The sequence below is a fragment of the Neofelis nebulosa genome, chromosome 3 (genome assembly GCF_028018385.1).
Source record: "Neofelis nebulosa isolate mNeoNeb1 chromosome 3, mNeoNeb1.pri, whole genome shotgun sequence".
Classification (NCBI taxonomy): domain Eukaryota; kingdom Metazoa; phylum Chordata; class Mammalia; order Carnivora; family Felidae; genus Neofelis; species Neofelis nebulosa.
Window position 1 is genome coordinate 15,937,731 of NC_080784.1, and position 288,358 is coordinate 16,226,088.

The window sequence follows — 288,358 nt, forward strand, 5'->3', positions numbered from 1 at the left end:
GGAAGTTTTATGAAAGATTAGACAAAGCTAAATAATGCACTAATGAGCTGGAAAAGAGAGCTGAAAAAAATATTCAGAACGCAGCACAGAAAGAAGAAAAGAAAGGAAATATGAAAGAATGGTTAGGAGACTTGGAGGAAACCAAACATTTAAGCAGAATTCCTAAGGTCAAGGAGGAAACGGGACAGGGTAATGTTTGAAGAGATAACTATGGCGACTTTCCCAGAAGTGACAACTGTCAACAGCCTTCTTTTTTTTTTAATTTTTCTTTTACATTTATTTACTTTTTTTAAATTTTTTTTAATGTTTATTTATTTTTGAGGGACAGAGAGAGAGTGTGTGAATGGGGGAGGGGCAGAGAGAGAGGAAGACACAGAATCCAAAGCAGGCTCCGGGCCCTGAGCTGTCAGCACAGAGCCCGACATAGGCTCGAACCCACAAACCATGAGATCATGACCTGAGCTGAAGTCGGACGCTGAACCGACTGAGCCACCCAGGTGCTCCAACATTTAGTTACTTTTGAGAGAGAGAGAGAGAGAGAGAGAGAGAGAGGGAGCGAGCATGAGCGGGGGAGGGGCAGAGAGAGAGGGAGACACAGAATCCAAAGCAGCTCCAGGCTCTGAGCTGTCAGCACAGAGCCCAACGTGGGGCTCAAACTCGTGAACCATGAGATCATGACCTGAGCCGAAGTCAGAGGCTTAACCGACCAGGCCACCCAGGTGCCCCCTGTCAACAGCCTTCTGATTGACGATGCCAAGTAAGTTCCAAACAGGTAAATAAAAAGTAATACTTATGGATAAACCCAGAGGGCATTATGCTAAATGAAATAAACCAGACATAGAAGGACAAATACTGCATGACCTCAGTTACATGTGGAATCTAAAAAAAAGTTGAATTCATAAAAGCAAAGAGTAGAACAGGGGTTGGTGGGGACTAAGGGGTGGGGAATATGGGGAGATGTTGGTCAAAGGCAAGAAACTTTTAGTTACACAGGATGAGTAAGTTTTGAAGATCTAATGTACCGCGTGGTGACTGTAGTTACTAGTACTGTATCGTATACCTGAAATTTGTTAAGAGAATAGATCTTAAGTGTTTTCACCACACACACACACAAACATGATTATTACGCGATGTGATGGATATGCTAACCAGCTTGATTGTGGTAATCAATTCACAATGTTCACCCATCTCAAAACATCACGTGGTACACTTTAAATGCATACAGTTTTTATTTGTCAATTACACCTCCATAAAGCCAAGGGCAGAAGAGAGTAATAGACATGTAGGCAGATCATAGTGAAGTCACAGAGCACCAAAGACATGTTACAAAGCAGACACGGTAAAAAGGAGAGATTACCCAATCAAACAGAAAGGAGAATAACAAAGTACTTCTTGACAGCAACAATAGAAGCCAGAAGACAATGGAGCAACGTCATCAAGGTACCAAATAAAAAATAACGATCAACCTAAAATCAGGGGAAATAACTTTCAATAACGAGAGCTTTTGCTCATAATGAGAGGCTGTTGACGGTTGTCACTTCTGGGAAAGTATTTGCAGGCAACTAAAGACTGAGAGTTTGCCTCACAGACTCTCATCAAAGGAAACTCTAAAGGATGTGCTTTAGACATGGGGCAAGTTTCCCAATCAGGTTTAAGATGTGAGAAGGAATGAAAAACAAAGAAATAATGAATATGTGCCTAAATCAAAAGAATTTGGTAGAGAAAACAGTATTGATAGCAAGATCTCATGGGGTCAAAATTAGAAATAAATTTAACAATTATATATCAATTGAAGAAGACCTAAGGTCATGTCTTTGATTCCCTTTTTAACAAAATATTTTTTAAGTTTATTTATTCATTTTGAGACAGACAGAGACAGCACAAACAGGGGAGGGGCAGAGAGAGAGAGAATCCTAAGCAGGCTCCATGCTGCCAGCACAGATTCTGATACGGGGCTCGAACTCACAAACCATGAGATCATGATCTGAGCCGAAGCCAAGAGTTGGACACTTAATTGACTGAGCCACCCAGACACCCTTGTTGGTTTTCTTTTCAACTGAGTGTGTCATATTAAATTTTGTAAGTATGGATTTAAAATATATAAGTGTAAGCTAGTAGGAGAGAGGGGAAAGTGAAGGAAAATAACCAATCCAAAACAAGAAAAGGGAAAGAAAACAACAGAAAAATGTTGAACAATAGGAACATCATGGGCAAGAAAACATGGTGACAGAAAAATCCAGGTGGACTATTACTTACGACCAATGCTAGGACTAAATTCTCCCTTTAAAAGCAAAGGTTATCAAATTGGATTTTAAAAATATAACTATATGTCATCTTGATGAGGTCCCAATAGTTCATTTTTGCTTTTGTTTCCCTCGCCTCCAGGGATATGTCTAGCAAGAAGTTGCTTTGGCCAAGATCAAAGAGGTTTCTGCCTGTGTTCTCTTCTAGGATTTTGATGGTTTCCTGTCTTACATTTAGGTTTTTCATCCATCTTGAATTTATTTTTGTGTATGGTGTAAGAAAGTGGGCCAGTTTCATTCTTCCACATGTCGTCATCCCAGTTTTCCCAACACCATTTGTTGAAGAAGCTGTCTTTTTTCCATTGGATATCCTTTCCTGCTCTGTCAAAGATTAGTTGGCCGTACATTTATGGGTCCATTTCTGAGTTCTCTCTTCTGCTCCATTGATCACTGGGTCTGTTTTTGTGCCAGTACCATACTGTCTTGATGACTACAGCTTTGTAATATAGCCTGAAATCCTTCTGCACAGCGAAGGAAATAATCAACAAAACTAAAAGGCAATCAACGCAATGGGAGAAGATGTATGCGAATGACATACCGGATAAGGGATTAGTATCCAAAATCTATAAAGAACTTATCAAATTCAACACCCAAAAAACAAATAATCCAGTGAAGAAATGGGCAGAAGACATGAATAGACACTTTTTCAAAGAAGACATCCAGGTTGCTAACAGACACATGAAAAAATGCTCAACATCACTCATCATCAGGGAAATACAAATCAAAACCACAGGGAGATACTGCCTCATGCCTGTAAGAATGGCTAAAATTAACAACTCAGGAAACAACAGATGTTGGTGAAGATGCGGAGAAAGGGCGATACTTTTGCACTGTTGGTAGGAATGCAAACTGGCACAGTCACTCTGGAAAACAGTTTGGAGGTTCCTCCAAAAGTTAAAAATAGAACTACCCTATGACCCAGCAATTGCACTACTAGGTATTTATCCAGAGGATATGAAAATGCTGATTCAAAGGGGCACATATACCCCAATGTTTATAGCAGCACTATCAACAATAGCCAAATTATTTTGGAAAGAACCCAAATGTCCATTGACTGATGAATGGATAAAGAAGATGTGGTATATACATACAATGGAATATTACTTGGTGATCAAAAAGAATGAAATCTTGCCATTTGCAACAACATGGATGGAACTAGAGTGTATTGTGCTAAGTGAAATAAGTTAGAGAAAGACATATATCGTATGATTTCACTCATGTGGAATTTAAGAAACAAAATAGATGAACATAGAGGAAGGGAAGGATAAGTAAAATAAAAAGAGAGTAAGGCAAATCATAAGAGACTTTTAAAAAAAAATTTAAGTTTATTTATTTATTTGGACAGAGAGAGCAAGCAGGGGAGGGGCAGAGAGAGAGGGAGAGAGAGTATCCCGAGCAGGCTCCACACTATCAGCATGGAACCCGATGTGGGGCTCAAACCCATGAACCGTGAGATCACGGCCTAAGCTGAAATCAAGAGTCAGACACTTAACCGACTGAGCCACGCAGGCACCCTGTAAGAGACTCTTAAATACAGAGAACAAATTGAGGGTTGCTGGAGGGGAGGGTGGGTGGGTAGATGAGCTAAATGGGTGACAGGCATTAAGGACAGGACGGTGCTTGTTGGGATGAGCACTGGGTGTTACATGTAAGTGATGAATCGGTGAATTCTCCTCCTGAAACCAATACTACACTACATGTTAACTAACTTGAATTTAAATAAATACATACATAAATGAATAAATAATTGTATGCCAATTATAAGAATATCAGTTAAAATATAAGGCTATAGTAATGTTGAAAATAAAAAGGTAGTACATAGATTCTAGACAAAAGTCAACAGATGTAGCTATATTAAAACCAGACAAAATAGAGTTTAAGGAAAAATCACTAGAGAAGAGAAGCTGCATAATAAAAAAATTTAGTTTGCCAGGAAAACAGATCAATGCCAAACTTCTAATAACTTATAATACAGTCTGCAAAAATACAAATAACTAACAGAATGATGAGAAAATATAAAAATCTACTCTACAATGGGAGATTCCAAAATACCTCTCCAAATAACTGACGGTTCAAAATCATTAAGGATGGATGTTTGAATAGCATAGTCAACAGGAATCACCTAATGGACACATACTTAACACTGCACCAAACAAGCAGAGAATTCATATTCTTTCCAAGCACACGTGGAACATCTGTGCAAAATGGGCCCAAAAAAACTTACTCAACAAATCTCACAATCTGATACCACACAGCCCATATTATCTGGCCACAACCTAATTACATTTTAAATCAACAGTAAAAAGATAACTTTCTAATTATTTTTCTAATGATAACACTCCGGATTACACATGTCTAGCCACAAAGAAAATGTTGAATAATTCATGAATAAAGAAGAAATCATTATGAGAATTATAAAATGTTCAGCTTGGAATGATAATATTGATATACTACATGATAAAATGTGCAGATGCAGCTAAAATAGTAGTTATAGGGAAATTTATAACTTTAAACATTTATATTATAAAATAAGAAGGTTTAAAAATGAATACTCTAAGTACCCAACCTGAGAAATTAGAACTAAAATAGAATAACCCCAGCAAAAGCAAGAACAGAGAAATAAAAAGAGCCAAAATTAAAGAAACAGAAATGAACACAAAACAGATCAACAAAACCAAAAGTTGGCAAGCTCAATAAAAAAGAGAGGGAAAGAGAGCATGTACACAATTAGGCAATAATAGAAATGGAAAGAGAGACAGAAGTACAGATCCTGTAGTGATCAAAACCTAAACAAGATGTCCTGAACAACTTAATGTCAATAAAGTTGAAAACAGAGAAAACTGCCACATTTTTAGAAACTTGTAACCTACCAAAATCGACTCAAGAATATTTGGTTCTTACCGGTGGTGAACAAAGTAAAACACAGTGAAACACAGTAAAAAAAAGTCTATACTAAACTTATAGACTTGTCGGATCACTATGCTAGACCCCTGAAACTAATGTAATATTATGTGCCACCTGAAAAAGGAAAAATTAGGTTATAATAATACCAGAAATTAAATAATAGAGGTCAGACAGAAAATAGACACTATAACAGAAGCAAAGATGCTAAAAATCCATGCTATATAAAATTTGAAAAGGACAATAAAAATCCTTATATATTATTATTTTTTAAACTGATAGTTCTGTTCACCAACAAGGCCTAGAAGCAATGTCATCTTAGTAGCAATGAGTTTGGGGGGTAGAGGCAATTAAGTGGGGGTGTCTCCCCACTCAAGCTCAGTTGTTTTGTTTTTGTTTTTTTTGTTTTGTTTTTTGTTTTTTTGTTTTTTTTGGATGGTCTCAAGGTAAGTGCTACTTGGTAGCAAGAGAAATAAATGAACTGAGCTCTGAGGACAATGATTTAAAGACCAGCATCTGCAGGTAAAATAATTACATGTCAGTCAAGATCCTTGACTGTGGTTACTTGTTCATGACATTGACAGACTAAAATAGATTGACATCTTTTTATATTTTTAAAAGAATTATACTGCCAAAGAAACCACAAACCTGGCAAAAGCCTGTGACAATTCAAACCCATAAATCATTCCACAGGCCCTTGAAAATGTACAGACAGGAATTGGGTGGTGAGCACCATACAGCCTAAAAAAGGGAAGACTTGTCACACCTGCTTCAAATGTGGCCAAAAAGGAAAGTAGACAAGAAGGAACCTTCCAGAGAAAGAACTGGAGCCAGAGAGGATGGTGGCCAAGGGAGTTTCTTCCAGAGGAGAGCTGGTGTTGCCAGGTAGGCTGATCACAGAACTCACTGCACATCACGACAGCGAGATTACTCTGTGCAAACCCTCCCTGCAGGACCTGAAGGCCGCATACAATGGCTGCTGTGTGTTTCCCTTCTGCCATATCCAATGGGAGTCTGTACTGTGGTGGTCTTGTTCCTACTCCACCACGGGGGAGGTAGGCAGGCAGACAACTTGTCTTTTGGTTGTTGGACCACAAGGAGGCCCAGTTGGACCTGTTCAAAGGACTCTCCATCACCCGGAATTCCTGGACCATGAATTGGATGGCACTCTGGTTTGTTTCCCTTTGGGGACAGGTGTATTTCTTCTCCGTGTGAAGAAGGGTGGGCATGAGGAAATCCGTAGCTAGAAACGTTGACTGGAGCTGGAGCTACTCAACTGTCCTCTGACGTCTGGTCTCCTCTTCTTCAAAGTTTCAGCAAGCATAGTGCCTCCCTAGCTAGAGACCCTCTTTCCCAGCCTCCATTGCAGGCAAGAGAGGCCAGGTGACTAGATTTGGGATATAAGTAGAAGTTACATCTCCTTGAAGGCAAAACTGTTCACTCTGCACTTCTTCTTTCCACCTTCCCATGGAAGGAGAAAGGAACAGCCACAGTGGATCCAGAGAGAAGAGCTCCATAGCTGAAAAGTCCCACCAGCCTGAATTCCTAAATGATCTTGTGAAGCAAGGCCAGTCGGCCATCCCCAACCCTTTGAAGGTTAACGAGAAAAAGAAGAATTATCTTCTATTTTGTTTAAACCATTCTATTTTGGCATCTCTTTGTTATGACAAAGAGATGGGCCTCACACTTAGATACTGTTTCCATATAGCCAATATTTTAAAAGAATATACATTTTGTTTGCAATGCCTTTGATCCTCATATATTTTTACATTTATCTACCCTGTTTTCTATTTCTAAGGCATGGCTAAAAATAACAGGACTGGCTTCTCAAAGATTTGTTATAAATTTACAATCACAATTGAGGCCCTTCTACCTCCTCAAACACATTAGCAACATGGCACATCCCTATCACTAAGAGTGGTCTTGCAACAATGCTTCCAGGAATGAATCAAAAATCTCTGTGTATACGTGTGAGAGAGAGGGGAGGAAAGCATGTATTATTATCTAATAAACCCTCAAGCGCCTGAAATCCATCACAGGGAGCTTTGGGCTAAAGTCATTCTGTTTCATTCCTACCGGGTCCTATCTGCAGTCACTATATTTCTGACATGACTCTCTGATCTCTGTGCCTGATATTTCTCCATAGTGCCTCAATTGGGCTCATGTGATGACCATAGTAGCCATTTAACCCACAGAAAGCAACCTCCTTATTACAGAAGTTGCGTTTTTTAAACTATGAGATGTCAGGAGCAAATCTCAAGTAAGGGAACTCAGAACTCTCTAACAGGGAAAATGTACTTGGTTCCCATTTCAGAACAACATCGTCAGATGACGCAATGTTGCAACAGGGCTTGTCTGGGTGAGCAGCGGCCACTATTTTAGACCCTACATGACAGCACTTGTAGACTTGAAATCTTTGAGATTCGATGCCTTTACATAGTGTAAGTTCTTTAAAAACAAAACAAAAACAAACAAAAAAACTTATTTTGAGAGACAGAGAGAGAGCTCATAAGCACAAGCTGGGAAGGGGAGGAGAGAGAGGAGAGAGAGAATCCCAAGCACTGTCAGGGAAGAGCCTGATGTGAGGCTTGATCCCATGACCCTGGGAACATGATCTGAGCTGAAACCAAGAGTCTGATGCTTAACCGACTGAGCCACCCAGGCGCCCCTATAAGTGTAAGTTCTGACAATTTATTGGACATCCTGTCCACAAAGTTTCCCTTCAGGGAGAAGAGACAGAAAATTTTTTTAAATTTTAAGGTGCCAGTGCGTAAGTAAAAAGGACCCTTGCCTTAGGAGAGTATGGGTGACTATGGAAGAGGGAGCCAAGGGGATGATGGCGAATGCTGATCACTGAGGCCTGTACTAGGGATGACTGTGGGAATTTCCCCTTCATTGTCCACCTGGTAGGTCAGCCCTGGATACCGTTTTTAAATATAAACAGTGTTTTCATCCATCTACACCCAGAGACATGAGAAATGGCTTCAGTTCTTCAAAGAGTTGTCTCCCTCTAGTGGCCAAAGATTTTTCTTAAAAAAGACTCGGGCCGTAACGCAGCCTGGGTCCACTAAGAACACAACACCTTTACATTCTTGTGGAGGATGTGTAAATAATCCTTGAATTTGGAAATATCGTTATCGCATTTCATTTTATAAGCATATTCACCATAAATCCCGGAATGATAATATCAATTTTCAAAGGGTTATTAGGGGAACTAACCTGAGCTCATTAAATAAAATCAACAGGGGAATGTTGTGATGTTGCAGCTGGGAGGCAGGTTAGGCTCACTCGCTGGTGAGACAGTGGCTTTGGCACAGTAGCATAGAAGTAAAATGGCAAATGATTATATGTCACAGACCCTCACTATCATTCGCAAATAGTTGAAACCAAGAACCTTCAAATCTTCAGAGGTCAAGACTGTGGCTGTAGGGACTGCTCCTGACAAAGTGGGGTTGCACTGGGGTAGACAGAATAATGGCTCTCCCAAAGATGTCCTTGTTCTAATTCCTGGAACCTATATGTAAGGTAGGTTCCGTGGCCAAGTGGAATTAATGTAGTGGATGGAATTAAAGTTGCTAGGGAGGGGCACCTGGGTGGCTCAGTCGGTAAAGCATCCGACTCTTGATTTCAGCTCAGGTCATGATCTCAGGATTCGTGAGATCAAGCACCGTGCAGGGCTCTGCACCGACAGCAGGAAACCTGCTTAAGATTCTCTCTCTTTCTCTCTCTCTCTCTCTCTCTCTCTCTCTCTAAGCCTCCCCTGCTCACACACACTCTCTTTCTCTCAAAATAAATAAATAAACGTTTTTAAAAAGCTGCTAGGGGGAATTTCCTGGACAATGAAATTATAAGGGTCCTTGAATGTGAGAGAGGGAATAGAAAAGAAGTTAGAGTGATGTGTTGTGAGAACTAGAAGAACCTGAACCAATGTCTCTGGCTTTGAAGAGGGAGGAAGAGGGCACGGGTCAAGGAACCAGAAGCTGGAAAGATCAAGGAAATGGATTCCCCCCGAGAGTCTCCAGAAATGAACACAGCCTTGCCGACACCTTGATTTCAGCCCTGTGAGATTTTAGATTTCTGACATCTAAAACTGTAAGATAATAAATGTGTATAAGTTTTAAACCCCTAAATTGGTAGTAACCTGTTACAGCAGCAAAGGGAAACTGATACATGCCCTAACTTCTTTCCTGGAGGAAATGCGAAATACCGTCAGACCTTGAATTTATCTATTCAGAAATGACCTGCTGCTAAGCCTTGTCCATGGGCTCCGAAGACTCAAATCTGACTGAGATTCAGGTATGAGAACATGGACCCCCCCAAAGAGGACACTTATTCAGTGCTCCTTCCCACATTGAGATGGGATGGTCCTGACATTCTCCCTAAGGCTGGCCAGGAGTGAGCACATTGGCAAGCTCCATAGGTGTCTTCTCTTACAGAATGAGAGGGTTGGACTAAAAAACCTCGTTGGTCCCGTTCAGCTCTACAAATTCTATGGAACTAGAGTTCTCAGATTTTCAAGCGGATGATAAAGTAACACCGATACTTTTGTTTCTGCAATTCCATCTGTTCCATGCGGACTTGCATCAGAGCAAGAGCTGGGGCTTCTGGTAGAAGTCTTTTCTAGCCATTTAGCTGGATGGGCACCCCTGCTCCCTGCTGTGAGCAGGAAAAGGGGAGAAACCAGTGGATGTTCTTCCACATTATCCCTAGTCACACCCCCCACAAAGGGCTTTCCTTCAGCTTCTCCTGAGCCCGCAGGAAGGTAGCCACCACAGGCTCACAAGTTCACACAAGCTGCCCGAGGGAAAGTGTGAGCACAAGTGCCCTGCATCCAGACAGGCTGCTGGGGACCGAAGGCTCTGAAGTAGGGGACGAAGTTTGTGGCCACTGTGCACGGCAACCTTCCGGCTGAACCTTCCCTCTGGAACAGCATTACACCTTGGGCTTCCTTAACTAAGTCCCCAATAAGTTGGAGGCTTTGGGCCTGCGAAGTGTGGTACTGTATTTCACTAAACTCCAAGATGCCAAATCACCACCGTTGTGCTGATTAAGGGTTTCTTAAGGGTGGGAGGTTCCCAGAATGAGTTACAGAAACTTTTATTTCCCAAGCTGGCCTATGCACCACGACAGCCGCACATGAGGTGGGGGCTGGGGCTCCAGCATGGTTTTTGTGAGGAGCCTCTGCCATTTGCTTTTAGCCGTCTTTTTTGAGGGCTTTGCGGTTGAGATCTCACTCTGCCTGCACGGTCGGTAAATATCCTTTGCCGGCTTCATTCCAGGCTTAAAATCAGTGGGGAAAAGTTTACTCGTGGGCTTGAGGCGACTGCATCTTGTTTCTATGGAAACCCAGGCTGCTCCATAAGCCCAGCTGTACATTCCTACTGCCCAGCCCCTTTCACGGGCAACTTTCAAGTAGACTGTCCCCTTCCCTGGGTAATAACTTTTGACTTTCAGAAGCCGAAGTGGCTCCGTGGGCGCACCCAAGCCTGACCGTAGAGTGCTATGATTGACTGGCAATGCCTGCCCCAGACGTGGGCCACATGTTCCCCCTGAATTAAACACTGTATGTCCACTCCAGAGCAAAGCAGTGCAATCAGTCTGTCATTCACATGGGCTTCTGGGAGCTCACATCCAGGGATCAAGCAAGAACGTCACAGGAGTTGCTTCTGATCCACCCAGGGCACAGCAGCCCTCTAGAGCCAGGTTCCCCTGGGGCATGGGACTAGTGTCCCATTCCTTCTGTCTGGGGTAAGCGCTGGGCTTGTCTTGAGCACTTGATATAAAACATTCAGAGGTGGCCCCATCCTTAAATGGGGACCCATTCTGCAGAGAGCAGGGGCAGAGAGTATCTGATTTCCCCTCCTTGGAGCTTGGGACTCCAGAAATAGTAATTACAAGTTTTGTTGTTGTGAGGCAGCTGGGTGGCTCAGTCGGTTAAGTGCCTGACTCTTGATTCCAGCTCAGATCACAATCTCAAAGTTCATTAGTTCGAGCTCCACATCAGTCTCTGCTCTGACAGCAAGGAGCCTGCTTGGGATTCTCTCCCCCTCCCTCCTTCTCTTTCTCTCTCTAAAAATAAATAAATAAACTTTAAAAAAAAAAAGGAAGTTTTGTTGCTGCTGCAAGCAAAGGAAAGCTGGCTTGAATGAGCTCAGGTGAAGTGGAGACCACCCTCGAGAGGCGTGGAGATAGCCGACTCCCTCCAGAGGGGAACAGGAAGCAGCTAGGCCTCAGAGACAACTGTCCCAGCAGGACCCTCCCACCATCTCTCAAGTCTACTTCACTCTGACATTGGCTTTAGACTCTCCCACTGGCTCTTCTAGGTAAGTAACCTGTCTTGGTCAGCTCCCGGGCCTCCTGTTCCCAATCAGTGCTGCAATCCTCCCTTCATTCCAAGTCACGAAGTCCAGGGAGGCATTCTTATTGGCTGGGCTTGCACAGGTAGGCCCTCAGGACCGACCACTTGGACCAGGGCTGAGACAGTCTGACTGGCTGAACTTGGGTACACCTGGATCACGTAGCTCAGGGAAGGCACAGGCTGGGGACCCACAGCTGTCTCCTGAGGCCCAGCACTAAGTATCAGAGCTCCTCATAGACAATGAGGAGAGTGACCACGGGTTACCCCTCTATGCAACCACCACCCCACGAGTCAGGGCTGGGCACGGGAAGGGGGATGCAGCCCTCAGCTTATAGGGTGGGTTAGAGGGGTCAGAATCACCAAATCCCAGAGGCTTTAGGGAAAGGAAGTATTTCCAAAACATGGAGTCTGAGGCAGGAGCATCAAACAAGAGTAGTAATAATCATAAAAGAAGAAGTAGGAGTGATAAGAAAAATAATACCATTCATCGAGCATCTATTTTGTGCCAAACATATGAAAGCACTTGACATGTACTATTTATACCTTTATAATCCTGTGAGGTGGTGCCATTAGGCCTATTTTGCAGTAAGAAAATTAAGGTTCACCAGATAGTAAGACACTCTCCTATAGCTTTTCTATAAGCACCAGAAGTGGTTTGAGAAAAAGCCTTTTTGGAGGGATCATGCAGAGCTTCTGGATGGGGAGGTCTGTTAAAAAAAATAAGCCAGCCTGGAGAGAGTCAGTGTAAAACCTAGGAAATTTTTGTTGGGGCCGGGGGGGGGGGGGGGGGGGGACAGTCCTGATTCACCTGTTGTTCCAACATCTGTATTACTAGCACTTCCTTTCATTCTCAAAAGCAGTGATGTGCTGATCAATGTTTAAAAGCAGGTCTTGGGGCGCCTGGGTGGCGCAGTCGGTTAAGCGTCCGACTTCAGCCAGGTCACGATCTCGCGGTCCGTGAGTTCGAGCCCCGCGTCAGGCTCTGGGCTGATGGCTCGGAGCCTGGAGCCTGTTTCCGATTCTGTGTCTCCCTCTCTCTCTGCCCCTCCCCCGTTCATGCTCTGTCTCTCTCTGTCCCAAAAATAAAAAAATAAAAAAATAAAAAAAGCAGGTCTCAATATAGATACGTGTGGATATGTATAGATAATATGTGTATGTCTGATATGTGTATATCTGATATAACACAACATATGTACGTCTGATACAAAGGATGTGTACTATGCAATCTACAAATAGTAATATACACTACACTTTGTTGAAAATTCCATCTGTCCAATTAATTCTCAAAGAATGCTTTTGTTGGTTTTTGCCAAAATCTTATATTCTTAGCCAACCTACAGGTTTGACCACGATTTGACCAATGGAGTTGCACTGTTTTCCCGCTCAATTGCTAACAAAAACTGCTCATTCTCTTCCCTATAAATTTATTGTAATTAAATCTAATAGGTGACCCACCATTGAACTATTTCTCTTTCTTGTACATATTACACTCAGAAATTCTAAACAGAAACTTCTCTCAGCTTCAGTGCTATGATTGCAATAGTGCCAGCCATATTCATATAGTTACAGGGATGACAACATTGTCCAAATCTGCATTATTTAATAGCAGCTGTATCTGACACCTGGCTCCAGAAACTACAGAAACGTTAAGCAGCAGACTCATTGCTTGCTGCCAGTACGAGCCAGCCTAGGCGTGCCACTGAGACAGTGCCCAAGTCCAGCAAGGTATCACAGCCCTGCCCTACCTTTAGGAGAATATTTCCAACCGTCCCTCCATAGCTGCAATGCTGGTGACTGTCACATTATGATATTAGGGACCAGCCAGGCAGAGGGAGAAAGGAAAGGTCCACGGGAGAGGCTCTGCCTCCCAATCCATGACCTGGGATCTGGGTTATGTGGACCCTGCAACTTTTAAACCGTTCCTCACTGATGAACAGATGCGGGGGTGGGGCTCAAGGACAACTTAGGAGACGCTGCCCCTGTGAGCTAAATGAACTCATGTAATTTTCTGGGTGTGCCGTTTCTCGACTTTTTACAACCAGGGAGTAAATGTTCTGACAACTTCCCTGCGCCTGGGAACAATCTGACGCTGTACTTACAAAACCAACTTTATTTCACATTTCTAGAGGCTTTGTAGTGCAGGAAAAAGTGACGCCCAACTTGGACACTTAGGTAAGTAAGGTCTTCAATCTCTCTCGATACCACTTCTTTAGCTAGAAATAGCAACAGCACTAATACTTAATGCACAATCTTGTGCTTTCATTAATTGGAGATGCTTTAATGAATTAATTAATTGAGAATTAAATGAGGTAACATACATGAGGGAATCCTTGGAAACTACAAACGTAAGACACTACCGCTGTTATGCTGTTTAAATGTTACTAACATTTAAAAGTAGTGGCATCAGTAACTACAGCCGACAGAGCTGCAGTTATAGGTCACACGGGAACATGGGAGAAGGAAGAACTGGGTCTTTGTTATGTTTTGAAATTTCCTGTTCATGATTAGGACAGAGCAGAGATATGAATACTTCAGGAGGCTCAAAATTAAAAAAAAAAAAATCCCCACTATTCTAGACTAAAAGCTTAATGTTCTCCAAGTTAGTTTTTCCAATTATTTGAGGTTTTTTTTTAATGTTTTTATTTATTTTTGAGACAGAGGCAGAGCATGAGCAGGGGAGGGGCAGAGAGAGAGGGAGACACAGAATCCGAAGCAGGCACCAGGCTCTGAGCTGTCAGCACAGAGCCCGACGTGGGGCTCGAACTCACGGACTGTGAGATCATGACCTGAGCTGAAGCCGGACGCTTAACCGACTGAGCCACCCAGGTACCCCTATTTTAGAATTATTCTAGGCAAATGAATAATGTTCCATATATAATACTCCCATACCATTACCCACCTTTACATTCCCAGTTCTCAGTTCAACAATTTTTCTACGGAGCCCGTCCTCCAGGTCAGACACTGTACTAGGTTTGGAGGATTCCTGTCCTTGAAAAGTTCCTACTAAGTCTCTTTCTAAAAACTAAGAATATGTAGGTTTTTATGTGAACCACGACTCACTCCCATCATGTGATGTCTGAGTGTTCAGGTGTAAGGACCTTGTCACGCCAGCCCTCAACCGAGAGGAAACGCTCCGTCAACAAGGAGACACTGGGGATACAAGAGAAGGACGCAGTCTCAGCTGAACGGGACCTCCGTGTGCCGGAGCCTGCACCCTCAGACGTGGAACAACGGGAGAGGCTAGCTTCTGAAAATGCCCCAGAAAACAGGGCGGCCAGCAAGGCGTTCCGTGAAGCAGAAGACTGCATTCGCTAAGTGTGGGGGGTTGTGGGCTTGCTCGCTTGTGCCTTCATTCTCAGTCCAAAACTGAATGCTGTCGGTCTTCGCTTTAGCTGAGGCTAGTAATGCAAAACATCAAACCAGTAATTTGCTTTAACTGTGTCACGTTAATGGACTGTAAACTGACAAAAGGACTCCTTAACATTCAACAGCTTCTAGCTCAATTTGAAACAAATAAAAAAACATTTAAATGTAAATCTAGTAGGTTTATAATTATTGCCTAAATAAATAGACTTATCCCCTAATGAACAGGCTACATAGCACATGTATTTCTAATCCTCAATCAATCACTACCGAAATAAAGGTCACTTGGTCACTTACTTTGGAGAAGACTTTTTTTAAGCATTGTGTCATAATCACTGATGGGAGGGAAATTGAGCCATATGCTTCTTCAGCCTGGGGAACGTTCATAATCTTTGGCCCAGTAATCTTCTCTCTAGGAATCCAATTTAAGGAAGAAATTAGATATATGGAAAAGATTTACATACAATATGTTCACATGAGTGCTATCATAATAAAAACATTGGTTATAAAATTATATTTTGTCAACAGACTTGAATATTGAGAAACCATTAAACGGCATGTTTTCAAAATGTTTTAGGAATATCTAATGTTTACAAAAATAAATAGGGTGTAAAACTTTATAATGAATAAAATGCCATATATAAGATAATACTATATTTATTATGTATTTAATAATACATATATAGGCACACACCTATCACATAGAAAAAAATCGGGAAGAAAATACACTAAAAATACTAATGGTAGTTTTCTCTACGTGGTGGGATTATGAGTGGCTTTTATTTTTTAACACTGCTTTTCTGTTTGTTCAGGTTTCCCTAATAAGCCCGAAGATTGGCTGAGAATAAAGAATATGTTGGCCAGGTTGACACATAGTTCCTATGACAATTATACATACAACTGTAAAATAATAAACTGACATCATTTTTAATATCTTAACATAAATATCTAGTGGCAAAAAAAAAAAAAAAAGACCATGATGAAAAATTTGCCTAGTAAAGAAAAGTAAAATGATAGGGGAAAGAATCATCCAGAATTCCACCCGTCGGAGGGAAATGCGATCAATATCCCGTGACTGACTGAGTGGGTGGGTGGCTTTGCGCTATGCCCTGGAGTCCTACATTGGCCATGGCTGTCACCCTGGAGAGTAGGGACTGACTGGGTCCTCCCCTCCAGGTGGGGGACTGAAACAGAACCCCCTTCCCCACTTGAATCAATCCTTGTGCATTTGAGACTTTCATGTAATACTCCACTTGAAGAAAGGCTCCATGGAAAAGCAAGTACTAAGAGAACTGGAGGCCTCACTATTCAACCTCCTCCCTAAAGCTAAACCCTTAGGTTGTTTCTAGTTTTTCTCTAACACAATGGCAGATTGAGGATAATGATCATTTTCTAAAGCTCTTGATGTGCCCAAACCACACAGACAAAGGTCAACCAGTTTATACTCCCATCAGCTTGGTCATCTTACAGTACCCTTACCTACACCAAGCAAAAAAATTTTTTAATTTGTTAATTTGATATATATATATATATATATATATATTTTTTTTTTTTTTTAAGGTTTATTCATTTTTCGGAGACAGAGAGAGCATGAGCCCGAAAGGGGCAGAGAGAGAGGGAGACATAGAATCCGAAACAGGCTCCAGGCTCCGAGCTGTCAGCACAGAGCCCAATGCGGGGCTCGAACTCACCGACCGTGAGACCATGACCTGAGCTAAAGTCAGATGCTCAACCGACTGAGCCACCCAGGCGCCCCTTGTTAATTTGATATATTTAAACTACAGTCTCTCGTTTGTTCTTACCCATCTTAAAAACCATTTCATCTTCTTTGACTACCTCTTCCAAGAACTCTTCCATCAGCAGAATCCCTCTGAGGAGGATGTGGACACCCCCTGACTGAAGTGCCTGGAGCTGTCCACGCAGCTTGTGCTTGGATTTTCTTCTCCCTAGGCCCCAGGTCAGCCACATGACGCTACTTCAGAAAGGGCCAAACTTGTGGAGGAAGTTTCCCTCTGAGAAATGCCAGGTGCCAGATCTAACATCCCCCTTCCTTCTGAAACACTCTCCAGGACCACAGAATCTTGGAAGTGGATGATGCCCTGAAGAGTAGTCTTCCTTCGGCCTCTGGTTACAGAGATAAAGGCTCCGAGCCCTGTAGTGGGAAACAAGTGTACCAGTGAATGATAGAGCCAGGACCAAGACCTGGGTGTCCTGGGGGTCTTAGCCCAGGGTTCTTCCCACCGCCAGCCTCCAGCTGCCTCTGTAACCATCAAACAGCAGCCAGAGTGAACCCTGATCCTTCATCCTATCTGATCACTTTCTAGGAAGGGTGTGTCATCATCATCCAGCTGGAAGAATAAATCACAAGGGATCCTGATCCAGGGGGTGAATAGAAGCTGAAATCTACCTCAAGCAGAGGGACAGAAATTCAAAGCAGAAAGAAGACAAATTGGTAGATGTTCCCCTGAAACTGGCAAGTTCCTAGAACTCAACTTTAAAGTCAGCCTACGAATGACCACTAGGCGGAGCTCTATTTTCAAAATAAAGTCTTAATCTTTGAGCTATGAACTGGCTTTCAGCTCAAATGGTTGAAAAGATCAGCTTAGTGCAAGGATTTGCTCACCAAATCCACTGGTTCCCGTCCAGATTTTATGCCAATCTAAAGTCTATAGTCTGTAGTGCCCCCATGAGCTAAACCTTTTGGTCCCTCGATTACTGTCTTAAAAGTAAATACAATGGATGTGTGTGTGTGTGTGTGTGTGTGTGTAAAATAAACCTGAACAGAGAAGTTACAAAACATGTATTTATCTCGGCAACAAAGAATTTTAAATATATATTTAAAATGTATTCTAACATATGAAATATATATTTTATATTATGTAAATACAATTTAAAATATACTTAATATATATTTATGTGTAATTATATTCAGATATATTTAAATGTGTTTTAATATACAAAATATATGTTTACTGCATTCTATATAATTGCATATGTTATATATTTAAAATTCTTTCTGCTGTTGAGTGATAAATACCTACTTTGTAACCCCAATTATACATAAGATATCTATATATTTATATGTATTGTGCTAAATATATTTTATATTATAAAATATTTTAAAATACATATTTGAAATTTTCTCTGTTGCTGAGTGCTAGATACATACTTTGTAATTTCTCTGGCTGTTTTCCCTGTAATAATCACCAAAAACCCTGAACACACAGAAAAGCCTTTTTATTGACCCATTCAAGGCATTTAATTCTATGTTTCCCTAGTGCGTATCTGTTCACATAGAGTTGAAAATAGAAAAGAAAGGGAGGGATTAAATTTAAAGAGAAATAGGCATTGGCTGATGTTCCTTGCTGAATTAGGGCAGAAAACAAACAAAAAAAAAAACAAGAGTCTATTGTACCTACGAGGAAGAGAGGCTTTAAATAGTCCCAAACAAATATGAAAATATAACAATCTTCTTGTAATTCCCTTTAGTGCTAGTTTTAACATACAGATTGAGGGGTGAAAAAGGCATATATTTAGTACTCCTTCCTTATTTATGCTGCTTTGAGGAAAATCATCTCAGCATGAAACATAAGAAAATAATAAATTGGGAGGTTTTCATGAGATCTGATCAGCAGCCCTAAAATGCAACTTTTCTCAGCCTCCCAGGAGAAAACAAAAAGCAAAATCACACACCCTCACCAAAACCAGGCTTGACAGACAACCTCATGGAAGATTCAGACAGACTCCATTAACTACAGGACAGAGGGAGCTGGGCGGGGAAAACGCCTACTGACATGCTCCTTGTCAAGGCATACTTATCCAGGGTTTCACTTCTGGAGACTGAGGCCACTGAAAAAGGTCAGAAGCTGTTCCCATATATCCCCGCAGGACTGCGGATCCGAACTCTGAAACAACCAGAGAGGCACACAGGTGCTACTCTTTGAGATAACGAGTTCTTGGTGATTCCACTGCCCATCCCATGCTTCTTTTAGTCTCGGTCCATTCAGACGTAGGAACTGAGAAAACACCAAACCGTGCAGAAAGGAGGAGGAACCGAGGGTAGCTCATCACACTGGAGGAAAAACAGTCCCCACAAGTAAAGTTCACTAAGTAATAGAAGAGTGGGAAAGAAACCTGTTTAGCAGGATAGAGGCACCTAAGTTTTCCAGGCACTTCTTGGATTCCAAATACAGTATCAGAGAACCAATCAGCTAGGAGGAGCTGGAGATGTGGTAAAACAGAACTTCTCGGGGTGAACATCGGCCGGGAACTGGGAACAGGAACTTGTGATGTCCCTCTGGCCAGCGCTCAGAGAATGAGACTGCACACAAGCAGATGTGACCACAATCAGCTTGCTCTCTCTTAACAGACACCAACTGTATACAGATGCCACCACGTTCAAGGATGAGTAAATACGGGGGGTAGGAACCCTACAACGGGGAGCTAATTGTAAAAAGCAACAGAAAATAGGAAAGGGAATTCATCTTGATGATCCAGTAGAATAATAGCTCTAAAAATAATAAGTAAGCTACAGCAGAATCCACAAGATTCAACGAACTGGCATCCTCTATAGGACATAAAAAGATATTACCTCTATTTAGCAAAAGCAAAAAAAAAAAAAAACCAAAAACCATAAAGAATAAGTGGAGATGAAAATGGAGTGATACAAGATAAACTAATACTTTCCACAGATAATTATGAACCCAACATAAGCCGAGCACTGTGTTAGGAGTGGAAAGCCCAGAGATAGGAGAAACAGACGTAACCTGCTTTTGCTGCAACTTATACTTTGATGAGATTCACAGACAATAAAATAATAAACAAATAATTTAACATGTGATAACTGCTATGCAGAAAACCAAAAGGGCGCTGATTTAGGGAATAATGGGGGGCACCTACTTAGATAAAGGCATCAGGGAAGGCTCCTGGAACGGGGTGGTATTTACTCTGAGCCAGCTTTGAGAAGAGCAAGTAAAGAACATTACTGGCAGAGAAAGCAGAAAGCAGCTTGCTGTAAGGTGAAAAAAGGATTCTGCCTGCTTGAGGAACCTAAAAAAGAGCAGTGTGCGTGGTGAACAGTACAAGATCAATTTGGAAACACAAGCACCGGTCAGTCACATAGGACATTTACTGCCAGGGAAACCATTTTGGATTTTAAATATGAAACAAAGTTACTGCGTGTCAATACATATGGATGTGTGTGTGTGTGTGTGTGTGTGTGTGTGTGTGTGTGTGTATTTATGTGTATTTATCTGCATACATACATACACATATACATATATATTTAAATACATATATTAATTACTACTGCATAGAGAATGGACTAGAGACCACAGAGGAAGCAAAAAGATAGAGGGTCTCAACTCAGGGAAGAGATAACAGTGCCTGGAACTGAAGTAACGATGGACAGTAGGAGGGAGACGAATGGGCAGTTTAAAGAGGCAGAGGGCAGGGGCGCCTGGGTAGCTCAGTCGGTTAAAAGTCTGATTTCGGCTCAGATCATGATCTCACAGTTAGTGAGTTCAAGCCCCATGTCGGGCTCTGTGCTGACAGCTCAGAGCCTGGAGCCTGCTTCCAATTCTGTGTCGCCCTCTCTCTCTGACCCTCTCTCCCACTTGCGCTCTCTCTCTCTCTCAAAAATAAACATTAAAAGAAAATTAAAAAAAAAAAAAGAGGCAGAGGGCAAACTCCCGGGATGCAGAGGAAAAGGGAGCAGCAGAGATCAAAAAGATAAGAAAGATGACTGAGAATACAAAACTCTTTTCTGGATGACTGGTATTTCTAAAGGAGAAACCACAGCAATTGAATGAAAATGATGAAGATAAAGGGATATTTTCCTGAAACAAACAATACCCAACTCTAAAAATGTAAAAGTTCGTCCTTTTCCAAGGAAAATTAAGAGTACAACTGCTGGACATTTCCTTGAGAAATGCCTGAATTTACAAAATAAATAATCAGATTTGTTCAAAGTTATCTGTAGAGAAAAATGTGAAATCAGTGTGGCTTTGGACTTTTGTTCCATAACAGGAATTCCCAGAAGGCCGTAGAACAACATCATAGCAAGTACAACTCAAGAATTCTACAACAAGCTAATATTGCTACTCATAAGAGAAAGGACAAAAAGGTATTGTCACATCTGCAAGGGCTAACAAAATGGTACCCACAGAAAAGTTACTCATCCCCCTGTCTAAAAAGGGATAACTCAAAAATGGAGAAGTTATGCTACGGAAGGAATAGGAACATTTTAAATTCAATCATAGAAATAAGTCTGAAAGGATGTATTAAATATATTTTCTTTTTTTAATTTTTTAATTTTATTTAAGAGAGAGAGAGAGAGAGAGAGAGAGAGAATTAATCTTAAGCAGGCTCCATGCTCAGCACAGACCCCAGGATCCTGAGATCATGACCTGAGCTGAAACCAAGAGTCAGACACTCAACTGAGCCACCCAGGCACCCCAAATATACTTTCAAAATTAAGAGCAAATGAGTATGTACGTTGTACATCAAAGAAAAGTTATACAATGAAAAAAAACATACTGCTAATAAAAATGTTATCTAAAATCCCACTTATTGACAAGAATCAGGAAACGTGAGTGAAATTTTTGACAGTAAGTGAAAATACTCTGACTTGTTTTGGTGCATAATTGCACAATTGTTTTGAAGAAAATGAATAGGGTGATGGTTTAGACATGGGGCAGGGAAGAGACCTACTTAGATGAAATAGCCAGGGAAGATCTCTCTAAAGAACTACAAGTTCCTTCTCTTCTGGAGCACAGGTGCTCTGAGAGGACAGAACATTTATATGTTGGCCTCACAGTATTTAATTAGGTACAGAATTGACCCGGTTGGAAAGACATCACACAACCAGAACTCACAGCCAATACAGAAATGAAAATTAAAAGCACTTTATTCCTTAATCAGCTAAACAGAGCAGACAACTTCTCCCTCATCTTTTTTTTTTTTAAATTTTTTTTTTCAACGTTTTTTATTTATTTTTGGGACAGAGAGAGACAAAGCATGAACGGGGGAGGGGCAGAGAGAGAGGGAGACACAGAATCGGAAACAGGCTCCAGGCTCCGAGCCATCAGCCCAGAGCCTGACGCGGGGCTCGAACTCACAGACCGCGAGATCGTGACCTGGCTGAAGTCGGACGCTTAACCGACTGCGCCACCCAGGCGCCCCAACTTCTCCCTCATCTTATAATTGAAATAGGGTGATACTTTAGTGAATATGGACAGAACTGTTAGCATATCATTCAAGTTAAATGGGTTTAACTTTATTCTGTATCTTGTCATTATAAAATTGAACTGAGTATCTTCTTATAAAGAAGGGCAAAGAGCTTTTCTGGAATACTGAAAAGTTCATGTTCATAGTTTCAAGGGCAATTGGCTTAGAACCATCACACCATGAGTATTTTTTATAGGAAACTACATTGGTTTAAATTTTGGTTGTAGAACTTTGCTTGTTCTCTTAAAATTGTAAACAGTGGGGAATTCAATATCGACTTAGATCAGAAGCGGGCAAACTTTCCCTGCAAAGGGCCAGATAGGAATTATTCTTGGCTAAGCAGCCATATAAAATACATAGATGAATGGGTGCATCTGGCCAATAAAACTTTGTTTTAAAACTGGGGAGCAGGCTGGATTTGGCCAGGGGCCATAGTTTGCCCACCAATGATTTAGATGATTCTACCAAACCAGTCTTCTCAGTTCGTGGAACTTATTTCTGTAATGATCATACTCCCTGACCTGCCTCAGCCACTTTCATGATCATACCCTGAGGCACAACCACACCATTTCTAATAACTGACACTCCTCCATAACCTCAATCCGTCTGGCCCACTCATGGACCACCACTCTGATCTTTCCTCCCTACCCCTCTAGAACCCAGACTCATAATCCCTTGACCCCATCAGGTCCTTCAACCCACTGGTCCTGCCCTCTCTATACTGTCCTTCATACCTGGCTGTCCTTCTGCCCTCCCCGCTACAGACTTCAATCCCATGGGAAACCATCACCGTCCCTCCTTTGCATAAACTTCCGGCTCCCTCCACCTTCTTTTGCTCTGTCACTCACTTGGCGAAACGACAACCCTATTTAAATCCAACTCTCCACATACTGTGGAGCTCAATGTGCCTGGAGGAAATCCCAAAGCCACACTGACTGGCCCTTTTAATTCATGACCATAAATCTCAAGTGAGTATTTTCTGTGCCATTTTCCTAATGCGGCCAGTCTCCCACTCTGACTTCACACCTCCTCCACCACCATCACGAGCCCATGACAAGGCTTATCATTTCACTGCATGACTAGAAGCTAGAAGAATAAAACCTCTACAAACACATGCCAGCCAGCCGGGCCTTCCCTCTTCACATTCCTGTCTTCTTCACTCGTGTGCTTCACTCGTGTGCATTCTAGACCCCATGACCTCTTACCTACTTAAGGACCCCAGTCCAGCAATGCCCCCTTCTCTCTCCAAGGTCTCTACTGAATCACTACTAGGAGTATTCAAACAGCTGCTATGTCTCCTATCATCTAGCTATCAGTCATTCTGGGTGGGGTTGGGGGTGAGAGTGGGTGGCAGGGCAGAAGTCCCTGCTCTGAATAGGAAGGGCAAATCGGGCAGAGCCAAGCTGTCCTCATCCAACAGACAGAACCAGGGCAAAGGAAGATGGAAACCACAGCGTAGCCCCAAGACTGCCCCATTCCCATCCCTCTAACTTTCCAGGCAGGTTCTGAAAGAAAAAGAAGTCCAGTTGGTGCCAGCTAAATTCACTTGAAAAGGCAAAGAGCTTAGTCTAGTTTCCAACGGCCTGGGGACTGTGACCTGAGCCCAACTCAGCCTGGGAAGAGAATTTAGATGCTTGTCAGAGAAGCATATGCTCACTCACTTCTAAGCTCCTGAATTTTATGGCTCTTTTTCTTCTCGTTCTATGGAACAATCTTTAGGAAAAAATTCCTAATGGTCTTGATCGAAATCAGAGAAAAAGGATGCTTTTCTTTTCCAACAGTTGCACCAGAACAGCTCAGGTACTGCAAATGCTGTGAGGTCAGGCGTGATGGCTGCTGGATCTGGGAGGACATGCGGCACACCCAGGGGGACAGGGGAGGCTGCAGGGAAGGGTAGCGGCTTGGGTTGAGCTCCTTCTCACTGGCTTGGCTCTCCCATGCTGGAAGGAGGGAGGGCCTTTCCAGTCCCAACAGAATTCCAGAAGTCAGTTTACACGCTGGGAGAGAGGAGATGGGAGCCCATCTGGTGGTCTGTGCATGGCATGGGGAATCCTGTGACGTCAGGTGGGTAGAGCTGACTCCTGGAAAAATGGCACAGTGGGTAAATCAACCATTGTCACGTGTAGCCATGCCCTGCTCAGGACCTTTGGGCATCTAATCCCCACTAATTCAAGGCTTCGGGCCAACTTGGGCATCTTATCGTGGTATCTCACCGATGCCTGTCCTAGCAATGCCCATGTTTCAGATTTTCCCAGACCTTCAGCCTCCTTCCACCTCTGGATTCCCTGCTTCCTAAGTACATAGAGCCTACTTGCCAGCTGTGCAGCAGTATTCTGATACAGTCACCACAGAGTCCAAAGAAGTCCTTACTGCTCTTTGTGTAGGATAGCTGGATTTTTGGTAGATATACCCAAGAGAAAACTGAGGAGCAAACTGAAGGCTGAGAATTTCTGGGTCATTTCCTCAGCACTGGATAGTCACTAGTGGGTTTTAGTCAACCCACGCAGAGGCTCTGCGACTGCCACATATAAATGTCACAAAAATAAGAGATGCACTTTCAACATCACCTACGGCCCTTCCAGACCGGTAACCATGGCAACACCAGCGGCACCCTGAAGAAGGGTGGCGGATTCCTCCAGGCCCTGACATGGGTTCCTTCATCTGTCTCCCCCTTCCGCTGTTCTACTCCTTTTTATTTTCCTCTTCGCCCCGTTGATTCTTTCCTGACCCTCATATTCTGGAATTATTTCTGCCAAACAGGTGCATGCCAGAATGTCAGCCCCCTGAAGGCAGGCAGGGTTTTTTTCTGCCTTGTTCCCTGCTGTGCCTGCTGTGTCTAGGACTGTGCCAGGCACACAGTGGGTGTCCTCTTTGGTGCACGAATGAACGAACGCACTAGGAAGCTAAGAGCGTTGTCGTCATCGCATTTTTATAACCCACCAGGGTTACAGGCCGAAGCCCCCTGCTTTCTGGATGCCTCACAGGGATATCAACAATAAGTAACGATTTTCTAGAATCTCACCCTTCCTCCAACAATAGGTCTCCACCGAGATGAAAACTTCCTTTGCGAATCTCTATTTTCGAGGACGACCCACTTCTGAGCACGGCCAGCTAAGCCCAGAGGCAAGCTCGGAGACCTGGGAGCCCACGCGGCCTTGGGCGTGGGTTTCCGGACAGAATCTGCACACGGGCCTGGGAACACTACTGGACTACACAGCTTCTTCCCCCTCGCTCCACGCTTATTCCACATGCTGAAACCGCTCAGCCGAGACCCACGTCCCGCCCTCTCTAGTGAAAGTCGTCAGGCGTGGCTGTCGTAAAATATGGCTACTGTAAAGGGTGGATGCTGTAAAGCGCGGCTGTCGTACTGGCCAGAGGAGTCCCCTTCCTCTCCATCGCAGGGTGGATTTGTTCTGCAAATGTGCCCGGAGCCGCTACCGTGTAGGCGCTTCTGCAGCCCCGAGATGCACACGCCGAAGGGGCGCAGGGTCCAGTGATGGTCCCCGAGCAGACACTCCACGAAGCACTTAACCGTGCGTTTGCTCATCGGATCCCCCGAAGAACCCTCGGGGTCACATGCTGTGGTTAGCCCCTTTCGCAGATCAGGGGACTGAGGTTTAGCTAAATCAAATGACTCGCCCACACCACACGTTATTGAATGGAGGACCCAGGACGTGAACCCGCAGTCTGCCTGGCAAGAAAATGTGTTCTTTTCTGCAGACAACTCCAGGTGAGGGTGACAAGAGTTAGGCACAGTGCTTCAGCTTTGCGCTCCGCGAAGTCTTCACCACAGGCTTACTTCGGGAAAGACCTGTCTCAGTTGTGCACACCTTGCACATCAAAACAGCTGGGTAAAAATGTGTTTTGCTCATGCACCCTTTGTTTTAAATATGTAGGGAACTATAGCACAAATGAGTGTTTGTGAGCGGTCTTGGAAATGTAAATATAATGTATTTTTGTTTCTGAGTTACAACCCACTTACAAGGGGCATTTTGGTCTTTAGCCTGTTTATTGAATCAGGCACTTTTCTGAACTTTTTTTCTAAAAGAGAAGGAAAGGAATGAGCATTATTGAATGTTCATTAGATGCTACCCACTTTACAGAATGGCTCCATCTAATCCAGCGGCCCAAAGGGAGAGAGGCCCTTCCCTCATTTTAGAAGTGAGGGAACGGAAGCTTGACCGCGGATGGCAGAATCGGGATTCCGACCCAGTTCCAGTGCCAAAGCTGCGCTGTTTCCGTGGCCCCTCTGAGTTGGCCGGTGTCCTCCGCATGTGGCGCCTCCAGGGATGGGCTGAAAGTGGGCGGTCACTCCCCCAAATGCTCCCGCGGGGAGGAGATATCATGTGGTCAGTGCCCAGCACAGCACAACCCTAAATATCAGCTGTATGTGTTGCGTGAGGCCACCCCCCCAGAATCAAAAGGAATGCTGCTTTAAAAACTACTGTTGAAGATATTCAACATGAAAGGGAACCACCACAAGCCAGTGACGGACAACTTGGCCAAACTAGCCAGGCTCCCCCGAGCCCACTTCTCAACTAGGCCTCAACCTTGGCCTATAAAGACCTGAACAAAACACCAAAATAGTGTCTAACGGCTCAAGGCCACATCCCTAGGATGAGCCTAAGCCCCCGCTTAAAGTGCTTGTCTGAGAAAGCTCAAGGCCACCAAAAGAATTTACTGTTTCCCCAGCCAACACTTGAAGGTGGGGCTCTCATTCCCCCTTCTCTGTGGAAGGGTAGGGGCCCAACTTTGATAAATTCCAGTTGACAAACCCAGATGGGCTTCACATGCACCAACCCCCACTTCTCACTTTTTGTTATTTTTCACTTCCCTGCCTCTGTTGAACCCCGCTCAGCCCCCTCCGTGTTGCCTCATTCCTTTAGAATGCTCGGCTATTTCTGTACCAAAGTTGAGTTCAGTCCACACTGGGCTTTTCCCTATGACGATGGTGTACTACCGATTAAAATCTGTCTTTACCACTTTAGTGTCCAGCTCTGTTCACCTTTGACACTAGTCAGTTGTGGCAAACAGAGCGGCACCCGCCCCCCCCCAGTGATTGTCACTGTTAATACTCCCCTGCCCCCCACCCTAGCTGCTGTCCCCGCTGTCCCAACCCCAACACTAGTCTCAGCAGTCACTCCCCCTTGCCCCCCACTTGCCGCCTTCCTCTGCCCTTCCTCCTGGGTTTATACTTCACATTTCCAGGACAAAAAATAACAGTTGTCTAGAGTTGGGCTGTGGCATGAAATAAAAAAGTGTTTGGGCCAGATGGGTGTTCAGGCTACTGAAATAGTGCACCCAAGCCCTACTCTTTCACATCTGACGTAGAAGTTTATTAAGGGGATTGGGAGAAAGCACACTTCTTAGAGCCCAAGAATTGGGTGCTGCCGGGAAAGGAGACATTGCTGGGAACCAGGGCCACCATGCTTTGGTGCTGTTGGAGCAGCTTCTGTGGGGGTCAGCACCCACCCCTGGGGAAGAAGCAGACTCTGGTGAGGAAGGAAGCCACGCTCCTGGGCGCTTGGCCACCTTGCAGGGGAGGAATTGTTCAGGGCTGGCTTCTTTGTTCAGTCTTAGCTGCCCCCTCTCCAAAACCACTTCATGTATCTACGAATGGGGTGTCAACTGGGAGTTTCCATGGGAGTTGGGTGATTTCCAGATGGCTCAGGGTTTCCTCCTGAGCTGTGCACAAGACCCAGTGTATCGAATGCTTTTAAGTTTTCAGAAGAAGAGTCAGGTGTCTCAGATTTTGTTGCCTTTAGTTTGTGACGAGTGTTGAGAACATATCCCAACATGTGAGCCAGTCTCTTCTTTATGAATTTGGGCCAGTACTTTGAGTCTCTAGACTAAAGAAGGATGTTCATCTGTAATGTGAGTTTTTTGGAGTTAGGACATCTAAAGTACCTTTAAACTTTAAAATAATATTTGAACAATTTACGTTATTTATGTTTTCCTGGCACGATGCTGGGCAAACAATGGTGGCATAAGAAGTTGAATTATGGAACGAGGATATGTGAGTCCTGGAGTATTCCAGAAGAAGTAGGGAGAATTTGACTCCAAAAGCAGTGAGGGAAAAGTCATCACCCATCTCAGCAAAACTTTATTAAATTACAGTAATCCCAGAAGCTGCTTTGTCAAATTTTTTCATCTTTTTCTCTCCCTTCCCACACTTGTGAGCTCTTCTTTCCCACCCAAGAGAACCTCTCTTTGCCTTAGCACTAAGCTTTTTCATTTCTGCAACCCTACACATTAGTACTAAAAGGGAGGAAGAAGAGGGGAAGGTCTTCCTGTACTTGTCTCTGTCATATATGAATCTCTCTTTTAATGTTTATTTTATTTTTGAGAGAGAGAGAGAGAGACCGAGAGAAAGAATGTGAGTGGGGGCAAGGTGAGGGGGGCAGAGAGAGAGGGATACAGAGGCTCTGAAGCAGGCTCGGTACTGACAGCAGAGAACCTGATGCAGCTGGACTTGAACTCATGAACTGTGAGATCATGACCTGAGCCGGAAGTTGGACACTTAACCAACTGAGCCACCAAGGCACCCCTGTCCTATATGAATCTAACTGCACCTGTAATGACATCTTCTCAAGAGATGCTATTTTACTTAAGGAGGAATATAAATCTGTGACCTTTCATCACAGAAATGCATTAATTTCTCAAGGGATTTTAGATCAGTGCATTGGATAGATGCACATTAGATAATGTGCATTGGAAATCCTCTGTAGATCCTGGTAAAATGCAGATTCTAATTCAGTAGTTCTGGGGTGGGGCCCAGGATTCTGCATTTGTAATTAGCTCCCAGATGATGGCCAAAGTTCCTGATCCTTAGACCTCACTTTGAGTGGCAGGGTTTAGATAACCTCATTTTTTTTTTCTATAATACCCCTGGAAATGCTGCAGTGAAATTATTAATATTATTTTTATTGTTGCATTGACTTTTGAACTCACACTTCTTGGCTTTTGAACTCATGGTCCTGAGCTCTTGGCAGCTGAACATGTTGCTTCTCACATCCATTAAATATTTTAAATATGTATATGAAATTACATATTAAAATTTTTCTCCCAGAAATTAATTTAAACTCTGTTTCTGAAACCCTACAGGCAGTGGCCAGGAAAAAGTCAGCAAAAAAAGGCCATCACTTGGGGCGCCTGGGTGGCTCAGTCGGTTAAGGGTCCGACTTCTGTTCAGGTCATGATCTCGTGGTTCGTGGGTTCGAGCCCCACGTCGGGCTCTGTGCTGACAGCTCAGAGCCTGGAGCCTGCTTCAGATTCTGTGTCTCCCTCTCTCTCTGCCCCTCCCCTGCTCATGCTCTGTCTCTCTAAAATAATAAACATTTAAAAAAAGAAAAAAGGCCGTCACTGTGTCCCCCAGAGCCCAGCTGTGGCTCCTGTGGACAGCTGCACAGTTTGAGGCATGCTTTGATTGTTCATACAATATGTCTCTCCAACAGAGAACTGATGGCATATCCATGAGAATATTTATTTCCCACAACAGCCCACTAAGTTGATAATAGCATTCCCATTTTACAGATGCAGAAACTGAGGCTCAGATTAAGTAAAGTGCAGCAAGTTACATGTCTGCTGAACTGCGATTCAGACCTGGACCAAATCCACCCTCTGGTGGAAGAAGAGGCTTCTTCCACCCTCTGCCTAGCCCCTTGCCTTGCCGTTCCCTCCTTGAGTGTTCCAGGAGCACCAGAAGCCCTGGGAACAGGACTTGGTTCTCTTAAACCCTGGGAGAAAGAGAAGAATCCAGGGGAAATGAGACCTAAAGCTTGGCTAGTGGAAGAAGCAAGGTACAGGGAGGACACAAACAGGACAATTGGTGGGAGAATGTTTGTTTGGTGCCCAGCATTTATTGTACAGACTTTCTTCTGCTCTTGTTTCTATGAGGGATCATTCAAGGTACTTTCCAGCAACTGTTTTAGACTCTTGTTTTGATGAGCAGGAATGATAGTGGTTATGTGGGTGGTGGGAGCCCCCTTTCTCACTTTTCTTGCCTTCTTTCTCTGCCCTGAGACCAGGGGCAATGAGTCACCCATAAAATAGTCAAAGAGTGTGGCAGGCCTGGACAATACCCAGGCTTGTGTTACCATTTCTGTATAATAACTACTCATGCCTCCTACCCTTTAGCAACATGGGTTGAGGGCTTTGGGGGGAAAAGCAGATATCTTCCATAACCATGACATCTTTGCTCAACATTGACCATTAAATGAGAGTTTTGCTTGTGTCTGCAGTAAGGTAGTCCATCTGAAAGCAGATTTCTATTGGGAGAGCTATTTTTCTCAAGTTTTTAACAGGTCAAAAACCCAATTAGATGACTCAGATCATTTTTCCACACAGGTAGAGAAAAATCCCCCTGTCCTTTGATGACAGATAAGCTGGTTAGGCTGTAATTCTTAGACAGAAGGATGCTGTGACATGAACGAACTGGAAAGCCCAGAGCCTATCCCTTCTGGAACCGAGGGGCTGCAGGAGGAAAGGAAGGAGATAGATTAAGGAAGACAGAGCAGGAAGAGAGGAGCATTAGAAACACCCAGATCACTGAAGGGAACCTGGAACCCCAAGATTGATAGTCCATTTCTCTGGAAGGGGAAGTTTCAGGTCCTCAGAGAACACCAGCCTTCAGCTCAACACCACATCCAAAATGGCACGGCAATGGCAAATGGGTGAAAGATAAACCCAAGGCAGGGCTTCTGGATGTCCTGGGCCTGCACGTGGCATACTGGAGTGCCAATAGTCCCAGGCGTTCCAAGAAGGGAACACAGCCATGCTGAGAAAGCCATCAGCTCTCCGGGATCTGGGATCACTCCAGCAAAGCCTTGGGGACTCTAGACCTCAAGATCACAAAAAATGGCCAGGTCCCCAGACTCCCACGGGGGCTGTAGCACCTCACCCCCAAAGGGCTGGATGAGAACAGCAGCCCCTCAGGGGGACCGAGGCAGAAAGCCGTCCAACCCAGTCACCTGTTGCTATAGTCTGGTGTGTAAATGGTGGACACAAAATGAACCCAGCGGGCTGCTCCGCCATGAGGTTGTACGAGCCGTAAGCCTCTTCCGTAACCAGGTGAACAACCTTGACAATTCACGCCTGTTGTCATGGCATAGTTATTAATAGTGCTCACCTTCTCTCAAGCTGTAAATTGATTGACATGAATCGTTGTAAAATAAACATTATAAAGTGCCTATAGTGATTCCATTTATTAGTGAGGAATATAAGTCACCTGTATGTCTAAGGCATCTTTGTGCCTATGCATCTGCAGACAGCATGTGTAGGACACTGTTTACAGTAGTTACCTGGGGACTGGGCGGAGACATGGAAAGCATTACACTGTTTTCATATGCATGGCTGCTTGTACCAGGCATGTTTTTTTAAATATTTATTTATTTTGAGAGAGAGAGAGAGAAAGCATGGGGTGGGGGGAGGGGCAGAGAGAGAGGAAGAGAGAGGATCCCAAACAGGCTCTGCATCGCCAACACAGAGCCCGGTGCAGGGCTCAAACTCCCGAATGGTGAGATCATGACCTGAGATGAAATCGATAGTCAGGTGCTTAACCAACTGAGCCACCCAGGCACGCCCGCCCCGCCCCCCCCCCCCCAGGCATGTGTCTGTAAAAATGAAAAAAAAAAAAAAGTGTCTCATTTGAAGGATGAATTCTAATGGTCACTCTGTTCAGAATATAGGTATCATCTTGGAGAGAAGCCAGGGAGGGCAGTGGAAACTGAAAGCCTGAGCATCTCTGCTAAAGGGACTGAGCATTTTTTAAAAAACGGGGACAGTTTATGTTATTGCAAACAGACTGAGTTCCCCAGATCATTCTAAACATAGTCTAGTTTGTTTTTCCATGGTGGGTATGGGCTCATGAGGAAAATCAGATCAGCCAGAGAGAAGTAGAAACATTTGCTATATCCGTCAGTAGTTTTGTGACCATGCTACTGTTGAATTCTGACTAGTAAACCTGAAAGATTGGTTACTCATTTTTTGCAGTAGACAGAAATTATACTATTCTTCTGTGAGAGCATAACCTGCTTTATTTCTCATTTTAAGGCTTTTGCTCCTGGTCCACACCCAGGCCCGTGACCAATGCCAGGTTCCAAGTTAGGAGAGAGCAGCAGGTCACAGAGTACAGTCACAGTACCCTCAGCCTTCAGGAGGTCAGGTAAGGCTGGGCAGCTGCCACCGCCCCCCAACCCAGTCAGTTCCAGTCTGGAGACGTGTCTCCATTGACCCCAATGACTGCATACATGTTAGCATTTGCTATGTGTGCCATGACATGAAGAAGATTGGGAGGCACCCATGAGCTCTATCGCACAGCAAATGAGATCTTGGCAAGTGTTGGGATGTCAATAGAAGTATTATTACCCCCAAAACTAAGAACACTGTGATACAAGTTGCCTTACCTTGTATAGACTCTCAAGGACACTTTCATGACCTCGCGACAGCAGTTAGACCTCAGAACCTTCCTCCTGCCCTATCACATGTGGCCCCAAAGCTAAACATAAAGGGAGACCCACGGTCTGTAGAAGTTGGCCATTGAGGAATCCCTCCAAGACCAAACTCTTCCCTGGTGCCCCGCATTCCTCCCTGTAGGAGGAAGATGTACCTGTGATATGTCACTTAAACTTTATACTGGGGAGAGGGAAAGGAAAACTGACATTTACAGAGTTATGAAAAACCAAAAATGTATTGTTCATACATATGTCTCCCATATATGCTACACAATAGGCTAGTCTTTCAGTCTAATCCTTCAGCTACTCTATGATACGCCATATTTCATCAACTCTAAGACACATGTTTCTTCCCCATCATTTGACATCTCTGAAACTGAGAACACCTTAAAATCAACAGCATCTCACGATCATCGTCCACCAAGTAGCAGTCATGATACAGTTACCATCGCCTAAAAATGATAGAACATGAGAGTCAACAGCAAAACTTGGAGTGACTTGGAGGAAAGTCCTAGAAATAATCTAATATACTTTCAACTGTAGGAATCTAATTACTGTGAAGAGGAGGCGGAGGAAGTGGTGAGTCAGACAGTTGTGTTCAGCAACATTTCTGAAGGAGGAAAGGAAAACTAGCCAAGGCTGCATAACTGTAAAGCCAGCTTAAGAGTCAGACCAATGGTTTTGGTTCTTCAGCGGATTATTTTAAGAAATCGCTGCATCGCTCATGTTTAATGTCATGTAGGTCACTTCGTTGTCTAATGCGAAGCACTTTTGTTTGACTTGCTGTCTACTACTGGGTAAAAGTTTGTGTTTTGTGGAGTTACATGTTAACTCATACGTTTTGTCTGGTAGAGATCCAAATGACCTTTGTCCGTTAGAAAAGATATCTCGAAAGTATATTTTATTACCCTGTAGGACATTAACCAGCTTTGTTTCTAACCTAGCCAGCTTATTCCAACATATTTTTTCTTTTTTTTTTCCAGTTTCATTATTTTTAAAAATTTGAGTATAGTTGAGACACTCCAACATATTTTTCCAATGCTCATAAAGCCTTTGTTCCTGTAATTCTCCAAACCAGGTGTTAAGCTTTGACAGTTGTTTATTCTGTAGTTGCATGAGAATCTTGTTTTTTTTAACTTTTTGAAATGTGCACACATCAACAGCTAAATGGAAAAGTGATTCAAAAGAGTTAGGCTCTGAGGGTGCCTGGGTGGCTCAGTCGGTTACGCATCCGACTTCGGCTTAGGTCATGATCTCGCGGTCCATGAGTTTGAGCCCCACGTCAGGCTCTATGCTGACAGTTCGGAGCCTGGAGCCGGCTTCACATTCTGTGTCTCCCACTTTCTCTCTGCCCTTCCCCCGCTCATGCTCTGTCTCTGCTCTGTCTCTCTCTCAAAAATGAGTAAACATTTTTAAAAAATTAAAAAAAAAAAAAGATTCTTGATGTTGGCTCAGGTCATGATCTCACAGTTGCATGAGTTCAAGTCCAGCATTGGGCTCTCCACTGACAGTGCGTGCGGAGCCTACTTGAGACTCTGTCTCTCCCTCTCACTCTGCCCCTACCCTGCTCACACACTGTCTCTGTCTCTCTCAAAAATAAACTTTCCAAAAAAAAAGAGGCTCTGAATATAAAGAAGTTTTTGGAATGCCTTCACCAACTTGTTCTACATTTACTTTCTTTTTTAGGCTATGTACAAGGTGATTAATATTCAAAATATAATTAAGGGACACCTGGATGGGTCAGTCGGTTAAGCATCCAACTTCGACTGAGGTCATGATCTCCCAGTCTATGAACTCGAGCCCCCATCAGGCTCTGTGTTGACAGCTCAGAGCCTGGCACCTGCTTCAGATTCTGTGTCTCCCTCTCCCTCTGCCCTCCCCCACTCGTACTCTGTCTCTCTTGCTCTCTCTCTCTCTCTCTCTCTCTCAAAAACAAGTCTAAGAGAGGACTTTCAGTAAGCTTAAAATAAAAATTCTAAGTGGTAAGTAATCATGGTGTCATAATTTAGTTGAGGGTGGTACACAAGGGAATGAAATAAATGTAAATCCAACTATAGCAGAAAAGGAAGTCATCTCCAATTTCATTGGGGGTTCAGAAGGAAAAATAACCAAATGTCTCAATCCCAGAGGTGTGGACTACTAGACCAGACCATTTGAAAGGCGTGGAATTAATGGAATGGTGCCTCTAAATCACTCTCCCGTGTGCCGTCAATGCCATAAGTTAGGATCAGGACTGTGGCCCCAATGGGCTGACAAGTAACCTTAGAGTATCAACATAGGAAGCAGAATGGACTTGGATTGGGTTGACACGATGGTTTCTTTACAGGGTAAGTGTTTTCTAACACAAAGAAAATTTGGATTAATATGTAAATCAAACTCATTATTCATACTATTGTATTGTGTTACAGGATAATCTGTTTGCTTGGAATTTAACGTACCGATCGCGTGAAAGATAATTTGCCCTATTGAAGGGTCTGACTATTGGGCCTTGTGATTCCAACGTAAAATGCGTTTTTGAAGAGGAATCAGACCTATAAACACAGAGAACAAAATGATGGTTGCCTGAGGGGTGGGCCGTTGAGCAAAATGGGTGGAGGGGAGAGGGAGACACTGGCTTCCAGCGTGGAATGAATAAGTCACAGAGATGAAAAGTATAGCACAGGGAATACAGTCAGGGGTATGTACTAATGTTGTATGTGACAGATGGTAACTACACTTGTGAGCACAGCGTAAGATCGAGAGTTGTAGAATCACTATGTTGTACCCCTGAAACTAATGAAACGGTGCGTGTCAACTATACTCACAAAGTTTTATTTAAATGAGTTTTGAGTTTTTTACACTTGATGATTTCTTTCAATGTTAATTTATTTTTGAGAGAGACAGAGCACGAGCCGGGGAGGGTAGAGAGAGGGGGAAACAGAATGCGAAGCAGGCTCCAGGCTCCGAGCTGTCAGCACAGAGCCCGACGTGGGGCTCGAACCCACAAGCCATGAAATCAGGACCTGAGCCGAAGTTGGACGCTTAACCGACTGAGCCACCCGGGTGCCCCTACACTTATGATTTAAAAAATAATGACATAATTTTTTTAAGTTGGGAAAACAATATTGGGTCATTTCAGCAACTTAAACTGCCTTATTTATAGGTTTGTTTTATCTGATTTTAAAAAGTTATCTAAAGTATTTGGGGAAACTTTTCATTCAGACATGGTCAAAAAGATACCCGACTATAATAAGTTTATAAAAGAAATTACAGTGTTTGAAGAGGTCCCATGACAATCTCAATTAGCCCCCTTAAACATTTTAAGTGGATTTTTCTCATTTTATTTTTTAATATTCAGGTTTGTTCTTAAGTTTTTCAGTTGCTGATTGACAGACATTCCCAAAGAGTATCTATGACTGAGAATGTATTTTAATTCTAAATAAAAGAGTAAGTTTTGGAAGTTGAACTTAAAACCTAAGAACTAGCATAGTCTTTAAAGTTTGTAACTTCTGTAGGTCGAATATTGATTTTTAAAACCAAATCGTCTTTGAATAATCTTTTCTACAAATTAAAGGATCCCCCCACACACACACCCCCGAATTCACAGCGGTGCCCACGCTCACTTTGGAGTGGAACAGGCCTGGTGTGGAGGCAGAGGCTGGGCCAGCCCGGCACGATGCACCTTTCTGAACCTCCGTTGCTTTACAAGAAGCCACTTTTCAACAGATGACAGCTGTTCTGTTTAGGATCTGTTCTTCCCCTCACGGCACGTTTTTATTTCCCTTTCAGTCCTGAAATTTCAAACACTGGGTGTCAGTATTGCTCAAAAGCACAGACCTATTCTCTGAGAAAGGGTGTAGTTTAAATCCACTGACATCTCACCCAGGAAAGCTTCTAAATAGGTTTGCCAGCTTGAGCGCAGAAGACAACTGGTGCTCAGATCTCTGAAGCTGGCCGGCGGGCCCCACCAGCTCTTCCCCCTGACCCTGACCGTCTGCGGTTCTGCTGGGCGCGTGGGGAAACAGCGACTCTCCCACCCCATCTGCCCCTTCCCGTGCCAGGGACCCCTTGTCATAAAACAAATGAGGGACTCTGGATTGTTCGTCCCCTTCCCTAAGAGCAACTACAATGTGCAGGTGTGAAAGCAGGGGGACCAAAGGGATTTGAACACAGAGTAGAGGAGAAATGAACAGTGAAACAAATGAGTTGACCTCGGGCTCACGGTTCCTGGAATCATTCCCAGGTGCCCGACTTTCCCCTCCAGGATCAGAAATGCTTTTTCCTTGTTTCTCCCCCTCTTATTCTTCTGCTTCTCTGCCCCCAAGCTCAGGTAGAGATTTCGATCTGTTTGGCTGATAACTTGTTTTGTTTTAACTACAACCACCTAGGACCTAGGACCCAGATTATTTTCTCTCTGGGTTTTCAAATTAGACTCTTTATCCCGTTGTCTTATCTTAGTTCGTATCTTATTTTACTGTTCTTCCCACCCTCCACCTGGAGAAAGGGCATGAATTCACTCAGGTTCTGGTGCTGCCGGGGACAGGAAGTTACTTAGAAATAACAACGTTGTCACTTGTGAATATGGAACCCTCTGGTCATTTTCTTCTCTCTCTTCCTCTTTCTTCCTTCCCTCTGTTCCTTGTCCATAATGTAAAATCGAGCTATTCCATTAAAGGGTTTTTAACTCTCACTTAATTTTCTAACATTCATCTTGACTTTCAAGGGAGACTCACTACTTTATGTGGCATGCCTTGTGCTTTCATGACTATGAGCCAGTTCCTGCATTAGCCAAAGAAAAAGGGACTTGCGGGTAGTAACTACCTAGTGTTGCCCCCAGAATGTGGCCTGGTGCTCTGTGCTCTTTACGGGAAATGAAATGAGCTAAGCCTGGAATACATGTTCACTCTCCAGCAAATCAGAGGTGCCCCGTGCAGTTGGGGATCACACTGTAGTCTGCAAAGACCTTCTGGCAGGAGGAGGCCATCGCCCTTGTTCTGACAGAGTCCCTGCTGAAGCAGCTACAGGGAAGAGACCAGACCGACCGTAGGCTGGACCGAACCAGCGAGGGCTCAGAATCTCCAGGTAGAGCTGAGCCAGCTCCAGTGTGAGGTGAGACAGATCCGACCCTCAGCCTCTCCATTAGCACCCTGCTCGCTTCTGCTTTCCGCTTAGCTGCCTTGCCAAGGCTTCTTCCTCAAGTTCTCTGGCCTCCATAGTTCTGCCATCTGAGCAGGACCATCGTTGCAATCACTGAGGTTGTTTGACTTTGGTATTAGCCTTTAAAAAGCTTTTTGGCTAGCCCACTCACATTTTGGAATCTGACATCTCCGCTCTGGGCCCATCAGTTGACAGGTATTTAATAATGTACACACTATTTGGTATCCTGCCTTTTCCCCTTGATGTTGTTGTGAACATCTCCTCTCCACTATTTAATAGACGTCCCAATATTGTTTTGATGCTTGTGTTATAACACGTCACGAGGCGTCTTATGATGTATTCCTTGCTGCTAGACATTTTGGCCAGTTCCACATTTTCACAACTAACACCTTGATAAGTATTAGTGTCACAAAATCTTTGCAATCGTTTTTTAAAACACTTTTTTAATGTTTATTCATTTTTGAAAGACAGAGAGCCAGAGTGCAAGCAGGGGAGGGGCAGAGAGAGAGGGAGACACAGAATCCGAAGCAGGCTCCAGGCTCTGAGCCATCCCCACAGTGCCCTATGCGGGGCTCAAACTCAAAAACCTCGAGATCATGACCTGTCGCTTAACCAGCTGAGTCACGCAGGCGCCCCATTTTTAAACAGTTTTAGAACACACACGTAATAAATGAATACACACTGTTGGCAACAACGTAAAACATTACAGATATGACTAAAGTCCCCATTAATGACCCGTCTAGTCACCACCACTCTTACAGAGATAACGACTGTTATTGGTTGGTGCCTACCCTTCACTTTTTCAATGTGCTTACGTATATTTCCATGTAAAGTATATGGTGATGCATGGTATTATTATTTGTGAGGCGGGGGGTGGTACACAGATGCTCTCATGCTGTCTCTGTTCACTGGACGGAGTATCTTGCAGATTCTTCCGCGATAGCACATGGCGATCAGCATCCCTCTCCGTAACTGCTGTGTAGGGTCCCATAAAAAAGACAAACCACTGTTTACTGAACTATTGCCGTGTTGTTGGGTATTTGGACTCTTTCTAGTTTTTTGCCAAGACCAGCAGCGCTACGTTAGATCTTTTCCTCAAACACACGTGCACATGTTTCTCTGAGGAGATTCAGAACAGTAGGACTGTTAGGTGGTCGAGGAGGCACATGCCTTGTTTGTGCAGATAGCGTCAAATTGCCCACTGGCGTGGCGGCACGGAAGCACTCCCTCCAGAGACCCAGTGAGGGCGTATGTGGTGCACAACCCGACCCACGCTTTATCTGAGCAAACTTTGGGTTGTTGCCGCTCTGATTAAACATGGTATCTTACTGTGTTTTATATGCATTTTCCCGATTTCTAGTGAGATTAAGGATCTTGTCAAGTGTATTGGCCATTTTTGCTCACATTCCTCAAAGTTTCATTGCCAGGTCAAAGCATATGCAGTGTGTGTGTGTGTGTGTGTGTGTGTGCATGTGTGTACGTGTCTATATTTCTGTAGCTATCTTCTGTACCTGTGTATTGATGTATGTGTGATGCTGTCCCTTTAAAGGTTGTTTTTATCCCCAAATGCCCTTCTGTGATAATTGAACCAAATGTATACTCTCATCACAGAGTCTATCAACTCTATTTTTTCATACGGTCTATAGCACAGAATTCTAAATCTGTTGTTTTTGTTCTCTTTGACAATTTGGTAGGGAAATATAGCATCTTATTTAGTTTAAGTTGCTTTCATTAAGAGCATGTCAGGGTGCCTGGGTGGCTCAGTTGGTTGAGCATCTGACTCTTGATTTTAGCTCAGGTCATGATCCCAGGGTCATAGGATCAAGCCCCACATCAGGCTCTGTGCTGAGTGTGGAGCCTGCTTAAGATTCCTTCTCTCGGGGCGCCTGGGTGGCTCAGTCGGTTAAGCATCCGACTTCAGCTCAGGTCACGATCTCACGATCCGGGAGTTCGAGCCCCGCCTCGGGCTCTGGGCTGATGGCTCAGAGCCTGGAGCCCGCTTTGGATTCTGTGACTCCCTCTCTCTCTGCCCCTCCCCTGTTCATGCTCTGTCTCTCTCTGTCTCAAAAATAAATAAACGTTAAAAAAAAATTAAAAAAAAAAAAAGATTCCTTCTCTCTCTCCCTCTGCCCCTCCCCCAGTCTCACTGTCAATCTCTCTCTCTCTCTTAAAATAAATAAACACTAAAAAAGAGAGAGAGAGAGAGAGAGAGTTAAGGTTGTCTACTTATAATTTGGGGCATTTTATATCTCTTTTTGCGTGAATGGCTTATTTATTTCTCCCATTTTTGTGTCGGGTCAATCCTCTTTATTTCTGCACGGATTTATAAGAACTCTTTATAGACCTTAAGAATATTAACCCATGTCTGAGGACTCAGTAACCTTAGGATAGTTCAATAAAAATAATATTCCTAATATATAATATGCATTAATATACCAATATAATAATATAAATTCCTAATAATGTAATAAAAACCATAAATAATAGTGTAAATTCCTTACAGTATAATAACATTCTGCCGTGGACGGGTGCCTCTGGGAAAGTCCACTTGGGAGATTAGAGCCCCTCAAACAAATAAATATAACTTTTTAGAAGACTGCCCTCCTTCATTCTCCATATTGTCTCCTTACATATAAAGGTGGCTGAGATCGTGTCATGATAAAGCAGCAGACTGTGTTTGAGTGTGATGAGACTCCAGATGCTCACTGTTGAAGGATCGATAGGTGACGTGTGCCAGGTGGTCCCAGGTCCCAAATGCCTGGCCACTCTTCAGAGGAGCCAGGACCACTTACGGCCCCAGGGCTGTCCTTGCTGTCACACGGGCTGGAACATGTGGCTGCCACATCCAGCTAGGGGGAGACCTGTAACCCTTTACTTTTCCCTCTTTTGGCAGTTAATCCTCCCTTTCTCCCCATTAGAGAAAGTTTGCCTTGATTTTACTTGTTTCTTGAAGGGCCGTATTTTCTAGGGAAAACCTCACTCAATGAGGAGTTGAAGAACCTATCCATGGTGTTCTCTCTAGAACTAGAAAGCTAGTTGGTAATGGAATGCACACAAATGGCAGACGGTCTGTAAACTAGACCTAAGGTGCACTAGCGAGCTCCTTTTACAGCCCTGACTCTAGCCTGGAATCATCTGCTGTGGGTTCAAACCCCAACCTCAGCTTGGCCGATACACAGCTTTGACGCGGGGCTCAAACTGCTAAACGTCAACTCTGTCCTCTGTAAAATGGCAGTCATGTTAGTACCCACTTTAAGGCAGGTGTGAGGATTAACTAGATCCTGGCCTAATAAGCATTTTACGTGTAATAGCTCCAATCATTATTTTTCCACTTATTCTCAGAATTGAGACCGATATCTGTGTGTGAATTACACTTTCCCACGTAGTACGAAGAGGCATATTAGAGCATATAAATTTCTTCTAAAACACCATAGCTATAAAGGAGACCAGTATGGTTAAAAGGACCTTTCTTGTTTGTCCTGCCTGGATATGACATTAGGTTTTAAAAAAAAATCTCCCTCCAGTTGAGGAGTCTAGCAACCCTGGATTACCCAACAACGGTTACTATGGCTGCAAAAAGGAAGCAGAAAGACCTCACAGCAGTGTTTACCAAAGAAAAGGGAGTCTGTGGCTCCGGTAGTTAACTAAATGACTGTGCTTATGTCCTTGAGACCGGAAGACAGGAATGACTGCAAAACACATGGAGACACGTAGCCACGCTCTTTCCACGGACATTACAGGACGGACTCAGTGCACCAAGAGAACCCCTCCGCAACTCCGTCAGTATCTCCCCAGATGGAAAAGTGGCAGAGAGCTCCTTCCTTCAACACTGTGGTGATTTTCTGTCCTGAGTTCCACTGTGTTCTATAGTCATGTCTATGCTCTCGGCCTTGGAGAGACGCTTCTTCTCATGAAGTGAAGACTGATGATTCATACTGGCCCGGATTTCTGGATTACTTGCAAGAATTGTGCAAATAGGGAGAAGATTTCATAAAGTCACTGATGCTTCCCTGACCTGTGTAGGGCTGTTCTCAATGATGGTTGGTTTTCATCTGTCAAATGGGGATATGGACAGCTATTAAGATATTGACAGCGCAGATTTGGCTTTGAATTCTGTCTCTACCCCTTAGAGAGTGTGTGACACCTGTTATTTAATATCTCTGAGTCTCAGTTTTCTCATCTGCAAACTGAATGTAACACTTATGTTGACTGTCACACTTACACTACAGGGTGTTGTGACATTATCTATATGTCAGTGAGCAATGAGCATCATGTATGGAATACAGTTGCATTTGGTGGTTGATTGGGATGTCTACATCCTAATCTCTGGAATCTGTGACTGTTACCCTGCATGGCTAAAGGGGTAATTACACCAAGACCCTTAAAATGGGGCAGTTATCTTGAATTCTCTAGGCTGGCCTGGTGCAATCCCAAGGACCCTTACCTGAGAGGTAGGAGATCAGAATGAGTAGTAGCAGAAAGTGATGTGACCATGGAGGCAGAGACTGAAGCCATGTGGCCACAAGCCAAGGAATGCCGACAGCTTCTAGAAGCTGGAAGAGGAAAGGGAGGGACTCACCCTGGAGTCTCCAGAGGGAACTAACCTGGCCAACACCGTGATTTTATTCCCACAACACACACCTGACCTCTGGGACCACTATAAGATAATAAAATTGTGTTGTTTTAAGCTACTAAGTTTGTGGCAATTTATCACAGCAGCAGGAGGGAACTAATACAATTTTCTATAAACAGTGGCTTTTATTATCGAGCATGGTAATGTTCATTCAAAATGTGGAGGGACCCCTGGGTGGCTCAGTCGCTTGAGGAAGAGATGAAAACTTAGAGAAAAAATGCAAAGACTGAGGAATACTGAGGAAAAAGCTAGCTTTGAGGGTAGATCCAGGATAGTAGACATATGATTACGGATTTACAGTCTCTTATCTGAAAACATCGAAGCCAGAAGAAGTTTGGGAATTTAGATTGTTTCAGCTTTTAGAAATAACACTGAATATTATATATATTTGTACGTATCTATGTATTTCTGTTTTTATGTTCATTACATATATTTCTTACATACATTTTACATTACATACATTTATATAGTTATAGTACATACTATATAATATCCCCAGAAGGATATGGAAAGTACTCAGAAATCAAACATTTTCAGCACCAAAATATATGGAATATTCACACACTAGTATTTTTTTTTTAATTTTTTTAAGTCTATGTATTTTTTTGAGAGAGAGACAGAGATAGCACAAGTTGGGGACAGGCAGAGAGAGAGGGAGAGAGAGAATCCCAGGCAGGCTCTGTGCTGACATCATGGAGCCCGACAGCTGGGCTGGCTGGCTGGCTTGAACCCACAAAACCATGAGATCATGACCTGAGCCACCCAGGCGCCCCTCACACTAGTATTTTTTAGTAACTAAAAGTAGTCTCACCTCATTTCAGGTTATGTTTTTCCAATAAATGTGTTGGCTGGAAATTTATTTATTTATTTAATGTTTATTTTGAGAGAGCGCGCGCGCAGGCATGGAAGGGGGAGGGGCAGAGGGAGAAGGAGAGAGCGAGAGTGAGAGTGAGAGCGAGAGAATCCCAAGCAGGCTCCATGCTGTCAGCACAGAACACAACTCGGGGCTCAATCCTATGAACTGTGAGATCATGACCTGAGCCAAAATCAAGAGTCAGACGCTTAACCAATGGAGCCACCCAGGTGCCCCTGGAAATTTATTTTTCAAAAGGCGCACACACACACACACACACACACACACACACAAAACAAAGCAAAAACACAAAGATACGTTAGATAAGGGATTGTGATCCTCTGTTAGAATTTCCAGTACAAGGAAAAGGTGTCCATGGAGAAGAAGTAACCATTAAAGTGGAGGGAAATTGTCCTTGGCTTGAAGAAAAGCTAAGTCTGTAGTCTGAAAGAGTTGGTTTAAAACAATCTATGCAATGTATTAAATACGAGGTGCATTCTGAGGCCAGCAGTGCCCCTGCCTGGAGCAGAGCAATGAGATTCTGAGCTCCAGGACAGAACAGCTGGTGCCTTCGGAGAGAGCTCTCCAGAGGCATGCAGACACTCCCCCTGGAGACCTTGTTGGAACACTAATGAGAGCATACCTGTGAGGACGTGAGAAAGTCCGCCCAGAAAGAATGCAGGCAGCATGACTATCCTGGCCACAGTCATGCCCATTCAGTTGCAGTACAAGAGCAGAGCTGAGTAGTCAACACAGACTTGTGACCCTAAGCCTAAAGTATTTACTATCTAGCTTTAAATAGAAAAAAAAAAAAAAAAAAAAAAAAAAAAGTCACTGCCTCCTGATGTAAGGGATAAAAATACTTTTGATTTTAAATTACCTGGGCTCAAATCCCTTTTTCATCACTGTGTGACCTTGAGTAAATTACTCAGTGTTGTCACCCTCAGTTTTCTGTCTGTAAAGATGGGCATAATCTAGTTACCTTCCTCATACATTCATACCTGACTGAAAATGCTCAGAACCCTAACTGGCATCACAGTGAAATAAATCAATGAATAGTTTTGTTTTGTTTTGTTTTTAAGGTTAACCTTTCATTTAGAGGCAGACAATTTTCAGTTGCTTTGGGGTTTCCATCGTAAAATCAGCAACGTGACTTATCTCATCCCAAGTATGAGTTCTCTCTCCCCGGCTTCTATATTGTAACTAAGGGAAGTGGACCAAAATGAGATTTTTTAGTACTATTTTTACAAGCTCTCTGTATAGGCACGTTTTAAAATCCAAATTCACATAGTCCCTGACATCTTATACTTAAACCGGATAAAACACTTCTCCAGGGAAGATCCGATTTCCTTACCTCTTTGTCCCTTCCAGGGCAAAGCAGAGGCTCTTCCATTTAGGAACACTCGATAAATGTTTGGGATGGGCGAATGGATGCAGGGAGGGGTGGATGGATGGATGTTATAAGTCATTTCATTGAGGAGACACCGGGAACAGTTCTGTGAAGTGAATGCACAGAAGGAAAGGCACTGGTTTGCCTGCCACCCCCTCCCGTCCCCCCCACCTCCTCCTTCACTCACTGCCAACAAAGCGTAAGGCTTTAGCAAAGCTGAAGTTCACAGTTCATACATCTTTGCGGTATTTTTGAGGGGTCTGTCTTGGCTTTGTTTATTTGTTGGCGGGTTTCGTATCTCTGGCTACAGAGGTTGAGGATATAGAATTCATGACACGTTGCCATTATCGGTCCAGACAAGGTCTTTCCTTTGGTTATTTATTAGCTTTTACTGCTTACTTCCCCATAGATAACCATTGAAATGCGTTTGATTATGAATTTTTGTTTGTGCCCATTTAAAGAAAGTTGTGGGTGTAGGCATGTATCTTTAATTGACCTAAAGCCAACTGCGTCCTGTACCTCCTGCCATTTCTTACCCTTTTCACTCAGCACTGCCTTCGTAAAATCCAACCGTGCTGTCGCGTGTATATCCATTCCACTGTTTTGTTTTTTTTTTAAGTTTATGTATTTATTTTGAGAGAGACAGAGACCGTGTGGATCGGGGAGGGGCAGAGAGCGAGGCAGAGAGACAGAGAAGCCCAAGCGGGCTTCAGGTCACCAGCGCGGAGCCTGACACGGGGTTTGAACTCATGAAACTGAGCTCATGACCTGATCGGAAACCAAGAGTCAGACACTTAACCCACTGAGCCACCCGGGGGCCTCCACTCCGCCGTTTCTAAGTATTCCATTGCGTACAACCGCACATTAGACTTGGTGCTCTCTGTATTTTGTTTTCCTAGGGTATAGTGGAAAGTTATTGCCAGTTTAATCAATCCTGTTTCCACGGTTTGCAAAAAGATTAGGCACTCCGTCTCCTTGACCGTGACTGGAATAGGAGTGAGCCCCTGGGGGGAAAGAGGTCAAGGAGAGGACAGCCTGGGTGTAGGAGCAGCTCCATCAGCCCTGGTTGTCCTTGGCCACTGGCCTAGCCTCTCTGTTTTCTCACCTGCAGCAGAGTCAATAATCCCGGCCACACCTATCTCACGGGGCTGATAAGAGGTTTAGGAAAACAACAGGTGAGAAAAAAAGACTCTGAATAGGGTTCCTAACCACATATAGGGAGTCAGCCCTCGTGGTCCCTTCTCTGGCTGGCACCCAAGCCCGACAGGTGACTGGAAAAGCAAATGCACCCACCCCCGTGCCACAAAGAAGCATCATTCCACTCTGAAGGTTGTGCAGTCCACTAAGTGTTCAGTCCTAGGCAGACTTCTTGTGTCCCCCCTGGTCACACCCCACCTCCTCATGGGGTGACCTTCCTGGGACTCCACAGGGAGGTATATGCTCCCTCAGGCAATCAGTCCCAACCCCTGTTTCCTCCTAATCTTCTCCAGTCACCTTCTCTCCTCCTCTCACACCCCCTGCCATTATTTCTATTCTATTCACTTGTTTACAACCTTGTGCCTGGGAACAGAGTCCCTCCAGGTTTCCATCCGTAGGGGTAGCCCACAGGAGAGAATCCTGGCTGGCTTTTGTGACTATTAGCTCACTCTTCTTCCACATCCCCTCACCAGGAACAACAACAAAAACATGAATTCTACGTTTCAACCAAAAAAAAAAAAAGCCAAAGAGTACACCCAGCGGGGTAGGTGCGGTCCCAGCCTCTTAACTCCTTTGTACAAAGATCTAGAGCCACTTCCCCTGGGGGCCCTGTCTGCTCAAGGCAGAAGGACTTCAGCCAAATCCACTCAGCAGCTTTTCTCCCAACCGGCCCCCTCTCTCACTCTTGCTCCCTTTTTGCTCAGCGCTTCCCAGAGGACTGGCTTCTGTGCTTCCCGAGCCCCCGCTCCGGTGTGTAGTGTGGCCATTGTCATTCAGTATTACTGATTGGCTCGCAGGTCTGGCTTTCCTCCCAGACTGTGAGCTTCCTGCAGGCTGATGCCAGTCACGTTACTCTCCGCGGACACCTGTGAGACAATACATTTCTGTTGCGTAAGCCACCCAGTCTGTGGGTTGAGCTTGAAGGGAAGTGGGTGAAGATTGAGCTAATAGTCACAAAAGCCAGCCACGATTCTCTCCTGTGGGCTACCCCTAGGGATGGAAACCCTAGGGCTGGCAGCCCTAGGAAACTAATACAGGGGGGCAATCATGTCTTTATTCCTGCATGTTTTTTGTATGTTTGTTGCCACCGCATCCGTAGAGCTTAGCATAGCAACTAAGGCATAAGGAGAGCTCCATACATTTTTACTGGTAGAAAAACCTGTACTCAGGAGAACAAAGAGGAGATGTGCTTCCCCGCACTTGAAGGTCGCATAATGCGATGGAAAACACAAGAGAATGAGAAAGACCGTTCAAAGTGCATGCTTAATGCCAGGTCAGACACATGGGCGGTTGGGCTATGCGAGTGCCAAGCCCTTAACTCAGATAGGGTGGGCAGTGCTGGGCAGTCATCCCAGAAATCTCCCATAACCTGAATCTTGAAGTAAGAGTTAGTCAAGCGGAGAAAGAGAATTGGAACAGAACGAAACCAAACGGCAAGAGAAAACATGGACTATATGTGGACCTCTGAGATAAGCGGGAGCCTGAACATCAGGGGTCTGGTACAACCTGCTGAGTCTGAGAACCAAAGAGTGCATTTAAACGGGGGAGTAACGTGCATGGTCAGGCTTAGTTCTAGAAACTTCTCTCTGGCAAAGTGAGGATACATTCCAGGGAGATATGGCTCACCACCAGGAGGTTCACTGTTCTCTGTGAACATTAGAAATCGGAGGAATTCTTTATCAGTCCTCAACGTCAAGGGAAGGCAGCACCCCCAGGGCTGGGCCTCACCGGGAAAGCTGGGAACATATATGCACTACCCCACAGACCAACTCCTATTTTGTCCTTTTAATGGGCAGTAATATCCCCTCACCAGATGTGTTGTGCTACTATTTTTAAGTTCAGGCAGTCCCCACCCTCCTAGAATCTGCCTCTAATTCTTGGAAGTTGGGGTAAAACCACATGTTTTTCATCATTCCTCAAAACCACTAGCTCAAAGCACATACGTAGTTCTGTGACACAGGGGAAGAGGCTGTGGACATCTGTGTTGTGTTTCTGTTCCCATTCATATTTCTCTGGTGTATTAAAGCCAAATTGCACCAGGCTATAAAGACCATCGGGGAGAATCGGCGGGCAGACAGGATCCTGAAAGAATAAGGTTCCCCAGAGAAACCATTCCCCAAAGGGGACAGGAGGCAGCGGAGAGGCTCCAGATCCCGGGCCATTCCCTTCACGGCACGACACACATATGGGGTCTGATCAAAGTAAAGTCTACTTTGGGCCTGTCTTCTTGTTCTCATTATTTCTATCACCTCTCAGAGGACACGTGGTTGCCCTGAACACCGTGCTCACGACAGGAGGGAAAGCTGGCTAACACCACTCATCCTGCAGGGTGGGGGAGGAGAGCCCACTGGCAGGGCCCGCAACCATCAGCAGAGGGCTTCTCCAACACTGTTCCAGCCCAGCCCGGGGCCCCACAGAAGCCACCTGGATGGGCACAGCCTCAGCACTGCAGGTGTTTCCAGTACTAGCGCCCCTGCAGGCCCCACATGCCAGAGGACACATCTGCTGACCTTTAGATTACGACAGGGGCCGGTATTGACATTCGCATCAGCACATTAAGGCAGCCCGTGCACAGAGGCCCTGCAAGATAGCTACAGAGCTGGGGCTCTCTGCGGAGCCCGGCTGCCACCAGTGGTGTGGGTAGACCCTGGCTACATGGAATTTCCCTGCTCTTCTGGATGGGTTTTGATGGGCTTTCCTTTCACTTCCTCTTGTAGACCTCCGGACAGTGTCATTACTGATGCAGTGGATTCCATGTGTCCTGTGTCACCCCAGCAGGGCTTGCCTTGCAGCAGTGGGAGGCTTTGTCCCATGCCCAGAGGGGCACCTCCTAGGAGTGAGGGCTAGGGGTGCCCTCATCGGGCCCTGGGGACCCGCTTTGCCGCAGAAAGCTGTTGAAGCCTCTCACCCCTGCCCACCTCACAGGATGCTCAGGGGAATTCAGCAAGCCATGTATTCTGAGCCCCGGGAGATGGAAAGGAAGGAAGAGGGAGAGTTGGAGCCCTACAGGTCAATGTTATTAGCGTTGTCAGGGACAAATATGTAGATGATGTATGGCAGCAGAGTGTTGAGACAACAGACCCTCAACTTCAATGTCATAAACTTACAAAGCGGTTTTTAAAAACCTGAACTGCTATCAGTATTCCAGTTGAGATATTTCACATGAAAAAACAATCAAGATTTCCATCTCATCTCAGATAAGAAGACATAGCAACACTCTCTGCCCCTCTAACTGCGGGTCAGCAACCAGCTCCAGCTCGGAAGCGGCTGTTCCCTCCCAAGGGACCCATGTTCTCCAATCTGCCAGAATCCCACCCGGTCTCTTGTTAACAATTTCTATTGTTGCCTGGTCCCTACAGGCATTAGAGTTGGTGGGATCATGCTTACTCAGTGGACCCCAGGAATCCGATCTGGGGAGTGCCGGGCCAAAGCCCATTCTGGTGACATCCAATCCTCCGGCATGGGGTGGTGATCCTGTCTGCTTGTCCTTCTCGCAGAGGGCCGCCATCGGCTTTCCAGCCCTTAGGAACAACTGCACAGAGAACACTACAACTGTGAGGGAGGAAGACCCAGCCACTTACAGTCCAGGCAAGAGTGCAGGTCTCGGTGCAACTTGCTCTAAGTCCTTACGGAGCCAAGAATCGTTGCTTCTCTCTTTGTACCGTCTTCCATCAGTGCCGCCAAAAGGGGGCAAAGCCAGAGCCCCCAGGACAGTGCACAGTTCCATCTGGTTAATGGTGAGGGCCCCGTTAAGTGGGAGCAGGCTGCCCCAAAGAACAATTTAAGCTTGATCTCTCAGGAAACGTCTGCTCGTGATTTTTAAGGGGTCAGTTCTCCAGAATTTTTCCTATGAAATTATTTCAAAACAACCAAAGACTGAAGATTTCGCACCTATTGACCTCATGTCGTGTATCCCGGTGTTTGAAGACACTGCAAAGTGCAGCCCACAGTAACAAAGGCTACAAATTCAGACTCTGATAATCAAAGATGGTGGGGGGGAGGGGAGGTGGTTCCCATAAGGCTAGAACATTCGGCCTGCTGTGGGCATGAAAGAGGCCATGAGAAAAAGAAGAACTCGTTACCTTCTGTTTACATGGGTGCACAGCGTGTCTGTCTTGCTTGGCCTCGAAAGAGTAACAGAACCACCAAAAGGTGCCGGCTTTGGGAAATCCCATGTCTTCTCCGATGCTGACTGAGAAGGGCAGCAGACCCTCTGCCACAGGTTTGCTCCCTGAGGTCTGCTGACCGCAAGCCCAGGCTTTAGGGACCATCGCCTCACCCTTATTTAACAGCCTGGCACGAGGATAGGCATATGGCACTTCTGCTAATACCCTCCCTCCCTGTTTCTTCACCCACCCAACCTCCCCACTTTACACAGCTAACACAACACGGAACCGTTGAACTGGAATGTCTTAATGGAACGGGATGGCAGCTCTCTGTGAATGCACGGAGAATTCCGAATATCCTGAAGTAGGAGAAACACCACCGTGATCTCCAGGGTACAAGTAGCAAGCTGCCCTCCAGACCCTGGGGTCTTACTGAACTCCTACCACCTAGAATCCTTTAAAGCATTTCTTGGTTCCTCCAATTTCAGACCCAAGAAGCCAGGCTCAGAAAAGCCTCAGGATTCTTTGTCTTACCTGCCAGAGGCCCACTTTCTGAATTCTGAAGACCCGTTTGAGGACCCACCCCTTCACAATAACTCACAACCGGCAAGCCCGTCCATGTGGAAGACCGGGTGTGCCCGGTTGGACCATGACATCATTTTTAATTTCTGGACTAAAACCGGATAATCACCTCCAGTGACAGAACCCAGCCATTTGTCCTAGAGACTCATGTGCGTGATGTGGGACCCTCGCTGTTCAATTAGAAACATAGTTCTGCCGTGGCTGAGGATATCCAAGCTTTCATGTGAACGGAGGGCTGAGTGTGCTATTGGCTTCTTCGCCCTGAAGAACTTTCGTCAGCTAATTCAGCGAAGTGTGGCAAAGCCCTGTGCCCTGCTCCTTCTTGAAGCCATACTCTCCAGTGCAGTAGAAACGGACTCCTCAGAATAGCAGGAAACATGTGGGATTTACGGGGTGAAGATTGGAGTTCAATCTCCTCTGCAATTTAAATTCTCTACAGCTCACTTTCCTCACCTGTCTGCTCTCCCTATCCCGTGTGAGGCTCAAATGACCTAACACCAGCAAAGAACTCCATTGTAAATTCTCATATAAAGTTAGTTATTAACTAGTACTGAGAATGCATGGAAATTTCTGTGAGATGATTTATAATGATTACATACGTGCCAAGCTGGCATGCACAGCCTCCTGAGACGTTCATTCTTTGGGTCTGCATTGTGTCTCTCAAGTCTGATAAATGTTTCCGGGGTTAAAAGTCTAGTTTCATGGGTTGCCAAGAAAATAAGGCCAACTGGCAAAGCAGTAATATCTATTGGGAGACCTTTTAGAGAATCCTGAATAAAGAAGGCAAAAATTAATTTTTTATTTCATTATTAAATACTAAGTGGTTGCTTATAATTATTACAGATAATTATTTTTCATTAACTTTAATCATATTATTAGTTACTTAATAATCACTTGCAATATGCTTATTAAAATAATTATAATTATTGATCAAATAATAATTAATTCTGCCATGTTTGTTAATGAATGAATGATGAAGAGGGTGTTGGAGGCTGTAATTAAAGATAAAACAAAATCAGAGGGAGAAGGCAGTTCATGTAATCAGACTTCCAGAGAACTGTAAGAATCCATATCTTGGAACTAGAATACACATTTTCTTCTAGAATGAATTCTCTGCATAGGTGTTTTAAAGCTTTAAATAGTTTTATCTTTTTTTATTTAAGTGTATTTATTTTGAGAGAGAGAGATGGGAGGGGCAGAGAGAGAGAGAGAGAGAGAGAGAGAGAGAGAGAGAATCCCAAGCAGACTCCTTGCTGTCAGCATAGAGCCCAAGTGGGGCTTGAACCTAAAATCATGACCTGAGCTGAAATCAAGAGTTGAAGCTTAACCAACTGAGCCACCCAGGTGCCCCATTACCTGATTTTTAAAGAACGAATAATCATTTGTGTAGAAATTTTATTTAAAAAAATTCATGTTCCCTGGGGCATCTGGGAGGCTTAGTCGGTTAAGCTTCCAACTCTCAATTTCAGCTCAGGTCATGATCTCATGGTTCTTGGGTTCAAGCCCCACTTAGGGCTCTGCATTGACAGCTAGGAGTCTGCTTGGGATTCTCTCCCCCTCCCTGTGCCCCTCCCCAGCTTGCTCACTTGCTCTCTCTCTCTCAATCTCTCTCTCTCTTTCTCTCAAAATAAATACATAAACATTTTTAAAAATTCATGGACCCCAAAAATAATCAGCTGCAAACATGTTATCAGGTGAGCATTTTCTCATGACACAAAATTTAGGACATAGAGAACATGATTTCTCCAGGATACGGGGAAAAGTTGAAGCCCTGGGCACTCAGGAAATTAATTCAATCTGGAAATAAGGAAATCATTCCCTATTGCCCTAGGTTACCTGTTTATTTAAAAAAAATTTTATTAAAATTTTTATATGTTTATTTATTTTTGAAAGAGAGAGAGAGAGATGGAGCTTAAGCAGGAGAGGAGCAAAGCGAGAGGGAGACAGAATCTGAAGCAGGCTCCAGGCTCTGAGGTGTCATCAAAGAGCCCGATGCAGGGCTCAAACCATGCAATCATGACCTGAGCCAAAGTCGGCCATTCAACCTACTGAGCCACCCAGGCGCCCCTTAAAAACTTCTTTTTAATGTTTACTTATTTATTCTGAGAGAGAGAGAGAACAAGGGAGGGGCGGAAACAGAGGGAGAGAGAGAATCCCAAGCACAGAGCCCAATGCTGGGCTTGAACTCACGAACCATGAGATCGTGACCTGAGCAGAAATCAAGACTCAGACACTTAACCTACTGAGCCACCCACTCACCCCCAAGGTTACCTGTTTAATATGAGGGCTAAGGCTTTCCACCAATATCTGTGGAGGAAACTTTTATTAAGATTTTCTTTTGCCCTGATATGTAGTTGCTTCTGGGAGTCCTTAAATTCCTTGAGAGCCCCTGCCTGGGGACAGGGGGCCTCAAGTTCAAGTGACTGTGGGAACTGAGGGGCTGGAACAGGAAAGGAAAAGTCTGTCAAGGTGGACAGAAGGATGAAGGAGGCAGGGGACTTAAAGGAGGATACATGAAAGGATTCAAGGGAGCTAAGGGAAGATCAAAAGTGGTACAAAGAGGAAGGAGGAATGGAAGTGATGTGAAGGGAGAGGTCTTAGATTAGTCAGTCCGGGGAAGCCACCAAAGTTCCAAATTATCCCGAGTAAAATCATGCCAGCGAGACATTAGCACAGTGGCGGTGAAACATACAGTCAGGAGGGATTTATGAAGGGGAGGTTCAGCTGACTGAGAAGTTCCTGTAGAAAAAGGATCAGGAGGCGCCTGGAGGGCTCAGTTGGTTGAGTGTCCAACTTCAGTTCAGGTAATGATCTCACAGTTTTTTGAGTTGGAATCCCACTTCGGGTGAGCCCAAACCTAGCTCTGGGTAAAACACAAGCCCCAGGTGAGCCTGCCTCCCTCTCTCTCTCTCTGTCCCTCATGGGATTCTCTCTCTCTGCCCCTCAATCGCTTGCACCCTCTCGCTCTCAAAAATAAATAGAAAGGAAGAAAAAGAAAGAAAGAAAGAAAGAAAGAAAGAAAGAAAGAAAGAAAGAAAGAAAGAAAGAAAGAAAGAGAAAGAGGAAGGAAGGAAGAAAAGGAAAGAGAAAAGAAAGAAAGAAGGAAGAAAAAGAAAAAAGGAAAGAGTCTGAAAGAGAAAGAAAGAAAAGAAAATTACTAAGAGGAGACATTACAGGTAGGGGATTCTTGCTAAATTGACTTAGGATTCTTGCTGACAGCAGACCAGGGTGGTCAGATATCAAGGGTGGGGGAAGTCACTAAAGTGACTTAGCAGGATTCTTGCTACAACTGGTCTAGGGAGGCCAAAGACAGGGCCCACTGGTGAGGCCCAGTGAGAAAGAGGGCTCAGAGGGGCCTGGCTAAAGTTTGGTCAAGAAGAGTGTCTTTGCCAAAGGCCGCTGAGTGTAGTATTTATGATGGGGTTTTGGCTGGTGTTAACAGAGCTGACACTGTGGCACTTTCCTAGCAAATCATAAAACATCAGGTCATGTAAGAGTTTCGGAAAGAAAATGTTGGAATTCAAATGAATTACTTGAGGCAAAAAATCACTTCCGTGGGCAGATTGCACTGATGAGCCGGTGAAGGAACCAAGCTCTAAGCTCTTAATGCATCACCTTTGAAATAGGGCTGATCCAAGGCATAGGTGTGAGGAGACAGGCCTGTTTGTCTACAGGCAGATTCTGTCCAAGACTCCAGACCACGGAGACAGGAGAGAGAGGGCTCTCTTAAGTCCAGAGCCCAGTTGTAGGTCTGGGTCCCCCATCCCCTGACTGGGCTCTGATTAGAAACAATAAAATGTCTTAACAGAAATGCTATAACGTCTGCAATGACCCTCAAAGGACTTCAGCATAGGCAGTGTGGGATCAGTCTCTGGTACAGGTGCAGGTAATGTTGAAAGACTCTATCAGAGGATGAATATACACACTCCGGGGAACGTTTGTTGGAATTTGAAGGAGTATCAGATGCTCTAGAGGCTGCTAGAAAGCACTTCCCCTGTCTCCACTCCCCATAAGAACCAACGGCTTTGTTGTTTAGCATAATGGATCTTAGAAGTAATGGTCATTGGTGGCATTAATGATGTTCAAGATACATGAGTTTGTTGAAAATACTGTATCAGACACTCCTGACCTTACTTAAAACAGGGTATTATCGGGGCGCCTGGGTGGCTCAGTCAGTTAAGAGTCTGAATCTTGATATCAGCTCAGGTCTTGATCTCAAGGTCATGAGTTCAAGCCCCGCGTTGAGCTCTGAGCTAGGCACGGAGCCTACTTAAAAACAAAACAAACAACAACAAACAACCCAAAAACAAAACAAACAAGTATCAACAGAACTGTTGATAATGCATGCCCTTCCCAATGCAATCTCTGTTTTAGGATTTGAAACCAATCTGTATCCACAGCTTTGTAGGAAGTTTCTCTCACCTGACTCTGACTGAACGTGGAGCTAAATCTTGCTGTTAGAATGTTGTCACATCTGCCTTAAGCGAGTCTGTTATGCAAGGAATTTGTCTGAGAGCCAGTAGGACAGAGAACTGTACTTCACTGAGTTTACAGAACTGGTTGTACAACTTTTTCATGCCTGCTGGCTTCCAAATGTTTATTTTATGGCCAAATTCAGTCTGAGACTTGCTTTCATTGTAACAAAGCACCTGGTAATGAAGTTCAGAGGCCCATAAGCCCACATACGAATGTCTGTGTCCCTTAGTTTAACGAGTTCCCCCCAAAGCTCCAGAAAGCAGGCACGTATTGTTAAGGACCTTTGTTGTAACAGGTGTTGTTATATTTCTAGGACCTTGCATATTGGTTCTTCACCATTAAACCCTTTTATAGCAAACCTCCCCAGCCCGTTTATTAGAAGGAGTAATAAAACTAACTAAATGGCATTGAGCTAGGGGTGAATTAAAAGAGGACACGCTGCCACTCCAGGAACCATTTTTTTTTAATGTGTGTGTTCCTGTTTGTATGTTGGTGTGTGTGGATGAATCAGTTCAGCTTTTGAATGATACTAGGATACCAGGCTGGTGTCCTGCAGCCAGCAAAAGCCCCTTGAGGCTACCGTTTCTCCCCTCTGGCCTGATTCCAGTGTTCTTTTTACATCATTTCAAAAGGCACAGAAAACCTCCCCGCTCAAACTTACTTTTGCACTATTTGCTGGTCCTTTTAATATCGGTACGTGCTGCCACCCATTGTGGTCTGCTTCTTTCTTTGTTCCCAATCTCACATCTTTGTACCACGGATACACCAGTGTGGGACTCTCCGTCTGTGTCCATCAACTTTTGTTTTGCTAAGTAAGAAGATGCTTACTTCTGGCTGTGGAGTGCGCCGTGAAATTCCTTTGGGGAACCCTGCAAATAAAATAAATAAGACCATCAGGAGTCTTTAGACTTATTAAAATTCCAGACTCTCTAAAAACAACATTTCCTGTCTAATCTTAACGTTAACAAAATGATCAATTGAGAGCCAACATGTGATTTGGGGATGAGCTCTTTTGGGCATTATCTGCGTGACATTTAGAATGGCCAAGTCATGGTCTACCTTAACTGGTCAACGTGAAACTTCCATTCTTCTCAGATGCACTTATAAATATCACATAAAGGTGTGTACGTATATGTGATGTGTGAGGGCTCACCCACCACAAAACAGCAGAGAAAGCTGATAGAAAGTCATACCATCAATTTAACTTCTTTTTCGCTCCTGGCCTTGCACTTAGCTTTGTGACCACTCCGAGAACAAAACCAACAGGAACATATGGTCACACAAAATTGTCATGTGTTGAATGATTCCACAGAGGTGTTACTGGACAGCAAAGTTTTCAGAAAGGGCCTTTGCTGTTTGTTAGTGGCAAAAAAAAAAAAAAAAAAAAAAATTCCTTGAAGGGCAACTACCTCTTTAAAAGCCAGAGGATGGGAAATAGGGAAGGGAAAAGGCTGTGTGATAGGAATTTATGCCAATGGAATGCAGACGAGTTGTACTTATAAGGCCTTGTACTTGTCCAGCTGGGAGTGGGGCTGTTCAGGGAAGCCAAGGAAATGGTGTGCTTTTGGACACAGCAAAATCCAGTGATCATTCTTGATAAAAGCTTGTGATATTTATCATCACGTTTGATGTAGTAGAACGATTCCTGGAATTTGAATCAAAACTCTGGGTGGGAGGACCTAGTTCCTTAACCATTCTGAGCCTAGAGCTTTCTTTGGTTAAATGCAGATAGTATCTCTCACTGAGGTGGGCAGCCTAATCAGAGGGGTAAATGAAAGTTTCTATGCCAGTACCGGGAACATAGGAGATCCTCCATGAAGGTTAGTGCTCCTTTATTAAAATCAATAATATAAGTGTACTTTGTGTATAGCCTTAGTTAATTTTATGTTTGATTCCCAGTTACAAAATCTTTGAGGGTTGGGACCTTTTTTTTCTCTGCAAAAATTAATAGCAATAAACATAAAGAATTGATGTGTATTAAATTTTTGTTAAATGAATTGCACTTCTTAAAAATACGTTAAAAATGCTAATATAAGGCAACTTCCTCTTACCTCTGGAGACAGCCTGGAGGTTATCTTTATGACTCAGTGAAGAAAACCCCTCTGTACTGATGGGATAGCTGAGCTGAAGTTAGGAATTTAGGGAGTAACAAGAAATCCCCTCTCCAAATATAAGTTTGTAGAATCCCTTTCTCTGTAGTCTAGGACAGGAATCAGAGTGCAAATATTGCTCGGCACCTAATCAAAACACAGGCTTCCCCTTTGCTCTCACTTTTAACGCATTGGCACCTGTGCAGGAAAAGAGCAGAAAAGGAACGCATACTCTGCAGGCTTCCATGGCCCCTTCTGTGTTCATCTGTAAACTGGAGGTTGGAGAATCCCTGCACGGAGGCATGCACACAGCTGACTCCTCCTTGGGTACTGGCCTGATCAACAAACAGTATGTTATATACTCCATGAGGGCCACATGGTTGAACTTGGGTCTGACAAAATATCTTGTCTTCTGGGCTCACCTAGAATCCTCTTAAGGTCAGGACGGCCAGTTGTAGTAGCCCTAGGTCACTGACATCAGGAGTCTCCACGTTCCTTTGCCTCGACCAACTGGTCACCCTGAGTGTTGTAGAAACTAGACTTATTCTGGTTCATAGAGGCACAAGTTCTCCATATTACTCTTTTTAATATAACTTCCTTCACTAAAAATGAGGTTGGGAAAGTATTTTGAAGATTAAATTCTTGAACAGGCCCTCAGAATCAGGAGGTTCCCAGTATTTCTGATGTTCTTTCCATTTTTCCAGAATCAATCTCCTTTCTCCACTTACCCTGTCATCTCTGTCATTAAAACGCAATTCTCGGGGCACCCGGCTGGCTCAGTTGGAAAAGCATGAGACTCTTGATCTCAGGGCCATGGGTATGACTGCAACCTTGGGTGTAGAGATTACTTAAATAAATCAACCTAAAAAATAAAAATAAAATATGATTCTCTGTTAATTCCACTTGTCTTTGCCTTGGGACCACCTAGCCTGGGGTTTGGTAAAGTTTTTGACTCCATGACTGTCAACCATTTGTCTTTCCATTATTCAAGGACTCGAGCTTTCGCTGCATTCCCCCTATACCACTAACCGAATTTTATAGATGAGCAAAACTGAAGCTCAGACAATATATAACTCAACAGATCTAATTTCAACATCTAACAAAAATAAACTGACTATAATCCACCTATGATTATGGATCCCTTTACTTTTTTTTTTTTTTTTGGACTATTTTGCTCTTAAATAGACTTTTCCAGCTATTCTACCTAATTAGCTGCCAGTGTTACTCGTCTAAATATCTTTGTTATTATTTTCTCTAAGTCGATATACCATCAGTTCAAGAGGAGAAGAATAGGTTTAAGACTGGAGATTGGTAATATCTGTTCAGGGGGTCAAGCCTTAATCACAAAATCTCCTATATTTTGAATGATACGATAGGGGAGATAAACCTTTCTTTTTCTCTACCTTCCCACATTCAATAGCTGGAGGACCTGCAAATAAAGTTGACAGAAGACAGATTAACAAGAAAAAAAAAAAAACAAGAACAGATTTCGTTATATCAGAATGCACTGGAGTTCACAAAGAGACATGATTCAAGGAGGGAATTAGTATTTGGGGCATATGCGCACACATGTATACGTATGTATGTATATATGTGTGTATATATGTATATATGTGTGTATATATGTATACATACACACATATCATTTTAGGCGAGACAAAGGAAAAGGAGTTGGGGGTTTCTGGCGGTAACTTATGGGAAGTTAAGGGAAGGAAAAGTAAATAGGGTTGTTCAGAAAGGTTTGTCTTGCAAATAAGAGTCACCTCTGGGGCTCAGAGTTCTCTGGAGTTCTTGTCTTGATAGGGCAAGAGACACGCCTTTATAAATGGAAATTTATGTTCTGCTTTTAGACTGGGAGAGGGGAGAGAGCTAATTTCCTTTAGCTCAAGACAATCCTTACACCAAGGTGGCACATTTGGGGGTGGCGTGCTTGGTTTTCTTCATACCCAAGAGCCTGAACAGGTAGCACTGATTTGGTATTGGCACACAGCACCCCCATTGTTATTTCTGTTTCCTGCAAAGGGGTATAAGCTCCTTAAGGGGAGGAGAAATGGTTTCTTTAGTTTCAAGTTCGTAGTGTTCCCACTTAAAAGCTACCCTTTGTTCAGTGCCCATGCTACGTCACGTGATGTGGATACGTTCTCTCCAGGACACTTCAAGGTAATATAAACATCTCACTTTATAGATGAAGAAATTCAGGCTCAGAGAGGTGAACTGACTTACTAAAATTATTCAGCAAATATATAGCAGAGGACTCAGGCCTAGATCTGTGTTTTAGTCAGGATTCTCCAGAGAAGCAGAACCAAAAGGATATGTGTATACAGAGAAAGAATTTTATCCAATGGAATTACCCCCACGGGACTATGGAGGCTGGCAAACCCAAATCTGCAGTTGAGCCAGTAGGCTGGATACTCGGGAAGGAGCCAATGCAGTTCAAGCCCCAAAGCAGTCGGCTGTAGAACTCCCTCTCGCCTGGGGGAGGTCAGCTTTTGTCCTGTTTGGGCCTTCAACTGTTTGGATGAGGCCCATCCACACCATGGAGGGCAATGTTAATCACATCCAAAAACACCCTCACAGAAACATCCAGAATAACGCTGGACACATAAAAGTAACTATCAGCATCTGTTAACAGCCAGTTCCACATTCATTTCTTCTTATTATACATAGGTTCTTCTCAAACATGGGTTAATTGAGGGGCACCTGGGTGGCTCAGTCGGTTAAGCATCCCACTTGGGTTCGGGTCATGATCTCACAGTTTGTGGGTTCGAGCCCCGCGTTGGGCTCTGTGCTGACAGCTCAGAGCCTGGGGCCTGCTTCAGATTCTGTGTCTCCCCCCTCTCTGCCCCTTCCCATGCGCACGCTCTGTCTCTCTCTGTCTCTCAGTAATAAATAAACGTTAAAAAAAAAATGGGTTAATTGGTGACCTTGAGTCAGGTTCAAGCCCTGCACACTGCTCTTGGGCAAAAGCTTCCCCATCTTAGGTGAAATATATAATCAGTTCTATGTAAAAGGTCTTATTTACAAAGAAAATCTTTAAGGGATTTTCTGCCTCCTGAAACGTAAAAAGCAAACCTTATATGAGTGGTTATAAAGAACACAACCATTCTCTAAGCATCTTAGCCACAGAGCCAGCTTGAGAGACCTCCAGGTAGATTTTAGAAACCCATCTAATACAAGGAAGTAACAAGAGGTTAGGTTGTTATATTTAAGCAAGGCCATTTTATTCTTACTTTCTGAGAGAAGAGCAAAGGAGAATAAAAACAGGCCGATCACATGCTGGGAATCGATACCATGTGTAATGAAGTTCCCCTAAAGTCGCAGTTATATTTTAGCTTACTTTATATAGCAATTTTGCTCTTAAAATATTTAAAAATTTTTGATTAAAACCAAAAAATGATGGCTTCAAATAAACCCATTCCCCAGTCTTTCTGTCATTCTGGAAAGTTTCACTGGTGGGTTTGAGACTAGAAGCTGAGTGGTACGGTCAGTAGAAATGGTTGGGGAGGGGATGTCCAGCTAAAAGAGGAAGTTTGCAAGTGATCTGGGATGGAAAAGCTTTGGAAACATAGTCTTGTCTGTTCTTTCAGCAAAAGGGCCCTGCATGGAACCCGATGGCCCAAGGCATCCAGTATTTTATTTTCATTTTGGTATGTTTATATCAAGGTAAAATACACACAACATAAAATTTACCATTTTAACCATTGTTAAGTTTACAATACCGTGGCATTAAGTGCATTCACAAGGTTGTACCACCAACACCACCATTGCCAAGACTTTTGTCATCATTTCAAACTCTGTACCCATTAAACAGTAAGGCCCCTAGTAATTTCTGATTTACTTTCTGTCTCTAAGAATGTGTCTATTCCAGGTACCCTACATATGCAGAATCATACGGTTTTTGTCCTTTTGTGACTGGCTTCTTTCACTTGGCGACATGTTTTCAAGGTCCCTCCATGTTGTAGCCTTTATTCCTTTTTATTTACAACTTTATTCCTTTTTATGGCTGGATAATATTCCATGGCATGTGTATACACCACATTTTGTTCATTTCTCAATCCGACTTATTATTTGAGAAGATGTTCACCGAGAACAAAAAGGATGTTTTCTCAAAGGATAAAAAGACATTCCTTTCTGTTGAACAGGATGTGGTAGGCAGGTATCAGTGTGAGGTACGTAGCTAAAAGCACATGGATAGCATTGCCTGGATTGGCACGAGAGCCCAATAAAAATCCTTCCCTATTGCCTTAAATAGGTAATCCTAGTTTGCTAAGAGTTTTGGGGTTTTTTGTTTGTTTTTTTGTTTTAACAAGAATGGATATTGTATTTCTACATACTAACAACAAACCATTGAAATTGAAATTATAAGAAAAAAACACCTTTGAAAATAAGATCAGAAATATTTAAGAATAAATCTCACACAACTAAAATATCTGTTCACTGAAAACTATAAAATACTGCAGAGAGAAACTAAAGAAGGTCTAAACAACTAAGGAGATGTATATCATGTTCTTAGAAAGAGGACTGATCCAACATTGTTAAGATGAGCATTCTCCCTGAAATTGGCCTCTAGATCCAGTGCAATTCCAATCAGAGTCTCAGCAGGTTTGTACGTGTGTGGAAAGTAATAAGCTGATTCTAAAATTTTTATTTTTTAAAATTTACATCTAAATTAGTTGCATATAGTGCAACAGTGATTTCAGGGTAGATTCCTTAGTGCCCCTTACCCATTTAGCCCATCCCCCCTCCCACAACCCCTCCAGAAACCCTCAGTTTGTTCTCCATATTTATGAGTCTCTTCTGTTTTGTCCCCCTCCCTGTTTTATTATTTTTGTTTCCCTTCCCTTATGTTCATCTGTTTTGTCTCCTAAAGTCCTCATATGAGTGAAGTCATATGATTTTTGTCTTTCTCTGACTGACTCATTTCACTTAGCATAATACCCTCCAGTTCCATCCACATAGTTGCAAATGGCAAGATTTCATTCTTTTTGATCGCTGAGTAATACTCCATTGTGTATATATGCCACATCTTCTTTATCCATTCATCCATCGATGGACATTTGGGCTCTTTCCATACTTTGGCTCTTGTCGATAGTGCTGCTATAAACATGGGCGTGCATGTGTCCCTTCGAAACATCACACCTGTATCCCTTGGATAAATGCCTAGTAGTGCAATTGCTGAGCCATAGACTACTTCTATTTTTAGTTTTTTTGAGAAACCTCCATACTATTTTCCAGAGTGGCTGCACCAGCTTGCATCCCCGTGATTCTAAAATTTTTATGGAAATGTAAAAGACCTAGAATAGCCAAAACAAGTTTTTTGTTTTTTTTTAAAGAGCTGAATTTAAAAAGAAGGGGATTAATATGACTAGATCACAAAGCTTACTATAAAGGTACAGTCATTGAGAAAGAATAATTTTGGCATGAAGATAGACAAATAAAGTGAGGGAGCATAAGAAAAAGTTGAGACAGGGGACAGGGGACCCACACATGAATGGAGAATCAATGTTTTACAAAGATGCAAAAGCAAGTAAATGGAGAATGAGTCTTTCCTATTTTTCTACTGTGTCATCTCAACAAATGATGCCAATGCAATTGGTAATCCATACAAAAAAGAAGCTCAATCCATACCTTGCACAATATACAAAAACTATGGATCATACAACTAAATGGAAAACCTAAAACTATAAAACTTCTAGAAGGAAATATTTTTGATCTTGGGTTAGATCTCTTACATATACCACCATAAACATGATGCATTCAAAACAAATTGATTAACTTTAACTTCATCAAAATGTAAAACACCTGCTCTTCAAAAGATGCTATTAAAACAGACAAGTCACAAGCTAGGAGAAAATATTTTCAAAGCACATATCTGAAAAAGGGCTTATATCCAGAACATATAAAGAATTCTCAAAATTCAATAATAAAAAAACAAATCCGATTTTTAAATGGTCAAAATATTTTAACAGACCCCTCACTGAAGAAGATAAAATAACTACATGAAAATATGATCGACAGAATTTGTCATTAGAGTAAATTAAAAGCATAATGAGACACCGTTATACCTTATTAAAATGGTCAGAATCTAAAAGACTGAACACAACAAGTTTTGCGAGAACGTGGAGGAATTGAGCCCTCACATACTGCTAGTAGGAGTGTAAAATAGTGTTAAGTATTTTGGAAAATAGAGTGGCAGTTTCTTAAAAATTTAGATATACACCTATTATATGATCCACTCATTCCACTCCTAGATTTTACCTAAGAGAAATGGAAGCATATGTCCCTACAAAGACTTCTACATGCATGTTCATAGAAGCTTGATTGGCAATAGCCCAAAACAAGAACCGACCCAAATGTCCTTCAACAAATGAATAGATAAACACGCTGTGGTGTTATCTGTGCAAATGAAATAGTACTCGGCAATGTAAAGGAATAAACTGTTGATGTATGACAGCACAGACGAATGTCCAGATTATGCTGAACAGAAGAAACTAGAGAAAAAGATGCAGGATGTGTGATTTCTATAGATAATTTTGGAGAGTACGAGCTAATCTATAGTGGCAGAAAGCAGATGGGCTTTACTTGATGGGGGCTAGAGATGGGGGAGGACTCACAGAGGGGCACAAGGAAATGAAACTTTTGGTGGTGATGGATGCTCATCATCGCAGCTGTGGTGATGGTTCTGTGGGTAGCTACATATGACAAAACTTCTCGAACTGTACACTTTAAATACGTGCACTCAAATACTGTACATTTTGCCATATGTCAATTACGCTTCAATAAATCTCGAAAAAATCCACCACTTTGTGCTCCACACACTATTTCCAGTTTAAAAAGCCCCTTCTGTGGTTACTACCACATTTATTGGGTGAGAGACCCTATATCGATGTCAAGTTACAGCTCACAGCGGGATCATCGGTCCTTATAAGTGCCTGTTGAGAAAGGCCAGGCATCTTCAAGATGCGAAAATGCGTGAGGAAACTAGATTGGAGGCAACTGGGGAGGCAACATGGATACGTGGAAGGTAAACAGGACAGATGTGGGTTCAAGTTGCAGTGCTGCTGCCCACAGCAGAATGACTTAGAGGTGGCTTCTTAATTTGTCACAGTATATCAGCTGGGGGTACTTGGTCATGAGCATCAGAAACTGATTCAGGTAAAGATTTGGAGCAGATAACCAACAGCTCCAAAGCATCTCAATGGCTGGCAGAAACCAGATCTTAATAGTTTTATCCAGAATTTTCCTCCCTCTGGTCATGAATCAAATTCCAGAGACAGAGCATCCAATGGGACCAGTCCAAGTCACATGCATGCCCCTTGACCAGGAGGGGGATGCGCATCTTCTTAGCAAGTACAACAGAAGGGATTTGGAATGCTATCAGCAAATGAAGGTAGGATAGAGGCTTGGTGCAAACAACAAATGGCACTTTATCAGTTATATATTGCTGACTATAGATTTAGTGGCTTAAGAAAATAACGATTAGGGGCACCTGGGTGGCTCATTAGGTTGAGCACCTAAGTTTTGATTTTGGCTCAGGTCATGATCTCATGGCTCATGAGACTGAGCCCCAAGTCGGGCTCCGTACTGACAGACAGAAGCCTGCTTGAGATTCTCTTTCTCCCTCTCTCTCTGCCCCTCCCCCATTCACACGCTCTCTAGCTAGCTCTCTCTCTCTCTCTCAAAATAAGAAAAAAGAAAACAGTGATGATTTCTTATTTCTCATAAATCTGTGGGTCACCCGGGTGGTTCGTCTTCTAGTTTTGTCTGGCTTGCTCACGTAGTTGCTTTCAGTGAAAGGCAACTTGTTGGAAGGTCCAAGATGGCCACACTCACACGCGAGAAGTGGGTACTTGGCTGTCAGCTGGTGCATTTTGTTTCTTCTCCACACAGCCTCACATCCTCTAATAGGGCTATACATGCTGCTGTTATAGGCATTATAGGACAGTGGTCCAAATGAATGAGGGCAGAACCTGCCACACCTCTTGAGCGGGGGCTCCGGAACTCACATGCATGTCTCTTCTGGCACGTTCTATAGGCCAGAGTAGGTCACAAGGTCCTCACAATTCTGGGAAGGGGGAGGCGGTGAAGAACTAAACTGCACTGCTGCATGGGAGGGACGGCTAGGTTACACTGCAAAGAGCGTGCATACTAGAGAGGGACGTTTAGCCACTAAACAAGCAACCAGTGCCATTAAAATATTTTCCTCATTATGAAATTAGACTAATAACTAAATTCTAGAGTTATTTTGATAATTAAATATAATAACATATTTGGGAGCCTTGACATATAAAAAACACTTGGTGAAAGCATACCTGTTATTAATGTCATTAAAGGTTAAGGTTATAGGGGCACCTGGGTGGCTCAGTCAGTTAAGCATCGACTTCAGCTCAGCTCATGATCTCACGGCTCATGAGTGTGAGCCCCACGTCAGGCTCTGTGCTGAAAGCTCAGAGCCTGGAGCCTGATTCAGATTTGGTATCTGCCTCTCTCTCTGTCCATCCCCAATTGCGTTCTCTCTCTCTCTCTCTCTCTCTCTCTCTCTCTCGCTCTCTCTCTCAAAAATAAATGAACACTAAAAAACATTCTTAAAAAAAAACTAAGGTCAGAGACAGGCCTCCCTCAAGGAAAATTTCTTCTTTTAAAATACTTGTGTTGTTGGGGTGCCTGGGTGGCTCAGTTGGCTGAGCGTCCGACTTCAGCTCAGGTCATGATCTCACAGTTCATGCGTTCGTGGGTTTGAGCCCTGTGTCGGGCTCTGTGCTGACAGCTCAGAGCCTGGAGCCTGTTTGTTTCGGATTCTGTGTCTCCCTCTCTCTCTGCCCTTCCCCTGCTCATGCTCTGTCTGTCTGTCTCTCTCTCTGTCTCTCTCAAAAATAAATAAAAATTAAAATAAAATACTTGTGTTGGGGCAAATGGGTGGCTCAGTTGGTTGAGCACCCGACTCTTGGTTTCAGCTCAGGTCACGATCTCACGGTACACGAGATCGAGCCCCGAATCCGGCTCTGTGCTCACAGCGCAGAGCCTGCTTGGGATTCTCCTTCTCTGTCTGCCCCTTCCCACACTCGTGCACACTCTCTCTCAAAATAAATAAACATTAAAATAAATACAAATGATAGAATACTTGTGTAACTTCTTTTCCGGCTTGGTGGAACCTGCAGGACATACGGCAGGAACTGAATTTTGCTAAATTTGGGGGGTAAAGTGCCGCCTATCCTTTCCTTTCTGTAAATTCCAAAATACAGGTGGAATAGGGGATTAAACACATTGAACCGGTACTGTGGTTTGCCTTCAATGTTTGTGTTTAGTTTATATGTGTCTACGTCGGTCAGTGTCCAGTCAGCAGGACAGAAACTACTATAGGAATTTCAAACAGAGTGGCGGCTCACAACATGTGAAGGGCTGGAGGAAAATGAAAAGGAAGCTGAGATCATTCAGAGATCAGTAACAGCAGGAAGCGACTACCATCCCAAGGCTGAATGAGCCCAAGAAAAAATGGTGTGATCCAGAATCCGCAGCCGCTCTGCTGCTGAGGCTGCTGATATACCCACTGCTCCACTGCTCTTGTCGGGCCACCTTTCAGGAAGCCAGGAGGCTGAACTCCCACCCAGGGTGGCCTGTCACTGCTGCTGCTGCCTGAGCCAGAGCCAGAGCTCGGGAACTCTGCCCTGCAGAGGCTGCTGAAGCCCCCCTGGCCCACTGCTGTTGAAACTCTACCACCTGAGCACAAACCCACATTCACCTGCTGTCGCCAAAGCCTTCAGCAGACATGGAAGAAAAATTGGCTTTTTCTCCCACCTCCCACTGCTGTCTGCCCCACGGGTAGAAGCTAAGTGGAAGCCAGCCCGCTGGGGAGTCTGGGAAGTGTAGTTCACAGGCTTCCGGTCCCTCTAGAGAAAGGCGGGTAGGGTGGGAATGGAGTCAAGAGCCGGCAAAGAGCAAGCAGCCCAGCGTATGAGTCACACACAGATGTTTCACGTAGCGCCGCTGTGTGTACCTCCAGATGTTTTCTGTCTGTGGGTCTGTGGGAAGCAAAGGGAACATATGTTGACTTGTTTCAAAACTTCTCGTAGAACGCTATCATGCCACGTTTAACCATCTGATAATCAAACCCCTCTCCCTCGCGGCCATTTACTCCGTTCCTCCTTGGGCTTTGGCAGGGGATGTGTAAACACTGGCAAAAACTTGCATTTCACACTCACTGTGCAAGATACCAGGGAAATCTTCCTAGTCTCCTGCCTCCTACCCGCTTGAGAGCGTTTCATTAAATACCCGATGCCTGTGTACATTGTATGGGACCGCTTATGCGAAGGGACAGCAGAGCCCTTATTTTGCCTTCAACGGGTCCCAAAGGTGCTCCTGGTTTTCTCTTCAAAACTGTCATCTTTTATCAGTGATCGCACATGAAGGGCAACAGAATGTGCCACCCCAAAATATGACATAGCACCCCCAAATATGCTGCTTCAGTGAGTTTTTCTTTACATTTTTTATTATTTTTTTAATGTTTATTTATATTTGACACAGAGAGAGACAGAGCGTGAGCAGAGGAAGGGCAGAGAGAGAGGGAGACACAGAATGTGAAGCAGGCTCCAGGCTCTGAGCTGTCAGCACAGAGCCTGATGCAGGGCTCGAACCCACAAACTGTGAGATCATGACCTGAGCTGAAGTCAGACACTTAGCCAGCTGAGCCACCCAGGCACCCCACTGCTTCTGTATATTGATTATTTTGAGCTGTAAGCAAATACGGGGAGAGGCTTTCTCTGAACTCCCCTCATCTGCCTAAAGGCAGATACTCCAAGAGGAACTCAGTTGTCATAAATCCCCTCCTGTGAGTCTCATCAACCTGGGAGAACTGACTCTTGTCACAGGAAAGGAGCCTAGAAGTCAACCCCGCACCCAAACTAACTTTGTCACAAACTGTCACACCACCCATCTATTCTTCCAAGGGCCCATTTGTCTTTCCTAAAAATCATTTCCTCTCTCCTGAAAGGCCTATATTCTCCTTCCCCTTTCTCTATTAAGATGGCTTTTAAACCCAAATCCTAACTCACTTGAGTTGTTCATTTGTCCCTGAGTATCTCCCACACACATAAGTATACATGTAAATGCATACACATATACATTATATTAGTATATACAGGTATATACAGGAGGTATACATGTTAATGAACATCTGTTTTTCTCTTGCTAATCTGTCTGCTATCACAGAGGTCTCGGCTAAGAACTCAGAAAGGTAGAGGGAAATTATTTCTCCTCTCCTGCACACATGCAGTCTGGATGCACAATAATGCTAATGAGCTAGCAATAACTGTCCCTTATGAAACAAGGTCATTTCCCCTGGACACCTGAGCACAGACTTCTTTAGACTATTGGATTTTCTCTTAGGTTTATTGAGCCCGGTTTTCCCTTCATGGGCACAAATCAAGCTGCTGCCTGCAAGACCAGCCCTGGAAAGGAGACGGGTAGGACAAGTGTGATAGGGCAGAAGACACTCTGACAAATGAGGCTTGGTCGGAGCTCAGGGGAACTCTATCCTGACGCTGGAATTGGCTTCTCAGGTAAAATCAGGTCACACTGAACAGTGAAGGCGGTTGTAAAAATGGAAAGTGAAGCAAGGCTTGTTTTGGAAGTGGCCATCCCTGGGACCTCGAGGTAGCTTAGATCCCTGGCTGGGGCTCCCGAAGGGGGTCCAGCTAAGGCAATGTCAGGGGTACAGCTGCACATGGGGCATTTCGGGGTGCACGGATGGCACATTACAAAGAAGTTTAAAGATGGAAATCAGCTCTACTGCTTTCTCTTTCCAATCCTGACAATGACCTTCTAATATCATGTCCTTTTTGGGAAGCGGGGAGCTTGGGGGACCTCAAAGCTGGGGATCAGCAGAGCCAGATTCAATGCCCTGTCTGTTCCACCCACACAGAAATGTGAACAAATCCCTGTGACTGGCTCCCCCTAAGGAGCCTGAGGAACAAGCCTCCACTGAGCGTTTGTCGTGTGCCAGGCACCATGCTGTGTGTTTGACACGCACATTATGTATTTTAGTCTTCCCAAGTACCCTGAATGGTAGGTATTGGTGCGCCCATTTTACAGGGAAGGATCATAAATAAAGTCTAACATTGTAACAATACACAGAAGACTCGAACCCAGGTCTGGCTTATTCCAAAGCCATACTGTTTCCATGACAAACAGCCTCTCTCTTTAGAGAGAGCACAGCATGGAAGAGGACTGGGGGTGGATGACTGGTGTGGACAGATGTGTGTGGAAACAGGAGAGGGGAGAGCCCAGGTCTGGAATGACCACGCACGCGTCACAGTTGCCTTACCCCTCATGTCCCCTCTTCCCTGCCAGCGTCTCTCAGTGGCGCACACTACCTGGGCCACTTCCTTTTATTTTTTGCCAGAACCCAGTATAATTTTGAATTTGGGATCCCAGACGAATGTTTCTGCTGATCTCCCCCACAGTGGGGCCCCTTCCCTGCCACTTTCGCTGCCTACATCCCAACCTACCAGCTCTAGGAGTAGGGCCTTTCATTCTACACAAGGCCTCCTCCTTCATAAGGCTGTAAATACAGCTGGGCAGAACCTAAGCCTGCTCTTTAATTGCTATCCCTGAAGACCCATGACATCACTGTGCACCCAGGGGATGGTCTCTAAATATCTTCTGACCAACTGAAAAAACACATTAACCTTTAAAAAAAAAAAAAAAGCCCCAGCATTTTAGGAAAAGCATAGCCACTCAAGTCAGTTTCATGGGGCTCACTTTGGGAGTTGCAAGCAACATTTTGAATAGCTACAAAGCATGAAGAAGTCAGTGGCATTGAGCAAAACGAAAAAGTAAACTAAAATATGTTGCCATTTTTCAAAAATCTCTTCCTTTTAAATTTGGTGTCACAGGACAGTATTTCCTGCCTAGGCAGCTTGGCATGTCCTCACCCCACATACCCTGCTCCCCTGTGAAGAAGAAAAAAAAGGAGGAAAAGGAAATCTTGTGCTATTGGGAAATTGCTGGCTAAAATTTCCTTCTATCTCAACACTTTGTCCTCCTAACCCAGTTCTGAGAATGATCTCAGTGGTCGAAAGGTTTACACATTTAAAGCCAGACAGAACTCAGAAATAGACGAGGGAAAGAACACGAGATGATCTGGTCAGAGAACAAGCTATTTTAGACAACATCGTCTATAGAAAAATGGTTTAAACACCATTTTATGAAAAAGCATTACGGGGAAGCAACTAACCAGGGATTTCCTCTTGGCAAGGAGTTTGGTACTGCTTTTGGTATGTCACATCCTCCACATGTCTTTCCAGCAGGTGACTGAAAAAGCAATAATGGTGCTGGGGAAATTCTTCCATTTCACAGCAGCCACAAGACAGACCATCCCAAGAGTCTGAAAAGATGTATCCCCAGCGACAATTTCTTAGGAGGTTTCAAAGACAGATTGCTTTGGGGAAAAAAATAAAATAAAGACAGATTGCTTTGTTAACTCTCAGTGAACTCCATAGTATTTTCAAAATGCTGCCTGCCTGCCTTCAATTTTACTTCCTCTTTCAGCTGTGGAACAGCAAACCCTGTTGCAGAAATTACCTCTCCTACTGTTCCTGAGTCTTCAGCTCCAAATAGGAATGGATGGATGGATCCATGTGCTCAATACTCTGTCTCTGGGACCAGGAGCTCATACTTGAAGGGGCTACCTTACTTCTCAGCACTGTCCGATTTCTGTTGACTCAAGAATCCACCCAGAAATCTGGAGAAACGTCTCCGGTAGAGTGACACCAACTGTCCCTCCTCCAGTTTATGCACCGGCCACAACATACAGGAAGGAAGTCACAACTTAAAAATATAATTCACACAGAAGCATTGGGCCAACATTTAAATCTTAATCTGAAGTCTCATGATTCCCACACTGACATTGGAGAAAGATCCAATGTCATTAATTGTCACACGGACACCTTAGACCATCTCCTCTGAGCTGGGATCATCCTGGGAGAGCTGCCTCAGCATAGCCGGTGGAGTGCCCTCTGATGAGAACTCTGCCCATGGCTGGATTGGAGTCCCACATCCATACTCCCCTATGTTGTGGCTATGTCCTTGTGCCTAGTGGTAAACTCCCCCCAGGCTTTATGACACGTCCAGATCCAAGGGGATCTCCTCAAGTTCCACTTGAGAAGGGTTTTGGAACTTGCCTCCTGACTCTAATGATAGGTGCAAAAAGCTTGTCATTGCCAAAGAAGCATTCATCAAAGTCTCTGTTCTTCCACAAAAGGATCCAAGTAAGGCTTCCTCCACTGGAGCCTGCCCACCAGACAGAGGTCCAAAGGCGTGGTCTGGTCACACTCAGAGCCCAGGAGGAAATTTCAGTGTCTCCACCCAGAGATCAACGGGATTTTAATCCCTTGAAGTCAATGGACTTCTCCAGATTGCCTTTCAGTAAAAGGTCTGTTCTGACTTCTGATATGCATATCTATTTTCATTTTTTAGATCACTTCCCGGTAATAGCCAGGACTCACAGATGACCGACTCCTTTTATAACACCCCAGTTGGCCTCAATTCCTCCCCAATGCCTGCTCCCTGATGGTAAGGTTCTGCTACCCAGAGGTCAGTGTGAGGCCAATAGGAGAGCCATCTGGCACCCAGGACATGGGAAGTCATCCTTTTAATCCACTGACCATCTGGGCCTGTTAAGAGGCCTGGGTCTGTGGCCTGGTGCTCCGTTAGAAAAATTGTTTTTCTGAATGTGGACTCCAAATCATCACTCCATACAAATGAAGTAAGATACCTCGCCCCAGATATGCCTTCAAGGTACTTCTCCTTGACTCTTGGTACACAAAGACCCTACTCAACCCTTCTCCCTGCCTGGCTGATGTGAATTGTGTATTTATCAGCCGACCGAAGTTCTTTCCATCCTGGTTTCGCAGTCCTCCCCTGATCAGTGTTAGGAGTTGCATAAACAACCTTATCTTTTGGCAGCAGTTTTGAAAAACATGTAAGTCCTTTTCTTTTTCCTCCAGTGCTCCCCCGCCCCGTGCCGGGTACTGTACTGAGCTAGTGCTGACTCTCTAGACTCTTCCCTGGAGCATTGTCCTGGAATATAGTAGGTGGAAAAAAACCACCTGATCATGTTGCTAATCCAGTGGGATGATGGGAGTTCATTTCTCTGTGATGTTAATTGAAGGCCAAGGTCCACACTACTTCACGTGCCTCTTTTAGAACACCAAGGCCAATATCATTGTCACTGCACCAGTTTATCATGGGCCCCCTTGGAAGCAGGTGGGTGTGGCCGGACAAGGATTTGCTGAACAAGGGGCAGGCAAATATTGACACCTGCAGTTGCTGCTCACGGGCGGGCGGGGCTGAGGGCGCTGCACCGAGAAAGCTCCCCCCATAACCCTTTCCTCCTCTTGCTTTCCACAGTCCCCATTTAAACCTAGTTTAATCGATCCTCTTTTTAAAGTCTTCCAAAGGAGGACTGATAATTGCCCTCGGAAGAGCTCCTTAATGCGTAATTTAAATCCAATTCACTTACATATTCCATCTGTGCCTTATCGGCACTTACTAATCCATTGCGCGGAACTCATTTTTCATTATTATTTCTTGAATACGTGACTGGAAAAAGTTGCACACACATCGCTCATCCTCCAGTCTCTTTCTGAATCTTGTGATCGTGACAGAGCACCCCCTCTAAGTCACATTTACAAGTCCCCCAGCGGCCTGCCTTCTTTTCCGGGTTGTGTGGCCTCAGTTTCCCCCGGTTGTCCTTGTGGCTCTCTTTTGAATGCCCTTAAGGACTTATTTCTTCTCTGACTGGGCATGCTGTGCGGCCCAGACATTAAGCCATCACTGAGTTACTTCTGAACGAACAGCAGGCAAACAGGCAGGAGAGACTCTAGAAAAGCTGTGATGAATGCACGCTCTTTTGGAACAAAGGATAAGGCCAGCCCCAAGTCCAGTAGCACAAACAGGACAGATCTGGCAACTGGCAAGGACAGAAGCACCACACAAAGATCTTCTAGGGTGCACAGTGAGGAGCCCGGGGCCCTTCCGAGCGCAACTGTCATCTTCCAATTTAGAGGATGCATTTGAAGGGCAAAGCGGGGAAAGAGGCACCGAGAGGAATGTGGGCAGGAGGAGGAGGTGGAGGAGTGGGGACCGACCCCACAGGTCAGGGAGGATGAAGGACAGACGTGGGGTAAGAGTGGCTCAGGCTGAGAAATGGGTACAAATTCATTGTACACATTAACATACAGGAGGTTCTAATATCTGTCTGTGGGGTGTGCATTTGAAGGCCACCTCCCCACCCTATGGTGACTTTGTTGGTGAGGCTTTTTCTCTCAATGATACCTGTGATAGGCAGAGGCACTGAAATTGTGGAAGGACCTTGTGCTGGAAAAGTTGGAAAAGCGTGCATGTCTAGAACCTGCTCTTGTACATTTTTATTTCCTCTAAGAGTTCCAGGGCCACAAAATCACAGGAGGCTGACGTGAAGGGGGAGTTACAGGGGCGAGACAGCTTGAAGGATGCGTGAGGAAGTCACAGTGTACGTATGCGGGAGCGTAGGGGTGGCACTGCCTCCTTGAGAGAAGCTTCTTGGTGCCTGCAGTCCAAGACCATGAGAAACAACCCCGAGGATAGGAGGTCTGCCACCTGCAGCCATCGTGACTGTGCCAGCCGCTGGTACTGGAGCCAAACACAGTTCACCAGGCACACCCCAGGTTGGATGGTGCCGCCATTGTTCTTCGCTCCGCCTGGAAGTTACTCCATACCCTCCACAGTCTTACCCATTCTCAAGGCTCTGCTCAAGGCCACCAGCAGGAGGCCTTTGCCACCACACTGCCACCTTCATTTAAATTCCTAGCGCTCACTGTTTCCACCAATTACAGTCTGCTTTTGCTCAATTATTCCAAGCAGATCACCATTTGGAAGCAATGATCAGCAAGGGTTTCAGAGTTAAATAGAAAGTTTTAGCACCAAATGAAAACTCGAAGAAAATCTGAGACTCCGAGCATCTTGCCAAAGCGTCTCCCATTAGTGCAAGTAGGAACTGGTTTCATAACTTCAAGAAATTGGACTTTCCAATATGTCTAGGGAAGTTGTAAGTGGAAATGAAGAATTTGCAGAGACATTTCCTCCAGTGCTTAAAAAGAAATGATTGACCAAGAAGGCTATCTCAGGATTGTACTTAAAAAAAAAAATGTTTATTTTATTTTTGAGGGAGAAACAGCATGAGCGGGGGAGGGGAAGAGAGGGGGACAGAAGATCTGGAGCTGGCCCTGCGCTTAATAGCAGTAAGCCAGATGCGGGGCTCGAGCTCACAAACCATGAGATCATGAGATCACGACCTAAGCTGAAGTTGGACACTCCACCAACTGAGCCCCCCAGGCGTCCCAAGATTGTACTTTTAATTTTCATGAAGCAGATCACTATCAGAAACAACTGCCCTATGAACGTTCCATTCTCAAGGAGAAAGCAAGAGGTAAATGCCATGCCAGCAGAGATTAACTGTACCAGTATTTTTATTGGTGTTGTTATTGTTTTAGTAGTGCTCTGATTCTAAACTCCATAAGCTTTGAGTGATTTGCCACAATCATACTTTCACTTAGAGCCCAGTTACTTTTCATGCTTGATTTTACAGACAGAAGCATTTGTTGTTGTTGTTGTTTTAGTAGGGGAGGATACATATATCGCATTATAGTAGAAAACCCAATATTTGACAATTTCTGGCTACTGACCCATCATAGCACCATTTTCTGGATTTGTGTCTCATTGAACTTTGCTGTTTGTATTAGTTTCCTATTGCTGCTGTAACAAATTACCACAAGATCAGTGGCTTAAAAAAAAAAACACAAATATCTTATCTCATGGTCTGAAGAGGAGAAGTCCAAAACAGGTCTTACTGAACTAAAATCAAGATGAGGCAGAGCTCTGTTCCCTTTTGCCTTTTTCAGCTTCTAGAACCTGTTTTCATTTCTTGGTTCATAGCCAACATTGGCCAGTCAATTCTCATATTGCATAACTGACTTCCTTGCCTCCCTCTTTCACATAAAGGCCCCATGTGATTACACTGGGCCAGGCTGGATAATCCGGGCTAACTTCCCATCTCAGAGCTTTGATTTTATCATATCTACACATTCTTTTGTTGTGTAAAGGAACACATGCACAGTTTCCAAGGATTAGGGTGTGGACCTTTTAGGGACGCCATGATTCTGCTACCACTCTGTTACCCTTCTGTGTGTTCGCGCTTCCTTGAATGCCTCTTTGTCTTTTTATTCCCCACAGCAATTGCCCAATTCAGATACACATAGGGTATTTTTAAATTAACTTTCCTTCCTCACTCTTGATTTGAATAACACCCAGGTGTACTCTCAGGCATGGGTTGAGTTGACCCAACTACGGCATCTTTCCTACCTTCCTGCTGGGATACAAAGGTGATTAACTATTGCCCCAATTTTCAATAACTTTGCCTTGCAAGATGTTCAAGATGACTGGTCAGCATCCAGGCTTTTAAAAACATGAATAACACATATATCTAAAGATAAGAATAAGTGCAAGACAGGATCAAGCACAGTTTTACGGAGCAAGGAGAGAGCTGGAATTAAAGGAGCAGACAACCAAGGAGAAAGAGAGTCCAAGTGGGTCCATTCTCTCCACATTTTGAATAAGGTCTTGGGGAAAACTGAAGTGAGTGGGGGCAAGATAAAGTGTGCAAAGATGTAGCATAGACATTAGAACCCAAGGGGCACCTGGGTGGCTTAGTCGGTTGAGCATCCAACTCTTGATTTCCACTCAAGTCCTGATCCCAGGATTGTGGGTGTGAGCACATTGGGCTCTGTGCTGAGCAAGGAGCCTGCTTAAGATATTCTCTCTCTCTCTCTCTCTCTCTCTCTCTCTCTCTCTCTCTCTCTCTCTCTCTCTCTCTCTTTCCCTCCCTCCCTTTGCCCCCCACCCCTACTTGGCACACTCTCATGCTCTCTCTCTCTCTCTCTCAAATTAAAAAAATGAGATCCTTAAAGATATCAAAGTATGTTTATGCTTAAATATATCCCAAGAGCAAGGAGTACACATTTTATTTAAAGCACTACAAATAAAATGTTAAAATGTAGAGACTCTTGGAGGGAAGGGGAAGGCAGGAGGGACTGATATAAGCAGTTCCTCCGGTCTTTCGCTTTGTCAGTCAGCTGCTGAGACAAATCACGGTTCCATGGACATGTCAAATTTCTCTCCATCTGCCCCAGAGCCCCTCTCCAATACTGTAGTCTTAGGATATAGTCACATTTCCCTGTACTTCCCATCTCCCTGTATCTAAAAGCACGATCTCCTCTGCCTAGTGTCCCCTCTGGTCTGCTTCATCTTTCCAGGTTTAGCTAAAACACAACCAGACTCTTCTCGATAAGTAAAGATTTTTCCCACTCCGGGACCCCTAGGGCACTTTGTTTGCAAAGTGCAGAGCACCGAACACGTGTGGCTTCAAATTCTGCAACACAAATCCACACAAACCGCTAAAAGCAGAATCCACGTGGCTGCCTGTATTTTCCCAAGATAAGAAGATCACAACATCTTCCATCCAGGCCCTTCCGGAACCTTGCCAATAACCTGTCAAGGCACAAAGTCTAACTCTGTTTCATTTGAGTCTGGGCAGGGTTGTGGCTTGACTGCCACTGATAGAAGGCAGTGGAAACGGTGCTGCATGACTTCCAGATCACAAAGGCATTCATCGAGCTTTCGTCTTGCCGCGGAAGCACTTAAGCTTTGAGCCCTGAACCTCCATGTTAGCAGTCCAGCCACCCTGAGGCTGCCGTGCTGTGTGGAAACCACACCACATGGAGAGGCCCTGGATGGGTGCTCAGTCCACAGTGCTCATCTTCAAATATCTCATCCCAAATCAGGGACCAGATATGTGAGTGGAAGGAGTCCTCAGATCACTTTGTCCCCCAATTTCATGTCACTCCAGACATTATGGAACAACCCTAAGTGCTATGGGGCTGGGAGATGGTCCCTCCCATGATGACGGCACAGACGGATGAGGTCATGCTGGCCTGGCTCTCACTCAGCCAAGACTGTCTAGGCCCCCAACATTATGGAACAGCCATTCCCACTATCTCGATTCCAAAACCACACAATCCATAAGCATAATAATAAAGTTGTTTTAAGCCACCAAACTTTGGGGGTGACTTCTTATGCAGCAACAGTGGCTGGGGTACCAGGTATGAACTATATAGGTATTTTCACTGAACTTACAACGGTAAGTAATCAGGGGTATCCTGATTCAGAGTTATGACCACAGCCATGAAGTCATCAGATAGATGAATGCCCAGGAAAACTAGGGCAGTGTCAGTGGATTCTCCAGTGCTGGATGAGAGAAAAACATTATGAGCATCACTTCTAAGACAGTTTTTTTGACTTGAAGCAAGAAAAGATATTTGGGGGGAGTCTATCACTTCTCTAGAAGAGAAAAGTGAGCAGAATTTGGGTGCCTACAGACTGCTGAAAATAGGCACAACTCCCTCCCCAGGACCCCTGGGTACACTGCCTTCCTGCTCTAGGGAAGACCACCACCCAACTTAGGCAGGAGGGGCCCCTGTGGGAGGAAAACAGCAAAGGACACATCTCAGACAGGTTAGGGATTTCCAGGCAGTCGCGGTAATAGTCCTTTCTGTTGTTTCTTATATATGTCTTTTTTATGCCACATTGTGGGTCACACACACACACACACACACACACACACACCACAGCTGACGGTGCACAGGACTTCCTGAAGCTTGGACAGAGTAATTGTTGCTGGGAAGAAAAGGGAAGTGAGTTTTGCCTTCTGTGGCTGACATGTGAGAGGCTGGGCAAACTTCCCAGTCCAAGGAATCTCTGTGACAGGCTCATAAAGGAAAGGAGAAAAATCCCCACAGAAGTTGCTGAAGTGAAAGTGAGTTGTCCAAACACGGGACCCATTCATTATACGGGGAACGGCTGAAATGAAAAATAAAACTTGGGAGACTTTGTAACGTCTTGACAGTTAAGTAGACGTCAATCGATATTGTTAAGACATTTAGGAATCCAAGAAATTACTATTAGGACTATTCTTTTTCTTTGCTTAAGACAACTGAATAATTTTGCATGGACCAGGATGGGAATATGAAGTTCTTGGATGTTTCAATCAATCAATCAATCGATGATTACTGAGCAGGAAATTCCAAAACTCTTTGTTTGGATAAAGAAATTCCAAGAAAGAACTTTTTAAAGTCTGTAGTAAATGGATGTTTCCTTCCGTATTAGCTGTGATTTATTATGCATTACAGGTCTACTTGAGGCTCCAGACGTATATTTTAAATATCAGGCTTTCTTCTTCTTGTCCTAAAAGGTGTAATTATGAACTGAGTATTGGCTTAAGGGACTTCAGTCTTTCTTAGTGTAATCACCTGCCCAACATCCTCAATTATCTGATCACTAACTAGTCCAATCTCCAGTTTACCTATGGTGACATTCTGGAAAAAGTCAATTACAGATCATCTTGTGTTAGTTACAATGGTGCTGACTGTTATTACACATAAACCCGCAAAATACTATTATTGATTTATATAAAATATACAATTTTACTTATGAAAGTTATGTCCCACTCATGTAGAGTCCAACTGACGCAAGGCTCCACTCTGCACAGCCCTCTAGGGACCCCAGCTGAGACAGCAAACGCATGAGTGTCCTCAACACATGGCTCACAGTGCTGTCCATGGCACAGACATCCAACCAACATACAGAACACAGGGAGCAAAGCGCCTTATTTTTATAGGCCAGGCTTAGATGTGTTTACATGACTTTTGCCCACATCCTGATGGCCAGAGCTCATCACATGGCTCAAATTAGATGCAAATGTTTCTGGGCGATGCTATCCCTGGCTGACCATCCGCTTCCCAGCAACACAGAAAGGGGCATAGTTCTTTGGTGAACAACCAACACTTCTCCACCCATCTCATTTACACCGTGGATGCTACCCATCCCCAAGCCTATGGGGTAGTGCCACACACTATTATTTGAAGTCCAGTCACAACAGACCCATGCTTTGCTGCCTTGGTCTGCATTATATTTAGTTTGGAGAAGTGCTATGGAGCTGGCAGACGGTCCCTCCCATGACGACATAGCACAGATGGATGAGGTTGTGCTGGCCTGACTTGCGCTCAGCACAGCGGTGCTATGACCTTTCATATTTTCCATGTTCCTTCACCCAAGGGGTTGGAGGAGGACCATATATGGGAGGCCTTGTGAAGGAGAGTGTTCCTTCCATCCTTAATGACAGATAGACACATTAGCATGGCGGGTGCCTGCAGGCCAACTTTAAGAAGCCAGCACTGGGCATCCAGAAGATTTGCTGTGGAGTGCCTGGGTGGCTCAGTCGGTTAAGCGTCCAACTTTGGCTCAGGTCATGATCTCACAGTTTGTGGGTTCGAGCCTTGGATCAGGGTCTGTGCTGACAGCTCAGAGCCTGGAGCCTGCTTCGGATTCTGTGTCTCCCTCTCTCTCTGCCCCTCCCCTGCTAATGCTCTGTCTCTCTCTGTCTCAAAAATAAATAAAACATTAAAAAAAGAAAAACATATTTGCTGTGAGATTAGGCCTTGGCCAGGATTTCACTTAGTAATAAATTCTCTTATTCTTTTGTAAGCAGCTACTAATAATGTAACGCCTGGGGCAAGCGAGCCTGTATAAAACCCTATTCATTTGCATAATAAACCGGCCTGCTGTGCGGGCCCATCACCCTCCTTCTATGTAGATCTAAATTATTTTTAAAGTAACGGCAATGTAAACTATCATGGACTGTGATCCCATTGTACTAGGCACTGTACAAAGTCCAGGACTTCTATAATAGTAACAATCATTCTGTAAAGTAGACATTGGTTTTGTTTTAAAAGGAGGTACCTGGGCAAGGTTAAGTAGGTTGTTCAAAGCAAATGATGAGTGGCTGAGCTGAAATTCAACTCCAGAACTATGTAACTCTAAAATGTGTTCAGGGGCGCCTGGGTGGCTCAGTCGGTTAAGCGTCTGAACTTTGGCTCAGGTTGTGATCTCGTGGTTCTTGAGTTCGAGCCCCGCATCGGGCTCTGTGCTGACAGCTCAGAGCCTGGAGCCTGCTTCAGATTCTGTGTCTCCTTCTCTCTCTCCCCCTCCCCACTTGCGTTCTGTCTCTCTCTCTCTCAAAATAATAAGTGAATATTAAAAAAAATTTAAATGCGTCCTCCCTCCACCATGCAGTGTGATGACGACGGCCAGCCCCCCACTATCACGCCATGAGGTGCTCACCACCAGCCAAGAGCAAATGCTCTGCACACACCAGGCAAACACCAGCCCACTCCCCGCTCCATGGCAAGACTCACCCACATAAGGCTTCTCAGACTGCTCGGGGGCCTGTCTGGGGCCTTCACCTTGACAGAGTAGCCCCCACGTACAGCAAGTTCGGTGACAATGTATTCATTGCCAAGTGAGCGTTCCTGGCCCATAACCGTGCACAACGAGAGCGTAGGACCTGTGGCCACACCCACTCCTTTCCAACCTTGCAAAGGGCGAGCTGCCGAGACACCACAGCTGTTCTGGATCATCGTGTTCAGGTGGACATCATTACAAGGCCCTTCACGTGTCTGCTTCCCAGTCAACAGTCAGGTGTCCCTCCTCTGTCTCCAGCGATGTTACAAAAGCAGCACTGATTTAAACAGTGACCAGCGGGTCACCAAGAGAGCCTTTTTGCCCAGCCACAGAATATTTTAAAAGATAGTGAAGCCAAGAATCTGCATCACTTAACACCTTCTCCAGTGGGACAGGTGTGTGTGTTCCTTTGGAGAAGTCAGGCAAAGGTAGAGCATTTTGATGCTGGGCACAAGAAAGAAATGAATGCTGCAAGGTCCCTTGGCACCAGAATTAAAATAATGACGTCACTTATCGCAGTACCTAAGATTGCCAGGTCCTGTGCTGGATGATTTACACACATCGTCTTATTCAATCTCCACAAGGATCCTACAAAGGCTAAAATGTTACTATCTCCATTTTACAGAAGGAAGGTTCAGTGAATATGTCACGAATGGCAGCAGCAGAACTGGAGGTTTGTCCGTCTGTCTCTAAAGCCCAAGTTCTCTTCTCTGAACCAGCCCACCTGGAGGTCCCAGAGCTGTCTGCAAAGAATGCCAGCCAGAAGGAAATCCTGACATGGAGCGGAAAGACATTCCAGGGCCCTGTGGCAGTGCTTTTGTTGTGCAATTACAAGAAAGGGAACACGATGTTCTGAAATCGCACAAGGAATGTAAACAAGACAGATGGAATCTCAGAACTGGTGCTAATCCCTTGCTGGAAGTTGATTCCAGAAAAAAGGTCTTTTGTATAGCATTTGACTAGGTAGATTGGCCCCTCAAATCCTGAAAAAAAAAAAAAAAAGTGCTGAGCTGAGCACAATGGCTGAGTTTTGCAAAGGTGTATGCACTTCAGATAGTTTATTTCTTCCTAAGCAAGTGGTTTCCTTGCTTCTACTGGATCTCAAAGGAGCTAGTTAAGAATTCCCAGGAAGACGAGAATGAGCTTTTAGAAGGAGAATCCCAAAGCTGACATTTGTTGACAAAAGTAACTTCACAAGGTTTGAAGGAATGATCTGGGTATTTCTCAGTGAACCCCAGTGCCACCCACTTAAGATCTGTAACCACTTATGGGGACAGCGGTGGGATGGAGTTATGTGAAGGACCCCTGCCACATGCCTCTTCATATACAATGAATAAAGAGATCGAGGTCATGAACTCCCTAGAATTGTTTCAGTTGCGTCAAGTGAAAACACTCACATGTGAAAATGCATGCATATTTTGTCACATTTTATTTGTAACTCAAGCTTTAGGAACTTACAGTAGAAATGAGTTCATACCATGTAACCATTTATTGAGTATTCACAATGCGTCAGGCCCTCCAGGTAGTGTCTCACTGAATGTTGACAATACCCTGAGAGTTTGTGGACGAAAGAATTCTCATGCCCATGCTATAGAGGATGAAATTGAAATTCAGAGAGGTTAAGTGATTTTCCCAATGTCAAATGACAAAAATAAAACCGTGCAATGACTTTGATGTCCTTTATTCACGGGGAAATGACCCATGCATTGGGGGAGGACAGCGCTTCTCAAGCAGTAAAAAAGCATTCTTCCTGAGGGAGTTGGGGCAACAGCAGATTTTTTAGAGCATAAGAAACGGCAACTCAGAGAATCAATGGCCAAGAGGGTGGGGACTTCCTTATAAAGCTCAAAGTTCCTATTTTCTAGGCTAAGGTAAGGCAGAGCTGAGTTGGGTGATTGTGACTGGCATAGGCTAGGTTTCTGTGACAGTGACACATTTCCCTTAAGTGCTACACACTTAGGTTTCGATTTGTGTGGTGGGCCATGCCACTGCGGAAGCCTCGATTTTGCAGGTCCCGATATAAGAATTACGTTTATCATTGAAAAGGAAGAAAAACGGGGCGCCTGGGTGGCTCAGTCAGTTAAGCGTCCAACTTCGGCTCAGGTCATGATCTCAGGGTTTGTGAGTTGGAGCCCCTCATCAGGCTCTGTGCTGACAGCTCAGAGCCTGGAGCCTGCTTTGGATTCTGTGTCTCCCTCTCTCTCTGCCCCTCCCCTGCTCACACTCTCTCTCAAAAATAAATAAACATTAAAAAAAAATTTTTTTTAAAGAAAAGGGGAAAAAAAAAAAGAATTACCTTTATCACCAAGAACACAGAGGTAGTAAGTGGCTGAGTCCAGATTCAGACCCAGGTCTTTGCTTCCAAAGACAGGCTCTCTATCAGTTCTCTGAATAAGACTTGAAGTTTTCTAGCACGGTTGTGCAACAGGTCACCCGAGAAACTATAGGACCTTGCTTGGCATCACTTTGAAGTTTCTATTCCACCAAAGCATCTCAGGAATCCTTGAGAGTAGCAAAAAAAAAAAAAAAAAAAAAAAAAAAGGGTTTGTGTATGTATTCAGAGGTTGCTTATTTTTTACACATAGCCCTGTCTTACCCGACATTGTTCACTTGCCAAAGTCCCCCCAAGTCTACCATCCGCCATATGAAGTAATACATAATTTCATCGAACCAAAAGTCACTTCTTTTGAGCTCTAAGAATTTGCCCATCATTTCCCATTTGGAACCTACAGGAGCTATATTAGCTCTGTCTGAAGATCTCCTATAGCTCAGTCCTCATGGGTTCTGTCGAGACTATAGTCATTAACAACTTACAGTCTCGTTTCACTGAGATCTCTGTTAAGTGTTTTGTCACAAAAAGCCCACAGATAAACCTGTATCCCTAGCCTTTGGAAACCAAACTTTAAAAAATATATTGACGTCACTTCTTTGTGTGGTTAACCTGTTAGCCAGACGAGTCCTCTTGTAGGTGGGGGTGTGGTTCTCCTAAAGGGTGTAACATTCCAACTGTTAATCATCCTGGCAAAAAATAAATTCTGGGACAGGAAATAAGGACCTGGGATTGAGATGAAGGGATACAACTTCCTCCTCTCTGAAGCCATGGCTCGGTTTGGGCTGAGTTTGAGGATGGAGGTGCCCCAGGGATTTCTGGCAGTAGGGATGAGCTGCCCCTGGCCACAAGCCATGAAGACAGCAGGACAGTGGTCTGGTAAGAAACCCCAGCGCAGATGTTAGTTATACAATATTTGTAAATTCATTCCAGGGAAATCTATATCAGTATGTATATCATTCTCTCTCTCTCTCTCTCTCTCTCTCACTCTTTCCAGCTCTGGGGCAGGGGATATATATATATATATATATATATATATATATATATCCCCTGGGATATATATACATATATGTGTGTGTGTGTGTGTGTGTGTATACATATATATTTCATCAACCACATATGTATGTTTCTTCCTTTATCTTTGAAACTTGAGTGAAAACTTGTTAAATGCTATAAGGTTGTCTCAGTGATGCCATGAGGAATTAATGAAAATCCAGGCACATGCAGTTGGTAGGCAGAGTACAGAACAGAGTGGCATCCCCTCCCTCAAGCTGGTAGCAGGAGCAGTCTCCAGAAAAGGCCAGGTGCACCCAGTAGATATGCCACTCTCGGAAGGGTCAATTGCCATGTGACCAGAAGGTCAAGATGGAAGACCCCGAGAGACCTACCCTTGAATTCAGGTCAGACTGAATTCAGGTCAGACTGAACCTCGGGAAACAGTCCCCGAGAGACCTACCCTTGAGTTCAAGTCAGACAAAACCTCGGGAAATGGCCATGAATGTCCAGCAAACAACTGTGAAGACAGCCAGTGTCTTGCAATAATAGAGCCAGGGGCCATGTCATCAGGATCGTCCCTTGGCTAAGTTGTGTCCTGCCAAGGACAACCAGCCAAGGGGGTGAGTTGGGGTTGAAACCCAAGCTGTCCTTCACTTACCAAGCCATGCACACTTGCATGGGGCTGCATCTACCTGGAGGAAGTCGATGCATGTTTCCAATGTTCAGGAGTGTTGCAGGCACTAGGGCAGCCCAAACACTACTGTAGTTTGACTTATACGTTAAGAAGTACAGCTCTGGAGTGTTGTTAACAGAATGGAGTTCAAGTTGGGGTGAAGAGGACTCAGGCCCACTTGAAGTTACTGTTGAAACAGGTTTCAGTAGAGAATCGTCATGGGGGCTTGGGCAGTTGGCCAGAGTGGTTGGCATGTCTCCTGTCACAGAAGTGGGAGGGAACATGTATATAGTGCCTTCAGCCAGTATCTGCAGTGCAGGGTGCCTTGGGCGGGCATTCATATCTACATGTCACCAGATCCAGGACAGCTGACCACAGTGAGCATGGGCAGACAGAGGAAGAAGACCTGTGTTGCACTGTGGCAGCCAAGAGGTCTTCATAACCTTATGGAAGACCCGAGAAACGCCTAGACTTCTGTGGGTGGGAGTCAGAGCAATGCAAATCTGTGACTTCTAGTAGGATCTCTATCCCAACTCCTACCACCGTCAGTAGCACAGGCTAGGAATTATGGCTTACATCTAGGGGTCTGTTGGAAGGTTTCATTTATATGCTTGTCTCCCATGAAAACTAGAAGTTCCTTGGGTCAAGGATCGTGTTACATTCATACCTGTATCCCCGAATCCCTAGTGCCCGATATATAATAGATACTCCATCTATGTTTATTGAAAGGACAAAGGACAGAAAGCTACAGGGTGTGGTCACCGCAGAACTGTGCAAGTCATGTTCCCACTGACTGATTCCTAGCTGCACGCCCATTTGTGCCACCCAGTCTGATGCTACCACAGGGCTAAGGTGCTCAGAAAAGGCTAAGATGTGGGAGATCGGCTGTACCACTCTCGACAACCACACTTGAGCACACTCTTGACTCACCAGCTGCCTGAGCTAGCCAGTTCTCTGGCTAGTGAGCTGGGTATGCACAGTCTGCTGAGCTGGGCAAGATGACCAACGAGAGGAGAGAGGGCACAGAAACCTGAATGTCACAGACTTCGCTGTTTCTTCTCTCTTTAAAGATAAGAACGGACTGGGTGCTCTCCTCTCCCAACTCCATGACCAACGTGCCAAAAGAGAAGAAATCGTTGGGGGATGTGGTTGGCAGGCTTGGCCACAAACTCCTAGGTTCAGCTACAAGTTCCAGGAGACCCAGGCATGAGGTTCATGTTTCCATTAAATGTCTTCTCCCCGTTCAGTCAGGAACTGTGAACAAACTTCTCTTTCCGACCTTTGTTCTTGGTGCCTGGATAAGTGGAGAGTTAACATTTAAGTGAGCTGATATAAATGGCTATTAATTTACTTTAGCTGAATTCAACAGGGGTTTATAAGCAGGAGCTATGCACACAACTCAACGCATCAGGGGACTTTTTAAAAAGTCTAGGATATCAGAGCCTTCCACTAACTATCCCATTACAAAAGCAGAGCAGAGCAACTTTGGGGAAAATATAGAAAAAAGCTAGGCAGGATGTGATCAAGAGTCCCCATGAGTGGCCCAGTCATCGGGAGGTCTGAGAAAGATCACTGTGGGCAGGAAAAGCTCCCTGTGGGCATGAGCCAGATGGGCAAAGCTGGGTGAGTTCAGGGAGAAGAAGGGAAGGGGGGAAGGCATTTCAAGCAGGTAGAATGACATGAGCAAAGGCTTGGAGGTGGAATAACTGATACCTCAAAAATGTTTCTCTTGGGAATAGGGACCAAAGGGAAGTAAGACTGAATGAGTTGGTTGCAAACAGATTAAATGCTCCACAAAAGAGTGTGTACTTGACCATATACTCAGGCCAGCATTTGCTAAAATATTCTCACTGGAATCCTAGCCTTGCAATCTTGACCATGAGATAAGAGTTCCAGTCAAGTCAAAATCATAGTCCCAGCAATCTTCCCATTAGGCAGTTCACACGGTGCATAAATATAGTAAGACTGAGTGCAGTCCTGCAGTAAAGAAAGAAAATCTGTTCCACTTGGTTGAAAACCCTGTTAAACATGAAAAGATGTTCAACATCATTAGTAAATAGGGAAGTGAAAATTTAAAACATACACCCTATTAGAATGACTTTTTAAAAAAACTGGCAATACTAAGTACTAGTGAGAACGCAGAGCAGATGAGACTTTTGTAATGCTGCTGGTCAAGGTGCAAAATGGTGCCACAGCTTTGGGAAATGGGCAATTTTGAAAAATAAAGTCAAATACATACTGTCTTAGCTTGGGCTACCATAAGAAGCTTCCATAGGCCGGGTGACTTAAACAACAGAAATGTATTTTCTCACAGTTCTGGGGGCACGGTCGGTTTGTGGTGAAAGCTTTCTTCCTGGCTTGTGGATGGCCACCCTCTCTTTGTCCTCACGTTCAGGCCGTATGTACGCTTACCATACAGCCAGAAATCTCGCTCCGAGGTATTGATCCAAGTGGGAAAAAAAAAAAAACTTACATTCACAGCAAACTAGGACACAAATGCTCAAAGCATTTCATTCATCATCACCCACAACAGGAATCAGGGCAAATGTCCTCGGAAGGGGACCAGAATATGCCACCCCAAAATATGCCACTTTGGGGTAAAGATGATTTGGAGCTACAGCCAATTGAGAATCAAAGGATGAAGAAACAGGCCTTCTCAGAGCCTCCCCTATCTGATTAAGAACGGAAACTTCTGAGAAATGAGGGCTGCCGTAAATGCCCTCTCCTGGGCGAGTTTTATGGCCACAAAGCAGATGGAAAGTCGGCACCAAGATGGACCTACACAAACAGCCTTTACTAAATAAACCTTATCTTCCATTAGTTTCCCCATATATTTACCTTCCCACAATTTACCACCCCTAGAAGCTCAAACCCTTTCCGTTTTTCTTATTATAGCTCTGCAAATTTATTGCCCTTTTGCTAAAATGGTGGATAAGCTTTAAGGTCTGCCTGCCTCTTTAGGGTTTTAATTTCATTTTTTTTCTAACGTTTATTTATTTTTGAGTGAGTGAGTGAGAGAGAGAGAGACAGACAGACAGACAGACTGCGAGTGGGGGAGGGGCAGAGAGAGAGAGACTAGAGAATCTGAAGAAGGCTCCAGACTCTGAGCTGTCAGCCTGATGCGGGGCTTGAACCCACGAACCGGGAGATCATGACCTGCGCAGAAGTAGACATTTGACCAACTGAGCCACCCAGGCTCCTGTGGGGTTTTGATTTCTGTGAAGCCCTTCTTATGCACATATGAAATAAACCTTTTTTTCTCCTGTTAATTTGTCTTTTGTCAGTTCAGTTTGCAGGGCTCCAGCCACTGAACCTCAGAGGGTAGAGGAAAAAGTGTGTTTCCTCCCCTCCACAGTTAATGAATGAATGGGTGAACAAACGGATACATTCATACAAGGGAATACTGCTCCACAGCAAAAAAGAATAAACTACTGACACATGCAGCCATATGGTTGAATGTCAAGTACATTGTATGAAGGGAAAGAAGCCAGACTCAAAGGCTACATATTGTATAATACCATTCATGTGACATCCTGGAATGGGCAAAACTTGTAAGAGTAGAAAGCTGCCAAATGGCCACCAAAGTCTGGGAGTAGGGGAAAGGTTTACTAGAAACCGACAAGAGGGAAGTTTTTGGAGTGAAGGAAATATTTTACATCACAGTAGGGGCAATGACTACACAACTGTGCGTTCGTCAAAACTCACAGAGTTGAATGCACCTAAAAGGTTAATTTTACTGCATATAAGTTATGTCACAATCATTTCTTTTAAATGAGGATAAAGCAAAAAAATGACACGGAACAAATGCCGAACAAGGGGGGAAATGCCTATTCACATCCCTTGGAACTATGTTTACATGGAACACAATTTGTAATTGGGGCTTGAACTCATAGATGAAGCATTCCGACAGTCACACCAGGATCCCTCATTCATCCCACAAATATTTAGTGAGTTTCTACCCTATGCATTATTCTAGATTCTGGCGCATTTAAGAGCACAAGCAAATTAAAAATAAGAGGCTTGGGGCGCCTGGGTGGCTCAGTCCGTTAAGCGTCCGACTTCAGCTCAGGTCACGATCTCGCGGTCCGTGAGTTCGAGCCCCGCATCGGGCTCTGGGTTGATGGCTCAGGGCCTGGAGCCTGCTTCCGATTCTGTGTCTCCCTCTCTCTCTGGCCCTCCCCCGTTCATGCTCTGTCTCTCTCTGTCTCAAAAATAAATAAACGTTAAAAAAAAAAATTAAAAAAAAAATAAGAGGCTTAATTCTCCCTGTTAAAAAATAAGGGGAGACGCACTTTCCCCTTCTCCCTGTCCTTTCAGTTTCTTTCTCTGTTCCTTGCACTGCTGTGGGAGAAAATGCAGAGAAGGACATTAGGGAATATAGGGAGTAGGACTTTGTCATTGTTAGTGTGGTGGTCAAAGAAAACCTCAGTGAGAAATTGAAGTATAAGCAAAAACTTATAGCAGATGAGGAAGAAAGCCATGAGGCTATCTAGGGGAAGAATGGCCTGGTCAAAGGGAACAAGTAGATGCAAAGGCCCTACGGAAGGTTGTGTACTTGATCTCTAAATGCTCAAATTTCACTGCCTCCCTTCTTTTGAGAGTTGCTTTCTGCCCATCTGACCCACTTGCCATGCTCACAAAACCAAGAGCCACCCTTTCTCCACCCGCTCCAAATAGGCGGAAGGAACCCAGCCCTTGCTTATGTTTATCTGCACTTGACTCTTTTATGGTGATTTGATCTCTTCAGTATCTTCTCTAAAGAGAGCCAATAATCCCACCTGTTTGAAGGCATCCCCATCCCTTCATCCCATATCAAGCAACACGAGATGCTATTTCCCCAATTCTGAGATGCTACTGATTGTAAGATGCTCTATCACTTGAATAGAAGCCTTTCAGTGGGAGAAAGAAAGGAAAGAAGGAAGTAAATAAAGAAGTTAGAAAGAAAGAGAGGAGGGAAAAAGACAGGGAGAGCTTGGGGAGCTAAATTAACTGTATATACTCTTAAATTACTTTAGCATTCACACATCTGTGCAATTATATGCTGCTATCGTTTTCCTATATACCAGCAATGAACAGGGGAATTTGAAAGTAAAAACATAACACTGGGGCTCCTGGGTGGCACAGTTGATTGAGCATCTGGCTCTTGATTTCGGCTCAGGTCATGATCTCAGGGTCATGGGGTCAAGTTCTGTACCAGGTTCCACACTGAGTGTGGAGCCTGCTGGAAATCCTCTCTCTCTCAAATAAAAAAACAAAACCAAAACATAACACTATTTATATTAGCACCCTCCAAAATGAAATAAAAATCTAACAAAATATGTATAAGATCTATATGAGGAAAACTATAAAACTCTGATAAGAGTATTAGAGAAGAATTCAATAAATAATAAATGGGGAGATGTCTTATGTTCACGGATGGAAAGACTCAGTATTTTCAAGATGTCAGTTCTTCCTAACTTGATCTATAAGTTCAATGCAATCCCACTAAAATCCCAGCATGTTATTTTGTGGATACCAATAACCTGATTCTAAAGTTTACGTGGAGAGGCGACACAGACTATCCAGAATAGTCAACACAGTATTGAAGGAGAAAAACAAAGCTGGAAGATTGACACTATCTAATTCAAGTCTTCCCACAAAGCTACGGTAATGAAGAGGGTGTGGTATTGGCAAAAGAACAAACAGACCAATGAAACAGAACAGAGAACCCAGAAACAGACTCCCATCAGTATTGTCAACTGATCTTTGACAAAGGAGCAAAGTGATACAATGGAGAAAAGACATGGTCTTCTCAACCAGTGGTGCTGGAACAATGGATGTCCATGCACAAAAAAACGATTCTAGACACAGACTCTACACCATTCACAATTACCAAAGCTTAACTCTGGCTTCTTTCATAATCAGAGATTAAATATTCTTCCAAATCATTTTGTACCCCCAGTTATTTCATAGCCTGGTGGGGACCGGCTGCTTTTCAGCCATGCTTAAGAGTTTGGCCTCATTAGCACACTTAAGATTGACAATATAATTTGAAGGCATCATGGAGAATCCTAGGGGTTTACTGGCATTTCCTCTTTGGTTAAACTTATAGTTTTGTTTTTCTTTTTTTTTAAGGATAAACATTAAACAGCTTCTAGTGAAAGTCACTAGAAATTTTCTACAGATTTTGAATTCTGAATAACAGGGGTTTTTTTTGTTTTTTTGTTTTTTTGTTTTTTTGTTTTTTTGTTTTTTTAATGATGCATGAAACGGTCACAACAATTCCCCCCAGCTTTGAAAACTTTTTAACTCGTTCTGCGTGATGGGGCAATTTCTTTTTTCTTTTTTTTTTTTTTAATTTATTTTGACATGTAAGAAAAATAGAGTGAGTCTTAAATTAGAGGAAATACGGCAGTTTTCAAAACTCACAAGGCCTTGAGAATTCTATTGAGCCCACAGAGCTGACACCGTATCCACCAGCTGAAAAGTTGTGCCTTCCTCCACACTTTCTGCAATCCCAACTCCCGCTCCAGCTCCAACCTTGGAGATAACAGAATTCAAAGCACAGTTTGGAGGGAAAACCAATCTGAAAAGGAAGAAGAAGACAATAGTGAACGTTTATTTTAAACTTCCTGCCTGAAATACCATGAGACTAATTTCTTTCAGATCGGACTTTGTTTCCTGAGGGCTCAAAGGCAAATGTGTATTTTCGCGGCTGTGCTAAAATACGAAGGCTCCCTTTTGTACGGCCTTGAACCTCCCTTGAATTAGCTGTTGTTGAAGCACCAACTCACATCTGATACAGGAATTAGGACTTAATCCTATAAAAAGTATTTTTTTGCAGTTTTGTGTGCAACATGTATGGTTGTGTTTGTTTGGGGTGTCTTTTGTTTCTTTTTGAGTAAAATTATAAAGCAAAAACCTTTTCCTCATGGTTACTAGCTCTCATACAGCAAAGCCCCTCCCTTCATGTTTTAGCAGGAAGAGCTTTGCCTTGCTGCCTCTGAAAAAAATCTGGAAATACGTGACATGAACGTACATGGGAGGGCAAAGCCAAACCAGGCCAAGATTCAGTGTCTGGAAGAAGGAGTCACATCGCAGGGGCTCAGTGCCTCTCTCACTGACAGCCAGCCCCAGGGTGAGAATACAGCCTCTCGCTGGTGCCCGCAGCCCCGCAGACCGACATAAGAAAAGCAAACAGGACCACACGCCTCTGCCATAGCGGCCCTTGGTTGCTGGACAGGAAAGAGTAACATCTCTACTGGAACAGCTAGAAACCCTTTCCTCTCATTTCTGGCCAGGAAATCTTCCACATTCACTGCAAGATATCCCTTACTTTTTCGGGTTGAATTATCTTCTGAGAAAGGGCCTCATTTTGCATCACCCACTGTCTCTGCATGCTGCATCTGGAGGTCCTGGACTTTCCTGGCCACTATCAAGGCACAGGCTGAGCAGTCCTGCTGGAACCGAATAATGGGGGCACCATTACTGAAAATACAAAAGTTCATGTAGAAAAACAGACATTTGGGGGCACCTGGGTGGTTCAGTCCCGGAAGCCTCCAACTTCAGCTCAGGTCATGATCTCGTGGCCCCGTCAGTGAGTTCAAGCCCCGCGTCGGGCTCTGTGCCGACAGCTCAGAGCCTGGAGCTGCTTCGGATTCTGTGCCTCCCTCTGTCTCTGCTCCTCCCCTGCTCGCACTCCGTCTCTCTCTGTCTCTCAAAAGTGAATAAACGTTAAAAATTTTTTAAAGAGAAAAAAGAAAAAAGACATTTGATCTAAATACAAAGTCAGCACTACTTCACGGTGATACATAAATACATTTTTGGTATCCACTTATGTTAAATAGCCAACTTCAAGTATGATCTTTTTAAAAAATCTTTTCTAATCTTTATTTACTTTTCAGAGAGGGAAAGAGAGAGTACAAGCAGAGAAGGGGCAGAGAGAGAGGGCGGGATACAGAATCTGAAGCAGGATCCAGGCTCCCAAGCTGTCAGCACAGAGCTTGACGCGGGGCTCAAACTCACAAACCGCGAGATCATCACCTGAGCTGATGATGTTGGACGCTTAAACGACTGAGCCACCCAGGCACCCCTACAATCTTCTTAAAATAACGACTAACTTCTGAAATAGATGCTGACAGTCCTTTAGTAGGTTTTGTCCACAGGTTTTCTTGTGGCCAGTCCCTGGCTGGATGGTGAATGTCACAAAAATTTAGTGTAAATTACATGTTCATTATAACTTCCCCAAGAATCAAAAAGATAGTAATAATTTTTTTCACTAAGCACGTACTTTTTAAAAAAGTATATTGTTCCCCACATTGTTTATTTATCAAACAAACAAACAAAAAGGAATTACTAAATATCAGAATGAATAGTTGTGGATTCAGACCATACAGCGAACGACAAAACCACTGCAGGAAGAGCATTCGGGGCATTTTGTATTTGTGCTACGGAAGCCACGCTCAGCTTTTGTTTTCTGCACGTATTTCACGTACGACCACCCTGTAGTTTCCCATGTTTGCCACTGACCTTGCTGAGTGGCAATGTGATGCTGCCATCCATCTCACAGGCCACAGCACAGACCGCAGGGCACAGCTGACGGGCACACCGAGTGATCCGCCTGAGCACGAGCAACAGACCCCCCTTCAGGAGATCTGGAGACTTAAAGGAGTCACCGATCCTGAGACACAGGTGTCTGAAAGCCTGGTGTATGTTAAGCTGCCCACGTGCTGACCTTCAAAAGGAGATATTAGTTATGCTGTGTCTGGAAAAGGTCAGGGATACGTGTTAAAGTGAGAAGGGTTTTCACTGCACATGCATCACATGCAATAAAAGCAGAGGTCTACCAAACTTAACCCGGGTTCATTTAGTGTGACCATAAAGATGAATATATGATCAAGTTTTCAAAATGATCCATGTTCATTACATTTGAAAAGAAGATATAATCTCTATTATTAGGGCATAGTATTAAACATATGTGCACAAGTTCTACCTTATTAAGTTGTTTAAAACATGTATATCTTTATTTCCTTTGTGTTAGACCTGTCATGCTGCGTTTGTGGTGCTGAAGTCTCTATTTTCTCTCTTCTTCTATTCTCGTCTCATGTAATTTCTGCTTTATGTTAGTGGTGGCTGTATTATTTGGTGCATAGATGTTCATCATTTCTCTTCATTGCAAATTGTGGTTTTCAGCCTTAAGTGTATTTTTTGTCTCATTTAAAGGTTTTTGGCCTGAATTTACTTTAACCGATATGAGTCACTACCCTTTCTACTGTTTTTATTTTTATGGTGTGTTTTTGGCCATTTCTTTATCTTGGGTCTTTTGAATCACTGTGTTTGAGGTGCGTCTATTAAATATAATACGGGATCTGCTTTTGCCTTGTGAGCTAATTTGAGAATTGGTTCATTTGTCCCTATAGCAAGAAAAGAGAAGACACCAGAAAAGTCCATTCCATTAACTGGTTTGTCTTACATGTTTAGTCTCAAGGTGATCACATTATGTTTTAATCATGCTTGTGTTATATTTACTGTCTTCCCTTCTTCATTGGGCATATTTTCTTTGCAATTTCTTTGTTCATTGCTTTTGACATTTCAGAATGTTTGTATGTCTGTTCCAGGGGTTGTCTTTGTATTTGTTCCACTGACAGTGCCCTTAATCTCCCTTTTTTTCTTACTAAGGCTTTGCCGTCTGGTATGTTCATTTGTATCCTTCTTCACTTATCTATACAACTGTCAATTTTACTGTCCTACCTTGCTGTTTCTTTCCCTCCCTCCCTCTCTCTCTTTCTCTCTCTCTCTCTCTCTCTTTTTTTTTTTTTTTGGTTGTATTAGTTTTACTTTTCCAGAGCATAAAATATAGAGATACTACTCTTCAATCCATATTCTCACCCTCGTTTTAGTCTTAGCTATGCAATTAAATATATTACAACATAAATAACATAATAATTAATTAATGCTAATAAAATAAAATAATATAATAAGATTACATCATAAAATACATTTTCACTACTAGTGCTTTTGCTAAAGTTTACCAATTATCTCTTGGTTAGATAAAATTCATCCTCGGGGCGCCTGGGTGGCTTGGTCAGTTAAGCGTCTGACTTCGGCTCAGGTCATGATCTCACGGTCCGTGAGTTCGAGCCCCGCGTCGGGCTCTGTGCTGACAGCTCAGAGCCTGGAGCCTGCTTCCGATTCTGTGTCTCCCTCTCTCTCTGACCCTCCCCCATTCATGCTCTGTCTCTCTCTGTCTCAAAAATAAATAAACGTTAAGAAAAAAAAATTTAAAAAAAAAATTCATCCTCTAAAAGAGTCCTCTCTGGCACACGTATACAGTATTCCCTGAGTTACTGCATATTGAAACCATTTCCTTTAACCTTAATATTTGAAGGTAAGCTTGGCTGGATAGAAAATCCTTGGCTCACAGTCTTTGTTCTTGAGCCTGTTAAAAGGCTGCCCTTTATTGACTGGCTTTATAAGTTGCTCATGAGAAGTCTGATGTCAGTTTAATATTCTTACCCTTATAAGTAATTTGACCTGTTAGCTGGGAGGCCCTGTAGTGGACTAAATAGTGACTCAAAACAGGTATGTCCTCAGCCAAATCCCTGGACCCTGTGAATGTTGCCTTATTTGAAAAAAGGGACTTTTCAAATGTAATCAAGAATTTTGACATTAGGTCATCTTGGATTACCCAGGTGGCCTCTAAATTTAATGAAAAGTGTCCTTTTTTTTTTTTTTAATGTTTATTTATTCTTGAGAGAGAGAGCACGAGCAGGGGAGGTGCAGAGGGAGGGGGACAGAGGATCAGAAGCGGGCTCCGTGCTGACAGCAGAGACTTTGATGCGGGGCTCAAACTCACAAACTGTGAGATCATGGACCTCAGCCGAAGTCGGGCACTTAACCGATTGAGCCACCCAGGTGCCCCAATGACAAGTGTTTTTTTTTTGTTTTGTTTTTTTTTTTTTTTTGACAAGTGTTCTTAAAAGAGAAAAGGATGGGATGTAAATTTGAGAGAGGAAGTGAAAGAAATGCACAGGGATAAAGAGGAGAAGGCCACATGAAGACAGACACTGAGATTGGAGTGATGTGGCCATAAGCCAAGAAACACTTGGAGTCACCAGAGGCTGAGAAAAGCCTAGAGGATTCTCTCATAGACCCTTCAAAGGGAACATACTGACACCTTGATTTTGGACTTCCAGACTCCAGAACTGTATAAAAATAAATTTATGTTGCTTTAAGCCACCAGTTTGATGTAAGATATCATCAATACAGGTGCTGAGGATTGTGGGTATGTGTGTGTGTCTATAAAATCTCATGGTTCAGGGGCAGCTGGGTGGCTAAGTTGGTTAAGCGTCTGACTTCAGCTCAGATCACGATCTCATAGTTCGTGACTTCGAGCCCCACATCGAGCCCCTGTCAGCTGTGCTGACAGCTCAAAGCCTGAAGCCTGCTTCAGATTCTGTGTCTCCCTCTCTCTCTGCCACTCCCCCACTCATGCTTTGTCTCTCTCTGCCTTTCAAAAATAAATAAAGGCAATAAAAAAAATTGTTTTTAAATCTCATGGTTTACCCAAAAATGCCTCAAGTTCTTTCTGGAAAATTTCCCTAGATATGTAGTGAGCCTTTTAAAATATTGATTTACAGTTTTTCTTATTTCTGCAGTTTTCTTGGATTATAGTTATGTTTCATTGCTTTGTTTTCCTTCTTCAGGAACTGCTATTCCATATGTTGCACTTTATTTGCCTATCTTCCATTTCGATCACATTGTCTTCCACCTCGGCTACACCTTTATTTTATTTTCATCTTCCTGATCATTTAACTGCCCTTGTTCAATGTTGAAATCATGCAACATCCAAATCTATTGTCTTTTTCTTTTTTTAATTTTTTTAATGTTTATTTCTTTTTGAGAGAGAGAGAGAAACAGAGTGCAACGGGGGAGGGGCAGAGAGACAGGGAGACACAGAGTCCCAAGCAGGCTCAGGGCTCTGAGCTGTCAGCATAGAGCCCGACACGGGGTTCAAACCCATGAACTATGAGATCATGACCCGAGCCAAAGTTGGATGCTTAACCGACTGAGCCACGCAGGCACCCCTCTGGGTTCTTCTAATAGCATCTCTTTATAGAGTTAGGTTGATTTTTTTTTTCTTTTGCTGAGCCATTTTTAACAGAGTTCCTAATTCAAGAACACTGTCAGCTGTCCGTGCCGCAGGGTAAAATGTCTCTGGGGGACAGTGATGGGGAGCAGAGCCCTCAGGTCTTATTTATGTGTCATTTCTGCAAGATCCTAAGTTTTCTTCTTAGTTCCTTCTTTTCCGTTCATTGCCAGGTCTCTAAGGTGCACCGCCCTTTTTTGGTTTACCTGATTCTCCCACAAAGTAAAGCTTTCCTGTAGCGGCTATTTCTGGTTCTGTTCACTTTCAAGCACCTTCTCCCTCACTGTGCGGTAGACATTTCACTTAGTTTTAAAACTTGCTCTTTCTGTGAGTGTTTTTGTCTACACTACAGCTAAGTGCTCCCTGTCTCTTTACTCTTTTTCCTGGAGATTTTAAGTCTCTCTCCCATGCTCTTACCCAGGTTATAGTGACAAGTGATAGGAGCTCTCTTGGGATACAGCCTTCATTTCTCTCCTTGTTGGTAATTTGAAGTTTGGGGTATTCTGTCTCTTCTCATGCTGACGTCATGGGCTACGGGTGGTACTCTTGTGCTCCTGTTGAATTTAAGTCTGTATGAAGAGACTCGATTTCAGGTGCTTGCACTTATCCTCCAAATATGGAAACTTGCTTAGATTACTGTTTCTTCACCCTTTTAAACCCATTTTCTCTTTTCATCATCCCAAAAATCTCATACATTATTGAAATGTTTATAAAATTCAAAACAGATGAAATCCCATAACTAGAAACAAGTCGAAGCAGTGAGACAAAGCACTGTTTTCTTTCTAGACACACACTTTCCCCTCCCCAGAGTCTGGTGTGTGAACATTTCCTTATCCTCTCCTTCAAATCACTGAACTGAGCAATTTCCAGAGCCATTGTTTTAGTCCATTCAGGCTGCTAAACCAAGAATACCATAGACTGGGTGGCTTATAAACAACAGAAATTTATTTCTCACAGTTCCGGAGGTGGGAAGTCTGAGATAAAGGCATGGAATGGCTGTTTTTTGCCGTGTCCTCACATAATGGAGGGGAGGAGGGAGATTTCCAGAGCCTCTCTTCTAAGGGCATGAATCTCATTCATGAGGGCTCTACCCCATGACCTAATCACTTCCCAAGGCCCCATTTCCCAGTACCGAGGAAAGAGTCTTCAACATACAAATTCTGGACAGACACAAACATTCCATCTGTAGCAGCCATATTACTGGATCAAGATATTTGGCCATGCTGTTTTCATGCAGGAACATTTGGATACTTCTAGACTTATGTCTTTTTTAATACCTTTGATTTCTCTTTTTCTTCACTTTTTATTGTTTTGTCCATTTTAAGTGGTGTGATACGACTCATACCCAGTATCTGTCAATATCATTGATATAATGAATAATACGAGAGAATGAACAATGAATGAGATGGTGGTCCCTTCTTCCTCCCTTCTTCCACCGTTTTTTAGTTACACTCTTCCTGCTTGGCCAGAACACATGTTTACATTCTATTATTTGATCACATTCCCAACTTTGCTTTGGTGTTAGTTATACAAGTATATACATTAAATTTTCATCATCAGTGCTTTTGTTGACATTTTCCCCACCTATCCCTTGCTGGAAGCAGCTCATCCTTCAAAAGAATTCTCTAGAAGGCACATGTATGTGGTATTGATTCCCTGTAGGGTCTTCAATGTGAGTGAAGGAACACTCATGAGAGAAGCCTTGTTTCTGGAGGAGAATCAGACACATGGAGAAGCAGCGGTGTTCCTTACAGATCTGATGGTGAGGAAAAAGGAGACAGGAGGGGAAATCTCGACAGTCTTGAAGAAATGAAGAAGAAATACACTTTTACATCATAATGGTCACACTACGATGAAGAAAACTTTTTTTAAAATGTTAATTCAGTTTTTGAAAGAGAGAGAGAGAGAGAGAGAGCAAGCAAGGGAGGGGCAGAGAGAGGGGGACGGAGGATCCGCAGCAGGTCCTGCGCTGACAGGAGACAGCCCAACGTGGGGCTCGAACTCACAAACCTGAGATCATGACCTGAGCCGGAGTTGGATGCTCAACCAACTGAGCCACCCAGGCGCCCCCCATCCCCAATTTTTTATTATTCATTTGTAATTTGAATGTCCCAATGTTTACCATCCTGCATCCATGTGACACCATAGGACACATAGACTGTGTCCCTAACTTGAAAGCTCAACCTATGCAACCTAAGGATTTCAGTAGCAGAACCCTTTTCCATTACTACCACCCAGTTTTGAGGTCCCCTCCAGCTCTCGTGTCTTGGGTTCTCTGCTTCATGCACCCACCCACCAAGTACACCTCGTCCATCCCTAGGCTTGGAGTGGTTGCTTCCCTGGGCACTACCTAGCCACTTGTAGCCAAGTTCTCATCCCTTGGCTAAGGCCACCCTATGTCCCAATGATGGGGCCCTACTCCAGAATGTCTGAGAGCTCCTCCTGGCCATCTGCTTCTGCCCTTTCCAGGGTCATTCTGGTCATTCTACTGGATCTGCCACTAGGGCTCAGGCCACTACTCATCAAACCACTAGCCAGGGAGATAAGGAGGGGGAGGGGCCCTCAGGTGGCAGTTCTCCACACCCTCCGCCATTCTTTCCTCGGGGTACACATGCTTCTCAAGGGTGGCCAAGTGTCCTTATGGGCTCAAGCAACAGTCTTGACTCTACGAGAACAGCTTATGTTCACCTACCACCTTCAGAGTCTTATGGACTCCAGCTGGTCACATCCCAGGATCTAGTCTCTATCTTCTAGCTCTTCTTCCAGAGCCTTCTCAGCCCCGATGTTAATCGATGTAGGCAAACAGAGGCCCCAGGAGGGAGTACTCCTGCCCTCACACCTGGCGCATGTTTGGGCTCTGACAAACCATCTGCCATATAAGTTCCCTCATCCCATCCATGAGCCCAAAAAGCACAAAAGCTTAATTGTTTGATAGCCTGTTTTATAAGTACATTGAAATACACCTAATTTTGAAATTGCTGAGCCAAATGTCATGCATCACATGAATCTTGTGGGAAATGTGGTACAAACTGGTCCATGATAGATGGGTATTACATTGCCGACCCAGAGAATCACCTCAATAATCAAAAGTTTATTTAATTCCCCTTGGAGGTTTTATAAGGCATTTAAAATTTTTGTTTGAGGGGCGCCTGGGTGGCTCAGTCGGTTGAGCATCCGACTTCAGCTCAGTTCATGATCTCATGGTTTGTGAGTTTGAGCCCCACGCTGGGCTCTGTACTGACAGCTACGAGCCTGAAGCCTGCTTCAGATTCTGTGTCTCCCTCTCTCTCTGCCCTCCCCTGTTTGCACTCTGTCTCTCTCTCTCTGAAAATATAAATAAACATTAAAAAAATTTTTTTTGATTCTGTGTTGCAAAAACTAAAAGTAACTACCAGTAAGTTCTGACCTTTTCAACTTCTACGAAAGGAATGTTTTCTTAGCTCCTTCTAAGCCACTCAATAATAGAATTAGCCTGTCCCGGTAAAGGATGGCTCAGGATCTTAAAAAAAAAAATCCGGCTCATTTTAGCTACATAGAAATTGGGATCTTCTGTGGTGAATCCTTGAATTAATCTAAGTCTGGGAGAAGATGGGTAATTTGGAATCAGCACTCCAAAATATGTTTGTTAACAATTTTACATACAAGCTGTATGGTTGATCAAATTGAATGCCTACAATATGCCCTATATTTCAATAGTATTATCTTATTTAATGCTTACAACATGCTTCCAAGTAAGGTGCTAATACTCCTTTTTATATATAAAGAGGCCATTTCTCATAGGTATTAAGAGACTGCTCAAAGTCATCAGCAAGTGAGAACTGAATCTAGGTTTATCTGATTTCAAAACCTAATTTCTTCCCACTACACAATGTTGCCTTCCCATACACGCTGGATGTACAGGATGAAGTTTGATTCTCTGGACAGTCTTACCTTGGATTTTCTACTTCCTTTGGTCTTCTTGGCAAAGAGTGGTTTCCTGGAGATGTATGGATGTCCTGAATAGGCTCATTCCCAATTCCTTCTCGTGTGTCTTTTTCTAACTCAGAGGTTGGAAATCTAGAACCATGTTTCCTAGTCTTTCTTGCAGCTGGATTTCTAATTGTGAATTAGGGTCGACTAATTATACGCATTTGCACGAGGCTGGAAGTCAGAATTGAAGCAAAATCCACCTTGCCGTTGATTTCGCTGGAACCATTGGCAAACACGATTGTGGAGACACTGGGGCTTTTGGTCACTAATTTAATGGGTGCTAAGAGATAGTCAGAAGGGGGGTGACAGGCACTTCTTACTTCTCACATTTCAGGGACAGCAGTGTGTTCTCAGTCATTCCTTACAGCGGCAGCCTCCTGATTTCCGAGCTTCATGGCAGTGGCAGCTATGGAACCAAGTCAGCTCCTCCAGCTTTCCAAACAATGCAGTAAACACCTGCTTCTCTCTGTTCATTGCCTTTCTGCCTAAAATAGCTAGAGTGGTTTCTGTTTCCTGCAACTGAACCCTGCTGATACACACTGTTTTCCTTATTTCCCACTAACTGCTGGTCTTTGCAACTGCCAACACTTCAACTGATCCTTTAAGCTCTAAAATGAAAGTCTGAATACCCCCGTTCACTCCCTATCTCTCTTACCCAGCTTTATTTTTCTCCATAGTATTTATTACTGTCACTCAAAGATGACTTATTGGTTGACTGTCCATCCCTGCTGGAACAAGGACTTAGTTTTGTTCGTATCTGTACAGTTTTCTAACACTTAGAACAGCCCTGGCAACTAGTGAGAACACAATAGAGAGTGTCCAATGAGTGAATCTTTTCTTAACAGAACACTACTACTAAATTAATGTATTAGTAATAGACTCATCAACAATATACCCTCAATAACACCTCCTCATGAAGCTTCCACTTAGGTTTAGAAAATCCTCAAAGAACACAAAATGGTATCTGTTCTCTGGATCTTGGCATTAAATTTAGGGTGACTAACTCCTCCCAGCTTGCCTGAGACTTTCTCAGTTTCACCACTAAAGCCGCCCCCCCCCCCCCCCCCGCTGGCCCAGCCCCCTGATCCCAGGACTCCTTCAGTCCTGGGCAAACCAAGATGATTGGTGACCCTAATTAAATTCATGAGATGCTACAGAAAGGCATTTGGAATCACATTACTTTAAATCAACTTTGCACATAAAAGTTTGCAAACATCAATCTATTCAAACAGCCTGTGTCTTCATTCCCAGATCACAGCCGTGTTGCTGTGACCCCTGAAGCCATGGGGTGAAATTTGAGCAAAGGCTTGGAGTTGTAATTTGCACTTTTACTAAGATTCCTGTTTGCCTCTACCCTGGATGTGTTGGAGCTCAGCCTATGAATATGAAATATCTCTTCTGTATTTCACAGTTACATTAAGACTACGATATGTGAACTTCCCAGAGAAAAAGGTACTGCAGGATTTATCGCATTAGATCCTCTGGGAAAGACAAGAGAAATCCGAGTTTATAACCTCTTTGGGAGTCAGAACAGTGAACTCCACAGAGAATATTTATCAATGTTATTTCTAGGAGTGAATAAAGGCTTAGCCATCCCTAATCCAAAGGAACTCACCTTCTTTAGCTGCTAACATTATCCTGAAACTTCAGACAGCGGGTTCAAGCATATAACTTGTTGATTCGAAATGTCAATACCTTTCAACTGGTGCCTTGGGGAGAATTTGGAGAACATGAGCATCCTCAGATCTAGGCCCCAAGCTTTTGGCAGATGGAACATTTTGGGTATTCTCCTTCCCTGAGGATTCATGTGGATGGGTGTTGGGGTGTTTCAATTTTGAAACGTTCTTCTCAACCAAAACTGAAACTGAGAGATGCAATCGCTCTGGAATTTTTTGCACCTGCAAAAACAGTTGTGTTATTAAAATCAACTGTTGGTGCTGCGCAGGCCATGGCATGTGATGGTGGTGTTTCTCCAGCCACGCGTGTAAGGGGTTCACCGAGCGGTGCTTGCACAATCCCGGCACAACACATTCCCCGGAGCCAGCATTCTCCATTCCCCTGTGTTTACAGAGCAGCTACAGAGCAAATGACCAAACTTCCAAAGAGCAGCTTGCTTAGAGGAACAGAAGTGCACATGCAGCTTTCCGTCTAATGAAATTGGTCAAAGGACTCCAGAAAATGTTTTTCGGACTGTGTGCACTCTGAAATGTCCTGCATCTTGCTCCTTCCACAGCATGACTCAAGTTCTTGGACAGACTTAACATTTCTGCTAAAACCAGCTATTAGGCCTGGCCACTTCCTTCCTTCCAGGCACTATTTTCAGTAGCAGAGACACGGAGCCCCTGCACCTGTTGTTAGCACAGCCACAGAAGGAAACGCAACAAACCCTCATTTGCCCCCACAGCACAGCCAGGGATGCCCAAGCTGCAGCGGGGGGACGGGGTCAGTGTCCAGAAGGGCGCGCTGGGGCCCAGAGGCCAGGCAGCCTCAGGGTGTTAACGTTTCACCCAGCACCTTCCTGGCACGCCGTGGGGCTCCTCTCGAGGTCTGGGGCTGGCCACGTTCCCGAGCCCCAGCCCTGTCCTTTTGACACAGGAATGGTCGATCTCTGAGGAGGAGGAGGAGGAGATTCTGGGGGTGACTGCCAACCTTGTTCCTCATGTTGGGATGCAGGCATGACTGAGACACAGCCCCGAGAAGCCTACAGTCCCGTGGGCTGTGACACTCTTGGGAAGGGGTCCACTGTGGCCCGGGAACAGACGCAGAGCTGGCTCCCGGTGCCCTTGGCTGGTCAGGTTCGCCTCCCGCTGGCTATGATCATCATGGCCCTGGGTACACCACTGGATGGAATTTTAGGATGAGGTAACTGAACACCACCAGGTAAAAACCAGTTTCTGTTTCCATTCTCTTTCCAAACCAAAACTGGTACTGAGACTGCATGCCAGGGACCCTTCTCGGCTACCTCGTTGCAAACCTCTTCCTCGCCTGCTCTTTGTCTTTCTTCAGTAGAAATTTGGCAGAAGAGTGGGGTTCTTATTTTCACCTTTTATCTGAGTCTGTTGGTCCACAGCTAGAATAACAGGGGCTTTTAAAACCTAATGAATTCAACGTTCAAAGAATAGCCTCAAGCAAATGGAATGTCTAATGTTCCCTCTCTCTGGTTTAGGGCAGGAGGCCATTGGGGCTTAACGTCTTTTTCATTCACATGCAAAATATTTCCAAAAGCACAAGTTTTAAAATTCAGAATGCTGAGACCAAATCTCTAATCTTCCTCATTCTTAAAATTTTTATCTCCTTAGTGGGTACCTGATAGTTTAGTATACTTTAGAAGTGAGGAGCAAAAAAGGGATACTGTCTGGGGGGGTTTGATGTCCAATGGATTTGTGTGGATTTCTTTCCATGTGTATTTCTTCTCCTCTATAAATACATTTGCACAGACTAAACACCTCCTTTGGCAGTTACTTCATCAAAACATTGAAAAAATGCTACGGTTGAGCATGGATTTATTTAGATACTTGCAAATGGTGTTCTGGAAGCCTTGTGCAGTTGGAGGATGTGCTGGGTTCTCTCGGCCTTCTGACTGGGAGAAAGATCCTGTCACTGGATTCACAGCTCATAGCTGTACACTGTTTCTGTTATCAGGGGAGAGCCCTGGATGCTGGCTGCAGAGAATGGAGATTATTGTTCCAGAAGTCGTTCCATCGAACTTGCTACTTAGACACACACACACACACACACACAGCCCATCATAAAAGCCTATCAGCTCACACAGGCGCGAGCCAAACGGAGCACATGTCCCTTGTACTTCCTCTAACTGACAACAACAAGGTCTGAGGCTTGAGTCCCTGAGATGCCCCATCTCATTTGCTTTTCTTCCTCATGTCAACCCCCACCATTGTTTTCTTTTTTTTTTTTTTTTTTTTCAACGTTTTTTTTTTTTTTTTTTTTTTTTGGGACAGAGAGAGACAGAGCATGAACGGGGGAGGGGCAGAGAGAGAGGGAGACACAGAATCAGAAACAGGCTCCAGGCTCCGAGCCATCAGCCCAGAGCCTGACGCGGGGCTCGAACTCACGGAACGCGAGATCGTGACCTGGCTGAAGTCGGACGCTTAACCGACTGCGCCACCCAGGCGCCCCCCCACCATTGTTTTCTACACAACTGGCTAGTAACACTTAGAAACAATACAGCCTTCCTCAGAAAGAATTTAAACGGGGTTCTGTTTTCCACCGCCATGGATGATTATCCTTGGGACTTCAATTGTGCATTTCCAAATCCTGAACTTTCTTTCACCTGGCCAGGTTCTGGAAGTCTTGGTTACACCCACAGAGGTGAGGGACGCAAGCGGGGGTGGCGCAGAGCTGCGCAAAGGGGCAGGATGTGAGCTGGCTCCTCAGAGAAGCAAGCTGGGAAGAGAGAAGGGGACGGGGACCAGGAGCGACCCACAAACCAGTGACTGCCAGGCCACGTGGCTTAGGGCCACGTTCTGCTACGATTTTTTTTTTTTAATTTATTTTAAAATGGGAGGGTCAAGTAAAAGGACTTAGATACAAGTCACAGAGAGCTGGACTCCTCTATTTAGGACTCTGAAGACGAGTAGGTTCTCTGGGACTTTTTTCACTAAGAAAGTGAGGCTCACCCATGAAATTGAGGTAAACACACGGTCCACAAAGTGCTCCTCGCAGAAGCAGTCAACCATCCAGATGTGGCATTTCAACACATCAACCAGGAAAATGCTTCAGTTAATTTCCGTTCAGGGCTGGATAATGTTATGACCACTCATTATGTCTGTAGCCACACATGGAGAAAAGCATAAAAACAGCTCACTGTCCTTTCATTGAAGGAACCTTTTCAAAAATTAACTTGGCAATCTCCTCCACAACCTTGGAGGTAGCAGACAGGCAGCTAAGCCTCAGTTTTCGGATTTTGTAGACATCTCGGAAGCAGGAGAGGTTAGCGCAGTGGCTTTGCCAAGGTCAGGTATACACCTTGAAATGACAAATGGGTGGAGTCTGGAGTTTTCTCATGCAAAAAGACATGTCCTATGTACTGAGGACAGCTTCTCAGCCTAAGGGTCAGGGTCTGGAATGAGGACTGATGGAGACTAGGAACCCAACAGGTACCTCCTGTTACTGAAAACGTCTTGCCCTTGGGCCTGGTGTGTGACATAAATACAAAATTTTCAGGGGCGCCTGGGTGGCTCAGTAGGTTAAGCGTCCATCTTTGGCTCATGTCATGATCTCACAGTTTGTGAGTTCGAGCCCCGTGTCGGGCTCTGTGCCGACAGCTCAGAGCCTGGAGCCCGCTTCAGATTCTGTGTCTCCCTCTCTCCCTGCCTCTCCCACGCTCACACTCTGTCTCTCAATAATAAATAAACGTTCTTAAAAAATTTTTTTTTAAAAATACAAAATTTTCGTCTTATGTATAAGCCTATGGGGAAGAACAGGAAAAGCACAGAGGTGGAGAAGGAGAGGGGGGAGCAGGTAAATGACTGCCTCCACAGTCACACCAGACTTGGGCTTCATTCGTGCCCTTGATTACTACCCATGTGACCTTGAGCAAAGGCATTTTAAAAGTCACCATTTCTTCCATGTGAAATGGAGAGAAGTCTCTCTCCCGGACACAACCTTGATGAGTGAGAAAGGGAACTCCTGTAAAACACGCAGCCTGGCACCTGGCTCATGGTGAGCATTCGAGAGAAGAGGCCATTTGGTCCTCATGGTTAAGAACCCCCCGGGGTTTCTCGTGGTTGAAATGGGAGAAAGTTTTGATGCCCAAGAAGCAACGATACTTGGCCAGCCCTGTCCCATGGTGGTGCTCCCAAGTAGACACAGACAAAGTCAGGCATGATGCCCATTAAAAATTTAACTATATATCATATTCATTTATTATCAATCCACAGGATAATTTGATTGCTACATGAGCTCATAAAAGCTTTTTCACCTTTACAAAATTAAAAAAAAATGTGCCACAAGGATGTAATAACAACTGCTGATAAACAAGAAAAGGAATCTTAAAATTATAAATTTGCTGTAGAAAAGATAAAAAACAATTATATTTTCTTTAGAATTTTACCTTGAATAAAATATTCCCCTGTATAAAAAATAAAAAAGCTTGCTCTGGTTAGAATTAGAATATTTTTGTCTTCAAATCTGGGAATTTGCATAATATCTCCATGATAGTTTTCCTCTGTACCGCGTGGCATTCAAGCACAGCAGATTAGATTTTCTCTTTCTTTCTTTCTTTTTTTTTAAAGCAGTCTTAAAAATGGGACATCTGTGGAGAAGCTCTTTTTCTTCTTCTCCTCCTCAGGGATGCGGAACGCAGCCTCTGTGGGGAGGACAAGGAGGAAAGGAAGTGGAGGGGCCGGGCCGGGAGGCAGGACACAAAGGGCCGCGAAGGGGGAACGCTGAAATGTGCCGTGAAATAGAGCGAGATCACAAGAAGAAGGTCTATCTGTAAGTGCTTTAAGATAAGGTGCAGAAGCAGACTGCAACGTCGCTAGTGCTGCCCTATGTACATATTCACAAGAACACAAAATTCCAGCTAGTTCACATTTTCTCATCCGTTCTGAGGCATCCACTCCACTGTGCTGGCCTTGACCGCAGGCAATGCAGCACCGCGCTGCCCGTGTGGGTGTTGGTCCTATGACGTCCTTGAACTTGAGGGAGCAGCCCTGGGAGATCCAGCAGGCTCTAGAGACACGCGTCTACCAATGGGCTGGAGTCCTGAGTTAAAACGAAGCTCCAGTACTGGAGATGGACACAGCAATCAATGTTCTATTGTCAAGGCTTTTTCCCTTAGATTTGTCTAAGATAGGTGTCAGAGAGAAAAATAAAATACAAACAAACAACAAAACACAGCCAAGACATCCCAACGACCACCGGGGGAAGTCAAAGGCTTAACAGCTCTTGACGCGGGCCTGGGTGATATCTGACGTTTTCTTGATGACGCTGGCCCGCGTCTCCCGGTCCGGCCGACTGCTGCTGGGCGCTGGGGTCACGGAGGGCGGGAGGGGGAGGTCTGGTAAAGTGGGCCACGAGCTGTTGTAAGGCACCGGACAGCTCTCCTCTTTGATGGTGACCTGGAGGTCAGGTTTGTTGGAAGTAACGAAGGTTGCCATGCTGGGCAGCAGGTAGGTGCTTCGTGTCCCCATGTTGCTGAGGTACTGTTTGCCTTCAATGTTCCTCTTCCGCCAGTGTGGTCGTCCCTTGCAAAGAAAAATAATCGAGAGATACATCATTTTTCTTTGCCTTCTACGGAACGGCTTTCTATAAAGAGGCACCACTGTTCCCACGTGTCGGTGTGTTCAATGAATTTCTTAAGAGGCGTGGAATGAACAGAAGCTTAGCGTCTCGACAGCCCTCAACTGACATCCATACCCAGCTATTCACATCCCAAGCAATGGTTTCTCTTCCCTTTTTATCAATTCCCATTTGCTACCTCCCAGAAAAAACAGGCAAGACTGTTCTATGAAGGCAGGAAAACAAGGCAGCAACTTGGGTTTCTGGTTCCCCTCTCCTCCAACCACCCAGCCTGATCATTAGGTTGGGCTTTAGGTCATCATGGCTGGTCTGTCATAGAGACTTGGTTCCTCACTCCTGGCCCAATCCAATCTGTGAGTCAATCTGCGTTTTCAGAGAAAGGGAAGTGAGGAACTCGGAGGGTAGAAGCCCTTCTGTTGTCTTCAAATGGGTATAGCTTAGAGCTCCAGTGTGCCGAGCAAACAGGGGGCCTCCAAGGTGGCTTCGCTCAGAGGATGAGCTGGAATTTCTGACCTTGAAGAAACAGGGTTGGCATGTGAGCATCTACGCTTCCTGTCTTTGCAGAAAACCTGGACTCTTATTTGAAGTATTTAGTACACTGGGAAATGACGAATTAAAAACAACCATTAGTCGGTCAGTCTCTCTACCTCAAATACAGACACAAAGCAGGCCCTTAGCAGGAATGCTTTCCATCACATTACAGCCATTTCCTGCCATTGTGTGAGCCCAGCCTCGAGCAGGGAAATGGGAAGCAGGCGACTGGGAATCCAGACTGAACACACATCTAGCCTCGGCGCCGATCACAGAGAGAGGGGACTCCAGGTAAAGGTGCCGATACATTTGCTTATTAGCACTTTCTGACAGTTACTTCCGGTCACTGCTCTTGGCCACTTGGACGTTCTATTTCTGCGGCTGAACTGGGATGTTTATAGTGGTGAGAATATCAACAGTTCCTGGCCTCCACTTGAGTTTCCTTTTCCTGCCGTCATAGCCTCTTTTTCTAATAGTAACATCTCACTCTCTTGCCTCCCGCTCAGGTCCCAAAGCTTAAATTTAGAATTCAAAATCCAAAAGTGTGGTAAATTTCATGTTATGTATATTTTAAGACACACACACACACACACACACACACACACACTCCTCCAGGAAAACTCATGATCAAACACAGAGCAGCTTAACCAGCAGCCGGGACACCGAGGTGCTGGATGGGAATGGAAATGGTTTCCCACAGCGTCGGTTGGAGCCGAGTGGCGGCCGCCATGCTTACCTCGGCGCTCTCTTCATCACTGGGCACACTATCGGTAGTTTCGCTTTCTGTTCACAGAGAGAAAAACACAGGGCCATCATTCCTGCCGCTCCAACTGTCGTGAGGCTCAGGCAGTATTTGAAAAATATATCAGCACTTCTTCTTTTTTTTTTTTTCCCCAAAAGAAATGGGTCAGCGAACTCATCTTCAACCCCTTTGTAAAGTTAAGCACTTGGGACTCGGGAGACATTGCAGTGGATTTTATGTCTCTGATTTTGGCCCTCCCGAGAAAAGTTTTAGAGTTGGGGGGTAGCTCCCTTTCTGGGGGCCAGGCTATGTTTTTTCATGGCCGCTGCCTCCCAGGATGGGGTGTTGGTCCCCAGGATGCCAATCTGCTCTCCGCTCCCTCCTGCGTCTGCCTCACCCCCTTTCCTCAGGGCTGATCCATCCACGCACCCCACTCGTGCTTTCTTTCCATCCCTGTCAGTCCACTCAAGTCCCGACTCAGAGCCTTCCTGGATTACCCCCACTTACTTGGATCTGGTCCTTTACCTCATGTCCCTTTCATACTTCTATGTTGGGTTTATAAAGTTACATTTCCCACCCGGGTTACTGCTGTGGCAGACAGATTCTAGGGGGGCTCCCATGATCCTCATCTCCTTCCTGGTGTTTACTTGCTTGTTGGGATTCCCTCCTCTGGAGTGTAGGTGGGACCTGAGACTTGGTTTGAAGCAACAGAACACAGTGAGCGATGGGATGTGTGTGGTTACGTTAAGGAGGACCGAATGCTGTCCCGTGAGGAGACTTCCTCCCTGGCTGGCTTTGAGGAAGCCATGTTGGGAAGGTTTGCATGACCAAAAAGTAAGAGCTGCTTCCAGCCAACAGCCAGCAAGAAACCGAGGTTCTCAGTTTGCCAACCTGCAAAGAACTACATCTCCCCCCCCCCCCCGCCCCCAACCATGTGAGCTTAGAAGAAGACTCTCCCCACCACTTCCGTCCTCAGTCGAGCTAGCAGCCCTGGATCGCACCTTGACCACAGGTCTGTGCAGGCAATATGCTGGGCAAAGAACCCCACTAAGCCATGCCTGTGCTCCTGGCCCTCAGAAACTGGGGCGGGATAATGGATGTGTGTTGTTTTAAGCCACTGCGTCTGTGGTTATGTTGTTGTGCAGCGACAGATAACCAATTAGGTTGCCATCCCAATTCAGTCTGCCAGCTGTGAGACACACGGCAGGTTACTCAATTTCACAAAATGCATCTTCCTCATCTGTAAAACAGGAGTACGGACCTCTTCCAAAGAGGACTGAGTGATGAATCAGTGAGAGGATATGTGGGAAAAGGCCTACCACAGGGCCTGGCCCACAGCATACACTCAATAAACGATAGCACACCTTTATCCTGAGTTCATCAGCCTTGCTCAACACTGGATTTGCACAACACGGAGATTAACACAGTCAAAGTCAATAGCAAGTGATTGATCACACATCACCTGTGCATACAGGATTTTTTTAAAGAAAGAAAAAAAAATTAAATTAAAATGTTGAAAAATTATTTAAAATTTATCTAAAAATAATAAAATTAAAATAAATAATTAATTAATTAAATTTTTTAGGTAAAAGAAAATTCGTTTTTTTGTTTTTTTTTTTAAATTTTCTTTTTCAACGTTTTTTATTTATTTTTGGGACAGAGAGAGACAGAGCATGAACGGGGGAGGGGCAGAGAGAGAGGGAGACACAGAATCGGAAACAGGCTCCAGGCTCCGAGCCATCGGCCCAGAGCCTGACGCGGGGCTCGAACTCACGGACCGCGAGATCGTGACCTGGCTGAAGTCGGACGCTTAACCGACTGCGCCACCCAGGCGCTCCCAAAAATTCGTTTTTAAATAAAAAAATGATGGCGTGCGGCTCTTCAGTGTTCGCAGCATGGAGAAACGAAAGCACAGAGGGCAGAGAAATACACTGACCCTTAGAGATCTCGGAGTCTGGGTCATTCATTTACAGACAAGGCCTAGAGAAAGCATCACAATGTACTTTTCTAGAGAGCTGTGTCAGCCGTGCTGGTGTCTTTGCACGTGGGTCTTGTTCAGCCCTGACTGAGATCGTCAGTCGGGGAGCAGCTCCTATTACCACACCGCCCCCCCAACCCCCCCGCTTATGCAGAAAAGCTCATGTGTTCTAGCACCTTCTACCTCTTTCCATCCTAAATCTACTGAGGGACTGGCCTCCAGTCTCACATCTGGCAGGTGGCACAGCCAGGACCCCGATGGCTCCAGCCCAGACGAAGCCTTTTCACCCACCCGGAGCACTGGCCACAGAGCAGGATCTCGATGAAGTCAAGGTTAAAGAAGAAACGGATAAACTCGGCCACAGGTTCATTCATTCCTTAACCAGACACATCAAGAATGTTGACCACATTGGGCCCACCCTGGAGCCTTTTTACGCCTGGATCAGCCACTGTCCTCCAGTGACTGTCCCCCAGACCCCCACCCCCAGGGCCTGAGTGATCCCCGAGGGCTGACCAGGAGCACCTAGATAGGATACGGGCCTCTCCTCTCCTCAGACTGACAAGACTTCCCTCCCCAACTGGGAGCAACAGCCACCGGGACAAGGCCGGGCCTCGGCCGCTAACGACGCTGGCTGGCAACACCAGGCACAAGAAACGTTTCCACACAAAAACAAGTTAAAAACAACAAAAAAGGAAAATTCCCCTGCTCACGGAACCCTTGGGCTAGCTGGGTCTCCCGAGGAGGCAGGAATCAGTATTGCCACTCCCAAGAAGAATGAGGAACAGAGATGTTGAGAAACCTGCCAGAGTTGTGGCCTGAGTCAGCACAGAGGAGAGAAAACAAAACTGCGAGTCTGAGCCCAGGGCCCCGGGCACCGAACGCAGCAGCCCTGCTTCCTGAAGCTCTCCTGCTCCTCCAGCTGAAATTTCAAGATCCCCTTTCCATTTTTAGGCTTAGCTTTCTTTGTGCTCCAAAGCCAAGGTTTCTCTTCCTTTCCTACATGTCTAGACCCCTTTTGCTCCTAAGTACCCTCCCTAAATGCCATCATCTTCGGTTCCTTTCCCCTTGAAATAAAAAGAAACACACAGACGCCAACAGGCGTGTGTCAGGGGCTGGAGATATGTGAAAATGAGCAGTTACCACCAAGGTTCCGGGATTCCGCCACAGCCCGAGCCCCAGCGGCGGGACAGGTTGGAAGGCAGACCCTGGGGAGACTCCTTGGGAAGACCTCGCAGAGACCATGACCACCGTCAGAATGTTAACTGCCTTTAAGTACCCAGTTTTCAACTGCAGGGAGACGGTCTGAGACAAGAAAAGACATACGTGTTCTGAACTTAACGCAAATGTCAGTGGAGAGCATGGTTTCTAGATTAAGATCACTTCTGAAGTAACTGCATTTCATAACAGTATATAACAACAGCTCCATAATAGCAAGCTGAGATTTTTTAGTTGTCTAAAAGAATGGCCTTGAGTGCCTTTTACCTAGGAGCAGATGGATGCGTGAAGCTCCAGCCTGAGGACCCGAGACCCTTCTCTCTGGAATAACTACAGCTCATCTGGCTGCCCCAAATCACCAGCTCACAGTGTCTTTGAGGTGCACACAGGCCCATTTTCCTCTGTTTCCTTGATTTTCCTCACCATTACCATTCTCAAGACCCCCCCCCCCCTTTTTTTAATGTTTATTTTTTGAGAGAGAGAAAGAGAGAGAGAGTGCATGAGCAGGGGAGGAGCAGAGAGAGAGGGAGACAGAGGATGCCAAGCAGGCTCCAGGCTCTTGAGCTGTCAGCACAGAGCCCGATGCAGGGCTCGAACTCACAATCCATGAGATCATGACTTGAGCCGAAGTCAGACACTTAACTGACTGAGCCACCCAGGCACCCTGAGATCCTTTTGTATGTGACAAATGTGTTCATTGGAGCTACTGCTTCTGGGTCAATGCTACTGCCCAATATCAGCCTGTACTGTTATTTTGTTTTCCCTTTTGATTAGTCTGGATTTGGTTTTTTACTGGTTGTGAATACAATGGAATAAAAAAAATTGGGAGTTGCTTGACTAGCACTAGTGACTAAGTACGTGCAGGGGTACCTGGGTGGCTCAGTCAGTCGGGCGTCTGACTTCGGCTCAGGTCATGATCTCATGGTTTGTGGGTTCGAGCCCCACGTCGGGCTCTGTGCTGACAGCTCAGAGCCTGGAGCCTGTTTCAGATTCTGTCTCCTTCTCTCTCTGCCCCTCCCCCACTTGTGCTCTGTCTCTGTCTCTCAAAAAAAAATGTAAAAAAAAAAAAATTTAAATAAAGTACGTGCAGAGCGGTAACAGGTACGTGAGTAGCTCATTTCAACACGGTGGTCCCAGTTTCCCTGAAAGTGACTGGTGAGAGGGAAGGGGGTCAACCCTTGGGTAGGCTGATCTCTGAGGTTCTTCTTCCAGAGCGGTGGTTCTAGGATGACACTAGCCTTGGGTTCCCACTCCACTTTAGCACAGTTTTTACTGTCCAAACACCTCAGGAACATTATGGGGAGGAAAACAATACGTCTTTACACAATATGTGCCATGTGCAATCATGCAATATATGTAGTGTTGAAGCCTTTTTGCATGCTGATACCCTGGTACATTTTCTGGAAGGCTCTTATTCCATAAGCTTTATTAATAAGATTGACAAGGATTTCTTTCCGTCCATCCTTTGCTCAACTCCCTGGAAAGCTCAATCAAAAGATTCAAATCAGAGTGTTCTTAATTTCAAAGTACTTTTATCTTTGCCCCACCCAACCAAATACAAGCCTACTATGGTTTCCTTAAGGAAGTCTTCACTGCCAGTTCCAGGTCAATAGGCAATTTCCATTCTCTTGGTTATAACCAATCAATCCTTTGTATTATATTCTCTCCTCTAACTCTTCTCCATCCTCTCGTCCAGCCCTTTTGTAAGGGTTTCTTTTACTAAACCATCAATTACCTAATAAAATCCTGGTGCCATAGATACATCATGCAAGGCGCCACTTTATAATAAACCTTTAAATATAAAATGACCGTCCTCCAGAGTTTCCCAAGGTTGGCCTTTGGGATTATCTCTCCCCAGGGTGAAAGTTTTAAGAATCCAGCAAGAATTTTATATTGTCTTCAAACATCCAACACAAGTACCTCCACTCGAAGAAACCACCTCTTTTCTTGCTCGCCACAAAATTTAGACAGACTTGCAAAACTGAATGTGGTTTTGTAATGCTACTGGATTAGATTTCAGTGATCAGTGAGGGTAAAAAAATAATAAACAACAGCCTCCGAATACCAGTTTCCTAAACAAGTGAATGAAAATGGTTGGAGGAAGTCGACAGCTGAATTCCAGTCCAAACAAAGGAATCTTATCACGAAAACACAAACAGCCTATCCTTCTGGGGAACGGCAAATAAGAAGAGTGAATTACAACCAAAGAGCTGCCTCTCCTAGCAGAAAGCCGTAAAACTCCTGTCGAAAAGACTTAAACCAGCCACCATCCGTAACAGGTACATTTCACATCGGTAAGCTCTAGAAAAGCAGCCGTGATGAAACATTTTGGCTCTAGCCAATGAGCCTCACTCCAAAAGGTTCTGGAGAATTCAGACAATAAAAACAATGGAAAGAACCAAAGGCCAGAAAGAAAAGCCAGGCTCCAACAACACCCCCCAGCTGCCTGCCAGCCTGCACTGGAATCCTTCTTTTCAAATCTATGCAAATATCCTAAAAAGGGTAATGAAATTTTCATTTCTCTCTGCACGGATCAGCTGTCCTTGGGATTCTTCTGCTAAGGCAAAATGCCACTGAGGGAAGAATAGCAAGAAAATGTCTTTCCGGAATCCTCAAGAAGTCTTTGGAAAGTCTTCAACAGATAAACAGAAACATCTATTCTAAAACTACGACCCTTGGGGCGCCTGGGTGGCTCAGTCGGTTGAGCGTTCGACTTCAGCTCAGGTCACGATCTCGCAGTCCGTGAGTTCAAGCCCCGCATCGGGCTCTGGGCTGATGGCTCAGAGCCTGGAGCCTGCTTCCGGTTCTGTGTCTCCCTCTCTCTCTGCCCCTCCCCCATTCATGCTCTGTCTCTCTCTGTCTCAAAAATAAATAAACGTTAAAAAAATTTTTAAAAATTAAAAAAAATAAAAAAATAAAAAATAAAACTACAACCCTTAAAACAACAAACCCACGGGGTGGAATAATGCCTGTAGCTCATGATGTAGAAGAAAGTCACTCGTTTTTAGCCATAGCTACGTAAATATAAGCAAAGTAACCTAGTGTTATCTCAGCTGTAAAATTAAGGCATAAACATGCCGTTCTGCGTCTTCGGTGGGTCCTTGAGATCAGGGCTGTGGGTGCACACTGAACGGAAGAACCCTGTGCAGCTGTCCAGGGCAGCATAACAGGGGAGGGCGGGCGGGGTGGGGGGGGGGCAGTTAAGAACAGGCTTTGGGCACCAGCCACATGTAGGTGGATTCTATCTGTTTTACCAGTTGTTCGTCCCCAGACACGCTGCTTTACTCACACTGGCCTGAGTTTTGTCATTTTTAAAGAGGGAATAAGGATGATACCCAGGCTGACAGGGTTATTCTCATAATTAAACAAGTCAGCTGATACCAGGCCGTTAGCCCAGTTCCCGGGGCACGAGAAACTTGCAGCAAATAGCAGTTATTCTTCCTGGGGCCTGGCAAAGACCATAAAGGCACATGCAGGGGCTCAAAATGTGACAAATAAATAATGACAAGCTTATCCGGTTTGACAGATTAGAAGGTTCTTGTAGGCAAGGTTTGATCTCACATTCATTGTATGTTCTTAGCACAGAAGAAAGGTAGGCCCTTGAGGGCATTAAAGGAAACAAGCCCATCACAAGAGGAGGAATACTGTTTGATTCCACTCACATGAGGTACCCCCCACAGTAGCCAAATTCACAGAAGCAGAATGCAGAATGGTGGTCGCTCTCGGTGGGCTGGGGGGAGGGGACCGGGGACTTCGTGTTTAATGGGGACAGAGTTTCAGTTTTGCGAGATGAACAAGTTCCGGAGACCGATGGTGGGGATGGTGACGACACAACACTGTGAAGGCACCTACTGCTGCTGACACGTGCACTTAAAGGTAGCAAAAATGGTCAGTTCTGTGTTATGTCTATTTAGCCACGATTTTAAAAAATAAGCTAAAAAAAAAAAAAAACCAAACAAACCCAGAAAGTTGATGTTCAGGAACTAAAAGGTTGGGTTAGTGGCTGATAATTCACAAGGAACCTGTCATGATCAACCCAATTCCAACACGACTGTGTGTCAGTCACGGGAGCAGCATCCTAACGAAAGGACACTGGGAAGGACTCCTCGACATTTATGAGCGCTGACTGTAGTTATTCATGATAGGACGTCTGCTTTCTTTTTGTAATGTTTGCAAGCAATAACATTGACTCAGGATTTATATTTCCTAATTATAACCAAGTCCCCCCAAAATTAAACAGAGATCATCGGAGAGTATAAGATGATGTAATGTTGGCAGAGAAAGGACTCATTGGTTTGTTCTATAAGGATCGAAGAACCAAATGAAACTGGTTCTAATCCTACTCCTGGGTCATTATGTGGCCCTTCCCTGGGGAATCAGATACCTGGCCTGATTAGAAGCTCTACTAAATTGAAAAAGAAGGGGAAAATATGTGGAAACAAGTAAACTTGCCGGATTGGAATGAAGGTCCAGGCCTCAAGGTTGAGTTCAAGTCCTGACCCAAACCCTCACTGGCCATGTGACCTAGAATAAGTGTTTCACTTGTAAAAATGAAGGAGCTGGAAGAAATGGTCCCCGAGGTTCTATCCAGTTTTTGGTCAAACTCAGATTCCACCGAACACACCCTTCCAGATTTCTGCAGACAAAACAGCCTTAGAGGTACTACTTCTCCAAAGAAATAGTATTTGTTAGTCATGCACCAAGACGTTATGGGCGATCGAGTGAAGAAACGCTATGGCTATGGCTTCTGGGAACAAAAGTACCCGAGGAGATGTTCATTGAGACAATGAAGCCAGAATAATTCCCAAGGCGGAGGAGAGATTCTCTGCTGTGGGGAGGGTGGGTGGCCCCACCCTGGAGGGCTGCCCCACCTTGATCTGTGCCCAGTTCCAAAGCTCCCCTCCTGCCCCCCTTACCTGCATAGGAAGACACGGGGGAAATCTGCAGAGGATAGAGCTCGCTCATGCTGACCGGCTGTTCGTCACTCTCGGTGGTCACCTCTACAACCTGGCAAATGTCCGGAGGATTAGTGACAATCTCTTGATCCTCGATGTTGCTGTCCAGATGTGGCTGTCCTACAACTTCAAAGAAAAGACAGCCATCAGGCGCCGATGCCTGATTCACGATTCTAACGTGTGCTCTCAAGAAAGAAAACCTTCCCCCCCCAAAAAGCTGAATGGCCAGGAGTCAGATTCTCAGTCACCACATGTCATCGGCCACGAAACTGAAGGACAGCTTTAGCGTTGGGTTAATGTCTCCAGAGAAGCAGCTGGCCAGTAACCTGGCTCCCCAGGGCTATTTCCAGCATGCTGGCCAATGGTGCTTACATGTGGCAATGTCCCAAACTCAATCCAATCACAGCCAAGCCTGCAGGACTGGAGGCTGCATCCAGACCTAGCCCCAGGGCCAGAAAGACAGTGCTCTGAACTTGACCCATTTCTTTCCTCTGTTCTTGCTCCGAAGGAAGCTGTTGTGCCATTTTCCAGGTCCTGGGTCCAGAGAGATATTACCAAATGTTATTATTAAGGAGAAAGGACCACCCAAACCCACTCCATTGTGTCATGTCCAGCTGTGGGCGCTCCGTTCACACTCCCAGCCCCTTCCTACCCTGTAGGCAACATGCCCACTGGATGGAATATCTGAACAGTGGAACAGAATGGTTTTCCCAGCCCAACACACATTGGTAGCACCAGCTCCCCAGAACACTGACAAGATGATTTCCGACCACCTTGCCTCTGAATCCTGCCTCAACTTCCTTTTAATCAAATCTTTTAGTTTGAGGTCATTATAGAGTCACGTATAGTTGGAAGAAGTAATAGAGAGATCCTGTGTGCCCTTTATCCAGTTTCCTCCAATGCAAGCATCTTGCAAGATTATAGTACAATTCCTGGGGCGCCTGGTGGCTCAGTCGGTTAAGCATCTGACTCTTGGTTTCAGCTCAGGTCATGATCTCATGGTTCACGAGTTCGAGCCCCACATCAGGCTCTGCACTAATAATGCACAGCCTGCTTGGGCTTCTCTCTCTCCCCTCTCTTTCTGCTCCTACCCCACCGGCACGCTCTCTCTCAAAATAAATAAACTTAAAAAATTTAAAATTTAAGACTACAGTACAATACCAGGATACCGACACTGATAACATTCTAGGCATCTTGTTCAGATTTCCTCAGTTTTCCTGTGCGTGCGTGCGTGTGTGTGTGCGCATGCACACACGCAATTAGCTTTCTGCAATTTTATCACTTACGGAGTTTCAGGTTTGCCAGCACAATCAAAATACAAAACACGTCCATCATCACAAGTATCTCCTACGTGACTCTTTTATATCTACCTTCCTTCAGCCTCTCTTCCCCATGATCTCTAACCCCTGACATCCACTAACCTGTCCCCCATTTCCATAATTTGTGTCATTTCAAGGATGTTTCATAAATGAGCTCACACAGTAACCTTTTTATATTGGCTTTTTATTCAGTACAACTCCCTAGAGATTCACCTAAGTTGCTGTGGATACCAACAGTTGGTTCCTGTTCACTGCCGAGTAATATTCCCTGGTGTGGATATAGCACAGCCTGTTTAACTCTCCAGCCACGGAAGAAAGAGAGGAAAGGCACCCAAGAGGCTGGGGAAGGAGGCCGTTTTCATGTTTTGGCTGTTACAAATAAGGCTGCTATGAATATGCGTGTTCAGGCTTTATGTGAACCTAAGTTTCCACCCCTCTGGGATAAAAGCCCAAGAATGCAATTGCTGGGTCATACGGTAACTTCATGTTTCATTCTACAAGCAACTGCCAAACTCTGGCTTGACGTGGCTGTACTGTTTCCCATTCCCACCAGCAACGTATGGATGATCTCATTTACGCACATTCTCGTCCGCTTCTGGCGTGGCCACTATTTTTCTGTCAGCCACTCTGATAGGTGTGCAGTGGTATCTTACGGTGGTTTTAATTCGAATGTCCCTAATGCCCTCCCCTACTTTCCAACAGAACTGACCTTAGACTTCTGTTGGCAACTGACTGGATGAACTATCCCTGAAAACCGCCACCAATAAACCCATGGAAATAACAAAGGAATAACAGTGTTTTCCCAAGGGCCTCAAAATACTTTGCCATCACAATGTTTTACTCATGTAAATTATTTTAACATTTCCACCCATGACCATGACAGGCAAACCACAATCATCCTACGATCAACTAAGAAACTAACTCAGGCACAGAGAGGTAGACTGACTTCTCCAAAGTCACACAGTCTGTGGATTATGTACGGTGTCCGTGTCCCTCGCATCTTCCCGACCATCAGGGTAGGCAAGAAGGCCGCCGTGTTCCAATCTTCTTGAGAAGTTTGCCATCATGGACAAATGCTTGTTTTAACCGCTCAAAGTATTTTCATTGCTCTGGTATTTTTGTTTAGAAATGAGTTCCTGTTTTATTTTTTATTTATTTTTTTTTTTTTTAATTTTTTTTTTTTCAACGTTTTTTATTTATTTTTGGACAGAGAGAGACAGAGCATGAACGGGGGAGGGGCAGAGAGAGAGGGAGACACAGAATCGGAAACAGGCTCCAGGCTCCGAGCCATCAGCCCAGAGCCTGACGCGGGGCTCGAACTCACGGACCGCGAGATCGTGACCTGGCTGAAGTCGGACGCTTAACCGACTGCACCACCCAGGCGCCCCAATGAGTTCCTGTTTTAATTGCTTTTTTTGGAGGGAGATGAAATGACCAGCCCGACGTAGGGAGAACATGACCTGATTCTACTCGGAGAAGGCTTGAGAAGGGAGTGAGGATTCTCGGGTTCTGGAAGGAAGAGAGGAAAAGCACGCACGAGGCTGGGGAAGGAGATCTGGGGATGTGATAACCATCCACAAAGCCACAGCATTCAGAAGGGAAGGGAAATGGAATGTTGTCTAAGTTCTCCTGGAGGGGACAAAATTAAAGAAGAGGAAGGCAGACTATATATGGCAAGCAGACTCCCCAATTCTTATTTTATCTCTGGACTATCCTATTTGAGCAGGACAGCATCAATTATGCAGTTCACCAGACACAGACTGAGTGCGGACACCGACCTCTCTCGAGTTTCTTCCGCCTCTTCTCGCACAGAAGACAAAATGGCAGGAAAACAAGATTTCCCAAGTCCTAAAAGCAGTCGGCAGATAGAAGCCAAACGGGGCGTGTGTACGAGGAGGGCTGGCTACAAGTAATACCCTGCACACTAAGGCAATTAGGCTCTTCTATGAATTAGATTTCCATCGAAGCCACGTTAACTTCCCATACTCCAAAATTCAATTCTCTCTTGCACTGTCGTTGCAAATAGACGGCAAGCGAGCTGGGACTGTACCCAATGACAGCAGCTCAAAAGTCTTCCTCTCTACAACAGCCCCGCGAACTCTCTGACCAGGAACTCTCGCCCTCGCTGCTTTTGCCCAGAATGCCCGACTCGATCATTCAACATACGGAAGATTTGCTGAGCACCTACTTCGTAGGACAACTTGTCACGTACTGGGGAGGGGCAGGACATGACCGAGCCATCAAGGGCCTGGTTTGTGAGCTGTCTCGTAGGGCTCCTGGTCAGCACAGAAGGCTCGAGAGGTGAAGTTTAGGACAGTGTGAAAAGAAAAGACAGTAGAGAACTTTCTCCCAGTGGGAAGCATCAAAGGCTTCAGTGAGGCAGTAACACTGGTTGGAAGGGGAAGGTGAGCAACAGGCAGCATTCAGAATGCCTCTGTCTTTCTGGAGCCTTTTCCTGACCATCCAGAACTGTCTGACCTCCCCTTCCAGAGCGCCCCTCACTCGCGGTCCCCACTGCTCGGCCAACACTAACAACATGACATGACCTGGAGACACTTCCTGACTTTCTGCCTCCTACTGCAAGTTAATTCTTTATGTCTCCTTTTAACTTTTTATTTGGATGCGTCATCTTCGCCACCAAATTGTGGCTCCTGAGAGAGCCGAGAACTGGGATTAGAACTTTGTGTATCAAGTCGTAGCCCAGGCTCGTGGCTGATGTCTGAGAGCAGCTAGTGAATTTCTGCTAAACAAAGAGATGAATGAACACGGCAAGGCTCACCGACTGGAGCCGGAGTCCCAGAGGAGACCATGGCCGCTTGCAAAGGCCGGATGTGACAATGAATGTTTCCTAGCAAATGTCAGGACTTCTGGCGCGCCAGGCTTTTTAGAACCTAGATGAAATGATGAAGATAGGGCGGGCCATGGTTGCCAGAAGCTGGGGGTAAGGGGAGGAAATGCTTAGGGGTAATAAAATGTCGTAGGTCTTGAATATAGTGGTGGTTACACAACTGAGTGCACTGGCCAAGAAGAGGTTCATTTTACATTATTTCACTTAATATCTGAACATCATTGAGGTCCCAACCCGTAAGGTTCCAGCCCAAAAGAGAAACAGGGAAATCTCACCATCTGAGATGCTCTTTGGATGTGCTTTAGGCACAACCCCTAATCCACTGACCAATCTCTGTCTCTGTGTCTCTCTCACGAGTTCCCCAAACCACTAGCCTTTGCCCCCAGTAACACCGACTCCTGACTCCTGACACCTGAAAAGACGGGCAAGTAGCAGAACTGTTAGCAACCCCTAAGGCAAATAAAGTCACAAGTGGCACCCTGCTAGGCACCTGAACATCCTCTCAGATAAGTAATCGTACAAAGCCTAAGGCTTCCCAAGCACTTAATCTTTGCCTTTCCCACTCACCCTGTACGTCCCATCTATAAGTCTCCACAGCCCCATGAGGAAGGCACAATTACTGTCCCTATTCTAGACACGAGGAAAAGGCATCATGAAGAGTTAAATACTAATTTGAGGCCAGACAGCCAGTAAGTGGCAAAACCAGCAATCAGATTCCACTTTTCCTGACCCCAAGGCTCAACTCAAGTACTCCCCGATATGGTCTCCCCAGCTAAGAGAGCTCAGGAAATTCTGACCGGGCGCCTCTGGCTTCCTAATAAGCCCATCTGAGGATAAAAACTTACGCATCTCACCTTAATGAGACTCTGGGCTCATAACCAGCAGTGGGATTGCTTTTCAACAGCTCTATATTGGGTGCCAAGGAAACTCTCCAATGGTTGGAGGGGCTTGAAATCCACCAACCTTCTCCAGCACATCGGGGAAAGAGTCCCCCACAGGAATGTAATGTTATCTGGACCTAGTTGCTAAGAATTACAACAATATTATTCGTGGCTGGTTACTGATGAGCCAGTGTGGTTCCTTAAAGGGTCATCCCAACTTTATTAACAATTGTTGACTTAGTGGAGGGCTCCACCTGAGAACACAGTTGCCCCCATGCCTCACAGAAAGCTCTTAATAGCAGAGACTATTAGAAATGAAAACAAGGGCCTCTGAAGGCGGGGAGGCTTGGTCCTACCACTTTAAAACTAAAGAAAGCTGAGACCCAGAGAGGCCAGACAAATAACCGCCACCAAGGTCACCTAGGTAGCTGCAGGGTCGAGAATAAAGCTAATTAGGGGAGGGGGGCACCTGGGTGGCCCAGTCAGTTAAGCATCAGACTCTGCGCTGACAGTATGGAGACGACCTGGGATTCTCTCTCTCTCTCTCTCTCTCCCCCTCTCTCTCTGCCCCTCCCTCACTCCCGCTGTCTCTGTCTCCCTCAAAATAAGTAAATGAAACGTTAAAGCGTATCAGAGGACACAGAAAATTAGGCCATCGGCGTGATATTATGGAGAGAAATTTCTTCTTGGTCCTGTCTGAAAGTCTGAGAACTGGAACTGTTAATATTAGCTGCGACGATGAGGCACAGATTGGAGGCTACTTTTCTTACTCGGATCTTACTTAATCACAATATTATTTTACCACCTTCTAACTACACAGTGACTTTTCCACTAGGCTCATTTTGTGCTCTCAACAACCCCGTGAGGTAGGCAGGATCAGTATTATTATTTCTACCTTATATTTGAGGACATGGAGTCTCAGAGAGGTTAGGGAGTTTGCCCAAGGTCACGTGGCAAATAAATAAAATAAAAAACCTGCAGAAGGAGGTCTAAAACCCAAGTCTTTCTAATCTGGGGTGTGTGTGTGTGTGTGTGTGTGTGTGTGTGCGCGCGTATGAATAAAATGCAGGCATGATCTGGGACAGATGTCCAAGAGCAATGGTGGGAAAGACCGTCACTACAGGGTTAATAATTTTAGAGAATGGAGTTCTGTCCTCGCACAGGCCAGACGGACCCCCTGCAGCCTGCACCCACCTCAACCGGTTGATGTAGGTCAGGGTGAAGCACAAGGGTGACGGGGCCGAGATAACAGCACCACACGTTACCATCAAGGGGAGCAAATACTCTGCCCCAATACAATCTCAGGAGAGTTGATCAATACATCACGAGGGTCAACAGTCTGGGAGCAAAAATGTGGGTGAGACGTGCCGGGGTAGCAGCTTACGCTTCCCAGCGGAACTGCCAAACGTCCGTTTCCTTCTGTGCTGCGCTGACAGAGCCCTAAGGGCCGCGCCACAGTGACAAAGCCAGAGCCACCTCGCTTGCACGCTGGACAGGCACGTGGAAGTCACAACATGCTGAATCATTCAAGTTCAAAACCAAATACATGGGGCGCCTGGGTGGCTCTGTCCGTTAAGCCTCCAAATTCGGCTCAGGTCATGATCTCGCGGTTCGTGGGTTCGAGCCCCGCGGCGGGCTCTGTGCTGACAGCTCGGAGCCTGGAGCCCGTTTCGGATTCTGTGCCTCCCTCCCTCTCTGCCCCTCCCCCGCTCACACTCTGTCTCTATGTCTCTCAAAAATAAACATTCAAAGTATATATACAAATAAAAGGGGTGGGCAAGGACCAGGTCACCAGGACTCTGTGGAGACAAGAGACACTCAGATCTTCGTCTTGGGGACAATGGTGACATGGTGAGACTGGCATTGTTTTTTTTAAAAAGTCACTCTGTGTGGAGAATGAATGGGGCGGGGGCGGAATGGAAACAGAGCGCTGCGACAGCAAAGGTGACTGGGACTGGTGTCAGAAATAGAAAGAAGGGGCCGGATTTGAGAAACCCGAGGAGCTGATGGTTAATTATAAATGAGGTGGGAGTGGCAAGGCAGAGGGGAAGGTGAGAAACCTTTAGCCTCATGAAAGGATGGCAGGTTTCTTGGGCAAATCAAAACTTCTTAATGTTGAAAAGACATAGCTCAGACTACTGCCGGAACTCTGCACGCTCATGGTGACGGAGAGCGTCCCGCACGGGCCCATCTCTGTGACCAGGCTTTTCCAGGCCGGGTCCACTGGAGAAAAATAAGGTGCACTATGGGTTCTGGGTCTGGGTTCACGTCTCACGGCGGGGGGGCGGGGGGGTTCATGTTGCTCTGTGCTTTCTAGTCCTAACAGAACCGGATGCCTTGTCTCGTGAGGGGGTGAACAGCTCAGCCCTCCCAGAAACAGGCAGGAGGCGCAGCCCCCCCACCCCACCCCGAGAAGGAGCACGGAAGACCTTCACTCCCTCTCCCTTGCCAGGGAATGCCTTCCACCTAAAGGTCCACCTCAAGGGACCCCTGAGAGGCTCAGTTGGTTAAGCGTCCAACGTGTGATCTCAGTTCAGGTCATGATCTCACAGTTAGTGAGTTCGAGCCCTGCGTCCGGCTCTACACTGACCGCTCGGAACCTGCTTGGGATTCTGTCTCTCCCTCTCTCTGCCCCTTCCCCTCTTGCACACACTCTCTCTCTCTCTCTCTCTCTCTCTCTCTCTATATATATATATATATATATATATATATATATATATATGAATAAATAAACTTTAAAAAATATGAAAAAAAATAAAGAGCCACCTCAAGCTATTATTTATCTTGTTGATGAAGTTTTTTTGTTTTACATCTTAAGCACCAGGAAAAACAGCAAACAAAAGAAGGGTGAGCAAAGGAGCTGGGAAAAGATGAAGACATAATTCTACCGCCTAGCACCACCTTTGGTCGACCTCAAAGCATTAGGAATTCTGGTGCCAGAGACTGCCAACCTTGAGTCATAACCATGAGGTCCTAGTGGGGACCCATGTCGCGAATCTGTTCTCTTCCAACGCAGGTCCTTCTTGGCGATACCTGAGCTCCTAAGCTTGTCCGAAAGAGCTACCAAGCTTTGCTTCCAAAGCCAGTCGAATTTGGAAGCAATTACCAAAAGAAGTACATACATCCCATAAGATGCATTTGGGCAGACAAAAACCTGACAAAATTCAAATTACATTGTTTCCTAATTGTTATTCGTGACTAAGGGTTGCTCGATTTACTTTGGAGCAATGAATAGCCTCCTCTGTTACACGGCAATCTTTGCTTTATTGAAGGGTGGGGTTACCTTTTATCAAGAAACACAATGGGGTTGTAAAGCACTGCCTGGGCAAGTCAGACAGAATGTCCGCACCTGCAAACTTTTTACACTGGCCCGGAGATGATTTCAATACGGCTCAGCAAAAGCGCTGCTAACCTGGGCAAGATGCCAGGGGGTATTGTCAGAACAATTCAACATGTTGCTGGCGTCTTCCGCTTCCTAAAAACAGAAGTCCTTCCCCCCCTCCCCCCCCCCCCACAAGACAGAATTCAATGCTAAAGAAAAGTAAAAATAAAAATAAAGGAGTGTTTCCCCCCCACTCCTTAAAAAGAAAGCAGGGATGGGTCTTTGGGCTATCTTATACGCTAACCTGTGTGTTTAATCAGACAGGAGAGATGGAACATTAAAAGACAAATCCCAGGGCGCCTGGGTGGCTCAGTCGGTTGAGCGTCTGACTTCAGCTCAGATCATGATCTCACAGTTTGTGAGCCCGAGCCCCACATCGGGCTCCCTGCCGTCAGCCTGTTGGCGTGGAGCCTGCTTCGGATTCTGTGTGTGTGTGTGTGTGTGTGTGTGTGTGTCTCCACCCCGCCCCCCGCCCCCCAATTGCTCCCTCTTTCCCTCAAAAAAAATAAATAAGTAAAAAGACAAATCTTAAGTATTGAGACACTGTGCTCCTTTTTGCTGTGCACCACTAGGCACATCTGAAAGTGCGTTCAGCAGTTATGGACAAGAAGGCAAGCCCAGGACCCAGCCCGCCGATGGCCACAAGTGTGCGTGTGCCTGTAAGCCTGCGTGTGACTAACCGTTATCATCTCTGGCAACAATAAAAGTCAAACAGAACAGCAATCAAGCAAGAGTCCCTGTGTCCGGGCCACGGTCCGTTCCCCGTTTCTCCTTCTCCACACTGAACTGGATTCACTTACAATAACCTCTACCCTGTCTGGAATGAAAATGTACTGGGTGGTTGGCCTCCACTGACTTGACGTACTGATTTTCAATCTATTTCCCTAAGAGCTTACGGACAGTGTGAAAAATTGCTCTCATATCAAGTACTCATTTCAGTTCCCAATTTGAACCCTATCAACATAATGCTCATAAAAGTAGAATGAAAACATCTGGAAGTTTTCCTCTTGGTGCCTAAATACAAAACTGGAACGAACCCCGGGTTTAGAAACAAATGAACTGAACGCGAGAAACGGTGTCAGTTTTCAATAAAGCGTTTTTAAAAGGTTAAGAGAAACCGAATCTCTCAAATTCCACAGTGGCCTCGGAATCAGAATCCCTGTGTCTCTCACCTCCGTCCACAAGTCACACAGGCTGGGAATGGCTAATTAATGATACGTGGGAGTGGAGACCAAAAAAAAAAATCTGTGAAGGGTTTAAAACTGGAGATAGAGCTGCTGTTAACAAGGATCACCAATCACCCATTCCTTTAAAATGCTTGTATGGATCCACTTGGTACATTATTATACACCGTTGTGAGGGCCACCAACGGATTAAAGATATTCAAACTCCTTTTACTGCGTCCATTATTATTTTATTATTAGGCCAAGGAAGAGACTCATGTAATCAAGTTCTACACCAAACCGGGCATCCAGTCTTTGCCCGGAAGTAAGGAAGTAATGACTCATTAAATTAGCACCAGCCCCTAGAGCACTAATCCTACCGAAAGGGCAAAGAACAATCAACCTGACAGAGAATTTACATGCCAAAGACTCAACCAAATGTTTAAGGGGGGAAAAAAAGGCCAGAAAAACCCCTCTGATACCACTCTGGCTTTTGTTTGCCATTTTATCTGAGGCTGAATTCACCGCATAAATGAAGGGTAGCGCAAAACCCACCAGCTCCCTGGAAATAGCTGAATCTTAAGAAAAAGTGCCTGGAGTCTTGGCAAATTAGCTTGTTGTTGCTGTTTCTTTTTAAAGGGCTCAATGGGGAAGGCTTTCCAGAGACCGCCTGGCTGCCGAGGAAGGGAAGCCTGGCAGGCAGGGCCATTATCTGCCCTGATACAGCGAGCTCGCAACATATGCTCCCGGCCTTCCTTCACACCGCACTCTGCCAAAGCCCGCAGCGTTCAGGGGAGTCCCTGCATACATCATCCTACTTCCCAGTCGCCAGAACCCAGGGGGAAGGAGGGGCGAGTGACATTTACAGCATCCATCCGTAGCCTCCCATCAGTACTCGGCTAAGGATCCAGAAACGAAGGTACCTGGACAGGAGGTTTGCTCTCATAGTTCTGCGTGATCTCACTGGTTCTTCCCGGCATCAGAAGCCCTGACAGGCTACAAAATGGGGAAGGATTTAAGGGACGCAAAGGTGCCTGAGGGCAAAGCCGGGTTGTGGATTCTGGGGCTGGAGCTGGAAGACAAGGTCACGGGCCTCCACTCCCGCACAGAACCCCCACTGTCCACTCAGTGCAGTGGCCCAGTGGGACTTGGTTGAGATGAAATTCACACTGGTCACCCTCCTGCCGGAAACCCTCCAAGGGGTGGTGTTTACATTGCAGGTGTATGTAAAATGGTTGTGCACTCTATTGTCTGTTATACTTCAATATAAAAATATATATATATTTGGGGTGCCTGGGTGGCTCAATCGGTTAGGCGTCCGACTCTTGGTTTCAGTTCAGGTCATGATCTCACAGTTCGTGGGTTCGAGCCCCGCATCGGGCTCTGTGCTGACAGCTCGGAGCCTGGAGCCTGCTTCAGATTCTGTGTCTCCCTCTCTCTCTGCCCCTCCCCCACTCGCACTTTGTCTCTCTCTCAAAAATAAATAAACATTAAAAATTTTTTTTAATTAAATAAAATAATAAAAATTTAAAAATATGTATTTTTTGAAACATACCCTCTGACAGTTTGGGAATAAGATCCAAAGTCCTTCCCATGGCCTGCACAGGCCCCCAGGAGCCTACCCAGTGTCCCCCTCTGATTGGGGGGGGGGGGCGTTCGGCCCCTCTGGATTTCCTCCTAGTCCTCCAAGTGGGTTCCTACACTGAGGTCCGTGTCCCACAGTTCTGGGGCCCGCCCCACGCGGCCCCTCCTCACCCACCCAATGCAGAGGAAATGCCACTCCTTCACGAAGCCCCCAATCTAAATCCGGCCCCGGATATTCCCTCTTGTTCTTTTCTTTGCAGCATTCTTCTCAAATGCCAGCGCCGTAGATATCTGTGGCACTATGTGGTGACTGACCGTCCTTCCACAGAGACTGTCCTGCCCCCCAACCTATTTCTAGCTCGGAGTCTGGTATACAGAAGGCGCTCAAGAATCTTTGTGGAATCAAAGTGTGCCCTCTGGCAACAGGTCTCTGTGCCTCAGTTCCTTCATTTGTAAGAACGAGCGCCGCTTGTATGGGAGGTATGCCAGGGAGCAGGGGCAGAGAGGACCCACAAGGACAGTCTTCCCTCTCCTGGGTCCCAAGTTAAATGAATAACACTTTTGCCCACATGACCGCTTACTGAAAGACGGAGAACTGCTGATCGTGAGCCACTGGGAGAAAAAAAAAAAACCCATTTCACCTACCGGACTCTCCGGGGAAGTCACTCTTGAGGCTGACCCATCGCAAGCTCCTTTATCTGACCTCAGAGGTCTTTCTTTTTCAGCCCTGAAATCTAGGGGCTGGAACTTTGCGTTTTCAGATGGTTCCAAGACCTCCTCCCCCTGACTATGTTTTTTCAAATCACGTTTTACAAACTTCAGACCCCGGGGGGCTGCTTGTGTGTATGAAAAATGAGATGTCAAAACAGTTTACCTATGATGTTCACCGTACTATCCACTTCATTTTTTATAGCTGAAGTCAGGACGGCATACTCAGGAGAAAGATCACTTACTCCATTACTAAGCCCCAAAGATGACTCAACTGGTTCTTGCTAGGAAGAAGAAAAGAAAAAAGAATTGAGAACACTTCCTTTTCCCTCCTTTTTCTTAGCTTCAACTCTACCCTCCGTCTACTTTCTTTAACGCTAGGGTCATGTTCGTCTCCTGAATGCGTTCCCTGCTAATTTAAATCAGCCTGAAGCTAAAGAAGCATGTTTCTGCATAGACTAGACCTACCACGTATGGCCCTCTCTTCTTTTCCTTCCAGGAAAGGGTCCCAGCAAGCTGGTTTGCGTTTATGAAATGCTTACACCTGTAGAGGACGGTCTGGGGGTTGAGCAGGGCTGCGTAACTGTCTGGGTACCATGTGCCTAGCTGCCAGATCTTCCTTCTCTGAGAGACGGGGTGCTCAAGAGGGCCAACTCCTGGCTTTCTAAGGGGAGGAATCATGCCAAGTCTTCTACAATTATTTCTGAGGAAAAGGTCTGCCTCAACCATTGCGCCAAGAACAGGAACCCAGGGGACTCTGTGAACGACTTCTCCTCAGGTAAGGTTTGCCCTGGGCCCTGGTCACCTGAGCACCCTGCTCTGAGCCAGTGGCAGACAACACGAGCCAGACCAAGTGGAAGGCTTCCTCCCCGCCACGGGAGTCCAGTGGGGCAACCCCACGCCCAGGGCTTACACGTAAATGCCTTTCGAGTGCATGAACGTCCCAGGCCGCCCGAGAGGCTACTTGTTCATGCTATTGAAACAATGCAACAAATTCCTTTTCCTTAGTGTAGCTCTCCATTCTGCTTTATTCAAGCCCACCGGAGCCCTCCGACCTCTGAGAAAGCCAACCAACTTTGGGGGAGCCAGTGCTGAGGTACCTATGGACATTCAGCATTTTGATGAGACAGCTTTTCCTCAAGGTCAGGTTGCATTTGCATCTATGATCAATTGAGCCAGACAAAAAAAAAAGCCACACAGGACAACCCCTTTGGGAAACCAGAATGAAGAGTGGGGGCAGAAAGAACACAAGACGGGAGCAGAAGGTCATCGGAGATAGACATGCCTGTGCTTTGAAAAATCCAGAGTGGTGGCACCTCCAAGGCATGCCAACTAGTCTTACCCATTTGTTTACATGCTACCTGGAATCAGGGATGAACACCCCCTTCCCAAAAGTCTTAGGGAAGGAGGAAGAAATTAACCTCTTCCTTCATGACCCCACCTGGCAGACTCCCACCATGGTAACTCACTCTAACCTCGAAGGCACCACCTCACCCCGTAGCTCAGTCCTAATAAACTTCCACACTGCACAGACGACAAGAGGCCCCAAAGGGCAAACAGGAGAAGGGCCCCAGGATAGTCCTCCCTCGCACAGTCTTACCCCTTTCTCCCTTTCTCCTGCAGCGCCTTGCATCTCCCCCTTTGTACAAGTCCAAATAGGAACTCTGCCCGTTCTGGGGAATACTCGCTTGCCTGTGACACGAGTCTCCACCGTTTCTCTTCCTTTACTGCCAAACTCCTGAACAGGTGTCTGCCTTTCCCACCGTAGCCTCCTCACCCATACCCTTGTTAGAGCCTGGGGTAGGGCCGCCACCCCAGCCTCGGGCTCAAGCTCCCGGCTCCTGTGGGGCCGGGAGGACACACGTGTTGTCTGTCAGGCTTTGCGGTCACACGGACCTGGGCTCAAAGCCTGGTTCCTCCACCTTGTACTGGATGCAGGACCTCATTTAACCCTCTTCAAGCCTCTTCTAGGGCACTGTAGACAGCTGTAAGCTGAGGACGATAAGGGACCCATGTCCCAGGGATGATGTGAAGATTAAATGAGACAAATATGCCCCTAGCACTTAGCATCAAATAAATGCTTTCTATTATTCAAGATCACCAATACAACTGCTCGCGAATGCAATGACCTGTCCTTAAGTCCCATCCCTCAACCCCACACTCCGACATCCAACAGAGGGGGAACGCACTATCCCTCCTGACAATGTGACCGTTTGGTGTTAATTCCCCACCTTCTGACGCCACCTGCCTCTCTCGCTGCTTTCTCAGCGGCCCCTTTTCCACATCTCCCTCCCTGGCCATGCCCCTCTATCCATTCTTCCGCAATTGCCCAAAAGGAACTATGTGCAGAACATCTTAAGGAATTAGGAAAGGAACTGCTAATCTTTATGGCTCTCTTAGGTTGTCAAGTTATTTTTTACTCACTCTGCTTCTAGGTTGCTTATAAAAGTAACGAGGCAGCCAGACATGCATAGATTTAAAGACCTAAATTATTCTGATCTCAGCTGAAGGCCTCTCAAGTGCTTCGCATGATCTACAGTTTAATTAGTGGCAAGTGATACTTCTATCAACTTTACACTTGAGAAAACTATGACTCAGAGACTAAATTAATTTTCCAAGATCACACTACTTTTAGCCTAAGGAGATACAAGAACCGAACTCCGTCTTTGGTCACGCAACATGATCCTATTCCAGGAGCTTTCTGTCTTAATCAACCCTGCGCTAATCCCCACAGAGATTCAGACAGAAGTATTTTCCACACCGTGTTACTTCCCACCCCATCCCTACCCTGTGTCCCGCGCTACGTCTCTAACGCAACAAACAGCACGCTCTTCCAACGGAGATGAGTCAGACTATCTCGAACGTCCTACTTCAGAAATGCCCTGTTGCTTTTGAAATCTGCAGCGCAAACCATGTCGCTGGTATCATCACTCTGGAAGGACAGTAAGAGTACACTGTAGAGCGAGATGTAGCCAGCGCCTGTCCGGAAGGTCTCCACGCAGGGTGCAAAACAAAAGGGTCTTCACTGTACTTAGTCAAACCTAAACTATATACTTTAAAAAAGGCGGGGGGGGGGGGGAGGCACCTGGGTGGCTCACTCAGTTAAGCCTCTGACTTCAGCTCAGTGATGTCATGATCTCATGGTCTGTGAGTTCGAGCCCTGCTTCCGGCTCTGTGCTGACAGCTCAGAGCCTGGAACCTGCTTCAGATTCTGTGTCTCCCTCTCTCTCTCTCTGCCTGTCCCCGGCTCACGCTCTCTCGCTCTCTCTCAAAAATAAACAAACATTAACAAATTTTTTTTAAAAAAGCAAAGAAGTCAAACTAAGCAAGGGGGTCCACAGTTCTCTATGGAACACACGCATAGAGGTCTTTGTCCAGCATCTCCTGGTCCCATATGGTGCCCCAGGCCTGCCCTGTCCCCTGCCTTGCTGGACTATCTCAGGGCCAGATTAATCCTGAGCCAGCCTCCTCTTTCAGTTCCCTTTCTTAGTTTAGAGATAGGCTGTCCTGTGAATCAGCTAGTTTTGGTTTCCAACCTGCCCCAAAGAAAATCAAAGATTATGCTTGGGTTCAGACCCCTCCATGGTGCATTAACTCTGCCAAATATTTACGCCCAAGAACCTTTCTTCTCAGTATAGAATCTAAAGTTTGGTCTGCAGTTGAAAGGGATTTTAGGCAAAAGCAAACTGGCACAAGAGAGAGTGCAAGGGCAGGGGCCGTCCTCTTTAGACCTCTAAAGTAACACATCTTTGGTTGGTCTCGAAAGCTGTACTTGCTGGAGGGGTTTGGGGATAGACCCAGTCAGAGGCCAGCAAGGGGCACTCAGCCCTTGGCTCCAAGCCAGCTCCATCTCATTCCTGTGCCACAGCCCCTTGTCCAGACGTCCCTCTCCTCGAGGCCAAATACAATGGCCGTATGACCATTTCCATGGGCAATCCAGCCCCCTACTGCCAGAAATGTCCTAATTCATCTGTACGAAGCCTGTCTCCTTGACGCCACATTGAAGGACATCTCTGGGTCTCTCTACTAACTAAAATTTCAGGTTGATGGCTGGGCTCCATAAATGCCCAGGGGACTCCACACTCCACACCATGAAGCCGCTAAGAGCAGGAACTCTAATAAACAGGTTGACGCCTCCCGCGCAGTCCTACGACACCTTCCTTCCTTCCCTAGAACTAGAACTTCCCTAGAATTTCATTCTCTTCCTACTCTCACTGCAACCTCCCTTTGACTTCTCTCCTTGGCTCCCCTTTCTCTTCGTCTTGTCCTTGGGTTTCTGCTTTCATCTCATACAGCTCCTCCTTGGAGAAGACATCTGTTGTCAAGGCCTCCAGTGTCGTTCTCGAGTACATGACCACACTCCTGTGCTCCCGCGCTTACCTGAGCTCTGGGGCCTGCTAGATCCGACTTTTCTACCTGACACTGGCTGCAGAGGGGTCTCTGTCATCTCAAATTCAACACGTCCCAAGTTACACTCACCCTCTTCTCCACAAAACATGCTCCGCTCCCAACATTCCCTTCTGTCTTAATAAGGGAAGACAGACAGGACCGGACTCAGGGTCTGGACTCAGGATCTTCGCTCCAGTATCAGCCTGCCAGGTGGTCTTTGGACAGTGACAAGGGAGCATGTTGTTTTTAATCCAGCTCAAGTCACCGTTAGAGCCAACAGCTCGGTCAGAAAGTTGTGCTAGGGGTGCCTGGGTGGCTCACTTGGTTAAGCATCCGACTCTCGGTCTGGGCTCAGGTCAGGATCTAACAACGGTTTGTGAGTTCGAGCCCAACATCGGGCTCCGTGCTGACAGCAAGGAGCCTGCTTGGGATTCTCTCTCTCCCTCTTGCTGCCCTCCCCCACTCGCTCTGTCTCTCTCACAAAAATAAGTAAATAAATTTTAAAAAATAAAGAAAGTTGTGCTAAAAACAGGGGCACCTGGGTGGCTCAGTCATTTAAAGTGTCTGACTTCAGCTCAGCTCGTGATCTCGCAGTTCGTGAGTTCGAGCCCCGCGTCGGGCTCTGTGCTGACAGCTCAGAGCCTGGAGCCTGTTTCCGATTCTGTGTCTCCCTCTCTCTCTGCCCCTCCCCCATTCATGCTCTGTCTCTCTCTGTCTCAAAAATAAATAAACATTAAAAAAAAATTAAAAAAGAAAGAAAGAAAGAAAGAAAGAAAGAAAGAAAGAAAGAAAGAAAGAAAGAAAGTAAGTTGTGCTAAAAACAGGGGCACCTGGGTGGCTCGGTCAGTTAAAGTGTCTGACTTCAGCTCAGCTCGTGATCTTGCGGTTCGTGAGTTCGAGCCCCACGTCGGGCTCTGTGCTGACAGCTCAGAGCCTGGAGCCTGCTTCGGATTCTGCATCTCCTCTCTCTGCCCCTCCCTCACTTGCGCTGTGTCTCTCAAAATAAATAAACATTAGAAAAAATGTTTTTAATAAAAACCAAATACCTGCTTTTCTGTAACTTGTACCCAGAGGTCTGCAGTCAGAACTAATACAGACCAGGCCTGGTCTTGACCAAGTGGCTTTAGAGGAACCTCCTCAAATATAGTTCCCATCATAGCACCAATGCTTTGATCTGGAAGCACTTTACGGTTTCAAAGCATGTCTGTTTCATCTGCAAACAATCCAGTGAGGCAGGAAGTATTAATTTCTAATCCTCCTCACCCACAGTCTTTGTTTCCCACTGTTGCCTCACACAGACTCCTGCTCTAATTAAGCCAGTTTCCTGACTCATCCAGGGAAGACCAAACAACAACTCTAACTTCCCGGCCTTCATTTGATGCTCCTGGTGCCGGGGATTGACGACCATTTTATTTGATCCCTGCCCCAAAGCCTGGCTCGGGTCCCACAGCTTCTGAAAGGCCAAGAGGCACCAGGTGTGGTGAAAGAGTGTGGGTTCCAAAGCTAGAGTGACCCGGATTCAAATCCCAGTTTCAAAAGCCGTGCTACCTTAGGGAAATTACTCACCCCCCTGTGCTTCCATTTCCTCATGACCTGCCCATCACAGGGAGAGCTAAATGACATAATAACTAGAGCTCAGAACTGGGTAGAACCTGGCTCTAAACTGTCAGCTACCACCCCTCTGTTTATCCACTTCTCTCCTTATTGATCTTGGCCTTGTGATGTTTTTGAAACGCATATACGCACTGGGGATGCACAATACAGTATTGCTCACTACTGTGTGTCTCAGTCTTACTTCCTTAGATGGTTACCTCCACTCAGGCAAGGCCTGGTTCCAGTAAAACATGGTCCACTGAGCTCACAGCATACATATTCACAAAGAGAACATCGAGGAACATCGAGGCAGAGTTTCTGCACCTACTGCGTAGCTGATGGGCCTCAGTTTCCCAGTCTCAGGGAAGCTCCTGGCTGAGGGAACACAGAGCAAGGACAGAAACTGCCTGACCTACCCAAGAAAAATGCTGACACTTAGCCCACACGTTCAAAACATCATTTGCTAGTTAAGACTTCAACTTGAACTCAACGAAGACGGGAAGGAGCCTGTCTCAATAGCAAATTCTCCTACCCGGTTACTAGACACAAGGCAAACTTTCTCTGTGCAAGAAACCTATCTGGCCCACCCAGGTGCACACTGCACAGGACATATTAACTCAGAGCTCAGGCACTGTGACAAAAGTAACGTATTAACAGCTCAGTAAGGATAAAGCCCTCGAACTGTACGATTCCAGGCAACCTGGAGAGTTAACTTCGGAAACAATCTACACAAACGTTTCAGGAAACACACTGGCTTTGGCAGTCATGAGCCACAGAACTTGGGAAGGTTACTGGCCTTATCTATACTCTGCTGCTACACTGTGGGAAAGGTGCAAGCAGATTTAAATTCAAAAGGTAGGCTGTGCTTACGGCTGATGAATCGCCTGCCTTCTGCCGAAGGAACAAGGTCTGTCTGAGGGACAAGTCTCAGGTATGAACCATACCGTCATCAGTGGAAGATTGCGCAATATGCACTTGGCTGGGATAGAACCTCACCTACACAGCTGCACGTAAGAGGAAAGCTCTTTCTCGCTCCCCTGGACCACTACGGCCACACCTCGCCCGGGGCCGTCCCTTCCACAACTGAGCGGCCATATGGAAGATACCGCCATTGCTGATGTGACTGAAGACGTCTTCCCTGATGAGAACAGCAAGTGTCATCAATTCTAAGAAGCGCATCTCCACAGCCCTAAAATAGGATTGCCTGGTAATCAATTGTGGGCCATGGTTTCACTGCAAGCAGTTTTTCTTGCTTGGACATACCTAAGATAATGGCGTATCATATAATAGCTGGCATCTGTTTTTCGATGGAGTATGGCAGGTATGTTTGAGCAAGGTTTATTGAAAGTGAACATCTGTTACTCCATTCTTATTGTCTATTAACAGAGATTATGAAATTAAATCTGCGTTGCAGTGTAAACCCCCCCCCGCTCCCACCTCACACCTTATATTTATTTGTGCATCTATTTAGTGATCAAATATGTATTAAGTATCTGTTCCCTACCAGGCATTGAGCTACGTGCTATGAAAACAGTGAAAATATGACAGTCATACCTAAGATTGTAGCAAATTCTTCAAATTCATATATTTGTGGGGAAGTTCAACTTTTCTGAATCAACAACATTAATTAAAATGTAGGCCCTAAAAAAAAAAATCCAAACTCCGGGAAACTTAAAACTAATGACTAGGTTTTATCAACTGCAAGGAAAAATAAATTTTTTTAAAGTGATGTTAAGGAAGATCTTTATGTTAAAAAACACTTGTAAGACATACCCGCCAACCACAGTGTGTGAACAGTATACGGATTCTAACCCGCCAACCACAGTGTGTGAACTGTATATGGATTCTAATTCAAGTAAACAGACTGTACAAAAATTACATCATTTACGAAACAACTGGGAATCTGAACACTCACCAGATATTTGATGCGCTTGAGCAATTACTGTTAATTTTTCAGATGCAATAATGATGCTGTGTTGATAACAATTTTTAAAGAGTGCCCATATTTGGAAAGTATATCCTGAAATAGTCATGGGGGTAAAATGACATGATGTGGATTTTGCTTCAGAATAGTGAGCTGAACCATATAAAATGGTTTTTGGGAATCAAAAATGGCTATCTATGGGGCATCGGGGTGGCTCAGTCGGTTAAGCATCCAACTTTAGCTCAGGTCGTGATCTCACCGTTCATGAGTTCGAGCTACATATCAGGTTCACTGCTGTCAGCACGGAGCCCACTCTGGATCCTCTGTCCCCCCTTCTCTCTGTCCCTCCCCCACCTGCACTCTCTCTTTCAAAAATAAACCTTTAAAAAAAAATGGTTGCCTGAAATCTGCAATTTCATATGGGATGGTGGGGGAAAGCGATGGGGCCACGACTGAAATTAAAGGGCCATGAGCTGATTAATGTGGAAATTAGGGTGATGGTTGCAGAGTAAATTTTACTCAGTTGTCTCCTTCCTGTGTGCATAAACATTTTCTACAATAAATAGTTAAAACTGGGGCACCTGGGTGGTTCAGTCAGTTAAGCTTCCAACTTTGGCTCAGGTCATGATCTTGCGGTCCGTTGAGTTCAAGCCCCGTATCAGGCTCTGTGCTGACCTCTCAGAGCCCGGAGCCTGCTTCGGATTCTGTGTCTCCCTTGCTCTCTGCCCCTCCCCTGCTCATGCTCTGTCTGTCTCTCCAAAAATGAAATAAATGTTAAAAAAAAATTTTTTTAAGTTAAAACAAAATTAGGTCTTAGTACCACTCTGTATTCAAAATAAGTCAGAAAGTAAAAATATTTAGAGTGACACTGGAGGTTGCCTAAAATACACTGCCTAAAATGTTTGTTTTCCACTGTGAATGGAAGGTGAGTATGTCCAACACTTTAAAAGTTTATCTCAGCTTCCCCTCAAAGTCCATCTACCTTCACAAGATTAACTTTATATCAGAAGTAAATAGTCTTGTTTTCTTTTTCTTTCTATTTTACTAACTGGCTTGCTTTTAAACATCGTGCTGTCTGGACACTCTGGATTTTTTCTTTGACAGTGATTCTGGGTTAGGAATCAGAATACTTGGCATCACCTTTAAGGTCAGTTCTAAATGACCATGTGACTTTGGCCACATGACCTACACAGCCTTTGGGCCCACGTCACTCTACTCCCTCTAGCCTCAGTTTCTCTACCTGCAAACGGAGTGCAGTGAACCCTAAGACAATCTTCTCTTCGATGGTCTATAGGCCTGGGAATGTAGTGTCTGCTCTTTGCTTGTCGACTGAAACTCATCCTCCATTTTCCGGGGACATCTGGCTCTTCTCTGGCTATTTAACAAGGGCTACGCAATCTAGGCACAAAGATCCTCAGGCCACAGGGGATTCCAGACTACACAGCCTACTGAAAAGCTCACACACAAACACACCCCTATGGAAAACCCCTGGGAGTCCTGAGAAGTAGTTCTGGGGGGGGGGGGGGGGGCGGGGGGGCGGGGGGCGGTTGCAGAAAGAATCTCCTGAGAACCACACTAACAGGGTGTTCCAACGGACCACTGTGCCCCTAACCTAACGGCCTGTCATGGAATATACACATAACGTATAGATGCTACATTTTAATATAAGTGTATAATACTTAATATACATTACATATATTTAATAGCCTAAAAATATACTTCATGTGATCAGATAGTAGCTGGTTGCTGGAGCTCAGCTGAAACTAAGTGACCAGCTGGCAACAGTCTTGGGGACCAGATGGAGGCTGGAGTCCAGCTCAGTGTGAATTTGTGACTTCATTCATAAACTGCTCAGTGGAATTGCATTAAGCAGGGGATATGCGTGCTGGAGTCTACACGAGGGGACATGCCAAAGAGGATACATGAAAAGCACATAAAACACGACAGCCAAAGAAGAAAGGTTAAATACTTCACAGAGATCCCATGACTTGTTTTCATGAGACAGAATAGGAATCATTAATACGGTCACAACTTTGGCTTTCTCTCTGAACAACCAAAGATTACCTTGATGTGCTTCACTCTGTCTTCTTTTTCTGTCTTTGGTTTCTTTCCTGTGGCAACAAATAGAATAGTTTTGAATTAATTCATGAAGAACGTACAGAGAAAACATTTCCCCTCAATTCTTTCTGAAACTCTCACTGAACCTGTACATGTTTTAATCTATACATGGTCAAAATTCCAAATGTTTCTTTGATTGTCTTTGGTGACCGGACAGTCACTTTCCCCAGCCAGGTAGAGGCAGGACCATCATCCACAGTGTGAACTACTGTTCCATCCTTGGAGTGACTACGGATGTGGAAATAAAGAAATCACAAGGGTACTACAATATATACTCAGTGATCACGGTTTTCATCAGTAAATTTCTTTATCTACCTTTCTTAGAAGGTCTTTCAGACAACGGCAACATCCGGTATACTCTGAAGGCATTGTTTCCTTTCTTTATACTTTTATCCTTGACTTCTTCAATGTCAGGCAAGGAGTTCATGGCACATCGAAAATTCGCCTTCCATGTTTTTGGATCAGGTTTATCTACTCCTGGTTGATGCTTTCCTAACAAAAGAGCCAAAAGAATGAAGGTTAAGAAAAAGAGGGGAAGGGGTGCCTGGGTGACTCAGTCAGTTGAGCGCCCGACTTCAGCTCAGGTCATGATCTCATGGTTTGAGTTCGAGCCCCGCGTCGGGTTCTGTACGGACAGCTCAGAGCCTGGAGCCTGCTAAGGATTCTGTCTCTGTCTCTCTGCCCTCCCCACCCCTCTCAAAAATAAATATGAAAAAAAATTATTAAAAAAAAAGAAAAAGAGGGGGAAAATATAGAGTAAAAATGCCTGGAAACACAGGAATGCTGGCTAGGTAGTGCAGAGAACCCTTTTAATTCCAGGCTCCACTTACAGCGGCCAACCATCCTGGTTTGCCTGGGACTGGGACTGAATTCCTGGGATGTGAGAATTTTTGTTTTAAAATCTGGACAGTTCTGGGAAAACTGGGACAAACTGGTCACTCTGGCTCTACCAAACAGCTTGAGAAAACCCTCATAACGGTAGAACAAAGGAGAATCAAGGTACGTAACAGAGAAGGCTGGAAGGCCAGGAGGCCAACAAACCCAGATAACTGGAGTGTCTCTTTTTCATCTGACTCAAATATTAATCAGAAAGCCAATTCCTGTAAATAGCTCCCTACTGAAATTTTGTTATAAAATGTCCAACTCTTGATTTCGGCCCAGGTCACGATCTCACGGTTCATGGGACTGAGCCCCGCGTCGGGCTCTGTTCTGAAAGCATGGAGTCTGCTTGGGATTCTCTCTCTCCCTCCCTCCCTCCCTCTCTCTCTCCCTCTCTCTCTCTCTCTCTATGCCCTTTCCTCGCTCTCTCTTTCTCTCTCACAATAAATAAATAAACTTTAATAAATAAATAAATATATCCTTGACTACCCTTTGGAGAGAGAAATCCAACTCAAGCTTACCTGCCAGAACAAATAAGTTCTATATTCCCCTGGTGCACACCTAGTGCGCCATAGTCAGAATCCCACATTTACAGGAAATTTAAGGACTAAGTTTCCCCAGCACGGGCACAGCATCACTTCTGAATGATGAAGTGTGTACCCCACGTGTCCTGGATGTGCCTGGGGACACGTCACCAGCTTTTCAGAGCTATCTTCACGAAGCCATAAGCCATATATGTGCAGTGAGAAAAAAACACAAAACGATGGTTAACACTGTATTACTGTAAAATCGAGATTTGCTAAGAGAATAGAATGTCAATGTTCTCACCAAAAACAAAAATTAAAGGTAAATATGAGAAGTGATGGGTGGGTCCATTAATTTGATGGGGGGGGAAATCCTTTCACGGTGCATACAGCAAATCATCACATTGTACGCCTTAAATTTTATCTCACAATTTTACTTGTCAATCTATACCTCAATTTAAGAAAAATGGGGTGCCTGGGTGGCTCAGTCGGTTAAGTGTCCGACTTTGGCTCAGGTCATGACCTCACAATTTGTGAGTTCGAGCCCCGCGTCAGGCTCTGTGCTGACAGCCGGGAGCCTGGAGCCTGCTTCAGATTCTGTGTCTCCCTCTCTCTCTGACCCTCCCCCACGCATACTCTGTCTCTGTCTGTCTCTCTCTCGAGAATAAACAAACATTAAAAAAAAAAAGAAAGAAAGAAAAAGAAGACATGTAAGCAACAACCGACAACTGCGTCTGCCTCTAGAGATGATGCGGGGCGTTTGCTACCTGTGTGGATGGCCCAGTTTCTAAAGAGTGGTGCATCTTTTTCCACATCCCACCCATGTCTAGCCGCATGCATCCAAGGGATCTGGAAAATCTTCTTTTCCTGAAAAACAAAAGCAAAAAAGCAACTGCAACCACGGGGTTCAGGCCACCTTTGCGGGAGGTTTGTAAGTCCTGGCTAGTAAGATTCTCTACTAAGTGTCACTGGGTTTGCTAAGTGTCTACAGTAAAATCCACTAGTAAACGCACCTCCCCACTGGGCCCCAAATCTTGATGGCCTGATCGGGAAAGATTCAGAGTCATGTGGAGTCTGGCAGCATAGGAATGTACTCCAAGGTCAACGTGATGATCTGGGGATATGCCAATGCGTTGTTACCTGCGTCATTTTTCCTTAAAGGACCACATATAACTGGTCACTGACTGCAACTTCTAATGCTTATTATTACCATTGGTTTCCATCATTTGCCAAAGAGGAACTCTGGTTGCCTTAGGCAAATTAAAAAGTAGGCAACTTTCCAAAATGACACCCATTTGTGCTGCTAAAAGGGAAATCAGGGTTATCTGAGGTCACTGGCACAGAGACTAACTACCTCAATCTACTTGTGTAGCCAACAGAAATTGAAGATGTGGTCTAATGTCCTAACCCCTAAGTGTCTACTGCCCTGCATGGAACATCAAGATGTACAAACAAAGACGTATTGAGTGTGCAGAGATGATACTACTTTTCTGGAGAAGTCTCTCAGTGCAATTCTCACAGTAGACCCCTTCCACCTCTCTTACAGCCCGAGAGGCAACTCAGAATAGCTGGAATCAACCCTGGCAAACACAGGATTAGAAACCAGAGCTTTGGAGGGGCGCCTGGGTGGCGCAGTCGGTTGAGCGGCCGACTTCAGCCAGGTCACGATCTCGCGGTCCGTGAGTTCGAGCCCCGCGTCGGGCTCCGGGCCGACGGCTCGGAGCCTGGAGCCCGCTTCCGATTCTGTGTCTCCCTCTCTCTCTGCCCCTCCCCCGTTCAGGCTCTGTCTCTCTCTGTCCCAAAAAATAAATTAAAAACATTGAAAAAAAAAAAATTAAAAAAAAAAAAAAAAAAGAAAGAAACCAGAGCTTTGGAAGCAAAGCCATGCCCGTGACTGGACAGGACCAGCAATTATTGTGTTCCCCTGGCACTTTACATCTGGCTGTCCATGTGTTCACATGGTCTCAGTTTTGTTCTGAGAACCTACAGAGCTCCACATGTTATTATTTCTCTTTCACAGTTGAGGAAACTGAGGAACAGAATTCATTCTATAGCCAAGGAAATTCCTGTAGTGTCTGAATTCAAAACCACATCACGTGATCCCACAATCACTTAATCACATCACACATTGTCTCCCAGTGGTCAGATTCAGATTTCTAACCCTATGACACATCTGTTATCTTGGATTCTGTGGAAACGAAGCCCAGAAGAACTGGGCTCCTTTTGTTGAAGCCCTAGAGGTAGTTCTGGTAGTTTCTAGGTATGGAGATCCCTGCACAATACACTGGGGAAGGGAAGAAGATGTCAGTAGGGATTTTCCACCACCTTGGTTTCATACAACGAAAGACAGAAAGGGTCCCAACTGACCCTCTCTATAGAGCCAATCACAAAGCCTGAACTAAAAATATTTCAGAACATTTGAGAGTTCCCCAAAACCTGTTAAAATTAAAAAGAACTGAAAGTCAGAGGCTTTTCATAAACCCCTCCTTGTTCATTCTGTATCATCCACCGAGGTTGCACGGTTTCAGGTTAGCTGTCTCCAAAGGGCAGTGATGAGCAAAGGTCTGAGTGAAATTTTATTTTTTAATGTAGATGAAAATCAGAGGGCAAAATCATTTTAATGTCATTTTTGATGCTCACATGAAAATGGAAAAAAAAAAAGAAAAGAAATTTATTTCAGTGAAACAACTTCTCCTCAAGAGAACAACCAGGATCCAAAGGCTTATGCTTAAAGACCTAAACCCTTCATGGAATTCGCTGTTGCACCTTTCTGTAGGTCCAAGGAGTTCTGGAGGTCAGTCACCCAGGCTGAAATCTATCTCATTAAGCACAAAGGATTCTGGTATATAGATCTTCTCAAGCATTTGTGTCCATGCAGGCACGCGCGCGCACACACACACACACACACACACACACACACACACACACCCTACCAAACCTAGTACCACAGAAATTATGCCCAAATCACAAAACCACAAACATAATGACTAAACCTAGCAATTATCCACCATGGATCCCTAGATCCTCTTTAATAGGCAAAGAGTCTGAATGGACCTTTGTTGAAAGCAGATAAATAACATGGCCAATAAGCACATAAAGACACCTAGCATCACCAATCATTAGGCCAATGCAAATCAAAACAACAATGAGATACCACTTCCTACCCCAGGATGGCTAGATAAAATCAAAAAACAAGTAGTAAGTTATTGGTAAGGATGTGGAGAAACTGGAACCCTCACACATTGCTGGTGGGAATGTCAAATAGGGTAGACACAGTAGAAATCAGTTTGGCTAGTCCTCAAAAAGTTAAACACAGAGTTCTCACATGACCCAGTAATTTCACTCAAAAAAATCACAAACCGGTGTTCAAACAAATATTCTATACATGAATGTTCAAAACAGTGCTACTCACAACAGCCAAATGTCCATCAACTGATGAATGGATAAAGAAAATATTGTACATGCATTAAATGGAATATTATTCAGCCACAAAAAGGAATGTACTATTGACACAAGCTACAACATGAAAGAACCTTGAACATTGCACTAAGTGAAAGAAGCCTTCTACAAAAGGCCACCTATTGAATGGTTCCATTTATATGAAATGACCAGAAAAGGCGAATCCAAAGAGACAGAAAGCAGACTAGTTGATGCCTTGCACAAGGAAAGGATTTGCAGTGCCTTGCAATGGAAAGTGACTGCTTAACGGGCACAGTGTCGTCCTCTTGGGGTGATGAAAATTCTGGAATTGTAGTGGTGATGGTTGTGTAACATTGTGAGTATAGTTAATGCCACTGAATTGTACATTTCAAAATGGTTAAAGTGGTAAATTAAAAAAAAATACATGTAACTTTTTTAAAGTGTATTTATTTACTTTGAGATAGAGTGTGAGTGGAGGAGGGGCAGAGAGAAAGGGAGAGAGAATCCTAAGCAGGCTCTATGCTGTCGGCACAGAGCCCAACGAGGAGCTTGATCTCACAAACCATGAGATCATGACCTGAGTTGAGATCAAGAGTTGGACACTTACCCAGCTAAGCTACCCAGGTATCCCCAAAAAACTACATGTTACTTTTAACTACTTTTTCATGTTGCAAAAAATAAATAACTAATAAACATATCATATATATCTTTTTTTTTTAAAGACTATGTTAAAAGATAAAGAAGGGGAGACTCATTTTAAAACTGGAAGAGATTCTGGGGGCACCTGGGTGGTTCAGTCAGCTGAGCACCCAACTTCACCTCAGATCATGATCTCGTGGCTTGTGAGTTTGAGCCCCGCGTTGGGCTCTGTGCTGACATCTCAGAACCTGAAGCCTGCCTTGGATTCTGTGTCTCCCTCTCTCTCTCTGCCCCTCTCCCACTCATACTCGCTCTCTCTCTTTCTCAAAAATAAAAACATTAAAAAAAAAAAAAAAGTAACGCACTGGAAGAGATTCTGAGGAGTAAACATTCTGGTCATAGATCTTTATGTCCCAAAGGTGATAATGACATTGCTCCATGTCTGTGTAGACTCTGGGACATCAGTACTTGCTATGAGAAGCCCTGAGTGTCCCATCCACATAGGATGTGCCTACCATGTATGGAAGGATGGCATGTTACAGACTCTACCAGTGCTTATACAGAGAGAGGACTCTGCCTACCTACCTGAGGGCAAGAGAGAGAAGCACTGCTTGAACTGAGAAGAACATTTAAGATTATCTTGAGTAATGCAGAACAAACATACCTTGGCCCCAAGTGGAAACTAGCTCACTTATCTTTCTCTGCTTCTTCTCTCCTCCACTGTCTATAAGATGTTCCAATCTACTCTGCTATTTTTGTTTGGACTCCTTACCTTGACCTGAGGTGGACTGATATTTATAGAAACACAAACAAGCCTGCTTGTGAATGAAAGGATAAGGTCTGAAACTACCTAAGGACACCGTACGCTTGGAGAGTGGCCTTGGCCCCGGGGTCCAGGTAGGTCTCCCACATGAAATGAGAACTCTAAGAACCAGAGTGGGAATCAATGAGAGCTACAAAGCAAACAGCGAGCCTGGATGTGGCTGCCTCCTTCCCCCCTAAAAAAATGGCCCAGAGAAACCACAAACAATCCAGAAATAACCTGGTCTCTTCCACAAGTCAATGACAAAATGGGAAAAAAAGGAGGAGCTACCGTTCATTATCATGACAATCAGGAGACACTTCGAATCAGACCAACCAAACCCAACTTGTGAGCCTTCTCTGGATTCTGACTGAACAAATCAGCTGTAGGAACACATTTTGGGAATAGTCGAGGCATTTCGGATATGGACGGTGCAGTGATGATGTTAAAAAATTACGATTAATTATGATTTATTTATGGTTATACAATTGATAATGGTATGGTGAACATATAGAAAATGGTTTTAAGTCTTATACATGTATGCTGTCAGGGAGTTGCTTTCAAATACCACACACACACAAATTTTTTAAATGTTAACAACTGTTGGGGCATCTGGATGGCTCAGTTGGTTGAGAGCCTGACTTCGGCTCAGGTCATGATCTCGCGGTTCGTGAGTTTGAGCCCCACATCAGGTTGCTGTCAGCCAGCTGTCAGCGTGCAGCCTGCTTTGATCTTCTGCCTCCCCCTCTCTCTCTGCCCTCCCCGCTCGCGCTCGCTCTCTCAAAAATAAATAAAACATTTTTAACAAATGTTAATAATGGTTACATCTAGAGGCGAGTTTTAAAACTACACGGGATTTTGCTACACTCTTCTCTCTAGCCATTATACCATTTAAACCTACTGTGTATGTGTGCAAATGCTCCTAATAAAAAGTAACGGGCCCTGGGGTGCCTGGGTGGCTCAGTCCGTTGAGTGTCCCACTCTTAATTTCAGCTCAGGTCATGATCCCAGGGTTGTGGGATCGAGCCCCCCAGAGGGCTCCATGCTGACTATGGAGCCTACTTAAGATTCTCTCTTTTCCTCTGCCCCTCCCCCTCCTCTTTCTACTCAAATATTAAAAAAAGTAACGGGAGGGAGGGAGGCCCAGCACCCAGCCAGCGAGCAGTAACAACCGAGACCTCCCTGGCCTGCCCTCCAGGGCCTTCCAGCACGGAGTACACCCCCATCAACGCCAACACATTCTGAACAACGCAGCTAAGGCCTAAGTGAGTAACAGAGCCCCACGGACAGGGCCGTTTTCTAAGAGTCACCACCAGTCTTCAGCAGGAGAAGAGATTTTACGATGACCTCAAGCCACAGAACGCAAGCAGGAATTTCAGGCAGAATGCTTGTGAAGGAGAAGGAAAGAACAGCAAGGTCTCAAATATTTATGTGGGCAGACGAATGCCAAAGCCTAAGTTAGCAGAAACCTAGATAAAGATGCCCCGAGGAGGTGGAGGTACGGAGAGAAAAGGTCCTGATGCCACCCGAGGTGCACAGTGCCGGTGACAGCCCTGCCTGAGCACACAGACAACCTTGCAGACGCTCTGCCCAGGCGGGCGGGCGGCCCGAATGACCGGTCCCCAGGGCGCACGCGGCCTCCTGTGCCTCAGAGGCCTCACTGCGGCAGCCACGGCCCGCTCAGGCGGAGGGCCAGCAGGGGGGCCAGACGAGGTGGCCGAGGGGTCTCCTTTCCCGCTCTGCCAGGGAAGAGAACTCACAAGCCAGGAGCCAGCTGAGTGGAGCTCAACGGGGAGGGCCACCTGACAGGGGTGGAGCGTTCGCTGCACAGAGAAGAATTCATTTCCTTTGCGGTCCTCTCTCAGGAAAATCACGGACGAAGTAGATGGAAGAAAACGTGTCGCAGTGGAGTCCCAGCGAGGAAGCAGTCCCAAGAGGGTGGATTTGCTTCTCACAGGCTGTCCCCAAACTGCCATAGACGGGGCAGCGTATAGCCCAGGACCGTGCTGGAGGCCGGAAACCCAGAGCCAAGAGGTCAGCAGGGTCGCATCTCCTTCAGAGGCTGTAAGGACAGTCCTCCCTTGACAGAGGCTGTAAGGACAGTCCTCCCTTGACACGTCCAGCTTCGGGTGGGGTCAGGCGCTCCTTGGCTTAGTGGATCTGTCTCTCCAATCTCTGCCTCTGTCTTCACTCCATCTTCTGCTCTGTGTGGGTCTTCTCCTCTCCGCCTCTTCTATGGACACTTGTCACCGCATTGGCCCAGCTGGATCTCATCTTGAGATCTTTAACTCTTCCCTACCCTTTCTCCCAGCAAGGACGCGTCCACAGGTTCCGGGGGTAAGGAAGTGGATATACGGTTTGCAGGGGGGCGGGGGCGGGGGGCACAATTCAGCCCTACTGAAAGGACAGTTCACTGCACCGTATCAAGCGCCTCCTCATACAGGGGACGCAACGACATGTGAAGTTTGCTACTGCATCAAGCCAGCCAAACTGGTGGATATATTTTTGTACGAGGGAAAAAAAAAAAAAAAAGTACTTCTCTTCGGAAATCAGGAACTTCTGTGTTAATTTCGTACTCTGAATCGATATAGGCAAAGTTACCTTGTTCTTTAAAACGTACTCCTACCAGGGTGCCGGGGTGGTTCCATTGGGTAACCCTCCAACTTCCGCTCATGATCTCACAGCTCAGGAGTCTGAGCCCTACGTCGGGCTCTGTGCTGACAGCTCGGAGCCTGGAGGCTGCTTTGGATTCTGTGTCTCCCTCTCTCTCTGTCCCTCTACTACCAGCTCTCTGTCTCTGTCTCTCTCGAAGATGAATAAACATTAAAAAAATTTTTTTTCATATAATCCTACTTAATGACTCTGCACCTTGGCTTTCTGGTCTGTAAAATGGAAAACCCAACAATATCTACCCCATTGTGGGGATTACGTGAGCTCATGCACGTATCTCGCTTAAAGGAGTAGCTGTTGTTACTATTATTATTGAGTACCCCACATTTCTTCAACTCCCCTCTCCTTATAATTCCACTTGTGCCCCTGCTGACCACGGAGGCCAAGGCCCAACCTGATTTATTTGGAGCAGGCTAGTTACAAAACCCCTCCAGGATACAAATTTAAAACGCTAGAGATACAGCAAGCCTAGAAAAACATTTTATTTGCCATGCAACGTTAAGATACACGACAGCTCCCATGAAGTGGACATATGGTTTACTTAAGTGATTTCTATTTACTTTTTACCCCGCCTTGTTTCAGAAAGGACCCACTGAAACCGATGCACTCAAATACAATACATTTAAAATAAGTGAACAAAAAAAGTGGATGAGGAAAAAAGAAATAAGGCTTGACAGCTATCTGAAAAGCAAAGATGAAGCCAGGAGTGATCTTAGTCAACACAATCATGCTGTAGTATCCTGCACACTTGTGAGAAGAGGGCCACAATCGGGCTCTAAACACTCAACCATGCGATAAAAGATGAAGCCTGACCAGCTGAATTATTCATTGGGTCCTTAAGATTAAAATGAGTGGGGAGGCAGAAGAGAAAAAGGAAATTTACTCAGAAGAACTGAGATATTCCTGGTAGCAGGAGAGAAACTTCTCTCTTGGGCCCTCTGAAAGACAGCGTGATATGTTAGATGCTTTTCTAGCTGGTAACTATATATTTTCAGGTGTTCTTTATTTTGACATCCGCTCTCTTCCTGATTCACTCCCAACAGGTAGGATCAATTAGATTGAGAGTTTGGGGTTGATAAAGTCAGAGAGTATTTATGTATATGTGTGGGTTGTAAACGACAGACTACTTTTTTAGGACAAGTAGGCACACGGTGTTTCACAATAAAAAGAAAAGACAGAGGCACTTGGGTGACTCAGCTGGTTAAGTGTCCGACTCTTGGTTTCGGCTCAGGTCATGATCTTGCTGTCTCGTAGGTCAGAGCCCCACATCGGGCTCTGTGCTGGCAGTGCAGGGCCAGCTTGCGATTCTCTCTCTCTTGCCCTTTCTCTCTGCCCCTCCCCCACTCATACTGTCTCTCTCAAACAATAAATAAATAAACTTAAAAAAAAAAAGAAAGAGATGATTTTAAAGACAAAACCAAAAGTCTTCTCCATAGAGAATACTGAGAAGAAAGCCAATATGCTCCATTCCCAATATAAAACCCAAGAATTTCCACGTCCTCTGATCCTAGAAAGCCAGGAGAAGCAAGAGAAAAATTCAGAGAAGGAAGAGGGTAAGAATCATTAAAGAAAAACACAGATCATTTTGGGTGGGTTGGTTTTGTAATTAACAAGCATCAGATTCTTAATACAAAGAATGTAATTTTACTTTCTGGCAGTCTATATGTATGTGGTTTTAGTAAGGACCCCCTCCTCCTCCTCTTCCTCCTCCTCCTCTCTCTCTGTCTCTCTGTCTCTCTGTCTCTCACACACACACACACACACAAGCACCCAACACACTTACCTTGTTAAGCCACTTCAGCCCCGGTATCGTATTTGAATTTATCTGTTCCTCCAGCCATGGGCGCATTCGCATCCTTTCCACGGGCATGGTACCCTTCTGCAAAGAGAAGCACAGTTATTAGGCAATTCTGCCACTGCCTGCCATGTCTGCACTAGAAAGTTCTAGACCCCTGCCTGACCGTCCTCCACGATCCCCCTCCTTTGCCCAAAACCACGCAGCTGATGTGTACATGGGGACTGGAGGGCTAGGGCGGGCACTGGGGGCTCTGCATCGAGCCCACCTGCCCACCCCGGGCACGCTGACTCCGCAGGAGCCGGCTCAGTGGGTCAGTGGTTTGAGCCAGGCCTGCTCTTGGCGGAGACGGTTCCAGGGAGGTAGGAAGCCTGGGCTGGCAGAAATTCTGCGGGCTCAAAGGCCCGGACAGCCCTGAGTGACCTGGCCTAACACAAGGTCTTAAGCCCCCCGCCCCAACCTGGCCGTGTTTATAGCAGACGCCTTCCGTGTATTACCAGGCCAGTAATGGGAGGACCGGTATCTTACAAATACCTCTGGGCATTATCCTTCTAAGAGCCCACGATGGACAGGGCAAAACACTTGTGGGTTAAGAGTTCTTAGAACCAATTCATTGCTTCTGGGAATCTGGGCTGCCAAAATGCTTTGAACCCCCGATCTTTGCACTTTAAAGCCTAAAAGAATCAGTTCACTTGGCTCCAAGGTCTTTCACCAGCGAGCTCTCCCGTTCGGACATATCCTGTCGGCTTCCAGGGCACAGCAGCATCTTGCTCTGGCTTCAGCTCTGCGCTCACTAATGCATTCTCTTGCCCCCTCCCTCATGGGTCTTCCTTTACAAGTGTGCACGGCACCCCACCCCACCCCTGCCCTGAGACCACCCTCCCCTTCCCTCTGCAAACAGCTGCATGGTCTCAACGCGGTTCCTCTACCAGCCCACATAAGGCCTCTCTCCCCTCCTTCCGGATACCTTTCTAGATACTCTTTCTTCCCTGGCCCACTTAAAAACATCCAGAGTGGAATCACTAACAAAGTACTGCCTGCCGCTCCTTCATCCTGTTTGCACACCAATCTAAATTTGAGATGGGATTCAAAAGCAAAGAGGAGGCCACCTCAAGCCCCCACTCTATAAAGCTTCACGGGCAGTGTGACATTATCCTCTTTTCAACTCTTTGTCGCATCTTCCTTCTTTTACTCATTTCCTCCTCCAAAAATGAGCTCTGAAAATTCTACCGAGATGAATTTGCATTGAGATGGGCGAAGTTTCAGTTACACTCTCTTGCAGCTTGCTGAGGACTTCTCTCCTCTGTGCCTCCCCCAGCTCATGCCAGAGTGCAAGCATCACCACGTGAACCACGTGGGACCGCGTCCTTGGCCTCTCGAGCCTAATTACATTCTAGAACCTGCATTTCCCTTGCACATCTCTCCCAGTTCAGATGCACTCACGGTTGCAGATGCCTCGGGCTCTGCTCTCGCAACACACCGTGCTCTCTGCTCCTCCCTCCCCGGCCTTGTCCATCCTGACCCAGCCTCCAAGACCCTTCTGCCCTCCTCCTCCACGGGCCTCCCCGGACGACTCCAGCCTGAATAAATCCCTCCCCTCCTGGACTTCCCCAACAGTCACTGATCTTACGCTGCTGCTCGTTTGAGAATCAAACATTGCTTTAGGGCGGCTCTATGCTGTCTTTATTCTTATCCAACTCTTACCTTAACTATAAACTTTCCCACTGCATACCCGCCCTCTCCCTGACCAACCGGTAAGCTCTTTGAGAGGAGGAATTCTACCTCTCATAGGTCTTTTATACTCCTACAGAGCCCGAACGCTGCCTTCCACGCAGGAGATGTTCAAACAAGATCCAGGCCAGCTCAAAAGGTGTGCCAGGCTGGGCTCCCATCGCAGATTGGTCCCCATCCGCTCCCGTGGAGGCTCTGGGCCACTCTTTGAGACACGTAAGAGGAGCCTCAGGGACAGGCCCAAAGGAGCTCCCAACACAGCGGTTCTTAATGGCCCTGAAGTCACTCCACTCGCTTTCATTCATCCACCCACTCAGAGACATTTATTGAGAACGATACTCCAGGAACAGGAAAAGGTAAGACATCCTCTAGCATCTAGGAACTCCCAGCCGAACAGGAAACAGGTAAGAAGACATTTCCATACCAAATGAAGAGTCCTGTGTACAGAATGATACTAGGAAGCAGTCAGCAAGAGAGAGGGTGCCAGACACAGGCGGGTCCCGCGGGGCCTAGAAAACCATGCCTGGGCCTGTGGCCATCATCCCAAGACTGAAGGGGAAACTGGAGACTGATGCAGATAAATGCCATGATCCATTTTGTTAACAGGAAAGGTAAGAGTGGATTACAGAATCCAGACCAGCGCTCACCAGCCTTAATGTGCACACAAATCTTCATTTGGAAGATGAAGCCCTGTGAGTCTATGTTTCTTTTTTTAAGTCTATTTATTTATGCTGAGAGAGAGAGAGAGAGAGAGAATGAGCAGGGGAGGGGCAGACAGAGAGGGAGACAGAGAATCCCGAGCAGGCTCCGTGCTGTCAGCACACAGAGCCCGACGCAGCACCTAAACTCATGAACCGTGAGATCGTGACCTGAGCCATGATCAAGAGTCGGACACTTAACTGACTGAGCCACCCAGGCACCCGTGATTCCATTTTTCTAATGGGTCCTGGAACCAGACTCGAAGGAGCAAGGCTCTAGATTGCCTTTTACTTTTAATTATCAGCCACCTGCTCTTCTGTGACTTCCTGCACAGTCTGGTCATTCTGGCAGGCAGACCTCCTCCGCCGGTCTTAGCGTGTCAGCTTCTGGTTCATCCCTTATTCATTCACATTCTGCACCTTTCTAACAAACCTCACGCTATTACTTACCGAGCCAAAATGCTACGGAAATTACACATGTAAAACATTTTCTAAATCTTTAATCAGGACTGTCATTAATCATAAGCAGGTTTGTAGGAAAAGCAAGCACATGCAAGTATTGCCTTATCAGAGTAGGACAAACTCTGTTACAAAGGGCTTCACTTGGGGCGCCTGGGTGGCTCAGTCGGTCGAGCATCCGACTTCAGCTCAGGTCACGATCTCCCGGTTTGTGCGTTCGAGCCCCACATCGGGCTCTGTGCTGACAGCTCAGAGCCTGGAGCCTGCTTCGGATCCTGTGCCTCCCTCTCTCTCTGCCCCTCTCACGCTCTTAAAAAAATAAATAAATAAACAAACATTAAAAAAAATGTTTTTAAGGGTTTCACTTATCTCAGTTTCTATGTTTTGTTATGTTTTAAACAGCTAGGACATCCCTGATGTTAAACAAGAAAAACCTGATCCTTTTACCTGAAGATACTTCCTCTATTTATACTTGATTTTATAGCCCGGCCCCACTTCCCCCACTAAAAAAGTAATGAATTACCAGTGGTGTTGCCACATGACACGGAAGAAAACACATTTCCCATGACGATCAGAAGTTGAGTGTGCGCCCTGACTTCTGTGAAAGAAGCAAAGGTGGAATTCTCTTCCGGGCCTAGCCCCAGAAACTCATCATTTAGTGTGAACTAAAAATAAATTACACGTCTAGAGATTAAAAGGCAGGGATGACAGTCACAGAGGGTCAGAGACTGAATACGGAGAAAAGATGCTTACTCGGCATGTATTTTCCAGCTTCTGTCCAGGAAATTCACAGTGACAGATTGGTCTTCCTTCTGTAAGGCAAGTTTCCCATAGGCACCAGTTCCCATGGCCCGTATGAAACTCTAACAGAGTTGAGGAAGGCACAGGACTGGTTAGAAAAGACACAGAGGGGCTATTTTTGCCAAGAAAACCCAAGTATGCCAGAAATCAACACACTTGTGTTCCAGTCCTCACTTTGCCATTATTAGCGGGTGCCCTTGCACTAGTCACTCAAACCCTCCAGTCCACACTTCGATCATCTAGGAAAATGAAGAGGTTTCAAAAACATAATATGCCAAGTCATCCATGACTCCAGGAATCCTTTTGTGACATGAAGGCTCATCATCTGATGTATCTTTTTTTGGTAAGCTTCTATCTATTCTTGTACACTGGGTTGTTTTTAGAAGTGAAATGCTGGGGTGCCTGGGTGGCTCAGTCGGTTGAACGTCCGACTTCGGATCAGGTCACGATCTCGCAGTTGGCGAGTTTGAGCCCCTCGCCAGGCTCTGTGCCGACAGCTCAGAGCCTGGAGCCTGCTTCGGATTCTGGGTCTCCCTCTCTCTCTGCCCCTCCCCCACTCATGCTCTGTCTCTCTCTCTCTCTCTCTCTCTCTCTCTCTGTGTCTCAAAAATAAACATTAAAAAAATGTTTTTTTAATTTAAAAGTGAAACGCTAAAGTCTTGAGGTTCCATAAACCTAAAATACAGAGCATCTACCATCAAGCCCGACAAAAGGCACTTTCTTTTTTTTTTTTTTCAACGGTTTTTTTTTTTTTTTTTTTTTTTTTTTTTTTTGGGACAGAGAGAGACAGAGCATGAACGGGGGGAGGGGCAGAGAGAGAGGGAGACACAGAATCGGAAACAGGCTCCAGGCTCCGAGCCATCAGCCCAGAGCCTGACGCGGGGCTCGAACTCACGGACCGCGAGATCACGACCTGGCTGAAGTCGGACGCTTAACCGACTGCGCCACCCAGGCGCCCCCAAAAGGCACTTTCTAAAGCCACCTATCATTATACCTTGTAGATATGGGGTTGGTCTCATCTTTAAAACCACGGAATCAGCCTATAAATCAGTTCAGTACATGGCAGGGAGTTAGGGCACCGTGATGCTGCATAAACGCAAACAAGCTATTTCCTGGAACACAGTGACTGAACTCATAGCAAGTGAACAGCCCCCATGAAGATGACACTGTTATGGTCCTGCTTAGGGCCATTAACAGTGATCTTGAATTTTAACCTGAATCACTGAAGTTTGGATCTTGGAATGGTAACAGAAATGGCTACTATTTACTGAGCACATACTATATGCCAAGTCTTAAAACCAGAGTTTTCTAGGAGCTCCTCCTGTAATTTTTAAAACCCTGGAAGGCAGGGACTTTAAAATTCCATATCACAGATGAGAGGACAGGTAAAGGAACTGTTCAACGCAACCCGCTAGTAAGTAGGAGAGCCAAGGCTCTCATTCATGTCTCTCTGAAATGCCCAGATTCAGAAACCCTAACACCTGCTTTTTTTCTTACTCTAGAAAGCACTCAGTTATGATGGTCTTTTAACCGTTCAACGTACTGAGCCTTTCCCAACTCCTGTCTGCTTTGCATACCACTGACATATTAAATTTCCTAAAATACCACTTAAATCATGTTAATGTTCTTTTCTAGAGACTTCTAAACATCCCTGCTGGACTTAAGATAATAAAATCCTTGGCTGAGTGGAGGAGGGGTGCACTTCTGATAATGACACAATGGGTAATTCAGACCTAACTCCCAAGGTGAATAATAAGAAAACCTGTACAAAACATGTGTGTGTGTGTTTTTAATCCGTTTAGAAGAATCAGAGAGCTAACAAGGTAGTAAAGAATTAGGACAGCAGGGTCTGGGAGAAGAATGAAACCCAGGAAGGTAAGCCTGACGTTTGGGGCACTCTTTTCCCAGCCTGGGGGCATCTGCTGATCCCAGAACTAGGGGGATAAAAACTGAAGATCAGGACCCAGCTAGGAAAAGGGAGTCCTGGAAACCACACACACACACACACACAAGCTTGTTTGGGATAAAACTAAATGGAAAGAGACTGACCTCAGAGACTGAAGCCTAGCTCTGAATCACCTCAATCCCTGTGCAAATTAAAATGATCTGGAACTCCCAGAAGCAAATGTAAATTATATCTTGAGGAAGACAACATTATCCTAGGATTTATATTATCTCTGGAGTTTTTCATACGCAACGGTGAGCATTCAATCAATTTAGCTGAGAACACAAGGATAAATAAAAAATCAATGAAATATGGACAACAAAAAGAGACTCACAGGGATTCTGACACAGGTCTTTCACAGATACAATGGAGACACAGATACCAAAAGTTTTCAGACACAGTCTTTAAAACAAGAATGCCTAACATGTTCAAGGAAATAAAAACAAGACAGAAATTGTTCGCAAAAACCTAGAACCTAAAAAAGAAATTCTAAAACTAAAGGGCAAGGGCACCTGGGTGGCCCATTTAGTTAAGCACTGATTAACTTGATTTCGGCTCATCTCATGGTTTGTGGGTTCGAGCCCTGACTTGGATTCTGTGCTAACAGTGTGGAGCCTGCTTGGGATTCTCCCTCTCTCCCTTTCTCCCTCTCTCTGCCCCCCCTTTTCAAAATCAATAAATAACTCAAAAAAAATAAAAAAATAAAACTACAGAGCAAATAATTAAAATTAAGAACTCAACAGATGGGTGTACCAACATATTAGACATCATAAAAAAAAATCAGTGAACCAAAACAGAAGTCAGAAAGAAATAAACAGAATGAAGCACTTAGAGGCAGAAGAGTGGAGAATGTTACAAAGAACATAAAATCCATAGGAGATTCTATTTTAGATCTAAAAAGATGTAAAACATGGGCAGTTTGTAGTTCCACGAAGACACGAGAAAGAATGAGGCAAAAAGCGATGTTTGGAGACCATGACCAATTATCTTAATAACTTGCTACAAACCCCAAACAGACAAATACGAATGAAACCCCACCTAAGCATACTATAGCATGTTTGCTGAAAACCAAAACTATGGCGAAAAATCTTAAAAACAGCTGGGGGAGGGGGTGGGGGGAGGGTGGGGAATAGGCATCACCTTTAAAGAGCAAAGAACAAAACCCCCAAGACCCAGAAGCCTTACAGTTACTACTACTCAACAGAAACCAGGGAAGACAGAAGACAATGGAAAGGTGTCTCTAACAGTACTGAAAGAAACAGCTATTTTTAAAAGTTTATAGACAGCGAGTATTTCCTTCAAGAATGAAGTGGAAATAAAAGCATCTTCACTCAGAGAAAAACAGAGCGTTTCCACCAGCAGCCCCACAGCTCATCTCCCAGTTGCAAGGGCACAGGAGATAGGTCAAAACTGGGGAGCAGGGAAGTCAGGAGGGTTGGTGCTGTGCAGCTAGCTAACATCAGGGCTTCAGCATGAGTCCGTCGCAGAAGCTGACCGCAGCAATGCTCCATCCCCTTTCTTCTGCAGCCGCGACATGTATTTGTCAACAGCCCTCCCTACGTAACCATGTGCCCACCCCGCTTACCAACCTACGGGAGGGTTACCCCCTCACAAAAGCTAGCTCAAAGCTCTTTTCATCCACTAACCTTCCCTCACAGCTCTATGGCAGCTCGTGTGGGCAGTATCCAGTCGTCCAGTGTATCAACAAATATTTATTACACACGTTATTGCAGGGAACTCTGCTAAATGCTATGGACGACTCAGAGACGTGTGAGGCATGATCACTACCCTCAAGGAATTAGTAAGTTAACTGGGGGTATGTGACATAAATCATATAAAGCTACCTAATAATACTATAATTATAATAATAAAAGACTGCAATGGAGATCAGAAGGCAGTATATGATTAATTGCCAACTTCGCGAACCAGTTTCACGAGGAATATATAAATCGTTACTGGATGGGTTTGTAAGGGAAAGCTGTGCGGCAAAGGGAGAACTTATAGGATGGGGAAGAATCGCCTAGGCAAAGTGGCAAGCAAGCCTGGCAAAGGTGAAGTTGGTAGAAACAGCCAAGGTCAGGACCGGGGAAGATGTGTTTGCTGCCGTGGGCGGAGCAACTGACTTAGACACCAACGTGGGTGGAGCTTCTTGAGAGTCCGTGAGCAGGTGAGAAGCGTGGGCTGGCTGGTTTACAGAAATCGTCACGAACCCACACACCGGCCCTAATAAGTTAAATATTGTTATCCCCGTTTTAGAGAGGGGCAAAAGCATAACTTGAAAAAGTAACTTAAAAAAAAAAAGAAAAAAGAAAATCATGTCCGAGTCACCCAAGCCCCTTGGAGAAGGGACCAAGGCTTGAACCCCCCCATTGCCCGGCTTGTTAAGAGGCTATAAGACTGCTGAGCGCCTGCTTGAGACTAGCCGTGACCCAAGCAGCACCCATACAGGGGCAAACTGAAGCAAGGAGAGGAGCCCGAGCTGCTTCTCTGGTCCGAAATGGTGGCTACGGGAATGCAAGGGAAATAAAGCCAAGTGACAATACAGGTATAAGAATAATAGCAATTTGTACTAGTAACTTTTTCTGCACATCTGGTAATCTTTCCCCAGAAGCAAGTTCCTCTTGCATGATAGTCTACACCCCTCACATTGACTTTTGGACCTTTTTGGCAAAAGTTAATTTCCAGTTCAAAATTATGTGAGTTGAGAGAGCTGAAAGCTGGAGTTGAAAACTGAAAATTATCGCCATCATTATCCCCATCACCCGTTGAAGTGCTTCCTAGGAATCAGACACTAAGCCAGGGGCTTCTCATGCACGATTTCCTTGAATCTGCAAACAAACTATAGGAGGTATAGTATCTTAGCTCCCGTTTTCCAGATGAGGAAATGAAGCTGGTCACCAAGCTGCAGAGCTATTAAGTGGTAAAGCTGGGATTCAAATCCAAAGATGTCAAAAGCCTCTAGACCAGTGTTTTCCAAACACTGGGTCATGAAATCAACTTACTGGATTAAGATCAGCAATTTTAATGTAGGTGAACACAGAACACAAACTCTGAGAGTCCCCCAAATAAGAGTAAGCTTGTTTTCTTGAAATTTTTGTTTCAATTTTCAATTATATTATACTGGTACCATGGTCAAAAACAGTATAAAAAGCAGAGGCACCCGGGTGGCTCCGGTCTGTGGAGCGTCCGACTTCGGCTCAGGTCATGATCTCACGGTTCATGAGTTCAAGCCCCACATGGGGCTCTCTGCTGTCAGTGCCAGCCCGCTTCAGATCTGCTGTTGCCCACCCCCTTCTCTGCACCTCCCCCACTTGTGCTCTCTCTCTCTCTCTCAAAAATAAACATTAAAAAAAAAAAGTATAAAAAGCATTGCACTGGGCAGAACCACTCCCCAGGTGTGCACACAGATGTGTGTGAGCATGTGGCGGGGTGGGGGGGTGCGGCGAGGGGAGAAGGGGAAGGTCATGTGGAAAGCAGGAAGCAGAAGAGAAGGATATAGCCAACCTTAGAACCAGAAGGACTCCCGGAAGACAGAGAAATTTAACAGCAAGTACCCGGTATGAAAACAACCACGTGAGTGATTATTATAATGGGTATAAATAATCAGAGTGAGGTAACAGGACTCCGTATCTGAAGGCGGGGCTGGAGGCCCACCCATTTGGCCATACTCTATACTCAGTGCTTCTCTGCCTACAGTATTCAAATCACTCTGCATACGCCAGTGGGGCCCCTGAGGATGAAGTCCAACAACTACCACTCAGGAAATCAGGAAGACGTGTTAACACTGGGATGAGTGCTGGACACGGAAAAGACATGCCTCTCAGTGGACATGTTATCTGCACCAATGCGAAACCAATTTTGAAACGTTTTGTTAAACGTCAGGAGAGGGACACCTGGGTGGCTCAGTGGGTTGAGTGTCCGGCTCTTGGTTTCAGCTCAGGTCATGACCTCACACTTGGTGAGTTGAGCCCTGCGTTGGACTCTGTGCCGACAGTGCGGGGCCTGCTTGAGGTTCTCTCTCTCTCCCGATCTCTCTGCCCCTCCCCTGCTTGCTGTCTCGCTCTCTCAAAAGTAATAAATAAACATTAAAAGAATCAATAAACTTCAGGAGAGTTAATACACAATGGCAATCAAAGCAAGTGTGTCACTGATGTAATCCTTATTTCGTGTATGTAATTTGTCACTGATGTAATCCTTATTTCGTGCACTTGGCTGTTTCCTTTTATTGAACTTCCGAAAGATGCGTGTCATAGATTCATTTAATAATTTTAGTTTCGGGGCGCCTGGGTGGCGCAGTCGGTTAAGCGTCCGACTTCAGCCAGGTCACGATCTTGCGGTCCGTGAGTTCGAGCCCCACGTCAGGCTCTGGGCTGATGGCTCGGAGCCTGGAGCCCGTTTCCGATTCTGTGTCTCCCTCTCTCTCTGCCCCTCCCCCGTTCATGCTCTGTCTCTCTCTGTCCCAAAAATAAATAAAAAACGTTGAAAAAAAAATTTTTTAAAAATAAAAAAATAAAAAAATAATTTTAGTTTCCAGCCCAGTTTTTCTCAAGGTTTTTAAGCAATTCAACCATGAATTCTCCTACTCTGTGGATTTTTCAGGAACTCAACCTTGAACGATGGGGCAGGATTACTGGGAAAGGCTCCCCTTGAGATATCATAAACCATAGTTATATTTTTCTATATTATTCCATTCTCTTATACCAGATCCCCAAACTGCCTGTGCACATTATTACCTAGGGAATTAAAAAAGCAAAAAAACAAACAAACAAAAAGACTCCTTGGCCCCATCTTAGACTCACTGCAATAGCATTTCCAAGTTCTTCTTATTATCCTAGGGCAATTTGGATACGCAGCTAAGTGTAGGTATCACTGTCATTCAGTACCCATAAGCTCGATGGCCTTCCGGATTCCATATGTTTAATAAACATCTCCAAATGAGTCATAGGAAAATGAGGGCGCCAATGACGAGTAGCTTTCATCATGAATGGAATATGAATGCACATGAAATTAAAATTCTAAAATGCCTTTAAATACCACTGAACAAGTTTCCCATACTGAGAATCATCCAAATTATAGTTTTGCATATCTGCCATCCAACCCACAATTTTCTTCTTGGACGTGTTTTCTGTATCCTTTAGAGAAGATATTACCATAGCTACTTGACAAAAACTTCCCTGTCTTTGACCACAAGCTGGTCTGGGACCTGAAACAGTGTGACTGAGCCTCTGATAGTAACTTGCACTGCACCACTTCAACCGAAACTGACTTCTGGCCTCCACCTGGGTGCTCGAAAGACACCAAAATATACGACTGGTTTTCCGTCCTGCAGGTGAGCCAACGGTCATTCTAGGAAACGGTTCTCAATGCAGCCCAAAGCAATCAGGAGTCCTCCATCCAGAGAGAGCAAGCCTTGAGAAACACGGACCACGCTCCACGTATGCGAACGTGTGCTTTTCGGAGAGGGGGCCCAGAACCCTGCCGTCCATCTCTGCCCAAGGAGCCCTGCTCCCCGGGCCCCTCTCCCCAGAGCACCTTCGCCGGCCCCCTTCTCTGCCCAACCCAGCTGCCCCAGCCCTTCTCCACTGCAGATGGGTCTCACTTCCTCCCTCCTGTTTGCTCAGGCGCCACAAACCCATGCTTGGGCTGAATGATGCCCAGTCCTGACCACCCACGACACGCTGATGGGCTCATCACCTCACCTGAGCATGCAGATTTCTGCACATCTTTTTTGCTTCTCCCTCATCAGCTCCTGTGGTTGTTCCCCACAGGAGCAATCGGAGATCTTTCCATCCTCACGCTAGTGAATTCACTTCCACACCCATCAATTCCGGCAAAGGGTCTTGCCTCTAACCTCAGGGAGGAAAATAGAAGCCACCAGGCTCTTTCTGAATTTCTGACTCCCCTCCCTCTTCAAACTTATCTGGACTCCCGTGACCTCCTTTTTCCCTTCTTTACACCGGGCAGGTGGTAATGCCGCTCTCCACAAGGGGAATATGGAAGGTTTAAGGGGAGAAATATTGAGGTTGGTTTTGGGTCTACTGGCTTTGGGATATCTTTGGGATATCGGGGGACAAAAAGTGTTGGGTGGGCAATTCGATCCATGAGGTTAGAGCTCAGGAGAAAGACCTAGCCTGAAAATAGCCATCCACCCCTACACAGCTAGTTCAAATGCCATTCCTTCTACAAAGCCTATCTTTACCAAATCCTGCCTCCAATATATATCCTCTGCTCCTGTCAAGCTGGAACCTTGTGTTAACGTCGCCACATATCTTAACACGTAGACCTGTGTAGCCTTGGCCTTGACATCCCAGCAGGCACCTGCCAGGCCTATCCAGCCATTCTGGACACGTTCTGTATCTACACAGTCCGACAAGGGAGCCATCAGCCACGTGTGGCTACTGAACACCTGAAATGTGGCCAGTGTGAATGAGGAACCATTTGTCCCCAAACAAAGACACATAGTTTCAAGGCCACTTCCAGTTTTCCAAATCACAGTGAGTAGTCAGGTGGCTGGTAAAAACAAAGTGTCTGCCTAGGACACCCTGGTGGGGTTTTTGAAGAGGCAGGTTAGCCACCTGACGTTGAAACTGTTCTATTTTGAGAAAAGCCTGGGGGTTTTTTTTGTTTGGTTTTATTTTCTTGTTTGGTTTTGTTTTGTTTTTTGTTTTGTGTGTGTGTGGTTTTATTTTTTGTTTTGTTGGGGTTTTTTTTGTTTTTTTTTTTTTTTTTTTTTTTGAGAGAAGCCTGACTCACACTCTATAAGCTTAATCACCTTTGGGGAGGCAACCTGTTGGTTAAGTGAAGGGAGCTTCTGTGTAATTCTTATCCCTGTTTGGACTTGCTAAGCCCTTGAAAACACCAGCAGCTGGCAGGTACCGAGCACACAGGATCCCATGCTACACTCCAAGGCCACGAACAATAGCTGATGAGTATTATGTGCTTAACACCGTCAGGCAAGTTCCCAGCTTGTTAGGAGTGTTAGTTCTCTCGATTCACCACGATCCTGTAAGGTAGGTGCTACTAAAATCCCCATTTTACAGATGAAGAAACTGAGACACAGAAGGTTAATAAGTAACTTGCCCAAGGTCCCAGAGCTACTGGGTGGTCAGATTTAAACAGGAGTCTTCGGCCCTTACGTGGCCTTTGGACCATGAGGCCAAACTGGGGTCCACATAAAGAGGCATGGAGGGCCCAGCGCCTCCCAGTCTGCACGGGGAGCCTGCGCTGAAGGGGCTCCCAGCCAGGGCTGAGAGAGCCGGCTGCTCCAGCTGCCCTAGTTGGGCCGGATGCGTAGACTGCAGCTCTCCGCCTCCAGTGCCCAGCACCACCCCCATCGATTCACACTTCCTGCCCCTCGTAGTACCTTCCTGGCTGGTGGAAACCAGTGAGACCAACTGCACATCCTGTCCGGCCAGACCTTTATTTCTGTAATATGTACTAGGAAAACAGTATTTCCCCACTCCAAAATAAAACTGTCTTGCCGCCTTCCACCCCTCCAATTCCTCTTTAAGAAAGCAACAGAGGAGAACCAGAGGGTTTGCTGTCTGTCTGTCCGTCCCTGGGTGTATTCTCCACTTGTTTCTGCTTCTGCCACACGGCAGGGTCACCTGGCCCAGAGCACAGGCCACCTGGGTCCTGGGGCGGTCCTCAGAAAGAAGGGGAGGAAGAAAGTGCACCCTGCCCAGCCTATGACTGCTCAGCCCCAAGAACTATTTCAGGAGCGCAAAAAAGCCCCTCTTGGACAAGCTGTGCTCCAACGCCGCGATGGACGTTCCGCGTTAACATTTTTGAAAGGTACCGAAACCACTATGGTGGTCAACATTTGGGGTATTTGTCAGTTTCCATCCCCTCAGTGTGTATGAAGAGCAATTGTGGGCCGTGAGGGCATTTTGCTTCTCCCTTATTTTTAGCATTAGGAGCTCTGGGGAGGGCCAGACCTCACGTCTGCAAACGCCACGCCAACCCCGCGTACATCTCCCCGCACCCTGTTTGTCCTACACCCCTCCGCACCAACTCCCTTCTCTCTTGGAATTGAGGGCCAGTTTTAAATCTACCCTTCCCCAACAGCTTTCCCTGACCATTACAGGTTCAACTATTACCACAGCAGTCTTTCTGTTCATACTGATAGGGCGGCTTCAAGGAATAGTTGGATGTTAACAATAACTGATCTTGTCTGACTCTTGGCTAACTAATTTGACCTAGAACTTCCTAATAAGTGATTATGATCTCCACGGGGCCTAGCACTGTCTTTATTTGTCAGCGAGTAGGACGGTGCCACGATGCAGGACTGACAGGCACAATGACTCAGGGACAGCACGGCCACCCTTGAGCAGAGTGGAGATCAGGGAAGGCCTTGGAGGCTCCTTTGTCCACCAAGGTGGGCAAGGGGTGAGCCTGTTGCTAGGGCTACATCCTTATCACCATGCCCTAGATGAGGCTAGGACTGGGGAGTTGTGACCCTGAGGGAGAAATCCACTCGCCATTCCCCTAAAAACTCATAAATCTCTTAGTCTCCGCCACTTTCCCCACAACTGTAGGGGCCACTCAGGTCTAGGAGTATTTCACTCGGCAACACAGCCTCTCCCCAGGGCAAAGCGTTAGGAGCCAAACGCAAAGGGTAGCAGAGCCCCACATCCCTAGGCCTCAGTTTTCTCATCTGTAAAATGGGGCTAACTTCCTTAGGGTTTGTGGTAGGACTAAGATGATCTGTAAAGTGCCTGGCCTACTATCTGATCAACAGTGGATGTTTAATAATTAATAGTTTCCGCAGACACAAATATTCGGTCAAGGACTATTCAATGGAGCATTATCTACAAAGCAAAAACTTTGCATTGATCCAAATACCAGGCAGTAGGGAGATGGTTAAATAACATGTGGTAGACTCAAATAACGAAACAGTGTGACTCTGGAAGGGTATTTCCTTTGTATGGGATGATGATCAGAAGATATACGTTAATATAGAGTTACTGTATGTAATTATATGTCCCATAGATTTTTATATAGTCTATGTAAGTGTATATATGTTAACATAGTTCAGAATATAATACAAGCTAAAAAGTGAAAAAAAAGCAGGGAGCAGAGGTCATTTTTCGATTATCAGGGCAATACGCTTCCCGGATGTGCTGGTCCGTGGGCAGCGTCCCCATGGCTGCTGAGCCCGGGGGCTGACACAGGGCTCTCTTGATGACAGCCAGACCTCACCCTCCACAAGGACTCCAGCCGACTCTCTCAGAGGCCAGCACCGCCTAGTACGGGACTGACAATGCACACCAAGACACAACTGTCTGGCCTGGAACTGGGTGGCTAGGGGTCAGGGGAGCCCCCCGCCCCAGGGGCACCAGACCAGGTGAGGACGGGTGCCCAACAGTGAGTAAAAAGCTGTAATATGTTACAGCATAGGGTGTCTTGAGGGGCACAGTCCCCATGAGGCCTCGTAAAGTCACATGCCAATGAGTGCCATCCTGTGTTCATTCCAAGTCCTGGAAAGCCTTAATGTCGGCAGAGTGCTCTAGTTTTAGATTTGAGAAGAAGTAGAATATGGCAATAATGAACTTCGCAAAGCTACAGAGGTTCCTTCTATCCTCCCCCCCTCCTCCCCCACTCCATGAACAATTGAGTCCAAAAGTCCATTAGGCGGAATGGAGTAAAGCAGATGTACTGTGTTGAATGGGGTTTCCCCCAAAATTCACATCCACCCAGAACCTGTGAATGTAACCTTATTTGGAAATAGGGTCTTGACAGATATAATCAAGTTAAAACAAAGTGATACTAGATTAGGATGGGCCCTAAATCCAAGAGGACTGGTGTCCTTACAAGAAGAGGGAAATCTGGACACAGACACACACAGAGGAGGAGGCCAGATGAAGACACAGACAGGGATGGGGGCGATGCGGTGGGTCTACAAGCCAAAGAACGCCAAGGACTCCCAGCCACCACCAAAGTGAGGAAAGAAGCATGGAGCAGATTCTCCCTTAGAGCCCCCGGAAGGAACCAACTCTGCCAACACCCTGATTTCAGACTTCCAGCCTCCAGAACCGGGAGACAATACGTTTCTGTTGTATAAGCCACCCAGCCTGTGGTACTTTGTTATGGTCCTAATGATCTGAAGACATTAGGAGAGCGGAACAGAGGCATGCTAGTGAGGACTACTGGCATAAAGAGGGTGTCCCCTTGGGTGGAAGGAGGTGCTGGCACATTGTATGGGGGATCTTGAAGCCCAGGTGGGGAAATGAGGATAGACACGGGGACAGTGGGGGAGAGCAGCCCAGAGTGGGGTGTCAGGGCCCAAGTGGGGTGAGTGGGCTCCTGTCCAGGGACAGCAGTCTTGTCTGGGAGCACAGAAGCCTGAGGAATGAGATGGGGAGGGCAACTTCATTGCAGTGGGGCGGCCGAAGGAATGTGAGATTAGATACACTCAGGCAATTGAGTAAATTAATTAATACATTAGGGGAAATGGAAGCCAGGTTTCTCACTTTTGGAGAAGGAAGTTCAAACAGAGAAAGAAATCTAGAATAATCTTGGGTGTTGGAATAGAATAAGGACTGAGTTCATATATCTTGATAAACACAGAAATAAATATAGATGTAAAAATATGTGTACATATATACACGTACATACAAATATGTGTATGTACACGTAGTACACTATTCCCTAACCCTGCCCACTACGAGGGTCTGGGGGCAGCAATACACCACTGGTGATAAGCACACATAACACCCAAATCGTGGTTTCTAAATACCACTCTCCACTAAAAGGAATCAGAGCTTCTCGGAAACATGGCTGATTGCAGGTCTAGGGCAGGGAAAGCAGAAGACGAGATGGAACTATGTTGGGGGGTCAGAAAGTAAGGACGTGTCCAAAGAACACCGAGAACATCAAGAGAACAGGACAATCCACACGAAGGCTCCCACCGGCCAATCGGAGACGATCCGAATGTCAAAACAATGACAAAAGCGTGTTACAGTCCATTGGATAAAATAGGAATCAATGAAAAATAGAGAGGAGGGAGCTTTTCTACAAAGCAGCAGGGCAGGTAGTAAGTGTGGAAAGAGTATGGAACTAAAAATCACCATGCAGCAGCTGTCAGAGAAGTAATTCTGCTGCCAGGAAACATCAGTGGATCCTAAAACCAGTGCGTTAAAAGGCTGGTGAGAAATGGGACCCTTACACGGTCTCGAAGGACATCCCACAAAATATTTACCACAAAGGGAAAAAAGAATAACCAAAGAGAAGCCTGACAAATACCTCCTCGGTCAAATGGTTGAATGAACATCACGAAGAAAGGAACACATCACAGTCACTCACCACTGGAGAGGACACAATGAGGAAAGAGCCCCACGTCTGTGATATTCCTGCATAAACTCCGTAGCCTAAATCTGACCGCGAGTGAACTGTCACCAAGCCCCACCTGATGGGTTATCTATACGATAACAGGCTCGTAACTGTCAAAAACGTCAAGATCAGAGACGTCACGGGAAGATTAAGGAGACATGACCCCTGAGCCTGAATCGGATCCCTGTGCCATGGGGTCGCTGTTAAGATCACTGGCCAACCCGGATGGGGTCTGTGGATCAGGTGGTGCTAAGGGTAACGGCCTGATTCGAACAGGGGCGCTGCGGTCATGTTGGAGAGGACCCTTGTTTGCAGGAAGATACACTCAAGCATTCGGGAGTGACGGGACGTCCTGCTGGCAAGTTACTCTCCAAAGGTTCAGAAAAGCAGTTCTCTGTAGTGTTCTTGCAACGTTAGTGCAAGTCTGAAATGAGTTGCAAGGAAAAAGCCTCGGCCAGAAAGACCAGAGCAAAGTACATGAGTGATTTACAGTCCAGAGGGGGAAACAGCAGCAAACACGACATTTTTCTGCAAATACAACAAATTCTAGAAAATTCCCTCTCTGGTGTTTCAATGAAACTGCTGGCAGTTTTGTTTTTTTGTGGTTTTTTTGTTTTTTGTTTTTTCAATCCAAGGCACCACGACAGGATTAACTACACGCATCAGTCACGTTACGCAATGAGGCAACAATGATCTTAACGAGAAGCCTGGAAGCTTCATTTCCTGGGGAAGACGAGGGATGATGGTTCATAACTCATTTAAATTGCAGGTTGTCTGGAAAACCAGAAGCGACCAAGGGCCAGTGTGCACATGTGAGAGAAGGCTCTCAGCGTTCAGCACGAAACATATGCCTCCTAATCTTTGTGCTAATATTTAACAGCAGTTATCAGTTCTCTCAACTTGGAAACACGAGGGTGGTTTCCCAGAGACACTGCCTCACCCGTTGGGTGAAGTTAGCAGCCAAGGAAAGCAGTCAGAAGCATCCCCTGCCTTTTTTCAGATACGCGGCATTCAGAGGCCCCACACCACCACATTCTCTGGAGGACACTTCAGGCCAGCTCTTGGTTGTCACCCGGTGGCCCCCAAAGCTGGCATTCCCAGCCGGGCTTCATCCCTTCTGTGAGGACGCCTCCCCCCTCCCTCAGTCTGTCAGGCACTTGGCTCGAGAAACACCCACCATGAGTAAGGGTTTTGCTTCCTGTTTCAAATTTGCAATTTTTCCTCATCTTGCAGAATTCGGAAGCCTGAATAACCTTCAGTCCTACTTGCTCGAACTTGGCGGAACATTTCACTAACTACTTTGGCCCCAGAGTACCGAGCAGAGTGCATATTTACTATTCCCCAGGAGAGTAACTCGAACACTGTGGGGATAGAAAGTGCCACGACCAGTGGGTCGGGAACAATTCCTTCCTTCAGCACAGTCAGGACCAAGCAGCTCTGTGAGCTCGGCCCCGCCCTCCAACCCCAATCTGGTAGCTACCCCGCAGCCAGAACACCCCCGGAAAAGCACAGATACGGTCCGTTCAGAGCCCCTTGTTCCACAGGCCCGGCTCTGGTGTCATCTCCCTCCATTGTCCTTACTCCCAGCACCTCCAGTGGCGGGTCTGTCCCCCAGGCCTCCTTCCCCGTCTCAAGACCGTCCCCTTTCACGGAGTAACCTCACACTCGTCCTGTCTTAGCTCCGAGACCACTTCCTCAACAAGCCTCCCTTAGTCTCTGAAGGTCAGGCCAGGCCCCCGCATCTGTCTGCCCAACTTGACGAGAATCTCCACGAGGCCCGAGACCCTATCTGCCCACTCACCACTCTGTACCCAGGTCCTAGGGTATGGCAAAGGCCGAGGCTCGATAAAGAAACCACGAATATACTGCAGATGCTGGGCATCAGCGATGATGAAAGGGGGAACAAGAGAGGCACTCGCGAACTAGTAAAAGAAGGCTGTACACAAGCAATTACGATCAGGAAACAATGATTTGCTATCATAAAAAGATGCATATAAAGGCTGTGGGGAATCGCATCTAAGAAAGCTGTAAGACAGACCTTTTTAAAATAAATACCTTTGGGGCGCCTGGGTGGCTTGGTCGGTTAAGCGTCTGACTTCGGCTCGGGTCATGATCTCACAGTCCGTGAGTTCGAGCCCCGCGTCGGGCTCTGTGCTGACAGCTCAGAGCCTGGAGCCTGTTTCAGATTCTGTGTCTCCCTCTCTCTCTGCCCCTCCCCTGTTCATGCTCTGTCTCTCTCTGTCTCAAAAATAAATAAATGTTAAAAAAAGAAATTTAAAAAAATAATAATAAAATAAATAAATACCTTTAAAATAAAATACCTTTTTGATTTCTTATCAACAATGTTTCAAGTCACCTTAGGGTGGTCTAGATATAACCTAGAACCTTGTTTATTTTAAAGCCGTATATAGGAGAACTCACTGGAAACTCACTGACGGCCATCAGCACCAAACTGCTCATTACCAAGAACTCACAGACAGTCAGGATGGCGACCAAATCATGGATTGTCCAAAATGGAACAATCCTCTCTCTTTTTTTTTTTTTTTTAAGTTCTATTTATTTTGAGAGAAGGCGCTCGCAAGGGCGGGGCAGAGAGAGAGGGAGAAGTCCCAAGCAGGCACCACACCCATCATGCAGAGCCTGACTCGGGGCTTGAACTCACAAACCATGAGATCATGACCTGAGCTGAAACCAGGAGTGGGACGCTTAACCAACTGAGCTACCCAGGTCCCCCCAAATGGAACGCTTCAAAGTGTGAATGGGGCCTTATAAATAGTCATACCTTGCCTCTAACCAGATGTAAAGAGGAACTGCCCCTAGGAAAACCAGGATGTGGGGCTGTTCCGGTTATAGGAGATAGCAGCTCTTTTATTCAAAATCCTTAGACCAGACAGGTTTCAGAACTCAGCGGTATGGGGATATCAGAAATATGGTGCATATACCATATAGAACAAGAACACCCCCAGCAATATCTAGAGAACCCCTTAATCCACACAGTCATATTCTGCAGTAAAACGTGAACATTCACACTGATTGGGATTAGTGAAAGCTACGAATAGCTCTGTGCCAATTCAGGGCAGACCATACTGCCAAATGAGTCATGACAAAAACTTTCAGTTTTCAGGGTTTTTTGGGATTGCAAATAAGGGATGCGGGCTCTGTAATTAATTTCAAGTTATTTCTATCCTTGGAATATATTAGCGTTCCCACGTTACACAAGGAAATCAGCATCTTCTTCCTTAAACTGTACTTATGTTATAAATTAATCTGTCACACACTCTACTTAAATTAGTGAATAACAGCATATTTTTGTCCTGAAATCGAAAAGTTTAATGCAAACTTCCTTTGCATGAAAGTAGGATATTTTTATAACATTTGAAATCTTAAGTAGCCACTGAAAAATTATTATTGCCTTTACGCTACATCTACCTAGCAATATGGATATGTTTCTCCTTTTCCGATCTAATGTATAAAATATTTATTTATAAAATAAGAAAATCCTTAAATAGAGATTCAAATTTCTCTCAGGGGTGCCTGGGTGGCTCAGTTGGTTCAGCATCTGACGTCAGCTCAGATCATGATCTCACGGTTCCAGAGTTCAGGCCCCGCGTCAGGCTCTGTGCTGACAGTGTGGGGCTTCAGATTCTCTGTCTCCCCTTTCTCTACCTGTCCCACACTTTCTCTCTCTCTCTCTCTCAAAATAAATAAATAAACATTTTTTAAAAATTTCTTTCGGGCGCCTGGGTGGCTCAGTCGGTTAAGCGTCCGACTTCAGCTCAGGTCACGATCTCACGGTCCGTGAGTTCGAGCCCCGCGTCGGGCTCTGGGCTGATGGCTCGGAGCCTGGAGCCTGCTTCCGATTCTGTGTCTTCCTCTCTCTCTGCCCCTCCCCCATTCATGCTCTGTGTCTCTCTGTCTCAAAAATAAATAAAACGTTAAAAAAAAATTTTTTTTTTAATTTCTTTCAAACATCTTCCCTAGGGTTCCTTTACAATGACAATAGTAATGACATTGTTCCTTCCCCTATAGCATTTTAAACATTTCATTTCCAAAATTAAATTTATTACCAAAAATAATTTTATGAGTACCAAGTTAGAGCAAGTTTATTTATTTTGTTTTTGTTTATTTATTTATTTGTTTTGTTTTGAGTGGAGTATGAGTGGGTACAGGAACCATTCTCCCATTTCACAGAAGCCCTACTGCTCTGTGGCCACCATCTTGGGAAACACAAGGACTAAATACCTACAGTGGCACAAATGCAAACTGACTCAAAGAAGTGTCTGGAAAGTTTACCTGCACCATTTTTAAAAATCACTTAAAACCACTTTGAATGAAAGCACAGATATCATTGCAAATGTGAGAAGTACAATACACGCTGGGTTGCTCGGGGTCTGTGGAATGTGGGCAGAAATTCAGTTCACAGATCCGTGGGCACATGTGAAGAAAGCAAACACACTAAGGCTAACAACGGTCAAGGTGAAGACCTCCCGGAGACCTTCCTCCCATAAGGGCCAAAGCACTTATATCAGTGTTTACATTTACTAACTTGAATTGTGTATAAATATATGCATTTTTGGAGGCATTTTTTTGGCCTCCAAAAAAACCACTCTTCTGATTTTTCAGATCACGATGGTGGTAGGGATATCCATAGAGCATCCGTGATGCACCTGCTATTATAGTCTATGCTTTATACACATGATCTCATTAACTCTCACAGTAACCCTATGAGGTAGGCACTCTAATCATTACCATTTGAGGAAGAAGAAGCTATGGCTTCACCCTGGCCCGAGCTGATTTCCCATCACAGCTCCACTATCATGAGAACCGAGTGTCCACAAGTAGGCTTCAACCTTGAGTGGACAGTGCTCATCTATGCGTGCCCTTTGGGCCCTCAGACATAAATGCTAGAAAGCTGGTGTCCAAGCTTCACTCGGATACCGCGCTGGTTCTGACAGCTGCTTCCACAAGTCAGGAACATTTCGGGAACGTGAGCGTTAAAGCCACCCAGGGGGCTGCAGATCAGAAAGGAAGCACACAGCCACAGTTGTCGCATTTCCCAACACTTTCTGTTTCATTTGCTCTTTGCTCTGAGGGAGGTGCAATGAAGAATACAAATCACCCACAAGCAAGGATGGAACAAGATAAGTGAGCTGTCTGGGGCTTTTTCTAAATGAGGAAGTCTTCTGACCCTGTATGACCCCAGGGCTGCAATGATGACAACACTTTGGGGGGAGGGGGTGTGATCTATCCCACCAGGTCCGCCAGCAAAGATAAACATGGGTTTTAAACCTGGAGTCCCTAGACCGAACTTTGTAAAACCTTCGCCTCCATCCGACCCCGTCCCTCTGGTGATGCTGGCAACCTCATGATGGCAGGAGGCAAGGGGACAATGAGGTTACAAGGGTAGGAGGTTTAATCCCGCCTCCAGCCTTTTTTAGCCTGCAGAATGAGGCAGGGGAGAACTGAGGAAAGTGGCCACTGAGCTATACAGTTTCCTTAGGAACGTACAGACCATTAGGTGCCTGGGTGGCTCAGTCGGTTAAGCGTCCAACTCTTGGTTTTGGCTCAGGTCATGACCCCAGAGTTGGCGAGTTCGAGCCCCACCGCTGACAGTGCGGAGCCTACTTGGGATTCCCTCTCTCCTCTCCTCTCCTCTCCTCTCCTCTCCTCTCCTCTCCTCTCCTCTCCTCTCCTCTCCTCCCCTCCCCTCCCCTCCCCTCTCCTCTTCTCTCTCTCTCTCTCTCTCTCTCTCTCTCTCTCTCTCGTCCCTACCATGCTTGCTTTCTCTCAAAATAAATAAGTAAACTTAAAAAATAAAAAGAATGTACAGACCAAAGGTTTTGGTTCAGGGAAATCATTCTGCACCTATCCTTTCTAATGCATCAAGAACGAGGGTTCAAGAGATTATATCCATACCTAGGGATTCATCGAAGGAAGGGGCTCATCACAGCATCACGTTGTTAATTTTCTCACACCGGCTGCTGTGGAAGTAACAGAGCACAAAAGGCAACAGTGTGCAATGTGGAGTCTGGTTGAGATGCTGGGTTCCAAATCCTAGCTCAATCATTCAGTAGCTGCGTGACGGACAGGTAGCTGACCTTATCTGTTCTCTCCTTTGCAAGGAGTAGGTGAGGAAACACGTAAAACATCTAGAATAACTCTTTTATAGCTCACATGGGTCATGGTATAAAAAGGTATAAAATTTCCAGACAGCAGCTTGGCTATAGGTATCAAAAATTTTAAGTGGCATCCTTTGACCCAGCCACGTCGCTTCTAGGAATGTTTCCCAAGCAATTTAAACAATCATGTGTGAGACGTGTAGTCTTAAAAAAAAAAAAAACAAACTATAATAATCATGAAATCTGTTGCAAATATAAAGATAATATTCTTTCTTGTAAAAAAAAAAGGCTGTATGCAGATAAATTATTTCCCAGATACATCTGAATTATGAAAATCTAAGAACGGTTTTAAATCCATCACCTTTTTTGAGTATTTTCCAGAAGAATTCATAGAAGGTGATAAGGACCTAAAAGGGCAGAAACACGCTGTGACTACTGGTCGTGTTTGGGCCTGGACGCCAGTACCTAGATGGCATCCGATTCTGCAATTCAGCAAAGCGAGAATCATGGACAGATTTCAAAGCATATGGACTCTGGCTCGTACTGCATGTTCAAACCTTCTTTCCATATGGAAAACAGGAAAACAAGCGACCCTAATTTTCCCTTAATCAGCATGTCCTCTGAGCACTGCCTTTGCAGAACAGGAGAAGCACTCGGAAAGGCACAGCGTCTCCTTTCGGGACTTAAGAGTTCGCTTAAGACTGCCTCTCTTTCCATGGATACGTTGGTGGCCGTGAAGCCACCCATTTTAGGCCAGCCCAAAAAAGGCATCGCGTAGTCCTCAAGGGACGCCAGGAATGTAGGAAAGACATTTAATAAGACAGTGCACGTGAGAAAAGTGTGAACAACACAGTGGGTAAATGAGACACACACACTAGCTGGGGGAGAAGGAGCAGCGCAGGGAGTCAGACAGGACCTGAATTCCCTGAATTGTTTTTTCTTTTTTTTTTTTTTTAAGTTTATTTATTTATTTTGAGGGGGAGGGGAGGGGAGGGGAGGGGAGGGGAGGGGAGGGGAGGGGAGGGGATGGGAGGGGCAGAGAGAGGGGAGAGAGAGAGAGAATCCCAAGCAGGCTCTGTGTCACCAGCGCAGAGCCCGGACTCAAAGGTCAGAATCCCAGGACTCTGGAATCATGACCCAAGCCAACATAAAGAGTCACATGCTCAACCTGACAGAGCCACCCAGGCGCCCCTCCCTGAATGGCTGTTACCACTCAAGTCCTCTTCACTCAGCAGACCAACAATGGGTGTGTTTTGACACACTGTGGATACAGCAAAGACAAAGGGAAAGGGGCGGGAGGAAAGAAGAGAGGGCCGTGCTTTCGGTGCTTAGCTCTGAAAAGGCAAGTTAACAGGGATTTTCAGAAGGACCAGCCTACTGGAACCTTCTAAGAAAACCTATCTGCATAAAATGACACAACTGTTTGCTGCCATCTGATTTCAAATCCATTACTGACAGACTGTGATGAAAATCAACGCCTTCCCCAAAAACAGTTGCCTGGAAATGATTTGCTCTGAAAACGGCTGACTTTGAAGGGCACTGTCTATCTTTCCCCCTGGCTGAGAATAAATACTTCCCTCCCTCGGTCTACACCCACAGGCTGTGCCTGAGGCTGTGCCTGGACAGTCTCCTTCCTGCTGCCACTTTTCCTTTGAAGATCTTCTTTGAGTTGTCCCCTCAGCCAGTAAGCTCTCAACAAAGGTATTACTATGACGATGATGATGACGATCTGCTATTATTATCATTATTACAGAGCCATTCAATTCAGCTCTTTATGTTCAAATCAGGTGGAAACCCAACACATAACCAACCCCGGCACTGGAGCATTCATGAGTTTGCTTCCATCGATAAGTTATCCTGATGGCCAATGAATTCCATTAGCGTCAAGCCAAAACTGCTACCCAGTCTAAGTACAGAAATACCCCTGAGCCAAGAACAAATATGTCCCCACCAGCTGCAGAACGGTCTTCAAATATTTCTAAACAACACTTCCTGGACAAGTTCCGGATCGAACCGGAAGCTGAATCTGGTGCCCACGGTGTGGTCACCATTCCCTCCTCCTGCCAACCCCTCCCAGGGCCATACTGGTTGCCTTCCCTCTCCTTACTGAAGCAGGATGGGCTCCGCAGCTCAGGTTTGGTGCCGAGCACACCTGGATTCGAACCTCACCACCCACAACCTGTTAACTTCTCCAGATCTCGGGTTCCTCATCTATAAATAGAGATCTTAATGGCAACGTGGCGACATCTCTGAGCAAGAGCTAGATGAGGAGGAAGACGGGATGACTGCTTTGGCCTCCTGTAAGACGTCCCCCCGCAAAATTTCAAACATGGAGCCAGGCCTCCATCTAGTAGAGTGGACAAAGACAGATTCTCTCACAGAGGAGCGGGGGAGTACCCAGGGTCCATCTTCCGGAATACTAGCACGGTCCCCACCGTACACAGTAGCGGCCAGATTAATCTTCCGAACCGCTGTCTCCCCTGGCACAAAATCCTTCAGCGGCTCCATGAGGCCCACAGAATAAAATCTGGGCCATAACTCAGCCTGTCCTACCTTTCAGGCTTCATATCCCACCGCTTCCTCCCAAAGCTCACAGCTTAACGAACTTGAAAACAGGCATATCTCTGTATAAAGTCCTTGTGAGCAGGAATCTCATCTTATTCATCTTTAAACCTTCACAGGTATCAAGCACAGTGCCTTGCAAATAACGATATGCAGTAATTAATAATTATTTATTGATCGGTGTTGGGGAAGGTCATGGAAAAGACGGGACCGCCAGCTGACCTGTGAGCGGGACCTCACCAATAGGAGGCTCCTCGCCCCCTCCTCTGTCCTTGGAATGTGGCTTCTGCTTGCCTTTCCTGCTCCCAGAAGCTCCTCCAAGGACACAGCCTTGAGATGGTGATGTCATGTTGAGAACACCTGCATGGTATACTGACTGAACCCAGTTAAGGCCTCTATGTAAACTTCGAAGGTCTGGCGGGCAGGTGCAGGGATCTAATCATCTTGCTGCAGCCAAGACAAGCCTCGCAGGAAGTGCCCTTTGCTTATTAAAACTGCCACCTACCTCCTCCCTCATCTGCCTCTGCCCTCTGAGTTCAGGGGCCAATTCCAGATCACACCAGGGAAGCTTGCGAGAAGGTTGCAAACCAGTGATAAGAAAGTGGAAAAATCCCTCCTGGAGAACCCATGGTTGGCAGGGGCTGGGGAGGAAAAAGCAGATGATATGAACTATGTGATGTGATGGAAAAAACTTACTATGAATAAGTGGTAAGTAAGTAGGGGGAAAACTGATTGCGAAAAGCATGCGACATAAAGAAGAATAATTTTGCTACGTTCGTGACATTTTCCAGATAAATCGAGCTCAGTATGTTAACAAACTTTTGAAATATATTTACTCAACTTTTCATTTAAAAAATCCTGGGGCGCCTGGGTGGCTCAGTCGGTTGAGCGTCCGACTTCGGCTCAGGTCATGATCTCACGGTCTATGGGTTCGAGCCCCGCATCGGGCTCTGTGCTGACGGCTCAGAGCCTGCTTCAGGTTGTCTCTCCCTCTCTCTGCCTCTCCCCCACTCTCACTTTGTCTCACGCTGTCCCTCAAAAATAAATAAATGTAAAAAAAAATTTTTTTAACAAAATAATTTTATTGGGGCACCTGGGTGGCTCAGTCAGTTGAGCGTCCGACTTCAGCTCAGGTCATGAGTTTAAGCCCCACATCGGACTCTCTGCTGTCAATGCAAAGCCCACTGCGGATCCTCTTGTCTCCCTGTCTCTCTCTGTCCCTTCCCCACTCTCACCCTCCCTCTCTCTCAAAAAGTAAATAACATTTAGGGGCACCTGGGTGGCTCAGCCAGGTAAGCGGCTGACTCTTGGATCCAGCTCAGGTGATTATCTCACGGTTCGTGGGTTCAAGCCCTGCATCAGGCTCTGTGCTGACAGTGGGAACCCTGCTTGGGATTCTCTGTCTCCCTCTCTCTCTACCCCTCCCTGCTCTGTCTCTCTCTCTCTCTCTCTCTCTCTCTCTTCAAAAAAAAATAAATAAATAAACATTAAAAAAAAAAAAAAACCTTACCGAGCCAGGTACTCTAAAAAGCCCTATGTGCCAAGTGCAATGACCATCTCGGACGGGGGTGATACAAAGGTGATGAGGGCATGATCTCCATCCTCAGAGTTGACACAGCAGTGATGGACTCAGGCACATAAGCAACCAACTCCAAAATGAGGCATCTCGTCCTGAAGGTGACTCTAGGGAAACAAACTGATGACGGTGGAACTTTCGACAGGGCACTTCAGGATGTCTTCCATCCCATGACAACTCAACAGCAGCATTCAACACCACCGGCTCCTGGTTCGCTCTCTGCAACAGGCTCCCCACCCTCAACGCCATCTCATTAGCTTCACAAGAATGTGCCCCTGAGTTTTATAAAGGTGACTTTTTTGTAGAGGGCATTCTGGGGTGTTTTACTGGGAAAAACCCAGAAGAGCTAACTCTGGGAGACTTCAAAGAAGATGGGCCATCTGAACTGGGCTTGGAGAGATCAGAGATCCTCAGGTGAAAAGAAAGGAAGAACATTCCAGACAAAAGGAAGAATAACAACAGAGGCAAGAGGGAGGAAGTGTACGTGGCAGGATTGAACCGGTAACAGGGAGAGGCTGTGCCACAGGGAAAGGGTGGAAGTGGGAGAGACACAGCCGGAAAGCCCGTCCAAGACTGGCTAATTAACAGAGAGCCATTTGTTCAGCACCTTAACAAGGGTCCCTGTTGACTGATGAGGGGAAACACCCCATACACCCCCGGGCACACGTGAACATGGCTGATGTGCTTTCCACCTGCTGTCCCGTCCTGCTCTTTACTAGGCAACACAGCACACGAGCCCTGCTAGCTCTAAGGTACTACACGGGCCCGTGGGTGGACGGGAGATAACAAACGGAGAACTAGGTCAATCATTACAATTTAATTCAACCAATATTTATCGAGTGCTGGGTGTACGCGAGTCATTTTGCTGAGCCCTGAGGAACCCATGATGGTACTCCAAAGTTTATCTAATCAGAGTCGAGAAGGCAGCCATGAATAACAGATGCAGAATGTGATATCTGTAATATAACCCAGAAAAATCTAAGGCCTTTGAATAAGATCTTCAAACCTTATCCACCCAATGAAGCGGAGAGCCCAGCAAATCTCCATCATGCTATCAGTGCAGCCAGTCAACCAAGCTGACGTGGCCTCCACACCCGATGGTGGTGCCATTTTGGCTTCAGCCGTGCGGAGGGAATGCAGATGGGAAGGGGCCTCAGCGAGGTGCAGCCAACACCACCAGTTTCCTCTGAGCTTCCCAAGTGCCCGTAGTTTGGGCTTGACCCTAACGATCCATGCCCCAGCCCTTCCATGGCCTTCTGTGGGCATAACTCAGAGACCGTGAACGAGCATACCTCACACCTGGACAGGGAGGAGCCTCCTAAGCCACAAGCCAGTCTCACCACCCAGGGGAGAGCGGGATCCCCATCACATGTGAGCCAACAAGACGCCCGTCCTGAAAACTTCCGCTGTGCTCATGCATGGTTTTGGGGCACCTCACCATCCAGTGTCTCGGTGCTCCAACTTGGGTCTCTCATCCGTATTAAGGACAACGGTCTACTGTGGACCTGTGCATAATCCTTTCTCTCTCTTTATAAACCAAACCAAAACAAACAAAAGAGAGTACAAAAAAATATTTTCATACCTGTGCATTACTTCCTCTTAGAAACGTACCAAAGCACCCCAAAGACAGGCCTGGTTATCATCAAAAACACAATCTGGCCCCTTCTGCAAGGCCCACGGTGCGTAGGAACAACCAACGCATGCCCCCTTACATCTCCTCTCAAAAGCGACAGGCTCTCGGTCCTGCCACCCCCGGGCCACAGTAATTACCTACTATTTTCCAAAACGTAAGTGGAAAATGTTCCCAATCCTTTCAATCACCTTCCACCCCCCCCCCCCCAAACTTGCTCTGTCCTCAAAACAAAGCCTTTCTCTACTGGGAAACACGGGAGCACAGAACTTGAAGTAGCTGTGGCCACCCAGACTGTCCCTGTCACTCCCGGGATCCATCTAACCCCACCACATCAGACCACGCCCCATGTGCCAAGAATGGAAGGACTTTTCAACCCATGTCACCTTTGCTCTTCCTCTTCTGTCAACCAAAGATGCCCCGCTCGCCCTTTGGCCACCAGTCGACACCGCCATCGGCCATCGTCTTTCTGGCAGGTGGGAAGTAGGGAGTGAAGCACAGCCCGTTTCGCTGGTCAAAGACACAGCGCCTTGGGCTTGCTGTGTTTTTATGAAGCACACATTTCGTTCTTTCTGTTACTACAGATGGTTATCTACACGCCTGTCTCTCTAAGTAAATGATAAGCTCTTTGAGAACACGAAATTGTCAATTTTACATCTCCGCAGCCCGGTTCAAAAAATGTCTCCCGAAGGAATTAAATCTCCTGAGAGTTTCCTTTAAAATACGTGCTTGCAGAAAGGGGTCTTCAACTTGATTTCGTCATGATCATATTTGTTTTCCTAGTACTTGAGGCTAATTTTGAGGACTTTTTTTTTAAAGCCTAGGTCCCACACCAGAGGGAATATAAGTTTCCCCCCTCTGCCTTACGTCAGAGACATTATGTATCTTCTTCCCAATTATTTTACAATTCACTCTTAGTTATGATCCATACGTTATCTTCCCAGGTCGTACGATTTAATGAAAACCAACTCTGCAGAAGGATCAGGTGAGATGAAAAATTTGAGCACAACATAAAAGCAACCCAACAATAAATTTGCTATTGTACAGTTGTGGTATTTCACTGAATTTCCTCATCCACTGTAGCTCTCGTAAGAACAAATAAATGGTTCCTCATTTGGTCGATAATTCACAACAAATACACAAATGCGTTCATTTTACTTTACAGATCTGTTATTGCAGCAATCAATTTGTCTTCATCCACACAAGTAGTAGTATTAAACCATTACTGGATGTATTATATTTAAATGCTCATGCTCCAAATGCTATTCTAAGGCTGCTTTTACTCGCTTTTTATTTTAATGTTTGTTTATTTATTTGGAGAGAGAGAAACAGAGAGCAAGTGGGAGAGGGGCAGAGAGAGGGGGAGACAGAGGATCCCAAGCAGGCTCCAGGCTGTCCGCGCACAGCCCGATGTGGGGCTCGAACTCACAAACGGCCAGATCACGACAGGCTACCTTCACTCACTTTTATCCTCATACCACAGTGGTGATGAACCTGTGAGCAGCCACTACAATTAATTCACTACCATATTCGGGCACTGCTGAGCTTCCTCTAACCAGAAATTTTAGAATTCAAAGTACAACACACAAAAAAAGTTAATTCTTTACTACAGAGTCCAACAAAACATACCAAATACTTCATCTGGCCACCAGATCCTGGGCAGGTCACTTGATTTCTCCAGCTAAAAAACCGATGGAGCAGACTATAATCTCTAAGGAAACTTCCAACTCTAGTATTCTATGAGATTAAGTACTTTTATCTGATTCCCTATTTACCAATCCACCCAAATTTACTTCCTGCAACATAATTTAATTCCTCAATAGGTGCTTTATCAACAATGTTGCTTTTACAACATCGCAAAAAAATGTTTTAACTTCCTTTTAATGTTGATTTATTTTTGAGAGAGAGACAGAGAGCAGGCAGGGGAGGGGCAGAGAGAGAGGGAGACACAGAATCCGAAGCAGGCGCCAGGCTCTGAGCTGTCAGCACAGAGCCTGACGCGGGGCTCGAACTCAGGAACTGCGAGATCATGACCTAAGCTGAAGTCAGGCGCTTAACCCAACAGAGCCACTGAGGCACGCCATCATGACAAAATTCTTTAAATGATTTTGTGCCGTATGCTACTCACACTATGAAGACGGGGGAATCATCATCAGTTTTGAAGACCATCTAGCACGTCATTTGGGAACCCACAAAAAGAACGACATAATCCCACAACTCAGCAACAAAAAAACCAAATAACTGATTCAAAAATGGGCAAAGGATTTAAGCAGACATTTCTCCAAAGGAAATCTACAAATAACGAAGCACATGAAAAGATGCTCAACACCACCGCCTAGTAGGGAAATGCAAATCAGAAGCCCAAGGAGATACTGTTTCACATCCATCAGGAGGGCTACTGAAAGAAAGAAAGGAAGGAAGGAAGGAAGGAAGGAAGGAAGGAAGGAAGGAAGGAAGGAAGGAAGGAAGAAAGAAAGAAAGAAAGAAAGAAAGAAAGAAAGAAAGAAAGAAAGAAAGAGAAAGAGGGAGAGAGAGAAAGAAAAACAGAAAATAACAAATGTTGGCCAGGATGTGGAGAAACTGGAACCTTCATGAATTCCTAGAAGGGCGTAAAATGGAATTGCCACTGTGGACAAGTTGGGTGGTCTGTCAAAATTTTGAAACCTGGAATTACCAGATGATCCACTGCATTGAAAGAATGGAAAGCAGGAACCAGGCCTGATACTTTTTGCAGGAATGATTACTGTGGCTAAATGGTAATAATAACAATGCAGGCAACCATCAATAGATGGATGGAAAAACAAAATGTGGGACTATTACTCAGTCTTAAAAAGGTATGAAGTTCTGGCACATGCTACAACACAGATGAACCTGGAAAGCACTCTAAGTGGGGAAAAAAAAAAAAACAGTCACAAAAGGACAAATATTGTAGGATTCCACGTATATGAGGTAGCTAGAGTGATCCAATTCGTAGACAGAAAGTACGATGGTTGTTGCCAGGGGCTGAGGGCAGCGGGGTTCTTGTTCACTCAGTACAGAGTTTCTGGGCGCCCGGATGGCTCAGTCAGTTCAACATCTGACTTCAGCTCAGGTCATGATCTCGCGATTCGTGAGTTCGAGCCCAGCATCAGGCTCTGTACTAATAGCTCACAGCCTGGAGCCTGCTTCCGATTCTGTGTCTCCCTCTCTCTGCCCCTCCCCTGCTCCTGCTCTGTCTCTCTCAAAATCAAGTGAACATTAAAAAAAATAAAAACAAAAATAGGCACAGAGTTTCTGTTGGAGATATTAGTAAGTCCTTGGGTGGACAGTGGTGACACCTGCGAACACTGTAAACGCACTTAACGCCACTGGATTATATGCTTAAAGATGTTTGTAACGGTAAATTTTATGTTACATAACTTTTACCACAATAAAAAGAAATACGAAGGCAGGCATTTGTGAATTCACTGCTTGCTCCACTATTGCCTTTGGTCCCATCATGCATGACAGTTACTCTTTGATTCCAGGCAACTTGAAGTATTGACTGGCACGTGTGCTTGTGTGTACTTGCACACACACACATGCACACACCCAAAGAATGAGTGAGCAAGAGAGGCAAAACGAGGATTTTCAAATTTCAGTAAGGGCCAACCTCCCTTTCATGGCGAGGATAACTCAAACCAAGTGAGGACAGAGCCTCTCCTGGACGTACAAAGAAAGGGCTAGATTCTCCCAGCACCGACCTCCGGCGAGAGCACAGCAGTAAAATTTATTAGCAGCACTGCTGGCTACAGGGTCTACCTTGAGGGAAAAGGAAGTAGACGGCAGAGATAGCTATCAGGACTTACCCACATGGTTTTCCTGAATGACAAAAGACACCAGACAACAGTTGAATTCTACACGCCAAACGAAATGTGAAAGAACTGTGGAAAAACAACAGTAACGACAAAGCAATATGTTGTTCTATGCCTACGATAGAAGAATCTGTCTTTTAGAAAATAAAATGGATACGCCTGGCCAAAATTTTGTCATATTAGCACTGTTACTTCCCCTACAATCTGAGACGACGCCACATGGCCCATGGAGGACTCTAGAAGGTCCAAGACACATGTCCAAGAGCACCTTCCAGAACTGGGGTCTTAGACGCCTGACTGCTTGACTGTGTTTTATCTAGCTGTTAAAATTAACTACATCCTTACAGCTATATCCTCATGGCGATATCCTCTGCCTAGCTACCTCAAATCCAAGCTCATTACTTTTTTACCTTTTTGCACCTCCCTCTCCACAGAGTTGGCACTGAGTCAATAGCTGTGAAACACGTCACTCAATGATCAAAATAGTCCATTGCTCCGGTGGAATGGCTCATCTCAACCCAAACTGCAACCTGACTTTAAAGAAATTAAAAAAAAAGGGGGGGGGGGGCGCCTGGGTGGCTCAGCCGGTTGGGCGTCCGACTTTGGCTCAGGTCACGATCTCACGTTCCATGAGTTCGAGCCCCACGTCGGGCTCTGTGCTGACAGCTCGGAGCCTGGAGCCCGCTTCAGATTCTGTGTCTCCCTCTTTCTCTCTCCTCCCCCGCTCATGCCCTGTCTCTTTTCAAAAATAAATAAACATTAAAAAAAATTTTTAAAAAAACGTTTTTAAGACCTAATGTATTAAAAGCACCTGTAAGAGAGGCAAATCCTCTCCTACACCATTTAAAATTCATCCGGACTTCTCGAATCACCAGTATGACCAATTATTTACAACTCGCACTCAAAAGTGGAAATGGCAGTTCATCTACATTCCCTACAGGGGCCTCCTTTGCAGGAGCCCCATTTCTACTTTTACCCTATCATGGAAGAAAGAAAGGAGGGCAATGCTGTTGGTGTTGGTCCCTGGGAACACCCAGGACACCCCACAAGTCCACAGTGTCCTTCTGGGGCAACAGCTTCACTTCTGACTTCTCTGTCTCCATTCTATCCTGAGGAGCTTAACTTTCAAGGTCAGCTAAACAATGCACATTGAGTTAAGTTTTCCCATATGAACAAAATCCCAACATTCCCCAAAAAGAGTCCATAAAGATTTACCTTCAGGATTACTATTTTAAAGTGAGCTTATACTTTCCTGTTCTTCTGTCAGTTGCAAATCCCCAAACCTACTAGAATTCACTTAAAACTAATCTACAGTGTTTTCATTGGAAGAAAGCAATCAGAAAAGCTCGGACCCACTGAGCAGCTGGGAATTTCTTTGCTGAAGGTTTGGTTTAGTCTTTATTTTTCTAGCTGCTGGCCCTGCTAACATGATTCAGTGAAGGTCGTATTTAATCTCGCGGAGAAAAGCTACCTAAGCAGTTCTTTGGTAGGCTTCAGTAAAAATAAATTGCCTTGGCTCTGTGGAGAAGTCTGTTGCTTCAAACCAACAATGATAGTCAAAGGGAACAAATGAAGGCAACTGTAAAATACTGTACTTGACTTTAAAAGAATTTCACCGCATATACGTTATGGCTAAGTGTCTGTTAATAATAAAGTTATCGTCAATGACTAACCCACCAAGAAAGTAGCAGCTCCCAAATACACATCTCCAGTTTATCAGTGTGCATAGCTTATTTACATGTACAGAAAACTGTTAGTATACTCATCAGAACTTCAATGTCAAAGAAAGGGACAGGGCGCCTGGGTGGCTCAGTCGGTTAAGCGTCCGACTCTTGATTTCAACTCAGGTCGTGATCTCATCATTCATGGGATTGGGCCCCGTGTCCGGCTCCACGCTTAAAGCAGGAAGCCTGCTTGGGATTCTCTCTCCCTCTCTCTGCCCCTCCCCTGCTAGTGCACGTGCACGCACGCCCTCTTTTCAAATAAATAAATAAACATTTTTTAAAAAGAAGAAAGGGACTGGTAAGATTTTTGCCAAGTCCTGGGTACAAAGGAAGAAAAAAAAAACACAGTTTTTCACCTTCAAAATGTTGAACCCCTAATACAAAGTGACAAATCCTAACGCAAAGTGACAAATCTCAACGTTTATGTGCTCAATACATATGCCATTTGGTTTTGAACACAAAGTAGACAGATCTGTGTCGCCCATTCCAAACTGGAATTCAGCCTTGTGAGCTAACCTTTGCTTCAGGGCTGAAAATCAAACCAACAAATATTTATCTAGTTCTTACTGCGTATCAAGTACTGGTGGGGAATGCAAAGAAATATAACACGATCCCTAGCTCACAAATAATTTGCCATGTAGGTGTTATAAGTGGAAAAACCCAAGGAATCAACTATTTTCTTAACAGTTCCAGAGGCTAGAAAAGATTCAAGGTGTTTGTGACTGATCGCCATGGAATGGTACATATGGCAGGTGACCTCTAAAGAAATTTGGAGCATTTTACTACCTTAGGCTGAAGAGATCGGGGTGATGGTGGGGGGGGGGGTTGTGGGGGGGAGGCAGGGAGGTGCAAGCAGTTATCACCAAATGACCGAATCACCAAAAGGAACACTCGAATCTGCTCTCCCTCAGTGTTCTTAGGTTTAGTCCTTGGATTACAACTTTTCCCCATACTTCCCCCTTGACACCTTGCTTCATTTCCTAATCCTGCACCACCTAACGTGACAGCCACACATGGCTACTGCACTCTTGAAACGTGACCAGGCTAAATTCGGATGTGCCACACAGGTTTGTGAAAGACAATGCTGGATCTTGAAGATTCAGTATGGAAAAAACAACAACAACAACAACAACAAACCAAATGACCTCATTAATAATTTCACATGAACCCCATGTTGAAATGGTAATATTTTGGACATCCTAACCTAAATAAAATATTACGGAAGTTAATTTTACCGCTTTCTTTTTACTTTCCTGACATGGCTACTAGAAAATGAAAAATTACGCACGTGGCTCATGTGTTATTTGTATTGGACAGTGTTGTCCTAATCAATACTTTTCTCTTTCTCAAGCTATGCTTTGGTATTCTGCCTCTGAAGTGCTAATGGTTGCACCCGTTAACAATTCAAAATTTGTAACAATCCAAAAATATCTCCAGTAGCTACCAAGGGATCAGAACTAAATTTTTTCTCAGACACAAATTAGGGATTTGGAGGATTCTGCCTGTGTGAAAAGTCTTCAGTCACACTCTGAGTCATAGCAAAAGTCATTCTCCAATAAAGGGTGTTGTGTGAGGAAATAAAACTTCCCTGGATTCTTCAGTGCTTCTGTGAGACACTTTAGCCACCCAGGACACAGGAATGTATGCAATATAAAGATAGAGAATGTATGGGATATAAAGATAGGGGATGTTTTTGGTTTTTGTTTTTGTTTTGTTCAGGTTAGTTAACATACTGTGTGGTCTTTGCTTCAGGAGTAGAACCCAGTGATTCACCTCTTACATACAACACCCGGAGCTCATCCCCAAAAGTGCCCTCCAAGATAGGGAATGTTTGCATCCACTTCCCCTAGAAACACTTTATTTTTCACATGCCATGAAAATTGGATCTGTAGCCATTTGTCTAAATTAATTGCTCTGATCCAATAGGATAATTTAACCCTTATCTGCTCAAGAGGGCCAAAGGGATACAGCCTAGACTAGGTCCCTGGGTTAAGTTCCCAGGGTGCCAGGACATTTCAAAAGGAATGAAACCCAGATCTTAGAACACCTCTAGAGAAAAAAACCTTACATTCCAAAAGGTTAGGAGTAGAACCCTGAATCCTTTCCATTCCCTCTCAAAGGAGCAAAGGTGGTTGTTGTTGGGTCCCCGCCCCCCCCCCCCCCCCCCCCCCGTCTGCTTTTCCCTTGGCTGAGGAGACGGATGGTTGCTCTGATGTCATCTAGAGTGTAGCCCACACCCACGTTCCACCTGTTTTCCCAGCATCACCGGAGGCTCTGGGTACGGGTGATTGTCACTGCAACATCATTCTGGCTGTTGTCCTGGCCATTGAGAGGGATAAAGAATTCTTCTACCCCAGTGCCTTGTTTCTGCAGCATTCACATACAGAAAAGACATATCTGCGAAGTGGGGTAACATCTCTGACCCTCCCCGGTTTTTGACAAAACAGTGTGCCCCACCCTCACCGAGGAGCTGTCAATCTCAGTGACTTCAAGTAACAAGAGCTGAATCCAGACAAGGGCATCTCTCAGCCCTGGCTGGGAGAGCCCAGATTCTAGAGCCTGGCTCCAAACGTCAAGGCAGAAAGAGCTCAAGAATGGCCAAGTCCACATACAACACCCCCCTCAGTCGTGTCCTGATCTTACATTTATCAGAGATGACGTCAGAGGGGACACTACAGAGTCGTCTCGAGAATATTTTTCTGGTTATAGAAGCCAGTGGTGCTGTTACCTTAATTTGCAAAACGCAAGTGTTTCAAGTGGGGAAAAAAGCCAAACACCCTCGATCCCACCATCAAAATATTTTCTTCTCGTTTTTTTTCTTTAATGATGTATATACAAATACACACACACGTTTTTTAAATGGAATTAGAGTCACCATTAAGTATCTCTTTTTCTCCACTCAACATTCCTCACAAGCATTTTTCCATCATTAAATGCAAAAAACATGAATTTTCCAAGCTATCCGTACTCATTGTCTGGATGTGCCATAATTCACTTACATGTATTCCCATTGTTGGGTATTTAGGTTGTTTCCAAATTCTCACTATGACAAAAGCTAATTCAATAAACATGCTTGTACATAAATCTTTGTCCCATTTCTGGTTACTCCACGTGACTAGGTTCCTAGAAGTGGCATTACTGGAACAGAGAGTTTTAACATCTTTAAAGCTTCAAGCATGTAACACCAGATAGAATTCCGGAAACTTCCTTGCCATGTCCAATCCCAGCTGCAATACAGAGTGCTTAGTTTCCAAATCAGTGACCTGCCGGACCCAGCTTCGGCACGCATAGCTCAGGCTTAACGTGGGTCAGTTATTCCTCTGGGAAACATCGAAGTAGCCCGTTCTGACTTCCTGACCCCCGGTGACCTCCTACAACCCGACAAGAATAAAACAGCAGCAAGGAAGACCAGCATGGGGCTAAGAGAGCTATTACAACATGTCTAAAAATTTTTATCACCATGTATCTTCCTCTCGGGGGTCCATGGTTGCCTCCAAAGGCAATTTTCGATGGAGTCTGAGGTCTCGAGTGGGGGTATCAATGCCTCCAAGTGCTCTGGCTCCAGCACTACGACCTCCAAGGTGGCTTCAACCACGCCCAAGTGGTAACTGTCCACAACCTCTTGTATGCTTGCCTGAAGTCGCCTGATGCCCTAGCGGTTCTCCCATCAGACTTTACCTTCCCCAGGATAAAAAGCCTTCATTCCAAAGTCGGATGTGGACGGTCCTCCAGTACGTCAACTTACCCTTGAGTCAGTATCCATGAACTACCACCTTGCTCCCTGCCACCCCAAAACCCCTTCAGTGATATGTGTAGAGAGAGAAAATCCACCTGCCTGATTCCTTCTTCTCACTCTCTCTCTCTCTCTCTCCCCGACACGAGAATTCAGGAGGCACGATTCCACCCTACACCTATTCTCTTTTTCATCCCCTCACCGCCCCCCCCAAAACCGTCACCTTCCAATTCCCTCCCACTCCCATCCCATCCATCCGTGCACCCACTGGCACCCTACCCAGGTGTTGGGACACTGTTCTCCCCAGTGTTAATTTTCCTCACCCTGTTCAGTAAGTCTAGGGTAAGGAGGAAAAAAAAAAAAAAAAGCTCTCTTCAAAAATAACACGTTAGATATTGCTTGAAAAAAAAAAAAAAAAGCCATGTGTATGCAGTCCCTTCTCACTCAAAAATGTCAATCTCATGAAATGGGAAAGTCAGCAGGATTCTAAGAGTATGGGGCCAGGACAGTGTATTCTAGCTATAAAACATTTCTTTAGATCGTGCACAAACCTGACATTTATTAGCTCAAATTAAATTGGAAGCTCAGGGGCGCCTGGGTGGCGCAGTCGGTTAAGCGGCCGACTTCAGCCAGGTCACGATCTTGCGGTCCGTTGCGGTCCGTGAGTTCGAGCCCCGCGTCAGGCTCTGGGCTGATGGTTCGGAGCCTGGAGCCTGTTTCCGACTCTGTGTCTCCCTCTCTCTCTGCCCCTCCCCCGTTCATGCTCTGTCTCTCTCTGTCCCAAAAATAAATAAAAAACGTTGGGAAAAATAAAAAATAAAAAAAATAAATAAATTGGAAGCTCATCTTTCCTTCCATCACACTGAGTGTGCAAGCGTAGCAACAGATTGCTAAGTACGCCTGAAAAGAAATTATTTATGAAGATTATACAGCAAGTAGTTAACTCTCAAAAAATATTGCTTTAATGAAAACTGGCCAGAACTTCATCACACAAAATCCCAGACGAAGATATCTCGTTGAACTACATCAGCCTTGCCCTTGAGATAAACATGCTCAGAATCCCTCCTCAGAAAGAATTGCACAAGCCGTGTTTCTCATAAAAATGGGGACAATGAGGCCTGCATAGGGCAGGAGGCAGCGGGGACATTTTTGCTGGACTCAAGTTTTGTTTATCAACGCCGAACACCAGCAGAGGTTCTGTGCTAGTTTCAGAACTCAGAAAACCTAAGGGGCCAGGAGTTTGTCTTAAAAAAGGCCGTCTGGGGTCTAAAACGTCAAGGTTCTCTACTTCGGGCCGAAATGAGATCAACCAGACCGGATGCTATTTCTCCCAAGTCAATCAGGAGTTCTCACCAGAAGTCTTCTACAATTCTGAATAATAAAAACAGAAATCCAAGTCTTCCTAAGGAAACACAATTTATTTCATAGACAGAGGGAGAAAATCATTTAAAAAGGATGCTCGAAGGTGCGGCCCAAGGGGCCTCGCGGAGTCCTCTCCAGTGAAAACTGTATTATCTTATTCATTATATTATAGAAATTATAATAGAAATTATAGAGAAATTATAGAGCATATAGAGCTTGGTGCCTGAGGGCTGGATTTCCTGCTTGGGTTTTTACATAGGTATTTTATATAAAATATTGGCTTCAGGTTTAAATCTGGAACCTATGGATAATTTATCAATCTTTTAAAAAAAAAATCAAGATTTATCCAAACTTCCTCACTTTCATTCCTACCAGCCACCCCCTTGAGGGCCAACCCTCAACCCTACCTTGGACAGACGTTGTGCACCAAATACTGATCTCACTCAGGACAAAAGTAGGGCACATAGGGGGCAAACGGGCAGAAAGCCCTGACCTCCTACCCTATGTGAGAAGAATATAGTATCCCATACAGATGAAAAGAACTGCTTTTATTATAGTAAAATTTTATTATATATTTTTATTATATATTTTATTATATATTGTATTTTATAATATATGATTTTATTATATATTATTACATAAAATATATAGTATAATAATATATATAATAGTAACTAACACTTCTTAGCAGTTATATTATTTTTATGTGTTACTTTATATACCTTAACAATTTTTTCATATTTATTTTTGAGGGGGGGCAGAAGAGGGAGAAACAGAGAGAGAGGGAGGCACATAATATGAAGCAGGCTGGAGGCTCTGAGCTGTCAGCACAGAGCCCAGTGCAGGGCTCGAATCCACAAACCGTGACATCATGACCTTGGATGCTTAACCAGTTTGAGCCACCCAGGTGCCCCTACTTTATATACTTTTACATATATATACTGTCTATTTTATTTATTTTCCCATACATAGCGTTGGGTACACAGTAAGCATTCAATAAATGAAAGTTAACCAGCTCCCATTAAAGGTGTTACAGCAAAATGCTAAAATTAGCTAGGGGCATACCTGTAATAAAAATAATGAATTTTTAAAGAGTGTGAAGCAAGGGTGAAGAAAATTCAAACCAAAGCATACTGAGCCTGAGAAGATTTATAACATATGTGGGGGCGCACGAGGCGGGGAGAAAGGTTGGGGGGAGAGAGAAATACATCAGTCCAATCACTGTTATTTCCATATCATTTGGTCTCCATGGATACCATCTAACTTCTCTTCTGACAGGAAAAAATTCACTGACATTATATTTCACTGTTAAATTCTTTGATGCTTTACATAAAATAGCTATTCTGTGTTTAATTCCTTGCCATTACCCATATTATACTCTCAGGAGAAGTAAATCCCTTTTTGCTGAAAATTCTGTAGGAGAATGCCAGTATTTAATCCACAGTCTTGATTTCCTGGCTTTTTCACATTAATAACAATGACGGAATTCTGAAAGTTAATGCCTCACACGTTTGTAGACTGCTGCAACTTATACAACCTTCTTTCATACACAGTATCTCATCTGTTCCCCAAAGCAACCCTATCAGATATGCAGTTAACTATTATTATCACCTTCCATAGAACTAACCCCAAAAGGCAATCACTGTTATTTATCTTTTAGCTGTGTTATTATCAGCTCACCAACTACAAGCAATTTCTCAAGAAGGTAAAGGAAGTTGTCTTCCTGTTCCCAGTTGAACTCACGGAGCCTAGCACAGTGTCTGACACATAGTGAATGTCTCACGAATATTCATTAAATGAATAAAGTGCTTTATCTGCTCTGAGTCATTTTTGGTATAAAGCACAAAACAGAACCATGTCCCAGATACCCCATTTGGAGTTCTGTTCTCTATCAAAAGGAAATTGTGTGAAAATGCTCTCGAAACCACAGAGCTTATATTCGATAATCCTAAGAATAAAAGTACAACGTCCTTGCAAAAGTACCATGAAACAACAATGGATGCACATCTCAAGTTAAACATCCAAAGTCTCAAATTTTCCACGACTAGTTGTAAGTTTAACACCCTCAACTAGCTTTAGCATATTGAATATTTGCCTAATACAGTACTTCAGAAAGCACATTAAGAGTGGGGCCATAGTTCACAGAGCTGCGCTTAGCACAACCATTTCTTTGCCACAATTTGCTTCCAATTTAACTACCAACTCTTACTTTCGATTACGGTGACATTTTTACAGGTAAGTAAGTCTGAAATAGGCAAAATTATCTTGAACTTTTGAAGACCAAAAGAAAAAAAGACAACTCGCGTTGGATGAAATATATAAATGTTTAATATTAAGAAGGAATTACAAGCCATCACAGAACAGGACTCCTGAATCTAAGAGGCCAGAATCTAACTTCTTACACAACAGGCTGTTATAAATTATAATCATTCACTAATAACAGCGACATTCCGGACTTTGCCACATCAATCGATAGATGTTCCAAGATTACCCCTTAGCAATGCCAGTTTAATTTCTAAACATTCCATCTCCGAGGTTTCCTTAGAAAAGACAAGTTTTTCCAAGACTTTTTAGGTTTCTATGTCCATCCCTCTCCCGTCCAAAAAAGGAAGGATGGGCGTTGAGAAAAGGAGAGAATCCTGAATCTGCGTGCAAGCTGCCGTGAAACAGGGATCACCCTCAAGGTCCTGGCAAGGAAGCGCGCGTCTGTCTAACATCAAGACGATCCACCTTTCGAACTCAAGTCTGTCACCAGACCCCTTCCTGCACCTGCCCTGAAAGCACCAAAAAGTGCAGGCTCCTAAGTTCCAATGCTACTTGCAATCGGGCTGAAAACTAATAAATGACTGCAGGCTTGACAGCAACCTTGGTGATTCCTGAAAATCCACAACAGGAAATGTAACTATCCTCCACCCTCCCTAGCCATTCATCAAAAGCAGACCGAGTCACAGCAACAGGGAGGCCAGTGGCGGAAGGCAAATGCCAGCACTTTTCCTCATTTAGAAACACTGCCTTCTTCCCAACCGGTAACCAAGGACGAGGAGCACAACCCACCGCCCGCACCGGAGGGAGGGGCTGAGGAGGGACGGAGCGGGCAACATGTCCCCAAGTTCCAAACACTCTACTCTGGGACTGAAAATGAGTGCTAGCCACGCCGCTAAAATGTGGCAACCTCGCCTGCCAGTCCCAGGGGGCACATCTGCAGCTGGTGACCGAGGCTTCTGCCTACAACCACGGACCCGGGCGCCTCACCTGGTGCCCGGAACACTGTCTTTGCGCCCGGCTCGGGCTGCCAGCCTCCTCCCCTTCTCCCCCTCTAACCGGGCAAGGGGGTAGGGCGGCAAACGTACCAAGACCTGGGGCCAAAGACAGATGCCGGCGCGTCCTGGCGAGGGGCTGAGTCACCTCCAGAGGCCCTTCGAACTTGCGGAGGCTTTCCGAGCCCCTCTCGCGGGCCGGCCCCCAGGCCGGGGCACTGAGCGCGGCCGCAGGCGGGCGGGCGCCACGATTGGCCGAGGCGGGCAGCGCTCGGTGGGCGAGCCCGGCCCGCGAGGCGGAAAGGAAGTGGCGGCCACGGCCGTGCACCAACCACGTTCGGCCGGCGGGCGAATGCCACTCGGCGCCCAGAGCGGGGTCGGAGGGCGCGGGGCGGGCACTCGCGTCCCCACCCCGCCGCGGCCCGCGCGCCCCAGGACCCCCAGGGGACGCCCGCCCCCACGCCGGCCAGCAGGGCGCCGCTCGGTCCCCGGAGGCTCCCCGCCCCCACCTCGCCCGCTCCGTAGCCGAGGCGGGTCAGGCCCAGCGCGCCAGGCCGGCCCGGGGGCGCCTGCGGGGACCCGGAGGCGCCCGGCGCTAGGCCGCGGCCGGGGCGGATGACCCCTTCCGCGCGGCGCCCTACCGGGACGCGCCGCCGGAACCCCCCGCGCGCCTGGACAAGTGCAGTGACAAAGCCCCAGGGCCAGGCCGGACGCTGGCCGGCGGGAAGGAGGACGCGGCGTCCCTCCGGAGCGGCGGTGGCGGCAGCGGCCCAGCTCCCGGGAAGCCGGGCGTGCCGGCCAGGCCCGGCGCCCACCCCCGCTCAGAGCCCGCCCGCCGCCCCCGGCCGCTGGCACCCGACGCCCGCGACCGTTCCCCGAGTCCCGCGGGCCGGCGAGCCCTGGGACCGCCGCGGGGCGCTCCACCAAGTTTCCTTTGGCCGCGGCGCCAGGCGCCTCTCCCGGCCGGGGCGCGGGGCGCAGGCAGCCGGGTGGACGGCGGGCTCCGGCTTATTCACGCTGGAGCTGCCCGGAGAGAGGCGCCGCCGCCGGACACCGTGAAGGACCCGCTCCCCTCCTTCGGATCCGGTGGCCACGGCGTCTGTAAACACACACACACGCACACACATGCACACGGTAATTTTGTTTTAAAAGGAGGCCCCACTCACGGCGGACCTGCACCCACACACACAACACCTGGGGCGCAGAATCACACAGAGCAGGTCTGTGTCCATGGAGCCAACCTCTCCGCATCTGCAAATCCAAAAGTGAAATTAAACCTCCACCAACCTCCTCCTCCTCCTCCTCCCTCTCTACCTCCTCCTCCTTGCAGCCTCAGCAGCCCCAGTAGCAGCAGCAACAGCAGCAGAACCTGCTTCCCCTAAAATCAGATGATCCGTAAGAGCTCCGACTGTTCCTCCAAAAATCAGCATTAATATTTATGAACCCCAGCATTCTCCGTCTGCAAAACACTGTGTCAAACCATCAGGACACGCGCACACATACATCCCCTCCAGTCCTCACAAACATGCCCTCGAGAAAAACACACACGCACAGTCACAACTATTATTTGAAAAAATGTTACCTCTCAGTGTGCTTTTTCACACTACCAATACAATTCCGCAAGGTTTAAGTGTTGCTAGGGTGTGTGAAATGGAAATGAAAGCCCGTCAGTTGAATAATCGCAGGAGCAAAACTAAAAGTTACTCCCCGGCTTGCCTGAGAACAGTCCAGATCGAAAGCAAAACAAGGAGAGGAAACTGCGAAGAGCTGAGGCTGGAAATCCCCCCACCCCCCGCCCTCCTCCCTGCCCGGCTCCCTCCCTCCCTCGCCTCCCCCCTCCGCCCTCCTCCCTCCGCCCTTCCTCCCCAGTGTTTGTTTCAAGCTTGTGCAACCCGGAGGTGGAGGCGGAGGGAGGGCGCGAGCGGCCGGGCCGGGAGGTGCGGAAGTTCGCCGCGGCTGTTCATTGGCAGGCCGAGCCGCTTTCATCATTTCTCGGAAAAGTCAATTTCATTTTCACTTCCCCACGGCGCGGCGGCGGGAGCAACAAGCGGCTGCTCGTGAGTCTGCCGTTGGCACACCGGGACGCTCACACTCGCCGCGCTCACACTCGAGGCGGGGTGGGGGGACGTGGGGGTCCCGGGGCGGCCGGGAGCCCGCTTCGTTTCAGGGCCGAAGCTCGCGGCTGGAGGAGAGGAAAGCAGGTACCCGACCCTCCCTCCATCCTCAGGGTTACCTGAAGGTTGGGAAGGAAGGAGGAGGAGGGCGGCAGGGGGAGCCAAGGGGCTCTTGCCAGCCTGTTGGTGGGGCAGGTGTCAGTGGTGTTCAGCACCGCTGTGTTCAGAGCGGATGAAAATTCACTCTGCAACACTGCCCGCCTCAAAGGAATAAGAGGAACTGACGAGACAGCAATACTTAGATATTAATTCAAGAACTGGGCCGAGCGAGGACTTGGCGACCTTAACCTTATTTGAACCCTCATCAGTGGTTGAGGGTGGAACCATTTGAAGGATGCTGCCATCTCGGGCACCACCTGGCGCTCTGTTTGGGGGCGATAAGGAAGGCCTTCCCCTAGACCGTCAACAGCAGCACACTCCAGACTGAGTTCTCGCCAGTGCAACAGAAGTTACCTAATGCAGGATGAGATGCGCGAGGGTGTGAATTAATTGTATTTCAAGATGTCTTCATCGTGGCTGGTCCAGGAGAGAAGCTTTATACTGTGGCACTTCCAGCCAGATTCAACTCCGGCCTCTTTTAACTTATTAGCTGGGCATGCTCCCTCTTGTTGCATAACCTAAGGCCTTAGTTTTCAATGCTGTGAAATGGGGATAAATGATAAAATGCAAGAATACAGGTACAGCACCTGTCACCTTCAGGGTGTGTTAGTTCAAACTCATACAGTTCATTTGGGACCTACCACTTTTGGGGACTTTGCTTTTAAAGTTTATTTATTTTGAGGAGGGGGGGAGGGAGGGAGAAAGAACGAGTGGGGGGAGGGTCAGAGAGAGGTGGTGCAGAGGATTCCAAGAGAGCAGGCTTGGTGCTGACAGCAGAACAATCCATGAGATCGTGACCTGAGCCAAAGTCAGATGCTTAACCCGCTGAGCCACCCAGGTGCCGGGGAGGGGTGGGGGGGGGGGGGGGTCCTTTGCTTTAAAAGCATCAATTCTCCTCTAATTATACCTGTTTCTTCCCCCAGGTGCAGTTTAATCAGCTTCTCCCAAGCTGATCTGCCTCACAAAGAAAGACCCTTCCTGGGAGGCCATAGTTATGTACAGGCAAACACTTTTCTAAAAACATAACTCCAACATCCCTCTTTGCCACAGAAGTATTGAGTTTTCTAGGGACTGGAAAAAGAAAGCATCTGAAGACGCCTGTGTGGTTAGGAGACAGCCAGCCGAGTGTTTAGGATTCTGTCTTCTACGTGGTCTCAGCAATAGATACACACATTCCTTCTCATCCTCTCTCCTCTAATACCATCTGCCATAGCTACTCGCTTTCCTATTTCATAGAACAGTGACCACGACAGGCAGTTGGAGTCGTCCTATACAAAGTCTGAAGGGCGGTTGTCACTCTTTGCCCACCTACAGACCCAAGTTAAAAACCCCAGCATCCATTCAATGGGTCGCATCCTGCTGGCTTGTTACGACTCCCAAATCCGGACCCGGCCCTCCCCATCTGCCCTGTATTGCCTTCATTCAGTGATGAACCCGCCTCCAGCTGTGCTCCCAGGTTGTGCTCCTCCGGGCTAGCAGCCACACTACTGTCCAATTAAGTAGAAAATCAACTCCAAATAAAGCACGTTCCAACCCTAACTCCACCCCTCAAAAACCTCTCCTAGCCTTCAGAATAAAATCCGTATTATTTAACAAAACATATAAAATCGGTATAATCTGGCACCAAAGTACTTTCCCAGCCCCATCTCCTGCTCCAGGGCCCCACAAGCCCTTGGCAAACCAGCTGCCACTCCTTGTTGTCAAACAACAGAGCCGTCCCCTTGTTTGTTGTTTTATGCTAAGCATGGTGCCCTGCACGCAGGCCCTCAAATAAATGCTTGTGAACGAATAATTCCTTGCCCTTTTGTTTCTCATGAAATATTTTAGACTCCATCAGAGTCTTTTATTAACATGCGGTGACCGATACTCGTTGTACAGAATGCCGACGAGTTGAAAGAAAAACATAAGCCACCTGGAATCTCAGCGGTCGGGAACTGAGGTGCTGATGTTTTTATGTATTTCCTTCTCGTAATTTTTCCAAAGGGCCGTTTCCAGCCTTCACCGACTCAGTCTCTCTGTGCCATGTAGCAGTGCCCATCCGGGTGCCTGGGTGACTTCCCTCTGTCCTGTTCTATTTCCTGGCTGGCTCCTCTTCTGCGGCCAGCCCCCTAAAGTACGGTGTTTCCAGACGTTCCATCCTAAACCCTTCTATTTTCTCATTCCACGTGCTTTCTCTTTGAGTGCTCTCACTCATGCCCACAGCTTCAGATATCTCTATTTGGTAATAGCTCCAAAGTGTATAGCTTCTGACGTCTGGGTGATTTACCTCCTAGATGTTCCTCGGGTTCAACAAATCATGCATGTCTAAAACTAAACTCATCACATCTTTCCCGACAACCTTGTATATGTGTCACCTCACTGACCCTCCAGGAAACTGGCAGAGATCACTGACTCCTACCTTTCCTGAGCTCCCCCCTGGAGCTCCCTGAGGCATGGGTACTGTTTCCAATTTTTCAGGCCCTTAGACACATAAAGCATAGAATGAATTTCACTCAGTTCTTATGACCTTGATGACGTATCACTGCAGACAAAAGTTTAAATACGCCCCCAAAGTCCACATGGTATTGATATACACAGTCAGGAAATATTTCTTAGCTCTTTGATGAGATACATACAGTCACAAATCTCTGTGGAAAAGGGATCGATATAGCAAAATGCAACCTTTCTGAAAGTCTCTGAAAAAAGTAACTTTTGCCGTACTGAAGAACTCTGACCAAACACCTAGGTCTAATGCAAAAACCACCGTTCAAGCAATCTTCTATAATGAAACCAGAGTGATCTCCTGAGTGAGGCATGTTAATATTTCACCGGTGGAATAGAACCTCCTAAAAGAAGATCCACCTGCACGCATTAGGAGTAATTTCTCTTCAAGGAAGTTGAGTGAGAGCAGTGATCAGCTGGACACATAGTGATTGATCTCTCCTTTCAAATGGGTTTTTAATTTATTTTTCTACCAAGAATAGTTTCATAAAATAATCATTCAAGTAACAGACTTTATTAAGTGCCCACAAACTTTTCACAGCACTGGGACTACAGCACTGAACCCAAACCATTGGAAACCTCTGCCTCCCGGGAAGGTCTCTTAGAGTCTAGTAAATTGGCATGTTAGTTTCCACTATATCATCCCAGTATCCCAGCATCACCTCCACCTATAATCACAGCTTTTAGAACTGTATATTAGAGTTAAGAACATGGAATATGATGGCTTACTCACTAAAGTGTTGAGTATAGTTATGATTAAATCAGTAGCCCATGATCCATCTGTCAATTGATGTCCCAATTTTCTCCACCATATCACTAATCCCACTCTGTCCTGGCCACAGAGGCTCTCCTCCACGGTGTTATTCAGGGGATTATAAAATCATAGGAAACGAGTGTTCCACACTTGCAAGAGCAGTTGGCTCATACAGACCCATAGACTACAGTTCTGCTCTCCAAAAGTATTATTGTGAAGTCTACACTGAAGAAATATACAGTCAAGTTAGATTTTAGTTGAGACAGAACGGTAAGGACATTGAAAAAGCCTTCTATCAAAGTTCAAGGATCAGAGCATCAAATCGGAGAAATTCTTGACTATTACCTCACGTAATTGTTCCTCCCATGTTACTGGAAACTCCGAAATGAGGTTCATTTTATTGCAATTATTCTCTGAAAATCATGAATTTAAATTGAGCCATATATTGCCCATTCCTTCGTAATAAATATTAATTTTGTCCTGCTCTGATGAAGTCAGGGAAAAAATATTCCTTAAAATTGCCAGGGTGTGTGTGTGTGTGTATCTGTGTGTGTGTATGGGGGGGGGAGGGGGGAGAGAGATTTTCTTGTCTAGAAGGAAAGCTTACAATTTTGAAAACTTCATAAATTGTTTTTTGCTAAGACGTCTCTGTTCCATCCCAAATAGCTTTGAAATATCCATTACTATATCCAAATGATAAAGTAGTCCTTTCCTTTTTTAAACTCGGACTTGGAAAAGGTGTCCATAGCTCTGCCTTGAAGTTCTTTAGAAAGAACTACTATAATAGTTTCAAGTATTAAAAATATTTTGAACAAATACATTTCAAATTTTTAACATAAATTCAGCAAACCACAAGATTCACTGGGTCCGGATTAATTGGCGAATTTTCTGTTAGTTTCCTCTCTTTTCTCTGCAAGTTCCTCACAGCCCGTGAAGCTCGATGCCAGTGTGTTCTCTTTCTCCCCAAACTTCCTAGCATTGCGAATGACGCACTTTCACTGTTTGAAAATGTTTGGAAGTTTGCCAGTCAGAAAGACAGAAGAGTGTCATAAAACAAAGGATTGAGAGTATTTTTCAGTCTCTGACTTCCTTGGGGAAAACAAAAAAAAAGTCATCTCCACTAAATCCAAAAGTACATGACAATTCACACCAGCTCCTGGTGCTGCCTCCTTAGCCTCTGATGTGAGTCGGTGACATTTCCCGCCCATGTGTGCCCAGCCCTGCCATGCCCCCGGTACTGAGAGCTGCCGTGAAGGAAGTAGGAACAAGACAAGCCCTGGCTCTCCCGGACCTTACATTCCAGTGGGGGTGACGTCAACAGACAAACCAACCAATAACATAGTTACAGATTTGTATTGGTGTTCTGAAGGAAATAAGCAAGAGCTCCCCCTGAAAACACTGGCAGAATCTAGGTGGTCAGGGAAGGTTCCCCTGAGAAAATGGCTTGAAGGTATTCGTTTCCTGGGGTTGCCGTCACAAAGGACCATACACTGGGCAACTTAAATAACAGCACTGTATTGTCTCACAGTTAGGAAGCTAGCTGGTAGTTCAAGATCCAGGTGTCACAGGGCCGGTTCCTTGTGAGGCCGAGGGAAGGATTTGCTCCATGCCTCCTGGCTTCTGGTGCTTTGCCAGGACTCCTGGGCCTTCTTTGGCTTGCAAATGATCTCTGATCTCTGCCTTCAACTTCACCAGGTGTTCTCTGGGGAATGCACCTGAGTCCAAACTTCTTTTTATCAGGACACCAGTCATTGGATTCGGGGCCCACCCTACTCCAGGATGATCTCATCTTCAATTACAACGGCAAGGACCTGTTTCCACATAAGGTCGCATTCTGAGTACTGAAGGTTATGACTTCCACAAATGAATGGAGTGGCGGACACAATTCAACACGTAACAGGTACCAATTATGCGCTGAAGCCGGTGGGCAGAGGAAAGAGTGGGGGACTAAGGCCCTAAGAAGCAAAAGGGTCTGGCATATTCTGGGAATGGAAGGAATGTGTGACTTCAGAGTTAGAAATGAGGGAAAGAAGGCCCTGGGCAGAGGCAAGGTGAGCAGACACCAGATGGAAGTTTGGACTTTATTCTGCCATCAGTGGGAAGATTTCCACAGGTTCTGTGGTTTTAAAAGGTCATGTTATAAATTTCCCAATTGTCGCCTCAACAGTGAAATGCAAGGATTTCTTAATTTGTTGGTTTCTAACGAGAATTTACAACTGTTTTCTCATTGCCCTCTCCCTTATATGTTGAATTTGCTAAGGAGATACAACACATTTATGATCTCTGAAACAGTTTTGTCTTTTTATATTCATTTTTAATTCCTCAGTTAAAATATTTATTTCCTGTTATGGGGCGCCTGGGTGGCTCAGTTGGTTAAGAGTCCGACTCTTGATTTCAGCTCAGGTCTTGATCTCATGTTCACAGGATTGAGCCCCCACATCGGGCTCCATGCTGCCAGCACTGGATCTGCTTGGGATTCTCTCTCCTTTTCTGTCTGGCCCTGTCTCTCTGTCTCTCTCTCTCTCTGTCTCTCTCTCTCAAAATAAATAATATACACATTTTTAAAAAAGCAAAAAAATATTTATTTCCTGTTAACTTTCTCTCTGATTTTCATCTGCAAAAATAAAATAAGTTTTTTCTTCATTCTCTTTGCCCCTCAAGAAACTTCCCTTAAGGAAGAGGGAAAAAGAGAAGAAATATTCAACTGAGGTAATTTCCTCAGACTGTTTTGAGTGAACAGTGATCATTTTCAGAGGTTCGGTCACCACAAAATCAACATTCATTCCAAAGTTCAGTGGCTCCAAATGTATTCAAGTTTTTTGATTTCCAAAAATTTTCAGATCTTTTTCTTCTGTCAGAAACTCCATGTGTAATAAATCGTTTTCACAAAACTGAATTTTTGTTGGCAGAACAATCAGCATAAGTAAAACTCCATGGTTTGCCTTGAACGTTTTGTAAGTTGAAAGCAAATGTTGGTTTAAACAGCCCATCACATATTTTCTCAACCTCAAGCTGTGGATCTCGGTTTCTGCACTACTCCCTCCTTGATGACCGAAGAAGGTCCACTTTTTTCTGTTTTACATATTGAGGTTCTGGGTAAGATTCCATTTAGGGAAAAGGTTCTGTTGCTTTAAAAAAAATTTTTTTTTTCCATTTAAAAACTAAGCCACAAAAACTGGCTGTTCGTTTTATTTCATTTTCAGACAACTGGAGATAAGAAAGAAAACACAACCAACCATGAGTGGAAAGGCGTTCAGACTGAAGGAGAGAAAGAAATACGGATACCAAGCGACAGAGGTGGTTGTACGCCTTGATAGAGTGGAACCAGCCACATGAGAGGTACCCACATATAAGGTCATCATCAACGTGCTCAATTGTCTCCCGTTTTTCTTTGTTTCTCTTTCCCATCTTTGATAAGAACTTCTCATCTTTGCAGTGATGCAGAACCAACAGAATCATGACCTCTTGTTTCCATGTATACAGTTGAGGTCATGCTTTTATGACACCTTTGGGCAAAACTTTTTCCCTCATTGAGAAACTGGAGAAACATTACCGCAATCCCGTCATCTTTCACAAGACTTATCCGTGTGTTCCCACATACAAACTGTTCCTTTTGTTGGTATTTTTGCTTATGATGAACTTAAGATAAATAGGATAGTATTTGTACCGCATTGAGGGTAAAAAGAAAATGGTTTTTTTTAATTTTTTTTTTTTAATGTTTATTTATTTTTGAGACAGAGAGAGACAGAGCATGAACGGGGGAGGGTCAGAGAGAGGGAGACACAGGCTCTGAAACAGGCTTCAGGCTCTGAGCCGTCAGCACAGAGCCCAACGCGGGGCTCGAACTCACGGACCGCGAGATCATGACCTGAGCCGAAGTCGGCCGCTTAACCGACTGAGCCACCCAGGCACCCCAAAATGTTTTTTTTTTAATGTTTATTTTTGTGAGAGAGAGAGACAGAGTGTGAGGAGGGGAAGGGCAGAGAGAGAGGGAGACACAGAATGCGCAGCAGGCTCCTGGCTCTGAGCTGTCAGCACAGAGCCAGATGGCAAGATCGTGACCTGAGCCGGAGTCAGAAGCTTACCTGACTGAGCCACCCAGCTCCCTAATGTTTTACATGCACAGTATAACCACCCCAAAGATATCTTTATTAAATAAGACCAAACAGAACCACATCGAAACATTAACAGTGGTTGTCTTTGAGTGATGGAACTATGGCTAATTTTTTTCCTGTGGAAAAATTAACATTTTTAAGAATAGATTTTATTTTTATTAAAGTAAAATTTTAAATAATATTTAATAGGCAATTTCAGAGAATTATTTCTTGATATATGATCTTTATGCAAATAACTTGTAAGTTTTAGCTAGCATAGTACTTCAAAAAAGAAAGCACTGATTAATAGACCTTGTATTTTACACTACAGTCTTTTAAGAATTTTTAAACTATGTCTCTTTAAGTTACACGGAAGATGATTCTTCCTACAAATGTTATGCAGTTTCTCCTAATCTTTTATTTTATCAAAACATTCATTTTTAAAAACACATCCGTGTGGCCAACAGGCACATGAAAAGATGCTCAACGTCGCTCTTCATCAGGGAAATACAAATCAAAACCACACTCAGATATCACCTCACGCCAGTCAGAGTGGCCAAAATGAACAAATCAGGAGACTATAGATGCTGGAGAGAATGTGGAGAAACGGGAACCCTCTCGCACTGTTGGTGGGAATGCAAACTGGGGCAGCCACTCTGGAAAACAGTGTGGAGGTTCCTCAAAAAATTAAAAATAGACCTACCCTATGACCCAGCAATAGCACTGTTAGGAATTTACCCAAGGGATACAGGAGTACTGATGCATAGGGGCACTTGTACCCCAATGTTTATAGCAGCACTCTCAACAAGAGCCAAACTATGGGAAGAGGCTAAATGTCCATCAACTGATGAATGGATAAAGAAATTGTGGTTTATATACACAATGGAATACTACTTGGCAATGAGAAAGAATGAAATCTGGCCTTTTGTAGCAACGTGGAGGGAACTAGAGAGTGTTATGCTAAGTGAAATAAGTCATACAGAAAAAGACAGATACCATATGTTTTCACTCTTATGTAGATCCTGAGAAACTTACCAGAAGACCATGGGGGAGGGGAAAAAAAAAGGTTAGAGAGGGAGGGAGCCAAAAAATAAGAGACTCTTAAAAACCGAGAACAAACTGAGGGTTAATGGGTCGTGGGAGGGAGGGGAGGGTGGGTGATGGGTATTGAGGAGGGCATCTGTTGGGATGAGCCCTGGGTATTGCATGGAAACCAGTTTGACAATAAATTTCATGTTTAAAAAAAAAGAAATCTAAAAACACATCTGTGTTTTTATCTTAGTTCAAACATTGACTCTCCGAATGAACATGTAACAACAAACTTATAAATCACTGTGTGTCCAGATCAATAGCTATTCACAAGTAATGCATCTCATGATCATTAATATTTAAATAAACTTTGGCTTTGATTCACATTATGTTTTAAATATGCTATTTGAGGAAGAAAACGGATTAAGAGAAATCTGTAACAACTAAAGTATCTTTTCTAAAAGTTTTTATTTCACTTATATGCAGATTTCAGTTAGTATATTGTTAGCAATCAAATTCAAATTCTTAGATCTCAAATATGAATGGGGACTCTAAGAAAAACATCCAACTTTTATGTTAAATTTGTTCTTTTTGCATTTCGTCTTTCTGGCACTTTCGTATTTAGTCATCCTCTTTCCTATTCTGCTTGCTCAGTTTCCACATACAACCAGATCAGCAGAAGGGGAGAGAAAACATCTCATTTGAGGGCAGTGAAGGAAAGAATCGCTGTTCCTTTTTCTTTCCCTCCCCCTGCCCACCACACACACACACACACACACACACACACACAGTAGAGAAGGGTTCTCTGCATACAGATGCTCATTTGGAATTCAGAAATATTTTACCACAGAAAAAATAAGAAACTATAACAATGTAAGTATCTTGTTTACCTTCATTCTGGGTTAAAATAAGATTTTGTGGGCTGGCCTGGGAATCCAGTCTTGTAACATTATACACACGGGAAATTTTCGTTCTGAAATCTAAATAGCTGTTTTCCAAGGAAATTGTTAGAGCACACTGTACTCGGTAGGTCTAGGACCACCTGCCCTCTGCAGGGCTGCGCTCTGCAATTTGGAAGAGACCAGGAGGAAAGAGGCGTGGTTCCTGATCTCAAGGCCTGTGCTGGCTACACTGGGAGACTGGGCCCACAATGAAATGATTATTTCAAGACAGAAATGCTATGTGGCTCTGCTCCCAGGTAACATTTTAATACATTTATTTACCTATTTGTTCAGCAAACAGGTTCAGCGTGCCTCTTGACTCTAATTATCTCTCTCGTTTTTATATTTTACATGCTGTTTTCTAATGTAAGTATTACATGAGTATAGTAGAATATTTGAGCAATGCAGACCTATTTGTGGTGACAAAACTGGAAAGGGCTTGACTCTCTATCGGTAACTAAATGATTGAATAGACCATAGTTGATCCATTCTATGGGATGTTATGCACAAATAAAAAAAGGACACATTAAAACTTTCTGGAGACTGGGATGTGTTTTAAAGAATGAAAACCAGGATGCAAAGCAGTGTTCCTATTAGGATCTTAGTTTTGCAAAGACAACAGTGACCCCCTCGTCCCCCCCAAAAAATGTTTGAATTCAAAAGGATAAAGGTATATATACAAAGCTGTTGATACTGGTCACCTTGAGGACAAGAGGGTTACTAATTTTTTCTTAATCTTTGTATGGAGAAAAAAATGGTAATTTTAAAATGAAAATCTGGAAACACAGAGCAGTTTAAAGAGAAAAATTAAAATCACTTTGATTTCGGATTTCTATTTTGCTAAGGTAGCATGTGTGTGTGTGTGTGTGTGTGTGTGTGTGAACTACCCTGGATAATTAATTATAAATAGATTTTCTCTTGACTGTCACTCCAAGGGCCTTCTGCCAAAAGGGCTTTAATCCAAAGCCACCAACAGACCCACACTGGAGACACTTTTAAGCAGGCAGTCACATCAGTTCCCTTTGGGATCTGCCTACTCTCCCTGTGGGAATGGCCCATCTTAGCCCTTTCTGTATGTCTCTCCTCCCTAAATGGAAAGGAAGATACGTAAAAATGTGGGAATAAAGGGTGTTGTCCTCACTCCAGCATGAGCCCTACTCTCATTAAGGGTTCTCGGCTTTATACTGATGAACCCTCCAACATCATCTTAAAGAACCAGCATGGCTTCCCACCAGGCCGGCTGGAGGTACTCACAGGAAGGAAGCAAGCAAGTAATGGAGTCTGGCCCACTAAATACATTTTAAGAAAATGCTGTATTCATTTCTGCTCAATACTACTTGTAAGTCCATGATACTAATTCAGTGGCCTCAGAAAAAGTGAATCGCTGAGTCCAGTTTTCTCTGTACTTCTGAAGGATTATTCAGCAGGAGATAGGTGTCCATTGTATCAACATGACACTTTCATCAGCCCAAAAATGAACAATTCCAGATAGTAGACAACAAAGCATAGCCAAGACTACCAAAGGAAAGGCTCAGAAGACTTCCAGAGGTAGTAGGATTTAAGCTGTACCTTAAAGAATAGATTAAAAATAGAGTGATTAAAAGTATATTTGTGTGTGTGTGTGTGTGTGTGTGTGTGTGGTTAATAGCTGGCTTTAAAAAGCCTGGACAGGGGCGCCTGGGTGGCGCAGTCGGTTAAGCGTCCGACTTCAGCCAGGTCACGATCTCGTGGTCCGTGAGTTCGAGCCCCGCGTCGGGCTCTGGGCTGGTGGCTCAGAGCCTGGAGCCTGTTTCCGATTCTGTGTCTCCCTCTCTCTGACCCTCCCCTGTTCATGCTCTGTCTCTCTCTGTCTCAAAAATAAATTAAAAAAAAAACGTTGAAAAAAAAGAAAAAAAAAAAATTAAAAAAAAAAAAAAAAAAGCCTGGACAGAAGCTTTCAGACTTTAAAATGTCCTCTCATCCCACAGAGAACACCCATCTAACAAACTCATCTGGTCCTATAGTCCAAGCTAGCTTTGTGTTTAAACCAAAGGAATTGTATTGAATTACACATTAAATGTATTGGTAGAGTTAGGAAATTAGCCTTTTCCATCAAAAATTAGAGATGGGGGTGGAGAGGAAGACTCCTAGATCCAACATGTGGAAGAAACATGTGTATTTACTAAGATCTCTAAGTCAGATCTTCAGCCTCTAAAACTGTAGATGGAAAACTGTTTTCTTGTGATACTTTAACTGATTCCTTAGAAATGAAAGAGAAAAGTTAAAGTCACTGATCAGTGCCTGGAGACGTGAATTTCTTGGATCCTCTTAGGGCATGCAGCAAGAAGGAGGCTGATACGATGATGGAGGTGAACCTATTCATTGTCATGTTCAGGACATAGAGAAGAGTCCCCTCAACCTATTTGTCAACTCAGCATGCCACTCACAAGTCACTTTGATTATAAGTCTGTGTCTTCCATGATAACAAACAGCTGGTAGAAACCAAAGAAGAAAATAGCTAATGTCCAGATGTTTAGCCTGTGCTCATGCAGGCAAACACCTGTGCACCAACCTAGTATTTCTATCCAGATGTGTGATGGTGTGTGCTCTGATCCTCCCACTATACGCTTTATTTCTTCCTATTAGCCAACATGAAGCCCAAATTAGATTAAAATTCAATTTACCTCCAAGTTTAGGCTTTAATTAAACAAAATAAAGGAATTCTAGGAATCCATAATATGGTGAGTCATGTTTTCTGTGATAAAAATGTGAAAGACTCCTAAGTTTAGAAGAGCAGAGTAAGGACATACCCACCCAACCACCTTCTGTCAAAATCCGCCAAGAAATTTCAGGGAGAATAGGTAACAGAAATGTATATCCATCACTAGGAAACTAAGTGGTATCCATACCCACAACATATAAACAGATTTTGGAAAGAGGAATAACAAAGAGCAAGGAGCAAAGTCCAAGCAAAGAGAAGGAACATCAGACCTTAACGCCTGCAAAAAGAGTTGGAGGGATCTCTATGGGAAGTGAGCTCATTTTCCATACAGAACCCAGAAAAGATACCGGAACAGGAAAAAACTGGGCAGGGGCAGCAGGATTAAATTAAAAGTCCAAATAAGGAGCAGTTAGATCCCTACAGTTATCCACCCTTATGTCACCAAACAGTGACATATAGACAGCCTCAGCAGAAAACCAACTGTTCCCTCGACAGTTTGCCTCAGTGAAGACCACCAGTGTATTAGCTCATGCCCATAGAACTCCTGGTGGGGTCAGCGTTTTCGTACCTTAATCTTAAGAGTGAACACTTTAGGGCGCCTGGGTGGCTCAGTGGGTCAAGCGTCTGACTTCAGCTCAGGTCATGATCTCACGGTTTGTGAGTTCGAGCCCCACGTCAGGCTCTATCTGACAGCTCGGAGCCTGGAGCCTGCTTTTCCTTCTCTCTCTGCCCCTCCCCAACTTGTGCTCTGTCTCTCTATGTCTCTCAAAAAATAAATAAATGTAAAAAAAATTTTTTAATTAAAAAAAGAGCGAACACTTTAACATAAGTGAAACACTTTAACACAGTGAAAACAAACAGAATAAAGAATTCCTGCAGCAAAGATGATGCAGGAAAGGAAACTTTAAAAAAAAAAAACTTTCATTAACATCATTAAGGATGTGAGAAAAGATATTGCCTGTATAAACTAGGAGCAATGATATAAAAAGGAACCATTAAAGAACCAGAAAATGTTCCTAGAAATTGAAAATAAGACAGAATTTTAAAAATTTTATAGAATAATTGGAAGATAAAGTCAAACAGATGTCACATAAAGTGTAATAAAATAAGAGAGAAATGGAAAATAGGGGAAAAAAACGAAAAATGGGTGTTCAATCAAAGAGATCCAATATCTAGCAGAAATTCCAGAAAATGAAAATTAAGATAACAGTGGACAGAAAATTAGTAAAAGCATAAGAACATCCCTCAGGACATTTTAAGGAACATGATTTTCCCAATTTAAAAAGCACCCCACTGTCTAGCACAATATGTGAAGGAAGATATGTGCAGATCTGTACCAAGTTTATCATCACAATAAAGAACTAAAAAGACAGTTTGGTAATGAAAAAGTAACAAGGACTATACTTGACTTCCTACAGCCAGCAACCAGAAACCTGGACAAAACATGAAACAACTGTTTTCAGGCATTGAGGGTTACACAGGACTAGAACCCTTAAGGAAAAGGAAACAAAAAAGTGAGCACTGTGCTGTCTGTTGGAGGCAATTTCCACACCGCAGTTACAGTGATGTGGGGGGTGGGGGATGGGGGGAGGAGGGGAGCAGGGAGCGGGGCAAACAGAACAGAACCAGGAAAAGGAGTAAGGAAACAAATAGGAGAGGTCAGAGAGGCTGAGGGGCTGGGAGTTGTGAGACAGAGTTCTCAAAAAAGAGCTAGTTATATAGAAAACAGGTCCAGAAATTTGTATGGTCCCCTTTAGTGTTTGCTGAGTATTGAACCAGGCATGTGGAAACCAGTACTCCAAAATGCTAGACAAAGAATGACTGGCAAACTAAATATTCAGAGCTCACACAGACCTTGGCATTGACCAAATCTCCAACAGGCAGAATGGAGAAGTCTTACTGATCATCCAAGGCATTTATGCCTCTTAGGTAAGGCTGAACAATCCCTGGAGTAAAGGCTATTTTCTGTATGTCTTAGCAAAGCTTAAAAACAAGTCTTAAAGGGATAAAGCTGATATGCAAGTAAAACTGCTTGCTCAAGCAAAGCCAAAAACTTATTAAGGTAAGACAAAAAGCAAAATCCAGACATTCAACAACACAAAATACACAATGTCTACAATCTAATTAAAAATTACTAAACACGTCAAGATGTAAGAAAATATGACCCGTAATCAAAGGGAGAAAAAAACTAAGCAATAAGAACAGACACAAATCAAAGCCACAGATGGTGGAACCAGCAGATAAGGATTTTTTGAAGCTATTATAATTGTGAACACATACTTAAAGGAAAATATGAACCTAAAGAGGAAATACACGGGAGATATCAAGAAGAATCAAACGAAATTTCTAGGATAGAAAGAAAGTTCACCTAGATGAACCCAGACCCAGACCTTGGCATCCAAATCCATTCTCCAATAGAAGAAACCAGGGCTCGGGGCGCCTGGGTGGCTCAGTCGGTTGAGCGTCCGACTTCAGCCAGGTCACGATCTCGCGGTCCGTGAGTTCGAGCCCCGCGTCAGGCTCTGGGCTGACGGCTCGGAGCCTGGAGCCTGTTTCCGATTCTGCGTCTCCCTCTCTCTCTGCCCCTCCCCTGTTCATGCTCTGTCTCTCTCTGTCCCAAAAATAAATAAAAAACATTGAAAAAAAAATTAAAAAAAAAATAAAATAAAATAAAATGATGGAGATATGTCAAAGGGACACAGGAGCCAAATGAAAGCCCTATATCTGAACAATTTTAACAAAACAAAACAAAAAACGAAGAAATACTGGATTATAACAAAAGTATAAAATAAATATCTATGAGTCCACACAGACACAAATCAATGATAAATAAATTAATGCAAATAACTCATATAGAAGAATTTCAAATCATTTTATGTAGTTACTTCTCCCTCAGAGACGTAGGGCATAGCTCTTACCCCTTAAGCGTCTTCCTTCCAATGAGTACAGGATGGAAATAAGGGGGGGAAATAACTCTATAGTGGAAAAAACAGGAAACCACTACCTCAGTCAGGTGATCAAAATTACCGTCAAGGGTGATAAGTCATGTTGATAGCATATACTCTTAATACGATGCGATGCAAATGGCACTTTACCTCTGTGGTCTTCCTCTCCAAAACCCATAACTCCAATGTGGCAGGCAAAATAATGGCCCCCAAAATGTTCACCTTTCAAAGCCCAGAACCTGTGACTATATTACCTATGACTTTACAGATGAGATTAAGGATACAGACTTTAGATGGAGAGATTAGGGGCGCCTGGGTGGCTCAGTCGGTTAAGCAGCCGACTTCGGCTCAGGTCATGATCTCGTGGTCTGTGAGTTCGGCTCAGGTCATGATCTCGCGGTCTGTGAGTTCGAGCCCCGCGTCGGGCTCTATGCTGACAGCTCGGAGCCTGGAGCCTGCTTCGGATTCTGTGTCTCCCTCTCTCTGACCCTCCCCTGTTCATGCTCTGTCTCTCTCTGTCTCAAAAATAAATAAACGTTAAAAAAAAAAAAAATTTTAGACGGAGAGATTATCCTGGATTACCTGGCTATACCCAATCTAATTGTAGGAGTCCTTAAAAGTGGAGACCCTCTCCTGGCTCTGTAGTCAGGAGACAAAGAGAAAGATGTGACAGTGGAAAACGAGTCAGAGGTATGGAAGGGTCAGAGAGCTGCTAGGTTTGTAGATGGAGGAAGAAACCACCAGCCAAGGAATTGTAGACGGCCTCCAGAAGCTGCAAAAGACAAGGACACAGAGTCTCCGAAGAGCTGCCAGGGAGGGTCACAGCCATGCTGACATCTTGATTTGGGTCCAGGGAGACCCATGTCAGACTTCTGACATCCAGAATTGTCAAGAAATACATTTGTGCTATTCAAACCACTAAATCTGGAGTAATCTGTTACCACCGCATTAAAGAACACATACATTAACTCTAACCATGAGAAAAAAACATCAGACAATCCCAAACTGGGCAGCATTCCACAAAATACCTCATCAAAACTGTCGAGATCATCAAAAACAAAGAAAGTCTCAGAAACTATCACAGCCTAGATGAGGTTAGGGAGACATGACATGTGTGATGATTTAACGTAATAGGACCTGTAATGTAGTATCTTAGATGGGAAAAAGGACACTGGATAAAAACTAAGGAAATGTGAATGAAGTATGGACTTCAGTTAATAGTAATGCATCAATGTTGCTTCACTATGTAACAAATGTACCACAGTAATAGAAAAGGATATTAACAAGAAGGGAAACTGCATAAGGAGTGTACAGGAACACTCTGTACTATCTTTGCAAATTTTTTGTAAATCCAAAAATCTTCTAAAATAAAAGTTCTTTTTAAAAATATTCACTGGGTAGGATTAGCAGCAGCAGTTTAGGTACAGAAGACAAGGCAATATGAAATCATAGCAATAAAACCTATCCAAAATTAAGCACAGAGATTTAGAAAAATACTGAAAGAAGAAATAAACAGGGACCGAGTGATCCTTGGGAAAATGCAAAGCAATCTGACACATGCATAACTGAAGCCCCAGGAAGAGGAGAAGGGAGGCCAGAAAAAAATTTTTGAAGAAATAATGACCCCCAATTTTCTAAGTTTGATGAAATCCACAGATGTAAGAGACTCAGCAAACCCTAAGGAAAACAAACAAAAAAACACAGTAAAGCATATTATAATCAAGTTCTGAAAACACATGATAAAGAGAAAAATCTTAAGATTCATATTACATAGAAGAAAAATGTTATGTAGAGAAGAACAAAAATAAAGAAGAAAGCAGACTTCTCATCAGAATTTTGCAAGCCCAGAAGGCAACGGTACCAGTTAGTAATCAGATTGATGAATTCAATATAAAAAGCAGCAAAAGCATAATTAAACAATTGGAACTACAACTAAAAAGCTTCTGCACAGCAGGAAACCATCCAGAAAATGAAAAGGCAACCTACTGAATGGGAGAAAATAATCACAAATCATATCTGGTCAGAAGCTAATATCTAAACTATATAAAGAATTCCCATAACTCAATAGAAAAATAAAATCAAGCCCATTTAAAAATGGGCAGAAGATCTGAACATTTTCTTCCAAAGAAAATACACATATGGACAACAGACACATGAAAAAATGCTCTACATCATTAATCATCAGGAAAATGCAAATCAAAACCACAATGAGATATCACCTCACACTCGTTAGGATGGCTAGTATTAAAAAGACAAGAGCTAACAAGTGTTGGCAAGGATTCATAGAAAAGGGAACCCTGGTGCACTGCTGGTGGGAATACAAACTGGTGCAGCTGCTCTGGACAACAGTTCAGTGGTTTCTCAAAAAATTAAAAATACATGAGCACTGGGTGTCATACATAGGGGATGAATCACTGGAATCTACTTCCGAAGCCATTATAGCACTATATGCTAACTAATTTGGATGTAAAATAAATACATACATACATACATACATACATACATAAAAATTAAACAAACAAACATCCAAAAAAAAATTAAAAATACAGGGGCACCTGGGTGGCTCAGTCCATTGGGCATCCAACTTTCGATTTCAGCTCAGGTCATGATCTCATGGTTCCTGGGTTCGGCCCCCACATCTGGCTCTGTGCTGACAGTGCGAAGCCTGCTTGGGATTTTCTCTCTCCCCCTCTCAGTGTCTGCCCCTCCCATGTTCTCTCTCTCACTCTCGCTCTCAAAATAAATAAATAAATAAATAAATAAATAAAACTTATTTGAAAAATTCAAAATAGAACTACCATATGATCCAGGAACTCCACATCTGGGAATTTATCTGAAGAAAATTAAAACAAACTCAGAAAGATATGTAAACCCTCAGGTTCACTGCAGCATTATTTACAATAGCCAAGATACGGAAACAACTTAAGTGTCTGTCAATGAATGAATAGATGAGGAAATTATGGTACATATACAATGGAATACTATTTATCCACTAAAGAGAATGAAATCCTGCCATTTGCAACTACACGGATGCACCTCGAGAGCATTATCGTAAGTGAAATAAGTCAGACAGAGAAGGAAAAATACTATATGATCTCTCTTATATGTGGAGTCTAAAATAAAACAAAAAGCAAGCTCATAGATACAGAAAACAAACTGGTGATTGACAGAGTCATGGTATGAGAGTTGGAAGATATAGGTGAACTGTTCTTTGTTTGTTTGTTTGTTTGTTTGTTTAAATAAAGTGACATTTTAAAAACCAGAAAATGGAAATCAAAAATTTTTAAATGATATTGTAAGACAATAAGAAGAAAATATCTTGGAATGGGTAAAATCAAAATCCTAGAAATCATCAAATAAAAAATTAATAAATTTAACTACATATAAATATTTTTAAATTCAACAGGAAAAAATATGAACAAAATAATAAGACAAATAGCAAACTGAAAACAAATATTTGCAACATATAAAACAAGGTCTTTATGAAATAGAAAATAAGTAAGATTTCTTCCAGTCTACTTAGGAAAAGATAAAAACTCCAATAGAAAATTGGCATATGCATAAACAGATATTTCAGAGAAAAAAATGGGTGCTTGATATGTAAAAACAGCTCCAGCTGCAGCTATAATTAAATAAATGATCATTAAAATAAGAATTTTTGATGAATGATCTTGGCAAAGATCAAAAGACCTGATAGGAAATAATTTTTTGCAACTTCAAGGTAAACAGATGCTCTTACACACCGGCTGTAGGACAGAAAATTGGTTGCAACCCCTTTGCATGGCGACTTGATGATGTATACCTTAACGTAAACTTCATGTACCCTTTAATCCAGCATCTCTGGATATGGATATTCATTGTATTACTATCTCGGTAGATATAAACTAGGGCATGTGGTACTCAAGGCAGTATTGTTATTAATATAAAAACACTAAACAATCTAAAACTTAAAAAATAAAAGCATGAACACAAAACTGGGGTGAACACAAAACTCAGAACTCAGTTAAAAAGACAAGATTTACTTACTAGAATCAATTAGGAAATAATTCTAGGGCAATGTATCAACCTGCACGTTGCATGGAGGCCAATTATACTGCCGATCCCCTAGAGTAACCTTTTGAAAGAGACAGAGTCCACTGTCATAATGGGTTAAATAGCGGCCCCCAAAAAGGCATGGTCATGTCCTAACACTCCAAACCTGTGACTATGATCTTATTAGAACCTGGGCCTTTGCAGACATGGTTAGGTTAAGGATCTTGAAATGAGATCATTTGGGATTACCCCGGTGGGCCTACATCCAAAGACAAGTGTCGTAATGAAAGACAGAAGAGGAGAAGACCCACGGACAGAGCAAAACGTATTGTGAAGACAAAGACAGAGACTGCACCACTTGTGGTACAAAAGCCAAAGAACGCTGGGGGCACCAGAAACGGAAAGAGGTAAGGAAGGATTCTCCTGCAGGGCCTTTGGAGGCCAAGAACTATGGTCATTTTTATGCTTCCACCATATATATAATATGACTAACCATGAATTAACCACCTCTGCCTTTCAAGGTACGCAAAATCAAAGAGATGTAGGAGCTTTCACCCTCAACTGTCTACGTTATCTCGTTTAATACCCAGATTCTGGGTTGGTTAGAGCGTTATCGTGCTTCATCCCAACTTTATGGGCCTCCGTGGTCCCATGTGGGGTTCTGGGTGATTTGTCCCCTTTCCAAGTTGACAAGTTGTCAATGTCAGACAAATTTCTGACTCTGGCATTTTTCATATCTTTATTTCTATTCAATGCCAGGAAAGATCAAGAGATTGGGAGAAAATGGAATGGCACACACAGACTAGTTTTTGCCGTGTTTTTTCTCTCTATACCTACAGACAGTTTTTTAAATGTTTTTGATATATGAATACTTTTAATGAGGACAACTAAATAGATGACATGTGTTTTCAGGGCAACAATAAGGCCGTCGATCTTGAGACCTTAATCAGCAAAAACATTTTAGCTGTTTCATGTGGCTCAACAAAAATATGAATACACACATGCCAACCACCCCCGTACCTATATATCTTATCACTGAGTCATTAACAAAACATAAACGTTCACTTTCATGATATGATCGGATCGATTTTTCATAGAATGACCCGTTTTTATGAGAGATTTAGGCCAAACCAATATTCCCAGCTTTTTGACCACCAAAGAAGGAAGGACGTGTACAGAACTAGAATTTACTGAGTAAATACTACGTACCAGGCCCCTCTGCTAGATGCTGAAACACCCTATCATCCTGACAGGTCATTCCCTTTGAGGTTGAGGATCGAATTCCGTTTTGGTATTTTACCATCTCTGCCCGGTCTGCTGGAGAAGGTGCCTTCCTGTTATCTCTGCTTCTCCTTTGGTTTCCTGACAGTCCACTCTGGACTCAGATGCACCCGAGTGTTATTAAAATAGATCCTGTCACTTTCCTGCCTAATCCCCTCCAGGCATTTCCCATAGCAATTAGAATAAAATCCACCCTCCCTTCAATGGCCTACAAAACCTCTGCATGCGGTCTGGCCCCTCACCTACTTAGCTCTCTCACTTCATCTGGGACTACCTTCTCTCCCACTCACTCACTCACTCACTGTGCCTTAGCGCAGGGGGTGGCAAACTTCCACTGGCAAACAGCTGGCCACCTGCTTTTGTACAGCCCCTGAGCTAAATACGGTTTTTACACATTTACAAGGTTGGGAAAAAATCAAAAGAAGAACAATGTTCTGTGACACGTGAAAATGATACGCAATTCCGATATCAGGGTCCATAAGTAAGGTTTTCTTGGAACGGAGCCATGCCTATTCGTGTATGTCTTATTCAGGGCGGCTTTCAAGCTACAAAGGGCTGAGTAGCTGCAATTAAGACTGAACAACTGGGGGTGCCTGGGTGGCTCAGTCCGTTAAACGTCTGACTGGCCTCAGGTCATGATCTCCTGGTTTGTGAGTCTGAGCCCCGCCTGGGAACCTCTGCTGTCAGCACAGAATTCTCTTCGGATCCTCTGTCCCCCTCTCTCCCTGTCCCTCCCCGGCTGGTGCTTACTCTATCAAAATAAATAAACAAAAAGACGGAACAGCTCACCTATTATTTATTTACTAGGTGGTCCTTTGCAAGAAAAGTTTGCTGAACCCTGCTTTAGTCACACCTTTCTCTTTCTAAGACTTGCCCTGTTCATTCTTTCCTCAGGGCTTTCTATCTCCTGTTCCCTCCTCCCGGAATGTGCTCCAGCTCCTACATGGTTGGTTTGTTCTTACAAGTTCTCATTATCATGGACAAAACCCGCAGAAAGTCACGTACCATTAGATTGTATCTCTCACCTGGGAAAGGGCCAGTCTCCGATCCCTGGATAGAGAGCCTGGATTTGAGTTTTGTTGTTTGGTTTTTTTCCTATCTGGAAGCAGCAAGGAAACGGAATAAGCAGCTTTCTGGGGGCTCTGAGCTCCATCGACATGGTGATTCCCTCTGCAGTCAGTGTGAATGATGGCCTTCATCCGTCGCAGCCAGGATTCTAAGTAGCTGGGGGAGAGACCGTGTGTCCCATCTTCCAGCCTCGAGGGAACGAAGGAGGCTTCAGAGACTCCTCTGGTGCCGTGTGGGCCACACCTCCATCCCAATATAGCCAGCAAAGCAGGTGCACAACCCAGAATTCTTGGTGTAATTTGTAGACGTGGAAATGCAAAGGAGGAGTTAAAATAATATCTTCACTAGCTTGCAAAGATATTACGGCACACTGGTACACAGGAGACAGCAGCCCCCTGGATGACAGGTAAATAACTTTAGTATGCGGTGTAGTCAAAGCGCACGGATCTTAGATCAAGGGACCCCCCCCTCTCTTCATATCAGTTGCAGGACAGGACAAGTCGTTGGCCCGCTCTGAGCCAGCTTCCCCTTCTGTAAAATATCAACTTGCCTAATCCTCTTTCAGGTTCGTAAGGATCAAAGGAGAAAACACTTGTCACACTGCTTCGCCAACTAAATCTTACAGAATAGCAAGTATTTCACGAGCCCTCTCTGAACACCCTAGAACAAGACAGCATCTTCTGCTTCATAAATCCCACGGGGACAACTCTCACCATCTCGTGCGTATTTTACGCCTTTTTAATTAAATTGATATGTCCTTAAGTGTCTCATGTTGTGCTTAAAATAGATAAAGAAAGGGGCGCCTGGGTGGCGCAGTCGGTTAAGCGTCCGACTTCAGCCAGGTCACGATCTCGCGGCCCGTGAGTTCGAGCCCCGCGTCGGGCTCTGGGCCGATGGCTCGGAGCCTGGAGCCTGTTTCCGATTCTGTGTCTCCCTCTCTCTCTGCCCCTCCCCCGTTCATGCTCTGTCTCTCTCTGTCCCAAAAATAAATTAAAAAAAAAAAAAATTAAAAAAAAAAAAATAGATAAAGAAAAGATACATATGAGACTTCAGGGCGAGTCGGACTTCAGAGCAAATACGCTGTGTGAGATTCAGGGGGCAGTCTGCCTGAGATGGAGATAAGGAAGGGAGATTCTGAAAAGGAAAGCCACAGAGATAACAGATCAAGGTCAAGTGGGGAGAGAAACGCACGATACCTTCTCTCACATTTATGTGGCAGTTTTAATTTAAACACAATATATTTCTCAAAGCACTTCGGCGAAGGGGGCGTGCCTCGGGAACCGTTTCAGTGTAACTGAGTTACCGAATGCCACGGGGAGCCTTCCCATGGAACCAAGGGAACCTTCGAATTGGCATTTAGAGGAAAATGCAATAAATCCATACACGGGGCAGGGGGTGGGGGGCAGTGCTGGGCCAAGAGCTGGTTTTAACACAAACCCGTATGTCTGCCACAGCCTGTGTGAGGGCCCCGTCCCTGGAGTCGGGAGACGTGGGTCCGAGTGGACACTCCGGCCGTGTGAAGCTGCCCTCTGGGAGCCAGCTTTCTCAGCTGTGAAACTGGGACAACACGTTCTATGGTTCAGGGTTGTGGGGAGGAGACAGAAGCACGTAAAGCTGTTGCTCCTTTCCAAAGGGCCAGGTCGGTGCCCGTACAGATGTACGCCTCGTTAAAATCATACCTTCGCTAGGTTGCAAAGACACCAGTGTCAAAGCACAGCCAGGTACCAGAAGCCGATGAATCCCGTCTGAGGTCATGGAGATTATTCGCGAGAGGAGCACTGCAAGAATAGATGGAATGATCTGCTTCTTCAGGTGCCAAGGGCGCAGTTGGGGACCTTCGCTCGCCTGAGGAGCAAAGGGTCTGGAGTCTGCCTGAGACAATCCGCACGAAGGCCAGTGCCACAGGAATTGTTCAGCACGGGGCCCCAGGCCTAGGGAAAGAGCCCCGATTGTGGTCAAGAAGGGAAGCCAAAGCCCGAGCTGAAAAAGCTGAGCCGAGCACCGGGCTGGAAAGGTAAGCGCAGGCCACCACCCAGGAGAGGCCTGAGCAGGTACACACAGAGATGGCTGAGGAGGGAGGACAGCACCGGGGTGCGGCGGGGGGCTCGCCCTTCCACTGCCACTACAGACCCAGCTGACGGGGCAAGGTCAGTAACCCTTATCACCCGCCCGCACCCACACCCGCCCACACCTTGCCGGACGGCCCCTTGCTCAGCTGTCTGTCACACCGCAGCGGCGTCCACAACCCTGCTCTTTTCCTCACCTGGAAAGAACAAGAGAACAAAGTGGCAGCAGAGGTTGGGGCAGGTGAGAGGCTGCTCGCCCTGCCGGCAGTGGTAAGTGAGCAAGGAAAAACTCCAGGCCCCCGGCAGCCCGGAAGGTCCGCCTGGTAGAGACGGAAGGGGCAAGTTCATGCACCCAAAGCCAATCCTCTCACCCAGCTTCAAACCCCACTCCCTCGGCCCACATCTCTACAACAACTCACCAGGCATCTTTAAAGGCTTAGAGGCGGTGACAGACCAACTCCACAGACCTGGGGCCCAGCTCGGGCACCCGCAGCCCCCCACCTCACCTTCCCCTCCTGAGCACCAGCACCGACCGGCAGATAAGATTAGCACGTGGCAGCTCGATATTACCAGCCGATGGAGAGAAGACAGTTTTGGATTCCCAACAATGCATAAAACAATGGGGGGTGTAAATACTAGACATTTTTCAAGACGTTGTGTGATCTTTCATACAGACATACTTTGCGAATTTCCAAGAAAATACAGCACGTAGCATTCCTCGAGCTTTCTTGGGCTAATCCAGAATGTCATCAGCTGAATCATGTCCCCTTCCAAAGGCATATGTTGAAGCCTGAACCTCTGGCACCTCAGAATGTAACTGTATTTGGAGATAGGGCCTTTATTTATTTTTTTAAGTTTCCTTACCTATTTCGAGAGAGAGGGAGAAAGAGTGTGAATTGGGGCAGGGGCAGAGAGAGGGAGAGAGAGATGATCCCAAGCAGGCTCCACACTGCCAGCACAGAGCCTGACATGGGGCTCGAACCCATGAATCCTGAGATCATGACCTGAGCCGAAATCAAGAGTCGGACGCTTAACCAACTGAGCTACCTGGCACCCCTCCAGACAGGGCCTTTAAAGAGGCAATTAAGTTAAAGTGACTGATGTCTTTATTTATTTTTTTTTTAATTTTTTTTAACGTTTATTTATTTTTGAGACAGAGAGAGACAGAGCATGAACGGGGGAGGGGCAGAGAGAGAGGGAGACACAGAATCGGAAGCAGGCTCCAGGCTCCGAGCCGTCAGCCCAGAGCCCGACGCGAGGCTCGAACTCACAGACCGCGAGATCGTGACCTGAGCTGAAGTCGGACGCTTAACCGACTGAGACACCCAGGCGCCCCTAAAGTGACTGATGGCTTTATAAAAAAGAGGACATTAGAACACAGACAGAGAAAGATACCAAACAGGTCCATGCACAGAGATGACCATCTGAACACAAAGCGAGAAGAGAGTTATTACAAGCCAAGGACGGAGGCCTCAGAAGACACCAACCTTGCCAACAGCTGGATCTCAGACTAAGCTGAGACTATAGCCAAGCTGGAACTAAGTTTCTCCGAGGAGGTTTGCAACCCTGGGAAGGCGGAAGTGACATGGCGGCCATGGTTGTAGCAGAAGGTCCGCGTAAGGTCCGCACTGGGGCAGCTCACACACAACAACGTGTGCATCTGCACGTTCACCGCTTCTCCAGCTTCTCTGAATCCTGGTTAGGTTGTGAATAACTCCCTGACGACGTGCACCAGCTCTTCTGCAGGTGGGCTTCATCATGGAAGTTGGAGGCCGGGAGCCGTAAGAGACCAGGGTGGGACATATAGGTCCCTCTGATCTGCGCAGGCTCCGGTTGTACCTGCCCCCCTCCCCCCACAGCCCCACTTCGCCTCCTTCTTCCGCTGGTGAAGCTTCCCCGTCCCGCTGACTTCAGACCCAAGTCTTGGACGCGGGGACCACAGATTGCAGACTGCTTAACCAGCTCCCATAATCATGTACATTCTAATCTCGACAATAAACTCCTTGTTTCGCTCAAAGTGGTTTTGCTTGTCCAATCAAACCTTAATTGATACAGATTTTGGAACCAGAGTGGGTGCTGCTGTAATAAAAACCTAAAACATGTGCACTGGCTTTGGGATTGGCCTTGAAAAGTCTGTCAGCAAAGACTTAAATAAACACGAGGAAAGTATGATTGGAATCTGGAAGGAAGGAGACATTTTTATGTAGTGGTGTAGGGAAGTTTAGCCACATGGACACCCATGGTAACCTGGAGAATAGAAAATGGACCCATGAGCGTGAGATCTGGCTGAGGAAATTTCCAGGCACAGTGTTGAAAGTGGCACCTGACCTCTTCAGCTGCCTGCGATAAACTGAGAGTTACAAAGATAAGCTGAAGAATAAACAGTTAAATATAAAGGTGACAGGACTTGGCTGAGTTTGAAAACAAAATGGCTTCTCATTCCCAGATGGCAAACCTAAAATTAAGAAATGGCTTCTGGGGGCGCCTGGGTGGCTCAGTTGGGTAAGCTTCCGAGTCTTGGTTTCAGCTCAGGTCATGATCTCATGGTTCCTGAGATCGAGCCCAGTGTGCTATCAGCAGAGAATCTTCTCCTTGGGATTCTCTCTCCCTCTCTCTGGGCCCCTCACCTGCTTGAGCACATGCGTGCTCTCTCTCTCAAAATAAATAAATAAATAAATAAATGTTAAAAAAAAAAAGAAGAAGAAGAAAAAGAAAAAAATGGTTTCTGGGTCTGGTTCCAGTAAAGATAGATTTAGCAGATTCCATAGTCTCCCTCCCACTGGTTACATCTAAAAACCCTAAACAGAATACATAAAGCAACTAAGGAGGACCCTGAAGGGAAATCAAAGCAGGGGTGTCGGGGAGGGAAATAAACAACCCCAAGAAAGACCAACAGCCTGGTGTGTGTTTCCTTCCACATCTCGGGACAACCTGCAACTCAGAACAGCTTAAGTTGCACAGACAGAAAAAGATCCAAGAGACACCCTTTCTTTCTGATCCAAAGAATAGGGAGGGGAATCCCTGCATGAAAGAGAAGAGAGAGTCAGGAGGGAAAACCTCAGATTTTGTTTCCTTCCAACCTGTCCTGCTTCCATAAGGCACTGGGTTTGGGGGAGGGGATGAGTGTATTTTGCTTGTGGGAAAGTGTGGGTCATTGTGGCCAGAGCACAGACTGTGGCAGACCATATCACCAAAAGATGACCATAACAGTATTTCCCATCCCACCCGCTCTTTTGGCAGCATGATCTTATCATCTCCCATTAAGAAGTGGGATCCATATCTCTTCTCCTTAAATCAAGCCCTATAGTTGTGCGAGATAACTACTTTTTGTTGTTTTATGCCACTAAAGTTGAGGTGGTTTGTTATACGGCACTAGGTAACTGGAAGAGGGACCATAAAACAACTGTCCGGGTTTCTTGTTCATCAGCTCTTGGACTTTCTTCAAGTCTATTGTCCTCTCTCCCACTTGGAACAGCCAACCCTGCATACTGATGGGCAAATCTTTCCCACCCTGTTGTTTTCACACCGGGGTTTACACTTATCATCTTGATCTTTAGTAGTTTACGCCTTCCTCTGTCGACTGGGACACTGACCTTAGGAATTGCCCCCAACTTCACCCTTCAGATGCGGACGGCAAAGCAGGAAGGAGGGTCTGTCATGACCTGGGGATAAGAAGGCTAGACTGGTCAGAAGCTTAGCAGCCCCTTGTGAAAGTGACAAAGAGTAATGAGCATAATCATTGTAATTATCACACTACAGAAATCTAAAGAAATGTTGTGGAAAATACAGAATAAACAATAAATGGAAGGAAGTCCGAAAAAGAGGGGGACCTGGGTGGCTCAGTCAGTTGAGCGTCCGACTTCAGCTCAGGTCATGATCTCGTGGTTCATGGGTTCGAGCCCCATGTCAGGCTCTGTGCTGACAGCTCAGCGCCTGGAGCCTGCTTCGGATTCTGCATCTCCCTCTCTTTCTGCCCCTCCCCCGCTCATGCTCTGTCTCTCTCTGTCTCAAAAATAAATATAAACATTAAAAAGAAAGTCAGAAAAAGAGAAAGGAGGAAATAAAAGGGACATGCCAAGAGCATAGGAAAAATAGACACAGGGTCAGAGAAATAGGGGGGAAGAGATAAGGATCACGAGGTGAGAGATAGAAAATGAGTATGGAGACCAAGCACAACGGCTGATGCTTGACAGGCACGCTGAAAAGACCCGCTGAAGGCGTACAGACGTGTGCGGAGCCCCGAGACAGCCATGGTGTTGTGCAAAAAAAATGTACTAGCACTTTACAGCATGTAATCCTTACTTCCCCGAAAAAGTGAACAAAAAGAAAAAAAAAAAAAGTCCCAGCTGGACTAATGTCTACTGATCTTACATCTTTACTCTCAGAACAGTAACATTCAAGTAGGTTATTTTCTATCCAGAATACAAAACTATGAGCTTTGGGGAGGGGACGTAAAATCTTAAGCGTATTAGAGGGAGAGACTTTATAAGGATGACTCTGTTTTCAACGGCACAGACAAGATTGGTAGAACCTACTGAAGGATGGAAGTTGGCTTCCTGACCTCTGTCAGGATGGTGATCATTTAAGGAATAAAGCATACCATACCATTAAATAAATCATGCTGAAAGAAGATGGAAGTCATAATAGAGGTAGCAAAAAATAACAAAGTAAGCAATATGGTAGAAACCAAAAGTCTATAGAATGTGGCCCCAATTTACAAAAAAGACACCAAACCAAAGACGCATGTTCTTTCCTCTCTATACCCCTTGAGTGAGAGGGAATTATTCTGCTACTCTCAGATGGATCCCAAGAGAAGATAACATAATCTGGCTTTATTTCTGGTAGCCCCCTGGTTTGAGAGGGCTTTTGACCGAACATTCCCACCAGTGTGCTTGGGCAAATGGGTCACAGGTGAGCCGAAATATTGAGTCCCAGATCTCTTGGGGTGGCCATGTGCAGCCCTATGCATTTATCCCAGCATGCAATACACAAATCTTTTCTATCATTATTTTCTATATGTGTCCAGTGAGGTGAAGAAAGTTGAGAGACAGGGTTGTAGTTTTCATTATTTTATTGGTAAGGCCTTCTTGTAGGTGACTAGTATATGCATAATCTACCCCAATTCCAACCTAGTTAAGGAGAAGGGAAATCCTCCCAGTTAAGGAGAAGTAAATTCAAACTACTTTACTGTCCACTTGGAACCCTCCCTCCAGCCTGGGCTTTAGTCCCAAATTCACGTGGGGAGAAGCAGACTAAGGTCCAGGGGAAGGGTAATAGAGTAAAGGCCCATTGGTCACTGACCGGCTAAGTGACCTTGGGCAAATTACAAATATCATCTAATGAAATCCCTTCGCTGCATCAATGAGGAAACCTCGACTGGGGTTAAACAGCTCGAAATATCAAAGCTATGGCTAGTGCTAACACTGAGACTAGAACCCCCATTCTCTCCAATGCCCGTATGCGGCTGCTATTGCCCTCGAAATCAGACTACTGCCCTACATACCACAAGTAAATCATCCATTCGAACGAAAGAAAAGAACACCATGCCCCCTGTCACTAAGAGGAATCAGCAGGGCTGCGGTCCAAGAAGACTGGCTGGCCACCAGGCGGGATGGGCAAAATGGGCCAAGGGCCTTGGCACGCTCATCACATTTAAAGATCAGAGTTCTGCTTTGCTGATTCAGAACCCCCAGAGGTGTTTGCATCATGGGAGGACAGACTCACACCAGCTATCCCCCACGGCCCGAAATAAAAACCAGAACACCAACTTATTACTTTATAAGGAGGAACAGGTCTTCCCAAAGACTATTTACTCCCCCTTCAGCAGCCCCTTCCAATCATCCAGGTCCTTCGGGGCTACCCAGTGAGCGTGAAATCAGAGCACCCCAGACTGAGTGCAACCTGAAGCATCCTGCCCACAATAGGGGATCTGTGACTGCCACTCCCTTCTGTCCGCTCATCCCCACTGCCAGATTCCCCTGTCTAGCTCCTTGCTTGAAAGGGTGTCTTTCAGCCGGCTCTCTCCTATTGACACTCGTCCTTCCCCAGATGGGGCAAACACTAGTCTGACTTCACCCCCTATCTTTTGATACTTCCTCGCTTAGTCCCAGCGGTTAACTTTAATCCCCAAGTCGGGTCTTATTGTTGTCACCCCCCCATGTACCGGCTGCAGGATCTGCTAAGAGCAATGCCTAGCACCCGGTTTGGGTGCCACCCAAAGAATTCTCATCGACCGTATTTTGGGAAATCACGAAGGTTAACACACGTTATAGTTGCTCGTGTGATGTTGTCAGCCCTATGGCACAATGGGCTGATTTTGCTGCACTGAAACACTTTAGCATCATCTCCCCACTTCTTCTCACCCCCCTCCCTTAGTCCACTTTCCTTTCTTCTTCTTCTTCTTCTTCTTTTTTATTCTTTTGGCCACTTTTCTCCTCCATATTTATCCATGGCACTCACGCACAACTATTAGCTATGCTGACAAGTGGCCTCAATTCCTTGTGGAGAGCAGCAGAGGCGAAATCCTTGCTTTTGCTGCAGAGCTCCATTGCCGGCTCTTGGCCGTGAGACTTCTTGGAGCCTCAGTTTCCTCACCTGCAAAATGGTGACAGTCACTTTTGTCGCCTGTCTTCTTCACAAGGTTGCTGTGAAATTCAAACGAGATAATATAGCTAAAAATACTGTGAAAGCCTTGGCAAGCCGCACAAACGGTAAGGAAAACAGGCAGTAATTTGCAACACAAATAATTAGGCATTCATGTTCATTCATGTAAATGTGGCTTTGTTCCCTTCTTGTATCTAATTAAATCCAGAGAAATGTCAGGTGTAAAATTCTTAGGGGCCAGGATTATATTTTTGCAGGGCCAGAGAAATATGCCCTCAAATGCCTTGGAAATACAATTAATGTGGTTGCCTATGCTTTAGGATTAAAGCTTTATCTGGAATTCTTACGGCTTTTAATCTTTCCAACCATTTTGATGCTAATGGAGGAAAGTTCAGCAGGGATGAATATTCTAAATATATATTACTTTGTTTAATGAGTATCTTCATTAATAGTTATGGCTCGTCACGTGACCGGCTTTTTCGAAAGCGAGAGTAGGCGGATGGCAAGCAAACCCTGGTGCTTGCTTGGAGAAGAAAATTTGGAGACCCAAATAAGTACATTTAATTAGAGATTTCACATGGAATGATGGCGGGATGCAGGCAAATTTCACCCTGCCACAGCGGGTGTGTGTGTGTGTGTGTGTGTGTGTGTGTGTGTGTGTGAGGGTTTTGTCCTGGGGTGTAACATTTCCAAGGCCCCCCGTTCACCGGAGCCCGTTTCGCCCCACTGCATAGATGCTTTTGCAGCTGCTGTAAGGTGTAGAGATTTCATTTTCAACACAGAATATTCTAGAGCTCCTCTAATAACCTGCAGCTGTTCGACCACTCGGGGCAAGAGGTTGAATATTGTGCATTGTCCCTGGAGCTACTTCAAAACCAAAGCAAAATATTTTCCACTTCCAAGAATCAGTGAAGGGCCACAGATCAGTGGAATTTTAAATATTTCTCCAATGAAGCCCCAGACCTATAGGGTCAGTTCCGAATGTGAGAAGGAAGGGACCACAAGTTAGTAGAATTACTCTTTAAAAAAAAAAAGCTGTTCTTGAGATGACAAAGCTCTCCGTTTAGAACAGCCTTCGGCCCTCTCTCTGAATCAGGAAACACCTGCAAGCAGGGGAGTACAAAGCCCCCATTCCCTCCAGGCAAAGTGAGGGGGAAAGGTTTGCGGATTTTTCTGTGCTGTTATCCAACTGTCAACATCTGGAAGCGAATGACTGCTGCTGAACAAGTGGCACACGTAGAGGAGAGATGGTGAATTCTGAGCTGAGTGAATGAATTGGTGAACCCCATACATTTCATGACATTGTAACTTTAAGGAGGATTTCCTTTATAAAACTTCATCTGTCTGAGTGTGAGTTTTTCCTTCACATTCTAAAAACACATGGGTGCCAGGTTGTCACATCTCTCAGGGAGGGGCCTCCATAGATGGGGGGTGGGGGGAGGGAGGGAGGGTGTACCTGCTTGGCAAGCCAGATTGGTTGAACCAAACATGACTTGACAAGCTAGATTAGTGGAACCAATGGGATGAGAGAGGTCCCACCAGATATCCCTGGTATCCTCTATCCTTTTCTATGCACGCATTTTAGGAGCAGCCATTAGACCCTGGATTACTGCTAGGCTAACATTTTTTTTCTTTTCCAGTTGTTCAGGATTGACCACACTAGAGCTGGTTACATTCCAAAGACATGCACCGGATACCTATAACACTAAGTGTAAAACAATGGTATTTAGTTATGTTCTGGAGGAATATTGGGGTGTGCTTGCTTCGGCAGCACATACCCTGAAATAGGAATATTGGGGACATGGTTATAGATTCTAGAATTAGGAAAAGAAATAACGGGTATGGTTGCCATTGCCTTCTGGTACCTAGTCAACCCCTCTGTCTTGCTTTTGCTTCTGTCATAAAAATAGAATAGAAACAAAATACCAAGGCCTTGTGTTTGCCCCTGGAGAGTCGTATTTATCCATTTAATTTTTCTCCTCCCAGATGAGACCCAGGTGGCAAGGGGCAACTTTCAGAAAAATACTTACTTTCCACCGAACCAAGATGTCCTTGACCGAGGTGACCCTTGGGGCCTGGGACGCCAGGTCACAAGAGAATATTTGGTGTACAGAAATGCTACAGCTGACTCCGCCTCTCTCCTTGTCCCCAAACCTCAGGCCCTCATTCAGAAGAAGAGACCCTGGGGTTTGTCATGTTGTAATGTTCACAGGAAACCAGATGTGGGTCTGATAAAGCCAACCTTGCTGGATTTTCTCAGCAAGAAAGTGAGTGCGGTGAGCGCTAGCTAGTGCATCCGTGTTCCCTCAGTGCCACCCAGCCTACAGACACGGTGGTGGGAGAGCCTGCTGTGTCTCCCAGAGCTGGATACCGGGGTCCCAAGAGCAGATGTCTTATCTCAGAGCTGTGACTCAGAGGCACGTGTAGAGGGTCTTCATCTTGCTGCGTTTGCCCAAGAGCTGAAGAGCCTTTTACAGTAGAGTCCCTCAACCATAACAGGAGTGACAGTTGGGGATCCTTGCGAGGCACACTAAGTGGATACAGAAAAGAAGGGCAACGGAGCAGGGAAAAGGGCACATTCCTCCGTCTACTCCCCTGCTCTGTACCTAACCTCATAGCCTCACCCAAATCACAGGCCACCACACTCTTTGGTCTCCTGCTTAACGATACCTTTGTCATGCTGAACGGTTGATCCAACCTGGAACTGCTTGCCTTTTCTTCTCTCTGCACCTCTGACGCCTCTGAGCTGCTTTCTCGTGTGATCACTATGGTACAGATGGAACCCAACCACGTTGCGGTGCCTGTCTTTTCAGCTACTTTTCATTACAGACTTTTTCCTCCTAACACATTTGAGGGTGCGGTGCACAAACGTACATGTGAAATTCTTGTTGGTCGGAATCGAGAAGGAGGAAGCATCATAGTTGTCCCAGTTTTGAATATGTGGCCATCAGCAGAGCCTGCAGGGGGCCTCGACCAGAAAAAGTGAGCCTCTGTGCATTCCAGCCTGTGCATTCCATCACCTTCGTAGTCCCTTCTTCCGGTCACTCCTGTGAGCTCAGACTGATGACCAGTCCTTAAAGACCACCCTTGAGTGAAACTGAGATACTAAGGTACAGTTTTTAAGTGTGGACTTTCCTATTCAGGACCTCCCAAGTCATTCCTGTCCCACCCCACTCGGGGGAATGCGGATAGATGCGCTTACTAAAACGGTGAGGCAAGTGCCCACAGCTGGCCGAGCTGAGCTGTTTCTGAAGCTCAGAGCAGCTATGACTCACGCCTCCTACAGTCCGTTAACTTCTCACTCTGACTCCTACAAACCCACTTATTTTCAAATTTGCTCAATAACTGTGACATTCAAAGGCAACCTGCTCCATGCACAAGATACTGAGAAAACACACAGTGAGAGCTGAAGGTCCACAAGGAGAAATGATGACCACGGAATGAGGACTGTTTTCTTGGACTGTGGGTGGTGCGATAAAGCGGCTAATAAGATACAGCAGGAAGTTTTAGGACATGCGCCGTCCTGCCCAATTAAGGGAATGCAATCATCCTAACTGGAGATTTTCAGGAAGTCACTCCAGATTTTAATTGAATTTGCAGGCTCCTGCACGATGAGGAACGTAATACTCTGCTGTCCAAGGCAGACTGAGCGGGTAAGAATGAGCGAAAATGGTTTGGGGCCACAAAACAGTGATGTTCAAACATATTCTCCCTGTGACACTTCCAGGACCTGTTGCCAAAGTCACAAAAGGAAAGTTAAAAAAAAAAAAATTCAGAGAAGGTTCTAGTCTTTCTGGCATGGCTCCAACTGCCAGGGCAATAAAAAAATACAACGAATGCATAAAGCAGATTTGCAGCTGCCCTGAAGAGACGCTTTGGGGAAGAAATGACAAAAAGAAATCACCAGTTTCGTGCAGAGTCACCAAGTAGTCACCGAGCTGCTTCAACTCCTCCCGTCCTTCCAGGTGATACCATGAATTTAAAGGGGTCTTAGTTATACATCCATTTCTGAGTTGCATCCTACACCTGCCTATATGTAATCAGAGTCCAGGGACTGCATAAACCTCCAATACTTTGCAAAAAGGAAATATTTAACAGATTCGTTCCACAAGTATCTGTCGAGTGCCTACCACGTTTCAGCACAAAGACGCAAGGAGTTATGCTAACAATAGTTGGTGTGGGTACCAGCCCCATAGAATTAACCATTGGACGATTCGTGGGAACCCCAAAGATACATATTCAACACGAACCCACATTAAAATTGTAACTCATTGTCTACGTTGTGGATTTTTTTTTTAATTTATGTCTTTGCGTTAGAAGTTAGATCGACACGGACCACAGCCTTTCACTTCACGCTGAGGTCTGGGTGCCGACATGCGACTCTCAGCAGAAGGAGCACGGGATGTCTGTCAGAGCAGCTCCTTCACCTCATGTTTAAACCTGACCTCATTGTCTTCCTTCCAAATCCGTATGGCAGCTGGTGGCAGTCCATCACCCAAATCCAAACCTGTGAATCACTCTTTGCTCCCTCTGCTCCCTCACTTCCAAGCCCCGATCAGTCATTACATCACATTACTTCAACCTTTTAAGCAAGACTCAAAAGCCATACTTGACCTCTTCTGTAGACATCATACCAGGTATTCGTGGATGGGCACCATTATTACCACCCCAATTTATAGATGAACAAACAGAACTGAAGACGTTAAATAAGTTGCCCAAGGTCGCACCATAGTGCACGGCAAAGCCAATATTCAAGCTCAAGTCTCTCCCATTCCGAAGACCAGGAGTCATAAGCCCCGTGTCTCTAATTTAGCAATCACTGCCCTGGTTTAAGCTTCATCTCTTCTTCTGTCCCCTTTCTGTCTCTCTGCCTTCACTCTCTTCTTTCCCCAGTTCCTTTTTTACCTTCATTATATATTTTTTTAATGTTTATTTATTTTTGACAGAGAGAGACAGAGACAGAGACAGAGCATGAGTGGGGGGAGGGGCAGAGAGAAGGAGACACAGAATCTGAAGCACGCGCCAGGCTCTGAGCCATCAACACACAGCCCGATGTGGGGCCCGAACTCACGGACCATGAGATCACGACCTGAGCCGAAGTCGGAAGCTTAACTGACTGAGCCACCCAGGCACCCCACCTTTATTATATTTTTTAACAGTCAAGTGTATAAAGGGATAATATGTAAAAATAAAATCAATCTACCCCTCTTCAGTACAGTGTTAACTATAAACCCAATTTCTTTAATAATACAAGACTGTTCAGGTTATCTGTTTCTTCTTGAGTGAGCTTTAATAGTTTGTGGGGTTTTTTTTTCCAATATATGCGTCCATTATATCTAGCTATCAGAGTTACTGGCATAAAGTTGAAGACAATACTTCTTTTTTATCCTTTATCTGTAGTGATTTCCCCTTTCATTCCTAACATTGCTCCTTTGTATGTTTGTTGTATTTCTTCTTCTTCATCAGTCCAGCTAGAGGTTTTATCAATTTTATGGATTTTTTTCAAAGAAACAGTTTTTTGTTGTATCTATTTTCTCTATTCCCCTCCCCCACCCTGTTTTCTAGTACATTGATTTTTGCTCTTATTTTTGTTGTTTCTTTTCTTCTGCTTGGTTTGGACATAATTTGCTCTTGTCTTTTAGGTTTTATCTTAGGGTGAAAGCTTAGGTTAATAATTTGAGAACTTCCTTCCCAAAATAAGCTTTTAGTGCCATAAATTTCCCTGTAAGCCCTTGCTTTCCCTGCATCACAGAAATTTGATATGTATGTCATATAAATCCATTCATATTATCATTTTGTATGATTTTAATTGATTGACTGATTAAATTACAATTTTTCCTCCTTTCCCTTGTGATTTCTTCTTTAACATAGGTTATTTAGACAGGTGTTGATTAATATTCTTTCTGTTATTGATTCATAGTTTAATTTTAGGTGATAAGAAAACTTACCTTGTAAGAATTTCTGCATGCCACGCTTTTCTCCTCAAAAGTACACTCTAGGGCGACTGGGTGGCTCAGTCGGTTAAGTGTCTGACTTCGGCTCAGGTCATGATCTTATGGTTTGTGAGTTTGAGCCCTGCGTTGGGTTCTGTGTTGACAGCTCAGAGCCTAGAGCTGCTTTGGATTCTGTGTCTCCCTCTCTCTCTGCCCCTCCCCTGTTCATGCTCTCTCTCTCTGTCTCAAAAATAAATAAATGTTAAAAAAAAAAAATTATAAAAAATAAATAAATAAACATTAAAAAAAAAGTACACTCTAAATGAAGAATATCTCTCCACGTTGCTGTGGAGTGATCCCCAGAATACAGTGTGAAAAAAAGCAAGGTAGAAATACAACTTTCTTTTTATCTTAATACCTTTATTTTACCTTAATACCTTTTACCTTAATACCTTTAAAAAAAAAAAAAAAAACGTATACATCAGAGTGAGACACAGAATCCGAAAGCAGGCTCCAGGCTCCAAGTTGTCAGCACAGAGCCCAAAGTGGGGCTCAAACTCATGAACTGTGAGATCACGATCTCAGCCAAAGCCGGCCGCTTAACTGACTGAGCCACCCAGCCGCCCCCACCTTGTATATGTTTTTAAGTGGAAGGATAAACCACAAAATTAATAAACAAAATGATTCCCTATAGAATGGATTGAGGGAACCACTTAGAAGTGAAGGGTGGAAATGAGAGTTCTTCAAATACGACTTGTTTTGTAGATTTTACTTTAGAAGCATGATTATGAAACAAGATTGAATTAGAGTAAGAGGAAAAAAAGAAAATTCTTAAAATAAAAAATAATATGCTCACAAAATCATACGGACCTGCAAAATGATTTTTCCACAATGCTTTGTATTTGCTTATAAAAAGAAACAAGGGCTCCCTTTAAACCTTCTTAAAAGAAGTATTGTGCCTCAACTTGATCAACTAGTTTTTGTCTAGGAGCCGGAGTATAAAAAGGGAAATATAAACCCTAAATCTTATATATATCTTGTGAATGTTTGTTTATATTTTTGAGAGAGAGAGAGCAAGTTGGGAGAAGGCAGAGAGACAGGGAGACACAGAATCCAAAGCAGGCTCCAGGCTCTGAGCTGTCAGCACAGAGCCCAACGCGGGGCTTGAACTCACGAGCCGAAGTGTGAGATCATGACCTGAGCCAAAGTCAGATGCTCAACTGACTGAGCTACCCAGGTGCCCCTAAACCCTAAATCTTAAAGAAGACATTTTGTAATGAGAAATACCTATTCGCTTATCCTTCTCGAGTAAAAATTGTAAATTTTTATTTTTTGTAAAGAAAGGAAATCTAACTATATCATTTCTCTACTAAGAACCCTCAAGGACTCCCCACTGCTGACTTTAATAAGTGTGATACACATGCCCTTGGTGGTATATGAGATGACTAAGTCATCCGTGGGTAAATGTTTTCTAAATTTTTACCATGTATTGTAAAGTGTCCTAGAAAAATAAAACTAGCATGGCAAAACTGATTTCAGGGACATTACACCAAGCAAGAGAAGGAAAAAGTGAGCTTATGTTAATAGTTAATAAATACTGTTAGAGACAACATGGCTAAAAATTTGAAAAGGTTGGGGGAAAAAAGAAGACGTTTTGGAAATGGTGGTTAACAAGATGAAATTCAAGTTTTTCCACGTGGCACACGGGTGCTTATCTCCAGCCTCATTTCTCGCCAGTTCTTGCCCAGCATTTTATGCCTCAGTAACAAACACCAAATATCAGTGGTTTTCCACTCCCCAAACTGTGTCTGGCCTTCCCATGCCTCTCCTTTTCTTCTCACCCGCCCTCCCCAGATTAGCCTTTCAAACAGCTTTCAGGCAGATTGTACATCCATACTTCTGTTATAACTGCACCTACCCGCAGTGTGCGGTAATGAGGTCTTTGTATGTTTTTAACCCACAGGATTATGAGCTCCTGAGGGCAAGGATTGTTTTATTCACCTTTGTATCCCCAGTGCCAGCACAGTGATTGTTAACTCAAAATTGTCTTGCATAAAACCTAGAGTCAGCATGGAATATGCTTAGTCATAAAATGGCAGCGCTTTTATTGAATTTCTCCTATGTGGAAGGCAAGGTAACAGACCATTGGGATCAAAGGAGAATAAAAATAAACCCCTTTAGGTGGCTTATAATGATCTCATTGAATCTTCACAATGCTTTTATGAGTCAGGAATTATTCTCTATCTTACAGATGGGAAATTTGAGGCTCAGAGTAGCAGCAATATAGCATGAAGGTTAGAAGAATAGGGTCCAAGGGGCACTTGGGGGGGGGGGGGCTCAGTTGGTTAACAATGACCTTTAAAAAGCCTACAAACAGATCCATTCAATAGCTCTGAATGGGTTAGTCAGCCTCTCTAAACCCGGGTTTCCTCTACTGTGAAATGGAATAGTAATAACAATATCTACCTTTCAGGGTTGTTTTCAGGGTTAAGTGAGATGGTGTTGATAAGGCAGCTTGCACAGTGCATATACACATATGTTAAACTTATATATATATATATCATATATATATATATATATCACATTTGTGATATATATATATGTGATAATATATATATATATGATATATATATCACATTTGTGATATATATATATGTGATAATATATATATGTGATATATATATATCACATTTCAAAATGTGTATCTATCTCTATATATCATAATAATTATGCCATAATATAAAAAAGACTTGTGTGGCTTGACGATCTGCCTCAATAATAGAAGATGTAAATAAATTACATCCACAACTAATTTAAAAGCAACTTAAAATCTTCGTATCACCTTTGAAAATGCCATAGAGGATTTCATCCATAACACATAATAAAATGTCTGTAATATCCTCCACATCTAACATGAATCTGCCCCAAACCCTACTGATCAAAGCGTGTAACTACCTCCAATCTTTGTCTCCCTACGTCTTAATCTTTCCCCCCTCCACCCCCCCACCCCCCCCTGCCCCCGCCAAAGAAAACAAAACAAAACTCTCTCTTCAAACACAGCCTGTGCTGGCTCTTTTTCTTTCCATCTCTCTCATTTCCCCTGCCAAATCCATTCTTCCCCCCAAGTAACTTGCTGCCCTTTCCACTGTAAATCAGTTTTGCTGTGAACCTAAAACGGTTCTAAAAAAAATCAGGTCTATATTTTTAAAAAGTCCTCAGAACTTTCTCAGTTCTGAGTGGTCTGGCGTGGTCTGGGCAAAACTGGCTGTGTGGTTCAGTAGAGGAAGAAAATAATAACGGCTAGCCTTTTTTGGACCCCCCCCGCCACCCCTTAATTTTACCCTGATCTGTCAGGTAGGGTCCAGTTACCAAGATGGCAAGGACAGGCTTTACCCTCATTGGGCAGGAGAGGAGACCCTATAAATATGTTACCTTTTCTTTCCATGTGTCATTAAGGTACCCTCCCCAAATCACATGCTTAGCAATGGAGGAGGTAGCGTTTCTCTCTGACTCCAAAGCCCACGGTCTTTGCAAACCCCACGGGGATAAGATACTAGATTATTAAAAGCAGAGTTGTCTCAAACAACAGTAATGGAGCACAGACCAGCGGCTGAAATTATGTTCAGTATCTTGATTGTGATAGTGGTTACATAAATGTCTATGTGCTAAAATTCATCGAACGTATTCCCCCCAAAAAGTCCATTTCACTCTGAGATGATTGAAGAAGAGGAGGAGGAGGAGGAGGATGGGGAGGAGGGGGAGGGGGAGGAGACAAGACAAAGTTGTTTCAACACTTAGATAATTTCTCCCAACCAACGTGAATAAAATTGAAACCAACCCCAAAATCAGAAAGTGAAAAGCCTAGGCTGTCTCTCCTCTCGAGGAGAGTCATACGGAGGATCAAGTTGTGACAAACAAAGGCTCCTGTTACCTACTGAGATCTGTGCCCCTTGCCTGATCCTCCCCTGCAAGCTTGGGTGCAAGGCGTCCATGGGCTCGCGCTGCCCTCCTCCCAAGTGCACAGGACCTGCTATGGGCAACGTCCAGACCCACCGCCTTGCGATTCCTGCCCTGGGCAGCTCTGCCCATTCTACAACTAGAGCCCCGATCCATTTATCAAAACTCATTTCCTGGACGTGAGGTTTTGCCTACAGCTCACTGCCATAGCAGGAAGATCTGCCGTACTCACCAAATGGACCCAAGAATGATGGGATGGGATAGAAGTATCAGTCAGGGGTAGACAGATAATGGGGAGATTTGGGGCAGGGAGGCTTTCACAACATTCCACTCATTTCTTGTAGGTCCTGCCCATTCTGGCCTCAAAATATAAACAAGCCACTGCAGAAAGACGTTGTTCCTTTTCTTAAAAGTCTTCAGAATAGTGAGGGAGGCTGTATGTGGGGGGCGTGTGTGTGTGTGTGGGGGGGAAGGTCTATGAGAACTCTCTGTACCTTCTGCTCAGTTTTGCTGTGAACATGAAAATGCTCTAAAAAATAAAGCCTATAGGGGCACCTGGGTGGCTCAGTCCGTTAAGCCTCCGACTGCAGCTCAGGTCATGATCTCACGATTCGTGGGCTCGAGTCCCACATCGGGCTCTGTGCTGACAGCTCAGAGCCCGCAGCCTGTTTCGGATTCTGTCCCCGGCTCTCTCTGCCCCTCCCCTGCCTGTGCTCTGTCTCTCTGTCTCTAAAATAAATACACATGAAAAAAATAAATAAAGCCTATAAAAAAAAAAAGTCTTTAGAGCCTTCTCAGTATATACGCTGTGTCGCAATTCTTCAGCCAGCCTGGGGAAAACTGACTTTATTATTCAGTAGAGTAATAATAAAACAGTAACAGCTAGGATTTTCGGAACTTTTATCGTATGACAAGCTCTGAGTGTTTCACATGTATTTTCTTGTTTGATTCTCTAACAATCCTAAGAGGTAGATACTATTTTTGTTAAACATCTATTCATGTTAAGAATGAATTTTGGGAGACAGAGAGAGACAGAGCATGGATAGGGGAGGGGCAGAGAGAGAGAGGGAGACACAGAATCCGAAGCAGGCTCCAGGCTCCCCGGCGGTCAGCATAGAGCCGGATGCAGGGCTTGAACCCACAGACCGTCAGGAGCCACGTGCTGTGGCAGATATGGAAATGTGCCATCCAGGTGCCTGGTGGTGTGGCTCACCCGTCGCGGGGGCGGGCGGAGCAGAGTAGTCAGCCTTCTGCTGTCACAGACGTAGGTCGGCCTGGCCTGGCCATTTCAGCTCAGCGAAGGACACCGACAGTCCAGAGTTCCCTGCAGGGGTGGTGACCCGGGCTGCGTCAGACCCGCGTCCCATTCCTACCCCTTCCTCCACCCAGGCCTGCTTCTGCCGAGCTTTCATAAGTGCTGATCCTCAGTAAACATCCTGTACCGCAAGGTCTGTATCAGCGTCGTTTCAGGAGGACTCAACTTACAACAGTGGCCAGAGGTCACTCGGCAGTTAAGTGACGCCGTGAGTCCAACCCTGACAGTCTGATGCTCTTAAGCACTGTGATACGCTGCTTCTGAATGTGAAAACAAACAGAACGTCGATAGCAATGGTTGAAACCCTTACCTGGAATATCAGAAGCTTTGTTTTTAATTGCTTATAATGGCTTTATTGAGATATAATGCACATAACATACAATTCACCTTTTTCTAGTATACACAAAGTATTTTTCGTATATTCGCAAAGCTGTGCAACCATCACCACCAGCTAATTCCACACATTGCATCACCCCCAAAAAGAAACCCTGCACCCACGAGCAATCTCTCCCCATTTTCTTTATTTGGTTCCCCTAAACAAGAATCTATGCAGTTAACCTGTTTTTGTGGGTTGGATATCTGTTTACTATCATCAAAGGTACATACTTTCCTAATTTGACTCTCTCTTAAGGTATCAAAGCCATAAACGTGTTAAAATTTTGTTCTATAGTCTCACTCCTGGGAATTTACATTTAAAAAAAAATTTTTTTTTAATGTTTATTTTATTATTTTTGAGACAGAGAGAGACAGAGCATGAACGAGGGAGGGGCAGAGAGAGAGGGAGACACAGAATCGGAAGCAGGCTCCAGGCTCTGAGCCATCAGCCCAGAGCCCGACGTGGGGCTCGAACTCACGGACCGCGAGATCGTGACCTGAGCCGAAGTCCGACGCTTAACCGACTGAGCCACCCAGGCGCCCCTGGAATTTACTCTTTTAAAAAATTATAAAAGATGGGGGAGGGGAATCAAATGTTTTGCTGCAGTGTAGTTTATACAACAACAACAACAACAACAAACTGGAAACAACTTTGTCCATCAGGTGAACTAAATCACGGCACTTTTAACAAAATGGAATATTATGCATCCACTGAAGACCGAACAGCAACAAGGAAAATGTCTGCTATAATACTAACCGTAGAGGCAGAATGCAAAATTATATCTACAACTATGTAAAATATGTACATATGGATAAAGATCAAAAGGAAATGCGGAAAAATGAAACAGTTGCTACAACAGGATGTTGGCGCTGTGAATTATTTTTATTCTTCTGAGTTCCTTTATTATGTCAACATGTGGCCCCTACAATAAATTAGAGTTGGAGGGAAATATGCATATATCCACTCTTGCCAGTGAAACTGTTCAGAGAGGGGGAGGTGGCTTAACATACAATTCTCATTCAGAGCAAAGACTTTGGAGTTGCACGGACTTGGATTTTAATCCTGGCTCTGCTACTTCTGAGATGTGACTTGAGACCCTGACCTAAGCTCTGCAAGCCTCATTGTCCGCAACTGTTAACAGGGGATAATACTATCTACTTCATAGGGCCATTGTGAGGTATCGGTGACTACTACTTAATAAATGGAAGATACTGCTAGTTTTTGCTCCATTAGTAGTGGTGGGGAGACTGATGGTTGTGGGGCTGGCAAAGGAACAGGGAGTAGGGGGTAGAGGTTTTAGTTCACGAGAATACTACTAACACTGCAAACCTCAAATGGCAATATAACTCTACCCTAAATACATAGGCAGAGGACCTTCCATCATCCCTATCAGTCGATTGCTCCAAACTAAGCTAAGTGAGCGTGGCTTCAAGGGAGAGCTGGGGTTGCAGGCATCATTCTTTCTCAGCTGGGGACACCTAGAAATCTGTACCTATAAGATACTCATCAGTGCGCTGGTTGAAAACCTCATCAAAGAAAGTCAAGTACTGCTGAATTTGTGGGACGCATTTAACAATGACTACAAAGACCTCCCAACTATTCTCATTGTTGTATTTGTTGACATAAGCATCATCAATAACAAAGAGCCACTGTGGCATGTTAAGCAAGTCCTATCCTATCCGTCTTTGTCTGGTACGGAGGCCTGTGCCTCCCTTGTACACAGGACACAAGCCCAGCCTCTCCTGCCCACTCAAGGACTCAGTTCCTCTTTTTTATGCTTCCATGTGTCCTCTCCTCTCATCCACATATAAACCTGCTGTAGCATATCCCACCTTAATAAAAAACAAAAATCCAGGGCACCTGGGTGGCTCAGTGGGTTAAGCATCTGACTCTTGATTTCAGCTCAGGCCATGATCTCATGGTTCATGAGATCGAGCCCCAAATCGGGCTCTGTGCTGACAGTGTGGAGCTTGCTTGGGATTCTCTCTCTCTCTCCCTCTCCTGCCTCTCCCCTGTTCTCCTTCTCAAAATGAAAAAAAAAAAAAAAAAAAAAAAAAATGAAAACCCTCACTTTATCCCATAATCCCTTCTAGATAAGGCCCATTTCTCTGCTTCTCTTTACAGCAAAACTCCTAGAAAGAGAACAGAGGAATTCCTAAAATTACTAAAGCTGAGTGACAGGAATATGGTATGTTATTCTTGCCACTTTTTTAAACTAAAAAAGTGTGTTGAGCTACAACTGAAACACAGCAAATTGTATATTTATCATATGTACAGTTTAACAATGTGCAATTATTTCATAGTATAGAACCATTATGTATTTATATGTGCAATTTAATAATAATATACGCGTTTACACGGATTGTTCATTGTTGTTATATACAAACAAAATTATTTTTTTATATATTGGTCTTGTAGCCTGCAACCTTTAGAAATGTTTTGTAGATTCCAAGGGATTTTCTACATAGACCAAAGGTTGGGAAAGAATGGCCCGTGGACCAAATGTGGTCTGAGGCTTGATTTTTACGTAAAGTTTTTCTGGAACACAGACACATTCATTGGCTATATATTGTCTATGGCTGGTTTTGCATTACAATGGCAAGGTTGAATGGTTACAACAAAGACCAGATAGATCAGCATATCATTTGCAAATAAAGACAGTTTTGTTTGTATAACTAACTTTTAGCACAGGGCTGAACAAAAGGGATGAAAACATTCTTGTCCTGTTCTCAATCTTAGAGGAAAAGCCTTTATTGTATCACTAGTAAGTATGATGTTAATATAGATTTTTTTGTAAAGGTTCCTCTACTACTACTTTTCTGAGAGTTTTTAACATGAATGGATGTGGGATTTTGTCAAATGCTTTTTCTATTTCTATTAAGACTGTCACCGTTTTAAAAAGTGGTTGGTTTTGTTTTTTTTTAAACATAATGAATTACCTCAATGAATTTCAAATGCTAAACCAATCTGGCATTCCTAATAAACCCCAGTTGGTCACGACGTCTTATTGTTTTGGAGGCAATTTGCTGAAGTTTGAATTGGAATTTTTTCATTTACATTCACAAGGGATATTGATCTGGAGTTTTCTTTACCTATAATGTCTTAAGTTTGGGTGTCAGGGTAATGCTGGCTGAAAAACAATTCCACCTTTCCAACGTTCGGAAGGCATTTGTGTAGAGTAGTATTATCTCTTTCGTAAACGTTTGGTAAAACTCACTGATGAAGTCATGTGGACTTGACGTTTTCTTCATGAAAAGGTTTCAGTCACAAATTAAATTCTTTAGTACAAAAAGAGCAATTAGGATACCTCTTTCTGATTGGGCTTTTGTAATTGGTTGTGTCTTTCAAAGAATTGTCCCTTTCATCTAACTTGTTGGATTTACTGGCATAAAATTGTTCATGATGTTCCTCATCATACTTTTAATATCAGTAGAAAATGTAGCAATGCTAACCCTGATGTTGATAATTCGCGTCATCTATTTTTTTTCCTGATCTTTCTAGCTAAAAATACATCAATTTTATTGGTGTTTTCATTGACTTCCTCTATCGTTTTTTTTTCTATTTTATTGATTTGTGCTATAATTTTTTTTAATTCAACTTACTTTGGTTTTAATTTGCTCTTCTTTTTCTAGTGTCTTAAAGTGGAAGCTGAGGTTAATAACTAAGATCTTCCTTCTTTTCTTATATAGTCATTTAATTCAATAAATTTCTTTTTACATATTATTTCAGGGTAATCCAGTGCATTTTATATGATGCCTTTTTAGTTTTATTTCTTTTATTTTTTTAAAAAAAATTTTTAAATGTTCTTTCTTTTTTGAGAGAGAGAGAGAGACAGAGACAGAATCCCAAGCAGGCTCCAGGCTTCAAGCTGTCAGCACAGAGCCCGACGTGGGGCTCGAACCCACAAGCCGTTAGAGCATGACCTGACCCAAAGTCGAACACTTAACAGACTGAGCCACCACGCGCCCCTAGTTTTATTTCTTTTAAAATACTTTTTCACTTTCCTTTTGATTTTTTCTTTAACCATTTGTTATTTAGATTACAAATATTTGAGGATTTTCCAGTGATCTTTCTGTCATTGATTTCTAACTTAATTTTATGGTCGTCAGAGAACTACTTTGCATGAACTGAATCTTTTAGAATTTATTTGGAATTATTTAATGGACAAGAATATTGCCCATGTTGGTATATGTTCCATGTACATTTTAGAAGTATGTGTATTGTATCATATTTAGGTTAAATATTTTATGACTGTCAAGCAGGTTAATATGATTGATAGTGTTCAAATCACATATTATCTTAGTGCTTTGTCTTGATGAATGCCTTCTTGACAAATTATAAATTTATCATTATGGAATTACATTTTTATCTATGGTAACATCCTTTGCTCTGAAGTTTACTTTACCTGATATTAATATAGCCATACTTTCTTTTGATTAGGATTAACATGGCAAATATTTTTTCATTATTTTATTGTTAATCTATTTATATCTTTGCATTTGAAGTGTGATTCTTGTAGGTAGCATATAATTGAGTCCAAAGTAGCATGCCCCCAAACAAATTCTACTTCATCCATTCTGAAAATCTCTATGTTAAATTTAGACCATTTACATTTAATTTGATTACTTATATGGTTATGTTCATATTTATCATTTTTCTGTGTTTTCAATTTGTCCCATCAGTTTTTCCCCTTTTTCTTTTATTTCAGCCTTCTTTTAATTTTATTAAGTATTTTCTATGATTTAATTTGATCTGCTTTGTTAGTTTATTAGATATAACTGTTTTATTATTTTTGTGGTTGCTTTAGACATCTGAACTTACCACAGTCTGTCTTCAAGTGATATTATACCATCTTATATATAAGAATCTAAAAATAACACACTTCCAGGCGCCTGGGTGGCTCAGTCAGTTAGGCAGCCAACTTCAACTCAGGTCATGATCTCATGGTCTGTGGGTTCGAGCCCTGTGTCCGGCTCTGTGTTGACAGCTCAGAGCCTGGAGCCTGCTTCCGATTCTGTGTCTCCCTCTCCCTCTGCCCCTTCCCTGCTTGCTCTCTGTCTCTTTCTCAAATAATAAACATTAAAAAAAAATTTTTTTTAAATAACATACTTCCATTTCTCCCCTCCTAACCTTTCTGCTATAATTATCACATAGTTTAGTTTTATACATGTTGTAGCCCTATATTACAGTTATTTTTGTTAACAGTTAGCTATTTTTTAACAAGGTTTAAATACTTTTAAAAATCTTACATATTTACCCATGTAGTTCCCTTGTCTGGTGCTTTTCCTGGCTTTGCTTACATCCACCTTTCCAACCGTTATCATTCATCTTCCTTCTCTTCGAAGGGCTACCCCTACTATTTCTTGTGATGTGAGTCTGCTGGTGATGATTCTTTCAGTTTTTGCACATCCGAAAAAAACCTTTGTCACACTTGCATATTTCAAAGATAGATTTGCCAGGTACAGAATTCCAGGCAATCTTAAAAAAAATTTTTTTGCGGGGTTGGAGGGGGTGGGGGGGGGCGCCTGGGTGGCTCAGTCGGTTAAGCATCTGACTTCACCTCAGGTCATGATCTTGCCGTTTGTGGGTTCAAGCCCCACAGAGGGCTCCGTGCTGACAGCTCGAAGCCCGGAGCCTGCTTCGGATTCTGTGTCTCCCTTTCTCTCTGCTCCTCCCCCGCCCTCTCTCCCTCTCTCAAAAATCAATAAACATTAAAAAAAAATTTAAATAAATAAACTTTTTTATTACCTTAAAAGTGCTGCTCCACTGTTTTTTACTTGCATTATTTCTGGCAAGAAATATGCCGTCACCCTCACCTTTGTTCTACTCTGTGTAATATGTATATATTAGGGTTTTTAAGGGTCTGGGGAGAGTAGGGAGTGACTGCTAAGAGGTCTCTTTTGGGGGTCATGAAATGCTCTGAAGTGGTGACGTCTGCACAATCCTGTGAATACATTATATGAAAACGATGGAATTGTGCACTTGTTAAAGGCTAAATTTTACAGTATATGAAATATACTGCAACAGCAACAAAATAAAATATAAGCCACATCTTGTTACTCTCTTGCACGAAACCCTACAATGATTTCCCATCACACTTAAAATACAATGCAAACCCTTAGCCAGCAGGACCCTGTGCGATCCGGCCCTTGGTTTCCTCTGCAATGTCTTTGCCCATTACTAGCATCATCTCTCACGTGTTGCTAGCCACTCTGTCCAAACTGCTATTCCCTGGCCCTCCCTGCCCCAGGGCCTTTGGACTTACTATTTCCTTGTTTGAAATGTTCTTCTCCAAGAAGTGAGTATGGCTCCCTTCCTCACTTATTCTGGAACCTACTCACTATTTCTAAAAGACCTTCCCGGGGCGCCTGGGTGGCTCAGTCGGTTAAGCGTCCGACTTCAGCTCAGGTCACGATCTCGCAGTCCGTGGGTTCGAGCCCCGCGTCTGGCTCTGGGCTGATGGCTCAGAGGCTGGAGCCTGCTTCCGATTCTGTGTCTCCCTCTCTCTCTGCCCCTCCCTCGTTCATGCTCTGTCTCTCTCTGTCTCAGAAATAAAGAAACGTTAAAAAAATTTTTAAAGAAAAAAAAAAAAAAGACCTTCCCTCGCCATCCTGTCTAAACGAATAGTACTATCATTTCCTAGCTCTTTATCCGAGATTATTTGTCTTCCCAGCACCTACCATTGTCTGTCATTATATAATTTGTCCATTTGTTTCCTGTCTGTTTCTCACTCCTTACTAGAATGTGAAATGTATGAGGGAAGAGACCGTCTTGTTTTTCTTTGTTATATTCCCATACCTATTTTTGGTGTCTGGGCCCTAACAGGTGTGCAGAATTTATTTAGTTAAAGTTATATTTATTTATGTTTCTATTTATTTACTTATATTTATTTATAAAGTTAAATAATGAAGAGAATAACGTGCATGGGGGGGTGAAGAATATTTGAAATAAACAAATGACTTTAACTGCTTCTTCTTTCTATGGGAGCATGGCATAATTTACATTAGTTAGAAAATAAGGCTCACATTCACTTAAAACAGAAAGGGAAGAAAAGACTCAAAATTTCAAAACCTTTGTCAGCACTAAGGGGTGGATGACCTAATATAGGACCCTTGATTAGCAGGTCATATTAATACGATTTTGGATATGCAAATGTAAAGTCCAAGGCTGAGATGGGAGTATAGGGCTAAATTGTTCTGTATGATAAAGAATAAAGGGGCTCCTGGGTGGCTCAGGCAGGTAAGTGTCTGCCTCTTGATTTTGGGCCAGGTCATGATCTCACGGTTCATGGGTTCAAGCCCCGTGTGGAGCTCTCATTGACAGTGTGGATCCTGCTTCGGATCTCTCTCTCTCTCTCTCTCTCTCTCTCTCTCTCTCTGCCCCCCTCCCCTTCTTGTACACACGCACACACGTGCTTTTTCTCTCTCAAAATTAAAAAAGAAAAAAAAAGATTAAAAATGTCATTTCCTCGGAGAGTTCGAAGGAAAAGAGGCTCAAGAAATAAAAACTTAGGCTCCACACACTTGGAAAAGATAGGGGAGACATGTTACCTGGGAGCTGGAGAATAAGATGTCTGGTAAGAATCTGGCAACATAAAGCACAGCGTTCCCCCCACGGAGGCTGAGAGAGCAAGTTAGGTGAGAACAAGAACTCCAAGCCAGGGTGTCCTTGGCAAGTGGCAGGAACCTTAGGAACTGGATCCCAATTTTACTCAAAAAGTGACTACGGCTGTCCTATCTCAAGAATGAAAAGAGCAATGTATAAATGCAACCTCAATTATCTCCCTTTCCACCTTTTAAGAAACTGATGGAAACAAATAATCAAGGTCTCCTCTTTGGAAAAAAACACAATTTGGTGTGCATCATGCCCCCTGGGTTGTGCAGTGAAGAGTGCGAGGTTGTGCAATAACGTTAATTAAATAATAGAAGGTATGGCTTCCAACTCTGCTAAGGGCTTTATTAGAGAGGATGCAGATTTGAGCATCTCACCACTAAAACAAAGTCAAGTGTTGGAGTCTTACTCACTCTTACCCTAGGCTATTCCTATTAGGAAAGGATTTATTAAGATATTCTATTGTTTTGGATAGGACATCAATTAGTCTTAATTTGACATTGAATTAAATTGACATTCAGTTACCCTTAATTTAAAAATAATACATTTAAAAGTACTGTTTTAATTCTTTTTCTAATTCCTAACTACTTAGGAACATGTATAAAACAAAATACACAGGAGAGCAAAGAGTAATTCTATTTAAATCCGGTTTTTTCCCCCACTTTGGAAACAGAGCACAGAACAGCGATCCTTTTATGACCCACCCCTAACATTTAGATACAAAATTATCTTGTAATCTTGAAGAAAGGTCCAGGTGACCACGCTGACCCACCTAAGTCCAGCCATCCTGAGTTGGATGACACTCCAGAAGCAATACTCCAAGTTTTACAGTCCTATCTACGTGAAGAAATAAATGGCCTTGGGCCAAAACAAGATTTGCTGAAAGCACCGATCATTCTGAAACATGGCTCGCTCTCCCATTGATTTCTTATAACAACAGAGCAAGGCAGAAATCAAGCAGCAAAAACAGCTCAAATACTGCAGCCAACTGTCTATTTTTTCACAATCTGCCCACACCTGAAATAAACATGACACATTATAACTAGCTGCAGTCAGGTACTACAGGAAACAGCAAGGCCAAAAGAAAAACCTCAAACATCCGGCCTTCATCTTTCTTCTACGTGAAATCTACTTTGCTTCATGGCTATAACTGTTGCCTTACAAGAAGTTAAAAGCAGACATGATGTCATAGAATGACCAGGTCCACACTATCTTTTTCAAAATTAGTATTTCTCTGAAAAGCACACAACTCACATACTGAAAAAAATTATGTTTTATCAGAGGAGACCAAAACTAAAAACTCTGTATCACTATGTAGGCAACAAGACATGTACAGGGTTCAAGATGAGCGTATATTCCTTTGGATGCTTTTTATTTATTTTTTTTTTTTAATTTTTTTTCAACGTTTTTTATTTATTTTTGGACAGAGAGAGACAGAGCATGAACGGGGGAGGGGCAGAGAGAGAGGGAGACACAGAATCGGAAACAGGCTCCAGGCTCCGAGCCATAAGCCCAGAGCCTGACGCGGGGCTCGAACTCACGGACCGCGAGATCGTGACCTGGCTGAAGTCGGACGCTTAACCGACTGCGCCACCCAGGCGCCCCCCTTTGGATGTTTTTTAAATGCCTGCTAGCTATGTGAGGTAATAATTATACAGGAGCTGGGGTAGGGTATTTATAATGCTTTTCTGGAACCTAACATCTCTTTTGTTGTCCAAAGCAACAACCTCAGGAGAAAACAAAACAATCCTGGCGAGCACAGCATCAGCAGCAAAGAGTGCACATTTTCTCTCATGTATCAGTAGAAAGCGAATGAATGGAGCCTCTGACCTGGAACCCACTAGCCCTGCACTTAAAGTGGCACCTTGGGGCAAACTGAAGGGTTTGGGGTAAGCTGTTTTCTGGGTTGCACAGGCTGAAAGATTTTCATTTTGTTTTGCAGCTACGTAAAAAGATCCTGAACCAAGCTCGCTGGGAAGTCTGCGCTCGTGTATTAACATCCATTCTGAGTTTAGCATCCCCGCCTCACAAGACTTACCTTTTCAATTCCAAGAATTTAACTTTTAGTCTAGGTCAATGATTCTTATTAATGTCCGCACTTTGGTACTGAATAAGGGCGATAGTGACAACAGCTACCTCTTAAGAAATGCTCACTACCTCCCAGGCCCTATGCTGAACCTATTCTATGCATCCACTTTTCTTGATAGGAACAACTCTGTGAACGAGGTATTATTCTTCTCAGTTTACAGATGAAGAAATTGAAGCTCGGAGAGAGTAGAGAACCTGTCCAAAGCCACACAGCTAAGGAAGGCGGACATGGAATGCGCACCGAGGTCCTTCCAAGCTGCTTCTTTCACTATTTCCACCTGCTTACGTATCAAACTGAAATTCCTCCCTTCTTCCCTACAATCTGCTATCCTTCCACCCTCCCTGGCTCCTACTGAGACTGTTCAGGAATACCCCAGGTTGACGTATTCATTGTTCATTCCACAAATATTCACTGGGTGCTCATCTTAACACTTCATTCAGTCATTCACAGGTATTGAGAGGCTACTGCGTGCCGGGCACTGTGCTAGGTGCTGGGGATACATCTGTGAACCACAGACAAAAATCCCTGCCTTGTGGAGCTTACATTCCAGAAGGGGCAGAAAGACAATAAACAAGGGCAAGCCGAGAACCACCTGTGCCGGGCCTGCCTACAGCGAGGTGCAAAGAACCATCATCTCCTGGTTCAGAAAAGCAAAGTCTGTGCACACCATAAAACCAGACGCCCTTTTCGTGATAGAAAAAATAACGATAATAGTCAGCTACTTCCAAAGCCTTGCAGGCGGCCCACAAGCCCCTCCCACCTTAAACTTTTCCCAGACTGGCCGAGCCACTGTTACCCAGGAAACGCCCGGGCAGGAAGTAGGGCTGCGCGGGTGGCGTCACGATGCATCCTGGGAGTTGTGGTCCACTCTCGGAATGCGCAGGCGCAGGAGTGGAGGCGGGGCACCCAGGAGCAGAGCCTCGCGGGGATTGCAGTTTTTCAAGAATTAACACGATTTAAGGGCTTAGGCAAATCAGGGGGGTTCCTTTTGAAGACTTCTCACTTTGGGAGGCAGAGCTGCCCTCCGTGAACGCCTGTGGGACAGGGAGACTTGGTTTGGGAACGGTGTGTGTCGTCCTCTGGTCAGCTGTAGGTCTGAGATGGATTGCGATAGCCCCCAAGTGGAGAGTGTGGGGCGAAGGACAAGACACATAATCCATTTGCAAACAGGAGTATGCATCCAGGAGAAAATGCTGTAGAATCAAGGAAAGGAAGCCGTTCCAAAGACTCAAAGAACAGACCTCCGTATTCACTTCGTGAATCCGAAGAACATTTTCCAGAAATTTTGGCCTCTTCAAAAAGGATACAAAAAGTTGTGCATTTGACATGCAGGCAAATGCAAGTATGGCACAGTCTGGAAGAATAAGCAGCAAAATGTTAAGATTATTTTTCTTTGAATGAGGGGTTACCTTTTTTTGACACTTTTATGTGTTCTCTGAGTTGTTTACAAGGGCTAGGTATTCCTTTCTGGTATAAGATACTTCGAGTATGAAAAAAAAAGTATACAGAGCAATTTTTAAAACACCCTAGTATCCTTCCTTCCTCCTTCCCTTCTTTCCTTCATTCTAAGAGAAAAAAGTCACAAGGAAAAAAAAATGTGCTGACAGCTCAGAGCCTGGAGCCTGCTTTGGATTCTCTCTCTCTCTCTCTCTCTCTCTCTGCCCCTCCCCCGCTCATACTCGGTCTCTCTCTCAAAAATAAAACATCAAAAATTTTTTTAAAAGAGAATTTTTTCTCCTTTCTGCAAGAAACACATATTATTTATATAGTAGAATAACTTAGATTTAGATGGCACTTTGATAATGGTATCTTTTTCTCTACATTCTAGAGATACATACTATTTTATGTTACCTATATATTTTCATTACTTTAATTTTATTATGCTACTTCTCGATATCTTTCTTTATGTATGCCAAGGACTAAGTGACCTTTCCTTGATCATGTAGGAAACACTATTATTTCTAATGAGTTCTTCCTAAGGCTGCCTTAAGTTTTTAGCTGTTATGCCAACAAACAATATTGTATATTCTGTATTGTGTACTCATAGTATGTGTACGTATTGAACCTGTAGGCCACAGAAAGCCCCCAGTCCTTCTCCTGAAAGGCTTCTCACCAGAAACTAGCTTTTCCTCTTTTTGTCTACTTTCAGCATTTCTCATGATTTAGCCTAGATCTTTTGGCTTTGCCCATTTACATCTAAAGCAGCTCATTCTTCCTTTTATTTTGTTTTTCAGGCATTGGCTCTGTATCTTGCTGTCATACATAACATTTTTAGGAATCAGATGTATTCGGATAAAATTTGCAGATAGTAAAAGTCATCCTTTTTAGCACACTGTTCCGTAAGTTTTGACAAGCACAGGTAGTGATGTATCCACCATGGTACTCAAGATAAAGAACAGAGCCATCCCACCCGAAATACTCTCCCATGCTCCTTTGTAAACAACTGATCCAACCTGAAGCCTTGGCAACCACTTACCAGTTTTCTGTTCCTATGGTTTCGCTTTTTTGAGGCTGTGACTATGTTAGTCTGCTCTGGCTGCTCTAACAAATTATCATGGACTGGGTGGTTTAAACATTAGACATTTCTTTCTCATAGTTCTGAGGCTGATAGTCCAGAATCAAGGTGCCAGCAGATTTTGTTCCTGGCAAGAGCCTGCTCCCTGGCTTGCAGATGTCCGCCTTCTCACTGTGTCCTCACAGGAAGGAGAGAGAGTTCTGGTCCCTCTTCCTTTTCTTGTAAAGACGCTAATCTCGTCATGGGGACCCCACCTTTATGACCTCACTTAAACTGAATTCCTCTCAAAGGCCCCACCTCCAAATACCATTGCTTCTGGGGTTAGGGCTTCAACATACGAATCTGGGGGTGGGAGACACATTCAGTACAGCAGTGATATAAGTAAAATCATATATTTTGTAGCCTTTTGAGACTCCGTAAAATGCATAGAAGATTCAACCATGTTATTGTATCAGTACATTTTTTTATTTTTTTATTGCCAACTCGTATACCAGTATATAGATGTATGGCAACTCGTTCATGGATCCATCAGTTAAAGGCGATTTGAGTTGTTTCCAGTTTGGGGCAAATATAAATAAAGCTGCTATAACCATTTGCCTACAGGTTTTTGGGTGAAGGTTAGCTTTCATTTCTCTTAGGGAAATACAGAGTAGTGGGTCTGGTATGTCATATTTAAAAGTGTCTAACTTTATCAGAAATTGCCAAACTGTTTCCAAAGGGGTTGTACCACTTTGTATTCCCACTGTTGTGTTTTTGTTTTGTTTTGTTTTGTTTTTTAACATTTTTTATTTATTTTTGGGACAGAGAGAGACAGAGCATGAACGGGGGAGGGGCAGAGAGAGAGGGAGACACAGAATCGGAAACAGGCTCCAGGCTCCGAGCCATCAGCCCAGAGCCTGACGCGGGGCTCGAACTCACGGACCGCGAGATCGTGACCTGGCTGAAGTCGGACGCTTAACCGACTGCGCCACCCAGGCGCCCCCCCACTGTTGTGTTTGACAGCACTTGGTGGTGTCTTTTTTTCCCCACTCTAAGTGTTCCTTATTATCCTTTTAGTTGGCATTGCCCAATGACTAAAGATGGCAAGCATTTTTTTTCATGTGTTTATTTGCCATTCATAACCCTTCTTCAGTGAGGTGTCTCTTCAAATGTTTTGCCCATTTCTATGGATATCTATATCATGGAGTTATTTGGCTCCTTATTATTGAGTTTTGAGAGTTCTTTGTAAATTCAATATAAGTCCTTTATCAGATAAGTGTTTTGCAAATAATCTCACAGCCTGTGTATCTCTTTTCATTTTCTTTAGAGTGTCTTTCAGTTTTTAAAAAAATGCCTATTTATTTTTGAGTGACAGAAAGAGAGCACGAGCAGGAAAAGGGCAGAGAGAGAGAGAGACCCAGAATCCGAAGCAGGCTCCAGGCTCTGAGCTGTCAGCACAGAGCCTGACGCAGGGCTCGAACTCACAGACCGTGAGATCATGACCCGAGCTGAAGTTGGACCCTTAACCAACTAAGCTACCCAAGCGCCCCCTTTAGAGTGCCTTTCAAGATGCAGAACTTTAAATCTTTGATAAAGTTCTATTTATTAATTTTTATTTCATGGACTAGTCTGTTAGTGTCATATCTAAGAAATCGAATCAAGATCACAAGGCTTTTCTCATATCTCTTCTTCTGAAACTTTTAGAGTTTTAAGTTTTACATTGAGGTCTGTGATCAATTTTGAGGATTATTTTTGTGTGCAGTATGAAGTACGGATCAAGGATTTCAGTTTTGTTTTTGTTTTTGCATATTGATATCCAAATGTTCCAGCACCATTTGTTAAAAAAATCTATACTTTATCCATTGAACTGCCTTTGTTGATAATCAACTGCCCATTTATGTTTGGGTCTATTCATGAACTTTGTTTTGTTCTATTGATCTACTTATCTATCTTTATGCCAATACCGCCCAGTCATGATTAATGTAGCTCTATAATAAATCTTGAAATCAGACAGTGTAAGTTCTTCAGTGTTCTCCTCTTTTTCAAAATTGCTTTGACAATTCTTGCTCTTACACTTTCTATAAAAATTTTAGAAAATGTTGGTTTCTACAAAAAAATATTTTGCTGGGATTTTGATTAGGAATGTGTTGAATCTATAGATCAGTGTAGGACAATCGACTCTTAACAATATTGGGTCTTCAAATTAACAAAAAAAGAAATTCTGCATATGGACAAGAGCTTTGGTCCACCATACCTTTTATTCTTTTTATTTACATACAAGTTAGTTAACATATAGTGTAATAATGGTTTCAGGAATAGAATTTAGTGATTCATCGCTTACATACAACACTCAGTGCTCGTCCCAACAAGTGCCCTCCTCCATGCCCACCACCCATTTAGCCCAGCCCTCCTCCCCTGCCCTGCCTTTTAGTCCCAACCTGTGATCTTCCACCTTGACTGCCATCCCCCTGGGGTTGGCACTTGCTTAGCCAGCCCTCACAATTGCATAAACCAAATCGTTGTAATTCCTCTCTCTCCTCCTCCCTCTTTTCCTTTTCTTTTCCCTCCTTATCCCTCTCCCTCTCCTTGAAATTATATATGTCACCATTTATTTAGGTTTTCTTTGCTTCGTTCATATGTTTTATAGTTTTCAGTATATGAATCTTACATATTTTGTCAGATTCATACTTAAATATCTCATGTTTTGGTACTATTGTAAATAGCACTTAAAGAACTTTAATATGTAACCGTTTGTTGCTTGTATATAAAAATGTTACTGGTTTTTGTATGTTAACATTGCATCCTGTGAGTTTGGTTAACTCATTTATTATTTCCGGTAGATTTTTAAAGATTTAAAAAAATTTTTTACATGGAAAACCATGTCATCGGCCAATAGAAACAGTTTTATTTCTTATTTTCCAGCCTATGTGCTTCACTCGTTTTTCTTGCCTTTTTGCAATAGCTGTATTGTTCAGTATAGTATATTGTTCAATAGAGGTGTCAGAGTGGACGTCCTTGGTCTGTTGCTATATTAGGGGAAAGCATTCAGTCTTTTACCATTAAATATAATGTTAACTATAGATTTTTTATAGATGCCCTTTATCAACTTGAGGATTTTCCTGTCTATTCATTTTCTCATAGTTTTTATCATAAACGAGAGTTGAGTTTTGTCAAATGCTGTTTTGCATCTATTGAAACAATCATGTGGTTTTTCTTCTTCAGTTCTTGACATGGCGAATTACGTTGCCTGATTTTCAGATGCCAAACTGGCCTTGCATTCCCAGGATAAACTCTATTTGGTCACGATGTATTATCCCTTTTATTAATTGCTGGATTTGACTTGCTAATATTCTGTACAAGATAATTATGTCTGTATTTATGAGGGATATTGGTCTGTAGTTTTCTTTTTTGGTAAAAAAAAAAAAAATCCAGCCAAAGATTTTTCTAGATGTTTCTGCAAAGGTATTTTTTCAGGTGAGAGTAACATTTAAATCAGTAGACTTTGAATAAAACAGATTACCCTCCATAATTTGTATGGGCCTTGTCTAATAAGTTGAAAGCCTTCATAGAAAAAAGACCAACCTCCCTAAAGAAAGAGGAAATTCTGCCAACAGGTTACTTCTGGACTTGAGCTGCAACTCTTCCCTGGATCTCTAGCCTCCTGGCCCATCCTGCAGGTTTAGGGCTAGCCAGATTCTAAATGTACATTTTAATAAATTGTTTCATCAATCGCTCACGAAAATAAGATAACCAATCATAACATGCATTCCCCCAAAACAAAAGCTGTTCTCAGTTTTATAACCTTTGGAAAACAAAGAAGAGAAGAAAATGTATTTGGTGCCACCATTTATACCTTAAGAGAAAAATGTTAGTCTTGCCTTTCATAAGCTGGTATGGTTTCTTACAAAAACATGTTTTGTGATTCCAGACAATTCTCTTTAGTTTAGAGGTTGAAGAGCACATTGCAGATGTAAACATCTTAATAAATTTTGACAAGAAGGTCTTCATCTCTTGACATTAAATAGAAGGCTATCACAAGAGAGACGGCTTACTACTTAGATGACACAGTTAATTTAATCTTATTGGGACTGTGCTTTAACCTAATTAATAAGCTTCTGCCAGGGGGAGGGGAGGAATGGCTTCTGGTAAGATGACCATCTGGGAATTTGAACCTACAATCAAAGAATATACAGTTAGAGCTAAAGAATAAGGTTGTTTATCAGAGAAATTGGATAAAACCTAGGAAATTCAGAAAAGAGAAAGTTGGAATTTTTTTGAAACTTAGATATAAACAAACAAGGACAGAGTCCCATGTAGAGTTCTCAATTATTTAATAATCGTTAGTGGTATTGATGTTGTCTTTATAATTTGAATTAGTTGCATTATTATATGGGTTAGGAAAATGTGACATGGTAAATAGCTACTAAATACATAATACAGAGTTAACTCTCAATAGTCTGTATTAAGGAAGGGAAAGGCTGGGTTCAAATCACTGAGAACTATTTTTTTTCAATATTTATTTATTTTTGAGGGAGAAAGAGTGAGAGAGCATGAACAGGAGAGAGAGAGGCAGAGAGAGAGGGAGGCAGGGAATCTCAAACAGGCTCCATGCTGTCAGCCTAGAGTCCAATGCAGGGCTTGAACCCACGAACTGTAAGATCATGACCTGAGCCAAAATCAAGAGTCAGATGCTCAACCGACTGAGCTATCTAGGTGCCCTAAATCATTGAGAACTATTAATCCCACCAGCTGGGCAGAAGCTGTGGTCATGTTTTCCAGACAGCTTTTTAGAATAGAATATCCCATATGGATTAGAATGTGGAGAAATGGGTCCTCTTCTACACTGTCTGTAGAAAAGTATATTGGTATTGTTTTCAAGGAAAGTTGCATGATATTAAAATTTTAAATATTCTTCAACTCAGAAATTTTGCTACTTGTTATTTATCCTAGAGAAACAGTTGGACATTTGCACAAAGGGGCATGTATAAGGATTTTCATTGCTTCTTGGTTATAATCCTGAATGATTGAAAACAACCTAAGAATCGGCATTAGGAAAATAATTAATTTATGGCACATCTATAGAGTAAAAATATATTGCAGCAATAAAAAAAAACAAGTGAAATCTGAGAAATTCTCAAGAACAGAGGGGAGAAGTAAGCTGGGAGATAAAATACATAGCACGCTATGGTTTATGTTTACAAAAAAACCTGTATCACTTATATGAACAAAAAATGTATGCATAAAAATACTTTTTTAAAAGGTCTGGAAGAATCCACATAAGACTGATGACAGCATCTGCCTCCAGAGAGGGGACTGGGATCTTGGGGTGGCAGGCAAGACAGATTTTGCTTAATCTTATTGTGCAATTTTTATAACTGGGATGCTATCTTCAGGTATTATTATTCATACATTTTTTTTTAATGTTCACGTATTTATTTTTGGAGTGGGGGGAAGGGGCAGGGAGAAAAAGAGAATCCCAAGCAGGCTCCAGGCTTTCAGCACAGAGCCCGACACTGAGCTCGATCTCATGAACGATGAGACCGTGACCTGAGCCAAAATCAAGAGTTGGGTGCTTCACCGACTGAGGTGGAACACACAGGTGCCCCTTACTTGTTCATCTTTAAAATTTATCAAATCAAAAGCATGAGGATCAGAGGACAAAGCATTCAAACAGGTCAGGCACAAAAAGAGACATACAGATAACAAAAAAAGTTCCCAAAGTATTTTGAAAATGTATGAAGAATTAATGATAGGTCTTCTTGGAATGACTTCTTTTTAACTTCTCTTTCCACTCTTCTGTATTTTTCAATTTTTTTTAATAATGGAAATACATACAAGCAATTTTTTTTTAATTTTTTAATGTTTATTTATTTTTGAGACAGAGACAGAGCATGAATGGGGGAGGGGCAGAGAGAGAGGGAGACACAGAATCTGAAACAGGCTCCAGGCTCTGAGCTGTCAGCACAGAGCCCGACGCGGGGCTCGAACTCACGGAGTGCGAGATGATGACCTGAGCCGAAGTCGGACGCTCAATGGGCTGAGCCACCCAGGCACCCCCATACAAGAAATTTTTAAAGGGCTAATAAATGGCTGGCAAATCTCACCTAGCATGCTTCCAACTTTAATTCTTACTCTGTCAGGGAGGTGTAGTCTATTTGGAGTATGAGGAAATTTTTGACGAAAACTCCCATGGAAAAGTGATATTTGAGGCGAGTGGCCCTCTCTTGATGCCATGTGACACACTGATATGCTGGAAACCAACTCAAAAAAACCAAAAAACAAAAACCCCTAATTTGTAGCATTTTCTGATTTCCATGGTGTTATGGGTTGAATTGCATCCCCCCAAAATACATGTTTAGGTCCTAACCCTCAGTACTTCCCGATGTGACCTTATTTGGAAAATAGAGTCATTGTAGATGTCATTTGTTAAGATTAGGTCATACTGGAGTCGGGTGGAGGCTTCACCCAATATTACCGATGGCCTTAGAAGAGAAGAGACACAGAGAGACATACAGGGAGAATGCCAGGGCCCACACAGGTGGAGACTGGAGGGATGTATCTACAGGACTAGGAATTCCAAGGATCGATGGCCACTACCAGAAGCTACAAAGAGGCAAGGAAGATTCCATCCAGAATCTTAGGGGAAGCATAGCCCTGTTGGCACCTTGACTTCTGGCCTCCAGAACTGTAAGAGAACACAGAACATGTATATCACTGATACTATCTTTATGCTATCAATTACTTACAGCATTACAGTGGTTAAGAAAATAATGCTATAGGGGCGCCTGGGTGGCTCAGTTGGTTACAGCATCCAACATCAGCTCAGGTCATGATCTCATGGTTCATGAGTTCCAGCCCCGTGTCAAGCTCTGTGCTGACAGCTCTGAGCCTGGAGCCTGCTTCAGATTCTGTGTCTCCCTCTCTCTCTGCCCCCTCCCCTACTTGCACTCTGTCTGTCTGTGTGTGTGTCTCTCTCTCTCAAAAAATAAACATTAAAAAAAATGCTACATAATAACTAATAAACATATGACATAATAGTTAACTCTCAATTATGGTACTTTGTGGTACTTTGTTAAGGAAACCCTAGGAAACTAACACACACAGATAAATACCTCTGTCCTGGCCATTTGATAGGACTTCAGTGAATGCAGAGTTCCCAAGGGGTAAACACAGCTCATTCTCATAAGCCAGTCTAAGCCAGTTCAACACACCCCTGAACAGCAGACTTCATGCTCCTCTGAGCCAGAGAGAGTTCTAAGTTTGTTCAGAGAAGAATTTGACATAGACTTGACCATGAACTTTCAATGCAGAAGTATCATCAATGGACATTGTCTTATTTTGTACATACTCGACCTTTTTAAATCACCACGTTGGGTTCAAGAAGTACATTAACCTATTTCAGTTCTAGAGAAGCAAGTGCAATCATGATGCCAAAGTAGCTGATTATCATTCAAGTATCAATGGCGACAACATAAGGCAACGTAGGTCAAGTTACTGGGTTGAGACTGATTGCTATGTATATTCTGACTGGTTCAGTTACCATCAGCACTGACATATCCTGGATCAAGAGAGACAAACACACTGATATTGGACACATATAGGAGTGTCAGGACCCTGGAGTCTTCCTGCAGAACCTCTCTTCTTGCTCCCATCCCTCCAGTGAGGACGTGGGGCTTTGGAGTCAGACCTGAGTTCAAATCCTAGTTCTGCCACTTACAGCCTACGTGACTTGGGATACACTTTAACTTCTACAAGCTTCGGTTTCCTTACCTCAAGTGGTGGTAATATTATAACCTAGTTCAAAGGTGACACTGGAACTTAACGCACAGGTGGATTATGAGGATTAACATTTATTGTAACACTTGGCATAGAAGAATAATAAGCAGTGAATAAATAATAATTAAATTATTGCTAGAGTTGCTAGAGTCCGGCCACAGAGGCTTGTTACCAGTTCTGATTGCAGCGTAGGAGGGAGTGAGGTGCCTGTACCCCACATGCTGTGCTGTGGGGTGCCTTCAACTGGGGGGACACCTGCCACCTCTCGGTTCCGTTTGAACCCCGTTTCATCCCAAGGATTTTGAGGCCTGAATCCACCCATGGCTTAGTCACTCCTGACCAAAGCAACTGTGTGATGTTGAGAGGAAGCAACAAACGTGAGATCAAGACAGAAAACAAGAGAGCATCTCTGTCTTGACAGGCTCTGGAAGCCAGGCTTTGCCGAGGTCGGGGCAAGTACAGAAGTCCCCCCTGTTCTATCGGGGCTACATTCTAAGACCTGGAGTGACTGCCTGAAACCATGCATAGTGCCGAACCTTACATACACTGTTTTTTCCTGTACGCACATACCTGTAATAAAGCTTAACTTATAAAATAGGCACAGTAGATTAACAACAATTAATAATAAAACACAACTATAACAACGATAGGCTACAATAAAAGCCATATGGGGGCGCCTGCGTGGTTCAGTCGGTTAAGCGCCCCACTTCGGCTCAGGTCATGATCTTGCTGTTCGTGGGTTCGAGCCCGGAGTTGGGCTCTGTGCCGACAGCTTGGAGCCTGGAGCTGTTTCGGATTCTGTGTCTCCCTGTTTCTCTGCCCCTCCCCCACTCAAAAATAAACAAACATTTTAAACTAAATAAACAAATAAAATAAAACCTCTATGACTACGGTCTCTCTCTGTCTCAAAATACTCGTACTATTCCTGGTCCTTCTTGCGGTGACGTGAGCTAATAAAACGTCCACGGAGACGCGGTGAGGTGAGTGCGCATGCGTGTGACCTGCGGCCCACCCCGCGAGCTTGACCTTCTGGCGCCCCACCCCGCGAGCTTGACCTTCTGGCGCCCCGACGCAGGAGGAGCTTCTGCCTTCCGGAAGGTTCTGCTAAGTTGGCCGGGACCTCCGCGGAGCCCGTTCGCTTCTGGAGGAAAGAGCCAGACTTCTCAAAGGTCAGTCTGTTCGACAGGTGGGACCCCAGGGCCTTGTGCATGTTCAGCAGAGAGAGCTGCCCAAAACGTGACTGCATCCCCGTTCTGGGTCGTGATCCTCCCACACTTGTGACATTGTGGGCCTGAGCCACACGGGTAATGGGGCTACCTGCTTGACACATTGGGAGGGAACCCACACAAAAGCTGAGGTCCCTTGATCGTGAATGAATTCCATAATAAAGGCCTTTTTTCCACTGGTGTTCAATGTGGAAGGGTGCGAGGGCGCCTCCTCGTAGGGCTTCAGTGAGGACAGGCATCTTCACCAAAGCTTGATGTCTTAGCGAATGTGACAGACGGGAAGATGGCTTTCACTTAGGGACATTATGTGTGACAGAATTAAATGGCCACGAAGAAAATGAAGCCCACGTGCCAGTAACTTAAGGTATTGCTGTCAATTTTAAAGAGGCGAGATTTACAGAGCCTCCATCTGAGATGCAGGCCGGGAGGAGGAGCTGCGCACTGCACAAGGTTTTCGGGGTAACGTCCACTCCTTTGAAAGGAGTGCCAGGCCCTGAACAACCAAGATCCAGCGCGTGCATTTAGGCTCCCATCTGTAACCTTTCATCTCTTGTTTCCTGTCCTTCTCCCTCCAGCCCTGTGGAGTGCTATGCCATCCAGAAGGCAGTCTAATCCTTCACCTCTCTCATTGGTCCGGGCTCTTCCCCCTCTGTGGCCTGCTCTCCCTCCCCCGTCCATTACTTACTCACTCTCTGAGTCAGACTGAAGGCCCTGTCTCTTCGGCCAGGACTTCCTAACCCCCTCAGGAGGACCTTCTTCCCTATTCACCTTATACTTGGTCATTACTACCATTGTAACGTGAATCAATTTTTGTTATAATCATTTCTATTTCTCCCCTCCCAGAGAGATAAGCCTCTTAAACACAGAGATGATTTTGATTTCCTTTTTTGTCTCCCCGGTGCTTGTAACATAGATGTTTAAATACTGTTTGGTGAAAAACAATTTATAAAGTGCTTGGCAGTTTACAAGGCTTTTTCAAGTGCGTTATTTCTACTGATTCTGGAAGTGATTCCGTTTTCTTATTAGCAATTATCATCATCCCACTGATTTTGCCCGTGACGAAGTGTGGGTTCACAGAGGGTCAGGAACTTGGCTGGAGCTGTTCAGCTGGGAGGTGGTCAAGCTGGAGCTTCACAGTTTGGGTCTACTGACCAGGAAGCAGTGAGGCAGAGGGGCAGCGGAAGAATGGAAGCCCCAACAGACTTCAAGTTCATCAGGTCTTTTGACTTACAGCCCTGACCAGAGAGCCAGGAGGCTGAGTGTTTAGGACCCACCACAGATTTCACATTTGAACTGTGTTCTCATGTGTAAAACAACAGGGTTATACTACATAAGGACTTCTCGGTTATCTTGTATTTTGTGGCCACTAATCTTTGTAATCCAGAGATTCCCAAATTTCCCTGATTTCTGCAGCCCTGCGGCCAAAAAAACAAAACAAAACAAAACAAAACAAAACAAAACAAAACACCTTACAATTGTCTTTATTCAGTAGTTAGGTCTAAAGGACATAGTTCATGTGGTGTCCAACTGATACCTGTGTCCCCAACACCTTAACAGCCCACAGTGCCTCTGGAGTTTGCCATGTCACCCTGGGGGTGCTTTGGTTCACAGTTTGGGAATCACATCTCTTTTTTTTTTTTATTGTTTTTTTAATGTTTATTTTTGAGAGACAGAGCATGAGCGGGGGAGGGGCAGACAGAGAGGGAGACACAGAATCCCAAGGAGGCTCCAGGCTCTGAGCTGTCAACACAGAGCCCGACGTGGGGCTCGAACCCATGAACTGCAAGATCATGACCTGAGTTGAAGTCGGAAGCTCAACTGACTAAACCACCCAGATGCCCCTGGGAATCACATTTCTAATCAAAGAAGGGCTCTATTCTGGTAGAAATTAAAACTTTACATTGTAGAGAAAAATGTTTACGTCGTTATTTATACAAACTTCAAAGACCTGGACGTTATAATGGTTTATTGAGGGTCTATTTTAATGCAGTAGTTTTAAAACAGATAATTTTGTTAATAATCTGAAACATTGAAAAATACTGCTGAGAAGACAGTATTTCTGGCATCATTATAGAAATGGCACAAAATAAATTCTAATATTATCAGACCTGTAGCTCTTACATTTAAAAATAAAAATCATTCTATTAGAAAGTAAATTATAGTGATACTATCAACGACCTCTTTTATAATAATCATTATAAATTCAAAAATTAAAAAAAAATCATCACCAGAAAACATTTAACAATTAGTGAACCTTGCTGTTGAGAAGGCTGCAGTTCCATTTTACCGAGTAACATCTCTGTTCTTGGGATAAAGTTTAAAACAGCAACTAGACGAGCAGCTTTAAGTAAAAAGTGATTTTATTTTCAGGGTATCGTCATATGAAAGTTATTCTCGCGTAGCTAAACTGCCGGAAATAGTTTTGTGAAAGTTTTCCGTTAAGTGTTTTACGTTGTCCATGCTCACAACCCAAACACTTGCAAACTCTACATAAACTGTTGTAATGCTGGTTCAGCACATAAATTAATAAAATCCCGTTTCTTTGAAATCCCCAGCCACAAAACGTTTGTTGCAATGCCACTGCGAATAAATGGATATGGACGGGCCACCCCAAGGCTCTCCTGTTCCGGGATCATCTGCAAAGAGCAAACGTCTATTGAATTGTGTTTCTTGCTTATCCGGGTCAGTAGTTAGCAATACCCACATGTCCAACTGCATAGAGATTGAGCCTAGAGCAGCAGGAGGTGGTGAATGAAAACACAGAGACCAGAGGACAGTGGGGGAGGGGCAGAGCAACACTTAATAAGTGGCAGGTGTGGTCTGCAGGACGTAGGATGTAGCTGGTGGGCTAGAGGAGGAGAATTAGAAGAAATGATGCTCATCCAAGGTGATTTTGATGAGCCAGCCAAAAGGCCACAGATGGCTGCTCACAGTCAGTGGAATGACCAGAAAGAGCAGAAATTGTATATGTGGCACGTGGCTATGGGGACTGATGAATGAATTGTAGGTTTTCATTTTGATTTAGTTTTCATGAACTTTTCCTTTAATTTTTTAAAGCTTGTAAGTTTTCAAAGTCTTCGAGCTTTTCATCATGGTGAAATGTAAATAACACGTGCCACTTTAACCATTCTTGAGTATACAGTTCGGGGGCATGAAGTACATTCACACACTGCCGTATCACCCACCGCCATCATCCACCTCCGGAATTTTTTCGTCTTCCCGAACTGAAACTCTGTCCTTTCAGTTCCTTTGTGTGTATACTTAGCAGTGAAATTGCTGACTCATACAGTAATTCTGTTTCTTTCTTTCCTTTCTTCTTTCGAGGAACTGCCATGCCATTTTCCACAGCGGCTACACCACTTCACGTGTCTCCCAGCTGTGTGGTAGGTGCTCCAATGTCACCGCATCCTCTCCAATACTTGTTACATCCTGATGGCTGTGAAGTCGTGTCTCATTATGGTTTTGATTCGCATTTCCCTAGTAGCTAGTGATGTTAAGCATCTCTTCATGTGCTTCTTGGCCATTTGCAGATCTTCTTTGGAGAAGTACCTATTCAATCCCTTGCCCATCTGTAGTTGGTTTTTTGGTTGTCGTTGTTGAGTTGTACGAGTTCTTTATGTATTCTGGATATTAATGCCTTATCAGATTGATGATTCGCAAATAATTTCTCAGATTCCATGGGTTTTCTTTTTCACTCTGTTGATAATGTCCTCTGATGCACAGAAGTTTTTTCTCTCTTTTTCTTTTATTGCCTGTGCTTTGGGTGTCAGAAAACTTTCAGTTTTTAATTTAAAAACATCATGCCTCAAGTTCCTGGGTAGCTCTATCGGTTAAGCGTCCAACTTCAGCTCAGGTCTTGATTTCGGGCTCTGTGCTGACAGCTCAGAGCCTGGAGCCTGCTTCAGATTGGGTGTCTCCCTCTCTCTCTGCTCCTCCCCTGTTCTCACTCTGTCTCTCTTTCTCTCAAAAATAAACATTAAGAAAAGATTTTTAATGTGAACTTTAAGATGCTGTAGGCTCATTTTAGACTATTGGACACTGTGATCTCTGGATCACCACTGCCTTTATACCCCACTCTTCTAAGAAATTCATACCTATATTCAAGTTAGCTTCCCCTCTACCTACCCTCTGCTGATGAGGGCAAGTTGCTCTAGGTGTGAAAGTTTAAGGCAGAAGCTCACACCTTCCTACCATCTCCTCAGGAGATTTGACAGAAGTCTTACCCTGTGAGGGTCCCCGTCTAGAGAAAGGCCTCCTCTTTAGGCTGAATCAGCTGAATTTCCTCCTGGTCATATTCTTTGCCTTCCTTAAGACTTCGGCTCTGGATAGACAGTCAAAGACACATCTCCCTTTAGGGTCTGCTTCCTTCATTCCTTATCTTCCAGGCATTTCTACTAAGAGCAAACTACCCCATCCCTGTGCTGCCTCTCGAGAATTAAAAGCTACTCCCAAGGTACATAGACCTTCTACTGCCTCACAAGCACACCGCTTCACCTGGATAGGATGTGGCAGGAAAGTCAGTAGTGATTATTGCTTGCCTCTGAAGTTCTCTAGATGGCTTGCAGCTCTCCCAGGCAGACGAGAAATATTTCCACTGAGGACAAGATAACCAGCCTGATGTGACCTACTTGCTAGTTAAGTCGCCAGCCTGATCAACAAGGCACTTCTGTTCAGACTCTCCCCCTGCTCGTCGGTAGGGCACAGACTTATGTCCACTCAAGAAAGCCGGGAACCAGGAGAGAAGTGACTTCACCAGTGTGAGATGCCACGCTCTGTGTGATTATTAGACAGCAGTGATCCTGCCACGTAAGCAGAAGTGGTGGCGATAGGAAACCTGGGGCAAGGAGGGTGTGGGACCCTTGATCTGAAAGGTGTTCGTTGTGGTGTTTAGTGATACCAAGGAAGACTTATGATGGGAATTTACTAAAATAGATCTGTTATGGAACATCTATGATTTGTAGATTTATTTTATTCCGGCAAAGCTTCTATGTAGTTAGCATGATGGTGACTAGGGGAGTTGGCGCCTATGAGGTTGGGAAATTTTCCTGTACCCTACAAGGTTCTTCTGACTGGTCTAAGAAATTAAATTGACGGAGACAGATGAACGGGAGAAAATCAAATCTGATTATGTGTGTATGAGGAGTCCACGTAAATGTGAGAGATCCAAAGACAATCCGGCAAAACAAGGCACATATGTCATTCTGAACTAAGGAGAAAGGGGTAGGGGCCTGGGGCTTCAGGGGGAAGAGACGTAATTCACAGAAAGAATGGAAAGAGTAAATGTTTAGGAAACATGTTTGTGGGACCATCCAGAAACAATGGGACATAGAAAGGACTTTGATCAAATAGGCCTTGCTAGGTTCCTCCCAGTCTATCATACTTTCTTCATATTATACTGTAGTTGTCTGTGGTAGTGCCTTCCTTCCTGGAGCCAACCAGTCCTCTATCTAAAAAAATTTTTAGGTAGTTAGGGGGAAGGTCAAAGTTTCTTCCTGACTTTTCTGTTCTTAAAAATAATCAGCTTAGGGGAGCCTGGGTGGCTCAGTCAGTTAAGTGTCTGACTTCAGCTCAGGTCATGATCTTGCAGTCTGTGAGTTCAAGGCCCACGTCGGGTTCCGTGCTGACAACTCAGAGCCTGGAGCCTGCTTTGGATTCTCTGTCTCCTTCTCTCTCTCACTTGTGCTCTGTCTCTCCCTCTCTCTCTCTCAAAAATAAATGAACAAAAAATTTTTTTTAAATAATACTAATCAGGTTAGGAGTGCCTGGGTGGCTCAGTTGGTTGAGCGTCCATTTCTTGGTTTCGGCTAAGTTCACGATCCCAGGGTCATGGGATTGAGCCCTGTGTCGGGCTCTGTGCTGGGCATGGAGCCTTGTTGGGATTCTCTCTGTCTGTCTGTCTGTCTCTGCCCCTCTCCCCTGCTCATGCACTCTCTCTAAAATAAAACAAAAAAGTATTTAGCTTAAAATAATCCACATGCAAAGAGACACATTTTGGGCTGGCAGATTTTGCTTCTTTACATGCCAGCCTAGTTTAACCATCCATATTTCTGGTTGGAAGTTGCAGCCAAAATTCCATAAGTTAGCCATGCACATCTTTTATAAAGTATTACCTGCAAAATCTCTGCCCTCCTGTCTTTCCCCTGACTCTTACATCACCGTACCATGTCTCTTCTGCCTGTGTCTTTCTTGCAGTTTGTCCAGGAACTCTATGAAAATTCAGTTCCTGTCCCTTTTCACTTTAATGAGAGTCAAGTCCCCTGGAGGGAAGGCAGTAAGAAAAGCAGCCATTAGACGTGTGGCATAGTGTGACGGTTAGCCTTGTGGTTACAACAAAGCAAAACAACAACAAATAAAAGAATTAATAATACTACATGCAAGTGAGTCCACCAAGAGCTTTTGCTGCTTTTTACAGTATTTTTATTTTTTGTATTATTATTTTTTCCAACAGTTCGGCAAAGATCGTTTTATTATATCCGCTTTGCAGGTGGGGCTCAGGGAGGATAAGTAAGATGATTCCACAAAACCTCTCCTGAACCCTCCCTTCCTTCCCACTCTCCACTGTTACCACCTGCCATGCGTGGTCACTGCTTCTGTTTTACAGTTTATGTATTTACTTTTACTGAGGTGTTATTTACATGCAGTAAAACAATAAATCCTAAGTGTGCAGCGCAACATGTGTTTACATTTGTGTACATCTGGGTAACTGCCCCTCTGATGGAGATAAGAGAACAAATCCATCAGCACGGGAAGCTCCCCTCCATCTGTCTTCTGGTCTCCCACTGAACGTCACTTCTCCTCTGACTTCGGTTTCTGTGGGTTAGTTTCGCCTCTTCTAGGATGTGGGGAGACTGGGAGGACACACTGTGTACTTTCTTTGCATCTGGCTTCTTTTGTTCAACATCATGTTTTTGAAATTCATCATGTCTCTGCCTGAGTAGAATTCCACTGTACGGGTGTACCACAATTTTTCTTTCTTTCTTTCTTTCTTTCTTTCTTTCTTTCTTTCTTTCTTTCTTTCTTTCTTTTTTGATAGCTTATTTTATTTTTTTAAATTTAATTTATTTTTTAAATTTACATCCAAGTTAGCATCCAAGTGCAACAATGATTTCGGGAATAGATTCCTTAATGCCTCTTACCCATTTAGCCCATCCCCCCTCCCACACCCCCTCCAGTAACCCTCTGTTTGCTCTCCATATTTAAGAGTCTCTTCTGTTTTGTCCCCCTCCCTGTTTTTATATTATTTTTGCTTCCCTTCCTTTATGTTCATCTGTTTTGTATCTTAAAGTCCTTATATGAGTGAAGTCATGTGGTATTTGTCTTTCTTTGACTAATTTTGCTTAGCATAATACCCTATAGTTCCATCCATGTAGTTGCAAATGGCCAGATTTCATTCTTTTTGATTGCCAAGTAATACTCCATTGTATACATGTACCACATCTTCTTTATCCATTCATCCATCAATGGACATTTGGGCTCTTTCCATACTTTGGAAAGCTATTGTTGATAGTGCTGCTATAGACATTGGGGTGCACGTGCCCCTTCGAAACAGCACACCTGTATCCCATGGATAAATGCCTAGCAGTGCAATGCTGGGTCATAGGGTAGTTCTATTTTTAATGTTTTGAGGAACCTCCATACTGTTTTCCAGAGTGGCTGCACCAGCTTGCATTCCCACCAACAATGCAAAAGAGATCCTTTTTCTCTGGATCCTTGCCAACATCTGTTGTTGCTTGAGTTGTTAACGTTAGCCATTCTGACAGGTGTGAGGTGGTATGTTATTGTGGTTTTGATTTGTATTTCCCTGATGATGAATGATGTTGAGCATTTTTTCATGTGTCGGTTGGCCATCTGGATGTCTTCTTTGGAGAAGTGTCTATTCATGTCTTTTGCCCATTTCTTCACTGGATTATTTGTTTTTTGGGGTTCTGAGTTTCATAATTTCTTTATAGATTTTGGATACTAATCCTTTATGTGATATGTCATTTACAAATATCTTCTCCCATTCCATTGGTTGCCTTTTAGTTTTGCTGATTGTTTCCTTTGCCGTGCAGAAGCTTTTTACTTTGATGAAGTCCCAAAAGTTCATTTTCGCTTTTTGTTTCCTGGATTCTCTATTCTGTTCCATTGATCTGAGTGTCTTGTTCTAGTACCAGTACCATACTGTCTTGATGATTACAGCTTTGGCATACACGTTGAAGTCCGGGATTGTGATGCCTCCTGCTTTGGTTTTCTTTTTCAAGATGTCTTTGGCTATTCGGGGTCTTTTCTGGCTCCATACAAATTTTAGGATTGCTCTAGCTCTGTGAAGAATGCTGGTGTTATTTTGACAGGGATTGCAGTGAATATGTAAATTGTTTTGGATAGTATTGACATTTTAACAATATTTGTTCTTCCTATCCAGCAACATGGAATATTTTTCCATTTTTTTTGTGTCTTCTTCAATTTCTTTCATAAGCTTTCTATAGTTTTCAATGTAGAGATTTTTCACCTCTTTGGTTAGATTTATTCCTAGGTATTTTATGGGTTTTGGTGTAATTGTAAATGGGATCAATTCCTTGATTTCTCTGTCGCTTCATTGTTGGTGTATAGGAATGCAACCAATTTCTGTGCACTGATTTTATATCCTGTGACTTTGCTAAATTCATGGATCAGTTCTAGCAGTTTTTTGGTGGAGTCTTTTGGGCTTTCCATATAGAGTATCATGTCATCTGCGAAGAGTGAAAGTTTGACCTCCTCCTGGCCGATTTGGATACCTTTTATTTCTTTGTGTTGTCTGATTGCAGAGGCTAAGATTTCCAATACTATGTTGAATAACAGTGGCGAGACTGGACATCCCTGTCTTGTTCCTGACCTTAGGGGGAAAGCTCTCAGTTTTTCCCCATTGAGGATGATATTAGGGTTGGGTCGTTCATATATGGCTTTTATGATCTCGAGGTATGATCCTTCTATCCCTACTTTCTTGAGGGTTTTTTTATCAAGAAAGGCTGCTGTATTTTGTCAATGCTTTCTCTGCATCTATTGAGAGGATCATGTGGTTCGTGTCCTTTCTTTTATTGATGTGATGAATCACATTGATTGTTTTGCGGATATTGAACCAGCCCTGCATCCCAGGTATAAATCCCACTTGCTTGTGGTGAATAATTTTTTTTTAATGCATTGTTAGATCTGATTGGCTAATATCTTACTGAGGATTTTTATATCTATGTTCGTCAGGGAAATTGGTCTATAGTTCTCCTTTTTAGTGGGGTCTTTGTCTGGTTTTGGAATCAAGGTAATGCTGGCTTCGTAGAAAGAGTTTGGAAGTTTTCCTTCCATTTCTATTTTTTGGAGCAACTTCAAGAGAATAGGTGTTAACTCTTCCCTAAATGTTTGGTAGAATTCCCCTGGAAAGCCATCTGGCCCTGGACTCTGTTTTTTGGTAGATTTTTGATTACTAATTCGATTTCTTTACTGGTTATGGGTCTGTTCACATTTTCTATTTCTTCCTGTTTCAGTTTTAGTAATTTGTATGTTTCTAGGAATTTGTCCATTTCTTCCAGATTGCCCATTTTATTGGTGTATAATTGCATAATTTTCTCTTATTATTGTTTTCATTTCTGCTGTGTTGGTTGTGATCTCTCCTCTTTCATTCTCGATTTTATTTATTTGGGTCCTTTCCTTTTTCTTTTTGATCAAACTGGCTGGTGGTTTTTCAATTTTGTTAATTCTTTCAAAGAACCAGCGCCTGGTTTCATCAGTCTGTTCTACTGTTTGTTAGTTTGTTTTTGGTTTCGATAGCATTGATTTCTGCTCTAATCTTTATTATTTCCTGTCTTCTGCTGGTTTTGGGTTTTATTTGCTGTTATGTTTCCAGCTCTTTAAGGCGTAAGGTGAGGTTGTGTATCTGAGACCTTTCTTCCTTCTTTAGGAAGGCCTGGATTGCTATATACTTCCCTCGTATGGCCACTTTGCTGTATCCCAGAGGTTTTGGGCTGTGGTGTTACCATTTTCATTCGCTTCCATGTACTTTTAAATTTCCCCTTTAACTTGTTGGTTAGCACATTCATGTTTTAGTAGAATTTTCTTTAGTCTCCAAGTACTTGTTACCTTTCCAAATTTTTCTCGTGGTTGATTTCGAGTTTCATAGCATTGTGGTCTGAAAATATGCAAGCGTGTATGCTCATGTGTGGGAGGGGTGAAAATGGCGTCACCCAGCAACCCAGTCTCTAGTATCGGAACTCTGTTCTCCCTGATCAGCAGTCACGCACCCACCCTTCATCTCCGGCTTCCATTCACTCCCCAGTTTTACGCTGCCCGTGACCTACCTATCAGGTTGCCAGGCGGCACCTCCCTCCTGAGTTTTATCTCAGATGAGGCTGTGTTTCCTGACCCCTCACTTCTGAGGGACTGTGGCTGTGACTGCTCGGATCGTCTGGGGGAGGGTCTCGCTGAGCAATGGCCGGCTGCCGGCTGCACCCAGGAATGGTCACAGGATCATGCTGGTGCCGATGCCCAGAGACTGAGGCTGGGTGCCAGCTTGCCCCAGAAAAAGCTCACACAATCGTGTAGCAGCAGCGTTTCGGGAATTATGGAACATCACAACACACATCTGGCACCAGGCTTCACCCTTAATGGCCTTGTTCCAGCACCTGAAAATCTGATTGTTCTCTGAAGGGGTCCACTGGCACATTTGCCTGTGGGGTGGCCGCACAGCCTCTACCGAATGTCCTCCAAGCAGGGGAACCGCCTCTCCCCATGTGACCTGAGGACCCCCCAGACTTCACCCTGCTCCTGAGGATTCGCCTTTCCCACCAGAGCACTGCCACATATGGAGCTGCGGAGTTTCAGGCTCTGCGGTCTCCCTGTTTATAGAGTCTTAATGGAATTTAAACCCTCTCCGTTCTCCTTTCTCCCTTTTTAGTTCAGTCCCTGCGGCTATTTCCACTTTTCCACTTTCTCTCCGGCTGTTTTGGGGGGGGGGGATGGTGGTGCTTTTCCCGTACTCCCCCCCCACTCCCATCTCTGTCCTCTCTCCCCACACAAAGCTCCCTGCCCTCTGTGACTTCTACCTCCCACAGTTCACCTCTCTGCGCTGTGTACCTGCTGAATTCTGTGGTTCAGGTTGTGCAGAGTGTTGTCTTAATCCTCCAATCAGTTTTCTAGGGGTGCAGGATGGTTTAGTGTGGGTCTGGCCGTATTTCATGGACGCGAGACACACAAAAAAACTTCCGTGCTGTTCCGGCATCTTGGCTCCTCCTGCTTTTTACAATATTTTTAGGAAAAGAAAACAAAATAAGTATGGTGCTATATGTATGTGGGTATATGTGTGTGTGTGTGTGTGTGTGTGTGTGTATACACACACATACATATTTTCCCCCCAAAGTCACACTCTTAAAAGCTAACTAAGCAGTTTGATCTTAGATATTTTTTGGAAGACTGTAGAGTAACAAAGAACAAAGTAACAAAGAAACTCTTCATAGAAGCAGTCTGCTGACTTCCAGATTCCATGCCCCTGAGTATACAATTACTTTTATATATGCCTCAGTCTTCAACTTAACATGTTGATGCGGCTGGAGTTTGAACACACTGATTCCTGTGCCATGCTGTCTGCAGGTTTATGACCTACTCATCTTTGAGAATTTTCTTTATTCAAGTCACTTGGTTTTCTTGAAACATTGTTTTGCTGCCTAATAGTAGGTCAGCGTCATCTTTTTTTTTCTTTTTTTCCTTCAAAAAATAGCAGAGGAAATGAAATTAGTATTTTAAGGTTGGTTTTATTTGCCCATACGTAAGCATATGTGTTGTTTGATCAAAAAATGCATTATTTAAGGGACGCCTGGGTGGCTCAGTCGGTTGAGCGTCCGACTTCGGCTCAGGTCATGATCTCACAGTTCGTGAGTTCAAGCCCTGCCTAGGGCTCTGTGCTGACAGCTCCGAGCCTGGAGCCTGCTTCCGATTCTGTGTCTCCCTCTCTCTCTGCCTGTCCTGTGCTCGCACTCTCTCTCTCTCTCTCAAAAAAGAATAAACATTAAAAAATGAATTATTTAAGTAAAAACTGTAGAGATCTGCTTCATCTTGTCTAGTTTTAAATTCAGAAGTAGCAACTCCGTAGCAATTCAATTTATTTCTATTTTATGATACCATACTAGGTTAGTCTTTTTTTTTTGGTAAAATTGACAATGTCTGGGAGTTGCTTTAAAATTACATATCAGGTTAATCTTTTTTTTTAAATATTTATTTATTTTGAGAGCAAGAGAAACAGAGCATGAGCAGGGGAGGGGCAGAAAGAGAGGGAGGCACAGAATCTGAAACAGGCTCCAGGCTCTGAGGTGTCAGCATAGAGCCTGACATGGGGCTTGAACTGGGAACAGCGAGATCATGACCTGAGCCAAAGTCAGACACATAACCAACAGAGCCACCCAGGCGTCCCACATAGCAGGTTAATCTTAACCTAACAGCTTTCATTCAATTTAGACCAGAATATCACAAATCTCTATGTATTATAATGCCTGCTATTCAAATAAAAGCCAGTTGTTGTAATGTAATGACACCTACAAATACTAAAGGCATACCCATGGATGTTAAGTTGAAGTATAGAGACCAGTATTCCTACTTATTATTTTAGGGCAGAAATATCCCAGTTACATTGATTGCAAAATAAAATAAGGAACTTCATGGTGGAGTGGAATTTGGGAATCACACAGATTATAACTCCAGCCTTTATTATATAAACTGCATGACTTTGGCTAGATTATGTATTCTCCCAGAGTTTGAATTTCCTTGTCTGTAAAGTAGAGATTAACATCTACATATTATGGTTGATGTGACGATCAAAGAGAATAAACACAAATGCCATGGGCAGTGCCTGGTCCTTACAGCAGGTGGCATTTAACAAATGTTAGGCCCCTTCCTGCCTTTCTGCCTTTCCTTTGCTTGCACTACACAATTGGAAATATGCAGCTATCAAGAGTAGTCTTGTGGGAATGCAAGCTGGTGCAGCCACTCTGGAAAACAGTGTGGAGGTTCCTCAAAAACTAAAAATAGAACTACCCTACGACCCAGCAATTGCACTACTGGGCATTTATCCAAGGGATACAGGTGTGCTGTTTTGAAGGGGCACGTGCACCCCCATGTTTATAGCAGCACTATCGACAACAGCCAAAGTATGGAAAGAGCCCAAATGTTCATCGATGGATGAATGGATAAAGAAGATGTGGTATATATATACAATGGAGTATGACTCGGCAATCAGAAAGAGTGAAATCTTGCCATTTGCAACTAGGTGGATGGAACTGGAGGGTATCATGCTAAGTGAAATTAGTCAGAGAAAGACAAAAATCATATGACTTCACTCATATGAGCACTTTAAGAGACAAAACAGATGAACATAAGGGAAGGGAAACAAAAATAATATAAAAACAGGGAGGGGGACAAAACATAAGAGACTCTTAAATATGGAGAACAAACTGAAGATTACCGGAGGGGTTGAGGGAGGGGGGATGGGCAAAATGGGTAAGGGGCACTAAGGAATCTACTCCTGAAATCATTGTTGCACTATATGCTAACCAATTTGGATGTAAATTAAAAAAAAAATAAAAAATTAAATAAAAAAAAAAAAGAGTAGTCTTGGAAGAGACTGAATTGGAAACTTTTGTAAAAAAGGAGATGGGAAGAATGCCTGGCTGGCTCAGTTGGTTAAGCATCTGATTTCGGCTCAGGTCATGATCTCATGATTTGTGAGTTCAGGCCCCGTGTTGGGCTCTGTGCGGACAGCTCAGAGCCTAGAGCCTGCTTCAGATTCTGTGTCTTCCCCTCTCTCTGTCCTCCCCTGCTCGCACTCTGTCTCTCTTAAAAAAAAAAAAGTAATAATAATAAAGGAGATGGGAAAGGTGTCAGTTTTGCATCATGAGGATTTGTTGGCATATACTTGGGGTTTTATGCCCATGAGATATTTTTAGAACTTTAATAGCTTTAAGAGAACAGTTCAGATGCTATCTTATTCCTCTAGTATAGAACTTTATTTTCTTTTCTGAGATTTGTGAATGGTACCTTTTATAAAAATAATGGAATTTTTTCCCTAGAGTCTGGACTGTTCTAATAGTTACAAAATAATATTTGACCAACATGAGGATTATACACTGAAAATTTTTCTGGGTTTGTGTAATGGGCTTTTTTTTTTTTTTTTTAGGAAGAGGGAGGAAGTACTTTAATATTCTAGAAAATAGAATAGAAAATGGCGATTACTCACTGCGTATGCCTATCACATTATAATATATTTATATACATATCTGTTTCCTATTTTAGAGTGTAAGTTACTCAAGAACAGAGACTGTGTCGTATGTTCCCTGTATCCTTGGTGCCTAGTTAAGCACAGAGCACACAGTAGGTGCTTAATAAATTATCTTTAAAAATGTACAAGAGTAAATCTTGCTAGATATAAAAATACATATGAGTACAATCTATTGATTGACAAGGCCAGGACCTCAAAATTCAGTCTCTAAATGTCAAAACCTTACCCATCTTTCAAGGCCTAGCCCAGGAGCAAAGTGACTTCTTCCTGGTCATGCCTTAATCCTTCCACAACCCAGAGAGATAAGCCTACTCACATTTGCATTCTTGTAGCATTTTGTAGCTCTTCTCTTTGAACATTTATCACTTTCTGCCTCATGTTATAAGCTGTTCAGTGATTTAGGATGAATTAACTCCTGCCTATTCATGGTTGTATCATCCTTAATTGTCTCACAGTGCTAACACACTTAGTGGGTCCTCATCAAATGCTGGTTGAATTCACCCCTTATTTAACAGCTGAACTCTGAAATGTTTTTTTTTTTTAAATTTTTTTTTTTTAACGTTTATTTTATTTTTGAGACAGAGAGAGACAGAGCATGAACGGGGGAGGGGCAGAGAGAGAGGGAGACACAGAATCGGAAACAGGCTCCAGGCTCCGAGCCATCAGCCCAGAGCCCGACGCGGGGCTCGAACTCACGGACCGTGAGATCGTGACCTGAGCTGAAGTCGGATGCCCAACCGACTGAGCCACCCAGGCGCCCCTGAAATGTTTTTTAGATAGCTTCAAAACCCTTGTGGAAACAGTATATTTGTAACAGAATGAACATAGAAAAATACCGAATTTCATATAATAGAAGGCAACTACCTGGATTTGCATCCGCTCTGTCGATTATTTGCTGCTGCGCCATGGTCAAGTTACTCAGACTCTCTGTGCCTCCACTCCTTGATCTATAAAAAGGGGATAATAATACTACCTAACACTTATGGTTGGAGATAATATTTGTAAAGGTCTTTGAAGAAAGCTTATCACATAGTGAGCACTTGATAATTATCCACTCTAATAATAGTAGTAATAATATTAATAATAACAGACTGAAAGATTGCTACTTCATATCCAGCTTTTCAAAAGAATACCAGACATTGGAGATGTGAAAGGACATTGATACGATATTTAAAAGAAAATTCTGGGGGCGCCTGGGTGGCTCAGTCAGTTGGGCGGCCGACTTCGGCTCGGGTCATGATCTCGTCCGTGAGTTCGAGCCCCGCATCGGGCTCTGGGCTGACGGCCCAGAGCCTGGAGCCTGTTTCCGATTCTGTGTCTCCCTCTCTCTCTGCCCCTCCCCCGTTCATGCTCTCTCTCTGTCTCAAAAATAAATAAACGTTAAAAAAATTTTAAAAAAAAAATAAAAGAAAATTCTGTTATGGTAAGAGCACTTAATGTGAGATCTACCCTCCTAACAGATTTTTTTCAAAGTTTTTATTTATATATTTTGACAGAGAGAGAGAGAGAGAGAGAGCATGTGAGCGGAGCAGGGACAGACAGAGAGGGAGACAGAGAATCCCAAGTAGGCTCCGTGCTGTCAGCACAGAGCCCAATGCAGGGCTTGATCTCATGAGCTGTGAGATCATGACCTAAGCCTAAATCAAGAGTCAGACACCTAACCAACAGCCACCCAGGTGCCCCTACCCTCCTAACAGATTTTTAAGTGTATTTTACAGTATTGCTGTCTGTAGGCACAATGTTGTACAGCAGACCCCTAGAATTTGTTCACCATGCATAAAAAACTTGATGCCTGGTGATTAACAACTCCTCATTTTCCCCTCCCTCTAGCCCCTGGAAATCACCATTCTACTCTCTGCTTCTATGAGTTTGACTGATTTAAATACAGGTACTTCATGTAAGCGGAATCATGCAATATTTGTCCTTTTGTGACTGGTTTATTTCACTTAGCATAACGTCTTCAAGGTTCATCCATGCTGTCACGTATTTTTTTTCAAGATTTCCTTCTTTTTAAAGGCAGAATAATACTTCATTGTATGGATATGCAACATTTTCTTTATCCATTTATTTGTATTGAGTATTTAGGTTGTTTCCACATCTGGGCTATTGGGAATAGGAACACGGGAGTGCTAATATCTCTTTAAGATCCTGATTTTAATTCTTTGGGTAAGTTCCCAGGAGTGGGATTGCTGTGTCATATGGTAGTTTTATTTTTAATTTTTAAAGGAAACTTTATACTCTTTTCCATAGCAGCTTCACCATTTTGTATTCCCACCAACAGTATACAAATGTTTCAATTTCTCAACATTCCCAATGACACCTGTTATCTTTTCTTCTTTTTTCTTATAATCACTTCTTCATAGGTGTGAGATTGTATCTCATTGTGATTTTGAGTTGTATTGATGATTAGGGAAATTGAGCATCTTTTCATACACCTGTTGGCCATTTGTGTGTCTTTTTTGGAGAAATGTCTATTCACGTCTTTAGCCCATTTAAAATTGGGTTCTTTGGGGGCACCTGGGTGGCTCCATCGGTTAAGTGTCTTGACTTCGGCTCAAGTCATGAGCTCATGGTTCAGGAATTTGAGCCCCACATTGGGCTCTGTGCTGACAGCTCAGAGCCTGGAGCCTGCTTCGGATTCTGTGTTTCCTTCTCTCTCTGCCCCTACCCGACTCGGGCTGTCTCTCTCTCTCTCTCTCTCTCAAAAATAAATAAACATTAAAAAAATAATAATAATAATAAAATCGCGTTGTTTGGAGTTTTTTTGCTATTGAGCTGTATGGGTCCCTTTACTATTTTGGAAATTAACCCCTTCTCCGACACGTGGTTTGCAAATATTTTATCCCATTCTGTAGGTGGGCTTTTCACTCAGTTACTGTTTTCCTTGCCGTGCAGAAACTTTTTAGTTTGGTGGTTCCTGTTTGTCTATGTTTGCTTTTGTTGCCTCTGCTTTGGAGTTGACATATCCAAAAAAATTATTGCCAAGATCAACGTCATGAAGATTTTCCCTTATGTTTTCTTCTGGGAGTTTTACACTTTCAGGTCTTACATTTACATTTTATCTATTCTGAGTTTATTCTTGTATATGGTGTAAGATACGGATGCAATTTCTGATATGCATTTTCACATTTCTCAGTTGGTTCTTTCTCTTTGCCACTCAGTTTCTGCTGTTCCCACTTCAACCACACAATCCACCTTTTTTTCTTCTTCTAAAATTTCATCTTGTAAGATTCACCTTTGCCTAAAACAGAGCCCGTTTCTCTCCAGTTTGCTTCCCACATTCCTTACTGTTCCAGATGTGCATCAGTCCCGGTGCTCTCCTGCCCCACCTGCAGCCAGCACTGAGTCAACAGGAAAAATTTCATATGTAATATTCTGAGAGTCAGCCCTCAGGTAATAATTCCCCTGCTTTTAGTCATTCATATCCTTAGTTCACAGAAACGTTGAGTCTAGTGCCTTCTAGTTGCTGACCTAAATAAGATCCCCAGTTTTGTAAAGATAATATAAAGTTTATTTTAGTAACAACCATGAGTCATTGCGGAAGCTAATGAACTTGGGAATTCTATGAAATCATCCAAGCATATAAAGCCTATTTTCCAAGGTTCCTTTTTCTTAGTTCAAGGCCACAAAAATTGGAACGTGATGGAACTTGACTTCCAACCCACATTTGCCTTATGTCTAGATAATTATGAGTTAGAAATCAAGAAAGCAAATTGTTAAATGAAACACACTCTATTCTCTAACATAACAAATGTGCCACGGAAATGACCTATGAGGCCAAGGTTGAATTCATAATTTTCAGACTCCTTGGTGTTCTGTACAGGGCAGTGGTGACTGAGGGAAAGCTAGCCCCCAGCCCTGGGCCAATCCCCTTTCATTTTGCCCCAGCCCTGTTCTCCACATAGGGGGCCTTGCATGCCCTCGTGTGGACTCCCTAAGCCCCATTCAGGCTCCATCCACACATCCTCACTCTCTTCAGACAGCAGTACCTTGGGCATCCTTTGGACAAGCAGTCTGTCTTTTGAAGATGGACCCAGGGAAGAGGCCCTGAAGGCTCCGGGCCATTTAGACAGGGTCCTAATGCCCTAATGGTCTAGAACAGAGGGTACAAGCTCCAGGTAGGAAGGAGTGCAGTCAGCGGAAGACCAAAGAGGCACCTTCTAAAGCATGGGTCCAGGCAGGGGCCTTGTTGCCTAAGTCAACTGCTCAACCCAACGCTGTGCCCTGCCCTCTCAGCCACTTCTCATTTCAGTCTCAGCTGCCCTGGACAGTTCCACGGAAACATAACTTTCCTTGTGCTGCCCGCATCCTACTTCAAGCTCGAGCTCAACTTTCTGCCCCAAGGCCATCTCCAACACTGTAGGAGTTTGCCTTATACAAATGCAAACTAGACACATGGCTGAGTTAAGGGTCTTGGAGGAAGCCTGGACTAATACAGGACAGGAGCAAGTGGGCAAGGGCTTAATCCTCCTGTTTCTTCAGGCAGACAAATCTGGACAGCTTTCCCGGTGCTACTTTTGAGATCCTGGTAGAAACGAGCCCACTGCTCACAGCAGCCACCTCAACAACGCACCTTTATCTTGGCTTTTCCTTCTTCCCTGCCTCATTCACCCTGCTCTCTCACTCTTGGTTCCTGGAATCACTTCCCAGATAAATCCCCACACTCACATCCTTGCCTCAGGCTCTGCTGTTAGGGATTCTCAACAGAATAAGGAGACAAATCTAAGAAAAAAAAGGGACCAGCCCCTTCCAAGTACAACCAACCACATTACCGGCCCAATCTCACTGAGGTCCCTCACCAACAATTGTTTAAAAACTTGTCTGAAGGTAAAAAGTATTGTCCAACACATTTATATTAGAACCTAAATTCCTATTAAAGAGGTTTTTGTTGTTGTTTTTTTTTCCTTTGAGGGGTGGTCCCTTTGGTCTTCCCTCTATTCAGATGTCTCAATTATGAACCCTCACTTCCACGGCTAGAATTTCCCAAATCGACCATAGCCTATTGGGAGGCAGGATGGAGGGAGTTGCTTATGGAAAATGAAGAAGGAAAGGAAGCAGAAAGCTGTTCGTAATTTTGATGTCAAAGATTACAATGAACAAGCTGAAGTGCAAATAGCCCCTTCATACAGTTGACCACTGAGCTGAGGATCACATATGCCAGAATTTCCCGGACAGTCCCCACTTCAGATTTTTGACATGAGATTCAGAAACACATTCCTCTGGTCAGACTGTTGTCCAGATTTAAGATTCAGAAAATAGGGCCACAGGCCATCCAAAGACATAGTCAGGCCAGGGACCACTGTCTGTTGCCTGGGTGCCTTGTCTAGAGCCAAAGCCTTACGACTGGCTTCCTACAGGGTACATAGTGCCCAGCTCCTGGAAGGAGCTTTTTGACGAGACCAACAAACACGACATCATGCACAGCCTGCCCTGTATAGGGCACCCTACTGCAGAAAGCTGGCCTCTGGAACTTCTTTGCTCTGCATCCGTTTTTACTACCAGACTCCAAGTAGAGACCGTGGTGCCCAGACTTTGGCCCCTGTGGAAAGGAGCCATTCATGACCTAAAGGTGAACCTGGCCATCTACTATTTACCTCCCCAACTTAAAAACCCAAAATGGGATGCATGGCAGAGAGAAGATCAACCATGGAAACCATCAATCTTAGAGCTGGAAGGACTAACCCCTCACTTAACAGATGAGACTCTGCCATAGGATTACAGCCTAAGGTAATATACTGGGTTTTCTACAGATTTGGGAAAATTAATCCTAAAACCTAAAATGATTGCATCTGCAACCATTTGCTATTTACTAATGTTTTCAAGGGCTCATTTTGTACTATAAACTGGTGTGGAGGGATCCTGCACTGTGTAAACTGATAGAGTTGATTTCACTATCTGTGCTGTCCCCCAGTGGTGGAGGTAAGAAGGCACACCCAGGAATGGACACTGGTGTTAGTACCTCCAAGGAAACAGACATTTACAGATCTAAGAATAGACAGTTACCTGTCCTTATAATCAGTGCAACAATAACCTTGTAGATTTGGTCCTCCTCTTCAGAAATGAAAATGTCATTGCTATAGACACCTTTTATGTACAAGCACTGTATTTTGACCTCCAGATACAAAGCCATAGAAAAATGTTTTAAATATTCCAGGTATTATTAAGCAAACATTTATTGAAATGAACCATGGGGCAAGCACTATTCTAGGCCTTGGGATAGAAATATCAATAACACTGGGCCTTTGTCTAGAGGAACTCACAGTTCTTTCCCTGGAATGAACAATCAACAAATCATTACATTCAGTGTGACATGTCCTATTATAGACAGTATAATGATCTTTTATTTTTCATATTTTCCCCCTAGATGACAGTGGTTCAACAAAATGTAAATGGAGGAGGAGGAATATAGAGGTATTCTCTTCCCTCCCCAGACATCTAAAACAAACCTTTTATAGCTGCCTCTCCAGTCTCCTGTTAAAAAAAAAAAAAAAAAAGTGTATATATATATATATATATATATATATATATATACATACACACACACACATATGTATGTATATATATGTATGTATATATATACATACATATATATACATACATATATATAGTTAGATCTATAATTTTTTTTTGAGAGAGAGCAGGGGAGGGGCAGAGAGAGTGAGAGAGAGAGAATCCCAAGCAGGCTCCACACTGTCAGCACAGAGCCCGACGCATGACAAACTTCACGAACCGTGAGATGACCTGAGCCAAAATCAAGAGTCAGACACTTAACTGACTGAGCCCCTCTCCAGGCTTCTGTTTTAAAGATGCAAACACCCCAAGTAGGAAGATGTCTTTATCAGATCCACTGCCCATTACCTGAGGTCAGCCTGTGGTCATAGGATACAGCTTTCACCAGGCAATTTGTCTCATCTTCCATAAACCTTTAAATCTAGTCTGTGAAAGTCCAAAACAAACAAACCACCACAACAAAACACTTTCCTATTATGCACGTTAAAAAAAAAAAAAAAAAACACCTGTTAACTTCATCACTTTATGATTTTTGCAATATCAATGTAGAAGCAACCAACTGGCTTTTTATGCTAATATTATTAAGAGCATCAAACACCAGAGTTTTCAGGAAAGAGGGATAAAATAAATTGGTAACTATAGGGTTGTCATGATAAAACAACAGGGTAAACTTTTAAAATATGCCAAATTACAAATTAAAAAAGTAGTTGGAAGCACAGTAATGAAGGAAACAGCAAAAATCTTAGCAAGCAGTATCGGGAAAAGAAAATAAATACAGTGACCTGAGCTTTGGATGTCTTTGTCATGCAAGATGCAAGATGGAAAAGAGGCAATATGCATTGATCTGAATATAGGAACAAATCTCAGTAAAAAGTAGACTGAAATATATCCATCCTTAATAGATGAGCAAAAGGAATAATGTTTTAGATTTGGGCAACCTTGGTTGACAGGATGGAAGCAATTTTGAGCCATTTAAAATGAAAGTAACTGAAATTATATTAGGCCAAATTTTAGGATTAATTTAATTTAACTAGGACTTAATCACATTTAATTAGTAATCTAGGGGTAAATGTTACCTGAATAAATGACAATGAAGGAATGATAGACACATTCTGAAGTATCAAAAATTAACAGTGTCTTGCTTTGGACACATAACACTGAGAAAGGACCAAAAATGGAAGTTTCTACTTTTTAAGAAAATGTTAGACGTTTGGGTAAAGATGATTGAATGCAGTTGGATCACAAGACCTACCTCCCTCAGTACCAAATGATATAAACTACCCAAAGGGCATGAGCAGAGTTGCCCTGGAGTAACAAAACATGATGTAATGTCAGGCTATAACCTTTAGAAGGAGATGCTAGCTAATGAAAGAGAAAGAAACTTTGGCAAGCCTCTGCCAGGTGTCAAGACCATTCTCAGGAACAAAATAAGTCCAGAGCTACTGGGCAGTGCAGGTGCAGAGTCTAGGACCACAAAACCACAACGACATCCAAGAATATTTGCTATTGTCTCAAAATGAAAAAAAATAAATAAAAATTTCCATGCCATTTTATTGAAAAATTTTTAAATATGTTATAGGAAAATTATTTTCCTCTGTGGAATATGTGATCACTTTAATATGTCTGGTAGGACAAAAAACAAGAGTTACCTCCCAAATGAGTGATCATTTGGATAGTCCTGCTAATATGCCCCATATTGAAGAGAAGGGGACTGAGGAAATAGCTTATCTTGTCAGGGAGTGAAAAAAATAATTTCTTTAAAGGTCAGCATTGATTTCACTTTTAAATTTTTTTTTTTCAACGTTTTTTATTTATTTTTGGGACAGAGAGAGACAGAGCATGAACGGGGGAGGGGCAGAGAGAGAGGGAGACACAGAATCGGAAACAGGCTCCAGGCTCCGAGCCATCAGCCCAGAGCCTGACGCGGGGCTCGAACTCACGGACCGCGAGATCGTGACCTGGCTGAATTCGGACGCTTAACCGACTGCGCCACCCAGGCGCCCCTGATTTCACTTTTATTTCAGTTATCTATTTTTCTGTTAAATTCAAGAAAATACAACAACTAAAATAAAAAACTGGGTTGGACAAGCTCAACAGTACAGTGGAAATGACAAAAGATTAAAGCAGTGATTCACTTAAGAGCAGTGAATAAAAATTACTCAACGTGAACAACAGAAAATAGATTAGAAAAAAAATGAATAGGGCCTTATGGTCCTGTGGAACAACAAAAGTTGTATTTGTACAATTGGAGTTCCAGAATGAGAGAAGAAAGAATAGGGAGCTGAAAAAACACTTGAAGAGATAATGACTGCAAATTTCCTCCCAAATTTGGTGAAATACACAAACTTACAGATTTATGAAACTAAACCAATCCCAAACCAAAGAAATCTGTGCCAAGACATGTCATAATCAAACTTTTGAAAAGTAATGGCAAAGAAAAAATATAAAAGCAATCAGAGAAAAATGTTGGAGATCTGAAATAGAAGACTTAAGCTCCAACTCAAATAACAAGATTACTCATCTGAAACCATGGAGGTCAGCAGGAAGTGGCAGATTTTTCAAGTGCTGATAGAAGAGAATAGGAAACTGTGAATTGTGTCCAGAGAAACTACCCTTTGTGAAGGAAGGGAAAATAAAAACATCCTTGGATGAAAGAAAACTAAGAGACTTTGTCACTAGCAGACTACCCTTAAAAAATAGTAAAAGAAAACTCTGCAAATAGAATGACAGTGATAACAGAGGGTTTGCAACTTCAGAAAAAAAAGAACAGTGAAATGGGTAAAAATAATGAACTGTCCTCATGAGTTTCTGAAATCCTATTCAATGGTTGAAGCCAAAATTACAACAGTATTTGTAGTGTGTTCAAAATATGTAGAAGAAATACTTGAAACAATTCTATTTTAAAATAAGGGAGGGTAAAAAGGTTTAAATGGAAGTAAGTTTTCAATACTTCACTTGAAGTAGTTAAACATTAATACCAATAGGCTGTGATAACTTACATATGTATATTGTAATACCTAGAGCAACCACTAAGAAAGCTATACAAAGCAATATACTCAAAAACAGTATAAATTAAACAAGATGGAATCCTAAGAAGATGATTAAAGCATCCCATGGGAAAGCAAGAAAAGAGAAACAGAGGAAACAAGGAGAAAATAAATAATAGCAGACTTAAGCTCCAACATTTCAAGACTTACTTTAAGGATAAATGGTCTAAAAACACTAAGTAAAGGACAAAGATTAGCAGAATAAATTTAAAATAAAAAAAGAAAATATGTACATGCTGTGTACTAGAAATTCACTTCAAACACAACAGTATAGGTAGGTTGAAAGTTAAAGGGTAAAAAAAGATATATATGCTAATATTAAAATTGATAACAGATAAAGATAACAGGTAAACAGACTTAAGAGGAAAAATTAAAAGGGATATAAAAGCACATTATAGAATTGTTTTTAAAAATCCACCAAGAAGACATAGAGATATAAATTGTGTGTGTACCAAACAACAGAGCTTCAAAATTCAAATTAAAGGCAAATGTAAAATTTTGCATCAGAATTAGAATTATAGTGATCTCATCTATTCAGAGTTATTTTCGTCTATCCATCCTACCATCATTTATCTTTTTATCTTCCTATTTATCTGCATGTGTTCCCAGAGAGGTGGATGGTGTGGTATTTTCCTATATTAATGATGGCTATTTCTAGGTTGTGGGGTTGAGAATGGTTCTTTACCATCTTCTTTGTCTTTTGCTATATTAGTCTGCTATATATTTTTTAAGATGAGCATTTTTAAAAACAGTAAATTCATAAAAAGAAATAAGTACATTAAAGTAAGATAATGTAGAAATTAATGAGTTCAGTGTTTGAAGTTTTTATTGGCATTCCTAATTAGGTTTAAATTAGATTTTGGAATAGTATCTCACAGAAAGCATATGTGCTTAACTTATGTTTTCTCTGCATTTGCTTGTGGTTCAGTTGAAGCAACTGGCTTTGTAAAGGGACATAAACGGAACCAGATTTTAAGTATACATAAGTGCTTATTTGTTGATTTAATTAAAATGAGATAGAGTCAACTCTTCATTTGAATAAAGCACAGCATTCTGATTTATGTTCTGGGGCACCATAGGTTATAGGTGTGTGGAGATGACCGATGCTCTCAGCTATCAGGAAGGCTCAGTGAGGCCTGGAACACCCGAGACCCTGAGCCACTCACCTCAGGTCACAAGCACTGTGGTCCATTTATCCCCATCTGCTGTAGGAATATTATTTTCTGTGAATGCTATGATGGAAAGAAAAAAAAGGAGCTGGAAGATTTGTTACTCATGCATAAGTCACCTTGGTAATTGAAGGTGAAGTTTCCTCTAGAGTAACTAAGAAACCTCACTGATATTGATGCCAATTTGCATATTATTAAACAAAGCAACGGATTATTAAGTAAGACAGCCAGCTAGAATGGCAGAATTGTAGGGGTTATAGGTTACATTTCATAGAACAGAGCAATAATCTTTTAAGTCTATGTATGTTGAGATTCCAAGTTAAGCAGAAATTCAATCAAGATTAATTAATATCACTGTGAATGCTTTCAATGTACCGATTTATCAGAACTAACTATATGATTCAGGAGATTTTCTGCTTTTCCGCAATAGAGAAGAGGGAATGTTTTATTTTTATATTCCTTAGATTATTATCGTTCACTAGCATCTTTCCCAGGGCTAAGCACGGTCGTTCTAAACAGTACCAAGAGAAAAAAGCAGACTTGCGATCAGATCTTAAAATAGAAAAATGTGAAAAGAGCCAAGAACATCTAAGACACCATTATAGAAGAAAGAGGGATTTATCCTGCCAAATATCAGGACTTGTGTGAAGCTTCGACACTTAAGATAGTGTGGTGTTGCCACAAAGATAAGCAAACTGACCAATGAAACTGGTTCATGAAACAGAATAGTCTCCAAACAGACCTCCACATATTTAATCTTTGATATGTAACATAGGTAGCATGGCAAATCAGTAAGGAAAGGAGGGACTTTTCAATAGATAGGACTAGAAAAAAATGGTTGTTGACACAGGGAAAAAATGAAATTATATTCCTATCTCTAGCTATAAAAATTAATTCCAGATGGATCAAGGACTTAAATGTCAGAAGCAAAACTTTAAAATATTTAGTGGAAAATGTAGGAGAACGAGATGCAAAAAGATATGTAACCATAAAAGGAGAATGAAATTCTTGACTGTAGCAAAATTAAGAACTTTCATCAAAAAGCAAAAGACAGACTACAAATTGGAAGAAGCATTTGCAATACATGAAACCTACAAAGTGTTAATATCATATCAACACAGTATAAGGAGCTCCTGTGAATTAATAACAAATGACAGTCCAGTAGAAAACTGGCAAAATACATTTATAGGGATTTCACAGAAGAGGAAACATGGCCAACAAACTCACAAACTTTTGCCCAACCTCGGTAATCAGGAAAATGAATGAGACCTTCTATTCTATTCAATCGGCAACTATTAAGAAGTTTGACAATACTAGGGTCCCTGGGTGGCTCAGTCAGTTAAGCGTCCGACTTCGGCTCAGGTCATGATCTCATGGTTCGTGGGTTCAAGCCCTGTTTGGGCTCTGTGCTGAGAGCTCAGGGCCTGGAGCCTGCTTCAGATTCTGCGTCTCCCTCTCTATGCCCTTCCCCTGCTCATGCTTTGTCTCTCTCTGTCTCTCAAAAAATAAGTGAACGTTAAAAAAATTTTAAAAAAAAGTTTGACAATACCAAATTTGGAGAGATTGTAGACCAAGAGATCACCTATTTATTATTGAGTGAGAGTTTGAATAAGAACCGCTGCTTTGGAAAACAATTTGGATTATCTCATGAAGTTGAGCATTCTCTTATCTTATGGCAGAGTAATTACTATAAGCCACAGAGAAATTCTTGCCCATGTGCATCAGAAGATATTAAAAATAATAATCATAATAATAAAAATAAAAAAGCTCAGTGCCATTCATAATAGCAAAAAAACAGAAATAAATCCAAATGTTGGGGGCACCTACGTGACCCAATTAGTTAAGTGTCTGACCCTTGATCTCAGCTCAGGTGTTGATCTCAGAATCGTGAGTTTAAGTCCTGCATTGAGCTCCACACTGGACATGAAGTCTACCTAAAAAAAAAAAGAATTAAATCCAGATGTTCACTGATAGGAGAATGGGTAAATTAACAGGAGAATGGATAAATAAGTTATACACTCAAAAACAATCTATAATTTAGGCAATCATATATATGTGATAAAACATTTATTTTATTTTTATTATTTTTAACTTTTTTAAAAGTTTATTTATTTTGAGAGAGAGGGAGAGAGAGCCCCAGCAGGGGAGTGGCAGAGAGAGAGGAGAGAGAGAATCCCAAACAGGCTCTGTGCCATCAGTGCAGAGTCTGGTGTGGGGCTTGAAGTCACAAACCATGAGATCATGACTTGAGCTGAAGTTAGGAGTGGGATGCCCGACTGACTGAGCCACTGAGGTGCCCCATAAAACATTATTTTTTTAAAGCAAGGGAATCGTAAACGTAAATTTGGGATGGTGGTTGCCCCTGAGCTGGATGGTGTAAAGTGGGGAGAAGGATGAGGGAAGAGTAGTTTTCAGTAGATTTTAGGGTCAGAGTTCCAATTCTTGTGTTGTGTGTTGAGGTCTCAGGTGATCATTGTATTATTCAAATACACTCAAACATACTTACGTAGAGGCCCAAGCACGGTCCAGGATGAACTATGAACAAATGTGTCCTATGAATCAAGAATTATGATTAATCTATTTTGTGTAATTAAAGTCATTTAAATTTTTTTTTTTTTCAACATTTTTTATTTATTTTTTGGGACAGAGAGAGACAGAGCATGAACGGGGAGGGGCAGAGAGAGAGAGGGAGACACAGAATCGGAAACAGGCTCCAGGCTCCGAGCCATCAGCCCAGAGCCTGACGCGGGGCTCGAACTCGCGGACCGGACCGCGAGATCGTGACCTGGCTGAAGTCGGACGCTTAACCGACTGCGCCACCCAGGCGCCCCTAATTAAAGTCATTTAAAAAAGAAAAGTAAAACAACAATTTTAAACAAATGCAATGTACAACTTCTTATTTTCTTATTCTACAATTCTCTTTGTTGCCCCTCCCCCTTTTTTTACTGTTTATTTATTTTTGAGAGAGAGAGACAGAGCATGAGCAGGGGAGGGGCAGAGAGAGAGGGAGACACAGAATCCGAAGCAGGCTCCAGCCTCCAGCTGTCAGCACAGAGCCCGATGAGGAGCTCGAGCTCATGGATGCTAAGATCATGACCTGAGCAGAAGTCTGATGCGTAACTGACTGAGCCACCCAGGAGCCCCATATTACCTTTTTTTTTTTTTTTTAAGTTTATTTATTTTGAGAGCGAGTGGGTGGGGGAATGGCAAAGAGAGAGGGAGAGAGAGAATCTCAAGCAGGCTCCATGCTGTCGCATGCAGCCCGTTGTGGGGCTCAGTCTCACGAACCATGAGACCCATGACCTGAGCCCAAATCAAGAGACAGACGCTCAACCGACTGAGCCGCCCAGGTGCTTCTCTTTGTCGCCTCCTTTAGCAATGCTTTATTTTAAAATTTGATTCTTCATAAAATTTCTTACATTTGGTCCTTCAGATTTATTTTCCAAGCCCACTCTTAAATATGTAGTGTTCACTATTTGTTAGTGTCCAGTTGAGAAAATTCAGAATACATTCTTTTCAGGGTTCAGCTTCTGCAACGTGTTGTAAGTATTAATTTTTCATGTAAGCTGTTGTTTCCTTTCTAACTGTACCTGTCATCTAGAAACAAGGTGGCATTATACTCTACAAGTGTTTGGGCTGATTTTTATCGTGGCCTAGGATAGGATGAAATGCTGTCTTCTGACGACACAGATTCATCAACGTCCTGGCACACTGATCTATTAGTTGCTAGTTATCTTTGTATCTTCCCACTGAGTTGGAAAAGGAAAGTACAGTCTGTGAAGTTAGACTAGTTGTGTCACTCATAACGTTAAAGGAACTTTGTTTTTTTAAACTTTCACTGCCTGTCACGCTTCATATCTCATGTGAAAGGTACCCTTCTTATAGGGATTTTTCCCTTAGCGCCTTGTGGCGCATGAGAGCTGACCCACCGTTTAGAAGCATTTAAGTAGTTTGTGTATTAGTGTGATAATCAGAGGAACAAAATGTTATTGTGTCCTTTAGCTCCTGAATGCAAGACCCCAGTGACAGTAAACTAGGTCAAGGCAAGGTATCAGAGAGAGTCCGTCTTGGTCTTTGAAAGTGAATCCCCTTTACCTCCCAGTCATGACTCATTGACCAAACCAGAAAGTTCAGATGGAGCAAAGCAGCAAAATAGCAAACATCATGGTGTGTGATCACTGTCGTGTGCTGCTGATACTCGCGATGGGCACTAGACCTGTCTTCTTGTTGACAACAGGTAGGTTGAAAAATGTCTCCTTGGAAATTTTCTTCAGTCTTCCCAGTTGTAATGGGATGGACTTAGCGTTCGGGAAGATTGTCGAACAACAGAGGAACACAGGTTGGAACGTGTTACTTGGCAGGCATAGGTTAGAGTAGCAGGTCTGTCTGTTGATCTTGGAGCTTCAGGTCACCCTTGGGACACTTCATGGTGCCACTACTGATTTGGAACATAGTGGAGAGGAGGTCGCTAATCCCTGTGTCTAGGCAGAAAAAGAGACATGAAGAGCATAGATTTATATGTTGAAGGGGACTGACGTCTGCTTATTGTGGGACGTAGGGGTTTAAGATAAAAGAACTTCGTATTTGGGGCGCCTGGGTGGCTCAGTCGGCTAAGCGTCCGACTTCAGCTCAGGTCATGATCTCGCGGTCCGTGAGTTCGAGCCCCGCATCGGGCTCTGTGCTGACCGCTCAGAGCCTGGAGCCTGTTTCGGATTCTGTGTCTCCCTCTCTCTCTGACCCTCCCCCCTTCATGCTCTGTCTCTCTCTGTCTCAAAAATAAATAAACGTTAAAAAAAAAAAAAAAAGAACTTCATATTTGACAGCCATATGTGTTAGAGGGGCTTTATAAAACCCCTTCCAGTGAAAACTGATGAACCCCAATATGAAAACATTGTTGCTTCATGATCAACTGGGTCGATTGTAGAGCCTCTCTTACCTGTGAGTGAAAAGTTGCATCCCATATGTGTTGTTAAAATTCAACACAGCACCATTTAGCTGATGTATATTCTGCCGGAAATGTTGGGAGGACTGAAAGTTCTACAAATTAATACTTCATATGAGGAGAGTGCCAGTCTTTTATAAGCAATAGATTTCCTGTTCATGCTGTGGGCAGGGCCATTTTTAATATATATTATGGCAAGTTTCTTTTCAAATACAGTTTTCATATTTTTACTATTCCTGTTGGATCTGGATTATGTTGGTGGTTGGAGACACTGTTGGTGTTATAAAGCTTTACAAACTGTTTACAATGTCCTGTAAAATGCCCACTCACTCTTAATGGAGAAGGCATTTCTAACATTGAATAAGGTCTTTTATATTAGCTGACAGATACTTGCTTATGACTTTTCTGTCCATCCTGAAAATATACAAATACCAGCGCATACATTTATAAGGATAACATTTTATTTGTTAGGTCTGAATAATTATAAATATCCTTCAAGGAGAAGGATGAGTTGCCTTCTTTGTCCCCAGAGTTTTCCTCACACTGTGGGCCTGATAAATGGGGCAGTTCTTACAGTACTCTTGAGTTACACTGGCAAAATTGTGGAGCGTGTAACTCACATCTAATTATTCTTAGAATTCCTTCTTTGTTCATATGTGCCATGCCCTTGGTTAAATCAGTGGGAAGTAGAAGTAAATACTTGGGCAACACCAAGTGGCCATCTAGGAAGTGCCAAAGATAATTT

At 44.2% G+C, this 288,358-nt stretch overlaps 1 protein-coding gene and 2 long non-coding RNA genes across 12 annotated transcripts; 1 reads left to right on the forward strand and 2 right to left on the reverse strand.

Annotated features, from left to right (window-relative positions):
• Positions 1-43,284: 43,284 nt before the first annotated feature.
• Positions 43,285-104,443, reverse strand: LOC131506405 (uncharacterized). The gene is made up of 9 exons (XR_009258913.1): positions 102,164-104,443; positions 99,986-100,078; positions 96,997-98,335; positions 91,966-93,165; positions 85,383-91,017; positions 84,438-84,639; positions 80,409-82,956; positions 55,638-55,845; positions 43,285-51,270 (listed from the first exon to the last, which is right to left on the reverse strand). It is a non-coding gene; the product is annotated as an uncharacterized LOC131506405 (long non-coding RNA).
• Positions 104,444-106,402: 1,959 nt separating this feature from the next.
• On the reverse strand, positions 106,403-199,026 carry IRF2 (interferon regulatory factor 2). 8 transcript variants are annotated; one of them, XM_058719977.1, is made up of 9 exons: positions 199,002-199,026; positions 149,859-149,954; positions 141,312-141,411; positions 139,457-139,633; positions 139,088-139,134; positions 129,284-129,401; positions 117,194-117,358; positions 109,079-109,125; positions 106,403-107,756 (listed from the first exon to the last, which is right to left on the reverse strand). In XM_058719977.1, exons 2-9 carry the CDS (start codon positions 149,943-149,945, stop codon positions 107,448-107,450), a joined length of 1,050 nt encoding a protein of 349 aa, XP_058575960.1. In that variant the 5' UTR covers positions 149,946-149,954; positions 199,002-199,026; the 3' UTR covers positions 106,403-107,447. The 8 variants fall into 8 exon arrangements, with proteins under 8 accessions (XP_058575960.1, XP_058575962.1, XP_058575964.1 ...); XM_058719979.1 differs by lacking the exon at positions 199,002-199,026 and adding an exon at positions 194,214-194,354; XM_058719981.1 differs by lacking the exon at positions 199,002-199,026 and adding an exon at positions 193,946-194,086.
• LOC131506404 (uncharacterized) lies at positions 198,706-205,032 on the forward strand. 3 transcript variants are annotated; one of them, XR_009258911.1, is made up of 3 exons: positions 198,706-199,589; positions 199,835-200,039; positions 201,343-205,032. It is a non-coding gene; the product is annotated as an uncharacterized LOC131506404 (long non-coding RNA). The 3 variants fall into 3 exon arrangements; XR_009258912.1 differs by having other exon boundaries at positions 198,707-199,589; positions 199,880-200,039; XR_009258910.1 differs by lacking the exon at positions 198,706-199,589 and having other exon boundaries at positions 199,599-200,039.
• Positions 205,033-288,358: the final 83,326 nt, after the last annotated feature.

Coding starts and splice junctions, on each gene's coding strand:
- IRF2 (XM_058719978.1), bottom strand. CDS start 193,882: ATGCGGAGAGGTTGGCTCCATGGACACAGACCTGCTCTGTGTGATTCT. Junction 149,955..193,825: donor TGTGTGATTCTGCGCCCCAG/GTGTTGTGTGTG, acceptor TTCTCTTTGCAG/AAGGGTACCATGCCCGTGGA. Junction 141,412..149,858: donor GGCTGAAGTGGCTTAACAAG/GTAAGTGTGTTG, acceptor TTTGTTTTTCAG/GAAAAGAAGATTTTCCAGAT.